Raw genomic sequence first — 248,437 nt, 5'->3', positions numbered from 1 at the left:
GCATTATAACACAGCTGCAGGAAGAGTGACAAACACTGTTAATCTCTTGTTTGCTGGCAGTCCATTACAAAGGGGTAAAGCAGGATTTTTCTGAAGCGCTGTAAACACTCAGAATTCAGCATTGTCCATTACCTCTTAAACACAGCCGATAACAAGCATCATTAATTAAACTGTGGGAGTAAGTGGGGTTACATAAATTGAAATTAATAATCGTGCGCAAACAGAAATAGCATGCGTGTTTTACGAATTGTTTCCTGAGAAACTCCCAAATGTAGCCGCATAGATTAAGGAGGGTTTGGCTCCGGCGTCGCTTGTGATGTTTCCACCAATCCTAGGGATAGGTTTAGTCATGGAGTGCTCCTTTAATTTGTTTGCCACATTCTCACATTTTCTCTGAAAAAAATGATCAAGTAGGCATTTAATTACTTTAAGGAAATAAATCACTTCCCATAGCTATTGTGCTGCTGCCAAGTCCATTGCACGTAAGCTGCAAAGAACATGAAATGTTTCACCACTTGTATTTGAAATACCCACCGTCGAGTCAATTTGTAGCAGACAATGAGGGGGAAAGCGTTGAGTAAAGGTTGCGGTAAAGGAGGTTTTTCGACTCGCTGCAGAATTATAAGCAACACGGGGAGGCTGAAAAAACAATTTATATATACGATTCTCATTGTTGGCCATTATGTCACATCTAATTACGTCATAATAGACGGATTCCTGTGCGTAATCAGCAAGAGGTGCAGCGTGATACAAATCAAGACTAGCATGTTGTGTTTAAAGCGCTGACATTATGTGAAACACAAGAGAGGTCTCGGAGGACGTCGGCATGCCTGACTGAGGACGCAGCAGCCTGTGGCCCTGTTGTCAGGGAGAATCAAGTCATGGCACGCCCGTCTAAATCTGACAGCGGGCTCACGGGGGCCGCGGCACCACAATTATTTATAATTGAATTAACTTTATACATTTGAAGGGAGAAATTAAATGTACGTTAAGGCAAACTGTCCACCCTAACGCGAGCACTGGTTCTACGCGTGAGCGTTGGGGCCGACACCGGCACCGTAGGCGACCGACTTCGCTTCCATTTATAAATAACGTACAGCCGCACTGGGTCGCAGCTCTCACCTTTGGGGGAACGCGGATCCACCTGAAGAAGGGTGGTAATAAAAAAAAAAAAATCTGACACGAATCTCCAAAACTCCCAAAAGGTGACACCGAAATCCCCCGTGCGCCAAATTGAGCGATGGGTTGGACAAACATCTGCCAAAAGCCACAGTTGACATCCATATGGCTGGGAGCTAATTGGCGCGTGCAGGCCCGGGCTTGACGTGAGCATGGATACATAACAGCCTGCGTGGGTGGGCATAGGTGGCAGGGGGTTTGGGGTTTGAGGTCCCCCCCCTCAACCCCCTTCCTACTGTTTCACATGGGCCTAGAGCTTATCTGGGACAGAGGAGATCTTCTTTGCGGCACTTCCCGCCAAAGGCCCGTTAAACGTCTCATTAACGCCGGTGACCTCAGCCTAATATATCGCTCATTTCCTCACTCGGAGGAGCGCGGTCGTCTTCAGACGGCGGCTAATCAGAAAGACATGAGGTGATTTTAATGATTTAAAGGTCTTCTCATTTAGGTTTTTTTTTTGTTTTGTCATTTTGAAATTTAGTCATAACAAGAGTGAAGTGGGATCTCTGGCGCGTTTGGCAGGTTTACCAAAGTCTCCGTCATAAAGAATCACAGTGTTCCCCCCCTCAGGTCCTTCCCACAGTGGAGAGGCTTGATTCATTAGGACAGCTGGTCTCTTGAGGGAAATCTCAAGGGTCTTCTAACCGTACGAGTGACTGGGATAACACAAAAAAAAAAAAAAAAACACCCAGAGAGGGGAAGGAAAAACCTCATCTTACTTCACTGTAGGCAAAAGACTACACTGACATCACTTACATGCCTTATTATTTATTTATTTATATATATATTTTTGATCTATTCACATTCATTCATGGCAAAAACAAATGAGCTCTCCCCGTCAACAAATTGCCACAAGCTCCTCCCCCACCCACTCCCCCTACTCCCCCCCCACCACCAGCCATGGGAATTTCCATTAAAGGCGTTTGAGTCAGAATCGGCGTACAAATAAATGATGAGCTCCTGGGAAATCACGGGGCAACAAGCAGATACATGTTAAAAACTCAGGAGAGGCTTCTCATTTGGAGCCGGAGAGGGCTTCCCAAAATCCAGATGTGGTGGAAACACAGACGGGGCTCAGGCCTCCTCGCCAGTAATGAAGCAATTAGACAGACAATTATGAACACCTGTGACGCTGATTGGCACCGTGCGGCTCCGGCTCTTTCCGCGGCGCTAAAGACGCCTGAATGTTGCTAAAGTTAACCTCTAACAAGGCCCATAATGACGACGAGGGCCAAAACACACCGCGCTGATTCACACACACACACACCTATGCACACACACTCACAGGAGGTTCGCATTAAGAAGACGGGGCTCATCCCACACCGCCGCTTGCGTCATGTATTATTGAAACCAGCTCTTGTATAAACACGACTCCAATAAATTGGGGTCTCAATTTTTCTGATTCATTAAGGTTAATGCAGTTTTAATTAGTGCTTGATTTGAAGCCTATTAGAAGCAATTTATAAGTCCTTTTCAGGGAGACCTGCGAAATGACGTTGCGTGGGATTAATATGATAAAAGGCACAAGTTGGAATCGTCGGTCCCGCCTGGGTTAATGCACAGACTCGGGGATTCCTCTCTTTTCACTGTAACGGCTTGTTTATTTGCACAACTGCTTTCAGGCACATTAAAACAATCTAATGAATGGGGGAAGCTTTTGGCTGCAGGGATTGCATCAGCCAATGGGCGAACAAACGAAATGGTGGTTAGGCTGCGGCCTGATTAAAAGGATGCTCAGGAAATAGGTTGAAATAGCAGAGGGCTCCGTGATTATAAAACACACAGAAGGGCTGGTGGCAGTTTTCACCTTTCGGGGAAACTTTACAGCTCACTGCCGATGCTCTGATTGATTTATATCAAAGCTTAAGGTGTGAATGAAGAGTGGAGGTCTGTACGAGTATGAGTAGTAGTATCTTCAAATAAGAGCAGGGAGCATATTTAAGTGTTTTGTTATTGGAATGGGTGAAAAACAAAAGTGCAAAATTACCAGAATTGTTCCCATTTCACTCATCAAGTAGCCAAACCATTTACAAAACATTTTAGTTCACTGTTCAAGAAATCATTATTTTATCCAGGCCAAATAAAATACACGATCCATACTCCGATCTCAACCCTGATCGATCATCTTTCACCATTTAGCATATAAATAACGATAAAATATGTTATAATGTGTTTGTAAGTGGCTACATCAACATATTCAAGTTTTTATTGATGTTGTCATGAACTTTATTTAAGAATTAGAATTCATACATATTCATTTTATGCACCAGATTAATTAATAACACTGTTTAAAATATATGTAATTATGTTTCATTATATATAACAAAGTATACATTTTTAAATTCTTTATTTGTAGAGTTTAGAGACTAATTCTTAAAAAACAAACATCAATCATATAAATAAGTACAAAACCTGTGTAAGTGTGAGGACGTGTGTGTAAATTCCTCATACTTTTACTGACAAATCATCATTATTCTTTTTTCTTTTACTCGTCTCTGTTGTCATTGGAGTGTGTTATCACCGCGTGTGTGCTTGTGTATCTATGTATGCATCTAATTAACCCACTTAATTTATAACCATGGAAATCACACACGAGTTATTTAGCACAAAATAGAAAATACCACCATTAACAGTGTTTAATGTGGGGATTCATTGTCATTTAATTTCTCATGGATTTTTGTTATGGAGAGTTGGAATTTGACATGTTATTCATTCTATGTATCTATCTAGTTACAGATGGTTATATATTATATTATATACTAATAAACCTTAAATATTTCCGTCTTAAACTACTATAAAATGTAAGTTAATATTTAATATTTAATAGGGAGGTTAAAATAAAGTGTTACCTCAGGAACTTTTTAAACTTTTTTTTGTTGAATTATTCACTTAAGCCGCCGTTTTATTTCTCCGCTTCTCATCTTTTCTCACAGACGTAAAGTGCAGACGACCTTTGCTTGAAAAATAACCATTTACCTCTCTCCTTTTAATCTCTCGCTTTAACCTGAAGAAGCTCGGCAATCTTTTAAAAACGTCTAAAATAAAACGCACCTCTCACTTTGACACAGCGCGCGCCGGGCGTTAGCATCACCCGGCTTCGCCACCACCTTCAAATACCGAAGCTGGAATTTACGAGGAGACGTTAAACGGAGCACGACGCAGTCTGATTATCCTCTCAACGGGAACGTCTACAGCTCGGCCCGGGCCACACAGGTGTCTTGAAAGCATCTTTCTCTCTGCTCTCGTACAGTATAAAACATCAAAACCGGAGCAAACAGTTAATAGCCGCCGCCAGCTTTCGGTATGACTGATAGTGAGCAGGCTTTTGAAATTGGTATCACTGCAGTGGAGATGGCTGAAAATTACAGGAAGAGAGTGCAGGGCTGAACTGCTGACAGCAGGAGTCACAATACATTAGCGGATCCTCCAACTGGCTGCTCTTTCTGCAAGACGTTCCCACTCCACCGGCTTGAATTGTTAACACACATTGTTTGACATTGTCGCTGCTACATTTCCCTCCGTGTGTGCGCTCCCGACGAGGTTATGAGGCAGGTGGAACTCCAGCATTTGGCTCGCAGGTTGCGGCGGAGAGCTTCTCTGGGTTTTTTTTTTTTTTTTTTGCATGTTTGTAAATTGCCACCAGAAGCGAAATAAAATGGTCCCATCTGTAAACCGCGGCTCCGCGGGCCCACTTCAGAGACCTGAGATCAATTTTGGCTGCATTTATTCTGCGAGAGAGGCGCACAATGGGAGTTCGCCGAAGATCAGTTTTCAATTGGATAATAGGGTTGTGAAAAGAGGGGATCTAGAGGGCACTGCTTTCACACATTCTTATGGCTCCATATCTCTGTAACACGAACCGTGTACCGCTGCAGTCTCAACACCTCCATAAGCCTTTTTTTTTTTTTTTTTGTCCCTTTCCTTAATCAGATTCAATTTGCACCCGAAGCAGCAGCGCTGCTGCGTCTTACACAACTACACCGTCAGACGGCTCGTCTTAATGAGACGTTCAAACATATAATCTAATAACGCCCGTGTTTTCTTTTAATTTTACACTTATATTCATGCAAAGTTAGGTTTCAAGCAAAGCAACATGACTTTCTTTCTATCTATCTATCTATGTATCTATCTATCTATGTAACATCAACATAGAGAGAGCACCTAGTTTTATAACATGCTGCCCACACTGTCTTCCTCCCCCTCCTCCCCCTCCTCATCCTCCTCCTCCTCCTCCTCCTCTCTCCTTTAACCCACTCCAGCCACTAGATGGGGTATGATAACCACAGAGAGGCTCTCCCAGTGGGACTCCTCCAGCTCTGGTGGTGGGTGCTGCTGCTGCTGCCGCTGCTTCTTCTCCTCCTCCCTCCTCCTCCTCCTCCTCCTCCTGGCAGAGGTGAGGAGAGAGGAAATCGTCTGCCAGCTTTACCACAGATTCCTATCGTTAGCCCCCTCGTTAGTTTTTAACCGCTTCTTCGCCGTTTTTTTTGGATAATTCTCAGGACTTATTAAAATGTTTTAAATCGCTCGTCACGTTTCCACGACGTTGCGAGCGGACAGCGCCGGTAAAAGTGTAAAAAAAAAACTAGCTCCGTCGCAGACGTTACTAGATGTTTTTTGATAGCAATAATAATAAATTTGCAGCTTAAAGTTGCAGATTTAGTTTTTTTTTTTGCAATTACAACTGATATTTTAGATGCAAAATCCCCTTTAAACCTGTTTGATCTAGACATTGATAGTGATACATGCTAGTAAATTATGTGTTTTGACCAATTTAGCAAAGTGAGCTAACTGAGTCTCCAAAACAGTGTCTTTTACTTTAACCAAATGTAGTCATTATCTTAAATACGGTAATTAAATTTGCATTCTGTGAGTCGGTTCACACGTTTGAGTTGCAGCACACACACACACACACACACACACACACACACACAGACACACACATGCACAGACACACACATGCACAGACACACACATGCGACTATGACCTTCTCCTCTGCTCGGATCATCGCTCTGATTCAGCTGTAGAGCAGCTTATACGTTTGACTTTTTTGAAACCTGTGAGTGTCCGAAGGCAAATATTAAATCGCTCTGAGCAAATTAAAACATGTTAAATGCATTAAAACGCAAAGAATCTACAGTAGGACTTAAAAAAATAAAAAATACTACAGTGACGGGTATGTGTCCAAACTCTCAGGGGTCTCACAGGGATCCCCACTCTAATGAGGACGTCTTATTTTACCCACTAGAGCTTAAGGTGGGACGTGAATTTAGTGGTTTTTTTTTGGGGGGGGGGGGGTCTGATATCTCCCTCCTACAGTTCAGAAAAAATAACAATATTCAGTTGATTAGTTGAGGATCTTTCTCTCTGCACTCGGTGCACATCGAGCACCGTGCCAGCCGGTGATTTATTAAAAAAAAAAAAAGAAAAAATAATAAAGTGAAATTTTAATTTGTCTACTGAATTTATTTCATTTTCTGAAAGCGCGGCGTCTGGATTACTTGTGATCATAAATTGAGACCATGAACTTTTTTTTCTTTCTTTCTTTTTTTTATTTTTTTATTTTCCAGAAACAGTTTGTGTCTCTGCCCCGCGATTGGTCCAAATCTGTCATAAATTCATAACGTGCACTGTACTCGCGCCTACAGCCGTCACAATGGTTAAACAAATATTTTGGGGTAGACCTCTGGTAATTGCGTTTTTGCTCCTGCTAGTGAATATCATTTCCAACAGTTACTGTATTCTGCTGGTGTGTGTCTGTGCATGTGTGTGTGTGTGTGTGTGTGTGTGTGTGTTGTCTGCCAGCGAGAGAGATCTCTGAAGAATATAAACAGCAGCGTGGTTTTCTTGAGCTCTGTAAATCATTTTTCAGACAAACTGAAAGTATCATTTCTTTCGGCGCTTTCGGTGGCAGAACTCCTGTAATACCTGTGATATTCTCTCAAAATAAAAAAAGTGTGCGGCTGGAGATGGCTTTGAACTTTATACACACATATATATATATTCCTGAGAAGATATAATTGTTTCACAGTCCCTCAGTTTTATTGAGATGTTATTGAAATTTAAAAGTACTCACAGAGGAGCCTGCAGTAATAATAACGCTGTGCTGGTCGTATTCTAATGATCTCAGTGAGGGGAATCTATTCCTCTTTATCTGCATTAATGCTTTAAATGGTTCACAGAGAGTTCATTCACATCAATGGCCAAAATAGATTTATTTTACTTGGGGCACCTATGTCAACAGTAGTTACAGGAATTGCTCTGGATGCGATCCCATTATAGGATGTCAAATATTTTGATGCCTTCGGTAAATGGCAGAATGGTGCGGAGGACAACAACCGGATGGCAATTCTGCAATTCCTGGATCAGAATAAAAAAAAAATACACAGGCTGTCTGCTCACCTCTCGCAATCTCAGGGCTCACCCCGGCCGGGCAACGTAATACTGAACAATGAATTTTAAATAAAGTCAAACATTTGCTTCACGCTCGTCTACAGTTTAAACAAGACATTTCTGATGGAGACGTGTGGATTTATTGTAAGTAAGAGATATAAGAGATAACTTAATCCCCAATTGGATTGTAAACCCCACCTCTACTTCGCGTGGCTCCACCCCGTCACATCGCTTTCTTGACCTTTTGTCTCATTTCTCGGCGGGTAATGAATGCTTTCGGACCATTTTCAGACGAAAGGATCTTGTACATAGTCCAGACCATTGGAATGTCATATCAGGAAAATCACCCAATCAGCATGCGGGTGTTGAGAGCAAACAGAGAGCGAGGCCGTTCGCCGGCCGCGCACGGAGCAGCGGAGGACCGGGTCGTCTGGATGTCAATATAATAGACTGGCTTATGATGTGTAAATAACACACCACTTAATGGTCCTCTCCCACTCTGTCAGAGCGTTTTGAATCTCGCGGAGGGACGGCATCTTCCTCTCCCCTCGCTACCGCGCGAGGCCTCTTCATCCTCTGCTCGTTCAGAACGAAGGGACTACAGTAAAAAAAATAAATAAATAAAATGTCTTAATAGTACTTTATTTTACTGTATTTGCTAGTGAATTGGTGGTGAAATGATATATAATGAATATGAATGCGAAGTATACTTCTCTTGAATACAGCTGTTTCCAGTTCCCTCAGCTAAAACCGACTGTATCTTTTTTTTAATCACGCGACCGTCTCAAATTTAAATTGAAGTTATTTTTTTTATATCTTTGACACAAATCTTCTGCATTAGTATTTTACACGTCACAAAGAAAACACCTTGAAAGAAGAGTTTTTCTTAAAAGAAAAAAAGTACATTTAAAGGCAAATTGAAACTTTATTGAAGCTACTTATTCATTAAAATAATCAGTTTAAATCACTTTTTATTTTATGTGTTCCTATTCCTGATTATTTGCTACAGATGCGTAATATAAAAAGAAATAAATAACTAAACCAATAGTCACTAAATTGCAAATTGTAAAACTGCAGACATTATTTTTGCACTTTCAATTTTTCTGCATAATTCATTTTAATTCTAAATGCGCCGGAAAACCAGCAAAAAATAAATAATAAATGAAATAAAAGTACTTTCACTGCTCACTTCTTGTTCACCCCAACACTTTTACAGTAGTTGTTCAACTCGAATAAATATATTTAAATAGTGTGTGGCGAACATTAAAACCCTGCATTTGCTAAACATCGCAATTAATTCTGCTAGATGAATGAAAACACGCGGCGCCGCAGACGCATTTAAAAAATATTTACAAAACAAATATGCCCCCGGGACACACTATGACACATAGGCTCGTGTACACACACATATATATATATATTTTTATGATTTAATAACTACAATACACACTCTCTCTTTTTTTTGTGTGTGTTTGATGTTAGGTGCGCTTACAATGGTGGAAAACACCATGACATTTATTACAATAGCCTTGAAATTACAAGACTAAGTCAATGACACACTCTCACTGTGTATTTGCTTTATTTGTTTACAAATTTGAACAATTTTTGACATTAATACAATGCAGGGGCTTTCTGTGTTAATTTCACACCCGGCGCCACACAAATGAATTGGGAGCTCTGTGTAGTTAGAAGTTAGAGGAGGAGGAGCAGGTCCTGTTTACTGATACCAAAATGAAACACCTACACACACACACACATATGAAGGAGTACAGACTATAAGTTGCAGCCGTTTAGATAATAACTTTCACGATTACCATCATTCACACCTGCCGACGGCACACATCAGGTGTCACCACCGTCCGCTTGCAGACCGGCTGTACATGTGATACTCCCCCCGCCGCGGTAATAAATAGACGTGACCTCAGCGAAACGTATCACTCATGAGCCGTCTTTGATTCGGTCACTATTTCCGTCGGACCCGGGAGACGGCAGCGGGTTCCCACATCCACTGACCTTGGGAGTCTCTTAAGAGCTCTTTCCAAAGCCCCCGCCGCTCAAGGTTGCATCCAATCTGTCTGTTGTTTTTCTACATTAGCGAACCTCAAACCCTCCTTTTCGCCCTCCCCGGAGCGCCCCCTCTCTTGAAAACTAACACCTGAGCGGGCGCGAGGGGGGCCGCGCCCGCTCGAGAGGCCGGTGTGGGAGCTCGCAGGGTTGAGGCGGGTCAGATAGGGCGATCAAAAACAAAAGCGGAAAGGATAAAAAATATAATTTTACCTCCCCCATAATCCCGGGCTTCCAAGAATGACCTTTGATCTCGCAGCATGTGTGTGGTGCGCTGAGCCGCCTGCTTCGCGCCGCGCGCCGCTCTGATCCTGGGAAGCAATCACCGAGCGCGCCGCTATCAGAAAGGGCTGCTTGGGGGAAACACTCTAAGCCCGAGTCTGGAGGTGAGCGGCGAGCAAAAAAAAAAAAAAAAAGCAAATGTGCAGGGATGGAAAAAATAACCAAGTGCAGCCAACCACATAGAAAGCCTGATGGGCCAGAGCAGTGCATGATAAAGGTAAAGTGGATACAGTATCTACAACACAGCCTGAGGCCGACTGTGATTCAGCAGCAAACAAAAAAATGGAACGATCTTAACTGGTAAATTGGTGGATTTAGTTATTTATTTATTTATTTTTTGATCACTTGTTTCAATTAAGAAATGCGTTATTATAGTAGGTTTTGCACGAATAAGGCGACCGCGCTATAACCTTCTGGTCTTTTTCATGACATGCAACCACGTTGTAAAATCTTTTGTCGAAAAAAAAAAGTTAAATTATATTTCCAACTAAGACACATTTCCTCAGTGTTTTCCAAAAGGTGTCAGGTCCAAGCAGCGAATGCATAATCACCGCTTCACAAGCTCCAGCCTGATGCCCTGGGCACAGCAAATTCCCTGCATGTGCGTTTATTTGATTGTTTAAGGGCGATTTCCGGAAACCGAGTTTGGGGACGGCCAGGAGCTGCCTTGTAACAATTACGGGGTTAAATGGCAGTTGGCCACACAGGAGGGCATTTGCCTGCTGGCAGCCCCCTTCCTGCTCTGCGAAGGGGTCAGAGGTCGCAGACTTTTCAGGAAAAGTCCATTTCTCAAGCGCCCCTGAAAACAGGTGGAGGGGCTGGACGGCGGCTGTTTATTTTAAAAAAAGCACGAGGAAAAAACGGGACGGATTAAACACAACGTATGTAGAAACGGGGGCCGTGTATGTGCCCCCAACTGTACCTGGACGCAGATTCTTCTCAGGATCCGTCAACATCCTCTCAGAATCCGCCCGATCTCGGAAACGCTCCGAGTCTTTTTTTTTTTTTTTTTTTTTTTTTTTTTGAGACTCGCTGCGAAAAGCGGTTTCATCTGTGTTTGCGCTCTAAAGCGACTCCGGTTGAATGAAAGAGGCCGATTCAGAGAACGAAGACGTGTTTTGTGAAGACTCAATCACTGGAAGTAGCGTTGCAAATATAATAATAATGGCGGTTGGGTGTTTTCACAACTGCGTGTGTAGATGTTCAATCAGTGGGAAAGAGTTAACGCACTGATTTTAAAGAAAGAAAGAAAAAAAAAAAGGCCAAAAGGCAACTCGGGCCGAACTCGACCCCTCAGTGCTCTCGCTATTTGGATTGGTTAAATCGCCGGGACCTGGAGCTGAACCCATCAGGAAGGGCTTAAGTGTTTAGGATTAGGGATCTAAAAGGCATTTGGAGGCCCTGAACCAAACCCGCAGGACCGGGGCGGAGGAGAGCCCTGGTGTTTGGCCTGCGCCGTAATCAAACAGGGGGGAGGCAGGGACCTCAGCACACCTGCAGGAAGGGCCCACAGCAAAGGAGCGGGGTCCCGAGGAGCCGAGGAGGGTTTAGGCCAGGCAGCAGAAGGGCCCTTTTTTTTTTTTTTTTTTTTTTCTTGCGGGTTTCCAGAGTGACAACAGCTGGGGTGGTGTACGGTGGTGTGGCCCAAGGGCAAGGTCAGCCCGGGCGGACCGGGGGGAACAGCGGGCGGATTGTTTTCACGTCGAGCTAGTGAAAACAGCAGCCGTGGAGATGCTGAATGCGCCAGCTGCGGTTGCGGATTTCTAGTCCACAAGCCTGACCCCATATTAACACTATGAAGGGAAGCTGGATCGCTAATGACCAGTGGCCTCTGGCCTCACCTGAGCTCCTCCAATACAGCAGCCAGACCTTCTGGACGCACTATATGTAAGCAGATTTAACGCAATTCATTCACAGCGCTTAACGCTTTTAGCTCGTATTTATAAAAGCCGATCGAGCGTTGATCACTTTAAATTTTTTGGAGCTACTTTTAATGATGAAAATAATAGTAATAATAAAATATATAATTTAATTTACATGCAATTTCTGGGGTAGGTTGGTGCGTGGTTGCAGCACACAGACAGTCCACCTGAATCCACCCATGAAAGCGTCAGGAGATTCACACATGTCCCCGGGCTTAATTGGGCCGGACAGTTAACATCAAAGAAGCCGGGCTTTATGTGTAATCTGCTCGCTCCTCTGCCACATTCTCATGCCGCCGCTTTTTTTTTTTTTTTTTTTTTTTATATGTTCAAACGTTGTAATGAAGGTCATTCTCCATCAATTCACTTTGATCTAAAATGACAAAAATTTAGCATTTTAATAAAAATTTCCTCATCGCTTTCAGCGCTCCGGTTTGCCGCCTCGTTTCCTCGCTTTTTCTCCATTTTTCTGCTCGTCTTTTCTTCCGCTCTTTCTCTATGAAAACAACCCGGCTTTATACGAGATGAACTGCAAAAAAAAAAAAAACGGATCGCTGTAAAAATACACTACAAGTCTCATAATCAAGCGTCTGACGTGCCCTAACACCTGCAACTGATGTGTAATTAAACTGTGAGAAACTGCCGTGCTTTATAATGATGAGCCACTTTTATAGGCGCTACAGTCAATTATGTGCAAAGTATGAAACATTTTTCACCGTGATGAAACTCATCTCGGTGGAAATTCCCTCATAGCAGACTAAAGATTATCATTTAGCCTCTTAAATTGAAGGTTTGTTTATTGCCGCGCCACTCTGGAAACCGTTGGAAACTAAATGTAATAGCTCTCTTGGTATTCTGTTATAAAATAAAATGAAAAAAAAAAAAGAAAAAAACCACACACATTTCGCTTTGAAGGAACGTCGCACACCACGGCGTGCTCAGACACCATCGTGCATCTGCGCGTTATAATGAGAAATCAACTGTCTGCAGATCAGCTGCTGAAACGCTGTAACGAGCCATGAGCGCTAATACTTGAGGATCAGTTGCACTGGATGAGGCGGCTTTATCCAGTTATTAGGGTAATGTAATGGAGTCTCCTAATCCAAACTCACCAAACCCTTCCACCGTAGGGGGCACAATGGTGAGGCAACACGTTATTCCGCCACAAAGCTGACTTCCCCGCTAATGTAGCAGGACACTGAGGCTCACGCCCCTGTTCAAACAAGTCCTTCACAGTATCTCCCCATAAAATGATTTTCTCCCCCTCTTTCTTTCTCTCTCTCTCCCCTCGTTTTTTTTTTTTTCCCCCCACTGCTAACACCCTCTCCCTCCAACGAGCGCTCTTGCTGGCAAGGCACATTGTACGCCGCTTAATGCCAAATTAAACCCCAACTCTTTTATTTTAAATGAGAAAAAAGCCAGTGAGAGAGAGCGCTGACAATCTTGATTAGGCCCCGGAAAGAAGAAGGAGGGGAAGAGGAAAAAAATTAAACGGTATAAAAAAAAAAAAAAAAAAAAAAAAAATATAGAACATTACATTAATGCCGTCCGGCACAATTGGTGCTAATTGGCAGATAATCCAGGAGCTCTGGGCTGACTAATGCCGGGCTGAGCGTAGGAACAAGCAGGGCCTCTAGTCCTCTCCCACCGCAGAGTCCTACAAGCCATGGGATGGGGTCAGAGCGCGGTGGAGGAGGAGGAGGAGGAGGAGGGATTAGCGCTGGCATTGTTGGCTCTTTCCAATGGAACATGACCTTGAAGAGAGTTTGGTTCACCCCCCCACTTCACCACCTCCTCCTCCTCCTCCTCCTCCTCCTACTTCCCAATATTCCAGCAACATGAACTTTAATAGGAGCATAATGGGCAGTTCCACAGCGCCAAGAGAAACACGTGAAACACGGAGCGCGCACCCAAAATAAAACCTGACATTCCAACACCTTTGAATCTGAACCCCGTCTCGCTGCACTGACGCGACCTCAGCGTCGCAGGTCTCCTCTCGAATTAGGAATATATATATACGGCGTTTAACAGCTTAAAGGGGGGGGGAACGTATAATTTATGCACAAACACAACCCGGCGAAAAGCTAATTTTTGTCCAAACGGAACGAAAACAGTTTATCCTGGATGCTCCGCGCGTTAGAGAAACAGTTTTTTAATAACGCTTTCGGGCCCAGAAAACAGCTGCTCCTTCTGCGACAATAAAGTCAAAGTGTGCCAAAACAAGAGTGGCGATCCAAAAGTGCTGTGGGAAAGCCAGTAAACGTTATGTGTTTTGAAAATGGTTCCGATAATCTTTATCCTAATCCCTTAATTGGGAGTCAATGTGGTCTCCGGCGAACGCACAAAAGCCGCCGGCTGCAGGGAACTCGGGACGGAGGGAGACGCTCTTAAAGGGGACCATCTACACCTGGGCGACGAGCGCGCTTTTCACTACTCGAGAGGAGGCTTTCAAGCAAGTCCTTGGCTGTGAAAGTTCCCATGTTAAAAGCGCTACCTATTAAGGTACATCCGAAAGAGATGTATTTCCGCACAGTGTTTGAAGATTTTTCCCATTTGCATGAAAAAAGCCCCCCCACCCCCCCCCTTTGCAAAACTGTAACTTGTGAACTGATCAAAAGCCAGAGGCCGTTCTCGAGTTGAATGGCTTTTCCCCCCCCTTTGACACGAAAGAGGCTCTCTTGAGGCGCCTTCGCGGCGGTGGCCTTGGAGGTTAGGAAAATGTAGCCCCTCAGACCATACGGGACTATTCTCCGGGAGCCCGGACAACACTCGAGTCTGCGGCGACAGAAAAGAGCCGATTTGCCGCTGTGGATCAGCACTTCAACAGGCCTCACTAACATTCCATAAGAGGGGCTTTTACTATTCCTTTGGACGGCCTTTCATGTCGAGAGGAGTGTGTGTGTGTGTGCGCCTGAATGTGTGCATATGTGTTTTTCATGTGCAGGTCTGTGGAAAACCCGTGGCTTATTTTTTAAAAAACGCTGAAAAATATATATTAAAAAAAATGACATTAAATGGCACAGAAAATATCCCGTTTCCTTAATCGCGTTAGAAAAAGACGCGGCCGAATCTCGTTAAGATCCTGAAACATAAGAAAGTGCGGCGACGCAAAAGGAAAATAAACGTCTTATTAGGGGTCCCGCGGGGGTCGAGCGCGCACAAACACGCATGTTTGGCCGAATGTATATTGGCGCAATCTTCCCTTGCAAACGTCTTCAAAGTGGAGAGCGGCGCGATAAGAAGCATTTGTTATTCTTTCCGGGTCTGTTGAATGTGTTTTGACTGGACGCTTCGCTTCGGGAGAGGAGCTGCGAAGCCTTTGCCGAGCACCCGTGACGATCGGGGGGGGGGGGGGGGGGGGGGGGGGGGTGGAAGTGTCGGGGGCCCGGTCCACGTCCACGGCGGGCGAGCGAGCGGACCCTCCACCCTCCACCCTCCACCTTTCTTCCCGCTCTGTGACTCAGCTGGTTTCACTTAGAGAACACGGAGGGAGAGAGAGAGCGGGTCACGGGGTCACACCATGACCTCATCAAATTAGCCCCAACCGAGTGAGGTGTTTAGCGCGAGTTAAAACAAGTAATCTGAAGGGCATTAAATGCAAATGCGACGACCATATGCCCACTTCAAACGCGATAGCTCCCATCCAGCCCCCCCCCCCTTTTGCCCTCACACACACACACACACACACAGCGTAACCATTCACATGTCTCACAGAGCGAAGGGGTTGTGGGGGGTGGGGGGCTTGCTGTTAAGATGACAATGGGTTTCTGTCATGCCGACCAGGTGCAAAACATTTCAACCGCTGGCCAAGTTCGGAGCTGTTTGATATCTGTTAGGGCGAAACATTCGCAACAATAAGTCTGCAACTGAATTACTCCTCGCCCCCTTTGAAAAGCAGATACAGGATCTCCTACGCGTATTTATTATCTGCACGAGTATCACTTTTCATCCTGACCTTAAACTTGGAATATGGAAATAAATGGGGAGACGCTTGCAAAGGTTATCCAGCGGTTCACGGAAGAAAAATCTTTGAAAAAAAAAAAAAAAGAAAAAGAAAAGGGGGGGGGGGGAGCGGGAGTGCTGTGCTGTGAGTGCTGTGGAGTGTTGTGCTGTGCTTCATAAACGCCATGTGGCCCCGTTAGGTTGAAGCGAGGGCCCGGTCCAGGCTGTGGAGATTATGGGAGAAGACTGATTTTGCACCCCCTCGGGCGGCGGCCAGGGCTGGGAACATGTGGCAGCTCATATGTGCTAATAAGCACCTGTGGAGAAGGAGGGGGAGGGAGCAGAAAACCCCCGCCGGGCTCTGCAGCCGTGCCACCTGCACAGACCTCCACTGTGCCTCCTCTGACTCAGTGAGGCCGGGAAACCTGACGAACAAAACTAGCACGCTGGAGAAGCTGGAAAGCACGATTTCTTTTTTAGCGTCTGCCCATTGTTGCCGCCCGCTAACGCGCCTCGAGCGAACGCAGACGTTATACGGGCGGCGGTGCGCTTTCTTTTCCTTCACTTTTCGACTTTCTAGGTGGCACATTTATTATGCACAACAACTTTTTTTTTCCTCTGTTGAGCGCTACTTTAGGAAATATACTATACACATCACTTCCCGTGCAGCAGTCGCAAGAAATGCATCCGAGCAAAACTCCGGCGGATTCTGAATGAAAGCGTCATTGATTGATTTAAACGTCTTAAGCATTTCTGACCCTCTCCCCCCCCGGAAAACGCCGGCTAATGACGGCCGCTGTGATACGAGCTCGTCCGGTACACAGGCTGAATTTAGCCAACTCTCAGTGATGCAGAGCAACTCCTCTGAAATGTGTCATGAGTCGCACATTGAGGCCTGCGCAGACTCGCATAAAAGTCTCACTTGTTCCAGGTCGATAGTGCGAGTTGAGTGTGTGTGTGTGTGTGTGTGTGTCTGCAGCGCAGATTTTTCAGCCTTCATCTCATTCAAAAACGGCGCACAGCTGCTTACGAGGAATGCGAGAGCAAAAAGAAGACATTGTGGGAGAGCGCTCTCCTGTCAGTCAAAAGAAGTCTTATTAAATTTGTTTAAGCTGTGAAAGCATCTCGGAGAAAAGAAACAATGTTCTTGGTGTGCTCCTCGCGGCCGCCGCTTTTTTCCTCCTCGACTCCAATCGGGACAAATGTTTCTTCAAATTAAGGTGGAAAAAGTATTAGATTTATACTAATAAAAAAAAAATTTAAAAAATGAGAACACAGTCCATCACTTCACTGAAACTCCCAAATCCACGTGAATAGGTTTTTTTTAAAGTTTAAGCACAAATGAGTTCTTCACATGCTCCGTCAAGCAACGCATCTCAGCAGCACATGTTTGTATGTGTGAGGAACAGGCAAATACCTAAACGTCGGCTTAAAGCATCGGCCGTCGGTGTCTCCAGTTTATGGATCCCTCTTGCTCGTTCTGCCATCGCGGCCCTACTGCAAAACCACATTAAAAAAACCTGCCACCATTTAGAAAAATATGCATCCTTGTAATCTTTAGAAAATCTACTTTGAGCCGTGAGTGATGTACTTATGCATTTTCAATGGCCGAACGTAGAGACTTAATCAGCCCCCCGTGTGATTTACGGCATTTCATATTTCTCACATCTGGATCCCATATATACAGGAATATTTAAGACACCGCTTTACTACACGCCGCATACTTCGTTGACAATTGAACTGCATCGCCACAAATATCCTCCTCTCTGCGAGCGAAGCGCCAGAAGTGAGAAGGGACGTCTGCGTGGAGCGAGGAGGCAACGATCACCAACGCAAAGCAATAACTCCGCTGTAATTCAGCCCAAACGTATCACAGCTCTTCAGACGCCTCATATAGGCAAGCGGGAAAATATTTATATTAATTTATATTCAATATATCAAGGGCATTTTCAGACTTTTTTTTTATCCAGAGACTATAACCTCCTTTCTCAAAAAGAAAAAAACACTTCTTCAAATAAACTTTCTTGTTATTCTCGAAGTTCACCGAAACATCGTTAATAAAATTTTCCAATTCGCAATTTTAATTGAACAACAGCGCATTGAGAGAGAGAGAGAGAGGGAAGTTGATATTAATTTTCTAACCCAGTTAAGAATGTTTGAGGAAATTAGCCTGTGTCAGCACAAGAGCTATCGGCCACATTATGAGATACCGCACGTTTGAGTGGATGTTAACTTCCGTGGCTGGAAAAGCGATACGAGCACGCGCACGTCATTAATGGAATGAATTCACGTCAGCATCAGCAAACTGCATAGTTTAAGCTCCGCTGTGAGATCCTTCCATAAACTTAACAATTTATCCGGTAATTTACAGCGACTTCAACCCATTTTCCTTTCTTGAGGTACTGCTGACTATGTCAAACATTAGAAATTACTCTCTCTGCTTGGTGTAAACCGAGGAAAAAAAAAAAAAAAAAAAAAAAGCCTCTGCATTCTGCACCTGAGAGATACTGATGCAATTAACCGCGCAAACACATTTCACCTTTTAACAGACGTAATGAAAAACATTACAATGTTAATTTAGTCTAAGTGCACGGCTGCGACAAAGCTCTGATGAAAATGGTTCTGCGGACTCTATCGAGTGTGAGGAACTTTACATGTTTTTTGGGCGTATTTTGAGGGACCGCGCACAATAAACAAACATCAATGAAGGGACGCGCTGTTCCCAAACACTGCGCGTGCTGTTCAATGCGCCGCGGTGGCCGAGACTAAACCCGGTGTCCGCGATATTTGCATCATTAAATTCAGTTGTAGTCAAACTGGCTCAACACGTTTTTTTCCAGCGTTTCCAAACCTCAGGTGAGAACTTGTGAGTTTTTCCTCGCAAATTATAAAGTATTAAATGTTGATCTTACGCTAATTGAGAAGTTTACATTCTAAGCGACCACTAATAGGAGCCCTTTGCTTCCAAAATATTCCCTCCCGAGCCGCCGTTTAATAACATTTCTGCACGTCTTTCATTGACCCGACAAAGGGCCGCGTTCTCTAGTTTACACGACGCCGTCGTGCGTTCTGTGAGAACCGCAGAGTTTACGCCGCGGACCGTATTTGCAGTTTAAATGAAAATAAGCCCCACACACACATCTCAAATCCCTTCCATGAGACCCTCTGGGCTTTTGCCCCTTGAAGGAGCAGAAGTCTTTGATAATGACTACAAGTTTTAGACGAGTGACCCCCTCCGCCACCACCGCCCCCCACCTCCCTAAACTTCTAATAAATAGCTTCAAACGTGAAGGATCCTGATCAGCGCTTTGAGCAAAGGAAGCATTGCAAGAGCATGAGATCAACCCCTGGATTATTCTTTCCTATGCTGAAAAGCGGCTCTCTGCAGCTCTTGGCCCGGGTATAATACCCATTGGTTTGCCACAAGGAACACTATTCGGATTAAGTGGTGCCCCTTTCACATAAGCAACAAGTGACAAAGAAGGAGATTGGGCAACTAACCTGCTGTTTAGATAAATAAAGGTACTCTATCAGCTCTAATAATTGCTATCCCCCTCTCCTCTTGCCCCATTGTCCGCTGACAAGTGCCGCTTGGCCTCCTTCTAATTGCTGACAGATTTGATTTTTCAACGACAGCAGGAGCTCTGTTTGTGGCCTTTAGATCAAGTAATTACTCTCCCTGTCCCCCCCCACCCCACCCCCAACACACACACACACACACACACACACACACACACACACACACACACAACCGCCACCAACACCACCTATTTTGTCCTAAACCCTCCTCCTCCGAAGCTAAACGTCCCGCTTCTGTGTGAATACATTTCAGTTACGTTTAACAGCGTTTTCAATAAGTGCTTGTAATTATCCACTACTACTACTACTACTACTACTACTACTACTACTACTAATACTACTAATACTACTACTACTGGGTAGCATGCCAGACCTGGACCAGATATTTCAGATATAAACCTTGGAAAATGACACAATAATGCTATAATCAGCACTTTAAAATGTGAAAAGGTCAAAAGTTTAGAAACCAACTTCAAGTTTCTGTTCACAATGTCTTTTTATTAAAAACCAGCTGTAAGTTCTGTGTGTTTTGGGATGTATTTACGGCACGATCAGACTTCGCTTGCTTGCCATTGCTGTGAACCATTTTCCTCAATTTACCTTTAGGTGTACATTAATGTTACCAGACCGGTGCTGAATAAATGTCAGCAAAAGAAAAGAAGGGCTTAGTTTTAGGGTCGAGAAGATTTGCAAGAGTCGCAACAAATCAGTTTGCATTATTTTTACTTTAACTCTTTGAGAGTTTGCATACAAATGTTCCTTGTGGATATACTGATGTTAAAGCCAGAGGATGTTACTATGGAGAAAGTAAATTCTAGGCAAGAAAAACTCTTCTGATATGTTACTCTTTATATAATAATCATGTTTATTTTGATACACTGATGAAACTATGATCTATTACGTACAAATTTGATGTTACTTCCTAACTTTTGGCCTGTATTATATGAACAAAACTTATGATAAAAACTGCAAAATGAATAGTTTAACGAGTCAATATGTTTACAATACAAAAAAAACTACGTTGACAGGGAGAAGGTTTAGGAGTGTGAGGTACAGTATGAGGCTGTGGGGGCATTGCAAACAATAAAATACATCCGTGACTTCTTTAAAAGTTTCTCATAAATTGTTGTTGCTATAATTAGGAGAGATGCACATTCTTTCTACTAACAGTCCTGACAACAAACAAGCCGGCGTTATCCAGAGCTGGAAATTTCCAAAATTGTGCGATCATTAACGAAATGTACCGAAGGTGTAAAACGAGAGTAAAGCAAAGCAGCCGAGAAAGGACTTGAATGAATTCTTCGAAAAAGTGGTTGAGTCTAAAAAACGATTCCGTGACCTTTCAGCTAAAATAACAACTTCGTCTAACAGTAAGAGCTGCTTCTTCTTATTTGTTTTTTGTTTTTTTTTTTTCCTTTAACAAGTGTTGCCTTCGCTCCTCTCTCCTCTGGCCTTCGGGCTGCGTGTAACAAGCGCCGCTACCCCGTGGGAGAGCTAGAGGGCTCCTCCAAAAGCAGCGGAGCCCAGGAGAGCCTCCACAATCACCCCTCGCAACATTTAAAAAGCTAATTATCCCTGGAACAAAAGTGCACTTCATTTTCACTTAACACAATTAGTCATAAACTGCGTTTCTGAGTTCTAAATCTACACAGGCCCCCATTCTCTGCCAATTATTCATAGTTTCATGTTTGTATCACATTCAGAGTTTTCAAAGCAAACATATTTTCAGTGCTGGTGTCTGTGTTAATCATCCCACCCACACATTTCATGGATTAGTCATTCTCATTGCATGAAATATGAACCGGGGTGCCGCTCTGCCAACTATATACATACACATTATCCAGAATATTCCTACTGGGGAGTTTGAAAGGGTTAGGTAGACACTATATATATACTGAGAGAGGGAGACAGAGAGAGAGAATCAATGATTGCTAATCCACTCAACAAGCGGCTGAGATAATTATGCATTTCATAAATGATTAGCAAAATACAGGAATATTTAATCCCTCTTTGCATTGATGTTCTTTAAACAGCGCTTAGGTACACCAGGGCACATGATGAGCATCAAATTGGCCTTTCTACGGGAAAATAGCATATTTGCAGCGAAAAGCCACGTTGAATGTGACCTTTTTTTGCAGGCATTAGAATGAGGTTTTAAACATATTCATAATTGAAAATGGGTAACTATTTGCAAACAGATGGAGGGGCTTAGACTGCACAGCGCCGTTATCGGAATCAATTCAAATTTAAGGGATTAACCATCAGGTGTGCCATTACCGTACATGGATTGAGTTTCACGTATTTATTGACGGCCCCCAAGGAGCCAAACTGGATTTTGTGATCCGCTAAATTTGCCGCGTGTTTCATTGACGAAGGCTATTTTAACTGGTGGCGGGTTCGCGTAAGTGGAGCAGCGACGACGACTCCCGCTAAGGTAAGACGCGGCCGTGGGAGCAGCGAGGCAGCTCCTGTGAATCACACACCTCAGCTGCCTTGAATAGAAATGTCTCGCTAACCTTAATGTTAAAAAAAAAATAACTCCAACAAATGAGAGATCTACTAAAAACCAGTCATTGTAATATCAAAACATCTCCGTACAGTATCGACTGTGTACCATCACAAAAGGTCATGAGCCTCAAATTGCCAATCAGAGACGTCGGCTCGGCTTAATGTCATCAGAGTAACCTTTTGTGGTTGATATGACACAAAAAAATTAGACAATACTTTCAGCATTTCTCCATCATAGACCTTGACCTTTGTTGTCACACTGACACGGGAACAGTTATCAGTATGCCATCGCCTTACCGGAGTGTGACAGCTAATGTGTATTGAAATGTGTTTTAGGGCTTACTAGTGAACTACTGCTGTAAACTAACTGCGATCAAAACATCTGGAGCGACATTAGTGTCAGAGGGTTTGTTCTGGAGAGGAGCGTCTGACCTGATAGAGTGACGACTCCGGAGAGTTCCTTCATCACGACCCCAAGAAGTGTTGAGCGATGGTGTCACATCTCTGCTGCAAGAAACAAACACATAAACACAAGTGTTAAACGTGAATGTTTCTCCCTTTTCACAATTGGAAAAGCTGTGTACCTTCAAGCATTTGTGTTGCGAACCTAATCACCAACGCTACGAGGGCTGCTGCCGCCTGTGACTATCACCCGACTTGACAAGTCAGTCGCGGCGTAATCGGTGAAATGTGTCACTCCCGGGTGTAGGTGCTCACACTTCCCTGGCCTTTAGCACAGAAACGACAAAGGTCATCTTAGCTTGGGTCCTTTATTTCCCAAAAGATGGGGGGACGCTATCTTTTCATTCATGACCTTCTTGACATCGCGTAGTCAAGGAACTTTTTAGATCAGTTTCCTGCAATGTATGTTTGCTGCCAATTTTAAAAACGTTACTTTGCATTTAGGGGTCGGCAACTTTTGTGAAACTGACAAACAAACATAATTTTTAGCTTGTACTCAACATTGATACCTTATAGGAAATGTTTTTTGTTTGTTCTTTTTTTAAATAATGTGTAAATTTCAATGAGTAGCCTATACAGTGACCAGAGCCATATATTAGAGAGTCTGGCCAACTCAAATCATGGGCGCCATGTTTGCTACATCAGAGGGAAGATTCTACAGTGTAACTCTATGGGGCGGATATGCTATGTTGAAATAAATGTCTATTTTCACCATTAAAGGGCCTATAAATGTTATTGCCAACGTCTGTCAATATGTAAAATATTGCTAACACTTAAATATCCCAGTGTCTACTTACTTTAAATATCTTAAATGAGCCTGTAAAATGTTTTGTAGCCCAATCGCTAATGTTTACATTCTCCTCAGTCTCCGTGTTCATCCATCACCGTTAAAAGTTTGAAATTACTCACAAAAAATTATACTCATAAATAATGAAAATTAAATTTTAGTATCATCATTAGTATTCACAGTAGGTTTCACATTATATATGACGCTAGCTGCTACTTTTTCTTTAGTCTGGATAACTAGCTAGCATAAGGCTAGCATAAGGCTTAGTTAACTTCATTCATTTGTAAGGCGGCCTTGGGTGTTTTGGGGCGTTTTAATGATGTTATAGCTTTATTTTTCCTACATAAAATCTTAAGAAACATCAACGAGAGACACTGACATTTACCTCACACAACGGAGAAATCAGTTGATGTCCAGTTCGTCTTTCTGCTTCCACATCTTTCTCCGTTTTTGTTCACTGGGGGAAATTGTGGCGTTTCCCCCGTGTTTTCCTAATCCCGTGCTGGAGCCGTAGGGCTGAGCACCGTGGCATATTTTAACTTTAAATCCAATTTTATTCTCTGTTATTGCCACTTCTCTATGGGTGAATATTGGTTAGATGCACCAGACATGGCGTCCATGAAACACGTGACCAGCTCAGAACCAATCAGCGGTCAGCTGATTGGGGCGGGGCTCCATGATTGATGAGGCGATTGGGCTACACGGCATTTTATAGGCTCATTTAAGATTAAAGTAAGTAGACGCTGGGATATTTAAGTAAGGGCTTTTTCCACATTGACAGACGTTGGCAATAATATTTATAGGCCCGTTAACGGTGAAAATAAGACATCTATTTCAACATAGCACATCCGCTCCATAGGGTTTCACTGTAGAATCTTCCCTCTGATGTAGCAAACATGGCGCCCACGATTTGAGTTGGCCAGACTCTTGCTAACATACTGTCTGTAGGAGTGACACAGTTGCAGTGACTCCTAGCTGCAGGGGAGAGTAATACACTGTGGACACGTTTTCGTAAAATAGGCCTAGCAGCTCTGGAAAGTCCCAGTCTTGTGTTCAGGTGTATTTTGGAAGAGTATTAACTGCACAGTGTACTCCAAATATTTTATAAACATAAATCTTTCCGCGAAATATAATTCAACAACCACGTCTGACACCAAAAAAAAAAAAACAAAAAAACAAAAACTGAGGAAATGTGTGTTTGACCTAGTTGACTGCTTTCTATTTTAAACTCTAAATCTTATTCGTTTTTTTGAGATTTTCTTTTGGTGGCTTCACCATACTCCTAGCTGCTTCCTCGTCTCATTCATTACAGTTGCTCTCCTCTTCAGTTATGGCAGTCCAATTATAGCTGGTTGATCTAAAACACATCACTAATGTGTCAGCGAGGGAAGTGTCACCACAGAAATCAGGATTCTTTAAAACTCTAGTATACTAAAAAAAAACAATAATAATTAAAGATTTACCTTTAACCAACATTGTATGAACACAGGAAAATAAAACATTAACAATATTTTGTATAAATGCACTGTGTTCTTTATTAATAAATATGCAACAGTACAGACAAAAGATGTCATGTATGGGCACATGGACTCATAAACTGTGACTTTACAACTACAAAATACATTGTATGGCTACATTTCATGCAAAATAGTTCTATTGCATATATGAGTTAGTTCCTTAAAGTTTTAGATGACACATTCAAATATTAAATATGAATAAAATCTGAATCAGATGCATTCCATTTTAATTATATATTATATTTCACATGTCTAAACTGTAATACCATTCCTCTCTAAACACAATCTACTTCTCAGTATTGCAAATAGCTCGCGCATAACCATCTAACTGCCATTATTTTTTACTCAATATACATACAGGAATTATTTTTATCTGCATTTACAGGTCTGTCTGTCTGTATTGTGTTAAATGTGTTGAAGAAAATGTTAATGTGAGACTTAATATAACCAAATTGCTATAAACTGTGCAGACTGAGTGGCTGTGTGGGATGTTTATCCTTGTAGAAACTGGTAATGAGATGATTCCATTCTGCTGCGAGCTCTGAACACTGGTAAACGTAGTGATACAGCCCACTCATTTTTTTTTTTTTCTGCAGAGCTGAAGTAATGCTCTTTTACATATGTGTCTTTTTGAATGGGCTTTCCCTCAACGCAATATATGTTTTGTATGTAAACGTCTGACTGCTTATAAGAGTGACGTTATTGGCAAGAGGTAAGATACGCAAAAAGTGGGTACACGATACATTCTTCCTTCTTAGAAAATGGTAATTTGCGAAGGCCCTGTATTCATTTCAGATGTACAATGCAGTTGCATTTTTATTTTGACTTGGGGGAATGTTCTGTTTTATGCAAAAGAGTTTAACTCAATAAATTGGTCTATATTTTCACACGTTCAACTAATAAAATTGCATTTTCAAATATCCAACATGCAACATTGTAGTAAAACTGGACTGAAGAAATACAACTACATAATGCATGCGCCATGTGCTGCAAAACCACCAATTTCTTTTGGACATTTGCAAGCCCTCTACACAGATTATACGAAGACATAAGGAGTTAGAAATGGCCTAACCCCTGTTCTGCCATTCCCAATTCATTCAGAGCTGACAGTTTTGCTTTTCCCCACGAAACATGCTCTTGTCATTAGCATGCGCCTGAACTTTGCCTCATGGTGTCCCTTCTGAACAGTTCTGATGAATTATTTCATCCTGTACGGGGCTGACTGCAGGGCATACACATGTAGGTGCTTCCTCTGGCCTGGGTACTGGTGCAGGACGGACACCTGTTCCCCTGACCCATTAAACATGACCCCAGAGTGTGCTGTTGACATTAAACTGTGCATGTTTCAATGCGCCGGGCCCACAGTAAGGCCACCACATGGATTTCTTACGTTTATCCCATTTATAGAATAGAACATGTCATATAATATATCCAATATTCATCAAAAATATTATGACAACAGTAAAGGGTAGAAAATTCATATCTGAATATTAAAATTTTTGCTCTCTTGATCACTACATGAAGTTTGGGCACATATTTTTGACACATTCATTAATTTAAGTGGCCAACAAACTGAAAAGGCATCAGCTTTAATATCCTTTATCTGATTTCTTGTTGATTTTAAAAGAAAAGAAAAAAACATAATTCGTTATTTGAATTATGCTCCAGTTAATAATCTGATCATTTGAAATTCATTACATTACAACAAATAATCAGGAGCTGCAGATAGAGACAGAGAAAACAGGGACACACTGACAAAATTAATCAGACTTATTAAGATTCTGGGAATCATCGGATGAGTCTAAATTAAGTTGAAATGCACTTTTTCATGTGTAGAAACTTGATATTGATCCACACCTCCATTGTTAATAAATGTCATTTTAAACTTATCTCCGACATATTACCGCTTGTAGTCTCAAAAGCCTTTGGTTAAATTGAAGTGCTTTATAATTAGCATTGAGATACGCCTCATATCAACAGACATACACTCTACAGAAATAGAAATGATAGCAGCCCATCCATTTCTTAACCAGGTCTGGACTGTGTTGAGCAGTCTGTGTTAGCAAAGCAACAAAGCTCAGACATCCTTATATTCACACACTTTTTTCCAGCTCTTTTCTTCTGAGTGCATGACAAACCGAATTCCAGAGAAAATGAGGAATCTGCGGACTGCTGCAGGTCTCCTTCCCTGTTGGACATACGTGAAATATCTTCACAGGAAAGCTTCCAAGGAGTTCAGAAGTTTCAACAACTCTCTGAAATCTACCTGATATTGGTCTAATAATAGAGCTCATATTTTATGATATATTATGATATGAATTTTTAATATACCAGCATACCAGGGTATTTGATTGCACAGCATTTGAAACGTTAAGACACTGTTTCAGACTGTACCATTTTCAATGTAGCGCTGCTAAACACATAAGGTGCGACTGCGTCACTGCGAGGTGTAGTGAAGATGGAAAGGTTTGAAAAATGAAGCACCAGAATGAGAGGACTTGTGGCAAAAAAAAAATAAAAAATGTGCTGTGTCGGTTGTTTAGGGTTTTTTTTAAGGTGACCAGACGTCCTTGATTTCTGGGGACAGCCCCCGTTTTGGATGACCTGTCCCCCGGCTCTAGATGTCTTCAAAAGTGTCCCCAATTTTTGCTTTTTTATGAATGAGGAAAAAAAATGTGGCACGCAGACTACAATTATTACGGTAGCCGGTCTCACTGCTATTGACATTTCAGTCATAGCAGTTTAAATATGAATAAATATGAATAAATATGTCAAAATAAATAAAACCGTAATTTCTTCCCCATTTCTTCATTTCATCTTGATAACATTGATTTTTTTGTTTGTTTGTTTGTTTCTTTTATCTCTGAGCTGTAAATGTCTCCAGATTTCCATACCAGCAGGCAGTGCTAACACGGGGCCATGCAAACCTGTTTTACTACTAGTGTGGGATTATTCTACAATATTTACTCATCACAGTAAAATAGTCCATCCTTAGTCCATCTACTGCATTAATTCCTCTTTCAAACAGTAGAAAAATGTTGTGAACATGTGATTATGCATGAAGAAAAAAAAAATACTCTTTGAAATTTTGAAAAATACCCAGATATATGTTTCCAGTCATACTGCCCAGCCCTAGCTCATAACCAGGGCAACTAATTCTTAAGTTGACCCTTTAAACCAAATGAGGGATCCTCCATGAGACGTTGCTGCATAGAGGTCCTGACTGACCCTCGTTGCTGTCATACACAACATAACAACAGGCCTGTGCATGGCCTATGCCCTGAGGTACAATTGTGGGAGTTTACGGAATAAGGGCTGAATGGTTGGGGTCAGCAGCCTGGTTTCCACAACACATCTTACACACAATACAACACAAGGTTTGCATCTGCACACTCATACAGTAAACCGAGGAGGGGTGAGAGATTTGGAAAGAAACACGTATTGAAATAAGAAACCTGTGCACACTATTTTCTTTTCTTTCTTTTTGCTTAATAGTACTTGATGTTGTGCTTATACTTGATTCAAGTTGAGATATGATGAGAAATGAGCTACTTGACATTTCCTAATTTCTTTCTAGATGTTCCTCCGAGCACAAAACGCACCAGCGGCGAGTGGTGTTAGTTCCAATAACTCTTTTTGAGGTTATGAGGCAGAAATCAAGACCTTTAGGGAGTCACCGGCTGACATGTTGCCCCAGCTTAGCGGTCCTTTTTAGCTCCGCTCGTCATGCTGCAGTTGCACATCTGCACCTATATATCAAAGCCATGCACAAAAACATTCCTAAGAGCAAAGCAGGGGTGATTTGTGTGCCTTTCTCCTTCTTTTTTGATTAAAATTCATCTGTGATCTAACTGTTCTCTCGGCTAAAAGCTGTACCTTTTAAATCAGTCATCTGTCCAGGACTTAGACCTGCACCACATTAAGACCAGCACCGACATCACAACTGTTTCCCTGCAGCGCCTCATGCCTCTTTCATATACATACATATATATATTCTCTTGTCCTAAACAGATGGACAGATGGACCTTGCAGCCAGAGATTTTTTTTTTTTCCAAGTGTTTAATAAATGTAATACAACCTATATGGTGTTGAAGAACGGGTCCTAAAACAGAACCATGTGCACGGATGGCAGCCGTTTGGGGCCACGGCTAACGTGGTTCAACATGTGGACCTGGCCATGCGGGAAGGTTCACTAACATGTTGGGCAGTTTATGACCTTCAGCGTTGTTCCCTCAAAACAGTATCCTTACGTTGCTACTCACTCTAATTTATAGCGTGATATTTCGCTTTTAAACGCTCCAATGTATTCTCTAAGAGAGGAGAGTAATAAAAGCGTACAGGTGATGTTGGAATGCGGCGTCTTTCATGTTTTTTTTTTTATATATATATCTCACAGAGGACATGTACTGAGGTATTATGGTCCTACAGAGGGTAATATATGAAAGTGTTTGACTCATTGTCAAATTAAGGTAGAGTGTCCTGACCCCGCTAGTGTATATGCGTGCCTCTGGTTGTTATTTCATTCAGCTCAACCTGACACCGCTAACCACAACAGATAATAAAATATTCCTGAAAAGGAATGCGAGCAGTGATGGGGCTGGATAAATCATAAACACTTGGAGGCCGACCAGCAGCTGCGCAGTGAGGAGACTGAAGAGCCTAATCAGATCTTGTCTTTGGGTGTAAACAAAACTCAAAGTATTACCGGTAGTACAATGAATGATTGAATCCGTCAAGCCGGTGTAATCTTCAAGCTTTTTTATGGATTAATTTTGACCCACTGCTGGATGTGTCACTGCGAAAGAAATGGTGCACGGCCAAATATTGCGCTGTCCAACTTTATATTGATTTCTCGTAGAAGTGGGTCACTGGGATAAATGCATCTGTCAAAACACTTGCGTTTATTTATTTATTTTTTGCACCGATTTAGGTCAAAGCTGGAAATGGAGGTCATGCTGTTCGCATGTATATTTATGGATAAAACAACGTTCGTATTTCTTATAAAACTATACAACTAATGACTAATTTACAGAAATGTCCACAATGTATTGCAAATATGCAAAACCTCTAAAATTATGGCAAAGAGGAGTAAAACTCCCTAAAAAGGGAAATGGTCAGGACAAAACACATATCTGATTCTGTGAGCCAAAACCTCCACCTAACAGTTTCTATCAGATTATATATCAAAGGTTCCAAAGATATCCCCAAAAATCTGTCAGATAATATTTTTTTTATGTTTTTTTAAATAATATTTCCATTTAGTTAAATGGGGCAGAAATGAAAACACAATGTCTTAGATTTTAATTAACTATTATCAACAAAAATTTTAAGTTTTGTGTATAAATACATGAGCTAAAGGACATTTTCCAACACTAAATGTGATATACGGGCTACATTTTGCCACACTTACCACATCTTTTATAGCTACAGTTACAAAGGGACATTGTGCTGTAATATCCACCTAATGTAAAACATGAGTGCGAGATCCACAAATGCATTAAATGCTATCTTTGCTCCCATTTTTTTTTTTTCCGCCGCCTAATATTTCACTAAGCCTTAGCATTTCATTCAAAGATGTACTCTAGATAAGTGCAATAATCTCAGTTTGATGGATGGCCCAGCCGGAGCCTCAGGCCAGTGGTGTGTACATACTGCACTGGTTGCGGCGGAACGATAAAACCAACACAGGCAGGTGTGTTTGGTTAAGATGCACTTGTCAAGTGGGGTGACAAGCATGTCTGTGTTCATTCAAGTGAGCCCCTTATCTGCACCTCCATGTCCCACTCATGAGACAAAAGCACTTCCCATGTTTGTATGATTTACCTCTCTCAAGTAGAGAGCAAACGCACACTGTGCGCGCACTCACATGCACACACACACACACACAAAACCATATCTCACAGAGGAAAGTGTGTTAGCTAAAATAATGTGTGTAGCCTCTCAGCTTACCTGTACAGGAGTGGTGTCAAACTCATTTTAGCTCGTGGGCCACATTCAGCCCAATTTGAACTCAAGTGGGTCGGACCAGTAACATAACAGAATAATAACCTATAAATAATGACAAGTACAGATTTTTCCCATTAGTTTTAGTGCAAAGAAGAAGAAATAAATTAGGAGAATGTTTACATTTAATAAGCTAGCCTTTAAAAAAAAAAGAAAAGAAAGAAAAATAAATTGCTGTCTGCTGTTTAGTATTGAGTCTCAGTGCTGTGTTCTGGCCACTGCTCTTTCGAAAGACAAATTAGGAGGAGTAGAAGATATTTTCATTGATAAATTGCGGTCTGCTATTTAACTTTCGCACTTTGCAAATACATGTTGTGGGCTAGATTAGATCCTCCGGCAAACCACATATTTCACACCTGTGCTGTACACTGTATTCTCAGCTGCACACACAATGGAGTACTTTATTTTTTATTTTTCCTCCACTGTTAGGGGTGCTGAAATATCCCTAAACTTTGTCCCAGCACCCCTAAAAATAAGAACTGAATTTATTTATTTTGGTTTGTCTATCATATGATGATTACTGTATCTGTATTTACCTTCATATCTTTAAGTTTGTTTTGCAGTTATTCTTCCTACCTCTTCTCATTTAATGCAATTTCTTTATCTTTTAAACCTAACGATAGCTTTGTGACATCTTCATCTTTCTTTCTTTTTTCCTCTTTCTCTCTTTTGTTTCTTGGCATCTTGTCAGAGCTTTATTTTTAGTTTTCCCATCTGCGCCGCCTCTTTCGGTTCGACACGTGAACTTTCACCCGAGGGGAGGTGGGAGGAACAGGAAGTGACGTCAGACCAGGAAGTGAAATGATCGCCGATGGCAGGCAGCAGTGTGTAGCGATGGGCTACCACAGCCACAACAACTAGCAGCTGGCTCGTTTTAGCCTCCGAAACCGGCGTGTGAATGTATTTGTAGAAGCGGTGCGCAAAGCTGTGTTGAGGAGCTGAATGTGCGTCCAGTGTCGCTGAATATGACGCCGAGGTAAGCAGCTGTGTGCTCAATAGCTAGCCGCTTTTAGCCGATGCTAACCTGCAAGCCTAACTCAAAGCCTCATGCATCGAAGTTGTTGTTGTTGACTCGCACTGTTTAAAGTCGATTTGCGACATTATTTAATCCTTGCAGTCGGCTTAATTAACCGTTTTCTGTGGAAAATCTGTCTTCAGTCCACAGTTAAAGGGAAATTTCCACTGTGTTGTGATTCACGTAGCAGGTTATGTCAGTTCTTTTATTGTAAAGCTGAAAGAGACTAGCTGTGGAGATGAGTCATGTAGCGACAATTTGACACAACCCATACAATTTGTTATTCCCAGTGACGAGCTCTAAATAGTTTGGAAAGAAAATATGAGAACAATTGAGCCATCCTCCCATTCAGTGCATCACTAATTCACTGACAATAGGCTAACGTCAAAATATGTCACCGGGTGAGATCATCAATCTCTGTCCTGATGTTTCATCCCATGCACATGTATTTATGGGTAGTGTACAGAATTGTTTGTCATTTATAAATATGAATTATTCTCTGTTGCCTATTAGTACCTCAGAATCACATGTCAGCGCAGGTGCCATCAGAGTTGGCTGAGATCATTCGCTGGCCTCATATCTACGCTGCCTGTGCACACACATGAGTCACGTTCTGGTTCTGGGAAAGATACTGATGCAGTTCTGTGTCTCTCTTTTTTTTTTGCAGATGACTCACCAGTGGCTTGGACATCTGTGATCCGATAGAAAATGAGGCTTGCTCAGTTTGTTAGACTTGTAATTGCTACAACTTTAGCTACTGTAGTCACACAAACCACACTGACATGGACGACAAACTACAGTGAATCATGATTGTTGTTTTTTTGCACATTACACCACTACAATAACTGACAACATAATTAACATATTAGTTTCTTTTGAATGGATTTCAGTTAAAAACCAGTGCTGACGATGTCACTGGGCGAGCAGTCTCAAAAGTGGTTTCCAACCCATGTCCAAGCCACTGTCCTCCAAGCAGCAGGTTTACAGCCCAAGGGCAAAAATGGCACCAACGATGCCTACACCATCATCCAGCTGGGCAAAGAAAAGTATTCAACGTCGGTGGCAGAGAAGACGCTCAACCCCGTCTGGAGGGAAGAAGCCTCCTTTGAGTTGCCCGGTCTTCTCTTGGAGGGCAACCCGGAAGTGTATGAGCTCTGCCTTATCGTGATGCATCGGTCGCTGGTCGGGATGGACAAGTTTCTGGGTCAGAGGTCCATCAACCTGAATGAAATCTTTGATAACAAGGAGAGAAAGAAAACTGAGTAAGTGGCGTACACTTTAACAGTAACATCCAACGAGCCACGAAGATACACACATGAACAAAAAGTCACAAAATAGTGGGTAGCGTAAGTGACAATAATCATATCATTATTATCCATTTATCATATAGGCAGTCATTGCAGGGCCAGTAGTTTAATGTCGCAGAACTTTGTGGAGCCTAAGTGATACATTTTCAAGAGTGAATGTGATTGGTGGAAGATGTGTACTGGAGAAAATGTCTGTGTTGTTAGTTTACAGTAAATTTGGACTGCTGTTTTTGTTTTTAATGTAGTTCCATTACTAATGAGTCATTAGTAGCTACAGTATTCATTCATTTTCTATAACCTCTGGAGGGTCACGGGGGGGGGGCTGGAGGCTCCTTAGTTTATTTCACACTATTTACATGACATGCATTTTGTAATTTTTACACAAATAATCATTCAAATGCTGAGTCTCTCTTTTTGTTTGTTTTTATTCTGCCTTAAGTGGGGACAGGGGACCGTTGGCTGTTTGCAGCAATTGCAGAGGTTAAATGTGTGAAAGGGGGGGCACCCAAAAGAAGCTATTTAAAACTATTAATGGGGGGCCCGGTTTCCCACAGATAACCTTAACTTACAAACAGACATATAATTGAAATATAATAGACGATCCCAGTTTTCCGGTTACTTTAGATTAGATACATCAGATACAGTATTTGCTGTTTTGTTTGAGATGTCGTGCTGGTAGTGGAACAGACTTCTGAGAGGAAGTGGAAAATATTTGCAGAACTATTCCAGTCATAAGTGGATTACAGCATGAGCTAAATCAGTTGTTATTTGTCACATTTGCCACATGTGTTATTCCCATATAAGGCTAAACCAGTGTGCTCCGTTTTGCGTGTTTTACTATGTACTCTTTTTTTTTTTTAATTAAGTTCATGACCTAACTTTATACCACATGATTTAAATAACATTACATTGTCCTTTCTTCTCCTAATGCTCCTGTTTTATAAATACATTTTATTAGAAAGACATCAGGATTTAAAGTGTCCTGTAGGTGAACAGTTCAAAAACATGTGCGCTTTGCCTCCAATTTTAAACTATTATTAAACTATTGTTAAACTATTTTAAACCATCTGACACAACCAATGAGCTAGTCCATTCATGTTCACTTAGGGACGACACAGTGGTTGAACTAGATTTTTTTCCATCTTGTTGAGCCTCTGTTGTTTAAGGCTTAGAAATGAATTGCTGTGCATTGTTGCGAGATTATCTTCATCTTAGTCACTGACATGGTGAGGACCAGTCGGCCTAACTTAAGCTAGTGGAGCTGGCCAAACATGTCTCGTTAGGCACTCCTACACTGACGGTGTGAATGGAATATAGTGTTTCCATCGCAGCTGTATGCACTGGGAGTTGAGTCTGGACCTGTTTGTGTAGTTTCGTTTGGTGTCCTCGTGCTTTAATCTGAACGTGACGCCCTCATCCTAAAAGGAATGCAAATACGGAAAAGCAAAAGGCTCTAAAGTGTGTATAGGGGATAAATGTTGTCCTCTCTAAGCTACAGCACACACGGCACATCCTGGACCTGTCGTCAGTCTGTCACAGACACAAACCAAGATTCACGCTCATATGCACAACTATGGCCAGCTTAAGATAATATAAGCTACGATAAGACTTTATTGATCCTCATTGGGGAAATTCAAATGAAACACAAAGAGCAGGCAGCCAAAAAGACATTATATAGGATAGAGACAGCAATAACACTCCACAATAACAAAGTGACTATAAAAATAAGCTACATATCGGCTCGGTGAGGTCAGAGCTCTGTGCTGTCCACACTTTGTACAGTCTAAAACGTCTAAAGCGTTCAGTTCTGCACCACAGCTCGTCGTGTAGAGGGTTAGAGAGATTGTCCAGGATTGCACAGATTTTGTCCTTCACCCTCCTCTCAGCACCTCTTTCCAAACAGTCCAAGTTCAGTCCCACCACCAACACACTAAAAAGCCAAAAAAGAGTGTGCTGGCAACCATAGACTGGTAGAAGGTCTTGAGGAGTTGACTACAGGCGCTAAATGACCTCAGTGTCCTCAGGAAGAACATCCTGCTTTGTCCTTTTCTGTGTAAAGCGTCTGTATTATGTGTCCAGTCAAGTTGATTGTTGATGTGGACCTCAAGGTACTTGTACGAGTCCACAGTCTGGATGTTGACTGGGACAGGGCTCCCCTGGTTCCACCACCTCCTTAGTCTTTCATATGCTGAGTTGTAGGTGATTTCACGCAACAAAGCTCTTAATCACTCCTCTGTACTCCTCCTTGACTATGGAAAAGTCATGGGAAAACTCTCGGAGGTGTCTGGTACCAGAGTTGTAGCAGAAGTCACAGAAACCCACACAGACGCAGGTAGAATATACATTAAAAATACACACAATTGTGGAGTGAAAACCACTACATTGAACCAGGAACTCTTTTGAATCCAGCTGCATTCACATGTACAAGATAAAACTCTACCAGTCAAAGAAAAAACATGCATACAAAACAAGATCCAGAAATGCAGCAGCACTGAAAGTGAAAAGCTGTGCTGTGGTCTTGTGCATGAAAATGTGAAATTTTGAAAATCATGGGTGTTGTATCCTCCAGGAATATGACACATCATGAAACTAAAAAAATAAGGTCTCAAACAGCTGAAATCCTGCATGGAGCAAGGAAGGGAACACATGTTGCTATCAATACTACAAAAACTGCTCCCCTTAGTTCCCTAACAAAAAACAGAAGAGTTAAAAGAAGTGGCATCTTTCTGGCATTTTGCTTTATTTTCATTTAAATGTTGCGTTTAGATGGTTTACAAATCATCGCGTTCCCTTTTTATTGTTTTATTTTACAAGCGCCCCAACTCTTTTAGAAGTGAACATGTAGAATAAAGTAATGCGCTGCACATGCCGTCATAGCTCGAGGAAGCAATATTATATTTGGCTGAATGTGGGTTGTTGACTTTTTACAAGTCAAACACACACACACACATTTCTTAACCCTTCCTTAAGCAAACAGGAACTGAATAACCAAATTGGATCTGGTGTTAATTAGCTCCCTTAACATTTCAGCATGGGGAGACATTAGCACACTTCCTCTTTGCCCATCAGTTCGAAGAATCCCAATATGTTATAATCAGCGTGGATGGGTTTTTATTTATTTAGGTGCCTGAACTGATGCACCTTGAGGCTGTGCACTTTATCAGCAGGGGTTCTGTAATGGATACGAAGCATGTGCCGCTTATTGGCCTAATCCCGCATTGAAGCCACGCGTGACAATGATGCCGGGGACCCTCGACGCACTGAATACACGCTCCACAGTGGGTCTGCGTTCGCCGCGGTGTTTTCGAACCCGACATATTGGGGAGGGAAGCCCGTCGTGACATCCGAGTAGGCAGCCCCCGTAATTATCGCACACCTGTGTTTGTTGATTGTGAGGAGTTTCCCAGCGGTCTGGGCCCGAGTGGGAGGATTGTGGCTCCGAGCAGCGGGGAGGTTTATCTTGGCCTTGAGACGCACGTGAGGTGCAGCCTCTGCCCCGCTGCAGCGGCATGCTGTGGCTGCTGATCAGCCTGAGCTCGGCGCGCAAGCCTGGGAATTTGGACCCAACAAGGCTTTTCATGACTGGGCCTCTGGGCCACGAGCTCGACAGTTTAGAGCAGCGTTCAGCCGCTGCGGTTTTTTTCTAAAGCCAACACCAATACTTTTTTATTATGATTTAATATAATTAATAATTCCATCTTGTATTTAAGGTGTACCGCTCTTCGTTTAAACCCAGGTGGAAAGATTAGCAGTTGTGCTAAAATAAATGCACTGAAAGCAATTATTATATTGTTTAGACTGCACCAGGATGGAGGTAGGTGAAGCCAGGATTTTAAAGCACACCCACACTTATTTCCATATTAATGTTACAAAAGCCGACGGAAAACACCGATAAATGCTTGTTTCTTCCCGACGCTGTTTTTCCCCCCAAACGGACACTGTCACACGCCCTCTAACACAGGATGTGGATACGTCTCATTAGCATGTATGAACTGTTGTGTCGCCCCTGCGATGTGGCTTTGCAGTTTCCCAATTGCTTGTCGTTGCATTTCTGAACAAAGGCCAGATTTGTGCAAATGCCACTTTATTTCGCTCCGAGCGAAGGCATAAATCCCATTACTTCCAGTCGAAAAAGCTGAGAGGTTAAACAAATAGGAGCCCGAAAGCAGCCTGAAATGGTCTATATTATTCTGCGGCGGGCTATTTCTTATGTTCAGTTTGCAAAGAATAATGTTTATCCCTCTGAATGATAAATTGTATTCTCACTTGTGTCAAAAAAAGTTCAAACCATTTAAGCCCTTGCATTTGTGGGTAGCTTTTGGATTAGTCTGCTCAAATTAGCCTTTTCAGTGGTGTCCATAAAGAAGTAGGTAGAGCACATTAGAGAGAATGTGGGCTATTTTTTTTCCATTTGTCACGTCGTTTGATTGTAAAGACTTTTACCACATTCTGACTTTGTAAACCTGTCTTCCTGAATTACGCTGAATTACGTGTAATCAACTCAGAGGATTTTTATAAATCCCTCTCCTTTTTATATAAATTGTCTCATTGAATTGAATTTCCTCAGCCCTAAGCTTCCTCGCTTTTCTCGTTTTAGCTGGTATTCCTTGGAGTCCAAGCCGGGGAAGAAGAGGAAAGAACGAGGTCGCATCCAAGTGAGCATCCAGTTCATGAGGAACAACATGACGGCCAGCATGTTCGACCTCTCCATGAAGGAGAAGCCCCGCTCGCCTTTTTCCAAACTCAAGGACAAAATGAAGGGCCGCAAGCACGAGAGCGGCTTCGGCGACGCGTCCTCCGCCATCTTGCCTCGCTCGGCCGCGTGCGACTCGGAGCCCAGCCGCCAGTCGGCCGCCTCGGAGCCGCGACCGCAGCCCGAAGCGAAGGCCAAGAGGCCGCTGCTCGCCGGGGCCCATAAACTCTCCGCAGCCCATTCCATGTCAGATCTCATCGGCACCCACTTCCGACCCAAACTGGACTCCATGAACTCGATAGAAGAGAGTGGTGAGGACCAAAGCTTCTCTTTTTTTTTTTTTTTTCCTCCTAACTCTCAGTTAAATAAATCCAGGTGAAGTCACTGATTCTGTCGTATTTTCATTCTCAAAAGATGGAGGGTAGAAAGCCGGTATCCCAAATATTTGTGCAAAGATGAAAGGCCTCATTCTTGAGCATCACTGTGACAGAGCAGGGTGATAATTACGCTAATTTGCATTGTGGCAGAACACAATGTTTCAGATGTTAATGACTTTCAGCTTAAAGTCATTAACATCAGATGCCGTTGAAATTTCTATTGGCCGTCAACAGAGGCGGTCGGTGAGCTTTAGGGACACGTATAAGTTATACAAACCCAGTAGTGACGTCATGTCGGTGGTTGTAATTTATTCATTTATTTCCAGCTGCGCCGTCTTCTGCATTAACTCGGTATCAGTGCAAAATTAAAAGCATCAAACTAGGGCACGCCACATGTTCGTACCATTTTCTACTGGCTGAGAGAGGAATTATTGCAGTAGATTGACTAAGGATGGACTATTTTATTGTGATGATGAGTAAATATTGCAGAATAATCCCACACTAGTAGTAAAACAGGTTTGCCTGGTCCTGTGTTAGCGCTGCCTGCTGATGTGGACATTTACAGTTTGGAGATTAAAAAAAAAAAATTAATAATATCAATTTACGGTTAATTTATTTTGACATATATATTCATATTTAAACATATTTAAACTGCTGTGTCTGTAATGTCACTAGCAGCACGACCGGCTACCGTAATAACTGTAGTCTGCGCGCAACATTTTTTAAATTCTTTTTTCATTCATAAAAAAGCTAAAATTGGGGACAGCTTTAGCTGGGGGACAGGTCACCCAAAACGGGGACTGTCCCCAGAAATCGGGGACGTCTGGTCATCCTAAAAAAAAAAAAAAAAACAGACAAAAGGGCGTCTTCTTCTCTTCTCGTTCTGCAGCTTCCTTTTTGTATCTTTCCATCTTCACCACGCCTCTCAATGACGCAGTTGCATATTTAGAAGCACTCATATTATATGAAAAAAACAAAACATGCTTAAATGATTATAATTTAAAAATGTGTGATATTCCTGTGAGGGATTTTGTTTTATATCCAAGCTAAGGTGCTAGTAGCTGCTCACTCGCCCTCTCCTGCATTGTCTTGATACTGGAGCATCTGTTTTCTTATCTTCATCTCTAAAAAAACTGTTGATTGCCAGTCATGTTAGAGCCTTTTAACCAACCCCCCTAAAAAAAGTTTCTATCTATCATAACTACATCAAAAAGTGACGTAATGCTGTTGTCGTCTCCCCTCCAGGAAGCACAGGTGGCCCTCACCGGCGTTCCCAGAGCGAGGTGCCCGGCTACCAGGACGCCGAAGCACACGGTGACCCCTTCACTGATATCAGTGACACCCTGCCACAGAAGTATGCCACGCTCCCACGCAACCGCAACCCGTTTGAGGGGGAGCAGGGGCAGCTGTGGGACCGGCCGGAGCGGAGGGAGAAAAAGGAGAAGGTCAGCCTACTGGAACGCGTGACGGGCAAGAAGGAGGGACGCAAGAACGGGGCACGGTCGGGGAGTTCTGGAGACCTGCGCTCCCCCAACCCCTTCAGCGGAGACTCGCAAGCGGACACTAACCCGTTCAGCTCACACTACAAAGCCGGGTACCTCTTTTATTTTTTTTTTTTAATTATTTTTATTATCTTCATAGTTCATCAAAATGACCCCAATACAACAATCGTTAAGCACTTTATTCATCTTTAAAAAAATGTTTTTCGCCCTCTTGCCCTCATCACTTAATTGTCTGAGGTTGTTCCTTGATTACCTCCATTAATTATCGTTTAAGTACCTAAAACATTATTTAAAACGCCATCATTATTCTTAGTGGAGAGCAATGCATTCTGTAATTGTTTGGCTTTATTTCCTAAAAGTGCATCACACACATTTAGTCAAAGGTAACTGATGGTAGATAATAACTTCAAGTCAGATCTCTTACTTATTTCTCTTGGTTTTAGGGTTATGGAGGACCAGAACTGTATGAATAAAACTTAATTTGCAGGAGGAAAGGAAAAAAGAAATGTTAAAAGAAAGAGAGAATGCACTAATAATAAATACAGTTATTTACAAATTGGATAAATTTGTAAATAAAAAAGAATTCACTTTTCATCACATTAATACATTTATTCCTAAATCGTTACTTTTGATATAATGTTTGGTGCATTTAATAGCTTAATAGTTATGTATTGAATTTATTTTTCTCAGCTTTGGTCCCAAATATTATGTCAATCTTGATTAAATCTAAAAAAAAAAAACAGAAAATATCTCTGAGTGACACATTAAATGCTCGTTTAAAAAGTTTGTGGATTTCAAGCACGTTGTTCGTAGTGTGCGACACGCGTGTGACTAAGACACACAAATAACTTCCTTAAACATGTCCCACTGAAATATCCATTTCCTCCTCGCGTGAAGTTCAGCCTCCGTCCGCCTGACTAAATTCCGTCCTTTTACATTTTTAGCATGTCACCCCTGCTTGTTTTTCATCACAGAAAACACTGTACTGCACATCCCCTGCTCCTCCACAGGATATTGTTTGCAGAATTCCCATAAAGTTTGGAATACCTCGTTGATTGAAATCCAATTGATATGAGACAAACTCTCATCTCCCTCTCGTCCTGTTGTCAAGCAATGTTGTTCAGACGCATCCACCGAGCCGGTTCCACCGCTTCCCTGCGCTGCATAAAGAGTTGGTGGGGCACTGTGGCTGAGTCCTAGTTTATCAGAGTGGAAGGTGTCATTAGTGGCTCTTTAGAGTGCCTGGGCTTGATAACAGAGCCCTCTGAGCTATAGTAATGAGATCCTGCGCAGAGATAGACCACCCAATTAACCACTTATCTCTGTAGGCACCAGTCCATCATCTTTACTGCCGCCTTTGTCGCACGCCAGCTGAATGGTCATTTCCAACGTGCTGCACGACTGATATTTATGCATGGATTATTTTTTTTTTGATAAACTGTATTCCTGTATTCTTCATGTGGGCGCTGACTCTTTCCGTTTTGATTTATCTGCCCAGCGATAAAAAGTCGGGAGGAAATGACGGCGCCGCCTTCGGCCAGAAGAAGAAGGACGTCTACGGAAAGAAAAACGTAAGAAAAAAACAAAAAAAAAAACAAACTGACAGGTGATATTGTTACAGGTTTGTCAGCTTTACCTGACTGCGACTGAGACGTAAGAAGAAAGCGACCCCGGCGATTGCACCCGCTTCATTACTTCGCGGGTTCCTGTCGTGCAGATTTTTTTAATTGAGAACTCTTAAGTTTCGTTTGACATGGCAGCTGGTGACATTGATCCGCGAGGCCTCTGAAAATTCAGATGTGCCATTCATCTAATTAGCAGCTGCACACATCGGTCATCGTGCCTGATCCGATCATAATTTGAAGCGGTGTGAAATTTCGGGCTATAAGGTCAAACATAGTGGTGTGTTGCGCTGATTCTGTAATTGCATTTATTTTATTTCATTCATTGGGAAAAGCCACAGAAATGCTTTATTATTATTAGCATTATTATTACTTTTAATGATTCATTTTGCATTATTTTTCATACTCGATATTTGAAGTTTGTCAAAATTTTTGTTGAAAAAAAAAAGAAAAAACTGTCTATTACACAGCAAAAGCGGCGTGTGCGCGGGGGGGGGGGAGCCTGGGAGAGAGCGGTAGCTAAAGTGATGCCTAAATGAGAAGGAGAATGCTGATAATGGCTTTCCTCACCTTTCTTTGTGGGTGTTGAGGGCTGTCGGTATCCACACATGTGCCCCCCGTGCATGCCGCTGTGCCTCGCAGAAATGGCAGCTCCCATTTCCTCTGCTTCAAGGCCCTAATTAACCACACGCGGGGGGGGAGGGAGGGCAGAGAGAGATTTCAAAGGACTGAGCTTTTAGATTCTCAAAGCTGAGCTCATTAGAAACTGTAATGACACAACTGGAGAATGCCAAGTGTGCGCCTTATCTTCTCCTCACTACTGATCGCAGAAAAATGGTCATCATTACTTTGCCAGTTCATGGTCATTTCCAAGCCTTTGTCGCCAGCCACTAAAGCTCCTGATTATTATATTGTGTGTGTGTGTGTGTCTTTGTGTCTGCGTGTGCAATATACACACACACACATGTGAAACCAACATCCACTTCCATATGGCTGCGTGTTCTCTCATTCCCTCTCAGATGGCTTAAGTGCAGTATCTTTCAGCGAGACGCCTTTTTTGTGGTTTGTGTGTATGTGTGTGTGTGCGTGCTTGTGTTTGTGTGTGTGGGGAATAGGTTACCGGAGCTCCGTTCCCGAAAAACCCTCCTTACGTCGGACATTTAATCTCTGTGGCAAATATTTCATTTTGGTTCGTGTCGCCCCACAGTAGCCTCTGTGCTGTTGGAAGCGATAAGATACCTGGTAAGCAGCCCTGCTCCAGGTCTTTTCGGCATTGTCTTTACCCAGCAGTGGAGGCTTGAATGGTGCATGGGAGTGGAAGCTGATAAGTGTGGTATTTTAAACAGGGTGAAGGCTTTGCTGCTCTATCCGCTCGGGGGAGGATGCCCAGCACTGAAGCGATAAAGTGGTCCCTCATTAAAAACGATTACAGCTCCTCTCGTACCCGCGCAATATGATCTGCACATACCGTACCACGGCTGCTCTGTCCAAATAGATTGTCCTCAAAGAGCAAAGCTGGGCTTGGGTTGCATCCTTATTTTGGTATTTATCTGGCCTGGCCTTTTAATACAAAAAAAAAAAATAAAAAAAGAAGCGACCTGGCATTTCGTATTCAAAAACATAAGAATTAGGGCTGGGCGCTGTAGCTGTTCATACAGAATATTGGTAAATTTTTTTGGCTACCGGAACGCTGCACCGTGAGACACCGTTTCAGACCGGACCATTTTCAGTGTAGCGCGCATGGTGCCACTACGTCACCGGAGGCGTGGGGAAAATGGTCCAATAAATGAAGCAGCAGAAGGAGAAGATTTGTGCCAAAAAAAAGGTGCCGTATCAGTTGTTTGGTTTTTTTTTTTTTTTAGGGTATTCAGATGCCCCCGGTTTCTGGGGACAGTCCCCGTTTTGGATGACCCGCCCCCCCTGTTGAAGCTGTCCCTGAAAGTGTCCCCAATTTTTAGTTTTTTTTATGAATGAGGAAAAAAAATGTTGCGCGCAGACTATAGTTATTACGGTAGTCGGTCGCATTGCTATTGACGTTACAGACATAGTTTAAATATGTTTAAGTATGAGTAAATGTGTCAAAATAAATGAAACCGTAATTGTCGACCATTTCTTCATTTCGTCTTGATAATGTTTAATTTTTTTTATTATTATTTATTTTTTTATGTCCGAGCTTTAAACTTCCCGTTCAGCAGGCAGTGCTAACACGGGCCCATGCAAACCTGTTTGACTACTAGTGTGGGATTATTCTACAATATTTACTCATCATCACAGTAAGATAGCCCATCCTTAGTCAATCTGCTGCAGTAATTCCTCTCTAAACCAGTAGAGAATGAAAAAAAAAGAAAAAAAGACCATGATACCGTCAGAATTTTGAAAAAATAGCATAAATTTTTGATCATAAGCCCTAATAAGAATTCGTGTTTTGTAGAATTGTCTGGCCCTCTAACTAAAGAAAGAATTCACATGCTTTAAAGTAAAGAAAACCTGAGTACAACTTCCTCCAGACATTAGCTGTGATGTCAAAGTTAAGTCTCATTAGACAAGTTAAACTGCACTTGATTAGTTTTAAACACTGCTGACAGTATTAGATCATAACATCCATTATAGAAATCACTGACATGTCAGCGCTAAACCCCCCGGAGAACAATCACATCTTAACAACTTTCAATTAACCTTTATTAGCAACCGAGAACAAACATGACAGTTTATGTCACGTTAGTCCAACGCTCCTAATTAGTCTGCTTTTTCAGTCTCCATCGTAGACTTATCTCCACTCTCCAATGACGAACACCTCATGGAAGACGGTTTAACCGTTTCAGGTTTAAACCTTTCACAAAACCAATCGCATTATTAAAAACGATGTAAAGTTAACGTTCCTTTTTTTTCCTTTTTCAGACGGCGACGCGAGAAAGCGTGGCCGCCTACAGCAACTTGTCCTTTGAGGAAGTTGTGCAGGAGCTCATCAAGCAGAAAGAGGTGGTGAAAAAGAAAGACGCCCACATCAGGGAGCTGGAGGACTACATCGACAACCTACTGGTGCGCGTCATGGAGGAGACGCCGAGCATCCTGAGGACGCCCTACGAGCCAAAAAAGAAGGCGGGTAAACTTTCCAAGAAGTAGAAAGGAAAAGACGCGGAATGAGACGTTACTAATGAAGGTTTAGAAATAGCTCATGTGGGAACAGATGGGACTGATCAAATTTGTGATTGAGAGCATTTTGATTCGGTAGATGTAGTTTTTATAGACTCTTCTGTTTTAAAATAAACAGGAAAAAAAAAAAGGTACGGGAGCAGGAGGAGTTAATCAGTTTAATTCAAGGCAAATGAATCCCAGATTATTTTTTAATGTTTAGCTACATCATATGCACTTGTGAACCCTCAGAGGTCTGTTGCACATACAGTTGCCATCATCGTCGTCATCATCATCACGTCTCTGTCGTGGAGTTCTCACGGCGCAAAACGCTGCCAAATTTGTGTTTACCAGATGCCGCAGTCGCGGTTCTGTGCTGTATCTGCTGAAAGATGGTCAAGTTGTTGATGAGATGAAGCTGTAGTTGCTGTGTTTACAATCATGTACGAATCTGGAACTTGCCACCTAAACTACGATACACAGAGGCAGCGTCTGCTCTTTTTTTTTTTTTGTTACTCAGAGCGCCTTCTCTGCTGTAGATGTGGAAGGATTCAATTTGTGTGATTCATGTATATTCTTAGAAAGACTTGGACAATTGTGTTAAGAAGAAACTACAGTGTCTGGCCTCATTGAACAAATCTACATTCCTGTTATCGGTTACTGACTTTGTTTTCTTTCTTCCATTTGTGGTGACGATCAGTTTGTTTTTTTATTGGACCAAGTGTCACTCGCTGGATATTTTTACTGACTTTTAAGTGCAATAATCATATTCTGCTGTTAATGATGTTCTTGTTTACATTTTAATCATGATTCATGGCTTAGTATTGATTTGATTGAAAAGCTCTTTTGCTACAGACGCTACTGATTCACTTTCTCCTCTTTTTAAATATATAGCTTTTGTTGAAGATTGTATTAGTGGTACCCAAGTGCACATGTGGATATATGCTAACAGACTTTATTTATAAATGTTTCATAGCTCATTTACATTTATTTTATTGTTACTCTAAGGTACTTAAAGACGCTAGGGTACCTCCTCCCCGCACCACTACCTAGGATCTACCGTCTTAACACATTTAGTGCAAATCTACAAAAACTGACCACTCATTTGGTGTCATTTATTCTAGTCACTACACTATTATGTGTCTCAGTCTCTTTGTTTCCGGTTTTGAGGGGAGGTAGTGGTGACACATGGCCGGTCTCTGCTGTGCTCACCTGTGTTTACTGTGGGTCAGTGCGTTAACATGCACAGTTTAATGCTTAAAATTCAACTTTCTGAATGCGGTCCTCATCCTAGTTTACATACAACGGAGGAAATCGATTAACTGACAGGAACATGTTCTCCTCCTCCACACTAGGTGGCGATATGCGTCTTTTGGGTGGGTTAATACGGCCCCTTTTCCGGTTACTTCATATATTAAACAACCGGAGTAGTTCAAGCAGCAGACTGACATTTAAAACAACAACAACTAGATAATAGTTTTTAATCTCGTACGTAATGTGTGCGCTACTTATGGTGCAGATAAGATGGCGCTATCCCTCAGGTGGTTCTACTACCGGCTCTGTTTACCTTCTTCTTCTTCTGCGACCGGCTTTCTTGGATGTTTTTGCTCCAGGGTCAAACGTCAGCGCAGCGCATTGTCCAGTTAAAGTCCGATTAAGGCGTATACATGACGTGGAAAATCGATTTCCATTATCTGTGCATCTTAAATGGATAAGGAGAACTCTGATTTTAGTCGGACTAACGTGTTTACGTGCGCTTAAGTTGTCCAGTTAAAGTCAGATTAAGGCAATAATTTGTTTTTTTCATGTGCATGTAAACGTACTGACTGAGTGTGGAGGAAGTGTGGACGGGTCTTGGACTCTGGCTCCCATCTCACAACTTTGCGCAGCCCGTATCCCCCGGAAAATGGCGTCAGTTTGGCCAATGGGAGGAAGTGGAAACATGTCATCCATATTTCTATACAGTCTATGCCAGAAAACCGTAAACGCTTCATCATGTACAGAGAGAAAAGACGTTGTGTAAATAAGATAAGGCTATTTAGATAGTTTAATAAGAGAACAAGGTATAGACTGGTTCTATAGGAAAGTTAAATGACTTGTATTGTGATCTGGCACTACATATATATATATATATATGAATATAATTAGATAAAATTAACTTCAAGGGAGGGCGTGTGGTGCTTTTGAGGGAGATGGCGCACCCTAATATTATGGTGGGGGCAGTGTTGCCAGATATGTGGTAATTATGGTATTTATAGAATAGTTTGAGGGCCTATACCGTATAATAAGTAAACTATATGATAGGTTTCCATTTGGCTGACAATGAAGCCTGCCTCTCACCCCATCTCTTGTTCAGTGACAGCTGGGATAGGCTGCCGCCTCACCGGTCTGGCAACACCGGGTGGGTGAAACGCTACCGAACTCCATCAATTCCTCTTTCAAAAACAGTCCAGATACCGACGTTGAAATAAGATATGACGGTGTCTTACCAGTTCACTGAGTACTAATGAGAATCTCTTGATAATTGTTCAAGGTAAACAACCGGTGGATTTCATTTAGGTGACAAATAACTGTTTGACAGCCCATGTCAGAAGCTAACTGTCCTCATTTCACTGTTTTGTCATCTCGCGCGTCGCCTCAGTGTGCGTCGCTAATGTCACAACAGCATATGTTGTTTCCACGTTCGACGGCTCTCCTTAATTCTGTTTATTTATCTGTTTTTACCGCTGAATGAACTACGGGGGCAGCTGGTACCAAAACTTAACTAAATGTGTTTTAGTCTCAGACGGAGGCCTAGGTTCACTTATTTATGTGCTTGTGTTACAAAGTAAACAGTAGTGTAGTCACATACTGATGATTAGGTTTACATTTTTAATAGTTTTTTTTTTTTTTTTTTTTGAAGGAAAGCATGTAAAGTGTTAAACATGCTTTGTTTTGACACAATTGTTAATGACACATCAAACATCTACGTCAGACATCGATCCCGCTCGTCTGCTGGGATCATTTTTCTGCTATTTATATCCGTTTTTAATTACTTTACAGTCTGAAAAAAATGTTTGACCTCTACACTGTACGATACCAAATCACACGTGAGACGAACTGCTTCGCTGCACATGTGGAATGTCGACACTACTGTTCATGAATGTTGCACCACTACACATTTTCTCACATGTGTATGTATGTATGCGTGTGTGATCTCCTTTTGGACTTGAAGCCAAACTTTCCTGGTACTGAATGTATTCTGGTTGGCTTTGAAATGCTTAATTCTAAAATGTATAGTAATATACAGTACACTAACGAGGCCGTTGACCCCTCGCTTGCCTTTAAAGTATTTGGTGTATCCAAAGAGATCATTTCTTCTTCTTCTTCTTCTTGTTATTATTATGGTTTAATCAGGTAAATCTCTTCATTATGGACAAGTTACTGTTGGCTACATATGGTTTTGTGAAATGTTGCAACAGATGTTGGGTCAATTCTGTTGACAAAAAAAAAAGAAAAAAGAAAAGGTAATCTGATTTGCATACGTACTGTAATGCCAAAAATGTTCGAAATCAGTGCACCACTCACGAGTATTATGCGAAACTAATTAAGAAGATATGTGGTCCATTTTCCATGACGGAAAATATCTTCTCACTGATTGCCTTCCAACATTAGCTGAAGTGCAAATTCTCTGTTCTCATGTTTCAGGCTTTTCCAACTGCTTTTAATAGTCCACGTTGGTAGTTAGCCAGATGTTCATGGACCTTTCCAAGCCTTTAATACTTCCATTGTACATACTGTATAGCCGCATTGTAGTGTTAACTTCTAGTGCTTTGAGTTTCTGCGCACTTCGCCATGATGTAAAATGTATTAAAAAAAAAATGAAAGTGCTTCCTGGGGATTTAGTCAGTCAGAGGTACAGTCAAAGTACAGCTGTGGCTAAGTCAGATCAACTTTTCAATTCAGAGTGGGAATAAAAGTTTCAAACCTGAGGAAAAGTATTCCCTTTTTATTCATTTCAGCTAAATTTACACTGACTGTTTTTGAATATTCAGGATATTTTAACATTTTTTTTTCTGTTGCTACGGTTCTCGTTGGCGATGCAAATGTGTGGATTTCTGGCCGTGGCATGTGTGTACACACAGAGAGAGAGGAACAGGTGATTTACACTCGTGTCTACAATATGCCCCCGGGGCCCATTGCTTTGCTGAAATGATGAAATAACAAAAATAAGGTCTGGGAACATTTAGCGTTGAATACATTTAGACCCCCAGGTTGTTTAGTTCAAATGGAAAACGGAGAGGGGGTGAGTAGTTCTAATTAATTAATTTTGCCTGTCATTTTTTCCTTTAGCTTGATTGATACATTTGCTTTATGCTTTAATATAATTTGGTGCTTTGCTAGATGTCACACGAAAAGACAAATCTAAATGAAAAGCATTTTCAAATCATTTTCTGGCCCAACTGTGTGTCAAGGCATACGTTACAAAAAAAAAACAAAAAAAAAACATCATTATTGTACTTAGTCCATGCCTCTTTGCATAATATTTGTCACCCAATAAATGCCAGTGTTTTGAATATGCAAAACATTCAGACCCCTCGGAGGCAAACGCTCCTATTAAAGCTGTTAATATCGATGGTGTTGGACATGCATCAAAGTCAGTTTTCAGTGTTGCAGGTGATTGTCCGTCCTTTTCCTGAATTAACGGCGCAGATATGTGGAGGTTTTTACCCTTGTTGTCGAAGCATGCATTGAACCTTTTGACGGAGATGACATAAAGCCTGAGTCGGATCTCGCAATCCTCCTCTGGCAGTCTTTTAAGTCTTTCACTGATAATGTGTTGCTGCTTTTGCCATAGGCCACATACAGCTGCCAGACACTAAGACTTAAGCTTCGGCTAAATCCCCTGACGGTGCTTGTAATGTGGCACGCACAGTTTCGAAGGAAATGATGACTGTGTTTATAAAAGATCTCGCCAGTTAGCGTAGCTCCTGGTTGCGCCTGGTGCACGGCGGCCGACGCGAGTAAACCGCCGATGTTTTGTCATTTCTGGACTGCACGTCGTATTTTGATTGAAGAACTGATCTGAAAACCTTTAATCCACTAAACTGGGTTAATTTTTTTTATCAAACCCTATCACGACTTGTATTGTATTTAACTCACAAGTGTACACTTTTGTTAATAAATGTAAAGCTTTTTTTTTTTTTTTTGGTTTAATTTAACACAATGGCTAATATGCAAAACTTTAATACCTGGATGTTTGGAGACAAGAATGTATGTTGTTTTTTTTTTATTATTATTATTATCATTATTACAGATCTGAAAACACACTGAGCTGTTGAAGATGTATGTAATGCGACAACATAATAATGGTGACTGGATGTAAAGTGCCAAAAAAAAAAAAAGCACTGCTTTATAAGAATTTGGTGACGCATTTCTTAATATTCGCCCGTTCTCCATGAGCTACAGTTTGTAATGTTCATTTTTAGATATCGTCGCCACCATCGCGATCAAATTCCAACGTTTCACTGGATGTAGCTTGAAAGGCAAGAGGCAAGATTGTATTGTCCTTTTCAATAAACTCACTGTAAATGGAAACTCTTGCTTTGTTTGTTTGTTTTTCGAGGCGGAAAGATCAGAACGCCTGTTACCGCAAATTAAATGTTCTAATATATTCTAATTACATTTCGCAACAGACCTGCTTAATCAAACATTGTTTAAATCTGATGCGAATCTTCCCTAAAGTGGATTGCTGTTCCTTTCGTTTAACACCTGTCCCATTGTCATTATGGATAAATTAAAAGCCACCCTCAATTAACTCTGATCTCGCTGGCAGTTATAGCGCGATTAGTGTTTCTAATTGTGCCGATTTGTGTCACGAGCTTTTATTTTATGCCCTGCTTCAAAGCCGAGCCGCTCTTCCTTTTCTTCTGGAGAAATTCCCATGCCCTCCTGGCAAAAGAGAGAAGTGGCGTCGTTTGACAACTGAGTAGCGAGATTGCCTGTTAAAGCTCCACTCTAATTTGCCTATGTGTGCAGCAAGACTGTGTGAAATCTTCGGGGACAAGAAACCCCTTGTGTTGTTTACCGGCTGATGCTTTTGTGGCTTGGGTTTTTCTTCGCTCCGTCTTCCCGCCACGTTGCAGGCTGACACATGACCTCTCCCCTGTCACCCCAATCCGGGGCGTCCCTGAAGAGGTGCATCTTGACGCGCACGGCGCCACGTCACGGCTGACAATGGCGGCGGTAACCATGGACGCCGAGAGTGTACACAATTACCAACAACTCCTTTTAATGTAACAATCATTTAATGCTACAGGTGGCTAAAATTAAAAAAAAAAAAAAAAAAAAAAGAAGGTCACCTGTGCTGGCTAATTAGTCAAACGTATTATTAGATGGGCCCTAAGTGCAGCCATTGTGCATAAATTCAAAATGTGTAACCAAAACTGGCAGCACGCGTCACGATTAATTTTTTATCCTCCCGTGTTAAGTTCTAGGCCGCCGTGGCCAGACACCGAACACAAATATGTGTGTAATTGGGGCTTTATGTAGGTGTCACCTGTTGTATTCATAAGCTAATTGGCACACTCATTGTCATCCTTACACGCTCATCGGCATATTGAATTTCACAGATCCCATCTTTCGTGCGCGTCACCCGAGTGGCTCCTCGCCCTCGATCAAAGCCCATTAGCTCATTGTAGCGCATTATATCATATTGCCGTAATTTGAGGAAAATATCCGACAAACGTGTTGGGTTAGGTAAGGTGGTGCGGCCGCGGGAGAGACCTACGCGTGCCAGGGGAGGGCCACGCACAGGTCACCTGCGCACCCCTTTTAAATATGGATGGGCGTCGAGGCGAGGGATCGGTGTCACCCAGCACGCGTCGCCGCTGAATGGAAGCGCCTCGGGCGATCGCGGAGAAACTCATACGACGAGAGATTCAACAGATGGATGGGGTGCTTTTTGAGGAAAGAAACAGGCCTATTTGGGCAGCTGGCCTGAACTTGCTTGATGATCGGGGGCCAGATGTCAAGGTTAACCCCTTCAACTCCCTGGAGTGCCAGGGCCCCACCCGCTCATCTGAGGCATGACTCTTTGTTGGCCGGTTAACTATTCTGAATGGGTGCTTGAGATAAATCAGGTGTCAAACGTGGCCGGGATCCTTGTGTTGTCCAGTGCGTCGATGGTATTGTTCCTCTGATAGCTGCCACGCGTCTGGTATCAGGTGAACAAAGCCAGATGACAACCAGAGCAAAGAGAGAATCTGTCGACGCTGAACAGCACACAAGTGTGAAGGATGCAGCAGAGAACGTACTTAACTACAAAAGGGATGCGGCGCGGTTAAAGTGTATCCCGTACATTGAAAAATGTCCTAACCAAAGTTCTTAAATCATATTGTCGTTAATATTAAAAAATAAAATAAAGCACCGGCGGCTGTTTTTAAATGAAAATTCCAGGTAAGTTCATGTGTCAGGCCAGCAAATCAATAACAAAGTCAATAACGAGATGTTGGTGTTCAAAAAAAAAGTGTACAATAAAGTAAAGCGTCTCTCTAATACATTGCAGAACAGACGTTGTCTCATAGTCATCTTATTTTACAAGATGTTTTATTAGTTTTCATTTTGCTACATTGCAGGACCTGGTGTTGAAGTTAACCTGCAGCACAGCCACAGATTTCAGACCTATTATTAGGGCCAGACATCAGATTGGTATCATTTATTTTCTTCCTTGATGTATTTTAATTTATATTTGTTAGACTTAAAGTAGAACAGCTGCAGCATCCTCTACAGCAAGATAATGACCCAAAACGAAGCGATTTCCAGAACTACCATAGGATAAAAAACATGATGGAAAGCTTGAAAACATGGAGTGGAACAATGCTACTATAGTTTTATATCTTGTATTATATTTGATACTGGCGATATAAATATCATGGCTCCCAAGTTCTAAATTTAGCTTGGAGTGAGATTTTTTTAATTTCTTCTTTGACGAGCGCATTTGTGGAAGCCATGATTAGGGCGCTCCTATTTCACCCGGTAACCACAAATACAGCTTTCTGATTGGCTGATTGGTCGCTGGTATTTTCTGATTGGTCGCTGATTGAAGTAGCGCAGCCAACCATAGCCTCACCTATTGATAGATTACTAATCTATTTTAATTATGTATTTTAATTATGTGCGGCAAGTTTTTATCATTTTTTCGGTGTGAGTGTGGCGGTAGGGCGTGTGAACTTATTGAAATGCCTGTAATAATAAAATTACTGTAACGTAGCATCTATAAATTTAGCTAGCTGTTAGTTCAGTTAGCATTTAGCCTATTTAGCCACTCACACAAGCAGCATAAAGACGAGGTAGATTCCTTGTTATTTATTTTCTCTACATGACGTTCAGACTTCATAGGTTTATCTTTATATGTACTGTCTCTAACTAGCTTTTGATTTAGAGGTTGGAGTCACCTGCTCGGAGGAAGAAACCGGAGGAAACCGGAGGAAACGAGCAGTCAACACACCACAGGTTTGCATTTTGTCCTTTTTTTAGCCTGTAGTTAGCATCACAAAGAGTGTGTGGAGGGTTTGTTGGAGTATGCAAGCAGTCAGGAGGTTTTATCAACAGTGAAGACTTGCATATTAGCATGCAGGAGCTATGTTGTTGTCATTGGAGTTGTAGTCAGACTCTATTTACAATACAATTTACAAACGAGTCAGAAGATGCAAACTTAACATATGGTAATGGCAGGAATAAACTAAGTAAATGCACAAGTAAAATAATTAAACAAATAATTAAAAAATAAACCAAGTTCATTCAAGTTCAGTTCACTTAAAAGATGGGTTAACCAAGGACATATATTCTCATGAATGTGGAATTTCCCTAACAACAAGACACTTTGTTAATAATAGTACGTTCAAGTAAAGACGTGTGTTGTTTTGGAGAAGTCCTTCCAAAAACCATCACAAAATGAAAAAACAAAAACAGTACACGTGTAATCTACAACATGAGATTTGACTGATATGTTGTGGAATATATTCAAGCGTATTTCTCTAACTGTGCTTGAAAAACAACACTTAAAAGCAGCAAGTTACACCCTGCAACACTTAATGTCAGTAAAATGAGAATTAAAAAAATGTACCACTTATTTTCCTCAGATTTAGAAAACGTTTAGTAATATTTATGCATTTTTCTTACTCATAATAGCAGCACCATTAAAATAAATAATGCTTGCTAATATGGGTGTTTTTAAAAAAAATACTATTGATTAGTATTGATTTGAAAAATGAATGTTCAGTGTGATCGTAAATGTCTTCTCTCTACGAAAGGATTCATAAAAAAGTGATTTATCGTTACAATCAAATAAGTCTTTTAAGAAAGTGATATTTGTAAGTGATGTGACACATTGATTTATGTGGAGAGAATTTATGAGAATATAACACAGCTTTCAAGCCAAAAGTACTAAAACGTAGTCACTCTTCATTTTAATTGTATGTAACCATCACTTACAGCAGGAGGCTGTATTTTCACTCAGGATTGAGGTTAAATTTTCCCTGAATCCAAAACAATCTGAGTGTGTTGTTATTGCTGTGGGTTATTTTTACAAGTTCACTTTTTTTTTTTTTGCCATGATTTGTGATCATCACAGCGAGCAATCCCGGAAGCGTGCGGGCTGCTCGCTGGATAGATCACATTAGAAGTTCGTTGCAATAGCTCAGCAAAGCCATGCTAAAACTGGAGTAATTCAATCAATCAATCAGTCATCTCCTGACTTCACAGCACAGGAGAGCTCTGCTGGAATGCTGCTAAGCTGCAGATGTACCAGCCAAATTACTCCAGAGGGGAATTACCAGGCCGTAAATCCAGACGTCAGGAGGATGGCTGTAGCCTATTTCACGGTAAAAAAAAAAAAAAAAAAAAAAAAGCCATGCAACTTGTTTTCATAACTTCATAAAGACCGTCTCGCTGTGCGGAACTAAAACTTATCGCGGCAAAACGGATCTAAACACGTTGGCATCGAAAAGCGTGGCCTCTAATCACGGGGACTTTTTTAACGTCATCAGAATTTGCTGCAGTCATTCACCGTGTCCGAACAGGCCCTTTTAAAATGAATGATCTGCAACATGACAAACTGTGAGGGCAACTAATAATCATCTCATTCATAACCTTCTGTAAATCTGAGGCATGCTGCGACCTGAAGCTTGTGCCTCTCTATAGACGCGAGCTTACTTATTAAGCGTAGTAACGGGCTCATTCAGACTAAACATTTTCATCGTGAAGAGTTACCTGCTTTTAAAAATCCATCATCATTACGTGTTTGTTGTTGGATCTAATGGTTTTAGCGAAACACATGATCCTTTCACCTATTTTATTTGTGCAATTCTCGCGTAAGTAGCGGGCAAACAACAGACGTACAGTCTAGTCAACACAACACAGTAACCACTGGCACCGGGATTGTTTGGCATATACTGGGCTTCATTATTGCTAATTAAGATGTATAAATATGCTGTCTGGCACTTGACTTGTCATTTGTAACGGGCCGTTTTTTTTTTTTTTTTTTTTTTTTTCCATCAAACTCAAAAAGCGCCAAGGTAGACAAGGTGAGGGCACGGGTACTGGTAGGGATGCTGCAGTGTGTGTACTCTGTGGGCACACTTCAGCTCAGCTGGCATACATCTGACTGATGCCTTCGGGTGCCAGCAGCTAAACAAGCCCAGGTTTGAGGGGAGAGTGTTGTACGTTTGGTCTGAGCTGAGCAAAGTCTGCCAATGTCTTTGAGTGTCTGGCTTCAGGGTCTCGCATACAGAGCCCCTTGTTGAGCAGCGCTTTCCTGGTCATCTTGCAGATGGTGGCAATGGACAGTTAAATTTGACATCACTGTGCAAATAGAGAGTACTAACCTGTTACCAAAATACATCAGGATTCAGTCTGCTTGTTGGTTTTGGGGCTTGGTTAGACATTTCGCTGCTTTTGCTTGCCATCCACTTCAGCGATTGTCACTGACTGCGTCTCATGTACAGTATATATGCAAACAACCAAACCACGATGCATCTGCACCAGCCTAATTACTCCAGAGCCTGTGAATCCAGATGACAGTTATATGCACGATGCATATAACTGTGTACAAGTAGAAATCATAGAAAGAATAAAAAATAACGACATGATTATTTATTATTTGTCATTTAACTTCATACCAAGTGGTGTGTGCAGAAAAAATGGCTCAAATGAACCTTTATTTTTAACAAAAGCACTAGTACTTCTAGTTACATTTGCATTTTTAACACATGACCACTCTAAAATGTAGCTTTAGAGAAAGTGGAAAGAACATAAACATCAGCGATCGATGAATAAAAATGATTATCTCATTACCATGGCAGCTGTCAGTGGCTGGATATAGTGAACATTTTGACATCAAAGTTGATGTGGAAAAATGTGGAAGGATCTGAGTGATTCTGACGTGGGCTGAGTTGTGATGGCTCGACATCTGGATCATAGCATCTCCCTGGCTCTTGCGGGTTGTTCCCAGCCTGCGGTGGTCAGATCACGGGCATCCGCGGCTCACCGATGCCTTTATTGGGAACGAAGGTCGGCCGTTAAGGTCCAAACCTACAGGTGAGATATCGTGTAGGTTTCCTTTGTGCTAAGTACGTTTCCCAATTGTCACAAGATGGTCAATGTTATTTACTTCTCCTTTCAGCGGTTTTAATTTTGTGGCAGATCCCAACCAGCGAGCACTTTACTGTGATTATTCAAGACTGTTGAGGACGCACACGCTATAAACGTCCTCTATTAGAGGCGCTGTATTTTTGTTCTTGTTATCTTTCCGTTCATTGTTCATTTCCGATGCTTTAGTGTGCCACTAATTCACCAGAACTCGTTTTAACAAGTGTTAAGTCGATTCCCCAACACCTACACTTTCAGCCTCTCTTATTTGCTACTTGCTGCTTTATACTTACCTGTTTGAAAATGTGTTATTACCAGGCAGCTCCCAGGTGTGAATGTAAACACGTGCAACCTTACCTCATCTATACAGATACCACCGCCAGCGTTTTTCTGCAAATGTGTTCTGTACAGCTCGCCTGCTCAGATTAAAAAAAAAAACGCGACTGTACCTTCATTGTAAATAGTAGCAGCGGGTGATAAGATTGTTGTCGCAGGCCAGTGGCATGACTCATTATTTTTTATTTATATTGCGACTCTGTGGATGTAGATCTGCCTAATAACGTAGATTTTTGCCTTGCAAAGTGTGCGAATCCTTTAATGCGAACTTGTGTGACGAGCGCATTACTGTACAGTAAATTGGGGTCACTGAAGAAAGCCGGCTATTCCTCTGCGGTGTCTAATTAAGAAAAAGAACAATTAGCCAATTGACCAATTAATAACAATCCTCTAATCTACAAAAAAGTGATCGCCAGGAAAGATCTGTTGGTGTGCCTTCGCTGTGAAAAGAGGAGCTCCATGGGCGTTCTGCACCAAACGAGATTTAAAAGGTCTTTAATCGAATTAATCTGAGATAAATAATAGTTTATGCTATTACAAAATTGCTCACAGAGAGGATTACAATACCATAAAATACAAAGTAGTAAGTTTTAATGAAAGGAATTGAAATGTCTCTTTCCTGGTCCTCATTTCGCACAGTAGCTGTAAGTCATCTTTTTATAATTTACCTTTTAAATGTCTTTATGTTAATCATACGTAGCTACAGCTTAATTTGTGAGATTAGTTACTTACAGGAAGATCCTATACCTCTACACATATACACTGCCCGGCCAAACAAAAAAGGTCTTCACCTGGATTTAACTAAGCAAATAGTCTGAGTCTCCTATTGGATGATTATTGTATGGCTGATTATCTTTCAGCTGGCAAAAAGCTATTTTTTTTATTTGTTTTTATTTCATTCATTGATTTAAACAAAACAATTCAATATAAACACAAACTTTCCCAAATCTGAATGAAAGGGAGCAGAAAGAAGAATTATCTTATATAAACTGCCCCGTTTACCCAAAGAATCAATTTACAAAGAGCTTAAATTAAAGAGCAACAACACAATAAGCAGCAAAATAATGATGATAATAAAATAAAGTGAAATAAAACAGCTGTTGGCACAAAACTGAATGTGATGTTCCAGTTTAGTTCCCAAGATACAAAACAAACAAATAAAACAAAACAAAAAAATGAAATGTTTGTGTACCTTTCATGACTACACAACGAGTATAACAATCAAACCAACATGTTTCACTATATTTCCTTAACATACTGTCTTCAAAATGTGCATTTCTATGTTCAGATTGTTCCATAAACTGAATCCTTTCACAGAAGTAACAAACCCCAACTGATGCAATGAGTAGCTTCTCATTTTTTTAACAACAACCATTTTGATTTCCCTGATGGCACGTTCATATTTCAAGATGACAGTGCCAGGGTTCATGGGGCTCACATTGTGAAAGAGTGGTTTTAATCCATCACATGGACTGAATCACCACAGAGCCCAGACCTTAACCCCAATGATCAGAGGGCTTCAACGTTTTTCCGGCCAAGGACCCCCAAAATGTTAGAGAGTAGGGACCCAATACCCACTACATGTGTCCTATATTAAACTCGGCCTAGTCCTATTTATAAATATGCATGATTAGCAGCGATGGGGGCGGGGCCTAATGTGTACAGGAGGCTTTGATTGACAGGTCTAGTGTGATGTCTAGTGTCGACTGAAAGATGACATCTTCTGCCTCCATTTATCTCTTTACTAAAATATGCGCTTGTGCTTTTAAAAGAATTTAAAATTGTGGCGGGAAAATTAAAAAAAAATATATATAAAAATGTCTCATCAACCAAAGATTTTGCGACCTACACCATTGAGAGTATTTGGGATGTGACTCCTCCCATCACTCATGACGTTGTCATCGATACAAGATCAATAGAAAATCTTGTGCCGTTGCAGAACCTTCTTGTCGCCGTGTGTAGAATAAATTGTGTGAGTGACTTTCATGCAAACAGATGAATAAACTAAAGTACACATTGTTAAGTCTTAGTTGTGTAAACGGTGTCTCCCTATTGAAACCTTTCCTCAGTCCGCAGGCGTTGGATGTAATACTGTGAATGTGAGGAATTACTTAGTAAGGAAGTAATCTATCAGCGGCTTAAGTCCGTTGCTGATGTGGTGTGTGCACATGTGGCAGTAATTAAATAAGATGTTTTTGAGGATCATCTGATCTTTGAAATGGGCCTTTAGATTAAAGCAAAGCGCCCTTTGTCAGTCAGCAAATATAGAATTCATATAATTATAAAAATGATGTTTTCATTCAGTGTATAATCACCTGTAACAATAGTTTTCGTTAGCTTTGAATGAATGAGCCCTTCATATCTACATGGGGAGTGGATCTTCTTTAATGGAGCCCACCACTATATTCTATATTATGATTTATCCAGGTTAACAAGCCATTAATTTGATTATTGATTATACATTTATTTCTACCTCATGACCCGTGGGGGCGCTCTGCAGCCGCTGATTAGCTGATTAAAATTAGCAACGCAAACCCAGAGGGGCTTTCCTAATGGCCGAGTTTACACTTGTAACTGGAGCCCTTTCTAATTCCACTTTTCAAGTGGTGAATGAAAATTCTTCAGACTGCACTGTATACATCTGCTACTCATGAAGCCCGCCCCTGCTCCGCTTTAAACATCAGCTCCTCTATAAACCTTATGTTACCGAGTTTTCGCCGTCCTCGCCCGCGTGCCTCCGAGCGCACTAATCACGGTTTGTTTTTCAAATATAACTTCACTGCAAATAATTGTCAAGCCACTTCTCCAAACAGCTCCGAGTGTGTGTGGCCGGCGCTGCAGTCCGTAGCCATATGGGCTACCATCATCATTAGGAGTTTGCATGTGCTTTTTCCAGCCTCCAGTATTATGGAATGTCTCCACTGTTTTCAAAGTGTCACATAGCTGCATGAAGACCTATCAAACCTTGGCTGGTGAGAAGCTCGCTAGCCTCTATGGACTCCTTTGTAGGGGGGTAAAACGCGTGCAATTTGCAAGTGAGATGAGTTGTCAAGCTTTCGGAGACGTGCAGGTGGCTCAATTTGTCTCCTTGTTTTGATACAGCTGAAGCTGAGAGGATTGGCAAAGCGCTGGTAAAAGCTCTACAAGCCTCGAGTTCAGGGAGTGCTGCAATTAATTATGTCGCCTGAGTTTTGACACACATAACATTACGCTGTCACTCCCTCAGAGAGATGACGCTGATGTCTTTATCCCTTGGATGTAATTGCTGGCTGTCTTTTGACTCCTCTCAACAACAAGGGAAGCGAAAGTCGCGCGCGTTTTGATAAAACTTAGATCAGGCGCCCGCAGAGCAGAAGTTAATACGTCGCGGGAAAGATCAAAAAAAACTGAGAGCTCGACTTCCCTTAACTCGCGAGTGATGCATCCACTTACGGGCTGTTAAATCTGCGGGAGAAGGCAAACAAACGAGACATTAACGTAATAATCCATGACGTTTTTATATAAATAAATGTCTGTTTTGTGCCTCCGTGACAGCATGACTACAACAGAACCATGAATCAGCCTTGGCCTCGGTTTCGGATTGGATCCTCGGGGCACAAAGGCTGCGATGTTTTTAACTTCAGTTCAAAGTAGAAACAAAAAAGGAAATAAAAATACAGTAGCTGGAGAAGAATAGACGGCGAGGGCAGTGAATCACGATCGTTTATTAATCCTCAAGGTCCTATTTTAACATCCTTTGGCGTTGGTTAGTTTGAAAACATCTTCAGATGATATGTTATCAAGAAAAGAGTGTTGGTGTTTCATTTGAAGACAGCTGTCGTCCAGGAGTTGTTCGACGAGGTGGTTGGTTCGTCTGGGGGTACGAGTTTGGAACATGCAGTCCCCTCTCTCCTCGAGCGGTGAACCAGAACCAAGTGGAGTGAGGCTGGCGGGCCACAAGAGCACCATTGTTCTTCACATTAATCAAACTGAGGAAGGGCAGGTAGCATTTCCCCAGCCCACCCTACATGCACACCCTGCCAACCTCCATGAATGGACTGCTTTTTTAGCTGGCAGCGATTGGCCATCGGAGCTCCGGGAGGATGTATGTCTGTTTAATTAGTGTGATGAGCTCAGCGGAGTTTATGTGCAGTGTCGGACACCAGGTATTAACCCCTCGAGTTTGACCCCGCGAGGGGGGCGGCCGACCTCAATCTTGACATCTCCTTCTTTCGACTGTTCTCTCTTTCCTTCTCTTCATTATATATAAAAAAAAAAAAAAAAAGCGGGGGTTGAAGCTATAGACTAGGGGGAGACCGGACTCAAACCTCAGCCTTCGCGTTTGTTTTCGCCAGCCCCTCTTCATCGTCTCGCCCTCAGATGAAGAGAATAATTACGGCTATGATACTTCTAATGACGCTGTCATTAGGATGCCGAGTTGTGGTCTGGTGCCGAGCCGCTCCCTCCGGAGCTTCCCAGAATTTTTAAACGCTTATCTCTCTCGCGGTATCACATATACAAACACGTGCGATGTCTTTTCTTTTATGGGTTTAGCTGAGCAAGGAACTGTTTTGCAGCGTGACTTAAATCATCTCTGAAAATTATTGAAAAAGATTCCCCCCTGAGACAAAGGAATTATCTAGATAGTGAAAGACACATTCAAAACCATAATTAGAGCTGTGGTCTCCTCCGCTCTGTGCCATAAACAGGCATAGAAATGACACATAGATCATTCACTGGCAGCTGCCTTCCTTACACGTTGGATAAGAGAGTGCAATATGTTAACATCACCCAGGGGCACTGTTTTCTAATTCATTTAACCACAGCAGTGTTTTCCTAACAGCTTCAGCTGGCAATTAAAAACCATGAAAAGATACGAAAACATTCTTACCATGCCAGACGCACTTTCCACAAAGGTAAAACAACCACTTCAGGCGCAATCAAAGCTTAGGATATCATCCTTTATCGGATTATGCACTTTATTAGTTCAGTGGAACAAACACAAGCACTTGAGGGGCATCTACTTTAGGATTATAATGCCTCTTTCGCTAACAGATGGGTAGTTTACGCAAGTGCAATTAATTAGTAAAACAGATTTTCTGGGCTTTTTGCTCGTCTCGTTCGGGGCTGACGGTCCGGGGAAAGTGACGTGGTCAATGCAGGAGCACACGTCCAGAAAGTTAACAGGTACTCACGGGGCACTTGCACTTGATGAGTTATGGTAATAATTTGGGAAACTAGTATGAATTAATGTCATAAATGGCTAATTTATTAAACCATCTGGCAGTCGCGTGAAAGCTTTTAGCTCATGTGGCTCAGTCCAGTCAGGGATTTTGTTTATTTATTTATATATATATATATATAGGATTACAGCATAAGGACATCCTATAAGCACATTACGCAAGCGAGTGCAACGCATGTCAGTGTTAAAGGTAAAGAAAGTCAAAATTGAATTACGCTTTCAAACACAGACTTTTCCCTGAATTGTTGTAGTTTTTTCTTCTTTTCACCAGAACGAGCTAAAAACTGAATCTTTCAAAGCGTAATTCGAGCTCGGGGTTGTATTTATTAATATCACCCTTTGCCACTGAGGGAGCCGAGGAACAAAGAGCCGGAGTCACAGCATGTCAGCTCTCTAAAAGGCAGTGTTTGCTGCACCCCCTCTGAAAACACTTTATTAATTGGATTTAGATATTTGCAAAATGATCTATTTAATGGGATTACCACTCGTATAATGATCTTATTTATGAGGGAAGCAATCCAAGCTTTGAGGCAGGCTGATAATGCATTTCCAGCTCTTTGGCAGTTAATGTTGTGTTACAAGGGAAGATAAAGTTGAAGTCCCATTGTAAATGAATAGGTAAGTTAGCCCGGTGAAATGGAGCCGCTATGGTGGCAGGTCAGACGGGCTTGAGTGGCCGCACTCGCATTCCTGAGGCCTGTCTGGACTGTAGACTCAGTCCGGCTGAACTCCTTACAAGTTCAAGGCAGACGTAAAGAGCGAAGGAGGAGGAGGAGGAGGAGGGGATGGAGACAGATAGAGACCCCCCCCCTTCCTCCCTTACCGTCCACCTCAGCAGCATAATGGCCCTTTCTTACATCTTTATCCACCTCAATATCTCGCTGAAGCTTTTACAGACCCTGTTTCCACTTAAATGCCTGAAGGTAATGTCCTACCTTCTCCCTCTCCGCCCGCTCTCCTCGCCAGGAAAATTGATTTAATCTCATCAACGGCAGTATTGGTATCAGAGGAGCATATGAAATGGTGCAAATCATCTGTGCGCCGTATACGTCGGGACAAAATATCACAAAGAGAATATTTGCTGTTGTTTATTGTGGCTCTTTAAATGGATGTTTCATGTTTGCCAAGACGTTTAAGCTGTTGGATGATTTCCCTCATAGAGGTTTTAGCTCCGTTTTGTATCTTTTCATGTTGCGTTGAGCCACTAATGCAGCAAAAAAAAGAAATAAATAAAAAAAATAAAGTATATATGTAAATGCAGCTCTTTTCTGCAGAGCACACAGACTTTAAAACATTACCATTTCAATGTAACATTTGATTTATATGTGCTTAAAAAATAGGTTATAATCTTTTACTTTAAAAGGATGTATTCTCAAATGAGATTATGTTAATAGAGCGTAATTTGCATAAAACGGGTGGAAATATTAAACCAGATTAAAAATTCAGAATATTTAAGAGTTTTATCCATGCTGTTAGTCAACAAATATATTCATTTTCCCGGAGAATATTAGAGCCTAAATGTGACATTGTGCAAAAAAAAATAAAAAATAAACTGTGTTGGAGTAGCAGCGCTTCCTCCAACGAGCTGGTTCACTTGTTTATTGCTAAATAACTGCAGTTTATAGGAGTTGAACTGTTACTTTGTTTGTTCCGTCTGTGCTGTTCAGGCTCGGTGTGATTTTAGGGTCTTTGGGGCATTAGTCTCAGATGAAGGCTGAGGCACAAAGAGCGCCCTCACAAGCCTCCATTCAAGACATTAATCTGCAGACAAGTGTCTTTTTTGTGTCTCGGAGTCTTATTTTCATCGCCATCAATTTGGTACATAGATTGAAAGTGATTCAGGTTGTGCTCTCAAGTTCCACACTCTACACTTTTACTTTGTCAGGGTGTTTTTCTTTCTTTTCTCTGACAATAAAAAAACAAAAAACACATTAAATCAACCTTAATCCATACTCTCGAAATATGTAAAATAAATAATAATAACAACCTTTATGATAAAAAAAATCATTTACAATTTTACAGTCAAATCCTGAAATACATTTATTGAAAGTAGTGGAAATTATAATTGTAGTTTGTTGTAGTATTGAAAAATTAAAGTTAGAAAGGTGACAATTAAACCATATTATCATTATAGAGAATGTAGTTTGTGATGCTGTTAAACTGGATTTAATTAAACTCTTAGCTAACACTTGCTAATTACGATTTGGTGCAGGATTGTTTTATTAGTTTTAGAAATAAAATGTATAAATGTTTAAACAATCCCAACCAATCATGTGTTTTTTTCTTTAAATAATCCATTCTGAAATTTCCTTTAACCTATATATGTAACATATACGGTATATTTATAGGTTATTTGAGTAAATAGCTATTTACAACATGATGTACACACACACACATGCACACGCAAACTTATTTCCTTTCCTTTGAAACACTGTAATCTGCAAAATGAAAAAGAATAACAGAGCAAAGCAGCCTGTTAATTCAAATAAAACCCATCCACTAAGAAACTATTAATTGGTCATATTAAATATTCAGCATTCCTCTCACCTCATTTTAATGGCATATTGAAAATTAATAGTTTGCCATTTCGGCATTAATGAACTATCGCCCTGGTTTTCTTGTTAATATTAGGACAGTATATATATACGACTTATCTAACTGTGCAGGCTCAGGTTACAAGACGCATAAAAACTCTGATTGCATCCTTCAGCACTTAGAAATCTGCCCCTTTTTTTTTTTCCCATATAAGGGATCAGATGCATTAATCAGGGCAGATTTAACGTGAGCCGTTGCATTTGTTTCACTTGTTTCACCCGTGCACGTGTGGCGGTAGAAAAATGGAGCCACACAAACACTTGATAACCTCAGCTGACTCCTGTGAGCCCACCCCTGCAGTGAATCAAATGGGAACCAGCACCGCAGCCCTTATTTGTCATGTGCCGCACACTGCCCCTTGTGGCGTGCTACAAACTGAGATGGAGATTGTGACTTGGCAGCAAGATCCTCTCTTTGCCCCGAGGCTTACACATTTGTACACTCATTTATTTATTGGTTTATTTGAATAGCTTTGCTATTGTGAACTTTGGAAACGTTTTTATTTTCATTTTGTCTCGCTACAACGCAGTCCGGAGTGATATTTCTTCCATCTGGCAGTGGCCCTTTTTCTGTGACAGCTTTTCTGGTTTATGGCTCCGAGTTAAAAATATCATTACAATATGTTATGCAAAAGAATCCCTCTCATAATAGCGGGGTCAGGAAGACCCAGTATTAAATTAGTGTGAAAACCTGACATCCCTTTTCCGCCTCATTGTAAATTTGTGAGGCTTTAATCATGTGCAGATGTGTCCTTTCTTCTTTATCAAGGAGTTATTCCTTTCTAAATAATTTCTCAATGGGTTACTCTTAATGTATTCGTGAACCCTGCCTATCTGACCTGGGCTCGGTTCCTTTTAATTGAAGCGAACATATTAGACATATTTACTATATTAAGTGTGTTTTGATGTTCCTCTTTTCTTGATATAGATTTATGAAGTGATGGCGTCGGAGGTCACCGGCCTTATTAGAGATTTATGAAATGCCCATGAGGCACCATTACTCTAGCTCAATAAATCATGCCAGCCATTTTTTATTACAGCACAACGTGCCATAAGCCTGATCAAATGCATCTATCTGCAGGTTTTTTTTTTTTTCCAGACGATTCCAGGTCATGTGTTTGGAAGCCATTTGTCAGAGCAGGATATTCGTGTTTGGTTTGACTCATTTAATCGCCGCACATTTGCGTTTCCGACTCTTTTGTACGCGCTGTGGTGGTAGCCATCTGAGGAGTCCCTAATGATACAGGCTCTGTAATCCCCATAGGCCCCGAAGCCTTTTTTTTTTTTTTTTATTTCAAACGTGGCTGCATAAGAACCGATCCATTGTAAAGTAGAGCATTGTCCAAACATTCTGCTGGCAGCTTTCCTGAAGACCGCTGAATAGAAACATCAACATTTACAGAGCGGGTGGAGATTGCCCTAATAAAAACAAAAACTGGTTATGTTTAAGGTAAAGCATGCGGCTCGGCGAGGTTGTAGTCTGAGGTTGACGGGGGTTTGTAGATGAGATGTGCAAAGGATGTGGATTTTTTATTTATTTTTTTTCTCTTTATCACTCGCACAGGCTTATAATGTAGGTTTCTTTCACCAGGAGCGGTGGGCGTAAGTGTTGTGTTCTGGTGGGCAGAGACAGTTAATGTCCCAGATCTACAGTATGAATAAAGTCATATTGTGAAGTGTGTGGGCTGATATGCTTGGCAGTCAACCCTGACAAGTAGATTAGCTCTTACTGGGCCACCTCTGAATGGCATGCACACGACTCAAGCGTTTCCAGTCACAGCGCTACATATCAAACATCTAACGCCCAGCAACACAGATGAAAGCACATCAAAACATTGCAGGGGAAAAAAAAAAAAAGAAGAAGAAGAAGAAGAAGACGGAAAAAAAAAACCTGCTCTATGTTATGTGGCTCCTCCACAGCTGCAATGGTTAACAGGAGTCAAAAATTGGCATGTCTAAAAAGTGGGATAATGATTATAAATGTGACAGGCTGAAAACTAATTACAATTGTCTCACTGTGTTTTCCAATAATGCCGCTAACATTTCTATAAAACTCATTTAAATCTTCCACAAGTCCAAAATTCAGTCTTGCTCTAAAGCCATTTGGCACATTTTTCTTCAGTTTACATTTAGAGGGGATTAGCGGAAGAGCTGAAAATAATCACGCCAGATGTCTGCTGCAGCGAGGAGACCGCCTCCCCGGTGGGCATTTGATTTTTTATTGAGTTTTTTATCAATCTTAAGAGAATACACTCACAATGCGCGCGGGGCCTCACGTCGCGAAGTCGTGCGCACGAGCCCGTATCTCATGTCGCGTTTTTTTTACAATAAGAGTAAAATATCAAACACGCCCTTTGCTCATGTGAGCGCACGAAGGAGAGGAGTTCAAACAGTCAGCAGCAGCCTGTTTATAGCCAAGTTACACAGACAGCACATAGCTTAACTGGGCAGACTGGTGGAACAAACAGCATTATAAATAAGCCCAGTTCAATGACAGGTCTAAACACTAAACCACATCTGTACACTTTATAAAAGCCACGGCGTAAAAAAAAAAAGAAAAAAAGAAACGTCACTGCCTTTAAAAAAAAAAAAAAACGTGTCCGTCAGTCACACCGATTCGGCCGAGTTAATGAAATGACGAGCAAATGGAATTAAGGATTAGGAGAATTTAGATTTCCTTTGTCGTCGTTTGTTTAAAAAATGAGATTAATGAACGAGAAGTAGCGGCGGCGGCCTGGCGAGGCGTCGTTCGCCGCGGCCTGTCCGACACATTTCGCCGGTCCTCCTCCCCGAGACTGGGTCAGTGTTTGTCGGGTTTGTTTTTTAGCTTTTAATGAGCTCCTCTGGAATGCAGTGTCTCCCACATGTCTTGCGGAGGGCGGGGCCATCTTATTGCTGCCACATGTTGGGCTCCTAGTGACTCTTCCAGGCTTGTGTGGTCAGCCAGTTCAAAGAGCCCAGGCTCATTTGTTATACAACTTTATGTAACAACAAGCCGATGCTTCAGCGTGTCTGAGGAGGCAACAAAGGGAAACGCCGCCATTCTTTCTTTGTCCTAACTGGCTCTGCCCGGAGAGACTTTCAGATCATCTGTTTCTCTAATTAGCATGTTTTGCCGGACAATATGCGGTATTATGCTCGCGACGCGGTGCAGAAATCCTTTATAGGAGCCCCGTTCAGCGTTTGAACTCTTGACAGTAATGTTTGTTGGATGGCTCTGGTGAACGGTAGTAGTTGATCACTGTCACTGGCAGAGTGGTGCGCCGTGCTACATATGGCAACAATCTGCCATGGTAGTCCGGCCTCGGAGGTTATGAGTGACTAGGTGTGGGCTCCCTGGATCAGACCCGACTCTACCAATTTCTTGCGCGAGGCGCAGCCTCCGTGAAGGAGTTCTGGCTCGAGATCCACCGCTGAGGGGGGGTTGACAGGACATCTCAGCAGGAGCGCAAACTCTGGGCCTCGGTAAAGTCCCTTCATGCGGCTCTTGTGTTCTTAAGAGTAATGTTTCCACTTATTTGGAGGAAGAGAAGAAAGATGACCTACGTGTCAATTAAGGCGGTTGCTGCCGCGGTCCTGAAGCGCCGACTGCTGCCCCGAAACTGGCCGCCCCGCTACTTAACACCCTAATCAAACTCGTGTTCATTTGTTAAAGTGGACCAAATTACAGAGGGTCTTGACCACTCGCTGCCGCACACTTACTGCAAATAACCTGTTTTTCCCCTTTTTCACACACCGATTCCCCGGGGGATGTTTTCAGCTTCACTAGACTGGCGAAGTCTTCAGGGACCGGGTCCACTGCATGTGCCGGCTAGTAGGCCATTTGCAATAATCTCCTTTTTACCGTTTAGAGGCTAATTATGTAACATTACACCTGCCTCCCTGAGCCTTGGCTCTGGCATACTGCAGAATGAGTTGCTCCCCCCCCCCATCACCACCCCACCCTCACCCTCACCTCACCCACCCAACCTCCCTCCTCCTCCACTACTCATAGGGGTGGTTAGAGTTTCTTAATGAGATTAGCCCAAAGCTGAAATCTGCTTTGTGTCCCTTGCTATATGGCGAGATAGTGGATCAGCGGAATCAAAGCTAAGAGGGGGAATCATTGGAAGATGCAGGCGGCCGACCTCGTTTCTGTCCCCCCCTCCCTCCCCCCCCACCACCCGAACCCCCCTGCGTGTGACTTGGACGGGATCCGTCGCTATCACACATGACATTGTGTGCAAGCTTTGCATAGGAAATATCTTTGTCTCACTGCGATGTTTGCTTGCTTCAGTGTTTCCGTGCCTTTCCTTTATCTTGCTGTCCAGTTTATATTTGCCGTTGGATCAAACTTCTCAATAGTCATTTTTTCGAAATTGAGGACAGATGGGTTGAATATTGAACAAAGTAAAAGAGGAGCTTTTCCACCAGTCTGGGATATAAACCCGTCTAGCTGCGGTTGCTGTACTACTGTCTTTTGGTCTCCATTAACTCAAAATATCTTGTATTTTACAGCAAACTTCTAAGGCCAAGCCTAAATTCTTATTTGTCAGTAACGCCGTAATGTGCGAGACAGAGCTATATAAAGGCAGAGCTACACCACCCACGACAGCCCATCCACAATGGGAGCCTTTCTTCCTCTTAATTTATTGGGACCCTAATGTCCTTGTGACTTTCAGCTCAGACAAAAGATGAAAAACCAACAGAGGAGCCCGGGCCAGAATAACACAAACACACATGCACACACACATATATACTGTACGTGCATGCACGCAGCGACGTATGCGAGCGCGCAAACAGCGTCCAGCTGAGAATTCCCAGAGAGAAAGCGAATTTCTCAGTGGACGCGGCGAGAGATAACATGTAAATATTTTGCCCACTTGCTCGGAATATGATGTTGATTAAAAGAGTAAAGGTTAAGGTTAGAGACGGGGCAAGGATTAGTAGTATGCACCGCTTCTAGGGTTACCATAACAGCCCGGCTGCTGGGACTAGTAATAACAACAGAAGTAATAATAATCACAGACTAATTGATTGAACCCCGTGGCTTCCTTGCAAGAGTCATATTTGTAAAGCTTAATTCCTCCACTATAAGCAGCTAAAGAAGTGCGTCAGTTGCAAGTATTACTTTCAAGTGGGTCTCATTTATTTGTTCAGTTCAACGCTTTTTGTCTCAATTATGAAACAAAATAAAATATTTTTCAATTTCTCATAGATTTTTTTTTCTTTTTTTTTTTTCCCTCCCCTTGTTTGTCTTGTCTCACCCATTATTTTTGACTTATCTATAATTTTCGGCACCGAGCATTCTGGTTCCTTTCTGTATCAGATCCTATCGTTTGCATTGTAGTTTGTTGAATTTACAAAGAAGCCTGGAAGCCCTGAGGCTATATGCTGCTACAGAGAGCTATTTGCTCTGCGTCAGCGGAGTATCCTGTCATGGAGAGAAAATCCCGTTTGAAGTATGGCCCCCGTCTTTCACACTGACGATAATGCTCCTGGCTTTATCGTGTCCTCCGTGCAAAGCCCATGTCTTCTCTTTTGTCCGGCTCCCTCTCCCCCACTCCTGCGCACCCCCTGGCTTTCCTCTTTTGTGTCACTCTCTGTCACATTGCTACCCGTTTTACTGTGAGGAGAACCGGTCCAAACCTTATCCCCCCCCCCCTCCCTCCATTCCCTCACCGCCACCCTACACCCCCTCCTCCTTCTTATTATCCCCCGGGGCATGCTGGGAAGTGTAGTCTGGGGTTTGTCGGTTCATTTTGCAGGACCTGAACTGATCAGGGGTCTGATGCGGTTTTACGACGTGACTGAAAGTGAAACAAACTATGATTCATTTTTAATATATTTAACGCTTTGTGAAAATTTCCTGTAAACACGCTGTCACAGTTATTGAATAAAAAAAAAAGTCTGTCTTTTGATTATATTTCTACGGTTTGAATAAATTCTAAGGTAAATACTTAGCATTTTAAATTAGATACATTATTAGTATTCATTCTGCTCTGGCTGCTCCCAAATCCACAGCTTAAATGCAAATGCACCGCAGTCTTTTCCATCCGTGGCTTTGTTGGCCTCTCAGAAACCTTAAGCCGGTATCTTAAATAGGGGCCTCTCATGGCATATGCATGTGCAGTATCTTATCTGGCGAATATCACAATCATTCTCTAGGACATCAAATATTTAAACAGGCCATACAAACAAGAGACAGGAGGAGGGAGGGGGCATGGAAACAACCCTTTTCGTGGGCCCGTTATGAAAACAATAAATGTGCAACGGCGGCGTTCAATATTTTCATATTCAATGACTTTGTATGATCCATATGATCCCGACATAAAGAGGGTCTGTGAACCCTCTCTCTTAAACTGTAGCAGGCATATATTACCAGGCTTAGAGCTTGGCAAGCTCCATATCCCAAAATAGATTTCAACAATACTCTATGAGGATGCATTAAATAAATCTCTGCTCGGCTAATCCGTGGAACAGTTCACATTTTCGAGAGAGACACTCCGGTAGGACAAAAGCGCCGCTCTGCTCGCCGCGCCTTCATCTGGGGACAGACACACATAAAGAGAGATATTTAGAGAGAGGGGAGGGGATCGGAGGGGGAAAGAAATCCGCCACTAATGTGACAGAGAACCCCCCCCCACACCCCCAATAAAAAAAAAAAAAAAATATATAAAAAAAATAAAAAAAATCATCATTGTGTGCTCTTGCACCGCAAAGCAGATTCTGTATCGCTCCCAATTCTTCTTCTTCTTCAAGCGCAAGTGCAGTAACTTAATCTTAAAGGAAAAACGTGGACATGAGGGCCATTTCGAAACATGTTGTAGATAAATGTTAATCACATTAGCATTTCCCAGACTTCCGTAAATCTCCATAAATAGCATGCTGAGGTTGATCCCTCTTTTTTTGCCCATTGAGGCAAAATTACAGTTGATGAATTGCTTTTGCCATGCATGTAGGCTAATGAAAGCTTTGCTCCTGGGCCTTCCTCAACAAAGGCTCATAATTTTTCCACTTTCCACTAAAATAAGAAACCTGTTCCACTTTTAATTAATAGTTTTACCCTCTCCCATTCAGGACCGTATGCATAGTTTCAAATTAATTTTTTTTTTTTAAGGTGAGGCTCGGTTATTAATACTGTAGAAACAAGCCCCTTTGTGTTAAAGTAACAGGGAGGTAATGTTAGCCTGCAGGTTTATGAAGAATTTCCTCTCATGTCACCAAACTGCTTAACGCAACTTATGACACCGCTCTGTGACTGAAACGTTTCGTGACAGGCAGCTATTGCACTTGGAGTCATCACAATTTTCTTTTTTTTTTCGTTTTTTTTTTCCCAGTGAGTTGAACTGAAGTCACAGCTGCTTACACACTATAAGCACCTGGGATTAACCTGTGCAGATTGTGTGTAGATTTTAAACTAGAGCGGAAAAAGCTCCAGCCCCGTAAAGTGCATGGGAACATTTCAACGTGTGAGATTTTTTACCGCTGTCCACAAATATAAAAAACGCCTGCGTCGGTAACGCGACGCTTCAAAAATGAGTTATTAATGGAAGTATTAGGTTAATAAGAAGCAATTAGCATGCATTAAGGTGCATGCCACACATAATGAGCACTTGGGTATGATTACTCAAACAGCTGAATGTTTGAGAGACAAATAGCCTCATCCAGCCATGTGTGGTTATATCTGTCCCATGACATATTTTAGTGTGGTTGGTTTCACATCAAACCCCCTCAGTATCCTCTCACAGCAGCAGTCATTTATTACTGTCATAATCTCCTGAGAAAGGCACACAAAAACAAAAAAAAAAAAAGAGAGAGAGAACGTCTTTGTATTACGAACGTATCTGGAAATATTGTGACATTCTGTCGCTCCTCCACTTTTAACTGCTCGTCTGAGTCGCCAAACAGCAATCCCGTCATTGTGCCGAAATCATTTTATGTCATAATATTCAGAATAGCCTCCTTTGCACAAGAGAATATCTGCGGCTTTTATGTGTTTCATGATAATGGCAGCAAATAGCACTTATTTTCTTTACCGCTGATAAGAAAGCAAAAAAAAAAAAAGCAAAAAAAAAAGCAATAGAGGAGATTTTCTGGTGAAAATCCATTCCCTCTTTGTACCTGTGACTTAAGCTCAAAGGTGGGCGATCCATATGGCAAAATTTGTATTTGTATTTCCAGGCTGTCAAAAGGAATCGGCCCTGACACAGAGCAGATGCACAGCAAACCCGAAAAGCGGTAGCTGCACTTTAAGCACTGTGGGTGATTTCATACCAATTAGTGCAAATCATGGAGTACTTAGGATTATTGCCTCGTGAGTTTAGCAACAGTTTGACACCTACCTTCTGAAAGTGACCCCGCTTAAGTTTATTTTTCCCCATAGATTTTTGGACTACTTTAAAAGTAATTTATCCAGGCTGGGACTTTTCATTTCACCCAGCTAGAAAAAAAAAAGGCCTCTGGTGACAAATCTGGCTTCCATCTAAGGTCAGCCCCCCCCCCCCCCCTCATTTGTAGTAAGGGAAGTGGTGGCTGGGCAGGGGACAGACTAACAGCCCCTCTCTTTTTTTTTTTTTTTTTTTTTTGCTGCTGCTGCCCCCTCATCTTGGGGCTTTAGCAGAACTGCTCTGGCATGAAGTCGAGGCTGCCGTCTCCATGGTGACGAGTCACTTCAGCTCCACCAGCTTTACCCGGCACAATCAGCCTGCGAATTGTCTGGCTTAAAAAAAAAAAAAAAATAGAAATAAAAATAATAAATAAAACAACACCGTTTCACCCCCCTTTCCCCCCAAATTAGGTCGCGTTGTTGCAAAAAAAAAAAAAAAAAACCTAATATGGCTGCTAACACGAATAATGGCTGGAGAATATGCACTGAATAGCCTGTTCTGCTAGTGAAAAGCTAATGGAGGGAGTCTTGGCAGTGTGCGTCTCACTGAGGAGACGGAGAGGCTGTCCCAGAGGTATGGATGGGGCTGCTGTGATAGTTGTGAACTCTTCCAGTGTTTATGTGTCAGCCAACAGCCTCCGGAAGGAGACTCGAGACATTCTCCACACCGACTTCCAGACGAGAGACTGGTCCCCTCAATTAAACGAGTTAATTTGAAACCATAAGCTTGTCCTTAATTAAGAAGAGCTTAGACACCTCCTGAAATGAAATATCTGAAATGAGCTATATTGACGACGCGCTATTCCCTTTTGTTCCCCGTCCTCGTGCCGTTTGCACGTCTAGACTGGTCCACATGCAGCCGAGAGGCAGATAAATGCAAGGAGGGAGACGTAACCTCGGCAAAATGTGAACCGCTTCGAGAGAAGTTTCACTTTCAAAGTCGAATCCATTGTGGACTCCCACCACGTTCCCCTCTCTCTCTGTCTCTCTCGTTATTCCCCGTGTGCCTGACTCGGCGCATCCCCGGTGCCGGAGAGAGGAAGACGAGGAAAAAAAAAAAGGGAGGAGAGGGAGAAAGGGAGAGAGATTGTGGCATTAAGTAAATAATTTGTATGATAATTCATTACAGCGCAGTCTTTTTCAACTTTAATTGGTCTAAATGAAGAGACATTTCACACCATTTAGATAAAAAAGAAAAAGGAGGCCAGCATAATGAAAAGGGGCCTGCCTATCGGACTTCAGAGGTTTGCTCTAAATGAAAATGTAATTGCAGGCGGAATGGTACAAGAGGAGAGACCCGCGCTGCAGATCCGGGGGTATCTTCAGACAGCCGAGCAAAAGCTAATGACTGAGCAATTTGGAACATTTACTCACCCCAAAGACTCTCATTAAGTCAATCACAGGCTTAGCCGAGACCCACTCGCAGCGTCGGAGCCGGCCCCGCATTTATTCCAACATCAATCAGGAGGGGCCGGCTTCTTCTTCTTTCAGAAGCCATGAAAAACGCCCAAGTAATTTATTCGGGATCTTTGAGAGGATAATGGCCAATTATTTGTTTATAACACTGGTTAAATTTTCATTAGGCAGATTAATGGAATATCATGTACTGTCAACACTGGACTGAGGGGTGGTGTGTCAGAGATAAACGGCCAAACAGATGATGTCGCTCTGTTAGTAAATTGGTTTTTCTCCAGCCCCTTTCCTCCGTATGAAAATTTAAAGGTGGACAAGGCACGGGGGTGGGGGTAAAGTGGGGGGGTGGGTGGGTTGAAGCTGTCTTCAACAGGAGTGGAGGCTGGTGAAAGCAGAGGGGAGGACACTGATGAACTTCATCCACCTGCAGGTTTTTTTTTTTTTTGTTCTTAATATCTGGTGGCAACTTGAATTCCCTTCGCCACATTTAGCCTCTTTAAATGTTAAATATTCTACAGAGTTTAACTCTGTGCAGCTCAGCGCACGTTCATTCACATTCACTGCATCCCATCCTTTAAATTACCTATTCTATCAATCATGCTCAATCCATAACCAATCCCTGGGAAAACATTTTTCACACAGACACCATTTGAAATGATAATTCTGCTGAGTTTTTAGAAGCTAACTTATTTATTTTTTTATTTAATGAAGAGGGAAAAAAGCCACTTTTACCAGTGACTGTGGGTGATAGCTTAATCTGACATTATGCAGGCGACACGAGATACCTGTAAGTGACAGAGTGGAGAGTGAAATGACGACTACAAGGCGGGCAGGCTGGTGATTTGCTGACCCCCGACGATGCCTGGAGTTGATATGAAGCAGTTTGAACCTTAAGTGGCGCTTTCACAGACCTCCACCTGAAAGTGGTCGGAGAATTGTCATTTTGAGCGTTGCATATTTGGGCTTCAAGTGCCCCCCCCCCTGCCTAAAACGCAGGGTTTTGAGAATTGAGATAAAATGTGGCATATCAAATCTTAATATGCACGCTTCACCCACTAGTGTGCAAATGATGCGTCGTGGGTTCACATTCCCCAGATTTATGAAACCAGAATTTTAATGACTTGCCTTTTTTTTTTTTTTTTTTTTTTTCCTTTTTTCTTTCTTGTACTTTAGGAGACTGATTTATTTGGAGAAGCTTGTGGTGACTGTTTAAACAAAATCCACGCCGTACTGTAAAAAGCCACAACAGCTTGGATCTCATTTCGGCTTGTTACACGGCTTATTCCCACATTACATTATAATTACATACATTTCAAAGAACTCATCCGTCATTCTTCTCTGTAAACCTTTGTGTCCTGCATGTGAGTTAATTTGGACTCCTGGATCGCAATCTGCCAACCTTAGGGCACCCAAAGTACCTACTAGTTCCCCTATCAAAACAATCATCAGCTGAAGGAGGTTATCGTTGGGCTGGGCTATCTGTCACCCGGCCACCGGCAGCCAGCGGGACACAAGGGCCATTTAATTAGGCCCACTGCTCCTCTCTGGTGTGAAAGACTCTCAGGCCCCTTTGATTCCCTGCTGCTCTCCCAGCAGGAAGTGGTTGGTGATAATTGACACAGGATTTCCTTGTTAACCAGCGGCAGACTCTGTGGATTAAAGTGACAGAGATCTCCAGAAGAAAGTGGGGAGTAGATAAGGGGGAGGGGAGGAGGTGCAGAAGGGGGGGGAGTAGTGGCGGGGGCAGCAGCTATTTACCGCTCTTGAGAAACCAGGGAGGAAATAGCAATATCAGACTGGTGCGCGGCCCTGCCGCGAGATGTAGCTCCCACTTATCTTAGCCATTTCAGCTTGGCTGATCAAAGATTGGCTTTCCTTAAAATAACCTGGGCCCAAGGTTGAGTACATGCTTCCACGCCATGGGTTTTTTTGGCAAATTATCAGTCTTTTCCAACCCCCCCCCCCTTATAAAGCTGCATGGCTGTTTGTGTAGGACTAGAGAGATAATCTCATTTCATTTGTACAATTATACACTATCATGGAATAAAAGCATATTTGCAAATGACGTAATTTCCCCGCTTTGTACCAACTGGGTCACAAGCCTTGACAAAAGCATTATCCTGCAGACAGGAGAGGTACCCAGTCGGCTGTAGGGCAAAGATGGAGCTTTCAGAGGACGTAATCCACTTTATTTATTTCTAGATTTCCTTTCTGCTTATCTAACAACCACACAGCTTACCAACAGACATTTTACAACCGCTCATTGAAAGGTTTTAACATAGCCCTTCTCGGAGATAAAAGAAGAAGGAGCTACTGTACTCTTTCACTTTCCGCGAGTCTTCATCAACTTCGGCAATTCCAACTTTTCCTCTGGGAGCAGCTTTTCATACCGCTCAGCTCTCCGGGCCATTCTGCACAGACTCAACAAATTAGGCTAAAAGCACATGCGTGCATGACATATTTACTCATACACCTGACTAAACACTCCTTAAATGCCCTACCTGCCCAGGATGACCCAAACGTGACATAAATAGTTGAATGGTCACTTTCAAGTGCTCGCTGATAACTGAATGGGGTGATGGCAAGCTTCCAGCAGTGGGACTGGGTCAAAACCAGGTCCATCATATAAATCAGAGGAGAAATTCCATTCTCTCTTATCCCCCAGCCAATACGAACATGCAGCTGTGGACAGGCGAGAGTAAGATAAAACAAGAAAGTAACTTTTTATTAGCGCGGTATTGCCACAAAGAGTAGTCACTGGTTGGATGATTATGACGTTTCGAGCACTTTTAGCGTCGCCGACAAACATAACATTTTTCTCAACCATTATTTAATCTATTGCAGGTTTCGTAACAGCTTCCCGCGCACATGTGCTGCCTTAAAATATTAAGACAAGAACACATGGAAGACGGCTATCAACAAATCTTAAACTACAAGTTAGACTAATAAATTAAACGTGACGTGATGAAGTATAAGAGCTCATAAATTATGCTGGAATTTCCGTCGAAAGTAGTCCGAAAGTCAAAGAGTGAGACTGCAACAACACAGTTACAGGCTCTTTACACGTTTATGCTTTTATACTATGTATATATATTGAATATTATAACGTCACCTCTCCCTGTAATTCATAAGATAACACAAGCAAAGGTAAATGAGGCTATGGTATATGTTTTTAAATCACAGTACAGCTCAAGGCCACACTGACTGTTTTTTACCTTCATTCTGAAAAAGACAATACTCGTACTAAGCTATTGACATGAAAAACTAATGAAGAGGAATATTCTGTTAATATTTCTGTTCTTTCAACCGCCGTGGGGAAAAAGTTGTCTTTGTGATGTTTAGATCATGATATTCACGTTTCTCGTAATATTTAATACCTATAACATGTTGATTTTCTCTAGGGCGTGTATCTTTACCCAAGCTTAAATGGTGGAAAACCAAGATGCGCAACCTGAATTCGCTATATACCATACACATCCAAAGAATCTTATATAAACCGACCACTAACAGCTTATCCCACATCAAGCCGTCTGATTTTTTGGGTGGCACTTGTCAAGTAGTCGCTTAGTCTGAGAACACACACAGAAGGGCTTTTATCGTGTTACGTGTTAATCTAAACTAAACATAAACGATGACGTGGCCATTTAAAATAAATAAAATGTTGATCGACTGACCGTCATGATTAATAGTTGTAGTCGTTTCATGCAGATGCAGGACGTGTTTGCCTGCTGTGTGTTTACATTCAGAATAATGGTGGATTATTCATGTGCAACCTATTATTTTACTGTTGAAGAAGTCAGCAAAATATTGATTCACTTGTTGACTTGATGGAAAGTTTTACACAAAGTCTGTTGTTATAAGAAAAAATGTCAAAAATATCTATGCTATCCATAAACTGTCAGCTTGCTTTTCTGTGTCAAGATGTTTCCCAGAAAAAAAAAGCATTAATGCTGACCAGATTGACCAAATTATATATACATGATGTTTTAGAAAAACAAACAAACCAGTGAGTTGTTTTGTCGCATATCTTGTTCCTATTCCTTCTCAGCTGACATTGCTATTTTGGTGATGGAGCGTATCTATTTGTCCTAATGCTTCACTCAGTCGTTGCATTTCCATTCGTCCATTCGGAAATTACCACTTTTATGTAACAAGTGCAAACACACCCAGGATCACTCCGACAATGTTTGTAGGTCACCTGGGCTACTTGTGACCATAAACATAAAAACTTGGGTGAATTTACGGGTTGGTAAGTGACATACGAGCTTGTTCCAAAATATGCATCATCTCCCCAAGCGCCACAACAACAACACACAACAAACAGCCGTTTGTGTATATGATACAAGGATACAGGTCAGAGGGACCCCAAACTGATGGAGAGATTAAGGAGGGACCCCCTACCTACTGTATGCGTTCTATATTAAACTCGGCCTAGTGCTATTTATAAATATACGTTATTATCATAATTTTGCATTCAATACTAAGCTATTCAAATAATACACAGGTTCAATTTTTGGGGAGAAAATTTAAAAAATACATGAAAAATGTCTAATCAACCAAAGATTTTGCGACCTCCCCTCAGTACCCCCACAGACCTCCTAGGGGGTCGCGGACCCCCTGTTGAAGACCTGTTGTATAAGTTATTTGCCTAGCACACGACTGTGACTTGGAATTTGAAGATTTGACATTTAAAATATTAAGCGAGAACGCACATATTTTCAGGTGGAAACCATTCAGTTAAGCTGCATACTCATTTACATTGCCAATAACCTCACGAGGAAACGTGATTTTTAAAGTATTATTCAGCTCCATTTTCCGCACTAAACTTTATAAGCCAGGTGCATAAATCTAAAAGTTCTTTCTAGAAAGCTCCTAATCCAATCTAGAGTAGACTCTGAGGGATATATATATATATATATATGTGTGTGTGCATTACTGGTCGCAAAGTGGCAAAGTCCAGAAAAGAGTCACACCGCCTTTGAAGTGTTTAGATGCAATATTACACAAACATGCTGCACAGAAACTTCGCATCACTGTCCACACCTTCTTATCTGTGCTCCCTCATAGGTACTGTATCTTAACCATGCTGTAAGACTTCAATATGTGGGCATTAACACGCTTCAAGGTCCTTGATTTCTCTTCAGGAATTACTGTGTGGCAACCAGGAGGAGAAGCAGGAGATTTGTTCCCTTCAGTCTAAAGTAAATAGGATAGGCAGGGGAAGCAATCACATAACCAACACATGCTCCGCTATCAAGAAAACACAGCGGTCTAGATTAAGATTTTGTCATAACCAAAATCATGTTTAATTTAATCTGCAGGCAGATAAACTCTTTAACCTTTCCCGTCCCCCCGATGGTTTTGGAGAGATAAGGTAAAGTTCAAGTTGAATCACGGTGTATTGAGCATGTCGCCACTTTTGAAAAGTGGTCCCAGGAAACAAATGAGCGGTTGGTAAATGAGCCGTGAGTAGCGAAGTGGCACAGAGAAAGTGTCAATGTGGCCTGAGTAAAGGCAGCATTACCCCATTCAGACACAGGATTTACTCAAAGAGAAAAGACCCCTACAGCTAATCCAGACTCACTGACCCTATAGCTTGTGGTTTATTATTTGATGGTGCCCACACCGAAGGTCTTTCTAGTCATTTTAGCGTTTAGCTTCAATCAGGGCTTAAAGAGGGCATCAATTAATACAGGGGTCTTCAACGTTTTTCTGGCCAAGGACCCACAAACTGATGGAGAGATTAAGCAGGGACCCCTACTTAATGTTCTATATTAACTCGGACTAGTGCTATTTATAAATATACATTATTATTATCATTTTGAATGCAATATTAAGTTATTTAAATAATACACAGGTTCAAATATTCATTTTTTATTTCAAATGTGTGCATTAGTCGGGTGGCCGTGCAACTGCCATAAATATAAACATACCTGCACTTCAAGTTTCTGTTCACAATGCCTTTCTTAAATACACGAGTGCATGAGTTGTGTGTATTTTTGGGATGTATTTGCTGCATGATCAGACTTTGCTTTTATTGATATGAATCATTTTCCTCAATTAACCTTTAGGTGTGCATTAATGCTGCCAGATCATTACTGAATAAATGTCAGCAAAATAAAAGAAAAGGACTTAGTTTTTAAGATTTGCAAGAGTCGCAACTTCAGTGCAAAAGTAAAAAACAAATCACAGTTGGCATTATTCATTTTAACTCTTTGGCTTTTGAGAGTCTGCATACAAATATCCCTTGTGGAACAAATGCCTTGTATGTGCCATGATGGAGGAGAAGCAGGAGATTTAACCTGGAGGAGGAGGTTAAGTTGAAGAAAGAAAAACTCAAAATACCTGATAATTATAGTAAAAATGTTACTCTTTATATAATAATCACATTTATTTTGTTAATCTTGCTTCCAAACCTTTGGCCTGTAGGGTAATTGACAGATTCAGGTTTTGACTTTAAACATAACCAAATGTAGTAGGAACAGTGGATCATCAAAACATCTGATGTCACACATACTCCTATTACTGCATTAATGAGATGTCTGACCCTGATGAGAAGCACACAACTTATCTAACTTTGGATGAATGGATGTTGATGGGTGCAAGCTGCTCTGTTAGCTTCTTTTCTGCTAATCAACCAACGTCCAGTGAGAACGTCCAGTTCCTTCTAGCTGATGCCATCAAGCCGATGATAAACCTGCAGTCACAAGCTATAGAAGCGACTTTGCTGACGTTGCAGGTAATTTCAAATGCAACATTTAAAACCTAGCTCGGCAAATATGGCCGTCTGTTTTATGTGCAACGTTGCTGCTCCCCTGTCTTGCTTCAGTTGGTGGAGCTAGCATGTAGCATGTAGCACGTAGCACGTTGAGGAGTGCCATCACCTCCATGCGACCTCCTCCCGTGACCCTTCTTTTTCACATCTGCCTTTTCGGGTGTCAGTTAAGAGAAACAGAGATTATAACACGCAGTGTGGACTGGACACTTTTTGGACCAGTTGGATCCAGAAAATATGTCAAAAAGCTGCTGATTAAAAGAAGGTTTTTGTGGTTTTAGCTGCTACTTTTTCTTTTAATTATTCTGCGCAGTGGATGGGAATATAGCTACAGATGTGAATTTCTTTTCAAATGAAAGATTGTGATGAACTGCATATAGTGAATAATGACCAGTGAATGACCAGCTACAAAGAATAACAGATTTGTTTTTAAAGAACCTGTATAAATGTGTATATGGGTCTGACTTTACACCAACTATAAATAAGACTTTAACAACTATAACAACACATGGTCTGCTATACATTATGTTGTTTTTCCTCTTCTTTGTTTCTTAGCTATAACTTCTTCAAAGTAAAGATCATAGCTATTTCAGCAGCAGCCATAACGGCATGATCTGTAACTTTCCTTGTTCTTTCTTTTTTTTGCCACTTCATAGGCAGAAAGAGAAAGGGGTCAGCGTCTCATCTTTGCAGAGCCAATGCAGCCAGACGTTGTGGTCTAATCTATAAGCGTCAGTCTTAACCTCATTATTAGTATGAAAAAAATCGGGCTTCTTTCCACGGCCTTTGTTGCAGTGGAATATGTTTTAGAGAGATACAGAAGGGAAAGCCCCAATTTCCTGCAGGGGTCGAGTATTAATGTATGAACTGCTCCTCTGGGACGCAGGGGCTCACAGTGGAGGTTGTCAACTTCTCCTCGGGCTCATTTTGATGTGTTGCCACTTAGCTTTAATTCCATGTAAATAACATAAACACCACATTATGCATATTGATATTGTTTGGTGTAGGTTTATATGTCTTTAATTGTTTGTATTTGAGTGTTTTCCCCATGCTAGCTAGGACTGTGGTCGTAGCTGTTTGTCCACTGGTTCGCTCATAAAACATAATAGCTGGCGTCGGTTTCTGGGGACAAATTCCTTATTTGTGGCCTAACAATTGCTCTTATTGTCTAAAATAATACATTTATCTGTGTGGCTGTTCATGCTTAAAATGCTAACTTTGGCTCTTCAGATAAGCTGCTCTAAGTGAGCTATAGCTAACTCACTTGGGCTAAATCCCCATGTCTGGAGGCAATAATAACCCAAAGAAAAACATTGCCATATGTTATTTGTATTTTTTTCTTTGCCGTTCCAGCCTGTCAACTCTCTTCTGTAACTTGTAATGTATGAGCAAAGTTACTAGACGTCCAACACGAAGCTGTAGCCGTGGTGCACAGAGTATCGTATTTAAGCTCAGGCGGATGCACTTTTCATGTTTAATAATAATATCAATGATAATAATCTTCACTTTTCAAATAAAACATTACAAAGTGCTTTATAAACACGTGCAATTTTGCAGTTTTGGACACAGGCTCAAACAACAAAGATAGTGAAAACAATAAAACACAGAAAAAAATGCAATAACTCAATAAAATAAAAGTGTGTTTTTAAATAGATCTGTGAAGGACCTGATTTCCTCGGGGAAGTCCTCAAACAGCTGTGTGCCTTAACGAACCAGTCACCCTGTCCGCCCCAAGATTTAGCCACAAATGAACCTATAACTTCATTTCAAGCACACACCGATCAGCCACAACATTAAAACCACTGAAAGGAGAAGTAAATAACACGGAGCATTTTGTGACAGTTCAAAGTTCTGCTGGGAAATTTTTGGACCTGGCATTCATTCATGTGGACATGGACGACCTACCTAGAGACCCCCACCCCATAGCAATGACACTCCTGGGTGGCGCACGGCACAAACACACACAAAAAAAGGTTTAGGAGCAACTCAAAGAACAGCACAATGTATTGACCTGGCCTCCAGATTAACTAGATCCCAAACTGATCAAGTATCTGTGGGATGATCCATAGAGGCCCCTCCCCTCCACCCACAGGACCCATAGTAAACCCTCATAGGGACCATGTCCACTCTCTGTTGAGTCACTATAGTTTTGTTTTTGGAGGCACAAGGGAGACATACACAACATTAGGAAGGTGGTCATAATGTTATGCCTGATCGGTATATGTGCCTGTATATATTGGACGTGTTATTTCTCAGTGTAGTTAATATGTTGTGGCGATGATCATAGTGTCAGAGTTTTAATTTTTCCCTTTAAATAACAGTAAATAATTAAACCAAACCCAGATTAGAACAAATCACTCGTTTGTTTGGTTGAGTTGAGCGAATCTTTTCTATTGGTGCATTGGTTGGTTTTAGTTAAACAACCACAACTAACTAAGGGTTCGGCATTCAAAACATACTGATATTAGGTGACATGAAGCTTTCCCCGTCATCAAAAGTGGTTTCAAATCATCACCACTGTTTCTGTTGCTCCTAAATAATTAGAATAACTCTATTTGTGGAATAATTACAACAATAATCAGTCGTCAACTAAGAAGCTTGTTGACTTTAGTTTTGTTCATTGAGGCCATTTTTGTATTCTGAGCAGCTCCGGCGTTTATTCCCTACTAAATATTTCTTATGTAGCATGCCGTACTGTATATGTTATATATTATATGGCTCCGTGTCATGTCTGGATACGCACTCTGAACATTTTATGGGCGACTGCAGAAAGAGAAAGGAATACAGATTTAAGAGTTAGGAGTGCTCCACCAACGTCTGCAGAGTTCAGGGAGGAAACTGAAGGGAGGAGAAAGGCATGACCTCTCTTGGCCACACCACCTTAGCCAAAGGATTAACCAAACAGCGGCCACTGACAAACTTTCAGGAAATCAGAACCACATGCTGGAAGGGAGGTGTACCGGGGGTGCTTATTTGTTTTTGCTAAATTAATGGGGGCTAATTGATAATGTCATTACATCATGAGAGGGGCACGGGGGAAGGGCAGAGGTAAAAAATCAAGGAATGCTGCCCATCAATCCTGTCTGAATACCACAGATGCTGGGCTCGGTCCCACCCCCCCCGTGATTAAGATCTGCACGGCTAACTAAGAGCAGACCTGGGTCTAACCCACCGCTGCACTCTGTCCAGGATATGACACCAGCAGCAGTCGCACATCTTTCACAGGCCGAGGTGTTTAGAGGACCTGAAGTGGTAATCACATATCATTTATGAGCTAGTCAGAAACACCACTACTGACTGATCAAAGCCTGGTGAGTAATAGTTTTTAAGCAATAGCACATGGGGGAGAATCCCCTCAGTTTGCGTTCGTAACGCTTTAATTCACCCATTGGAGTTTTATTCAAGACCTGAAATATTTTGACATGAAAATAGAAACTCGTGGAGGAGAAAAAAAAAAAAAAAAAAAAGCTGCCGCAAACAATATTAATTTAGCAGGCATACGCAAACCTCTACAGATACATGATGAGACAGTTTAATGGGGAAAGTCAAACATCGGCGGGGCTCAGAAAATCTCAGAAAATAGCTCATGACAAGTTATGTCTGGTATTTATTGAGCAGCGCTGATAAAAGAGGAACGCATTCTGTCATTATTAATATTATGAAAGTTTAACTTTATTATTATTATTATTATTATTTTAAAAATCTAGAAAGCTGGAAATTGAAGGGAAAACTCCATGTGGTCAATAATTCAGCGCTGGCCCGGACAGAGGGTCAGTATCTGCTTACAATCTACACCACTTTGTGCAGTTCAGATCTCCAGAGCAAGTGCAGCTGTGGGGGAGAGAGGCTGGTGGCTCATGTGCTGCACAAGTGATTTAGGAGACAGCGAGGGGCTTTAGAGGAGGAAAACAAGTTCATTACACTTCCATACTTGCATATCACTCCCCAAAGACCTGTCAGGGAAGACAGTGGAGAAATGAGCGGGCCTCATCCTCTCCCCAAAACATTATTAGTAGAAGCCCAGGGGTGGACATGTCATTTACAATTCTCACCCCGGGACCCTTGACCCCGAACTCTCTGGAGTCACCACTCGGTTTCAAACAGTTTGTGTTCCTCTCGTGCGCAAACCGAGCACAAGTTTCACGCTCGCTCCCAAACAGCCTAAGCCGGTTTTTTCGTGCGCGCATCTGTGTAGGTTGCAGGGGTGGTGTGATGGCAAATGATTACAAATGTCTCCGTTCTAGCGTAATTGGATAAAGATGACTCAGAGCTTATTGAACAAGATCTTGGTTGTTTCAAAGCAGATGGATTAACAATTAAATTTGTTTGGTAATTCCGTGGAATACACCTTGAACGGAAAATAAGACGCATTAACTCGAATAAATTACATTCTTCCCACAGGGAATATCATTAGCGGGGAATTCCTCCCAGAAGACTTTGTCTTACTTTTCATCTTTTAAATGAGGGTGTGGGGGTGTGGAGGGGTGTGGGGGGGTCTACAGTAACACTCAAATCTCTTTCAGGACGCCTTGTATGCCATAGTTTGTGTTTGCATGGTTGCATGGCGCTAATCTGTTTTACAGTAAATGCTCTGGAGGCATGACCTCTTGTTTTGCAGGAGATAAATCCTGAAATTCAAATAGCTATAATTAAATCTTTTTTTTTTCCTTTTCCTTAAATGTTAGTGTGATATTATATGAATTTCTGTCTTGATGTCTGATGATTTGCATGAAGAAGATCTGCCTGTTACACAAAAAAGTCCATTCACTTTACCATATACACCAGGAATGCACAGATTTATTTGCTTTAAATCACCAAAATTCACCTCACTGCTGCCCTGTTTATCAGCTTTACTCTTGCCAAATACTGTGCTCTGTATTTGTAGTCTGACCAGAACAACTCCATTTATATTTGTACTCATAATATTGTCATTTATTTTATGTTTTCAGGCATTTATTTATATATATATATACATTTAATTAGAATTCATTCACATTTCACTGCAGAATCAACATGTTGAATATGGATTATGTTAAGAGTTTAGTGTCAGTGAAAGCTGAAAATATGACTTTGCACAAGTGTTATTTTCATATATGTTTACGTCCACGTACTTTAGACCTGTAAACTAAAAAAGATAGATTTCCATTACGCTCTAAGTGGGTGTAAACAACACACAATCCTGCTGCAACAGACTTAAATCATACTCAACTCTATGTATGATCATAACTGGTAGTAATATAACAAAACGCATATTTTCTAATTGTGTTTTAGGGATTTTATTATATATTATAGTGTCATTTGTACATATTTTATGCTAAAGTATGTAGACATATTCCTCTTTTTATTCCTATATATATAACTCACATCGTCACAATCACTTCACGGGCAACAGTGTATTTAGTGTAAACCAAGGATTAATTGACCACTAGAAAATAATTGATAGTTTAATCCAAAAAAAACAATGAATAATCAAAGTAAATCACTTGGCAGTTCCTTTGTCAACTTCTCCAGCCTAGATATCATTGTTCATCTTGAAAGTGAAGTCAGACCCGTTCCTGTGTTTGTGAGGATCTTATTAGAAGAGTGCGCTGCGGCCGAAGCTGCTTGTACCTGTGTGCGAGCATTACCTTTCACATTAACATCAGCTGGCAATCCATTAAACTGGAGCCGAGCCTCCCAACTTTGACTTGGCCTGTGACTCACCAACTGCACGAAGATAAGCCCTCGCTCAATAGCGCCAGCGCTGCAGTCGGGATATTAGCTTGACAGAGGGAGATAATTTGTCAAAACCTTATTTTAAAGCACCATGAATGTCGTCCTGTGTTGCTGCTCTTAATTGAAATGTAGTTTGCCAAGCGAGGAAATATATGGGCACACATGCATGGCGTTGGCAGAATGCTTTATGGTGATTGTAACCGCACCTGGGTGATATTAACAACCCCCCACACCCCTCTTACTGTGTGTTTTACATACATCAAGCCTTTGATTTATCCGGCAGTGTTTATTAGTAATTTCACATAACAGCAAATCACAGACTTTCTGATGAACTGGAAGGAGAAAATACAAAGTTATTTAGGTGTGAGGTCATATCTGAGATAACTTTAAGCCGCGCAATAATATTGTGATCATGATTTACAGCTAGCCCCCTTGAGGTCTGTCATCTGCAAATGATTCAGTCTTAGGGACTAAGCCATTTCATGTGGCCAAGATCTTCAGAGAACTTTATTGAGAGAAGCTGGTTGGAAGTCTAACAGCTGCGGCGGCGGAAATAATTTACGTTGTTTGTGCTCATCTTTATGTGCTCTTTTTTATTCATGTTGCTCAATTAAACCTGCTAATGGCTAAATCTGGATGTGTAGATGAAAAGATCTGAGTAACTTTCTTTGCTTTACGTTGAGGTCGGTAGACTCTAGAACACGTTAACATCAAGCCTCGCAGACGCACATACATCATTTCTGATCACAATATCTCTGTTCTGGACTAAAAACTAAGGCTAGATATTAGTTTGCCCTCCCCCCCTCCGTGAACCCTGCCACAACCCCGGGCTCCTGAACCCACTTGTACATTTTAGGCCTCGATAATAAACCAACATCTGCAGAACTTACAAGTGCTTTACCAGAGTTAATTGAGTAAATTGAAGCAAGCTGCAGAGCAGTGCTGATCTATGATCCCCCGTTGAGGGCCCAGAAGGGAGACAACAGATTTACTGCAAGGACAGTGGGCGGCCTTTTGTTCGGGCCCTGGTTCATGGGAAGTTTGAGGTCAGTCGGGATTAAAATATTTTAGGGAACAAATGGAGTAATTTGAGTGCAATATAAGGAGCGCTCTGCCAGTTTTGGCCAAGAATCCAGGTGTGATTTATTTGATTTTAAGCCCCATGTCCCTTTTTCATCTTTTTTTTTTTTTTTTCCTTATTATTTGGGATTTATTGATAACATGAAGATTGGCCGTTTTTAACAAGCTTTTTAGTTCTGGTTGACATAACCAAGAGAGTAATATCATGTGTTCGCTCGCTTGGAGGTTATTGAGCTTGAACTCGCTGAGTTAAAGAGGCTGCGTGATATACTGTCCATATCAATGAAGTCGTGTGACCAATAGTTAATGTTTATTTTTAGTCCGAACCCGTTTCCTGTTCCTCAATCCCCCTCCGCTCTTTCCCTGTCTGTAAACTGTCTGGTCATTAGTATTCTCGCACGGCAGTGATAATGGGCAGAACGAGCTCTGGCATCGCTAACAAGTCGGGGGGGAGAGAAAAAAAAAAATCCCAAATGAACCACAAGGTATGGTAAGTGGAAAGGAGATATGTTAAGTAAGCATGCATATCAGATTCATTTGGAAGGGTGCGTAACAATTTTAGTTACCAGGGTCAAGAGTTTGATCTTCGGCCCGGGTTTTTCTCCCGAAGGAAAGAGCCAGGTGGCTGAGGTGGTCCTTTCATACGGTGATTGTGTTAAATTGAGCATTAAAGGGAACCACTCAAGGGCCCTAGTAAAAATGTGAGTGAGGAGATGTGACTGACATTGATAGCACCATAAAGGCTCAGTGTGCTGATGTTGTACATAAGCCCTGCAACCCCTCAGTGTTTATTTTGCCTTGTAAGTTTTTTAACGATACATGGATTTAAACAGATGCACTTTTTTTTTCTTATTTTTCAGCTTTTTCTAGTTAAAAAGTGTCTCGGTCAGAATTTGAGTTTATGATATTTGAACATTTAGCTGTGATAATACACCAGGTCTGACATTTGAAAATTTCTGCTCATGGTTTATTCTTGGTCGTCTTCCGAATGTTTTCATAGTGGGAGACCGACAAAGGTGAGAGGATTTAAATGTGGATTTGACTCTTGAAAAATGCATGGGGCAAATATGCCTCCGTGGCTCAGAAAGCCATTACTGTGTAACAAAGAGAGCTGCTACTGATTTTGGCTTCGAAACCACCGGGAGGTGATTGATGCGTCCGACCTGTCACTACCGATTCAAACCCTTGTCTTTAAAATCTTTTATTTTTCTGTCCGTGCAGACCCACGCAGTGCTGGTGAAATTAACTTCGCGAGGTAATATCAACTTTACCTGAGTGTAGTTAAAAAGAAAGCATATAAATATATGCAGCCTGGATAATGTCTGACCATATGATGTCCTGTAGGTACTAGTGTTACGCCTAGTATTTCTTTTATTTATGTAAACGTGTTCAAATTTTCTTACTTTTTTTTATATTATTTGGTAAATAGTGTCACTGTGACAAATGTGTATTGTATATTTTAATGCGCTGTCATGTTTGTCCTAAGGCTACTTTGTATGTGCAAAATATATTTTTTTATATTTTATATATTCTCAACGTTTGCACATTTTGTTTACATTTTTTGTGTAGCTGTTGCACCGAAGGCCGTTGACTTGACTTGAAATCTCCCTGCTTATTATATCAGCCTGTAAATTAGATCATTAATGAAACATATTCTCCTCCTGCATGGTTTTGTCCAGGCACCTGTACTTCATAACGATTTACAGCAAATAAAAATACCTGCGAAACACAAAGCAACTGGACTTGTTGAGTTTTCTTTAGAACTCAAGAAGAGCGAAACTCAACAAGTCCTATTTCCTTAGCTTTAGCTTTGATTTTTGAATGAACTCTGACCAGGACGACCGCAACACTTCACACCGAAGGACTTTTTAATTATTATTATTACTTCTTTTATTATTACATTGTTATCTGTTGCAGACTAAGTTGTGGAGCGGCTTGTCATGATATCTAAATAACACTGGAAGTCATTCATTCATTAGTTTTCCATCCGCCCGGCTGAGGTCGGGTCGCAGTGGCAACAGGCTAAGTAAGGAACACTGGAAGTGTGGGAAAAAAAAAATCAGCAAGTCCTGTTTCCTCTATTTTAGCTTTGACTCTTTGAATGAACCATGACCAGTATGACTCGGACTCTTCACACTTGAGGACTGGTTAATTTAACTTTTTTATTACAACGTTGTGTGTTGTAGATTACGTAGTAGAGTGGCTGGTCCTTATGCCTAAGTATAACGATCTATATGCACAGACACCACCGTATAGAGACAAATTAAGACTCGTATCTGGCTAATATAATTTTTTGTGAATTGTAAATAAAGCTCAGTTCAAAGCATTAGATTTTTTTTTTGTTGTTGTTTCTAGAAGAACTAATTATGCACAACTGTGTAGCAGACATTGCCCGAATTGGCAATATTTTCAACTGGCTGCTGCAAATAGCATGAGAGGCAGCATCTGCAGCCCCAGCTGTTCCCAACTGGAATGTCTCTTCCTAGTCCCGGGCTGTGTTACTCTGCACAGTCACACTGCAAATTGCTTTAGCCGGTGAGGAGAATTGCCCCCCCGTAACATTTCGTAAGTGCAGCAAAGCATCTTCTGATTCTTTAATGTGTCCAATCGTGTTTGCTAAAAGTTAAAAAGGTCCGGGTGAAGATAGTTAGTACATGACTTGCAGGAAATGAATCCATCGCAGTTTTAATTTGAAAAATATTTGGCTCCTGTGCTACGTGATTCATCCATTTCATGTGAAATAGATTTTCTTCTTGTCAGTGATTTTCATTAGAGAGTGATGTATATATATATATATAAAAGAAACTTAAACATCTGTTTCATTTGTAGGAACTATTTTTATCTGATCCAAAGATCACTGATAAGAAATAAAAAGCCAATCGATTTATTCAACGCACAATAATCAAGTCACAATTGCTTCTGCACTCTCCTTTTTCTGCACACAGACACACACACTTCACACACAGACAGTCCCATCTGTCTAATAAGGACGTTCACAAGCAAAAAATTTTAAGCATATGCTATTTTCACTGAAGACGATTAAACATTTAGACCAAATCTGGCTCCGATCCCGACGCGAATTTCCAACCAGATCTTTCTCATGTTCCTTGTTACAGCACACGAGTCTCATTATCTTGCCCAAAATACAAAAGCCCGTGTTCCCCCCATGCCAGTAAATTTCCTCATGATTGGACACAAAAGATAATTAGCCATGTTGTATCAATGGGCCGCCAGCCACAATGTCTCTCGAAAAACCTTTCACGCCCAGACGTGGCCAACAATTGACTCCATGCCTCCCTCATTCATTTACAGTGGAGTCAGTGAGCGGGTGCGTGAGCGTTTCACAATGGGAAGGAGAGGGAGTGAAACCCACAGAGCAAAACAGGCCAAGAGAAAGAGAGAGAGAGAGCAGGGGAGGAAAGGTGGGAGGGGGAGGAGGGAGGGAGGAAGGGAGGGAGAGAGAAATAGTGGGCCAAACTCGTTTTCCGCTTGATGGGTTAGCTGCAGAGAATGCGCCTTTACTAGGTAAATGATTAAGGGGGGGGGTGGGAGGGGGACCTATGCTGCTCTGCTATTATGTACTTCAAAGGTCTCCAAAAGGCAGGTTAAATGAAAAGCAAATGTGTTGCCCCGCTCCTCAAATACCTCAAATGTTTTAGCAGGTGCAAGCAATGAAGAGGTGGGGCAGTGACAGCCGTGTGCTGCTGCACCTTGCTTGGGAATTGTGGATCTTCCTGTTTGGGGAGACGGATAGCGTCCGACCCAGCGAAAGGGGTGGGACGAGTCCGGCCTGTGTGTGTGTGTGTGTGTGTGTGTGTGTGTGTGTGTGTGTCAGTGCGAGGGAGGTCGAGCTCTGCTCAACGTTCTCGCCGCCGTGACCTTCGTCTGACACGCAGGTGAAAAGGCAATTGGGTGCAAGAGATGTAACGGAGGTGCTGGAGATGGAGCCCTCTTCGGTTTTGCTGATTTATTGCCCGCGGTATTAATAGCAGCGTTATTGTGAGGCGGTAAACCAGCTGTAGGGAAACCGAAGGCCTCTTTTTGCATCACAGTTTCTATCATTATGTAGCGCACTGACAGGTGGTTTTAGACTTCTGTAGATCCTCGCACCGTAACTGACGTGCACCTCCCTAGAAATGTGACTATGCGATGCAGAAAAGAGCTGTGGTTGGTGGTAGCATTGCAGGTTTGTTTCCAATCAAAAAGTTTATTTACAACAAAAAGTGTCAACATGATAAATGTGTAGCCAAAAAAGGTATATATACACAAAAATATACAAAAATAAAGAGTTAACGAGGCGCAACTGAATAAAACTAAACTCATATCAACTTAAAGTAACTTAAAATAATGTAACGTGCACATAGGTTCACCAACACAGTTCCTCTCCTCCAAAGGGGCCGACAAGCACCTGCTTGTGTAAAAGTCTTCACAGTTTGTAAGCAATGTGACGTTTTTTGAGGGGCGGAGCTTAGCTGGAGGCAAAATATCTCAAACAGTGTAGCTTGTAAACACTGGTTAGCATATTTCTACTGATTGTTTTGGCTGCAGTGGATGAGGAAAATGCATATTTTAGAGAATACATTAATACACTCACTCCCCGGAGGCCGTTTTATTTGAAAAAGTTGACTCTGACTGACTACAATCACAGACCCCTACACTCGCACTCACTGGATGGACGATTTGACCAAAGGAGTACACAGAGGGGACAAAGTCTGGTCTGTTATCAATTGAACACTCTCCAACAAGGATATTACAAGAAGGAGGGTAACGTAGTAAATTCAACTTCTGCTGGGACACCCCTGAAACACCCAACTAGCATTGCGTTAGCTAGCGGTTGGCATTAGCATTACCATGTAACAAGAATCCCCCAAATAATGATTAGCTAATTTTAGTCAGAATTTAGTCCGACCCGTAACCAGGTTGGTTATGGCAGACTATGCAGGCTGAAGCTGATGAAGTATTACATATTAATCTCACCTGATATCAAGTGTGTGTGTTGCAAGTGTTGTTGATGATTGTCTCACTCCAATTTAATTTAATTTTTAATCGCATTCAACCAAAGTCATCTACGACTGGCAGTGGTGAGCATGCAATACAACTTCAAGTTAGTGACAGTGACACCTCAAACTTCACCTCTGTTTTATCTCCACTTAATGTTGTGACGTCACAATGACGCAGGCCATGAAGGGGGTCTATAGTGCTGTTTAATCAACACTCGGCTGACATACAGTTAGGGAATACCAAGGAGCAGGTACATTCACCGTCTCACTTGGAAAAAAGTAAGTGAAAAGGGTTAAAAATTTCCCATTAATAGTCCTTTTTCACATAGCCTTTAACTTTAGTTTCCTTCTACCATTTCTATCAAATATCTCCATAGATGGTTAAGGGAAAAAAACAGGAAGTGATCCAACATTTCCTCCTTTTTTACCTGGAACACACAAGGGGCATGGCAAGTAATACACAACTTAATGATTCTTGTCTGAGTCTGATTTTAACTGAAAATGTTGATGTATGAATTGTAACCAGATATAAAGCAAAACACAAATACAATCATAAATGAATATTAAACTGATTAAACTGAAACAGAAAATGTGACAAATGGTGTGGTTCTCACCCACTTTGTCACAAGCATGTTTCCACTTTAGTATTTCCAGCTGCTTATCCAGCTCCACAATTCTTCAAATTGATTGGTTTGGATCAATAACGATGCGACACTGTATTTATAACAAGTATAAATGGCTCACGTTGGCATAAACTATGTGTAGCAGTGCCCTGAAAGAGCTTTTATAGTTATGCAGTGAACACGGCATATGTTTATAATTTAGCAATAATTAATACTTTTCTATGAAGTCATCTTTTTTAAATGAGTGGTGTATCTAAATTTGACAGGTTATATTAGAGGAGCTCAACAAAAGCCGTCCATCCAGCGAAGATTTAACACATTTCTAAGTGTTTTCCAAACTATGAAAAGCAGCGATTTATCCCGGAGATTAATCTTTAAAAATGTGAGAATAAATGTCAATTTTCAGCCTGCACAATTTGCAGCCTGACATATACCCCATTAATCCCTGTCCCTCTCTCAAAAAAAAAAAAAAGTGCTCCGTCCCTAAAATAACAAGTAATTCAATAAAACACTGACATAATCGCTCGATAGAGACTAGAGAGTAAATACGGCTGATTTATGAAGAAAGGTTTGAGGTTCGTGTTCTGTCGAGGTTTTACAGGATGGTGTTATGTGAAACTGCCTTCAAAATAAAACCACAGTGTCCCTCATTGTAATGGATCATATTGCGCAGCAGTGTGGTTTTATTCATGCATTTTTGCTCAACAATGAAGCTCGACGGCGCAGACATGTTTTGTGGGATCGTTGTTGGTTTTCTTGAGATTTAGAAGGAATACACGGAAAATCCAAAATACACACTTTAACCGAGGTTTTGCTGGTTGTGTAAGCGTTGCAGTGATTTTGTTGACTCGATTGCGTTGATTGCCTATTGTGTGGCTAGAATAGATTATGCCAACCTATCCCCTCTAATATAACAACTGTCATCACTGACATACACAAAACAGGCATAACATTATGACATTAATATTGTGTAGGTCTCCTTTTGTGCCTCCAAAAAAAAAAAAAGCTGTGAGTCGTCAGAGAATGGACATAAGTCTTCTGAGGGTGTCCTGTGGTGTCTGGTGTCTTTGGGTCCTTTGGGTCCTTTGGTTGCTGACTCCACACAACCCGTTTTTACCAACCATCATGTAAACACGTTCTCTCTTCTATCCCTCTTTTCTCAGATAACGTCCTTCAGTCTGCTCAAAATTTCTTTAAATTAAAAGGGAGGCTTAAAATAAAGCATATATAGACTGAATAAATACACCTCTCCTAACAAAGCAGTGAAGTAGCCACCTGAAAGCATCAATTAAAATTACACACAAATGGATTAAATGTGAAGAGACATTATTGAGGTAAATAAGTCTTATAATAAAAAGCAGCTTATTCCCTATAGACGTCTTTAATCACATGTGCTCCTCGTTTATCCATAATAGAAGAGTGTGCTGTTAACACAAGTCCTGTTGTACCATCTTTGTTGTCTTAATAGCGTGGTAATCTTGATTTTTCTTTTTTTTTTTTGTGGTGCGCATGTATATGAAGCCCCTGGTGTGGATGCTCCAAATGAATCAACTCACTCTCACTTCACCTGTTCCATATCAGCAAGGACCATTACATAACTGCGCCGCAGTGATTACAGGTCCCCCACTGGCAGAGCAATTACCCCAGCCCGGTCATTATCACCTCATAACATCACCCGCTCTCCACATATCAGCGCACACAACATGGACGTGTATTACTCAGTGTTAGGTCACAAAGTGAGCATGTTGCACTAATTTACTAAAAAAAATTTGTTCATTATTGTGTAACGTGTGAATTTAATAGGGGGTAAAAACTAATGAGCCTAGATTAATGATTCAAGTTGAGCTAATTTCATTATTTGATTGGATGTGATTTAATGAAGCATTGCGCAGATGTCAACACTGGTCAGTTTGTTAATGCTGCACTCATGTAGGTAAAGTTTACTCGAGTATTTCTGTTTTTATAATGACAACAGAAAACAGAAATATAGAATTAATCATTTAGAGAAAATTCTGTATAATCTGTGTATTTAAGTCCATTATTTAACATTTAACGCCAACAGAAGTCATTTAAGGTTACTTTTCCCATAGAACCAGTCTATGCCTTGTTCTTTTAATAAACAAACTAAATTTACACATTGACCCCAACAACACAGACTTAAGCCCATCACTCAAAACCCCCATAAAACCTTGGAGAAACACTGCTGAGTATTCATAAAATACGACACATTTTATATATGAAACTACCCATTTAACCTCCTGCGACCCTGCGTCCTCATACGGGGACATCATGCTTCAGGTTTTGCGCCTTATTCTGCTTCATTTCGACCTGTTGTCCTCATGAGAAAACACTTTTGGTCGTGGTAGCGAAGTGTCAGTTCACTAGTTGTTGTAAAAACATAATAACAGCCTGTCATGGGACAAAAGTGGACGAAATCCCATCAGATTTTGTTCTTAACCTCCTGAGACCCTGTGTCCTGATATGGGGACATTATAGGTTTTAGCTTTGTGGTAGCATATGTTGTGGTAGCATATGCTTCATTTAGACCCTTTGTCCTCATAAGTGGACCTCGTTATCTGCCATTAAGGGGCACTAAAGGGTCAATGCACTAGTTGGTGTAAAAAAAAAATATGATAGCATGACAGCTACTTCAGCGAAATCTTCATTTTATTTTTATTTTTACGGTGGAAACTTGTCTATATATGCTTATTAATTTTTCTAGTTTCATATGACATGCAAATTTAACAAATTCTGTCAATAGTAAAAAGCAACATTGCTAATAAGCAAGTACTGAAATAATCCCCATGTCCACATATGAGGACATTATTTATTTATTTACTTATTTTCTACTTCCAGTTCAAAGATGATACTTATTTTATTATTTTATTTTATACTTCTTAGGTCCTACTAATCCCAAATACCTAAAGATCTTAATCAAATTACGATGCATTTCACACAAAAGCTTGGGTCTCAGGAGGTTAACAACGCTATTAAATTTAGCTCCACTTTGATCCAATGCAACATGAAATCACCACTGAAATGTTACTGATAAACTTAGACCCCGACTTTATTGATCCACAAGGGAAATTGATCGTTGTCCAGCTGACATTGGGCGAGAGGTGGGACACATCCTGGACACATCTGAAAGAAATAGAAATAGAAGCAAATACACATTGGAAGGATTGTCTAAATATTTAGCAGCGCACCAAAGCCGTTCTGCATCAAGAGCACTTTTACTTTGTTTCTTATACTTTTTTAAAATTTTTATTATATTGAATCTTTTTTAAAATATTATTAGAATAACTTGTCTAAGCTTTGTTGTAATGTGATATTTATATTTTTGCCTCTGGATTAAAAATCTTGTTCATTCTTCTCAATGCAACACAAGATGTGAGTCACTGCAAAAAAGACAACATGACAAATACACATCTTAGAAAAACTGAAACACACAATCACAATAACATGAACGCAAAGAACTGTGAATCCCGGTCCCTTTTTTTTTATTTTTGTTTGCGCTTCATCTTAGTCCGCAGCCATTTGTAAATCCACATCCGAGGAGGAGTACAGGTGTTGATTAATCCTCTCGACATTTTCCCCGAGACTTTCTTTCATTTCTATTGACATTCTTACGGCTGCCTGGCGAGTGGTGGGGAAATGAAAGCGCCGCCATGGTATTTTGGAAGCCCCTCAGAAGTCGGCCTTACACGGGCAAGCTGCTGTGATGGCCTACATTATGGAGTTTATGGCCTGTGGGGGTCTGGTCCCACTAGCCCAAGAGGACTTCACGAAAACGCCCGTCCCCGATTGGCTCCCCACAAAACCACGTGACCTTTCAGCTGCAGTTTACTCCACACAGATGCTGCTGTTTTTGAAGTAGCCGAAAGAATACGCAGTACAAGTACGGAATAAATACATCACGGCATCTTCGTGTAATAGTATTTCACATTCCGCAATATTAGATTATACCGAAACTCAACCCTGACCCGACCCAGTCAGCAAAAACCACAGCTCGCCCACTCCTTTCACCCCCGGAGCCGGACACAAATATAGGCACTGCCCCTGCCGCCTGCCCTGGTGGAAAGTGGTGGTTTTATTGTGGTATGTTCTCGAAGCAGAGCGGTAATGAGTCACATCGCTCTGTGCTGCAGCTCTGACACGGTGTAACTCTGTTACACTGGGGTTGAAGAATTTCATGGTGGTGGTTCAGCCACAGATAAAGACTGGTTCCTCATTAAAGAAATAAATAAACAAAGGGAGGAAAAATGATATGTCAACACGTTATTGACACGAGACTTTTTTCTCCCCCCCTCCTTTTTCTCTTTTTTTTCTCATTACAATTCCTCAGCTGCGTTGTCTCTAACGTGTCAGATGGAGAACTGCTCGCAAACTAATTTAAAAGTTCAATCACGTGCGGTAGTTGCCGAACTCCTGGCACATCACAGTTAGTGAATCAGGCAGTGCTCACACCCACATGCAGCATGTGTGTGTGTGTGTGTGTGTGTTTGTGTAGTACAGTAGAGAATTAGCTGTTCAAACGCTGAATAAACACACCCCGCTGTGCAGCTGGATTGTTTTTGAAATAAAAATGTTTGGGGAGTGACTGCCGCCTCTTTCTCGCATGAGAAAAATTGTGTGTAGTTTAGAGAGCGTAGCTGGGGGTGGAAACGTTATGCAAAGAGGCATCTCTCCTGTTTTTTTTTTTTTTTTTTTTTGGAGGGTCAGGTTGAGCACTTACTGATGGAGCAGCGCGAGGAATCTTGGCTTCTGCACTTATCTGGTGTGTGTGGAGTGTGGGGTACTTTCCTCCCTCTTGCCTCCATTTCTTCTCTATCTCTGGCACCAAACTTATCAAATATAATAGTTGGTGCCACTGATTAAGATTCATTTTTGCCAAGCGTGCAAAAAGTAAAAATTTTCTCTGACTTGACAGAGTGTTCATTTGCGAGTGCAAAAAAAAGAAAAAGAGGCGTGTGTGTTGTGTGTTGTGTGTGTGTGTGTGTTGGGAGGTGTTCTGTAAACGCACCCTGTGAACACAAGTTAAAATGTGACCACAGGTGAAGAGGAGTTGGCCGGAAAATATTGTGTGTTCAAACAACACGCAGGGAAGAAGAAACATTTCCATTTACAAGTCAATCAGTAAACCGCAGATTAGATTCTTTCACGTCTCGCGCATTAGCTTTTGAGTCTCTGTTCCCCACTTGAGAACCACTTTAATAATTCTCTTATTGTTCCTCAGGCATTTTTATTTTTATCGTTACCACCTGTAGGGGCCCTCTCCAGTTCCAGCTAAAAAAAAAAAAACTATTGTGAAGCCCTCAAGTCTGATATGTTGCAGCAGGTGTCCTCTGAGCTGCTCTAAGTCGCAGGTAGAGGCAGCGAGGTGGCTGGGGAAAGCGTTTTAACAGCGTGCCACTGGCACCGCGGTCCAGTTTGGCACCGGCTTCGGGAGCAAGGAATCTTGCACCCTCATTACACCTCAGCCACTCTAATTACAACCTGCTCAAGGGCTGTTATCCTACACCTCGCAGTGACAATGACAGCGCCTCCTCTTAGAGGCCTGGCCGGTTTTCTGTACCGAAAGCGCAACACAACACCCCTGTAAATAAATGACGGCCCCGCTGGAAAGAACATGTGGCACGTAGCAATTACTAGCTAAAAAACCCGCTATCTGTTGGCGGAAGCGTTTGACTTGCTTTCTTTTTGTTTTGTTTTGTTTGAAATAAAAACGCATAAATACTGTTTTCTCTGGAATTTTTTTTGATGATGATGATGGTGAAGATGGTTTAATGTATTCAACTAAACGATGATGAAACCGAGGCGGCATTCTTTCTGGCCCGTTCGCTCGGTTTCATGGGGGAGAAATCCATTTACACAACAGGCAGCGAATTTCGGCTGTGAATGTGTTCCATGGTGTCCTATCGCGCACACATTATTGTTTGAGATCCTGTGTTATGCTGACAAATCCTCTCGTGGCAGCAGTCACCTAAGCGTCTTCCATGAAAGGGATGTACATATTCCTCCACTTATTTCAGAATTTATTGTGTTCGTCGCTAATCCAGAGATGGGTTCCTCATGTAATTCCCGCCATCTAATCATTCTTAGTACTCCGAGGGCTTGTTAGACAAGATCCTGTAGACTGTAATTGTTTTGTCAATTGACGCCATAGAAAAGCGTCCGTAGATTAGAGAGCGCAAGACAGTGGGACATTAAAAAAAAAACAACAACAAAAAAAAAATCACATATTTTTAAAAATATAAAATACTTCCAAATGAAAATCTGGAAGAAATCGTCTGCAACATGAAAAACGGCGCATTCATCTATGTAAACACCCTTTCTGGTTCCTCTTTGAATCCCCATTGTTTAGATAACTGACTTTTTGAGCTCGGCTGCCTACTGTATGTCCTCGCTGAACCTAAACATATTACACAGCATAATGTTTTCATAAAAGTCCATATTAGGGCCGCGCACATCTTAAAAGGTTTACGACGACCATTTAGCATCGCGAGAGCGGAGCTTAACGTGGCCATGTCAAGATAACATGCAAGCATCCGTGTTGTTTTCATTGGCTGTCAGCACAGATTTTACACTGGCTGTGGGGAAAAGGGGGCACATGTGCTTAAGATGCTCCTGTCAACTGCAGGGGGGGAGAGAGCGGGGAGCGAGGAGCGAGGAGGACGGGGATGCTGCAGAAAATAGAACAAGGGAGACGGAGAGCTACCCTGTCCAAAAAGATGATGAGGGAGAATGGAGCGCGGTGGATAATGTGACTGGAGCAGGGGGGGATAATGCGGGAGCAGTATTTTATTTGAAACGGCGGATCCTGCTCCCTCGTCTGAGAGAGGCGTCTCGGTCGTCTCGCTGCGCGTCCTGCGTTTGCACGGGGCTCGAAGCGGCGCTGCGGAAACTAGGTGGAGCTATTGCTTACATCTGCGTCCACTGCGTGAGGGAAATCAGGGCCAGGAGAAGGGGGGGGGGAGAAGACAATGTTTAGGAAATGAATGCAGTGCAGGGCTGGGTCAGAGCCTAGAGTAAGACCTCGGGATGGGAGGTGGAGGGAGGAAGGGACGGTGTGGGGGGGGTTAGCACAGGAGAGACTGTGAACTGTGCACCTGTCACACAGGATCTAGGGGGGGGTCTCAGACTTAAAGTGCAGCTTTAGGCCCCGCTTGTTACTCCGGAGGAGGGCGGCAGGGGAAATGTGAGAAAAAACGTCGGTTCACTCGTTATCGAACTCGCGCTCCCCGACGCCCCTAAAGATGACACCCAACAGAAATTAATCTATAGGGAGATTGTGTTGCCGCTGTAACGCTGAGTTGAAATTTGCCGACTAAATTACTCTTTGGCTCTATCTCCCCCATCACCCATGCATCATAAAAGCAAGGGGTTTAGTGTGAGATGAATAATCTCGCTCCAGCATGCCTCTCTTCCGCTGCCCCCCCACCCCTCCACCCCCTTCCTCACGCCATAATCGTCAGAAGGCAAGCCAGCTTAGTCAACCCTGTGCTACGGGCCAGGATAATAATTGCTGTATTAATTGGTGTTGTCCAGGCTAGACAGAATATAAGAGATCCCACTGGGGCTAATAATTAATGTTTTTTACCCTCTCCTTTCTCTCCTCCTGCTCTACCTCCACCACCACCGCCACCACCACCGCCACCACATGCAAACACGCGGCCCCTCCCTGCGTTCATTTGCTGTATCATTAAGAAAAGACTTCCAGTACCTCCACCAGTTGGAGCAGATGACGACTCGCAAGAGTATTTTTTTTTTTTTTCTTTTTTTGCGATAAGGCGCCTGTGCTGATTATGTTTATTTCTCTACTTTAATCTGCTAAAAGATACACGGGGCCGCGTATTATGCACGGTAGTCTGCCGGGACGCGGGGTCACGTCGAGGTCTGATATAGAAACCCGGGGCTGCGTTGAATCACGCCGGCTCGGATAGTTGAGCCGCACGGAAACGCGCGCTCACGTCCGATTCCCGAAAGCCGTCGTCGTTTCGTGCGGTCGACTCGCGTGTAGGTGTGCGCCATATTTCACATGTCTTTGTTCTCCTTACCAGATGGCTGCTGTACTACAGCCCCTCCTGGTGTGAACCTGCTTAAGTTCCTTGTCGAAGCCCACAGTGAGTCAGCCCCGTGCGATGCGATTGCCAAAGAGGAGAAAAGCTGTTTTATGAAAGGCACACGGGAGCTCATGGCAGTTTTACGCAGCCCTGCACCTTCAGGAAACAGATAATTACAGGCTGCATTATGAGCTGTAGTATCATGTCGGAAAGTATAGTGACTGCGCAGGACTGCTGAATGCACTTTTACAGCATGTGTTCCAATTGTAAAACGGATGATTATACTCTGTGATCCTTTTAATGACAGATATGGGGGATTTTTTTTTTTTTTTTTTTTTTCTCTCTTCGCTCAGCTGGTATTTAGCACATATCTCAGTGTGGTGCTTTTAAACACATCTCACAATTTAAGGGGGAAGGAACACAAATTTGGAAGTAGTTTAGAGAAAATGGCCTAATAGGGATCTCGACGGGTTATTTTCAAATACGAGCCTAACCGCACACTAACTCGCGGATCTGTCACAGCTTTAATTTAGTGACCTCCCGCGGTGTACTTGTTCTTTCTGTCCACCCCCCTCTCTCTCTCCTTCTTTCTTTCTTTCTTTCTTTCTCTGCTCCCAGGATTAAAAAAAAAAAAAAAAAAAAGAAGGAGTGATTGAGGAAATGACCATTTCTCTTTTGGAGGGGTGATGAAAGGGCATTCAACGTGAGCACCTGTGCTGTGGAGATTAGGCTGATTGATATTAGCAGGCTTCATTTCATGTGATTTAAGGTCATATCTGGTACGACACAGAGACCGTCGCCTAAACGTCCTCCCTGTTGTCCTTAAACAAGTCTATTGAGCCTTAATTGTAACCGCGGTCTGTAATAAGTCCCAAACCGAGTTTAAAAACAACTTCCCTGTAGCGGCTTCGGGGAAATGGGGCAGTGAATCAGGGGCACGCAGAGGCCCTACTTTGTTAGCAGCCCTGACAGGGTCATTTGACCATCTGCTTTAATTACAGGTACTGACACACTCACAAGCTAATGCCTAAGTGTCACCCTTTGCAAAGGTGCAAATTAGTTACCATTTGAGGGAGCCGGGTGTGCCTCAAATCAAACTAACGACATTAGTTGGCCTCCGGCATGAAGCTCAATCAATTAAAATGTCTGTGTTCGTCAATTCTTCATTTTAGGAGCCAAAATTGTAGATTATCCATAAAAAAATACCAAAAAAAATAATAAAATAAAATAGATGGTGTTTTTATTGGCTTTCCTCAAAACCTGTTGCTCATCTTGTGAGAATGTTTGTTGCACGGGAAGCTCCCCGCTCACGCGTTACATGCGTACACATGTAGACGGTAGGACAGGACGTCGCCGCCGTGCTCTGCGTTTCAGGTTTATGAAGCCCGCAGGCCAAATTAAACAGCCAGCATTCCCAACATGCCTTGTTTTTTGCAACGCGCTGGCAGTCACCTCAGCGAGAGCCCTCGCATTTGATTGAGGATCCGGCTCTTAGCGGAGCCTGATCACCTTTCTGATTTCATTTGAACCCGGTCAGCGTGAAGCTGCACTCTGTAAAACTGACACTTCTGGCCCCGTAAAGCTCCTCTCTCTTCTTCTGCTGCCGCCGCCGCCGCGTCGGCGTCTTTCCCTCTGCAACATCTGCAGCAGGGCCAGCACCTCCGCGGAGGGCACGACACAGGGGAAGCCTACAGTATTACTTTTCACTTTTCCACCCTGCGCTCACCTCTGACTCATGGGTGTTACCGGATTGAACTATCAACTAATCAGCTTTCTGCACATATCTTCCAAATGTCGACAGTTTGCCTGTAATTCCCCGCTCTGGCGAAGAGCTCGCGCCGAGAAGAGTGAACCCTGTGTCGCCCGAATCAAGCAGTCATTAGCGGCAGAACAGATTGTCTTTTCTTCCAGCGCCTGTCCTTCAGATAAACAGGCCTGAGTGCCGACATATGATCCCTTCAACTAACACAGCCCATCCTGACCAGCTGATGGGAGGAATAGTAATCAGGGAGGGAGGTCACAGCGTGGACGGCACAGTGCACCGCCTGTAGGATGCAAGCCACTCGGGCGAGATGGAAAGTTTAAAAGGATACATCAGCTCGACGCTCGGCACTTTAAACCATTGTGATAACCACGTGGATTAATATAATATAATATAAGCACCGAACAACTGGATGTGTTCTGCATTTGCCACAGCACAGTTTGAAATGTGATGATTAATCAGTTGTGGTAGCCGTGGAAAAAAAAAAAAAAAAAAAGAGAGGGGAGGGTGGCTCTCTTTTTTTGGCAAATGCTTCCTAATGGTGTGATTTCATCCAAGCTAAACGTCTGTCTGTGTGATCTCTTCCTGCAGGAGCCTGGCGTTCTGTCAGCCGCCCGGCCCAGGCAATAACTGTCATTAATTAGTCTGATAAATTACGTCCAAAACAATGACATGTTTAAATGGTCCAATTTAGCTCAAATCCTAAATGAGATATTACATCAAAAGCCAGCCGTTCTCTCTCTGTTAGCCCATTTAAAGAGGCATACTGCCTTTCCTGAAAGCGTTTTAAAGGTTACGATTTCCTCAGATGATAAAGCGGTACCTTTTAATGAAATTCTAATTAGTAATTTCATGGACTTTGTTACCAACCCTATCTGATTAGTGCACATTTTCACAGCCCACTTTAATTAAGCGCACTTACAGTACAGTTTCAAACATTGCCCACTTGAAGATGGAGCTCGTCAAGGAAAAAAAAAAAAAAAAAACTTACTTTGTAAACACCAATGTTGCAATTTGCTTTTTTTTTTTTAATGAGATTAAATTTTAATGCATTTCTTTTCTTTTTTCTTTTTTTGTGGTGCGGTTTTTCCCCCCGTTTCTGTAGCACATGCCCTTGAACATGAAAAATGTGGCGATGATAAGGTTTTCATTACCTACCATGAATTTTACTTTTGGTTTAATATGATGACAACCTCATAAGCCCCCTTTCTGTTTCCTTTTTTTTAATTTTTTGGCTGCATATATATAATGATGCAGGTATACACTCAGTTTATTAGCTACTCTTGCGAAAACCAATGCATTGTAGTACAAGTTTTAGTGTTTATACGGGTCGGCTTGATCTGTTTGTTGTTGTTCAGACACAGATGGGGGGGGGCGGGGTTGTATATGGAAGTATTGCATTTTTCTGCATGAAAAGTGCTACATAAATAAAGTTTGGTTGATAGTCCTGCACTGGTTCGGTTGATACGTTTGTTTGAATTGTGCTCTTAATGTGGAGGCTTTAGTTTATAATACTATTTATAATACTCGGTTGCATTGTGTTGTATAGACACGTGTTTTTGTTACTGTTGTACCTAATGTTTTGGCAAGTGAGTGTATTTCAGGGTTTTAAATATGTTGAGAAAAGGAGCTGATTTGGTTGTTATATGCAGGAGAAGCTACTACAGGTCCAAACTTTACCACGTTTCTAAGTAGTGCGCACAACGTAATCACATTACGCTTCTTAGCAAGTACGCTGCGTGTCTCTTATCCCATTTTGTCACTGCCAATTACACACAGTTGGCGTCCCGTTGAGGGCTGGGACTTATTGACCAAAAGCCCCCCCGACATAATCTGATTTCACTTTTATTCAAATCGTTTTCCACTTTGAGATCTAATCCCGGTTTCACAATTTGAACCCCGACCCCGACTACGAGCTGGATCGCAGTTGGTATTTAATGCTCATCAGGGCTCGATGTGGGAGTCTTCCACTCACAGTGGAGTACTTTTGACACAGCCTTCACCCAACGGCCCCACGGTGGGCCCCCGGCGGACCCTCTCAGGTCCCTAACCACACAAGTGTTTCCACGGTGGCGAAACTGTTTCAGTCTGACTGACATCCCGCTGTTGGGGAACACAGTTATAAAAGTGCACGAAAGCGTGACGGACCACCTCGGCCCTACCTCCTCGCCCCATCTCTCGTTTTTAAACGCGGAGTCCACCCTGTCAAGTCACATGCCGGAGCCGTAATTTAGCCTAATAATTACCAGACATCACCACAATGAAACATCAGTGTCTGAACTTCTTTGGGCCAAACTGAATTTTAATACATTTGGAAAAGGTTGGCCGGAGGCGGGAACCCCGCGCACACTGGGAAAAAGGCAGCGCACATGTGGAAGCACTTTGGGAAGTGATAAATGATTTGAAATCCGCAGCGTCCCCGAAAATGGAAATTAGGCCGAACAGGTGTTAAATGGGAACCACTGGTGCATTTTGAACAGGGGGAAGAAAACGTCTCGGGTCTTGGGGGCCAGATGTGACGGGGCCAGACCCGGGCCCGGGAATGGGGAGGGTCGTTGGTGAGTGGTCATGGCCCGAGGTGTGTGATGTGTGGAGGCCCCGTGTGACCTCCGAGGAATAACGGATCGCTTATGTCAGCTGTTCTCGGGGAGCTGCTCCGTTCTCCTACCCCTTCGTGGTTGCCACGCGGCTACTCCGAGGTGCACAAATAGAAACATTATCAATTTAGCCGCAGCCTCGTAGATAAACTGTTGTAAAGACGCTTTCTGCTGTGATCTGCTGCTCGCGTGAGGTGTTTCCAGCTAAGGAATACGATTCGGCCTCAGCCTGCACATTCTCATCACCTCTGGCATTATTTCTAATTTGTATGGGTGCCGTCTTTAACATGGATAATTGCCATAAATTGGAGCTTTATTCACAGTGGGTCAGGAAATGGCCAAGTATAACAGCCATCAAGTGAGGAAGACTAATTTTCTCTCTGCTCTGCCTGATACTCGAGCTGGAATTTTGAGCCGAGGGAACCTAAATGACTATGATTTCATTCACATCATGCCTGGGTTCTGTTCACCTCGGGGAGCCATTTTAAATGTGATGAGTCATTTACATTGTCAGAGATAATGAATGAATAACAAAATGGCAAATGTTGCTGGCGTTAGAGAAAATAACTCAAGTGCAGTAAGAAGAACGCAGGAGTGGGTTTCTCCGACAATAATCCAGCCTCTTTACCCGCCTAAACACCCAGCCATGCTCCAACACCTTACATGCGTACGCTCCCAGCGTTGGGTCAACCCTTTCTGATGAAATTTCATTTTTTTCCCCCCGTTCTCCCTGTCAATCTCACTTTTTCTCATGAGTTCACGGAAACTTTTCTCAGACTCGGTGAATCGTCCGCTTGTTTCAGCTCAAAATGTTCGGATTGTTTTGTAACAGCTGTGAAAACAAGAACGGCCAACGCCGGGGCACTTTTTCAATCTCGGGTGATGTCGATGTGGCTTTTTCTATGTATGTACATCAATCAGGCGTAACATTATGACCACCTTCCTAATATGGTGCAGGTCTGCCTTGTTCCAACAAAACAGCTGCAGTGTTTGCACAAAAAAATACAATGAGAATTTACCAGAATAAGAAAGAAGAAATGAGCCGGGGAGGTTGGAAGCCACTGAAGGCTTATTAAAAACCTTATTAAACAAACAATTACAAGAAATAAACAGAAGAAAATGATAATACCACGCTAAAGTTGGTCAATTAAATACTTTTTCATTTGGTCTTTGAAGATAACCAGTGAAGAGGGTGCTTTAAGAGATGGTCCTATATAATGCAGTGAATTCTGAGCTAAGGAAGTCTGGTATAAAGGGTAAAAAAATGTCTTTAGACTGTCTAGTTGAGTAAGGGTGAGTATCAGATGGAAAAAAAACAACTTTTTTTTGGCTAATCATTCTCAGAAATCTTTTTTTTTTTGAGCTGATAAAATCTTATTGAGATAAGTAGCACATGTAGCACCACAAATCTAATTTCAATACATCATATAAGGATGAATTAAACCAGAGATCTTCAACGTTTTTCAGGCCAAGGACCCCAAACTGATGGAGAGATTAAGTAGGGACCCCCCACCTACTACATGTGTTCTATATTAAACTAGTGCTATCTCTAAATATACATTATTATCATTATTTTGCTTTCAAAATTAAGCTAGTCAAATAATACACAGGTTCAAATATTATTATTATTTTTTATTTAAATCTAAGCCTCCTGTACAAAGTAGGTCCTGCCCACATATGACATATATTATATGTGGCCTCGTGATTGACTCAACAACGATAGGGGCGGGGCCTACTGGACAGGTCTCTGTTTACAGGTGAGAACGTCTTCTGCCTCCATTTATATTGTTTATTTGTATTTGTATTATGAAATTTAAAGTTGGGGGGCAATTAATATATATATATATATATATATATATATACAAAAAATGTCTAATCAACCAAAGATTTTGCGACACTTCCACAGACAGCCTGGGGGTCGTGGACCCCCGGTTGAAGACCTAAGAATTAAACTGTAGTACAAGATTAAATGACAAGAATGATTGATCAGTGAATGAATTATACATGATCTACATGGAGTCTTTGAGTCCTATCGGTTGAGGGGAGGGGCCTCTGTGGATCATCCCACAGTGTCATTTCTATGGGGTGGGGGCTGGTCTGGTGTAAGTGGGTGCTACATGTCTAAATAACATCCACACAAATGAATCCCAGGTCCAAAAGTTTCCCCGGCCGAACACTGAATTGTCACAAGATCATCTACTTCTCCTGTCAGTGGTTTTATTGTTGTGGCGGATCAGAAAATCCCAGAATCCTTCACTCCGGCGAGAAAATGGGCAGCTGTTTGGACTCTGTGGTATAGACTTCATACTAATAGAGTGGCACGCTGCCCAGATGGAGCCTAATCCTATCTATACATCAACATAAGTTAACCATTTCATTAACCCCGCTGCTCAAGCCCCTGATGTGGGATAGTTGTGTAACTGCATTGTTTTGCCATGACACCACTGTATGGGAGTTTAATTGGCTCTTCCATTAATAACACGGACAAACTAATTTAGTAGAACCTGTCCTCTTTAAACCGCGGGAACAAAGAGTAGGAGGGTGGAAATCAATCTCAGCTTTGTGCCTGAGCCACTGACCCGTTCATGCTTTGAAGATTGCTGCTGTAAAAAAAAAAAAAAGCATCTGAGAAGTTATTTAACTACAAACAGAGCCTACCTTCCCCATTCCAGCTGCATAATCAGGCATAATAAGTGACTGCAAAGGTCCACTTAATGTATTTCTAACACTGGAGACCTGCTAATCCTGTCAGGGGGAATGAAACGGAGGGGGGGGGCACCGTGCAGAAGCCCAGCCATGGAGCTGAGCGTTTAACTCCATAACCATGCAGGCAAATGCCTGGGCGCCTTTTCACACAAAAAGAGAAAGAGAGGGAGAATAAGCCCAGCTTCGTATTTCAACCCAAAGTGGGGATCCATTTTTCCGCTTTAGTGGCCATCGAGGAACAGTGGGAATAACAACAACAGCAGCGGCGGCAGTAACAGCCTGTCTCACCGGCTGAGTCCTCATAAACCTGCGCCATTATCACTCTATTTATGGGCCTTTAAATGGAGAGCCCCCCTTCAGATCAGCCACGTGTGCTTGCTCAGGAGCACCCTCGCTTCCCCTGCAATTTGCAACAAGACATTTTAAATGCTTTTTATTTATTTTCTCGTCGACTTCTTCGTCGGGAGTAATCCCAAAATATGTTCACCGCCGACGCCGCGCGCGCGTCGCTCCGCATAAGGTTGCACGTGTTTGCGTGTGTTTTAGGCGCTGTTTACTCTGAGCGAGGCTCTTGATTAAAGCTGATTATATTTATTTACCATAAATATTCCTCGATGACGGGAGACAGGTAGTTTCCGACGCCGCCTCGAACAAAATACGTTATATTGTCAAATGATAAACAGCTAAACCGAACGCAACCAGAGGAAAAAAATGTTGGAGCCTCGGAGCGCGGGGCGCCCTGTGAATAATGGGAGCGTAAAAAGAGGAGGAAAGCAAACAAAGAGTCCCAAATCAACAAACACACCGAGGCTCATCAGATATCGCTTTTTTTTTTTTTTTTTTTTTCTCCCCAGCTCTGTTTGTCAGAACACCTTTTATGGTGGTCTTTGAAATTCGGGGCCCCCATTAACAGTTCAAGCATATAATCACATCTCCGTAATGAGGTATTAATTAAGCGAGGGGCATCTATTGGCCCGCTAAACAGCCTCATAAACAATTGACAGGAGATTTGTGATTTTTGACTCCCTGACACCATTAAACAAATCAATATTGGGTTTTGCAGACATGCTCTCCGGCTGGCTCTCTCTGGTCTTTGCCAATCAGCTCTGCTGAATACTAATGAGGGAATTAGCTGCCTCGTATTCCGCATGTGTCCCATCAAACAGATCCTTATCAGGCGAGTCTCATTTGCATGGAAGAAGACTCTGCTTTTGTAGGTAAAGATTTCACAATATGTCACTCATTATGCCGGTGCCCACCCCGCCCCGGCTCAATCTCCCATCCGTCCACTTGTCTCTTATTTTCCCTGAGACTCTCGAATACCCGCATGACCACCGCACAACACAAACACACACACACACAACCACACTTAGGCATTCATAAGCCCTGTTTGGTTCTCCAGCCCTGCGAAGAGATGATGATGTAACATAATAAACAGAATAGCGGTTTTTCAAGTGGCGTGTTTATCCTCGCTATTTCTGCTGAGATTTCCTCCCGCCACGCCTGCAGCTGGTTATTCTTTGAAACGACTGCCTGTTTGTTGTCGCCCGGCATTGAGTGCTGCAGTAATCTTGTTTGATGAACATTGCTCTTACTACTACTTAAAGGTGTTTTGCTGTTCACATTACAACGCGGAGTTTATTCAAACCTCTTTTTTTTTTTTTTTTATTCAGTGTTATAGCTTCTAAAAATAGTGTCACATGCAATTATCCTGGTGGGAGTTTTAACATTACCTCAACATAACCTCCAGATAAGATAAGATAAGATAAAATAAGATAACATAAGATAAGATAACATAACATAAGATAAAGAAATTAAGGTGTTACAGTGGCAACAGTGCAAAATACCAAAAAAAATAATATAAGACAAGAGGAACTATATAAAACTAAATATGTACACAGAAATATGTACATATTGGTTTATATTAGCCTAACTGAATAGTTAAAAACAAAACAATGTTAATTGATGGCTGGAGTGATAAGGAGGCTGGATATACGTAATGACACCAACTATATGCATCTAAGCCAACTATTGCACCAAAATGACACGAAATAACACTGTGGTAAGTACATATATATACACATGTATTATGTCTGTGTTTGCGTCGTGCATGTGCAGGAGGAGGCCGTGCGTTCACATCTTGCGTCCAGGTGCAAACAGGAAACGTTCTGTAAAATTTGCTTTGTAAATGTTCCAAGGGGGTAGGTAGACAGTTTGTAGAAATCACACGTACACACACAAAATGCAAATACTCGCAATTTCTTTATTCGCCTCCCCCTCGACAATCACCTCCTGTTTCGCTGGCGTAACACATAAAAGACTCCCCCCTTTAAGTGACCTCCTGATACAAAGAGGCCTGATGCTGGGATTTGTGTCGAGAAACACCACATCTGAACTTTGTTTCTTTATTTACATATTCATCATTTATAAGGCTATAATGCTATTATCCTTTTAAATGTAAGGGTAGTGTGCAATCTTTTTTTTTTTTCCACCGTGCTATAGTGCTACGGAGCAATGTTTTTTAATGAGGAGGTCACTGTTTGGTTTCATGCACATGCATGAGGACACCTGTGCAAATAACGCGCCGCGTATTCTCATTCTTTCACATTATTACACTGATCCTTGGCTACTAGCAGCGTGTTTCTCAGGTTAGAGGATGACACATATTAGTTGTTAAAAAATATAATAGATTTCTTCAAGGTTTATTTTTTTTTTTCCACATGGCCACATTTGACCAAACACGTGTATAATATATTTATTTTGGCTGAATTCTGTTAAGTTGCTTCAGTTTTTTATAATCACGACTCTCGGTCGCTCGCAGCGTTTACAATCTCCAAGTTTAGGTTTCAGCAGGTGAGCCCAGAAGGACAGAGCATCTAATTTAATCTATCCTGGGAGAGCTCTCTGCTCCGCTCACCCCAGGAAAATGAGTGACAGGGGGATGGCCTGTTGTCTTTGTGCTGTGTGTGTGGCCGTGGGGCGGTGAGTTAATGCAGGAGATTGACTCTTAATTGCAGTGGGGAACGCTCATCTTTTCTCATTAATGAGACGGAGCCGGAGCCTGGAGATTTTCCTCGGCACACAAATACACTCCTCCGCCGGCCAGGTTAAGTGCTGTTTAGATTATTGGCCTCCCTGCATATGATTTTTTACCGGCACTATGTCTCAGATTGTGAACACAAGCAGGAGATGAAATGGGAGGGAAGCATGGGTTAAAGGAAAGACGGCGAGTATGCATGTGTGTGCGTGTGTGTGTGTGTGTGTTTGCTGGGGGGGAGGGGGTTGTCTCTGAAGTGAGGCAGTCACATGTGTGGTGTGCGGGTCCAGAAGAGCCGGGGCTCAATCCGAGGGGCTGGTGAAACCTCTTCACGGAGCCTAACGAGGCAGATGAGAAGGCCATTTATAGGATCACGTTTCATTTGCATTTTGTCCGGCCTCCAGATCAAAAGACAATCTTAATTTGAGGGCTGCACCAATAGAAAGTGAGTGTTTCCTGATGGATACAGATGTTGTGGGTGAAGCAGAGCAGATTCAGAGGAGGAGGAGGAGGAGGAGGACTGCATGGAGCGGTGCTGCGGGTCCGTCTGTCTGCTTGTCTGTGAGTCTGGAGGTGGGGGGTTAACCTCCGCCTAAAGAACGACCACTGGCTCCCCATGATGCATAACCGTGAGGGATTAGAGAGCACAAAGCAGCAGACTGTTTGGTGGAGCACTAAAATGTGCTCCTCTGGGGCTCATTGAAAAATGATTGCCGATTAAGTGTTTGAAGTCTGCCAAAGACGAGTGTGCGTTTTTAGTGGGATGACGATGAAACTCTATCTTTCCTGCTTATGCAGGCAATTTTCCCTCTCTTTTTCCACTAACTGTACCATGATGTGTGTTCTCTTGTCGCGCCTGGAGTCGAGGTTGCCAAACTCATTTCACCTCTTGGACCCCAGCTTGACTGGGAGCCAGACAACCAAAAGTGATAAGAGTGAATTAAGCTGTTACTCTCCAGCGGGAATGTTATTATACTACCAGAGAGAGGCATTGATTTCCATGTGAGAACAACAGGTGAGCTTGTAGAAAATAACTTGGACTCTGCCTAAATAGCCCGGTAATACCAGGTCTATAAAGATAAAATTATGTTTATGGAAATAAAGGAGATAAGGCTCCATAACTCAGTTCACACATGATAAATTGGGTCAAGTCCTAATGCCGTATTTAGAGCCGCCATAATAGCCATAAGTTCCTGCTTAAGCAACAACAGGGATTGCTAAAATGTTTTATTTTTCAAATTATATTTTTCTTACGTGATTTGCAGTTTTCTTTGGTGTTTACTCAGAGTTTAAAGCAGTGAATTGTAGCGGTAAAAAAAAAAAAAAAAAAAAAAACAAGAAGAAGAAGAGGAGAACAGTGACGTACGGCCTGTGAGTCGGCTCTGATGCAGGGGTCAGTCCAAGTTGCCCCGCGGAGGCATATGGAACCGTGCTTCCTTTGATTAATTGAACCCCTAAGAAGACTAATACGCTGACGTGAACTGGAGGAAATAATTTGTGCGAGAGACAACGTCGAGAGCGATGACAAACATAGCTTAGTGTTTCCCTGGTTGCACCTCACTTCCCCGCGATGTCAGCTTTGAGCGCGGCCCTCCCCGATATATATTATCGTGTTACACTCATTTGTTTTCATTATCGCATCAAAGCCGAATCTGGTCATGCAGCGGCCATTTTGTGCTGTACGGAGGCCCTACAGAACAAATGCGACTCCGGAGTCACTTCGGGGTTATGCAAACAATGAGGAATCCGCAGTTTAATAAAGGGTTAGACTCACATTCTTATGTTACTACCTAAAGAGAGCAACAGCCACCGGACGTCGGGGTGGAAAAAAAAAGTGCCCGTGCTGCATCATTCTGGGCTCGTATTTGAAATTTGGACGCTTATTTGTTCATTACATCGTAATAAGATGCCATAAATTAGAGCTGGACGCGGTGTTTTCCCCATAAACAGTGTTGGTAAACAATGGCGGAGTTTTGTTAAAGAGCTGTAAAAGGAGCTGTGCTGAGTATGTTAAGTAGTCTCACAGAGAAGCCGGAGGGCGAGGGGTGAAGGGAGAAGCCGGCCCCCCGGCGGACAGGTGGAGGTAAGCTGAGAGCCGTACCACCCAAGGGGAGGATGAACTTGAGACGTGTCCCTCACCGTCCTGTGAAGGTGGAGGTCAGCAGGCAGCCATGCTGATTTGGCCGAGATGCCCCGGTCGGCGGTCGAAAGGGACCTGGACCCCGGCTTCCCTCGGATGAAAATGAAGCCACCGGTGGGCCGGGTCAGTCACAATTAGGACTCATAAAATATAATCAAAACCTCAAAAGACGGGCTCGCGAGACTCGGGTGGTCACGGTGGAACAGAGCACATCTTTGTGCCGCGAGAAGGTTGTTGCTCAAGCGTGAAACAGACGCACCTTGTTCCAGTGACTGGGATGTATCTCTCAAGTCAAACCGGACCACCTTAAAAAGTTTGCTCCGAAAAAGCAAGAGCTTATTAACTTTGGGGGAAAAAACTATTCACACATCGGTTTTTAAGTGCGTTTCCACATTACATAGTAGTGCTAATCTCCATAAGACATCAGAATATGATTATAACCATCTATAAGCCAAGAGGTTGTTTGTTTTGCAGCGGCATCTCAATCTAAGGAAGATTTATTGTTTGTTTTGGGAAGCTGCTAATTAAGGCAGCTGCAAATTTGTATTTCTGTTGTGTGAGGCCTGGGGCCGGGATTAACAGCGTTTAGCATTGTGGAGTGTACCCCGCCCTGCTTAAATAGGGTAGATAAAAAAAGAAAACAAAAAGAAAAACATGGAAAGATGAGTTTGTGTCTCGGTAACACACATAGAGAAAACGCTCTCAGACATGTTTATGTAATTGTTGACTCATTAATTGTTCATTCACAAACGCCGGGGAAAAAAGCCAACCGCCACAAACTGTGGTGTTCCCACCGAATAAATGTAGTAAACACAGGGCGTTTAATTTCATCCACTTATTGTGACAGGCCGCTCCCATATAATATTAGGTAATGATGAGTAATATCGTATTTCCTGCACTTCAAAGCTCACAGTCGACGTGATTCCCATATTCGTGAAAGAAACAATTACAACTACACCTGAGTTTGGATTGTGGTTTTGACACCGAGGTGACGCATGACGCCAAAAGGTATTTGGATTGGCCATCGCTTTTTTCTGACACTCATTACCTCGGTATTACAAGAGCACATCAAGCATGGACATATTTCCCATTTCTGCAGTACAGCTCGAACAAAGGGTTACATTATAGCCCAGGAATCCTTTTGACGCTCACTCTGCATTATTTGCCCCGGGGCTGCACCCACGGGCGACATCTCAACTCCCTGGCTTATTACACCTGCCCGTCAAGCCTCGCCTCTCTTTTTTTTTTTTGCTCAATAACAAACACGATTTGAGCTGTCACTGGGAATGACCCGCCGCGCAGGGCTTGCTTACCGGGGAGGAAGTTGTCTGTTAAAGACGCCGCTCCTTGAAAGCAGATCAAGGGCGATAAGGCAGATTGAGCAGGTAATAAGTCATTTTAACCGATTCATCACTTAACTCACTCCGGCGCACTGATATCCCCGCTGATAATATCTGCTACAAATTATAGGCCGTGAAAAGACCAACTTTACAGGTTCACTGATGTGACAGTAAGAGATTTTGCGGGTAGATTATGAGGCCTCAACCTAACTTACAGGTCATAATGTTCCTATTTGCCAAACCAGTTGCCTCACTCTAGGAAATAAACTAATTGCGGCAGAACTATAACACGTGTTACCCTTTGCACAAACTTTGTAAGTCTGTTAAATTTAACAATATTTAAATATTTCAGACTTAGGTACTAAAATAAGATTGTAATCAATCCTAAACAGTTTATAAACCTGCTAGGTCAAATATACTAGACGAGGGACCACCCAAATAAATTCCATATTAAGGAAAGCTTGTCTGTCAATATATCATTTTTTAATTTTTCCAGTTTATTCAACTTTATTGAGGTGTATACATTTTCTTTATAAGCAGGCCTGCAGTGCAGCTGTAGTGTTTGGTGTAAACAGACGAACTTAGCATCAACAGTGACGCATCGTCGCAGTTAAGGTGTTGCCTTGCAGTTTAGCCCTTCGTGTAATTCGTGTGTAATTAACAGTCGTTAGTTCTCGTCCCGTTACAGGTATAACCTGTTTCGATCTGGGGCGGGTCAGTCTAATGTGTTTTCATTTTCTTTTTCTGGAGTTTCTCTCCAGGTGCGTGTATAATCGCTCCCAATCACGTCAAATAATCACGCGTCGCAGCACCTCGAGCGGATCAGATACGACCAGAAGTGAAGGAACACCTTAAAAAAAAAAATGAAACGGAGTTACGTAAAACAGAAAAGCCAGATAACACAATGAGTTTATGTTGTGTTGCACTGATGTTTAACTGGAACTGTGTACAAGAGGAACAGATTAATTTCTTTGTGAGAGTCCGTAGGGTGGAAGTTAATGATGTTAATGAGAAAACCGTCATTGCATCGGGTTTATTATTTGCAGTAAAACGGTTAGACTGATCTCAAATATGTAGAAACCTCACGGTATGTCACATTTTTCCTTAAGGATGTGCACACAATGTGACCGCGGCGCGAATCTGCAAAGGTAGCGAGTGTGCACCAGAGGAAAAGTTTATTTTCCCCTCCGTACATTCCTCCACCTTAGCTCTGTCATAAGCTATTTTCTGCTCCACTGCAAATCCTAATTGATCGAGTTCAATCTTAGCTTTACATTACATGGGCAGATGACATCATTTGATACTGATATTTTGCGGCGCTCTTGCAGGCTAATGTTGTTTTGCCAGCTTTACGGCAACGCAACCGTCTAGACAAAGGCATATGTACACAGAAATCGAGTGTATAAATGTTTAGACAATCATTATTTTAATTTAAAAATGTTAAGGTTGACTTACCTTTGGTGGATGATGCCAGTCATTGTTGGATGGTGGCGGTGTGGAGTGTTACGCTGAGGCCTCCGATGCCTCGGTCTCTTTCAGGCTTCAGGACGTCGAGAGTGAAGAGACAATGGTGCAATTTATTAGACAGTCGGGAGATCGGTTTCTGCTGCCACTTCAGGCTTTTCTCAAAGGTGATATCAGAAACATATAGTTTTAGTTGCAATGATGGAAGTAATTTTGCACGTTGTCGTATCTGCCTGTCATTTTTGACGTTCCCGTCAAATAATCCTCCAGAAAAACTTGGAATTGAAGGTGGAACATGTCCTTGGCAGAGTTTCCTGTTAAAATATTAGAGTTGGTGGCTAAAAACCTAGAAGTCAATTATCTTTTTAGCTTTTTATGACAAAAAAAAATCTGCTCGGTAAAGAGCCATAGGGTGAAATTTTCACTGCACATTTGTTTTATTCTTTTATTTGGTTAAAGTTTTGTGAAAGCTGAATTTTTTTTTTAAAATGTGTCATTTTGTTAACGCCATAAAAAACTGCCATCACCACGAGCGCATTCTCCTCCTGCATACCGTCGTCTTTCCTTTTTTAACAAGACAATTAAGACGCTCTCAAACATCAGTCACTTCAGGCTTTATTGGCTTTCATTTCTTCAGGGTAGTACAGCAGCCTCCCAGAGGGGCAGCTAAATCAACCTTAAGACCTACGACTGGTGCTTTAACCCCTTGACTACCTCTCTCTCCGACTCCTCCCTCTTTCAAAGCTTGTCCTTTAGACATTTACTAATAAACAACAGGTCAGCACCTGCAGCGGCAGGTGATTTATTTGACCCTGGACAGCCATGACGAGCACGCAGCAGGGAGGGAGGGAGGGAGGGCGGAGGGGTGGAGGTTAAGGAGGGGGAAGATCTTCACCAGAAAGTCAGCTCCACAGCCCCGGAGGCCTGGAAGTCGACCCCCCCCCCCCCCCCCCCCCCCCCCCCCCCCCTTTCCACCTCCTCCTCCCCCCCCTCAACTGTAAAGCATTTACCGCTCGCTTCGTTCTGCTTCTCATCTGACTGTTTTCTTTATTTCCCCCTGTAAACGACAGAAGAATCATTCCGGTTTATCACCATGAGCTCATAAAAAGCCCGGAGGATAAAATAATCACTTACGTAGCAGGTGGGGCGGGTTGTGTCCTCAGTGGATGACATCACACGGCCCTGACCGCATCCTCAGACTCGCAAACTCCCCAAATAACTACAAACGCCCAGTCTCCAACCCGCCATGCCAGTCGCACGAAGGCCCACCGTGCTGAGGAGCGACGGCGCAGGATTAAAGCACGTTTCCCCCGCATCTGTCCGATGGATTGAGCTGATCAGACAAGGTACAGCGCAGGATGTTGTCCGCGGACCTAACAAGAGCAGAATTATTGAGTAACAGGAAATTAAAAAATTCCTGCAATGCCGATGCACCACTCGAAGTAATTCTTTCACAATCTGGCCTGCCCCCTCTCTGAACTCCAGCCATTGGGGGTTCCTCTTTTTTTATTTTTGTTTCATGTTGCCGCCAAAATATGTCAAAATCAAAAAGAAGGTGGAATATATATTAGTTTTTTTTTTTTTAATGCATCCTAACAACGCCACCCAACCAGAGAAAAGTAAATGTAAATGCAGGCGAGTTTAATGTTTGCATTTAGTTCGATTCTGGGTTTGTCTGGTTCATCCATTTTTTGGGGTATTTGCTTAGGTCCTCTTGCCAAATGCAGATAGCTCTCTAGCTGTTAATTCCCTGCATAATACATGGGATAAAGGCCTAAATGTTCCACTGTTCCAAATCTCCCCTGCTGAATAATTACACTGAAATTTTATTCAACATTTACGCCTCTTGACTGATCCCTTTTTTTTCCAGGAACTACAGGAAAAGGGAAGTAATATCCTACCTTCACTTCACCACGTGTGTCAGAAATAAAAACATTGTTTTCCATTACAGCATATAGGTGGACGGGAACAAAATGACTGCGACGGACACTTTCAATCAGTCGTATATTATCCATAGTTTTTTTTTTTTGTACATGAACTAAATCAGACAGATGGAAAATTATTACACCGTGAAATGACCCCTGAGTGTGACTGCGTGCTTTTATGTGGCTGTTATTATGAATTATGTGGACGCATTACACAATCGCCTACAAGTTAAAGCGGACAGGGCTCTGTAAAACTGTAAGCAGGTGTGAATGAACGCTGAACAGAAGTATCAAACCGTAACCGCAGGCCCACCTGAACCTTTCACACTCGGTGACATCGACTTTAAACCCGCGTGTGAAATATTAACAAACCGAAAAAATAAAAATACAGGTACGTTACTTTAAACTTTAAAATCTCGGAAGCATGTGGGAACGGTTAACGCGGGCGACTGTGATGTGGCCGAGCCGGCTGCTCTCATTAGCGGTATGACTTCAGGCAGGAGGGCCGGGGTGCGGGGCGATGGAGAACATCCAGGCGTATTCGTTACAGACGGAGGAGGACGAAGGATTTCGGTGAATTCACTTCCTGCTTCGAGAGCCCCACCCTCCCGAGGAGGCCGGCGGAGCCGGGATCACGTACGCGTCCCTCATCCATCCTCTGTTAACCTCCCCCTTCAATCCCAAACAGATCACGGTCACGAAGAGTTGGCAAGTGGTTCATTTGTTTTAATCATCCCGGAGTTTCCGATCCGGACAACGTCATGACCGGGTGTTTAATTTACAGTTCAGTCCCTTATTAGTCACAACGTTTACGTGCATTATAGTGTTAATGTTTCATTTCTCCAAGCTCGGCGCAGGGGAAAAAAAAAAAAAAAAAGTCATTACAAAGGTCAGGGGATGAAATACTGACACTACAATCATGTGTGGGGCTGCAGCAAGGTTTAATTTGGGAAATTAGCTCTTCTCTGTTTATATTGTTGCTCTCTTTGCTAAAAGGAACGGGAAAAGGAAATAAAAGGATTGGGGAGTACAGGGAATAAATTAAATTCATGATCTTTTATCGCGTTAGCAAATAATTTGCGTATTTACACCTCCAGCGTATGCTGAGCAACATCAGGTATTTATGTGGGCCGTGCGCCTGGCACCTGATGAATGCTAAATCCAATAATTACTACCTCTTAGTTCTGTTTTGGTCTGCACAGCTCAGCAGCTGAGCGCTCCACCGTGCTCCACCGTGCTCCACCGTGCTCCACCGTTAGCTCGCTCCAACGTTTTCTGTCGCCTTTTTCCTAGAATAACGGCCGACTGCTCGTGAAGAGACTCTGCGTTGTTGGCTATGAACAGTTAGCTGAAGATGCTAAACTGCTTAATTAAGCCGAGGACTCATTATATGCAGCGATTTGAGCCGTCGCTAATGTAAAAACCTTCATCAGAGAAGCTTTGTGACAACACAATTGCACCTTATCTGTAAATGGTCATTTCGGTGCATTTACCTAGCGACATGTTTAAAAAAAAAAAAGTCTGAGAGCAAATCTGCCTATATGACATTAAAAACCTTTTAATGTAGCGGTGCATATTTAACGCCCTGTGCTCGGCTCTGTCATGCACATTACATCAACTTCAGCCTAATTCTGTTAGAACCAAACAATCATTTGGATTAATTGTCAAAAAAAATATATATATTTCTCCCGCACAGAAACGGTGAATGAAGTGTGTTCACGCGTATTACGGTTATTTTTCCCTCTGTCACGAACGCGAAGGGCTTGAGTGGAGGGTGAGTTGTGTTTGAAAGGTGGTAAACCTGCTGAGGCTCTTTAATTTCCCCCCTCTTCAGCGGCATGAGGGATGGTTCAAAGGGTGACTCTCTGACAGGGGCATGTGATCGCTCCTCCGTCCTTTATCTGCCTCCCCACATTAGCACGTAAATGAGGCCGCACTTTGGGTTTTGGGAGCTGAAGCGTGCTCAGTGTAAACAGGAGTTGCAGTGTTATCGTTAGTGGACAGATTTCTGACATCCTAACACCTCCGTTTCATTAACATTCAAAAGGGCTGGGGATTTTGACACTGCCTCTGTTTAGACAGATTTTTGAATACTCTGCGGTGGGGTGGGTGAACAGAAATACTGTATGCACAGCATCTGTAGTGTTGAGTGGAGTTACACTTCTTGTATTGACAAGCTAGTATATGGCTGGTTTATGAGGACTGATCGTAAAATTAAGCTTTTTTTTCTTTTCTTTTTTTTTTGCCAGATGGATCCAATATTGTATTTATAATTAGCTACAGTGCCGTGTTTCAGTGTGGCTTGCGTATCGGTGTTGATGTGTACGCTGGAGTGTGTTCTCAGGCCTACAGTGGGGTGACTGCAGGGTCCCGAAAATGCATTGTGATTCGAGCAGAGCTTATCGCATGGGAGAGAACTGGCAGCCTCTTAAAAGGTATTATATGTGCTCTCGTTCTCCTTCCCTCTGTCTGACAGGAGCCCTTGGGATGAAAGGGAAAAGCAGTGGAAAAAGAGACATCGGTTCCCGACATGGGGAAGTCTTTGTTTCTATTCTCTCCATCCCAAGTCTCTCCAGGAATCCTAATTTCCACCATTCACCTACCTATCGGCAGATAAAAGCTGGTTGAAGGGGAGGGGGGAAGGGGGGAGGGAGGGCTGGGGGTTCCTCAATTGAGACAGCTTGTAACCAGTCTGCATAAGGGGAGGCGGGGTGGGGGACGCACAAAGCTCTGGAGTGAGAGGAGGTTTGAGCACAGATTTCGAAATCGCTTTGAATTGGAACACACTGGCGAGCGAGTTGTTCTAAAGGACGTTTTCACAGAGGCTGATTCGAGACCTGGCTGGGAATCTCTGAGCCGAGAGTTTTGGACGAGAGCGGCGCGACGCACGACATGAGACTCTCCGCTCAAATCCAGAATATTCCCAAGAAACCCGAAGCGGGGGGGGGGGGGGGACGCTGACACTGCTTGCGAGATGCGTCATAGTCTTGTTTCTCATTATGTTGGCTTTCTTGAAACCACTCTTATTAAGGCTAGTTTTTTTTTTTGTGTTTGGGGAGTGGGGAGGAGTGGTGATTAGATGGTGATGTCCAAGTTCAGGGAATGCCAGGCTTTGGCAGCTGACGTCCTTAATGCGGCTGCTTGGCATTAGAAGGAGGGAGGGGAAAGTCCAATGCCAGTCTCTGGGGAGTGGGAGGTGTTAACTTCTAATGGCTTTCTCTGCCACAGCCCTGACATCTGCAGGGCTCCCAGCAAAAAAAAAAAGAGAGTGGGGCCTTTTTGAAAAATTAATGGAGCTGAATGCATCTCACAGCAAGGAGAGGGCTGGATTAATCAGCACATTAAGGGCTAGCTCCGGATTGGAAATAATTATTGGAGCTGACAAGGTGCAGAGGTGCCAGCGCCAGCTCCTTTCAGGAATGCATTTTAAAAAGCAGTTTAAAAAGCCTTCAGATGTTGGCATTATCTTGCGTGACCAAATTAGGAGCAAATGAGAAAAGTTTATCTGGCATTTTGGAGTATTGAAAGAGCTTAGGCTTTATAAATTATACAGTGTGTGTTTGCGTGTGCGTCGTGTGTGTGTTTGCGCGCGTGTTCGCTAAAAAAAAAAAAAAACGGGGGGCAAATGTGTTTTCTGCATGGGAGGGGGGCGTGGAGGAGGTGTAGGCAATGTGAATTATGAATAAATCCTTTTTTTTAAAAAAGAGAAAAAGAAAAAAAAACGCCATAGGTTTCAGATTAAAAGTGGGTGGTTTGTTATGTTTTTTTTTTTCTTTCTAGAGGGACTGCACAAAACTTTAAGGGGGATTAATTTAAATGGGTGCTTGAAACTATCATACTGTTTGTGCGAATGAAAAGTGGATGTCTTAACACCCTGAGAGAGCCAGACGGTAAACTGATTACTGTTGACCACCCATGAAAAGCATGAAGAAAGGGAGTGTGGGGGTGGGGGGGGGTGAATGATTTAATAAGCGGCATGTTTTTTTTTTGTGCCTTTCAGGAATAATCGGAGAAGTGATTGGGAATGCGGTACAGTGATGATAGCGTCTTCCATCCGGACAATATGAGTGTTTTCACTTATGCACATTTGTGCAAAAAATCTGCTGAGTATATATATGAATAAGATTTTAATTGTACATTGTGACATGATGGGTGACTTTTGGACCTGACTTTCATTCATGCACCCACCTAGACCAGACTAGACCCCCCCCATCCCATAGTAATGACACTCCTTGATGATGGTGTCCATCCCCAGCAGGATGCAGCCTGACACACACACACAGAATCGCTTCAGGAACAACTCAACAAACATGAAAAACAGCACAAGGTGTTGTTGACCTGGCCTCCACTAGATCCACACAGACCCCACCCCTACCAGACCCCCCCGCAGCAGAAAAGTCCCATGTCCATTCTCTGATGAGTCACAACTTTTCTGGAGACACAAAATTAGCAAGGTGGTCATAATGTTATGCCATACCCAGAGCTGCCTCCTGCACAAAAACTCCAATAAAACCAATGGAATTCAGCTCAGCCGTCACACCTCGTGATCCCCCCCACACACACACACCTCCGCCCCTCCACATTTTATACGTGTCCACTTTTTAAACAATGTGGCAAATGGTCAGTGATCTGAGCGTTTTCCTTCTTCGGCTTGGTTCGGTGGATAAAATGAACGCGACTCTGCCCTGAAAGCAAAACAGAACACGACCAAATGGATTAACAGCATTAATGTTTACATCTCCACGGTGGTATGAAGACAACACCTTTGAAGAGAGGCGGTCCGCGGCATCAAAAAGCAGCTCTGCGAGGAATGCCAAATGTTTCGTTGACCGTTTGATCTTTAAAGCCCCCTCGATCAGATATGCAACCTTGGATAGAGATCTCCCATTATGGCTGTTATTCTCTTTTAACTACAGCGGCTCTCCAGGTAATGGCAAAGCACTCAGTGACAAATTGGAGGGCCTGAGTGGCATCTATCACCTCCGCCATCTCTGTTCCACCGCAATGAAAGAGTCGCAAACTTCAGGCGGCGGAGGCAAACTTTTAACACTGTGAACAAGCGATTTCTTCGGCCCGACGTCGGCAGTAATTCGGCCCGCCTCGAAAACCCCGACGCCGTCCCCCGGCCATGTAATTACACAGAGCATAACTAAAGTCAAACCCCAGAAAACAGGTGGATTTGCAGATGCAATCATGTTTGTGAGATACCCAATTCAAGGGATACAAATTTGATTTAACTATTTCCAGGGGTGATGTATCGGGAGGGGGGGGGGAGAAAAGGTATTACAGAAAAGACACGTAAATTGAAAAAAAAAAATAAATGGGAAAGAGATCATCTTAATTACCTTGAAATTAGACTCATATTCCACGGTGTCGATATCAGAAATTGACACAGGTTAGAGATTTTCGGTTGTTTATTCACCAGTTGAGTTGCGTATTACAGTTCGTATTTTATGGATTAGGAAATTGCGTTTGTTTCAAGATGTAGTAGATTATCAAAAAAAAGTGTGGCGAAAAAAAATTATACAAGTGAATTACTTAACATTGAATACCAAATCACTTCCAGCATGAATTCTGCGTGCACGCCTCTGCACTGCAGCCTGCGCGGGTAACGCTTAAGCTCCTATGCTCATTGGGTCCAATAGGATATTAGCCACCTGTAAATGCTTACATTTATCCCATGTGTGTGTTTCTGAGACTTCACCTCGGACCCGTCGCCTCGGGCCCCGGGACTTGAGCGGGACCTGCTGTGTATATTTACCATTGGAGCACTGACACAGCTGAAACTGCACTGAACTCTCTTCAGCATGACGCATATTGAGAATCACGGTGGAAAAGAAGTGCCTTCGTAAACAAAGCGGGGGCCTGAGAAATACACACACATGTGTGCGTTTCTCATCATGTCCGATAAGTAAAATCAGATTCAGCTCAGACTTTTTTTTTTTTTTTTTTTTTAAGCGGAGGCCTGATTCTTCCAGAAATGAATTACGCCTCGAGGAAACTTCTCAAAAGTGGGCGTCTTCGGAAAGACATGCGGAGCTTGTCATTACCGTCTGCCCCACCTACTACTAACCCCCCCCAACCTCCATGTCTGCAGAGTAACCCATCTCTGCCCTGCAGCCGCAGCCTTGGGCACGACATTCTGGGTGGTGTTTGAACACACCTCTGTCTCCTCTGTTCAAAAGCTGTTTAGATCCCGGGAATATTTATGGATCCCTTTTGATATCTTTGCTTACATTGTACTCTGGAGTACGTGCACACACACACACACACACACACACACAGAGACACACACACGTAGCACTTAGAGAAGTCGGTGGATTCAGATTAAAGAGCTCGCGAAAGAGCGACGTGTCTATAAGAGAAAAGGCTGTTCTTGGAAAAAGCTCGGCGCAAGTCGTCGCGTGAAACAGAACAAATCAATCCGGCTCTCCGTGTTCACACGTCTCCCGCTGTGTGGTTAGTCACCACTAGGTAACATCCCAGACTAAATAAATTATGTGTAACATGAAAAAAAAAGAAAAAAAAGAGAGAAATGACTTTATACATGTTCTATAAATATACTGGAAATATTTGAAATATTTTACTGCTTTAATTACACCTTCCTCACACGGCCTCTCCTCACCCACACGTCCCCTTTTATGAGCGAAATGTGCAGTAAATCTCGTGTTCTGTTCATTCAACGCACAAATTTATGGCTGAAAAAAAAATTACCATAAAGATGAATGCAAACCGCGGGGAAGAAAACAATGTGGTCTTACAATAGCTTGTAATTAAACTTTCTCGAAGCTACCGAGAGAGATTTTTTCGTGAAGGCCAAGGGTCCTGGGCTGGCACCGCTGGGGGTTGTGAGGGTGCTGATGGTACAGTACGGCGGCGGAGGGAGAGCTGTGATAAAGGGCAGCTGCCGGCGATTTAATGAGGGAGCAGGGGATGTGGCCCCCCGCCGCAACTCATCGCCACTTAATGGCACCACTAATCCCTGCAGAGATGGCGCTGTACACACAATTGGTCCTCCCTTCATGTGGCGAAAATATCCCAGCAACACTTTCTCACACCCAGCATCACCAGTTAGCTGTTCACAATCGCAATGAAACGCCGCCCCCTTCAAAAACATTGACGGAGGAGGGGGAAGAGATGAGCCGGCTCTTACAGGTGACTCGTGGGCCTGCGGCCGCGGCCTTTTTGAAATGTTGTTCCTTGCCAACGCCGCCGCTTCGTCTTTAGAGCCGAAGACATGGCTTGCAGGTGTAAAGGGCTGCAGGGTGTAAAGGTGTGCCCATTATTTTTCGCTGCAAGCCTCTCTTGTGTATGACTGCTGTTGGCCACATGCTGCTAAACTGCAGGGCGTTGAGCGCTCTTGCTTCCACGGTCGAAGTGTTAAGGGTTGGGACAGATCCATCAGCTCGTCATGTTATTTAAAACAGCCTTAATTGGCCCTGGGTGTGAAATGTGATCCGCGCGTTGCAGGTTCACTTGTTTTTCAAACACCGTGCCATTATAAAAATGGATAGTCCCTGACCTGTTAGCTTTGCCAGGAATTCTGTCCTACATTTCTCTCCTGCAAATCCACTCGACGAGAGCCTCGAGCCTGGAGCCCAGCAGCCCGACGGCGGTGAATGTGCATGTACAGGCCTCCCCTCTTAGTCCGCTCGTCAAACCGAAACGATCCCGCTTTTGTTTTTTTCCCGCACGACGCGAGCGATCCCCCCCCCCCGTCCGCATTTGAAAGGGGCGTCCGACCCCGTTCGGTTCTGGCGTGCACACGCGCACACATCCCCTCTCAAACTCCTCGCAGTCGCAGAGCGCAGGCGAACATATGGAAATTGATTCGCGAGTGAGTGAATCTAAAAGCAACGAAAACCCAAACCACACTCCGCATTCCACACACGAGTCCGGAGGGTCTCGGCGGGAAGAGGGAGCACTTGCAGCGTCACAGATCCGTGCGGTAATGCGTCTAGCAGGGACGTCAAAGCAGGCGTGTTTCACTTGTAAAACATCTCAATATGTTAACATGGAGCGCACGCGATTAACGTGACTCATTTGAAAATACGTGTGCGACGCGGGCCGATTTTGTTTTTCCCCCCCATCTGGGAGCTCGCCTTATTTTCTGGAGGAGAGACACTTATTCCCCTTGTCTGGATAATAATTTACAGATTTGCTGTCTAACAGAATACACTCACTCTTTGACTAAAGTTGATACTTTAGTCTCAGCGGGAATCCGGGGCAGCGGAAACAAAATCTTTACGATTCCTTACCGTTCCATATGTTTTTGTTTATGAGCAGGTACCTCTGCCTGGAAATTCACTCTGTCATGTTGGGAGATGGAGAGCATTTTCTTCATACTTCAGAGAATATGCCCATACATATAGATCTGCCCACCTGCCCAACACACACACACATGCATAAGCTCTCTGTGTATTTACATAACGCACACACACACACACACTCTTCCTCCTCCCTCGGCCTCCGATCCAGATGTGCGGTGCTCTGGGCGCAGTCTGAGCTGCCAACCGAGGCAAAAGCCTTTTACCCTGGCAAAGAGCAAAAAAAAAAAAAAAAAAAAGGGGGCCGGATGAAACAGACAGAGGAGAGGGATTAATGCTCTCCTCCCGTCCTCATTGGGAACCTGCACTCGCAGCCGCTCGCCGCATTCAGCGTGACTGCCCCATAATGCATTTACAAACTGGCCCGTTAATGAAAAACATGGAGTCATGGATGCCATTCTAATGCACCGAAATTTATCTCGCACCTGCCCCGAGAAACGCGTGTCTCCGACCCTGACACAGTTATTGATTTCGACAGCGCGTTCGTCCTCATTTTTAAAGCTGATGAAATTCAGCCTTAAATCTGTAAATTATTGCCTGCGGATATTGTTTATGATAGCGCGGTTTTGTGAAGAGAGGAGGGGAGCGGAGGGGAGGGCGAGAAAGAGAAGGCGCTTCTGTGGATCCTCCGTGTTTTATGGCGCAAAGAAAAGAGACTTAATCGAAGTTAATCAAAAGCTCTTGATGGCGCCGATGAATCTTGCAGCGCATGCGAGGAAGACGCGGGGCCAAAGAGGTCAAACATCAAGGCGTGAGGATTCATATTTCTCTCCAAGGGGATTATGGGGGATTTCGTACACAGACACCTCTTGAAACAACAAAAAGAAGAAGCCATGGTGAATCGACTGTGGAGGGGAAATTTGCATATTTTTGTTTTACTTTTATTTTTTGCTGACACATCTGAATTCATAGCTTCTTTACAGACGAGCAGATGTCCATATGATTTTTCTTTCTTTTTTTTCTTCTTCTTTTTTTTTGCAGCCCAAAAATCTGCAATTTATTTGCACTTGGAAAAGATTTACTGGTGAAAAGACAAATCAGTGTAATCTTTATCCCGTGGCGCTGAGTGCATGTGATGAGCCACCAGTGAAAACAGAAATGGAGTGAAGCTCTCGCTGCTATTGCCCCCATCATCCTTGACAAATGGAGCAGCAGTAGAAAGGCCTCTTTGAGTGAGTTGTAACTTTCGGCAGCCCCTCGCAGGTGTGGGTGATCTTTCATCCTCCCGGCCCTCCTCCTCCTCCTCCACCTCCTCCTCCTCCCCCTCCTCCTCCGCCTCGGCGTCCTATCTCTGGCCTCCATCAAAAGTGAACGTGCTGCCCCAGGTTCAGATTAACTCCACTCTGACAGACCAAAGGCCTTCCCCTCCTCCTGCCCCTTTCCACCTCAACTCACACATCTCCTACAACAGGGGAAATTAGGGCTAGTTTAGCAGATCTTACAGCGCCACTAAACACCGCCTCAGATCGCTTGCTGATTGCCTGGCTCAGTCCATTGTGTCCCTCCTACCACCTCCACTCCCTCCACTTCGCTTATCTTCGCCTCTGGCCAAAAGCAGCTTCTCTACTCTCAACTCACCTCCCTTTACTCACAAACACACACACACACACACACACACAAACACGCACACACAATCCTCCCTCCAGCTTGTCCAGAGAAAATATATAACTAACTTATTGTTAACAGTCTCCCAGCAGGGTCAATAGATAATATCAGTTCAGACTGTTGCCGTGTCACAATGTTTGCTTTTTGGTTTTCCAGTAAAATACGCTCAAGAGTTAATGTTTCTTTTAATTGTGGATTAAAGCAGTAAAGCGGTTTGGCCGTGTTTACGAAAAAAAAAAAAAAAAACACGAGATGCTCCTTCTCGGGTCGTTATCCCGGAGCCCCGTCCCAGACCGGATCGCAGGGTGACAGATTTACCTGAACGCGCCGGGGCCTCCGTGGGTAGACCATGGAGAATTAGTTATGGAGAATAGACGGCGCTGTGGTAATTGCTCGAGGGAAACGGTTCCATTTTAAAAAATTAAATCTCGCAACAAGACGTGTGTCATCTAAGGACTTTTTAAGTATTACTCTCGCAGCAATTATGCGTGATCAACCTTTGTGGCAAACTGGTTAAACGTCTGTGTTCGGGTGAGACCTGTCATTTGTCTCTCTTGTCAGTTTCCTGTTTTCCTGAGCAACTCCCTTGACCTGGCTGGCAGGCCCGCCTGCCCTGAAGAGCACTTTCCCTTTCCTCATTCTGCGCCGGGTCGACGGGGGGAAGAAGGGAGGCAGGGGTGGATGTGGAGGGTGGTGCAGGCGGTGGGGGTCTGACTTAATCTGACCCATTGCTCAGGTCAGTGAGCTGCTTACAGGGTCTATCCAAACATAGGAGCTTGTTTTGCTAAAGCTGTGGAAAGAAGAAGTACCCTCTTAAATCAATGCTTTACTTAGAGCTGTGCACATGCAAGGTTGTTATGCGTGAAACCACAGGAGGCAGAGCTGGCACACAACCAGCAGCGTGCTCCTCTTCGTCGTGCTCCCCTCACCAAAAGAAGAAAAAAAATAAATAAATAAAAAAAGAGGAAAACTCGCCGCTGTCGGTGCACGGCCAAAAACTTCTTCTTTTTTTCACCCTCACGAGCTGCGTTACTGCATTTTTAAAAAAAAAAAAAAAAAAACATCAGCTGGAGCCTGTGGAACAATTTCCCCCCACAATTGCTCGGGCTCACTCGAATGCAACGGCGTTTTCATTTGGGCTTTTACGCAGTGTGTGCTCTTCCTATGACAAAGGGGGGAATTGCGCTCTAAAATGCATCCAGCTGTGTGTACTTATCTTTTTCTCCTGACATATTTTCACCGAAAAAGTTCAGCCCTGATCTAATCACGATGCTGCAGAGAGAGCAGATTGAGGCAGCGCCGTGTTTGTGGCGCACACAGGCTGGAGCAGTTTGAGTTTTTTAAACTCTGCTGTTTAGGTATCATATGATCTAAAGAGGAATGTAGAAATCAGCCAGATTTATTGTTCCTGTTTGACGGAGCTTTTTGCCGAGGCAGGGAGAGAAATGTTTCCTCTTGCTCGAGGAGACATTTAAGGTGTCTTTGAAGTAGCTGTAAGACTTTTTTTTCGGGGCACTTAACTGCCTTGTCACAGAGAAGACCAGATGCATTGCACACTTCAGAAGTGAATTGTCATTTAGATTGAATTTTTATGAGCGCCCCGAAGGCTTTTCTCTCAAACGCGCACGCACGCATAGGCTCTCTCCGCCTTTGGCGAGGCAGGGCGTCGTGAAGTTGTTGTTCCAGACACTGGAGGGAAAGGAATTCACATCACCTTGCGTCTGCTCTGCAGTTACAACACAAACACCTGGGCGGAGGTGCGCTCCCAAACATGGGAGTACGACAATATGCCGAACGGAGAGCGGTAAACTTGAACCCGGGTTGTGCGAGGATCCCGACAAACATGGCCACTGGTAAAAAAAAAGGCTCTTGTTGTGACTGTAAACAAAGGCTCTAATTCGCCATAATGGTTCTATGGGTCCAATGCTCTGGGAGATGCAATGGCCAGTCTCAGTAGCTTAATTATCTTTCTAATTTGTATTAGCACTGGCTGTCCTCTCAGGGATAATTATGTATCTTGTGTGTGAGCGAGCTTAATGAGGTCAACTTAAGTCTTTACATGGAATAAGGGTTCAGCCACCTTATAGAGGGAAAAAGAAAAAAGCCGCTGATTGCTGCGGGTTTTTCTCTTATATGGACGGCGACCGCGACGCCTTTCGCGGATCCCATAGGATAGCAGAGGTAGAGTGAACTTATTCTCAGTGGCAACAACAAGCAGAGCAAGGCGGGGGAGTTGGTTAGTTAGTTAGTTTGTGGTTCTGCTTGAAAGGAAGGTCGGTTTTAATTAGTCGAGGCTGGTCCGGCTGGAAACGGCTGAACCTCGTCCGTTGCCGCCCCGGTTATAGATAAAAATCAAAACAGTGGTTCCTATCAGATATAGCTATAACCTCGCTATCATTCTCCCCGCTGCCCATGACATTTTCAGGAAATCTCAGCACTCCTCGCAGCTGAAAGTCACCGGAGTGAGTCGTGTTTAGCAGGTATTGATGAGGCTGATAAGCTTTCTCCTTGATTTAATCTGAATTCCTAAAGTCCTGTGATCGTGCTCTGTTTCCCTCCGTGTTCATACGTGATATATATACACCCCCGGTACAAAAGGCTGCATTTTTTATTTTCCTCCTATGACTGAGTGTAATCCACAGCTATTTGCAGCACCCCTCCCATTTCTGCTTGCTCAATACTGTTTTCACTTCAGGTTAGGAAAGGAAACCATCTTATCTCTGACTAGGGGGATTTATTAGTGGGAAAAAGATAATTGCTATTCATAGGCCACTGGGGGCTGATTTACAACCACTAATATTTAGGATTCCTAGAGCCGTTCTTCAGCTCTTTTTTTTTTTTTTTTTTTATCTCCAGCCCTGCCTGAAGCACGCAGGGGAGAGAGGTCACGGTGGACGATGAGGGATGGGCCGGGCAGAGCCTCCACTCGGAGCAATTTGGCTGAAGACTAATGTGTGAGGAAGTAGCCTACATGAAAAGACCTCATCCACGTAGGTCTGCCTGGAGCTGACAAACACCTGTTCTACTTAACCTGTAATGAGTCTGCAATAGAGATCTGTCTTATCCCCCTTTTTGTCTGCGAGCGCAACCTTAAGAAAACAAAACAAACGGCAATAAAGGGGAAAAATCCACAACAATATTGCCTCAAAATCACGTTTGAATACGTACTATCGGTCGAACATTGCGCAGATACTCATCCCTGGCAGTTTTCCTCTTGTCCTCACAGAGGTCATGCCTCGGTTATGTTGATTACCTGAAACACAGGTAGTTTCTTCTTCTTCTTTTTTTTTTTTCAGTCTTTTGTGATAGTATGGGAAGGGCTGGTGGTTGCAGGCGAAACAGGAAATGAAGAGTTCTCGGTCTGTCTGTTCGCACTGATCCTCCGGCTGACCGGGGAGGCAGCGGGGGCTTCAGCGAGAGCACTCAGATGCAAGGTCACGGGTTCAAAGCCCAGGTGTTGTGCCTCACAGCGGCGCACTTCCCGGTCGCAGCGGTCTAAATGATTTCGGAGAATGTGGAGGTTAACTCCGCGATCAAAGAGGAGATCCTCCTGGTGTATCAGTCAAAAGGTATCGCTTTTGAGAATCTGCCTCTGTCTGTTTTGTGTGGTTGTTTGCGGCCCTCGCTTTTACGAATGAAATAATCTACGTCACAACTCAAATGTATATTATCGACGCTCCTTATTGCAAAATGTAAGTAAACCACGACCACTTTCCTGCCACGTTTCGTCGAGGAAATGTGATTGCGGATAACTTCCGATAAGAATTAAACAATTACCAAATTTAATTTTCAATTTGTTGTCCAAATGAAAAGAGCGTATCAGCGGATTCAAGCTGTGATACTGCGGCAGAAGGAATAATAAAGTACGTGCGTGTGGCTGGAGAATCCCAAGAACATGCAGCTAACTCCCTTTTGATTCCCATTTCATTGATTTAATTTCTCCTCATCCTTAAGAGATGTCACTTTGTCTGAAAACGTATTCATCCTGCATATGCGACTCTTAATAACGCTAATCTTTTTGCCAGAGCAGAAATCTCATGGAGGGATAATCTGAGATAAATATAGTTAATTGAGGCCAGGTGAACTTTCTTTATCAGCGGCACAGTCAACCAATCTGAAGTAAATGTGATAATTAGAACGGAGATGTCTTCACCGCGAACGGAGCGTGCTCCTGTCCCGCAGCCATTTGCCTCAAATTATATCTGATTTCACAACACATCAGAAATCTATAGCAAATTAAGTCTGCTCGGAAATGCGGCCGATGTTTCCTATGGATGTGCGTAAACACGGTTAATCTGGAAGCAATGAGCAGCGAGGACATGTGCTGCAGCCATTTGTTTCTGATCTCAAATGACAAATCCTGGACATGGATTTTATAACATATAGCAAGTGCTCCCAACAAGATGTGCCCTCTCTCTCTTTCTCTCTCTCTATCTGGTAGAAAACAAGTCTAATTTGGGTGAAAACTGAGTCCACCTTATTGCCTCTCGCTCTCTGGTGAGGTATGAAAGAGTGCTCTCTTTGGCCATACATGCAGCCTGTGCTCCGCTGAGCCTGACCACCATTAACGCCCCTGAGAAACCTCGTCCTAATTACTCATTCAGCCTGACAGAATCTCCTTAATTACAAACTTCATTAGCCTGCAGGACTTTGTTTTTCTCCAGTAAAGGAGGGAGCAGGGGACAGCTTAGGCCAAGGTGCAAGGGAGGCGGGGGGGGTATGTGCTTTAGCACCTTATTCCTCCATGCATTACTTTTTTCTTTCTCTCTTTTTTTTTTTTTTTTTCCAAAGGAGATGTTAAGACCTCAGTCAGAGATCTAATTAGATTCATGGTGAGAATCAGACACCTTTTAACTAGCCTCTGGAGTCCCCCTAAAAGGACAGCGAGATCCAGGGTAAGAGAGGCACAGAGAATTAAATGGACCTACTGCTGCCTTTCATGTGTGAAGTGGTCTGATTTGCCATGTCCTCACCTCCAAATACAAAATAACCTGCAGCACTTACGCACCCTGCTACCATTATACCTTGCTTATAAACACATAGGATGGCCTGTGGGGGGGGGGGGGACAAAAGCTGCAACAAGACCATGTGCTGTGCAGTAATTGGACTTGAAAAGACCATTACCTCGTTTATATATATATATGTATTCCACACTCTGCATTGCACCTGTTTATGCCGACCGCCGTTAGCCGGGGAATCATTCATCTGGGAAAAGCGGTGCACGCGGGTGAAGACCGTCGCACATCACGTGGCTTCAAAGTCAACTGCCACTCATTTCTGTGGGTTACATGCATTTAGAGTTCATATGTTCACGCTGCATGCAATTATATGGTGGAAGGCGCTTGGGCGAGCGAGCGTTAGCGCCCGTTAGAGTCAGGTGAAGCACAGAGCACTTCTCAGTTGCTGCTAATGCATAATGGAGTGCCCGCAAATCCGTCTATGTTGGAGGGTTCCCAGCCGTCGCTGGTCGGACTTCAAAGTCTCCTGGCGCTCCTGGAGAAGTGATCATTTCATCTTAAGCTTACATAAACCGTCCGCAACAAGTTATTAATTAGAAGGCGACTCTCCGAAACTCCACTCGAGATCCGCAGGCAGCGTTAGCATCCATCTCCTTCAATAGCTAAGCTGTGCGGTGAGGAGGAAGAACATTATGAGTGAATGGGAGTGAATCATCAGCAAGTATAATGTGGGTTGGTTTCTCTGTGGAGGTGCTAAGTTGTTCATTAGCTCATAATGGATGTCACAACCTGAATTACTGCCACCAATCATTGACACCGCCTGTCAGGCAGCGCTCCAAAACAGCCACACCGAAAAAACCCGGCGCGCCGAAAGCTCGCAGCGAATAACTAAACGCCTTCTCTTGTGCCTCTGCGCGGCCTAAACATGTCAGCGTTTGGATGTCAGACACCTCCGTACACTGTATTTTTTCCCCCCAGGAACACGTTTGCAACACATGGCAGCACCGTTTTTACGACATGGGCTGCGCTGGTTTATGACACGGAATTCAAGAACATCTGCCGCCGCGTGGAGAGGAGAAACAAATATCGTCCTTCTCTCAATGCTTTTCCGGCCTCAACGTTTAGTATATCACTTCCATGTCTCGTTGTCTAACTTGCAGCTTTGTCTCAGCTGCTGCCTTCGGACCCACGGGACAAAACCCGCTTCTCGAGCGAGGTGTCTGCGCTGTCCGATTCCTCCGAAGAAAAACCCGCAGACTCGTTTCGTCCAGCAGCATTTTTCCGCTGCAGAGGACGCACAGATAGCCGCAAACGCACATGCACACGCATGGACGCGCAGGCAACCCCCACGGAAAATACTGTTCGCGAACACGAGTCATTACGAAACCGACTTCGAGCGCGTGCTGCGCGAGGAGGAGGCAAATAAGACAGCGCTGACCAGAGAATTGGCACAACCCCGCGTTGATGCCACAAATAGTTTCGGCGGCGTATGGAAAGCTAATGAGAGCTGGCGTGAGAGTTGGATGGGAGACGCCGCACGAAGCTGCGGAGCAGCTGAAACTTCCTGAATTATCATAAGTGTCAAGACATCCCCTCTCTTGTGTTATGAAAGCTGCCTGTTGTAAATTACACTTCACAGAGGATAAACTGTTCTGGTCAGCGTTAGTTGTCATTCTCACGTCTGGAGAGGGATCCAGGAAGGGGAAATGACTCTCCATACCAGCTTGAAGAATAAGAAATTCATTTAATGACGGTTTAATTTGCAGAAGTATTTCTTAGACTCCAACTACATATAAAGGGTCAGACACGTTCGCCCCTTTTCTTTGACGACGCCTCTTTTTTCGACACCTATTTTCTGTCCTGTTCGAATTGTCACGTCTCGTTTCGGGGAATTGCAAAATAGCACCGCGTGGTGGCATTTCTTGTGTTTTGAAGCGTCGCAAAAAAAATAAAAAAAATAATTTTATGGTAATTTTGTTGTATCATTGTTTGCTTTAATTCAATTATTCTTATTCTCCACAGCATGCCCATCCAGAGCGGAGCATGACGAACAAGGTGGAGGCTGGCTATTAAAACCATTAGATAGAAAATGCACACATAGGCGCATGCAGGCGAGCGTTTTATATTGAGCTGCCGTCAATTTAAATTCAGTCCTAACGCGTGGACGCGTACGGCTCATGTGATGATAGTTTGGAATAAGACCCGACTGAACTGTCATTTAAAACAACCAGTAAAATCGACACGTTTTTGCTGCATCTGTACAATAATTCTGCGCGTTCCCTGCAAGTAGAACGCGATAAGACACGGTTGCATTTGCTGTTTACTTTTCATTCACTCACTGTTATTTTTTAAAGAAGGAATGAAGAATCCAAAGATCTAAAGTTACGTTTTAAAGAGGTGTCACTGCCTCACTTGACTCCTGTTGGAAAAGAATAAGGAAAAGCGATGCACCGTTCGCCATCGAAGAGCGAACCAGCCCCCTGTCCAGAAAGTATTTCATGCTGCCTCGCTTTCCAGACACTAAACACTCAACTGCTGTCAGACTCGGCCAGAGGAAACTTGATATTTCATGTGTTTTTGGGGGGGGCCACATTTTGCTCCCTCCCAGCTAGGGGGAGACACAGCGAAGGCCTCCCCCCCACCCCACCCCCACCACCCCCCTACGGGTGCAGAGCGCGGACAGAAGAACAGGTGCCCACAATTTCACCTGTCTGCCCAATGCACCAGCAGCTATATTACATTTCAGCTCTAATTGTAGCCACATTTGCAGCACTTTTCGCAGGGATGAAGCGGCAAGTGGGCTAAGACTCCCGTTTTAAGATGTGAGCTCATTTCATTGGATGTGATCATATCCTGACATGGAGCACAAAACACGACCGAGAAGAATTAGTGGCTTTAACGGGGCCAGACGCAAGAGAGAGCAGTGCGGCCTCGCAACACGTTTGGCCCGAAGCAGCGCAGGAGGTCGTAAAATGTGGCGTTGTTTTCAGAACTACCTGCAAGTCGTGTCACGGCACCACGGCCTATATCGCTTCTGACGATGTGGGGAAGGGGACTCGCAGGTCAAGAGACGCAAAATAGTTCAGCAGGCACATGCGATATATTTAGTGAGGCCATTGTTTGTTTTATTTAGAGAGCGAATTGAGGATTTTCCAAACTGCAGGGCCCCTGAGGTATTTTATCAGGTGTACAGTCCGCCATATGTTACACATTAGTGCGCTGAGGGGGAATGCTGGTTGCGGATTCAACCTATAAAATGTTTGGAGGTTGGAACTTCAGAGGACAGGGGGGTCGACAGGCCGCTCTCTCCTCGGAGCCGCGCGGTGGATATGTGGGAAACACTTATATGCAAATGAAACTGCGTCGAATTACAGCCCAAATTGCCCCTGTGTCGTTAAAGAAAATAAGCGCTATAGGAATCTCCGGGATTGCAGCAGCTCTTAAGGAATATTAATGAATTGAAAGGAGATGTTTACTGTTGCAGCCAATGAAAATACAAGGAGGATAGAGAGAGAGAGGGGGGAAAAAAAACAGCTAATAAAGGTGTTAAAACTTTCTGAGCCTTGCTTGTGCAGTGTGGTCACTCCGGGCCGAGTCCGTGCAGACGCTGGAGGTGTCTGGAGCTCAGCGTAGGACGTCGTTGGGACGGAGGCCAGAGGGGAAAGCCCATCAGAGGGAGGAAAAGTCGCCTGTGCAGGTGGAAAAAAAGTTTAGTGTTTCTCGATGAATATTTCATCGTGAAATGGCCATTTGTTACTCGCAGGCCTGTGACATCTCTCGGTCACGTGACGTCTGTGTACCGACCTCGGTGAACACGGGCGGCGGAGCACCAGAAACCCGGCGTGGGCCTGTCAGGGCAGCTTGTAATGTGGCTCTTGGCTTCGTTCATCTATTAACAATCGCATTTCGGTGCCAGGCTCTTAGCGTGTGTGTCTACAAGCTGGAACTGTCCTCTGAATTCATTAATACTGGTGGGAAATATTTCAAAATAAAGACGTTTCCCTGCTGCCATTTGTCACCTTTTCAATAAAAATAATTTATGTTTAGGCACATTTTTCGCCTCAATTTAGTAATTTAGCCTTAATTGCAACCGTTTTCTTGCCATTGAACGCAGCGGGGCCAATATACTGTCTGTGTGTGTGTGTGTGTGTGTGTGTGTGTGTGTGCACTTGAACGCCTCATCTCATTCCAAATCTAAATTGGAAATAACTAAGAGTCCATAACAGAATGAAGGAACGTGTTATTTAAAGTATGCTTGCGCCTGCGCAGTCGCGTCCGTGCCAAGTAGGAAGTCGGGGCGGAGGGGGTGGGGGTGGGGGGGGACAAGTTGGACGTAACCGATGGCGAATTGGAATATGCTGCGTTTGGAAAACATAATCATCAGAGCACATCATGGCTGCTAACACTCCTCCTTCGTTATTAATAATAAAGACAGAAACAGAATCCGAGGCTGCGATGTTTAATTTATTATTATGTAAGCTATTTGAAGAGTGATTGTATGGTAATTGCTCATTAGTCTTGTATATTTATCGCTGCACCTTATGTCAAGGCCAAGGGAATTGTGTAGGGTTCATTCTCTCGTTTCAAGGATCAGTTTCAGAGGCAATTTGTGAAACAGGACAGATCAAGTTAGTCCTGACGTCTTTTTTTTTTTTTTTTTTTTTTTTTGGAGACAAGGTCGGCCTACAGGTGCCACCTCGCCAGACATGTATTTCACCCTGACGAGGTGTGCTTTGGAGTAAAAGCACGAACGCCCTCTTGCACGGACATGTTGACAAACTACCCAAATCCACCCCTTTCAAAAGCCACTTCTACCCAACTTAAGAGATTTCTACTCGATCAATTATTGACTTTGCGCACTAATACGACGGAGCACCGTCCTCCGACCATCCCCTGCCTCTGCCACCATCCACATTAGTGGTGTCAGCGGACGTAATTATACCTACTAATTGCAGATTAGAGGTTTTGGGTCAGTGGGGTCACATGATAGGAGCCGACTACTCTTTTCAATGACGGATAATCATTTCACATTGCTGACTAAATGTTTAATGCAGCGGGGCTTAATGTTCCAAAATGTCCAAACCGGCTCGGTCGTGAATATTTAAAGAATAATCGAATTGTTCGGGGTGCGGTGATGTTTTACTGCGGAGTTTGGCCCCTGGATCGAGCGCAGCCGCTTAAGTTTAGATAAGCGGGTCACCAGAGGTCCCCACAGCTGGCCCTTAACGCACAGCACGACTGTCTGGAAGGAGGATCTGATATGCGAGGGCCCACTTCACATCATAACGCACACACGCTGGCTGAATGGTGTCCAAACCAATTATTATATTCATGTGACCTTAGTCTCAAATCGCGCAAGACCGTCCCTCTGAAGAGGACCAGGATCTGAAAGGAAGAATGCGTCGTATTTTTAAGATGGATAAAAAAAATAATAATGTAAATATTAGCCCAAGCTGCGTCATTTGGAAAATATATAGTTACGCAAAATTGGGATTACGGAGAATCTGCTTCACGGAGCGTGTGGCTTTTTGTAATACATTTAGAATTAATCCTAAATGTAAAATTTGAATAGGTGCCACCAGAATAAACAGCAATTTGCGTTTTTTTGTATTTAAATTATAAAGACAGTCGGAAGAGAGGTGGGAATTTTAATTTGGTAAATTTGGCTTTTAATTATTTTGGCGTCTTACAACAAAATTTTAATTTCCGCATTTTTTTTAAAAAATATACACATTTAAATTATTTCCAAAGAAGAATTTCTAAATACAAAAATAAAAAATAAAATAAAATAAAAAAAATGTCCAGAGAGAAGGATAATTCTTTGGTTAAAACCAAATGTGTTTAAATTAATCAAACGGTGCCAGGCTCTAATGAGAAGCCTGTCCTGTCTCCTGTGTGTCCATGCAGGCGCACACAGGGAGGGGGGTGCGCCAAATTTGTTTGCGGCGGATCAAGGCTCACCGCCTCCACTGCACTTTCTTTATCTTAATTCCAACTTGAAAAGATATAATTATCTAGTTTGAACAGGACTGCTATCAAATCCTTCTTTATAGGCAGGGTAGGGAAAAGCTCGAGTGGATTGTGAAGCTCTGAGCCGCTCGGTGTTGCCCGAGATAGGAGTAATGAAGTTGTGGAGTCCGGAGATACAAAGGGCATTAACCTCATTAGCATGAAACCTTTTCTTCTAACTATTGTGGGACCCTTTCAGTCCTCTAATCCCCCCTATTTCAAAGCTGGGTTTGTAATAAAGCTTTTAGTTTTTTTTTTCAAAGCTAATGGTATTCTCTGTAGATTTTTATTGCTGTTATAATCTATGGGCCGATTAGGAATTCCCTATATGGCATGCCCTCCTACCCAAACCACAAAACAGCTTCTTTTTTTTCTATAGGAAACAATTAAACAAATCTCGCACCAAAAAAAGGTTAAGTTGGATTTGTTGAAAAAAAAGAAATAATCCAGTTTTAATTTTTCAGATTTTTTCCCCCTAAAAAAACTGAGCTACTGTGCTCATTGTTTAGCTGTTTATTTGTTCGTGGGTAAATAAGGAAGTAGTTTCCCGTCGTATATAACATCTTTTTTTAGTTCCTGCAGAAGTCCTGTGATGCTGAACGTTCAGTCCAAAGCAGCAGCAGCAGCAGCAGCAGCTTGCAGCGTGGATGGAGCCCACAAGACAAGATTTTAAACAAAGATCCCATTTTGCGGCACATTGCAACCTTCCCTTATCGCGTCGTGAGGGGTAGTCAGATTGTACTAAATTATGTCCAACCAAGCCCCCTTGGATCCGTGGATTAAGAGATTAAAGTGGACCACTGGGCAATGCATCCCCTTTCCCCCCTCATATTACTCGCATGATAATTGCCCAAACTGATTTGCACTTTCACAAAAGCTTGTGGGGACTCTTTGTAGCTGGAGCGGAGCAGACGCTGCAGCCCCAGAAAAAAAAAAGAAAAAATAAAGCCAGTGCAGCCTATGTCAGAAACAAATGCAGAGCTGAGGACAACAAATTACACGCTGCAGCATTTCTCTCTCTCTCTCTCGCTCCCTCCGTCTCTCTCTGCGTTTTTTAAATTAGTCCAAACTCTGGCGATGCCCTCTCCAAATTATTCAGCCACTTCCATGGCGCAAAAAAAAAAATGTCACCTCGTCTTTTTTTTAAAGCTTCGTTTTGGTCAGAGGCCTCCGTTCCGCTGCTCTATGTAATCAAAAGTCTATGCTTTTACTGCGCGCAACATATTGATAAAACTTTATTGACAAAATATTGACAATTACATACTTCTTGGAAGTATACTTTGTGTTAAAATTGTAGCAAACTTAACACAAACACAAAAATTATTTACATTCTGTAAAAGAGGGTTTAACAGAAACATTAACTTTTTAGCATTTCTGTACATGGAATACGCTCAGTGCTTGGAGTATTTATTTATTTATTTTATTTTTTTTCCTTTCTGTCAATTCTTGCGTTTTAGTCCTTCGTAGCAACTTTCTCTGGAGGGTCAAGTCCTGACAGAAGGCTGCGTGGGGCCACAGCGACACATTGGTAAAGCTTTAGGTTAAAGGAATGTCCTGATACCTTCATCTGTGGCGTGGTTCACTTTTTAGAAAGATAATTACTGTTATTATTTTTTGATCATCGAAATTCAATTTTTGTTCTCTTTTCTTTAACAAAAAAAAAAAAAACACTATAACGCAGCACCGCTACTTCATATGTTTTCACAATCACTTTTACACGAGAATCATTAATTAAAGACGGCACACTTTGTAAAAAGGAAGAAGCACGACATCTCTGTTTGAAAATAGAGTTAAAAACAGAATCGATTCTTTTTCTTTTTCTTTGTTTTTTTTTTCTTGGTTTTGAGAAAATTTGTCAAATTAAAACAGCTACCAAGGAGGAGGAGGAGGGGGGGAGGAGGGAGAAAAGAAAACTAGACCATGCAAATTCAAGTTTTACAAAAGCAGTTTTGGTGTTTTGGTATCTTGAGTGAAAACGTCTTTTTTAAAAATAAAAAATAAAAATAAAAAATACTTCTGAAGTGCAAACGTCCAATATGAATTGGAGAAAAATATAATTAGGTGGCGGTGGATGGGGGGGTTGTAGTGGTGGTGGTGGTGGTGGTGGTGGTGTTGGTGTTGGTGGAAGGGTTCAGGTAGGAGGACTGAGACACTGTCAGTCACATTTTCCTGGGTCATTTGGATTGACACACGGTGACAGCAGCGCCAGTCGGGGCTTGTCTCACCCTCAGCTGCCGATCATCCAGAGATCTGAAATGTGACATTGGCTTTGTACCCTCTCACTGTCTCTACGCGGCATCCTTTATCCATGTCCTCCTTCATTCAGACGCTCATATTGTCTTTTTTCTTCTTATTACTTTTTTTTCCTCTTTTTTTTTTTTTTTAATCGTCCGAAGTGACATCAATTTCCTCCGGGCTCGACTGTTTAGTCGCCAGTCTCCACCGGTTTATGTGATGCGACCCTTTCTTCTTCTGCTGCGACTCCGAGCCCTCCTCCTCCAACTTCTGTCGCTTGAACTTCGTCCTTCGGTTCTGAAACCACACTTTTACCTGAGAGTAAAGAAGGAAAAAAAAGGGAAAGAAAGAAAGAAAGGGGAGAGGAAAAAAAACACACCCGTATCAGTATCAGGAGATAAACCGCTGATTGGCCAGTGCGTAAAAACTATGCGTAAAAGGAATACCAGGGACTAAACACATGCAGGCAGCAGTGTGGTGGAAATGAAAAAAGAAAAAGAAAAACAAAAGAGAAATGCGTCCAACACTCGAGTAAAAAAGGCACCGGAATAAACAAAGATCAGTTATAATTCGACGAGAGCCTGTATGCGAGTCTTTAAGCCATCAAAGAATAGACGCTCTAATAAATAATATTAATAAGTGTCATACCACGTTTTAATAATATAACGTGACATTTGTTATCCATCACACTCTGAATTAAGATCTAAAAATAAAAAATGGAAATAAAGTGAAGATGAAAGGCTGTAATAAATTAAAAAATATTTTATATATATGCTCACAAACGGCTGATGTTTGGCAAAACCTTAATATCTAAAATAGATAATTTTCTCACACTATGAGTATTTCTGTCGGCATGGCGGATGCTAAAGAACCAAATCTACGAGGTGTGTTTAACGTATATTTTCACACACTCCTCTAAATCGATTTGTCAATAGGAATAATCGGTACCATGGGGGATTAACAACTGCTAAATCGATAAATTATCTGTCCTTGCTTTGTCACTCCGCAGCCCCTTTTAGCGCTTAAATGGCAACCGAGGTGCGTTTAATAAGCCTTCAGTGGGCTAATTGAAGTAGGTGATGGTTCATTTCTCCCTTCAGCTCCTCCAAAGGCCCCGCCGTCCAAAGGAGACGCGCAGCGGACAAAAGACGCCGGGCTGATGGGCTCAAACGGCATCTCAAATATGGCAGGGGGAATTCACTGAACCCGCCTCGCTCTTTGTATCGCCTATCCCATAAAATGGTTAACTGGTTAATTTGCCCTCCATTTTGAAAGGCAACATTCTCCCCCCAAAACAAAGTAATTCAACCCCTCCTAAAATGAGGTTAGGCCTATACAATGACGGTGGATTTGATCCAGCGGACAGCCTCAGCCTGCGACTGACAACGTGCATTTACGGAGCCCGGTTTTGTAGGGAACAATTTGCTGCGTGGTTATTTCAAATTATTGTTTTGCTCGTTGATCTTAAACCCTGCGCTCCATGCGTCAAGATCCGGCCGTTTTACAGCGGCCCTGCGTTTAACAGGCTCCATCACGCACAGTGCCACGTTAAAACAAACAAAAAATATGTCCACCGCATCAGTCATAATAACAGAAATCTATTTTATAATAGCAAATTAAATGATAATAAAAACACGTGCGTGGTTGTTTTTATATAATCAGAATAGAATGCGCCTACGGGCAGTAAAACGAAAACTCAGAGATGCGCACTGCCGCCGTGCCCAGGTGAAATAAAGGGAGACAGGTGTGTGACGTTTAATGTTGAGTAACAGTCCGTGGTTCTTACCTGAGTTTCTGTGAGGCTAAGGCTGTGGGCGAGCTGCTTTCTTTCTGCTCCCACTACGTAATGGTTTTTCTCAAACGCGTGTTCGAGCCGCAGGAGTTGCGAAGGCGAAAAAGCTGTCCGGATTCTTTTGGGCTTTCTCGCCAGCGCGTTGTGCAAAAGAAAGCTCTCTGGACTCGTTTCATTACCTGGAAACGAGCAGAAAAAAAAACGGAGATCCTCAACGACTTTTTTCTTTTTTTTTTTTAGAAGAAATATTAAGGCATTAACCTTTTCCATGACAAACAGCAAGGCCTGAGCACGGCTACGAAAAATGGGCTCTTGATGGCAAGAGTGGGAATGTAGCATGAAAATAATGGACATGGACCAGTAACAGGTCATAATTTATCCCAGAAATGTGTGTTTTTTAAATTTATTTCTCGACTTTCTTCCTCTAACATTTGTCAGTTCCACCGCATGAGAGAGAGAAAGAAACAAAACAAAGCAGAGGTATAATCCTGGCCTTAATTAAATTAGCTCAGATGCTGCCTTTGAGAACAAAATATAAATAAACGTCAGCCAGAAACACGTCAGAAATCAATTGAGGATAAATAATTTAAAAATATTATAGCATTGTTTTCATTTGGACAGAAAGAAAACTAATAATCACAAGTATAGTTATTATAAAATGAGCAACCAAAGCAAAGAAAGGCAATAAAACGTTATTCATCACGCAGGCCAAGACCAGATAGTTAATAAAACTCAAATTGGCTCAATTTGTTTAGTATCACGTCAGCCTTAGAAAATTAGCAACGGCAAAATCAAGCCCACCAAATAAAATACAAAACTTTCCGTTCAAAAATAAAAAAAGCATCTCTGCAGCTAAACTGTCTCCAACCCGCAGAGCACTGAGATGCATTCATTTATAGGCGTGAATATAGATCATATGCTATATATAACCCGCAGACTAACAGTGTACAAACATGTCAGAATTTCTAGTGGTCTTTTTTTAACCCCCGAACAGACTCTCCGGGCAGCAGGAGGCTACACGAGCCAAGCAACAATTATTTCTTTACTCGGGATTTTCTCCCTTTGTGAAATTCGATCCAAATATTTACTTAAAATGTGTTTGTTTGGCATTTGGAGACCAGGGGCTTTAAACGCGTCCTGCTACCACATCAGATATTCTCTTAATTCCAGCTACAGCGCGCTTTCCGTATTGATGGACGAAAGCAAACAATAAAACAAATCTGCAACCACACTTCCCAGCTGCTCTGCGCGTTTCGTGCGTAAAACTGACGCCAAGTGGAAACATTGCGACGGCTTACCTTGAAATCTGTGACCCAAGTACCTATATCTGTGTAATAACCAGGGGTAGAAAGTTGAGGGGTCCCTTTGCTGGCTGGCGAAAAGCGGGTGCGGACTGTGTGAGGATGAAAGCGGATGAGCGGCCAGAGCGTGCGGCGGGGGCACCGAATGCACCGGGACGGCGGAGTTTGGCTGATGAGAGACCGCCTCGGCAAACACCAAGTCCGGGTTAGAGTAGACGCCCCTGCCGCCGGAGTGAAAGCCGTTCAGAAATGGGTTCATCTGGCCGGAGTTTGCATAGCTGAGAGCCGCTGGCCTGATGGGCTCCTCAGAGCGGGACGCCGGTACAGGATTATCCTTCGCCACTAAAGACTCTATAGTAAAACACCTCTTGGGTGTAGGTTGAAACATGGTCTGATAGTCCAGATTCCCCAGTTTAAGTTAAAGTTGTCGTCGGCGCTCTTGCTTAAAAAATACTCCACACCCAAGAAAGGGGCAAAGTTTCTGCGCAGTAAATAAGTTGGGGAAAAGGCGGCGAGCGTCGAGAAAGCCAGAATAAAAAGTGCTCGGCTACTCCCAGACTAATCCATGGATGTGATCGTTTTCCTCGCCGGGTTCGTGCAGGCAGATTTGTTAGTTCATGAGCCTAATTAGCGCTGCAGCCTCATAAACAGCTTCCTCTGAAGGCTGTAATGGCATGGTGATTGGTCGCTGCAGCTGCTGCTCGCCTTAAGGTGGAGAAGGGGAAGACGCTTAAAAAGTGCGTCAATGGGAAGCAGGGGCGCGGAGAGGCGGACTCGAGCGCGCAACACGGAACGGATTCGTCCAGAGAGGAGCCCCCCCAACAACACGCACGCACACACTTTCTCCCTCGCGCGCGCGCACACATATCTCCAGGACATTTAACACATTCATCTAAACCAGTAAAAAAAAAAGAAAAAGAAAAAATAGAAGCTCAAGGTAGTGGACTTATTTGCATGTGAGGCCTATGACAAGTCCAAACTGATTTTTATTAGAGTGTGTGTGCGTGCGTGTGTGTGTGTGGTGTTACTACTAAGTGATTATTTTTAATTACACACAACAATGTGGCGCAAACATTACATCAACTCCATTAGAGTCTGTATTTGAGGCGATGCGCGCTGGAAATATTTAGCAGCAGCTTAATCACATGGACTACATTTATTTTTACACGTTGTGACTGTTTTTTGGGGAAGGGGGAGTCTTTGTAAAGAAATAGCTTTGTTTCCTGCCTGTTTTATTATTATTACTATTATTTTTTTTTTCCTTGAGATTCTATTAGGATAAGTTTCAAGACTGGAGGGACTTTCTTATTTCTGGTGGATGAGACGCGTGGAGGATCGGGGACTCAACAACAAGCTTTGGAGCTAAGATTTAACAGCTCTTTGTCAAGTGTGCGGGACGCGCCGGGAGCAGGCTGACAACACTCTCCTCAGCGGCGGTGATGAGCGGCTGCGTGTCAGAGTTAGTCAAAGGCTCAGGTGTTTATTAGAGCAGTGTGTACCTGTGTGACTGCGGGGCTGTCACCCCTGAGTGTGGGATCAGTGGCTGAGAGCAGCGGCACAAAGCTGCAGCCGTGTCCGCGCACCGGGGGCCTCCAGAAAGAAACAATACACACGCTGTCAGCGCGCACACTTATGAGGCTGCTGAGAAATTAATTGGTGCAGACCTGGAAGTGGAAATTGCCGCATGACCTACGCCGACGTATCTCGGTTTCTTTTAATATATATATATTTTTTTGTTTTATTTGATATTTGTTTGGTGGAGTTGTTCGTGTGGGGCGATGGCGTCTTTGGATGTTTTAATCTGACAAAACGGGAAGTATTTAAGAAAACACTTAAATTTAATAAATCCTAATTATTCTATATTGATATAATAATATTAATAATTATTATTATTATTATGAAGTTTAGGTTATACTACTTCTTATTTGTGCGCGCGAGTTAAGGGCCCCTGGAATAAATAAATAAATGAATAAATAGAAGGTAAAGATTAAAACACTGAGAGCGTTTCTCAAAGATGTCAGAGAACCAGATCATTTACACATTATTTCCCAATCAGACACCTTAAATGACGTTACATTGTGTTGTTGTTATTATTATTAACACTTCGCTGAGGTCCGTAGCCTACGTTAGATTTCTTTTTTATTTTATTTTATTTTATCTCTCTAAGTCACTACATTGAGATACAAGCGTTTAGTTTGTAATATCATCTAATAAGTATTATGGGTCAATGTCGCAAAAGTGAGACGCGATTTACTGTTATTATTACTTCCATATATTATTAGTTTAATATTATTGTTTACTGTTATTGTAGTAAATCATAACCTATAAATCATCGGTTAAAAGTCACGTGTTTGTTTTGGGTTAGGTTGTACACAGTTGTTTTTTATTTATTTATTTTTACAACTCCAGCAGCGTGTTACTGGTTTTGTAATTGCCACCATCATTCTGACCACTGACTGCATGTTTATATCATCCCGAGTTTTATATAGACTACCCTCAGTTTGCTGCTGCTGCTGCTGCTGCTGCTGATCATGGCCATGAACATCCAGCTCACTTCTCCTCCTCCTCTCATGGAGCAGCGGGTTTGGCCTCTTCGCGGTGCTTCACTGACCTCTAGCGGTGACAAAAAAGAAGAAGCGGAAAAATGGTGGTTCAGATAATCAAGTGTTCATCAGTCTCAAAAGAAAAAGGGGGTGACTCCGGTTAAAACAGATCAGGTCGATATTAATATGTATCTATAAACAGGCTTCTTTGCAGACATACACGCACCGATCAGCCATAACATTAAAACCGCTGACAGGAGAAGTATCAAAAATAAATAAATGAATATCAAGTATCGGTGGAATGATCCACAAAGGTCCCTCCCTTCAACCCATAGGACCCAAAGGCCCCCCAATAACAACACTGAGTTGTCAGGACACCCTCAGAAGGTCCATGTCCGTTCTCTGATTAACTGTTTTGGAGGCACAAGGGAGGAACTAACCCTAACTTACACATTATCAGGAAGGCGGTCATAATGTTATACCTGATCCGTGTCTATTTCCATGTGTTTTCAGTCTTTACATCTTCTTGTGACCAAACTGGGTCGACCTTAGTGCGCCATAATGTTTTTTAAGGATCCATCCGAGACAACGTGGAACTGGTGAGCAAACATCTTTATTAATAAATGCTTTACCTGTACACATGCAACCTTGGTTGTTGAGACACCACCACTGATTGCAGCAAGATAGAAGCACAAACTGGCTGTAAAGCAAGACCATTGGAATACTCTAAGCATGCACATCAAATGTTTCTTACAGGTTTAAGAAGCATCTCGGATGAACGGCAGGAAATCAAAGTGGCCGCTGTTACAGGAGTGGTAGGTCTGTCATAATAGAACATCTATGCGAGGTTTAATTATTTAAAAGAGGCAGTTGGTGATAAACTGAGTTTGCATTGGTTGGAGCACACTGATTTTCAGTCTAGTCCCTTTCACTTCATCATGTAAGGTTAAAACACTCCTAATGTTTAAGTCCACACGAGTTCATTGGTTGATGGTGCTCTAGGTGTTGAGGAAACTGCAGGAAGTCAAAAATAAAGAAAGCTAAATAAATCCCCAGAAAAAAAAAACTACTGTTTACAAAGATTTAATTCAAAAAGGTATTAGGCATGAGTATCAAGCTTATAGCCGTTAATTCAGCGCTGTGTCCAGCTGGCTGATGGGATACTGAGTATTTTTCTTTTGCTAATAAACCAAGTATAATTGAGTGAGGTGGGAGTTGAGGCTCAGCGGCGAACGGTGGTCCAGCCGTCATCGTCCGTCTCGTTCTTTGTGCGACGAGGGTTGTCTTTGTCGGTACGCCAACCCTTCTCTCCTTCGGGCTCCTTTTCTTTTTCTCTGGTGCGGTCCCTGTCCTCGCGCTTATCATCACCTGCACGACGCCAAGTGCCACCTGCTGAAACATAAGATGCTCATTAAGACAAATCTAAGGAGGACATGTGAAATTAATGGGGAAGTCACTGAGAAGTTTGTGCATTTGTCTGAGTAACAGTGACCTCTGCTGGCCGGACACCTCCACGACATATCCAATTATTTTATTATAGACAGGTGAAGGTTCACAAGCCTTGAGATTGGTTTCATTTTGTGACTTAAAGCTTGTTAGGATTACAAATTTAAAAAATCATAAGTCCTGCACGTTTAGGCCGACTGTCATGACAATCTTTTTCTGAATCGCAGCTTTGAATCTAGGTAAGAAGACAGAAGCTAGAGCCTTTTTTCATGCGTGTAGACGCCTGAATACAAACACAATGATGTCATGGCATCACAACATCAGGTTTGCAACGATTCTGCATCACATCTGCCTGTTATACTATGATATTGTTGGGGGGCTAGGTCAATATATAATGTAACTTTGCCAATACGATGAGCTAAAAAGGATCAGCTTTGAACTGTATAAGGAGCATGATGCCTATGCTCCGCCTCATGCTTCTCTGACTTCTGTGGCAGAAACAGCGCCACGCACAGGCCTGGGAAATGTATTGCAGCCTTTCTACAGCTAGATGTGATCTGTCTTTACAGAGAAATTCTTGAAATGATGGCAGGGGGGAAAAAAGATTTTTTTTTGTATGTGTATGAACACGGCTTTAATTAGACAAATGAATGTAGTTACCGGTTTTGGATCTATGCTTTAAGTAACACCAATATGCCAGTAAATCGTACTCTGCATACCGTCTTCTTCTCTGGGTGGAACTCTTTCCCGGTCGTCCCGTCGCTCACGGCGTTCAGGGCGGCGATCGTCACGGTCGGCGTCGTCTTTGCGGCTTTCCCTCCAGCTGCTCGTTTCCTCTGTGCCTCCTCTCCTCCAGGCGCTCTCCTCTCTGTTGTGAACACAGCGACAAAACTGAACGTGACCCACTGCTCTGTGAAAATGAGATTACGATATCCTCTGCCGACTTCGGTCTGTCAGACCCACCTGTTTGGACGACGGTCCCTGAAGCGGTCGCTGGATCTTTCCTCTCCTTCGCCGTCCTCTGCGTCATCGTTTTCGCCACCACGGGGAGGTCCCCAGCTCTCCTCTCGGGCCTTCTCCCGCTCACGCCAGCCACCTGCAACAGTATCGCCTTTTCTTATTTATAAATACATGACTGCCACTCGTCGAATAAACTAGTTGACTAGTTTATTCGACAGTGTGATGTGTACGTTTGCAGCTGCAAGGCTCCTCTAACCTGGTCTTCCCAGGGGTTTCCAGGGCTTGGCATCATCACCACCACGGCGTGGCCCATCATCCATGCCTCTCCTTTCATCTCCTCCTCTTCTGGGACCCCAGTCATCATCAATTCCACGCCTAGGACCCCGGTCATCCATACCTCTACGAGGAGCTCTGTCGTCATCGAAGCCGCGTCTCGGACGATCGTCATCAAAGCCGCGTCTGGGACGATCGTCATCGAAGCCGCGTCTGGGACGATCGTCATCAAAGCCGCGTCTGGGACGATCGTCGTCGAAGCCGCGTCTCGGGCGATCGTCATCGAAGCCGCGTCTCGGACGGTCGTCATCGAAGCCACGTCTGGGACGATCGTCATCGAAGCCGCGTCTCGGGGCACGGTCTTCATCTCCACCCCTCCTTGGACCACGGTCCTCATCTCCACCCCTCCTGGGGCCGCGGTCGTCATCAAACGCTCTGCGTGGAGGACGGTCATCGTCAAAGACGCGGCGAGGTCCTCTGTCATCTCTGCGAGGACCTTCTGCTCGCCTGAAGGGCGCCTCTTTCTCCTCCTTGTCATCTTCTCGGCCCTCCGCTCTCCAGTCCCTGAGAACACAGGCACTGTTAGAGCACCCTACTCCAGTTCACTGGGGTTATAAAAAGCAGAGTAAAGTTATAAAACACACTTGTCGGGCACAGGACGACGCCATTCGGAATCGCCTCCTTCTGTGCGCTTCCTCCATCCTCCCTCTTCCTTCTCACTCCAGTCCTGAAAAAAGCAAAAGATAAAATCAACTATTAGAAAAAACATGAACAATGAATATTTGGAGGAATGAAAAATAAAGGTATTACAAATGGAAATCACACTTCATATCATCACCATGTTACGCCGTGACTAGGAGTTAAACGAACCTTGGTGGCTTTCTCCTCTGTTGGGCCCTTTCTCTCCTCCTCGCGGCGACGCTCGCGCTCCTCGATCTCCTGCTGACGAGCGCGCTGCTTCCTCTCCTGCTCCTCCAGCTTGCGGAGACGCTCCTGGTACTCCCTCTCCTCCTCCTCTCGCTGCTCTTGTTCAATGCGTTCACGCTCCTCACGCTCTGTAACGGCAATAACAGGCATCACATTCTGCTCTGATAATAGCAAAAATAATGATCCAATAGCCTCATTATTCACTTTTTGTCCCACTAAAAACTTAACCATCATCTGTGCAAACTCTTCACCTTTCTTGAGCTGCTCCTCGTGGATGCGCTGCGCCTCCTCCTCCTTCTGGCGGTAGTAGTTGTTACGCCTGTCCTCTTTGCGCTGCCTCTTCCTTTCCTCCAGTCGCTTCTTCCTCTCCTCCACCATACGCTCCTGGAATGCTTTCAGTTTTTCCTTCGCGGGGAACAAAGGGGAATCTGAAACCACCGCTCGAGTGGAGCCGGTAGTCGGCTTAAGTTGACGGACGGAGTAAACGCTCTCACCTCGTAAATGAAGCTACGGGCCGCGGTTATTTTAGACAGGAAGTTTTCCTTGTCCTCCATCATCCTGGACATGCGCTTCTTGTGCTCCAGAGCCTTCTCCCGTTCAACTTTCATGTTACTGATCTACATGATGAAACAAAAAAAAAAAAAAAAAAAAAAGTTGTTACACTCCTAAATACTTAAATTTCCTTAATCTGTATATGTAACTTTTTATTCCCCACATACCCTCTCCTCCTCCTGGAGCTCCCACAGTTCCATGTCCTTGATACGCTGCTCCTCATAAGCTTTTTTGATGAGAGGAATCTCCTCGAGGCGTTTCGCCCTCTCGAAGTAGTCAATCTAGAGAGAAGTGTAAAAAATATATATATATTAGTATCCAAGCGACATCCAGGTTGCCGTTTATTTAACATTTACATCACGCATTTACCTTCTTCTCCTGGTTCTTGAGACGCTCCTGAAGCTCCTTCTTTTCTTTCTCCAGCTGCTCCACCTGTTTGGCCATAATGAAGTCAGGATCCAGCTCCTCCAGGTCCTGTACAAAAAAAAAAACATTTGTTAGTTTCACCTTAAAAAATGTAACTTATATAGAATTTAAACTAATCCAGTCATCTTGGCGTCATTTTACCTCAATGTCAATATCCTTGAAGGCCTTGGCACCGAGTTCAGTCTTCTTGATCTGCTCCAGTCGTTCGCGGACCGTCTTCTTCTTGATCTGCTCGTGCTCCTGCATGATGCGCTCCTTCTCCCTCTCTTTGGCCTCCTGCCGCAGACGCTCCTCTTCGGCCTTGCGAACCTTCTGCATCTCAGCCTCCCGCTGCTCCAGCTCTTCCTTCTCGCGCTGAATGTTGAGGCTCTCCAGGCGCTCCTTACGCTCCTCGATGGTCTGCCTACGGGCCAGGATGCGCTGGTGATCCTTACGGGCGTTCTTCAGGTAGGCGGCGATGGCCTGCTGGTTCTGCTCCTCGCGTTCTTGCTGAGAAAGATGAAAGACATCAAAAGATTTTAATACCCCAAAGATACACATATTAGTATTATGTGCATGTCAAAAGGCCCTTGGCTCTCTCTCTTAGTTAGTAATAGGGTGGACTCACCAGGATGGAGGCAGGCTTAATGACCTGGATGGCTTTAGCCAAGGAAGACGACATCGCAGTCAGCTGATTCCTTATCTGCTCTGACGGCATGTTCTGTAGGAAAGGTCCAACAGGAGCGTCTTCTTTGGTCGAATAGTTCAGGTCTGAGCCAAAGCTCAGCGTTTTAGAAGAGTGGTCAATTCGGACCTACAAGAAAAACAACGACAACAAAATGTTAAATAAGTCAAAAACAGTCAGAATATGCATCACTGTGTTACCTATTTCGTTGGGACTATCGCGCACTGGCGTCCTAACTGCATAATCTCTACTGATGTTGGTCTTACCTGCAGATCACAGTGCCGTGCAGCATCCACGATGGAGCGCTCCAGCTGGAAGGCGTCCACGAATGGAACCAGGGAGGCCAGGCGGCTGAACTCGATGCTTTGATAGATCTGTGCAACCTGATAACAGACGCATAAAAAGAAAAATGAGCTTACAACCATTCCCGGGGTAAAGGTGATTTTAGAAATATTACCAAGAATAAAGGACTCACCTGCTGCAGGAGCCTGAGGATGGTGTTGTTCTGCAGGTGTGGGACGTACTGCTGCAGATCAGCTTCCTTCTCAGCCTGGTCCCTCACCCAGTTCAACACCTAGGAGGAAGGTTTGTTTTCATGAGCTCAGTTAAAAAACAAATAAAAATTAAATAATACAAGCTACAATAAATGTGAATTCATAAGTATACCTTGGTCACTCTTCCACTCAGCTTCAGAGGATGGAAGTCTACCTCAAGCCAGTTGTAAAGTTCTTTCACATCAGGTACCACATACTGCAGCAGGTTAAATCTCACCTAAAGCACAAACCACAAGTCAAGAGCCATTTGAACTTATTATTATTAATGAGCACTTAGAGATATTGCTCTACTCTCTCACCATGTCGTTGATGAGACTCTGGCGGGTTGGGGGAGACTGCAGGCCCAGCAGGGTGGCCAGTCTACGGTGTTTCTCCACAATGATGCCATCCATGTCCAGCAGCCGAGCAATGTCGGTGCGCTCGGGAGTGATGGGAATAGACAGCGTGGCCAGGAGGACTCTGGTGGACATCCTGAAGACCCAAAGTAAGTGATATTAACTAAACAATCACCATAAAATGTTAAAAAAAAAAAAAAAAAAACAGCATGAAGGACATACCTCTGCATCTCATCTTGGGTCAGATTCTTACGCATCTCCCTAGACAAGTGATAGAGCCGGTGGAGGGTGCAGGCGTGGAAGAGAGCATTTCCAGATTTCCAGAACACAGTCGACACCTTGTTGTAGTAGTTGGCCATCAGCTGGGGCTTAGGAGGCTTCTTGGAAAGAGCAAAGAGGCCGTGGATGTCCTCAACAGCCTTGAACGCTTCCTGGAAGAGATAGGAAGAAAAAAAATAATAATTTAATACACAGGCAACACATATTCTATTTGTAATAACTAGGCTCGTAGTAAGAGTGTCAGTCAGACGAACCTGCCAGAGCTCCATGCTTATGGCGCTGTCCAGCTGCACCAGACGTGTCTCCAGGTGCATGGACTGGCTCTCGGGGTTGTTAAGGTTGATGGCGGTGCTCTGGTTGTGGTGGCGCTGGATCTGACCCAGGTGCATGCGCAGGTTGTCGCAAAGCTTGCGGAACTCTGCTTTCCTGGTGTACTGGAGGCAGAACTTGAACGCTGCAGGAAAAAAAAAACGAATAAGACTTTAATTATGTCGTTTAAGAAAAAGCCTTCGTCCCAGCCAAAAGAAATGTCCAACATTTGTGATTATTCATCTGAAAAGGGACTTAGAAGTTCTATTTACTTTCCTCTGAGACAGTAACACATGCTGCACCAGCCTTATCTTGCAGGTTAATCTGGGCCAATGACACTCTTTAGGTCTCAAAGACTCACTACAGACAAACTTAAAACCTTTAATTCTACAATGTGTTGGTTATTCATTCAAAAATAATAACTAATATTAATATTCAATTTTCTTGTCCTTGGGTAGGTGACAATTTAACTTAATTCATCATAAAGTCTTATGTTCGCTTCAGTAGGACAGTTAAATACAAACACAATATCAAAATACAATATCTTACTAGTTTGTTATTATTAATTTTATTGTAGCCTCTCAATGAGCTTATATTTAGGAAATGTGTGTCTCTACCTTGCTGGGCGATGTCATGGTACAGGCGCTCCACCTTGGAGTTATTTCTCAGCAGGTCCAGGCACTGACGGTAGGACTCCCACAGGAACTTCACCCAGGGAGTGAGGAGCAGACGATCGGTACGATCCTGAGTGTCCTCCCCACTCACAGCGCTCAGGAGCACACTTCAAGTCACAAAAAAAAAAAAGCTCAACATTAATAATAATTCACCAAATTTTTGAGACAAAAAAAATAAACAATCCTACAACATGGACGAAAGGGACAGTCTCACCTTTCTGGAGTCTGGATGTTGTCCAGATCTTCGATGTCCAGGACCATCTGCTGGGACTCCTCCTTGGCCGTCTCAGTCTTCTCCTCTGCCAACTTCAGGTAAGCTCTGACCACATCCTCCAGAGATTTGATATTCACCTGAAAGCAAGGACAAGAGATTACACCTGATCTGTGGGGATAACGAAGGCCTGTTGTGCGCTGTTGCCTTTACACACCTGCTGGCAGATGTTCTTGTATTGGTAGAGACCCTCCTTGGCCAGGTGGCTCTTGCGTAGGTCCACGCAGAGCTCCAGGTACTTGAGCATAATGGGCTCGTGGATCTTCTGCCATGTTCGATGTTTCTTGCTCTTGATGACATCGTACAAAACGTCCAAGGCTGGCTGCTTCTTGCCAACCTCAAGAAACTCTGGTAAAACATAATAGCAATATAAGTAAATTATTTAAGAACTTTAATTGTCATTGCACACAATTAAAAACAAAAGTCTAGTCATAGCTTGAGGTCAAGTGTTTTTAAAATCTTAGCAATTACATTACCAGTTGTTCATCCATTGTCCATTTTAATTCCTATTCCACACATGTCTTTGTATTTCTATTCTTCTTCTACATATTTTTCAGTGTTATGATCTTTTGTTTTCAAATTTGATATTTTTCTTTTTAGTTTAAATATATCCTTGTCCAATTCTGAGCTGCTGTGACAGGGAAATTTCCCATGCGTGGGATAGATAATCAATGTCTTACGTCTCCTCATATACTGCAGTATATCAGGTGTCAAACATATGGCCCCCGAGGGTCTAATCTGGCCCGTGGATATACATTTGCCAAGAGCAAAAAATGAGATTGAAGGCATAAACTGCAATTTGTCCAATAAAAGTGACTGCTATTCCTCAGTTTCACACAGTTTTGGTAAGAGATGTGGAAATAAAACCACAATCAGACACAGATCTAAACTGAAATTTCACTTCGTTTTTCTTAAGTAATGTCTTGGTTGTTCATTGCATGTCTTGTAACAGTACAGCTCATTAAATGTAAACACTTTCATAATGTTATACTTCGCACTGAAACAAAGGAAAATATTAGGATTTATCGTTATTTATAGGCTAATACGTTATTATATTATTGGTCCGGCCCCTTGAGATCAAACTAGGCTGAATGTGGCACCTGAACTAAAAATGAGTTTGTAACCCCTGATATAAAATCTCACACCAACTTAAAACAAAAAGAAAGAAAGCGAAAGAGGGGGACTTTAGACGCCATGCTGCTTACCCTAGATTTAAATGTGGTTGTCACAGTTAGGCCCATATCGGAGCTTCCGTGAATGTGACATTAGCATCAAGTTATAGCACCGGAGATTTGACAGTTGCAACTAGAGAGTGTCGTTAACGTTATAAAACGCCTATTTGACATATATCACGTTTGTACAGTAGTGGTAATTTGAACAAAAAAAAAAAAAAAAACCCCACCGGCTAGCTACACACAAGCTACAAGAAAGCGCTTTACCTTCCCCCCGCCATTCCGGCTAGCGTTAGCAGTTAGCATGAGCGTGTGCTACATCCCGTGAAACATAACGTCTCCACTCACCGTTCGCTCGTTTCAGAGCATTCTCTGGGCGCTGGAAATACGCCGGCATGTCGGTGGCTTTCTAGTGAAACTCAAAATTGACTGACTGTGAGAGAATTTTGAGAAACTTCACCAGTCCATCAAAGCCACGCACTCACCCTGGGCAACGGTGCAGGCTGGGAAAGGAAGAACCTCGTGAACGGCCCGGCTAGGGTTGCCACGTCCGTAAGCGCCTATCCCCCTATCACAGCATGGACCGCATCCGCAGTAAAGCGAAAAAATGAAAAACAAAAAACGTGTAATTCACGGGAAGATTTAAAGATTCATATGTGTAAGTATTTTGAGATTAAATACAGTTTATCCCAATGTTACAATCTTACAATCTTGTGAACATAACACAACACTGGATCATCGGATAGTTGCCTGATACATATAGAATGAATGAATGAAACTTTATTTAAATACACAAGACAAAATACAATACAGAAAATATATAACAAAAAAAAAAAAAATTAGTTGACATGTATATAAACATTTCCAGCCAGTGAAAAGTCAGCTCATTGCATAAATTTAAACATTAGTTTCTTAAAAGTGCGTTGAATGTGCTCACTCCTACAGTGACAAATATCTGGTTGGCACTCATTGTTGTATATGTTGTATTTTTAAAATATAGATGTTTTGTAGCTTGACCACAAACGAGCGGTGTAAAGCGCCCATTATTTCAAGCTAGGCCTTATGTTGGAGATGTGATGCTGCGTGTTGCACTTTCTTACATAGATAGATTTCCTATGGTCAAAAATGATCTTCTTTATTAATACTGTGATGTCATCTGCAATGGTACAACTACCACTGCTTTTTCTATTGGGTGTGCTACCAAAGGGAAGTGGGCTAAATGACCAGATCGCATGGTGCAGAATGACACTTATTACAGTGTGTATACTGTCTCTGTGTCTCTGTTGGACTCCCTCTGTTTTTTTTTTTTGTTTTTTTGTTTTTTTGTTTTTTTGTTTGTTTTCATTTGAAAGAGAAAGAAAAGAAATAACTTCAGGCACACATAATTGTGAACAAATGTTAAAGTAAATATTGCCACTGTGTTACAACAACAGCTTCACAAAAAGCGTGTTTTAAAGAAACCTGGCATCTCTGGGAGTGTAAAGTTCCCGTATGAGCGCCATAAGATTAACGGACGGTGCGTTCATGAACCCCTCGACAAAGCACCAATAAAACATAAAACATAAGGCGTCTTACGGTTTGATCAAAGATAAATAAATGAATATCTTCGCATCTACTAGAAAAACATAATTTAAATCAAATGATTTAGATTATTAAGTTTTAATTGCCTCTCTGGTTTTCATTGGTGTTGACATCCAAATTAAAAACAATATTGAAAAAGTCAATCACAGTGTCTACAATTCTGTTCACATAGAAATTAAGAGGGAAACATTCCTGACAGACCTTACAATATAAAGCTTTATAGTCTATTTTCAGAATTGCATCAGCGATTTCAGTGAGGGTAATATTGCTACGCTAGTTTATCTTGAAGTTATCCCTTTGGTACTTGCAACAAGAAATTCCAGTCACAAAAGAAATAAGTAGTTAGTTAGTAAGAAAGATGAAACTTTTTTTGAATACATTTCTAGTTTATATTGTACCCGAAGTCTCGAAGAGTAGGCTGTAACGTTATTCAGTTGCGTTGTCATTCTTTCAATTACAGTGAACGCACCGTAATCGCTAAATGTGATTGGCTGCGAGCTGCGTTGGCTCCTCCCCTCGCTGCTTTGCCGTCCCGGAAGAGGGAAGAGATTTTTCATAGAGAAGAAGGAAAGTCTGTTGACAGCAGGAATTACACCCAGGCCACTGGCGACTTTTATCACATTATTTTTTGTTGTGTCAGCTTAAACCTGCCCGGCATCTGATTCTGATATCTCGACATCGCAAGGAGCCTCTCAAGGTACTTCCCAGTCACATTTTGCGTCCTCAGATGGAAATGGCTGGTGGGTTTCTGTGCAGTTAACTTGTGGCTATGAACTCCTGCAGGTATGGAATATGGCAACAACTGAAACGCAGCTTATGTTAAGCGTCGGATTAATCGGTGAGTTTCAGTTCGCTTGTCGTTTTTTCTCGCTTCTTGGCGCCACAGACTCGTTGGAGAATCACATGACACCAGTGTGACCATAAAAGTGTCCCTCAGCAGGGCTCCGTGTCCCTCAGTGGTCCATTCCTGCTGCACGTTTGGACCCCCCCAACTCCCCCTAACATGGCACAGCTTTGCTCCCAGGAAGTTAAATGAATGCATGTCAAAAAAGGTTCATTCACGATGCTTTGTTTTGATTTCCCCCTCATCCAGAGAAAGATGTGAATGGAGACACATTGTGGGTGTGGTGCTATCCGTCCGTGAGCTCTGAGCTGAGGAAAGTCCTACTCAGCAAGTGCTGCCTGACGCAGGACACCAGAGATTTCCACACCTTTGTGTTTGGCCAGTTCGGTCGTACCTGGTACTACATCACCACAGCGGAGGTACAGGAGCCTACAGCACTGAGCAAGGTACACGATTATATGGGTTAAAGTATCTGTAACGATTTAATCGTCAGAGCTCACATGAATTTAATCAACAGCTTTACATTTTTGCTTCTGTCTGTCTCTTTTAAGGTCACTCATTTTTCAATAGTGGTCACAGCAAAAGACTTCAACCCAGAGAAATATGCCGCACTCAGTAGAATACTCTGCAGGTAATAAGTGTTTGTGAAGGTGATGTTTTACTTGAACAACCGGCATTCGTTTCCTCATTCAGTTGTGTTTTTTTGTTTTTTTTGTTTAGGACGTACACCAAACATGGCAGCCCAGTGAAGATGATGGAGGCCTACATCGCCGTCCTCACCAAAGGGATCTGTCAGAGTGATGAAAATGGCTCATTTCTCATTAAGGACTACGATGTTCGGAAGGCGTACTTGGCCGGTTCAGTCAAAGGTGGGTTTAAAATGCACATTTCTTTTAATTTTGTATATTAAATGATTAATTAAAATAATAACTGTTAACAAAAACCTTCAGTATTGTGTGCAATTGGTGATAATATTAACTACAGAGTTATTTCCATTATGTGTCAATTATTAATTGAGAGTTTTGTCTAAAAAATGTCAATAAATGTTGATAAAAGTTAACAGAAGCACAGCTTACATTACTAGTTGGAACCAAAACCAGATTCTTTCAGAGGTTTATGGTCGGCTTCCAGTTATCTCCTCTGTCTCTTCTGTCTCAGATGTGGTGTCTCAGTTTGGCATGGAGACCATCATCCTGTACACCGCCCTGATGCTGAAGAAGAGGATCGTCGTCCATCATCCCCGGATTGAAGCGCTGCTGGAGTTTACGAGGTTGATAAAAGACGTTTATCGCCAGCTTTTAGTGGGAGATGTTGTTACGTGTTGGTAACTTTTTTTTTTAACACGTTTCTCCTCAGAGTTCTGCCAGCTCTGACGTGGCACAGGAAAGACTGGTCCATCCTGCACCCGTATGTGCACCTGACCGACACTGAGCTGGAGGATTTAAGGAAATGCCCCGGTGAGGCTACATTTTCTAATTAACAGGAAACCTTTATGCCAGAGGTCTTAGGCAGGACCCTCTACCTACTATATGTGTTATATATTAAACTCAGCCTAGTGCTGTTGATAAATATACATTATTATTCAGTATGAAGCTATTCAAATAATACACAGGTTCAAATATATATTTTTTTTATTTCAAACATGATCAACAGCAGAGTGGCTGTGCAACTGCTGTAAAACATAAACGGCTTCTCTTCTGCTGATATTGTAACGTGCATCTGGGATTTCACCTGGGGACTGAACAGGCTCTCGGCCAATCACAGGGAACCTGACAGAGTCAGCGTGTAATATGCCGCCTTGTGATTGGCTCGGCAACGATAGGGGCGGGGCCTACTGTGTAGAGAAGCTTAGATTGACAGGTCTAATGTGGCGTTCAGTGTGTAACGGTGCGCTGTTGAGACACCTCCTGTATCACTGCCTCAATTTATCCCTTCACTAAAATATGTTGGATTCACGTTAATGTGTATTTAAAGAAATTTGTATTTGTGGGGGAAAATTAAAAAAAATATATATATATATGAGGGGAACCTGCAGTTTCCTCCGTTGCTTTATGCTCATTTCATTGGAGATTAGTCACCATCTGCGCTGTCATCACTGCGACCTAATGGTGGGAATGTTCCTCATTTATGCGTCAACGTGTTTGTTGTTTTCTCTGCAGGATACGTAGCGGGATGCGTCGATCCGGAGGTGAGCAACAGATCGGACTTGTTCGATGTGTTCGTGAACCTCCCAGACGGCGTCATCACAGTGTCCCAGAGCGCCAAAGGTAAACAGCACGTTCAAAGTGAAAGCAGTTCCTCTCTCTGAGCGCGTCCGTTCCCTGACGCTCGCTGTCTCACCACAGAAGCCATGGCGATGGGGAAGTTGCACAAGGAAGTCGGCCAACTCATCGTTCAGTCGGCGGAGGATCCCGACAGGTCAGAAGGTCAGGTGATCAAGGTGAGAGACCACTCAGGACACGTGGGGGTCAGTCTTCCTCAGCTCAACAAATAAATACGCAGTCTAACAAGTTGACCGTTCACAGGACATCTCCCTCAAGACGAAAGAGATCCTCGCCAACCTGGCCGCCCTGGCTGACGAGTGTGAGGACTCTAAGATCACTCTGGAGAGTTTAAAGCAGCATCACTTCCCACCGGCAACCGAGAACTTCCTCTATCATTTAGCAGCTGCCGAGCAGCTCCTGAGGATATAAACGTCTTCTCTACGTCGCGGGACGTCGCAGCCAGTGGACTCGGGCTGCGCTCCAGTGTAAGTGTTGGTATGGTTTTTCCGAAAAAGACACTTCCTTTACAGTAACGTGAGGAAGTAACGCGTCATTAGGTTCGATCTGCGTTGTTGTGTGAGGCGATTCTCGTACTGAAAGCAGGATCACAGATTTAGATACATTTGGCAAAAAAAAGACGGTTTAAAGTCGACAAATTCCACGAAAAGATCAAAAGCAAATGAAACAAAGGCGCGAAGTTGGGACACAAATGTGTATTAATCCGCCACAGAATGTAGTCCCTCCCAAAAAAAAAAACGCACTCAGCTGCAGTCTGGGTCGTGTTTGGTGGATGTTTTCAGAGCCCAGCTGTCCCACAACGTTACTGAGCCTTTTGGAAAAATGAAATAATGAATCAGTTTTCTGTAGAGACCCCAGACAGTATTATTATTATTATTATTATTATCATTTCAGATATACACCGATAAGCCATAATATTAAAACCACTGACAGGATAAGTGAATAACATTTAAAACACCTTGTGATAAGTCGATGTACTACCCACCCCCCCATAGTAATGACACAGACACTTCAGGAACGACTCAAAAAAAACATGAAAACGGTGTTGACCTGGCCTCTAAATTCACTAGATCCAAAACTGATCAAGTGTCTGTGGGTTGATCCACAGAGGCCCCTCAGACACCACTGATCACTAGTGCAGTGTTGGATTATTTCATGGCATTTGTTAACAACATGAAAACTAACAAATAATCCTTTAACGTTAGTAGTTATGGACGATAAGGAGCTACAGTTTGTGTCTCTGATGTCGTGGAGACTTTTTTTTCCCCAGCTGGAGACCTCTGTAAAGCTTCCACCACAGACCTTGTTCATTTCTCATCGTAAAGAGTCCGATTCCAGATGTTTTTGTTTGGGTTTTCTTGCAGCCAGCACAGCTGAAACAACCCGGACGTGAAGAGCACTTATTATAATCAAGTTAGTTTATAGGAGCTGCTTCTCTGTGGTTATCCGGTCACAATTGCAGCAAGAAGTTTCGCAACAGGTTCGAATTTATCATATTTAGGTTTTTTTTATAACAACATTAGTGCCACACACACACACACACACACAACTAAAATACAAGCAAACTGTTTTGTGCTGGGAGGATTTTTCAAGAAGAGGTTTATAAAAATGTCCCTAATCAGTCATGAAATAATAATAATTGACGCATTGTCATTGATTTCTGTTGTATTACTTGTCTCACTGATCAGGTTTTGTTCTTTTTTTTTATTGATTATCAGCGTTGTGTTACAGTTGAGTAAAACCACGTTGCCAAACAGATGGTTTTGTGCCTCAGTATTTCAGATAAGACGGCGAGTGTAACACGAAGAAATGTTGGTGTATCTTTGGAAACTAAATGTATTTTCATGAATTGGTGTAATATTTGCTATTATCAACAAATACAGCTAATGTTCAAGTTAAATAAATTTACTACCAAAAAGCTGCGTGTTGCTTCGTTTCTAAAAAATATTCCACACGAACTCTTCATTCGTCTTTCGAGTCTGTTCCACGCGTTGTGTTTTTCTGACGACGATGATGAGCTGAAGCTGCTCCTCACACTCCTCTGTGGTAGAACAACTTTGTGCTGACGGTCGCGGCCTGCAGCTCCTTCTCCAGCATCTCCCTCTTTATCTGCAAGACACGCTCGGAGTCAAACTAGTTCATCACAGGGAAAACATCAACGGATCTCCACGATTTGTGCGACGGATCTCACCGTTCCCAGCTGTGGGAAGAGGCCGAGCGAGACGGGAAGCATCAGGGCGAAGACGAACACGCCGCTGACGTTACGGACGGGAGCGACGAGCAGAGAGTTCCTCTGGAAAAATCTTGTTCTGGAAAAGAAACTCTATTTGATCCAGATCTAACGGGGAGAGATTTTGTCTCGGTGTTCTCTAAAAGAGAGCTTTGCCAGTTTATTCGGTACACCAGAGAATAAAAATACATCCTAATATAAACATCCTGCACTAAATCTGTTCAGTTTATGTCAAACCAGAATCAGAAATGTGGTAATTCAACTTTATGATCACAGTGGAGGAGTTAGATTGTTGTAGGGCTGGGAGTATCGACGTAAATATCGATAGTGTCGATACCAGGGCTAATATCGGCATCAGATCGATACTAGTGTGACTATTATTAAAAATTAATAAAATATATGTCCTGTGTTTTATCATTAACAACTACTTAAAGGCAAAGTTACAAAGTTATTCAATGATCATGACGTTTCAAGGAAAAAGTGGTGGTATCGGCGATACTAGCCCTGTATTTACTTTGTATCGGATCAATATCAAATTCCCAGTATTGTATTTAAACAAATGCTGAATATCATAACCTTCATGGATATAACAGTGCAGGCCTGTCCTATTCGAATGCACTGGTTTTCACTGGTGTACCTAATGAACTGGCGATTGGGTGCGTTTTTGACTGTTACTGACCTTTCTAAAAGCGAAACCAGCATATAAGGAAGAGCAGCGGTCACACCGAGCAGCAAAGCTCGTGATATCGCAGTTTCCCTCACGGCCTGAGTTGAGAAAAAAATAAATTAATGTATAAACAGTTCACCCTGGCAGTGAGAAGACATCTATTTGTCACATTTCTCCTCTTGAAAACCTTTTCTCCCGCCGCTTTCGAGATGCCGACAGGTTTCCCACTGTAGTCGAACACTTGGATCCCGGCGTCCGCCTCGTCGCTCCTCACGGTTAACACGTTGAAGAAGGCCAAGGCAGCTGGAGGGACATCGAACAAGTTGGTACAGGAACCGCAGCAGAGGAAGCTAATTTAATAGTGGTTTTAATCTGCCTCCAGGTGAAGCTAGAACCCATTATACACCGATCAGCCACAACATTAAAACCACTGAGAAGTGGATAATATTCAAACCATCTTGTGACAATTAAATGTTCTGCTGGGAAACTTTTGGACCTGGCGTTCATTCATGTGGATGTTATTTAGACATGTAGCCCCCACCTAGACCAGACCAGACCCCCCCACCCCCAGCAGGATGAAGTCTGACACAAACACACAAAAACTGTTTAGGAACAACTAAAAAATCAAAATGTACAAGGTGTTGACCTGGCCTCTAAATTCACTACATCCCAAACTGATCAAGTATCTGAGATATGATCCACAAATGTCCCTCCCCTCAACCCACAGGCCCCCACTAACAGCATCATGTTACCAGACACCACAGGACACCCTCAGAAGGAGCAGGTCCATTCTGTGATGTATCACAACTGTTTTAAAGGCTCAAGGGAGACCGACACAATATTAAGAAGGTGGTCATAATGTTATGCCTGATCGGTGTACACAACACTAGTTATGCTACAGTATTTTAGCTGAGAACCCACCTGAGAGTGGGATCGGTAACCATGACCTCAAGAAAATCTGGGCTGGTGGGCTTCTTACACCCAGCCGGTTAACGAGGATCTGAGGAAGGGCCTGAAATAATAATAATAATAATAATAATAATTTAAAAAAAAGTTTTTATAAGAAAGCTGGGAGTTGACTTGAAACATCAACAGAATCAAACAGCACTCACGCCTGCACACGTCGTGTATGAAACTGTCCCAGCGATCAACAGCAGCTCCTTCATAGGCAACTTCTTACCCCGCTGGAGAGACGTAAAGAGAAACAGAACGATGAGACGTTCATATCTCATAAACCTAAAGTGTTGATTTACCGCAAAGTTTAGCTGCTCCTTTTATATTACTGATACGTTTTAAAGACACATCACCTGCTCCGCTGAGGTATTTCTGTGTGTATAGTTGAACCCAGCGCTGTAACTCTGCAGCAGAAACTGAAAGAATATATTTAAACATTTATTATTAATAACGTCGCGGTCGTGTATTTTCATTATTGTGATGAATTTTGCTTCATTACCTGCCAGAACAGAGCAATTTTGACTTGTGTATGTGGTAAAAAGCTGGCGACAACCTGAAAGGAGATTTAACAACCACCAATGAGAACATTTAAATAAATAAATAAAATAAAATAAGAATAAGATATAACATATTAGCCGCACATACCACTGGTCCTGCTATTGGAAATAACGCTGGAAGGAAAATGACAGAACTAAATGTTTATTGATATTATATATGAATTACTTGCACTGTAATAATGAATGAAAAAAACATTTATTAAAGCCTGGGGGGTTACTGATGTTACCTGGAGGGCGGAAAATTAACGGAATAACGGTGCCAGAGTCAGCGTGGACGGACGCCTGTAAACACACCACAGCTTCAGAGAAACATCTGAATCCATGCTCAGTTTATTTATTCATATATTTTGATTTAAGGCAAATCCAGTGTCAAACATCAGTACTCACAAGTGAGAGCATCAGATCAGAGTCATCCTGGAGGAGGAAACAGAGACTTAAAACAATCTGCAGCATAATAATTCATAAAGCTGACGTCCTTCTTGAGCGTAATCTCACCTTCTTGTTGAGTGTCTCTCCACTTGTGAGGCGAGAGTGCGCATTCTGTATTTCGGGCTGAGGAGAGCGGAGTCACGGGTTAAACGTGAGGCAGCTTTCTAATCAGTGCAGATCACTGCAGGGTACAGGTGTCAAACATACCCCATAGGGTCTAACCTGACCCGCGGGATGAATGTGCAATTTTCACAATAAAAGTAGCTGCTATTACGAGGTTTCACACAGTTTTTGTAAGAGTTGTGGACATAGTGCAAAGACATCACTGAGAATTGCACCTCTTTTTCTTAAGGTCATTCAATAGTGCACCTCATTAAATGTAAACACTTTCATAATGTTCTTCTTTGCATTAAAACAAAGGGAAATATTTGCAGTTCTCATTATTTACAGGTTTATACAATGTAATATTACTACTACTACTACTTACATTAGAGGCGAGCAGGTTGGAGGGTTCCAGGAGATCAAACCAGGTCTTCACTCGACTGAAGAAAGACTGCAAAAAAAAAAAGATGAAGTGTACAATTCATCACATCACTATCAGTTAAACTAAACCGAGGAGGCTAATTTCGTGTTATCAATGCATTTGATGCTCTGCATGTTTAAACAGGTGTGCACAGTCACCTGGTCCCGTGACCTCCAGAACAACAGATAAGGATCCATGAGAGCAAAGAAGAAGAAATCAAGTCCCGTCCAACAACACCGCACAGCACATAATCCTACGAGCCTGTATCGCCCATTCACTGTACGCTGTCAGCCACCCATGCTTCTGAGGTCAAGTTCTATTTAGGAGACACTTCCGCCTTCCGTCACGTGATCGGCGTGTGCCGGTTTGTGCTACCTTCCGGAAAGTCGGAAATAGCAGAGACTGGATTTGGCCGAGTTCAGTTTATTAAGACGACACATACAATAAATATAATATTATACGAGCATGTTGTGGGTTTGCTGTTTTAACATCTGACATAAACGTCTCACCATACGTTTTCTACAGATTTCTAGCGAAAACCTATTTTATTATTATTATTATTATTATTATTATTATTATTATTATTATTATTATTATTATTGTTATTATTTCCATCAAAATGAATTTCAGTGCAATGGCTCAGAGCACAGCAGGGATACTAAACAATATGTACTGACATATGAATATAAATTTAAAAACTTTGTATCAAAAATATAAATATATATATATATTGAACAATACCTAATATTTAAACCAGATTACAAAAGAATAACAAATAGTAAAGAATAACAAGTGAGTATCACTGCTGAATTTTAGATTGTGGTCATATTTGGCCACAAGTAGACACCTCCGTCTGTTTTCAGATTCATGGATAAATATATTTATACGTACTGTGTCTGTGAAAACTGCTCCAAAGTGTAGGATTAAATTACTACTATTCCTTATATTTATTCTCAGAAATCCCTGCAAACATCTTCAAAATAGTAATAATGATAATAATGATAATATACAAAGTCACAGTCTAACAGAGCAACGTGTGCACAAGCAGAAGCACCTGAAGGTAACATGCATGACTCTGCACCTTTACTTTTTATTAGGATTTAACGTGTTCCCGTCACAGTCTTCCACCTTTTTCTTTCGGCTCGCAATATTCGGTTCCATGTGCGTGAATATATTTCATTTTATTTTATTTTTTTCCCATTGATTCTTTGAGAATAAATTAAAGAAGATTTACGTTGTGCGTAAATGACGCAATAAGCTCCGTTAACCGCCCTCCTTCCGTGACATAATCCAAGATGGCAGCCACCATAGGAAGACTGCTCAGGACCTCTGTGAGTACAGCTCCACGCGACACCGCTCCCGGTTCTTCGTCCTCAGTGTTTCTCCATAATTCAGAGCTCATTAGTCGGTAATTGACCGGCGCGGACGGAAAGTACCGATGAATTATTTCTCTCTGCGTTGAGCCGCTGTCACGTTGTCTGTGTCGCACATTTGAACCTGAGGACTGAGCTTCCAGGCTCTGCTTCAAACTAGTTTAACCTACTTTAAGAACTACTAAAACAATATTTCACTAGATTTATTTATGTTAAATCTGACTTTCAACTAAAATAACGCAAAAAAAGTAGCATTGTTTACATTTTTTAAAATAAATAAATAAATAAGTAACATTTTTCACAAGCATGCATGCTTTTAAGGTCAAGTTCTAGTTATCAGGTCTATTCTCTTCTATTGAAATGTGACACTAAGCTGAACGAGAATGGAAAGGCTCTCAACAAGTTTAACAACAGCGATTAATTTCTACATTACTTTATTTTTGAATTAGAATAAAATTTTGTTGTCTAAATCCGAAACTAACACATGATCAAGATGGATGCAGCCAGCGTTAATCTTATTAACTAGGAGCCTGTGCATGTTCCTGTTCTGCTGTAACATCATTATTTATCTTTTTAGCACTAAGGAAGCTGGAAGTGAACACCACAGCAGTATAAAGGTTTAATATCTACAGTATTTGAGTGTAAGAGGAGGGGATGCCTGTAGGTTGTTGGCTAATATTGGTAGGAAATAATATGCAAACCCATTAGCAAGGAAGCAACATGTTTACTATTACAAGGTTTATTCAAAATATCTTCTTTTTTTGTTTTTAAGAAATAAACTTATGGGAAGTTTTAAACAAGAAAAAATTCAATCATCTACATAGACAAGGATTTATCGTTTTCATTTTCATATTCAGCAGAAAGCACATTATTAAGTGTGCACGGCTCCAAGGCCTTAGCGTATTTGTTGTGTTCTTGTCTTCACTCCCTGGTTGCAGCACAGCAGGTGTGTTGCTCTGGGCGGCTGATAAAGAAAAACCGCTGTGATATTTTTGCTGCAGTCTGGGGTGTGGCTGCAGACGGTTGACTTTAAAAAAAAAAACATACATAAATAGAAAAACAAAAGTTCCAGATAACAGCGCTGCATCAGTTCCCTTCCAGATGAGACTATTTGTGGAAGTAATCTTTTGATTTCTCAGCTAAGGTTTAACTAGACAGATATGTCTTCTTTTTTACCTGAGGTTACATGTTGATGGAGTTTTTTTTTTTATCATGCAGTGTTGTACTGTTCTTGTTTACATATTTATAGTATAATGATTGTTAGGATGTAGCCTGTGGGGCTGTTAAACTGTTTCTATTATTAATCCTGACCCAAAACAGTAAAAGCTGTGACAATTCAACACCATATAATTCAATAGTTTTACAAACCACAACCTAAAAAATGAAAAGCTTTCTTAGTTAGTTGAAACTAATACTACACTATAATCTTCATGAAGAGGAGGTTAATGCAGCTGTTTCATTAAAGCATCATCACGACTTCACAAGTGGCAGCAGTGAGAGAAAACTAGGCTACATCCTTCATGGAAGATAAATTATTCATCTGTTTTGAGCATGGAATAAACACTCTGAAACTTTTGTGTATTTGTGGATTGTTTTGTTGAATATATATTTATTTTTGTTGTTCTTTAAGGCACGCGTTGCAGCAGGAGGGCTGAAAGCCACAGCCTCCTGTCAACATGGAGTCTCTGGGGCTGCACGAGTCCTCTCCACTCCTGCACTTCAGACTTCCTGTTTCTCCACCAGTATGTACACAACCACAATCACACAACATACAGTCTGGTATCATAGGACGAAGCACACAGTCAGTTTATGATCAGATTTTGCCTCTTGATAGTGTCGTATAGTTGTAATTCCACTAGGTTCCTGCAGCGAACATCAATTTGTGTGTAATTGAACTATTTTTTGGGACAATTTCTGATAATTACACAAAGCTACACACACACACTGTGTTTCTATCTTTTGTGATGTCCTTCCTTTTACATAGCCTCTTACCCTGCATGGAATAACAAGACACAACATAACGCACATCTTCATACAGAACAAGAAGAAATATCCAGATCCTGATACTTAAATAATCTTTTTTTTTTTTTTTGTGACTCCTCTATAATCAGGCTCTTCCAGATGGGCGGCCGCTGTCACTCAGCCTGCTCCCGCTTTTAAGGGCACAGCTGTCGTCAATGGGGAGTTCAAGGATCTGAGCCTCTCGGACTTCAAGGGAAAATACCTGGTCCTCTTCTTCTACCCACTGGACTTGTGAGTTTTTTTTTTGTTTTGTTTTGTTTTTTTCAGAGCAGTGGTTTGTCAAATGGCATGAAGTGGATAACGTGAACATTAAAAGCTTTGTTCAGACTAACAGTTTAAATCTGCTGTGGAGAATATCCAGATTGATTTCAGAGAGTCTGAATAGCCAAAAAAACATAAAATAAAAAAAAACAACATGGACGCCTCAGAGAAGACAGGTGAGGAGTTAGTGGGCCATTGCTAGGGATGTAAAGATGCCTCGCGAGACAGATGATTGGACTCATCACACGTTTGTGTTACATTTTTAACCGAGATAAAAAAAAAAATGAATCGCGATGCCCTTTATAAACAGCAGAGGGTGTAATCAAGGTCTGAGCTCACTTGATCCGTGTCATGTGTCTCTACATAACAGAAGGGATTCTCTTTGTAATTTAGTTGTGATTTATTTATTTGCAAGATAATACAGAAAAAATAACGTAGATGAAAAAAACAACACACTAACTGGGCTTATTCAAGCAAAAAAATAAAATACTCAATCAATAACAAACAACAACATCAACAACAAAGGTAATATGACTCAAAAATGAATAGTGAAAGTGTGGGTAAATTGAATATGAGAGGTTATTGTGAGTCTTGGTCTATTAAAAGGATTAAAGTCTGGACTTCAAATTCAAATGAAAATATGAATTCCAAAGTAACAAACCTCTAAAAGTAAAAGAAAACTGACTTTCTGAGGTATGGCAGTATTTGTTAAAGAGAAAATAAAATTAGTAGTTTTTATATCAAAATAAATATGTTTTTTAAATGTGCATTCATTACATAGTTTGTGTTTTAAAGTTGCATCCTACCTCAGAAATGTGTTTTTTCTCTAAGTAATACTTGTTGTGATGCGACCGTTACGGGCCAGTAGGAATCTACAACAACAACAACTTAAACCCAAGACACTTCACAAATCGCAACAACAAAGTCTAATTGATTACGTATGTTAGTGTTGAATCAAAATGATTAAATCTGTTCTCATCAACCCCTCTGCTTTTCTTATCCTGTGATTTTCTTTCTTTTGCAGTACGTTCGTGTGCCCGACAGAGATCATCTCGTTCAGCGACAAGGCCAACGAGTTCCGTGACGTCAACTGTGCGGTGGTGGGAGTGTCTGTGGACTCTCACTTCACCCACCTGGCGTGGACCAATACTTCACGAAAGGTACATCTCCCCACACATGTGATAATTATTCAGTAACAAGTCACACGGGCCAAAGGTTCAGCTGCTTTCATTCAGTCTTTGAAGGAGGACTTAAATGAGCCTTCGGTAAATGACTGACCTCAGATAGTTTCCCAGCAGCAGGACGTGCTCAGGAGTTGTGGGTGTAATTTATCACCGTTATATTTTGTGTCATCAGGCTGGAGGCCTGGGCAAAATCCACATCCCCCTTCTGTCAGACCTCACCAAGCAGATCTCTAGAGACTACGGTGTGCTGCTGGAGAATCCAGGCATCGCACTGAGGTGGGTTCAACTCTGCAGGAACATGGAAATATCATCATTATTATTATTATTATTCATTATACAGTTTTAAGCATTAAAATGTGTCGCCCGTCACAATCTGCAGGTGTGTATTTATTGTCACAGTGATGCAACATTATTAGAATTAGCTGGTTAAATACTGTGAGGGAGCAAATAGCATCTAACAAATCTGTACACATTTTTACAGAGAGTGTTAAACTACATTAATAGTTCCTTTTTAAAAAAAAAAAAAAAAGGCTCATTTTATGCTGTTTTGCACAAATTTCCTTGCACAAACTTGCACAAATTCATGCTGCTTTGTTTCTATTTATATTTCCATTTTATTTATCTTTCTTCTTGTTTATATAGTTTTTAATTACATCTATACTGTTTTATATAGTATCTATAGTTAATATGGAAAATAATCCAGGAGCCGAGTGCATAATTTCCTTCCATCTCATGCTTCTGTATGGTTGCGAATGACAAGCAAAAAATCCTTGAATCCTCCTCGTAGCTTATATTTATACGTGTGTCTTCATAGAAGATGCTTATTTCTCAAACCAGTGTGAATTTGTAAGACTTTGTGTGAATGGTGAGTTAAAATTGAGAGAGAGAACTGATTTAGTGATGCTTTAATATTCCTGTTTGCCTGCATCATAATGTTTTGCAGAACAATTAAGAAAAATGCCAATTAATGTCTTTTTGTTTTAAATCAGGGGCCTGTTCATTATCGATCCGAACGGCGTGGTGAAGCACATGAGCGTGAACGACCTGCCCGTGGGCCGCAGCGTGGAGGAGACCCTTCGTTTGGTGAAGGCCTTCCAGTATGTGGAGACCCACGGAGAGGTTTGTCCAGCCAGCTGGACCCCGCACTCCCCCACAGTGAGTAGACTTTACCTGGATGCTCCAGCGCCGTGTCGTGGTCCGCTACGTCGCTCAAGCACTCGTTTAAAAAGCCAGTTTAGACTAGAGATGGGCGGATGAAGCCTTGTGATGAAGCTTCTGGGGCTTATTCTAAGCCTCATAGACAGACCAGTGACATCTAGTGGCCACCTGTAATTATAGCAGCCACATCAATCAACTCTCTCTTAAGAGTCTGTGTCAACATTTTGACATGTCAGTTGACTTGAAACTTGACTCGTATATCAAATATTTTTTCTGTGCAGTGCGATCAGAAGTATTTCAACATCAGTGTTTTTGAGATGTGACTGGAAGTTTCACTGGAAACCACTTTTAATATCCCTGGATTTGGATGATAAGTCTTTTTCCCTGATTGTCATTAAGAGAACATGGTTTTAATGTAGCACAGTGTGAAAAGATTCAAATTAAACACTGTAGAGCATAGGTCTTCAATAGGGGGGTCCATGACCCCTAGGGGCCACGTGGAGGTACTGCAAGAGGGTCTTTGGTTGATTAGACATTTTTAGATATTTTTAGCTTATTTGATTCCCAGGTGAAATCTGTGTGTATATGTTAGGTGTGTTTATGTTTAGAGCAGGTGCATGTTGCACTACTGTTGCACATGTTAATGTTGTATGCAACATGATGATAATTCTGTACATTTATAAATAGCACCAGGCTGAGTTTAATTTAGTTTTTGTACAAGTTTTTATTCGAGGACAAGATCTGCTGAGTGGTATAATTCACTGTTACTTCTCTCGTAAAACACTGTTAAGCAGGAAGGGAAACACTGAGCATTTTAATGAATGAAAGGGTGCCAGAGTTTATAAGCGGTCGCCCACTTCCGCTGTTTCATTGTGACGTATGAAGCTTCAAACATCATCGTTCATGTGATCACAACGATACAAGTCTTGACACAACCAATCTGCTGCAATAGAGTTAAACTTTGTAGCTCCCACTAAAACTTACTCACCTGTTGATTATCACACCGTGAATAATGCACCATTACGCTTTTCAGTCGACTCAGCACTAAAAACGAACCGTTTCTCTCCGAGCTGCTGCGTCAGACCTGCCGTTAATTAATTATTCATCCCGGAGTCGTTTGCTTTTTTCCAAAATGTGCATTAAATTTTGTAAGTTCATCTCGTGTGTTTTTGCTTTTCAGATCAAACCGACCCCAGAGGGATCCAAGGAGTACTTCCAGAAAGTCAACTGAGGGCGTCGAGGCTGAAACCGTTAACACGTTTCACATCTAAAACATGTCTACTACTTCTAGCTCACAGTTCGTTACAATGTACATGTTCTTCACAAGCAGCCGAGTACACTATTAAACAAGGTCTTCACAAGCCACAGCTCTTCGCCTTTTGATTACTCTGCGTGATTGTGTAATTGCTCCGATTTAACAAACCCGACGTTCGCCGTCCAAGTCAAAAGAACACTTAAGAGCCCCTGTACATAAACATGTTTATTTCCTCTTTTTACAGCAAGTTAATATGCAGGTTCAAAATGTCTAATCAGACATTGGTACACAACATGAGGTGCCAAAATCAACTTCAGTGGGGGGGGGGAGAACTGGAAATTAGAAAAAAAAAAAACAAAAAGGCATTGCCACTTCTCATACAAGGAGGGTACATACTGTATTTACACAAAATGGGAGGGGGGGAAAGCGTTTGAAACACTCCGCAGCTGTGTGTGTGTGTGTGTGTGTGTCTGTGTGTGTCTGTGTGGTTATGAAAACATCTAGCTTTTTAAGTGTACAGAAACTTCACTTAGTACAGTATGTTTGCAGAAACAAAGCAACGGCCTCATTCCTTCTGACATTCAGAGTTGATGCTTCAGGTTAGGCAATGGAGGGGGGGGGGCAAAAAAAAATTAAAAATAAAAAAAATAAAAATGTGAGGAGGGGGGGGGGGAAATGGCTTACCAGAAGATGTAGAGCCGTTTAAAGCTTTAAATAATGGATGAAATCAAAATGTGACTATACGCTAGAAGTCAACAAAAATTTACCTTTTTTTTTTTCCTTTTTTACATTTTGATGACTTGATGAGTTTCTCGTAGAGAGAAAAAGGAAAAATAACCTGACAGCGCTGACTTATAAAAGAATCTGATGGTCTAATGTTTTGGTGAAAACCTCATGCAATTTTCAGGCAAGATGTAACAGCGCCACCAGCCCCACCCCAAGCACCAAACGAAGGAAAAAAATCATTTCTTTTATTTATTTTTCTTTTTTTTTTTTAAACTGAATGATTTAAAAAAAAAAAAAAAAAAAAAAACACCCTGTAGTAAATCTGTACAACGAAAATACATTTGGGATCTACATCTAAAGGTACATTATTAAGGTTATATACACACACTTTCCCCCACCCCTCATCCATATATTATCTTTACAAGTAGACTTCATTCAAACCCAAACATTAAGAAAACATGAGACTAAACGGTGGGGAGATGGGATCACGTCAAACATCCATTTTTAAAAACCGGCTCTCGCTGTACCTCAGCTGTCGGATCCGTCCCTCTGTTCTCGTCTGTACAGTAAACTACAGCAGGACTAAAATCTCTTGTCGACTGGATGGATTGCTACGGTAACGGGGAATTAAGAAAAATGAGGAGGGAGGAGGAGGGAGGGGAATGATTATCGAGTATTTTTTTTTATCTCGCCTTTTTTTTTTTTTTGACTTTCTTTTCTTTCTGTGGATGTGAACAAACTACTGTACTGTGTAGCAACGATATATTTAGCGACTTCAGGAATACAAAATAGAAATCAAAGTCAGAACACGGACACGAACCCAACTCTCCGATATTCTGACACAACAGAACACAGGCTTTTTCAATACACTTAGGCCTCTTCACTGAAGAGAGCTGCACTATTTCCATCAATAAACATTTATGTTCTCCTGTTTTTTCTTCTTTTTTTTGTGTTTTTTTGTTTTTCAGATGGGATTGGGTAGGAAAAGAGAAGCCATGTCAGCCTTTTTAAACATTCGCCCCAACGTTTGTTTCAAAGCAACTGATAAAAACAGAACCCGGTGTGTGTTTTTTTTTTTCTTTTTTTGATATCTCTCCCGCAGATTTTCCTCTCATTCACTCCCGAGGAGTTTGCGGCGCTGAAATTCATTCAGAAAATGGAGAAAAAAAAACAAAAAAAAAAAAAACTACATTGTACAAAGTGAGATTCTCACAATCTCTTTGCAGGAAAGGAAAGTAATAAAGAATGACTTGTGCCTGCCGCCGTTCAGGGTACACGTAGGCAAATCCTTTAGCATCCCTGTGTTGCCGCTGTCGCTCCTTAGTCAATTTTCACATTTGTGTAGATCTTCCTCACGAAGGCACTTGTTCCCATGTAGCCAACGGCGCCTGCGAAAGCAAATGTTTACGTGAGTTTCGTGTATTCCCCTCACCGTGTGGTTAAATAAATCAATCACTGCTGCTGGTGATGATGCACCAATAAAAATGAAAAAAAAGGTTTGAGCTCGGGGGGCGAAACACATTCTTCAAAATCAGCAGTCAAGACTGCGAGCCGGTCCACGAGGCACCGTGTAGTACCTGGTTCAAATTAGCGAACGCTCCACAGAGGCGCTCTGAGCTACACGGGTGTCAGCTTCGGCTTATTACTCCTTCAGCTGAGAAATGAGTTTGGCTTGCGAGCTGGATGATGGGGAAATACCCCTTAACTGCACTTAAAGCTCAGTAACTGCTCCACCTGCTTCACACAGGAAGTGGGTATACAAATTATTTCTGCGCAGCACATACAGTTTAATTTGTAAGTTACATAATTTTTTCATATACAGCCCTGCGTGGCTCCACAGGGGTGAAAGCAGATGCACACTACTGAACTTTTGACTGGTAGTGCAGGTCAAGTGTCATTGCCGCCGTCTGCTGACACTTGGTGACACTATGAAAAACATGTGGAACGACTGGAAATGTAGGCTACACCTGTCTTGTTGGTAAACTAGGGTTCACACCGCTTGTATTTGAGTAAACTAGTCTGGTGACATCTCATCATAGAAACACAGCAGAAAGTAACGCTTCAAATCTACGTTCTTGACCTGAGCACATATGCTGAGAACAGCTGCAGATGTGTACAGCCTGTATAAAAACAGGCGGCAATTCAGCACCGTCATTAGCATTTTATAGCACTCCACAGTGTGTTTAGATGGGACAGTGTAGCTGGGTGTTTGTCTGTTTGTCTCTGTGTACTGCAGCTCAAGGTCCAATTGTTTTGACTAATTATTAATGTGCGGGATGTTTGGTGAAGTTGTTAACTGACTCCTGTCCAGAGGATTTGAACCGTTCCTCTGCTAGAATTAGCACACGCTTTTTTTTTTTAGATGCGTTGCAGTAGGACTTTTGTTGTATTTCAGGACTGACATGTCACAGTCTCGGTATCGGCAAACTCGATGAACCACTGCTAGTTTGTTGCAACGACTCACCGGACTCCTCACCCCGTCTTCTTCTGACAGCGACTGTAACTTCCCACCCAAATTAAACCATAGACCACTTTGGTTCAAGCTTTTCTTAGCATCTGACTCCCTGTCAAAACATTCCCTCGTCTATTTCTGTCCCGGTACCATGTCGCTCCAACTGTGAGCGCAAAAAACTGCAACCCACATGTTTTTGAGTTGTTCTTAATACGCATTACTTTATTTTTGTGGCACCAACTCATAAATTGAACCAAATGGGGAACTTTAAAAAGTCTCGCAGACAGGAGCCAAAATGAACGATGCAGACAAGAGAGAAGCAAAATACAGAAAACAGTAAGAGAGGTTGTGGAGAGGATTACAAAAAAAATATCAAAAAATCTATATTTGGCTACTAAAAACTAAACAATTAGAGTCCATCGTTAGTTAAGCATAGTCTTTACAGTATTTAATGGAGGACTTACCACACATGATTCCCAGGGCGGTGCTGAAAACAGCCATGTAGCCGAAGTAGAAGGATGTCTGGAACAGCCCGTACATCCTGAAATAAAACAAACGGGAATAAAACATCACAAACAAGTCCGAGAGCATGAGCTTTAACATAATTTCTGAATTTTTATTAATAAATACTCACTTAGTTTTGAAGAAATAGTAGTAAAAGGAGTACATGTAAACATAAACAGCAGTGGATGCAGCAGAGAGGAAGCTTGTCCATTGCCTGGAAAACAAAAGACGAGAAAAAAGAAATTAAAAATTATTCTAAGAATCGCCTCCGAACAAAGTTAACGGGGATGAGTGGAAGTGCGCTCACCATCTGTAGTCCTCGGCGTTGAGCAGGAAGTACGTGCACACGATGGTGACGCACACGGTCACGATGCACAGGATGACCAGGACCAGCATCATGAAGCCGTACACGTAGTAGATTTTGTAGGCCCAGAAAGACGTGAAGATGAAGTACCTGACAAACAAGAGCAGCGAACACATCAATACGCCGAACATTTATCACCCTGCGACACGCACACACACACTAACCCGCCTGTATCTCAGCAGCGCCGACTTACATCTCTATGAAAATGGAGCCGAACGGCAGGATTCCTCCGAGACACACGATGACAGCCGGCTCCATGAACCTGAGAGGGCACGAGATTCATCATTTAAATAAGACTCTGCGCCATCAGTCACAGCCCCTCCAAGGGTAAGAATACATGACTTACTGTTATGAGAAGGAGGAAGAAAAATAGGCAGACTGTAATTTCAAGAAAAGTCTAACAGTGGCCCCTGTGCGGCGTCGGGCCACAGCGGATGGCAGAAGGTTGTACATGTCAATGCGCTCGCTTTATTGCTTTGCCATTTTTCATTTCAGTTTGTACAGACAGCTAAACCGTCTCATAACTCAGACCCCATGTCTCAACTCTTGAACACAGGCCCTGCAACGCTGCTTCTTCTTCTTCTTCTTCCATGCATTAAATACAACTTGCTCACGGCACAGTTAAAGCAAAACTCTAGTTTCTAATCATTGGAATCTGAGAAGACGACTCGGTTGTGCAACACCAGCCTGAGTTAACAATAACTCACACCGATTTGTGCTTTTTACAGACTATTTTGCACAATAATCTGCTTTTTTGCACTGCACATCAATGTCCACGTTCACTCATTCCAGTAATTTATATTCCAATTTCTCATTTTTCCTGTCAGCGTCGTATAGTCTTGTATATTCTGTACATTCTTTTCCAATTTGAATACTGTTTATTGTTTCTTGTATATATTTTCGTACCTTGTTGTGCGCTACTGTAACAAGGTAATTTCCCAAACGTTGGAAAAATAAATGCTGTCTTATGTCTTACGATAATCACAGCGGAATTTAAACTGATTGTTTTGTTATGTTTCCTCCACTCAGGTAAATTCGTGACTTAAAAAATAACAAACAAACAAAGAGTCTGTGTGGCACCGCACATACTCACCATTTCTTCTCGGGGATCGGCCGCGGCACGGCGTTCACTCTGCAGGGGAAGTTGGGCTGGCCGGACAGATTCCTCCCCAGGATCGTTCCCACCAGGTTAAGTGGCAGGATGACAAAGAAGCAGATGCAGCAGACGGCAACCTGCAGAGACGATCATTACTCTTCAGGTCAGACGAGTCCCTTCTCAATGCGACTGCGCTGCAGTAACGTCTGTTTAAGCTCAATGACATTTAATGAACCTGAGATGAACCGAATTTATTTAAGATAAAAAAAAAAGGCACAAACTAGATTATTTTTCTAACTTCAGTTTTTGCAGCTTGTTTTTTTTTTTACATGTTTGATTTCAAGATGCTTATATGACACTTATGATTGATCAGCTCTTGGGTGTTGAGTTCAGCCGACAAACAGCTGTTTGTAATTATCTCACAGAAGAGTTTATTTGTAAAGAATCCATGTTTTTTTTTTTTAAAAAAAAATTACTGTGGTTCTAAAAAATTCTGGAGTAATCCGAACAGAATTTAAAACAGCACCGAATTAGGGAAGTGGTTATCGTTGCTCAATCAGTAAATAATCTTCAGACAAAGTCAAAGACCACTTCGCAGTTTCCACAGCATTTATCACTTGGGTTGCGTAACGCCTTTCACGACGGATGACACTACGCGATACGCGTGACTCAACAGTCACACATATCTAACCGTAAGCTTTCGACGCGCTGCGTAACAAACCCACCATGGTGCCGAACGGGATGGCTCTCGAAGCGTGGTAGTAGATGGCGATGAAGTTGATGAAGAAGGCCGTGCCGCACACCATGGCCGGGATCAAAAAGGCCCCGATGAACATTTGTTTAATCCATCTCCTGCCTGTGGTATTAGAGAAAAAAAGAGAAGACAGAAAATCAAGCAACATGACGTGAGAAATTGAAAGGCGCGACAAAACGTCCCAGAATAGGATGCATTTATTACCTCCTTGTTTTGCATACAAACTTCCCCCAAAGTAGCCATTGACGGGCGAGGTTGCAGCGTACACAAAAATGGCCGTGCTCAACATGGATCCTCTCCTGCAGAGAACAAAAAAAAAAAAAACATATATATTTCACTTATTCTCATGTACTCGCATATAAAAATTAGAAGAATTACTTGCAGACATTTGTACTTTCTAATGTTTCAGAACTCAGTCCTGACAGATTATGAAAGGAAATAAAAAGGTTTATTAGAACTGGACCCGCTAACAGAATCTGAAGCCAGCCACTCACTCTGTGTACAGATCCTCAACCATAGCGACGATGATGACGATGAGGGACACGGAGAAGATCTGGCAGCCGGAGCCGATGAGCGAGGAGAAGATGAGCGGGTGGCTGGACGGCCTGAACACGTCCCCGTGCACCTGCTTCCACCCGTACTCGTCTCCCAGGTCTCTGTCCTGTTGGCGCACGGATGATAAACACACGATTCGCTACAGGCCCGGCTCTTCGGCCGAACAGCCCGCTAAGTAAATAAAAAGCCTCACCATGTCATCCATTTCCTCCTCTTTGCTGTATCTGGCGTAATCCTTTCTTAGCGTCCTCATCAGGATCATTGACACCAGACCCACCAGGAAAATGACCATCATGAAGGAGTTGAAGATGGAAAACCAGTGAATCTGTATCAGATAAACAAGATATTAAATAAGAACACGTGAGTAAAACTATATAAATAATGAAGCTGCGTGGAAAAGTTTTCAGTTAAAACTGGTTTTTGTAAAGATCCCCTCAGCTTCAACGTGCAAGTCAGAACAGGGAAATAATTTTAACTAATTAAATCTAATTTTCATCCTTAAATCAAAGAAACACCCTTTTTTTTTTTTTTTCAGAAAGAGCCCAGCTGGAGGAGTTAATGCGCCAACAAAAAGTTACCAGGCTGGTCAATTACGGCATACCTACGGCCCGGCAAGGCTCAACTCGCACCTCCCGAAGAGTCACACACACTAGCGCATTGTTTAAACAGGACAGCGGCGCTCTTCTCTGCCAGGAGAACAAACACAGTGTATCAAAACTAAATAAAAACTCACCCTGTGCTGAAAGAAGGATGGATCCAGGTACTTGTCGAATCTGTCTTCAAACTTTACGTCCGACTTCTTCCATTTCACCTACGACAGCAGAGGTTCGCGTTTAGGCGACTTAAAAAGGCCCCGTGGGATTAAAAAAAAAAAAAAAAAGACGACACAGCGGATCATTATCGCCACTTACCGAATAGGACATTGGGATTTTTGTGTTTGGGACGAGTCTGGATTTGCTTTCGCTGGTCAGATTTACATCCACAATCCTATTGCCGTTAAAGCCGATCTCCAGTTTCTTATATGTCCACAGGTAATGCTCTTCTCCATTTTCGTCCGCCTCGCCAACAATACCTTGAAAAAAAAAATTTACCAGGCGATGAATTAGAAGATACAGAAGTGGTCCTCAGTTACATAACATTAATAATCACGCAGAGTAATACACGACGAATTACAACATAATCTGTATTCATATGTTTTAGAACTTGCTCAATAAGTTTGATGCAAAACATACACTTTCAATCAGCCCTAAAAGTCACACGTGATAAACCAGAAAATCAGCCAGTTTCTGTGCTGCACAGATTCTTGAGTAATTTCACATTAATGTGAAGATTTGGAGTCATTCCCCTTGTGGCCAAACATGATTTATAGTTAAAATATGTTTGTGCTATAAGGGAAATGGCTGTTGATTTCCACATTAGCATCAACTTCGTCAAGAACATCTAATAAAAGTTTCATGATATGCCTCACAGTTTCTTGGTAAGAGGTGCAGGAAGATATTAAAGTGCACATTATTCTGAATCACAAATTAGTAGGTGAAGTCCGAGCCTTCTGTGAATAACTGCCCCAAGAACAGTTCAGTTATTACACCGGCGAACCGGACATTAGGTCAAAGTCTGTATTTATTTATGAAATTAAACATCCAAGAATGAAACGTGAAACACAAGGGCATTGTCTGAGTACACATCAGCACCACACCCACTTCCCACAACATCACATCTAGTTATGTTTAAGTAGCTGAAGGAGTGGCCCTGCTCTGCAAACTGTGTATGCCACCACGTATGAATAACCACCCTGTCAGGAGGACGGCCTCAGATAGTAATGACGTTGAGCTATCAAGATCCTGCTTATGAAACACTCCACACATCAATTCACCATTACAGCAAGTTGCATGGATGCAATTAACTGCCGGGTGTCACACATGAATACAGCTTAAACAGAGCCGACATCAGGAGTGCGCATTACATTTTTTTTTTTTTTATCTGATCAGTTAAGGGTGACCTCCTAGCAACATAACGGACAGAATATGCATAACTGTATGGCACGATATCAGCTAACGATACAACAAACACACCGCACAATTCAACCGATTCCGAACACTAGCTGTGCTCCATCCATTCACTTTTGATACATGATATTGTGCTTTGTTACCACGCTGCTCAGCTGACAAGAACGAACGGACCTGTGACCAAGAACTGGTTTAACTTCTCCAAAGACCGACGTGGAAGATGCAACTGTCGCTGCAAACCTTTTGCGAGCTCCACATCAGCTGAGATTTAAATAAATAACTATGGAAAACGTAAAACCGAACGTGACAACGTTTCAAACACGTGTCCAGACACACTTACCCCAGATCGGCAGGTCGTCTATGTACATTTGGTACCAGTAGTGATTCTTTATGGCGTAGACGAAGGCGTCCCGTTTGGCTTTGTCCATGTCGATTTCGCAGTATGTTGTCTGCATGACCTCGTCTACAGAGAGATCATAAATACCACATTTTTTTTATTAGGTGCAGAAAGACGAAAGGCGCAGACACTCAGAAACAAGCGACAAATTATCACACTAATGTCAGTGTAAGTGGTAGAATACCTTTGAACTTTATGTCCAGGCCGCTGAATTCCAGCTCCACTCCCTGCAGGGCTTCGCCGAGCGTTTCATGGTAGTGACTGATGGTCTTCTTGGACCCCGCGCAGAAGGGCAAAGAGAAATACTTGTACGTCTCCTGTCGGTTGTGGTAAGGCCCCACCGTGTTCATCCATAAAACTACTTCCTCCTTATCTGTGTACTGGTTGAGGAGGAGAAACATGGCAACTCTTATTGTGATGTTCAGCACCAGTTCTGCAAGTCCTGCTGGTTTCACGGTTTCTTATCAGGACGACTCGGGTCAGTCACATATGACTTTTAAATTAAATGTTAACATTCACACAACACATGACAACACACGTAGGGTAACTTTACCCTTCCATTTCCACTCCTACTGATTGTTAAAGTCGGGTGTTATTGCATCACAAATGCATGGGAAGAAATAAAAATGCACTCAGTTATTACAACATCCTGTAAAACACAGGTATCAAATACACGACCCGCATGTCTAATCTGGCCCACAGCATGAATTTACAAATAACACAGAAGACTGCAATTTTTTCAAAGGGAAACATGAGAAGTGCACTGACAAGACAGCAAATATCACTTATCTTTCTTAAGATATGTATGTTTTTGAAAGGATGTTTATTAAATGTAAACATCCTCCTAATTTTACTTGTTCTTCTTTGCACTGAAAAACTAAAGGAAATGATTATTAGTCTGTATGTGGCCCCTTGACCTAAAATGAGTTTGACACCATTGCTGTAAAAAAAGATGACTGTCTGTTTGCTTACGTTCAAGGAAGTTAGCGTCAATCGTGTCAGTGTCCATTTACCAGAAAGCCCTCCGCATAAAACAGCAGGATTAAGCGAGGAAGACAATGCAATGCTACTTATTACACCTTGTTTTTATTATTAACCAGTTACAGTAACGTGGACATCGGGGGGGGGACCGAGGCCCTAGCATTGAACCGTTGTCGGCACAATCGTGTCCACAAATAATCATTGTTTATTTATAAAGATGTGCCTTGAAGCTGAAAGCACGGTTCGTTTTGGTGTTGCAGTAACAACCAAAACACAGCTGGCTTGCAACCAACTCGACTGAGTTTGAGCCAAAGAAAGAAGTACAGGACTAGTGTTGAAGACGTGCTAACAAGTTAGCAGTCAACCGTTAGCCGGGAGCACTTTAAGGCCGATAAGTGCTGACAAGTTGGCAAGTTATCTGAATGCATATATGCTTCATTAATCACCGAGTGTCGGTATATGAGCCGGGGAAGCGACGTGCGAGTCCTGTCATGTCTAATAAATGTGTTTTCGAGCAGGGAGCTAGCCCGTCGCGGCTTCAGTTAGCAGTTAGCACAGAGCACAAACGTCCATTATTTCCAAGGCTCCTCTCTTTTTTCTCAATCGGCCTGTCTTACCGTGTGGTCGTGTTCGTCTGCGTCGACAGGTAATAAAGAGCCCGCTATTGCGAGAAACACCGCCGCCGCTACCTTCCACCGAGGGGATCCCATTGTTTTCGGAGAAAGTGTGCAGAAAGATTGGGGATGTTAGCTTCGCAGGGCTATCCCACCTTCTTCCTGGTTGTATGACAGAGGCAGTTTTTAGGGATGCTCTCGTACGCATATGGCGTAAGTACCGCTTCCTGGGCGCACACCGCACACGCACCGGATTGGCTGGTTTGGATCACGTGGTCGACGGCGTCCAATCAGAAAGGAAGGCGATGCGGCAAACGATGATTAAAGAAACTCTGTCGGCTCCTCGCCCGCAACCTTCAGCCACGTCATCCGTCTGCCAGTACTGAGCTTCACCTTTGACAGAGCTTCTGCATGAAACACGACCCACGCTCACAACAAGCACATCTATTCACAGTACGATTCGGCTTAAAGTTGTGTGAACAGTGCGTCCCTTTTCATGCATTAATAACAAGTATAGTCTAAACCTGGGGTGTAAAACTCATTTTAGTCCAGGGGCCACATACAGTCAACATGTCCCTTTGGGTTTTTTTGTGCAAAGTACTCAGCAGAAGCACTTAGTATTGTAGAAAAAGTGCAGCCAATGGATTCTATGTCATTTTTGTAACTTCATAACGTAAATTTATCCTACAGGCCACACTGAACCTATTCTATATGTCTGAAAACCCTGATCTAAACTGTATGATACCACATGCCTTTGCATTTTTTGTTGCCGTGATGGTAATTATGTACTACTACTTCTACTTCCAAGTTAATAATTTAATTTAAAAGTCAAATAAAGAGATGTTTGTTTGGCTGAAACCTTTGTATGTTTTACTAAAGTTGGCAATCTTTTTCTTATCAGAGGAACAACACCCAAGAACAACAAAGATGGCGCACCGCCTGCTAGGTTTCCACCGCTGCAGTAGTTCAGCTTTGAGTTTTCTTTGAAGATCAAATCCAAATCAAATACAATGTGCTAATAAATGTAGGGCATGCAGGATTGCTTTGTTTCATTCAATGTCAAACTCACAGAAGAATCTCATATCTAAGGTTCTTCAAATCAACTGTGAATAGTGGTAGATGCACCTGTACTAATCCAAACCAACTTTAGGTGAATTCACTAAAGGTAACTTCTGCATGGGTTGGCACAGGTGTGGTTCAAGAAGGTTCTGGGTTTGAATCCATTGGCTGACTGGGATCTTTCTGTGTCTGTGTGGGTTCTCTCCGGCTTCCTCCGACCATCCAAACACTTGCAGATTAGGTTCATTGGTGATGCTAATGGTTCCTGTCTCTCTGTGTTAGCCTGCGATAGACTGGAGACTTGTCCAGGGTGACAGCTGCCAGAAAATGAATGAATGAACTTCTGAATGGTGATGTGTAGGTGGATATGGGAAATATGTCAGTGTTTTGTTTTATTCTGAAAAGACAAATCAAACATGCAGCAAACAGAATGTTCCATAACATTATTTTTTTAATTGAGAACAGAGATTATTTAAACTTGTTCGAAAGCTCAACAATTGTAAAATGTAATGTGACAGAACAACAAGGAATGTTTTTTTTTTTTTTTAGCTGCCCTCCTTGAAAATGACACTTAAACACAGTTTAACAAACCGATTATCCGGTATTAAACAGTAGATGAGCTTTGTCCCCACACAACAGGAGGGGGCATTTACTGCTGTGGGGTGATAAAGCCTAATTACCAGTTAATAGTAAAAACGATTAACCTGAACAAATCCTCTTAATACAATACATTGAAAAGAGTGGATTCATAAAAATATAAACAATTAAAGTCAATCACGGGTTCGACACATATAGAGCATGTGATAAACTGAAATCAGCGTTCTGCCTCCGATGATGAGGTCCAACTTTACAACGACAGCACAAACTTCCTGCAAAGGAGACAACTTTATGAAGCAGAATTCATGATGTGCAAACAAAACCACTACAGCGGAGTATAATCGCATTGAGCATTATCAGTGAAATGTTTTCTCACTTTATGATGTCAGGCAGGTGAGGGTCTCTGTACAAGCCGTTGTGTAGATATCCCAGAGAACCGTCAAACGTCACCAGCTTGACTCGCTCGGCATTCTGGGCACTCGCTGCTACCTCATACATCTGTGAGAGTATAACTAAGAAAGTTTAATTGACCTTAAACAAAAATAATCCTAGAGGAGGCAGACGGTTATAGCTGTAATAAAAAAAAAAAAAAGAAGTCATTGCCTCAGTTCACATTAAAGGAAAAGTATTTTGAATGTGCCAACAACACCTGTTGAACAATCTGGATGGGAACCATGTGGTCGTCCTCTGAATGAAGGAAAAGGATTGGGCTTTTCATCTTCTTCAAACTGCAGAGTAACAAATCAAGTCATTGCATTTTTAATAGCAATAACAATATTATTGGCTAACCAATATTTGATAGTTAGCTGGCTTACTTTTCCTCCGTTGGAAAGACAACCTTATTTTCCGCCCATGGCTCTGAGAAAAAGTACCCAATACCCGGGTAGGTCCAGTAATACTTTAAAAGTGAAAGGTAGAAAACATTGCAAAGTTATGCGTGATCAAGCAACGGCAGCAAACACGAAATGAATATCAGAAGTGGTGGAATAAATGAGTGACCCAAATGAAAGGATGAACTGGAATCTTCTGTCGAGCTGAATTGAATGCCCCCTCCAGAATGACACCATCCAAAACCACACCTGGAAAGAAGAAGAGGAAGCGGTGACGGTATTAGGGGAGTGAAATCGTGCCTCCTTAGTTCTATTTGCAAATTTCACTGGTGGATATACTTACCTTGCTCGACCAGTTTCACCGCAAAGTTAGTGGTTACGCTGCATAGAAGCACAGAGCAACATCTTTAGTTCGTCAGCTATTCCTGATGTTGGTCAGCTTAATGTAGCTACGGGTTTATTAAAATCATTTAAGTCCTCAATGCATTTTAGTCAGGTATGTTGTTAGAATATCAATGACAAAGGAGTACAAAAACAGAAGCTAATTACAACAGGTATATTGCTTAGAGAAGCAGTTTTCATTCACTTGTTTGCCTCTCATTAAAAAAAAGTAAATATTGCAGAAATTGTATATTAAAATTAAAATCGGGAGTGTGCACTATACATCCAAAACAGTTTTCACTTTGGTAAAATGCTTTTCTTACTGACCCAGTACCAAGAGAGTGTCCCCAGATGATGACCAGACTGTTTCCACAGCGTGCTTTGACCCACTTGTACAAGTAGAGGGCATCAGTGGTCAGACCAGGCTCAGTCGGCTCCCCGGAGGAGTCTCCAAAACCTGCCAGTTTCTCAGTTTTAGCTACAGCTCAATGACAGATCATTGCTCTTCACCGCCACAAGGTGGCACACAGAGTAAAATAAAAACTTGCACACAAGGCTGACCTGAAACTGAACCATCATCTTCAGACTGCCTAACAACTCATCAAGCACAATCACATTAATCTAAAGCGATTATACGGCTGAAAATGACATTAAATCACTGTGAGAAGAGTGTGCATTGCAATAATGTGGAGGCAAAGAAGCATATAGGTGGAATGTATGTTTACGAGGAGCGTCATAAATCTTCATTTGCACCAACCTCTGTAGTCAGGAGCCAGCACATGGTAGCCAAGTGCACTCAATACCTGTCAACACATAATGCTTATTTGTCACCAAAATGACAACCAATACTCGTTCATCAGACCCCCGAAAGATTACTGTGTTTTTGTAGGTGACCACTTACTTTTACCACACCCACCCGATGGGGGCCTGCCCTGTTGGAATAAGTAAAAAAAAAGACACAAGTCAATAAAGCAACACAACAAACATTTCTAGCTGTGCACAACTTTTATTCCCTGCATCTTCAGGGGCCAACTATAACACCAATGCATTATTTATCATACCTTGTGCCTGTGTTGCCATGAAGATATATGAAAACTGGACTCCCATTGCTTAAAGTCTTCTGGTACCAGGCCAAATCCTTCCCCTGCGCCTCTTTCCACTGACTTTCAGGGACAGTGTGCCTTGGACAGTCCGAAATCAATGCAACGCTTACAGATACAACTGACGTATCATTAAGAAACAAGAACTGTCCTTTGGTTTTAGCTTTTTTACATCTACGCTAGGGAAAGTAAAAAATGGTTTAACTTGGCTTATACTCACCACACGCCGAGGGAAATGCCTTCCTCTGATGTTAAGTACATGTTGATGGTGTGATTAAGGGAGAGATCAGCAGGCTGGCTAAGGTCAACAAAGAAGGGCACCCTGACTACAAACAGAAAAAGAAGAGAGGTGGGCCTTTTTTTTTTAGTGAGCAACCTGGGGATTTACAGTACTTTCAAGAGGCAGATGGGGCATTCACTTACGTCTGTGAGTGTAAACAACGTGCTGGATTAATTGTGGAAGCCCTGTCAGCGAGACGGGCACCACAATGAAGATAACAAAGAGGGCCAGTAAGCCCTTTTTTAGCAACCGGTGGGACCTGAAAACAGAAAGAGAAAACTACTGAACCTTCTGACCAATTATTTTACACATTGGAGCTAATTCAATGAATATCAGGGCTCCACAAGAAACTATACTTGTTAAAACTAAACTAGTTACTAGATTAACGAAGTTTTGATGACAAGCTGTGAGCACACATCTTGCTCAAGGGACCATCTGACTTAAATGTAGAGGGTATTTGAAGCAGCTAAGTCCACTTCTAACCACTAGTCCAGTTTTCCAAAGTTGGTAATTAAACCTACCCGGTTCAAGTCAAGACAAAGTCCAAATTACATGTTTATTAACAGCAGTTAGTATATGACTTTAGTCGCAGCAGTCCTGGATGATTTCGCAAAAGTGTAGCGAAGTATCGAGTGACAGGAGGAGGGTGAGCGGGTGTGAATGAAAGAACCACCTGCAGCTCCATTCAGGCAAAATCTGAGAAATAAAAATCTCCAAAAACCTCCCTCAGAGAAGCACTGAAGTGAACGCGGTGCAGCAGATGTCCACGGGAATGTACGGCTTCAGCCCACTGGCCTGTACCAAGTTTATCCACGTATGTGCCTACCAGTCTGCAGAATTTATGTAGAAACTTTAATACGGTAGAAAAGGACTAAATGATCTAATCAAGAACACAGGCCGTCATTGGAGTACAACTTTACTCCCCGGAGGCAACAGCAGACAAAAAAGGATGCTATTTAGACTAATGCCAATTAATGGACAATAAATCCCACCCCCTCCATTAACTCTCTAATCAGGCAGAGGAGCCCCTTTTAGTTGGAGATTGATCTCTGTGCACCACTGGAGGGAAACGTATAAGAAGTAATTTAGTCCCCAAGCCATCAGACTGTCCAGGTCTTTTCTAAGAAAAAGAAAAAAAAAAAATAAGGAAAAATGACAACAATGAACACACAACTATACTGTGATGTAATGCAACCTTTGGTTTATTGGACAACCCCTCTGCTCATTCTGATCAAGTATTTTAGATAAGTATTTATTTAGATTATAATGTTGTGATGTTTAACTATCTAATAGCAATGATAAAAATGTTTTGATTACTGTTTAAGAACTATCTTATTGTTTAGTCACTCATTAACTTTGCATATCTAACAAAGAATAACATATTATTGAATAGCCCACTTTTAGATCTAAATTTAACTTTATTATTTGTTTATGTCAACGTACATTTATCAAGCTACAAGCCAGGTTTCAAGGGTGTCACTAAGTTAATTTAGCATATATGGCAAACCTGAACTTCCTACAAAAACAGTTTCAAAAATATCTACAGTAAATAAAATAATACATATGTCTCTTAGCAAGTGCAGAGAGTGACTTCAACCTTCACTAACATGTCTCATTCAGCAATGAAGCTGCCAAAAAAAAAGTGGCATCGAGATTTGCATATCTTCAGTTGAGCTAATCAGCCAGTTAGCTACCTAGCTACGGTAACTCACGGTGTCCCCTCCTTCTTCTGGGCTCTGACAGCCTCCGAGGTTCCGCTGGTGTCCGAGAATGACTCATTCTCTTTAACGGCCCTCCTCTTCATTTTTTCACGTAGGTAACTTTTACTGAAAAGCAGAAATGAACTCGGGGTTAGTTCAAACGTCTGGTTTAGTTTTAGTAGCTTCAAATGGTCCAAAGTTCAGTTTAAACGGACAAGGCGGCACCGGGATTTGTTAAGGTGGAACCGCTCATTGGTTTAGTATAAACGCACTAAGTGTTAATAATGACGCCACCTTAAATACAACACGACAACTTTATTGTTTTTTTGTTTATTTTTTAACCAAAAACAAACAAAAAAAGGGGGAATCCGAGTTCAGACAATGTTATATGTTTCACACAAACTTCTTGTTTCTTGTTTTTCAATATTTTCTAAATAGGAAATCAATATGGCTTTAAAACAAACTATAATATATGTTCGTTGGTTAGCAAATTTGGAACAGTGAATACGAAATTTAGCCACAATCACGAAAATGTTGATCACATACATTTTGTCTAGGTTTATTTTTTCATTTTCCACCAAATAGTACACGCTGAATATTTAATTTAAATGAAGACAAACTTTATTGTACTGTGTGCAACCTTTATTTCATGTAATTATCCAAAATACTTGATATATTTGTTGTGTCGTTGCCTGGAATTGAAAATGATCAGATATAAAAACATACTTTTACAAATCGACATTATGTGTGCTACTATATTAGTGTAGAGAAAAATCTAATATCCGATCCAAATGGACACATTACTATCATTAACACATGACACATTTAGCTTAAATGTTGATGAAGTAGTTAACCTACTGTTTATCAAAATGATTTACAGTGATATATCTGTCATATATTGATATTTTAAAGGATAATTGCCATCAAACACTGATCAGCCACAACATTATGACCACTGATAGGTGAAGTAAATAACATTGGACCATCTTGCAACAATTCACTGTTCTGCTGGGAAACTTTTGCACCCGGCATTCGTGTGGATGTTACTTAGACATGTACTACCCGCCTAGACCAGATCAAGCATCCCCACGCAAGAGCAATGAAAACTCCATGGCAGCAGCCGTCTCCAGCAGGATGCAGCCTGACGCAGGCGGTTTAGGGACAACTAAAAAAGAACAGCACAACGTGTTGACCTGGCCTCCAAATTCACTAGATCCCAAACTAATTAAGTATCTGTGGGATGATCCACAGAGGTCCCTCCCCTCAACCCATAGGACCCAGAGGTCCCCCACTAAAAATGATGAGTCACAACTGTTTTGGAGGCACATGGGAGACTCACACAATAATAGGTAGGTGGTCATAATACTGAGATTGTCAGTCATTGAAATTTATTAATATAACATTTATTTATTTTACAAATCAGTGCCATGCATTCAGTTGGTTCATGAAATCAATACAAATTATCAGCATAATTCACAATAAAATAAATTAATCATAAATAGCATACAATACATACAATTGCAGATTGAAAACAATTGGTAACTTCACAGCAACAGATTGTGACCACCAGTATGAGTTTGGGATGGATGACATATTAACGGTGGAAAATAAAACAGATTGATTGAGTCGCCGAAAGGTTTGATGAACACAGAAGTGACGTGAATCATATCCCGAAGCCTATAAAAACAGCACATGGGGTAATATTTTTTGAGAGAATGGTGTTCATAGCCTCCTGTAGAGTTCAAGCAACTTGAGGAATGTGTGCCATTGGGCACTGAAGCTTTTCTGCAGACTCACTGTGTCAGTCTATGGCTTTTGTTTCAATCACCCAGTACCATTATCAGCCTCGTCCAACTACAGCATTCATTTATATCATTTGTATATGAATATCTTTTGCATTAAAAAAAGTTTAAGAAATCAAGCAGCCACTGCGTACCACTCTTTATAATTACCTGGGCAAACTGTGACAGACCAGATGAATAGTTACACCTACTGTCTGTTTAGGCATGTGAGTATTTAATTTCTGGTGGCCAAAATTCATCTATCCTTACCGTTTCTTTCTTCACATGAACTTATTACTCATTATGGCCAGTGCCACTCTGGGACCCATGTGCTGAGTCTCTGGTTTGTTTTCCCATTACAGGCTGATATATGATTTAGATTTCTGGCAGCAGTAACGGCCGTGGTGTGTTCGGAATAAATAGCAATATAAAAAAAAAAATAAAAAAAAACTCCATGGGAACAGACGGAGGGTGAACTGTCTGGGAAGATAACGTGAGGTGGGGTTATTGCATCAAGCCTGACATGTCCTGAATCAATCAGTAGCTCATTTAAACCGTAGCTGTGTTGTGCACTTAATGTTTCAACGTCTGCATTATTATGAGATGGGGAGAAAAAGCCCAAAGTTCAAAGTAACAAGTTAAAAATTTGACTGTGGTGGAAGGCGATCTTTAGGATGTGCAGGATTGGCCTAAATAAATAAAGATGACGTTGCAGATGACCACTTCAAGAGCTGTGTGGCTCAGGTTGTACGAGGGAACCGACAGAGAGGACACTGGCGGCGGTGGAGCCCTCCGGTAGCTGGTGGGTCAGGTACACACCAAAAGTCACCTAAAAACAGAACAGACAAATTGATTTTCTTTTCACATGTGTGCGCTTTTACCTCCTCCTACACACCCACAGCATCTCCATGAAGGAGCAGTAATTGTTTCTGACTGACCTTCCCGCTGCGGTAGGCAGACAGAGACATGAGCGGCTCTTTTGTTTTGGTCCCAGTGTCCTGGTCTACTCCAACCATCTGGCATCTTCCACACCGACCTGCAACCTTTCGGGTTAATCACACGGAGAAGCACGTTCATTTCCGATAAAAATCCATTTGAAGATTTCATTATTTATCTCAAAGTGTCAGCTCACCACGAATCGAGCGCTGCCAATAATCAAGTGTGACCAATTATCCTCCTCAAATGGTTCTACTCCAGCGATGACTAAATTGGCTCGGAAGCGACTAATGACATTCTGTGTGTCAAGGAGTTGATCACCCTCCGAATCGTCCTGCCTGAGAGGAGCGAATGGGGAAATTGCATGTTATCTCGCGTCGCGGTGTAAATGATCCGCCGTAATGTGAATGTACGGGAGTTGACGCATCCCGGTTATTTCACTGGAGCGTTACACATTTTGAATGAAAACGTCATGTGTTCGAACCTGCCGCTCATTAGTTCCTGAATGTGCTCCACGCTGGCACGGTTGATCATGAGATACTGAGCTTCATTCACCAGGGAGAGGGACGTGGCTGTGGAAGCTAAAAGGGAGAGACGTTATATTACCCCAGCGATTTGTTCGATTTGAGAGAAACATTTTGATTTATAGTTTGTGCAGAGTGCAGCCCCAGAAAGTCTGGAAATTGGAGGTCGTGCAGCGATACAGAGGGTGGAAAATTTGTGACTTAAGTAAATCTGTCTACACTGATCAAAATGGGCACTCGCAGTTCGTTGTGCGTGAGTTAGTGCTGGGTGATTTGTATCTTTGTGTCCTTAAATTACTCAAAAAATAAAATAATCTGCACTGGGGGGAGGGTTTCGATCTGAGAAATGCTGAAAAAGAGCCGCTACTAAATGGACCTTGTGATGAGATTGTTCTGTCAAATCGATATAAACCACAATATTGTAATTACACAATAGAGAGAAACTGTTTATGGATAAAATATTCAGATAGAAACGGGCTCGTCTAGTGAATGAAAGACCAGGAGACAATTCGTCTTACTTATGCAGGAATTCTTGTGAATTTAATAACACCACAAAGCAGTTCAGCGTATTAATTCGCAACGTAGCCAGCGAAGGCCTAATACAGTTACAGATATTGAAGAGTTCACTCATGCGGGTTACTTCACTTGTCATGAGGGGAACTAATCATCCCGTATAAGCGGCTGCACAGTGTTTCCTGTGGTTCTGCCTCGAGCGGACAGAAACCTGAGAGGATAACCTTGAGGATGTCATTTGGGGGTATCTCACGCTGGAGACAAATATTCAAAAGAAAGCCAGGATTACAAGCGATGAAAGACATGGGCGTTTTCCAGTCGGAGAGGATTACATGAAAAGATGTAGCCGCTGCCTTCAGGGAAATGAAGGATGTAAGTAATGTAGCATTTTTGGAGCTTACCGAATAGCAAGGACTGAAAGCCGGGAGATTTTTGGAGACTTGCAAAAGACAGACTTATGAAAGGTTGGTCAAACTGTGCAAGGTGGAGGTGTCCTAATTTTGTGTCTGCAGTCAAAAAACAAAAAACACTGGGAGCTAGGCTTGCATGCATCAAGACATCAACAATGCATCAAGACACAGCTTCCAACTTTATACTTTGAACTAGAAGTATAAAACTGATGCAATGCTGATAGTTACTTCAGCAACTGACAAGTCCCTGGGACATAACGTATATCTACAGTACATACTGTTGCCCTTTTTGACCGATGTTCATCTGATACAACAGATTTGACAGATCTGTTAGAGACACTCAAAAGAAATGTTTTTCTTACTTTTTCCTCCACTCTCTATCTTTCTATTGCTGAAGTTCATCCCAAATGCTGCTGTGTTTTGTTAAGTTTGTTGTTTTTTTTTTAACTTTGTGCTCACGCTGGTCTCTCCGTAGATGGATAGCCTGCATGTGACGCCTTCAGGGAACAGTGGTAAATTGCAGCTGCAGAAAACAACCTTTCCCCCGTGTGAACTGCGTGGGTCTCAGCATGCACATCGGTCTCACACCACTACTGCCCACCATTAGCAGAAAAATCTCTGTGGCCAAACACTGCAAGGGAAATTCGGGCACCGCATTGAAAGGAACGGCACGCACAACATCGGTTCCCTTTGCTAGTATCGCAGGAGACGTCGATACAGAATCCGCTTGTTCAAGAATGCACATGCAACATGATACCACCCATCAATTAGGATTTAATTACGAGTACATTAGTTTATCTCTAATTTTAGGATGATTACTTGGGTCACTTGGCAAGAAGAGTCTGCATTTTCTGCTTGAGCCTGTGCAGGGTTTCTTTCCCCCACAGTTTAAAGAAACGCATGTTAGGCTAATTGGTGGCTCTAAATTGGTCGTAGGAATGCATGCGAGTGTCAATGGTGATTTGTCTCTCCATATTAGACTGATGACTGCCGCGGTGAACCCTGCCTCTCGTCTAATGCCAGCTGGAAAAGGCTCCTGCCCCCCACAACCTCCCACAGGAAAGGTAGTTGTAGACAATGATGTATCGACTTATGGATGTTTTAAATAGTGCACGTTTCTCCCTTTTTGCCATTTAGTTGCAGCTATTGATTTTAGCCACTAAGCCACTATCTCAATCTAACATTTTCAATTTCTCCGTCGGCTCATTAAGTTTCCACACACTCCTAATCGCAACACTGACACCATAAGAAGAATTTCAAAATGAAATTGTACTTCTCTGGCATGCATAATTACACTGCAGCACTTCCTTTTAGGTAATAATTTCAAATCGAAGTGACTGGCGGAAGGTCACGGACAAGACGGCCGTGCAGTATTAATGCTGCTGGTGTCCGACACAACAGACAAAGACACCGAAAGCAAAGCAAAACAAGTGAAACGCTTAAACAGGTACCTCCGTCTGGCCTCTTCTTCATTTCTCGGGTGAAATCAGGTCTTTGTCTTATCAGGCGACATGGCTGTCCAAGGAAGTCTGAGAGCCACGACGCAGCCTCGTCTCCACAGTCGACAGTCTCCACCCTGGGGAAAGGAGGAGGATTATATTCAGGAGGCCCTCGGGGAAATCTGATGCCTCCTACTATTTGGTGCGACATCTAATCCAAGAATCACAGGATGAATAGCTTCTTCTTTTTGTTTTTTTTAACTCGTGAGTCTGTCATGTGGGGATCTGCCAAAGGAGATTAATATCATCTCTTGCTTATTGTTTGTTTGTTCCATAAAAAAAAAAAGGTAAGCAGCAGGAATTTTATAAGAAGCTGACAGAGGGAGGTCTCGCAATGCCATCGGCTCAATAAAGGTAGCATACAGAACAATGCGCTGACAGAAAGCGTTGACGGGAGAGAAAAGGACGGAGCAAATGATATGTGTCACAATATTTCCGGCAGCGGCTGTTTTCAGATGTCTTAACATTGCCAGCTCACCTGTCACCGCAAACTTTACTGTGACACACTCGATGGCTTGTGCGCAACCGAGTGTCATTTTCCAGAGGAACCGAAATGGTATCCATCCCTGCAGGGTGATGGGAGAGGGGGAAAAAAAAACAACAATCTTTGAACACATTTATGGAAGAAAGTCAAACTGATTGAAGTTTCTTTCGTTAAGCCGTGTGTTTATTTTCACTGAGCCGCGGAGAGAGTCAGACCTGACGCCTGCAGGAGCAGTTTGTTCGCGGGGAGGTGGACCTGTGGGCGAATGAGGCACAAACGCGGCTCTCTCTTCTGGCTCAGACACACGCCGTTTCCATTCACCACCATCCAGCCTCTGTCATACCGTAAACCCAGAGGTCCCACAGGCCAGTCATGGACCTGCATAAAGAGCAGCGCAGAGTGAACTCAAAAACAGGTGGAGCGAGAGGAAAAGAGAGGAGACAGAAGAGAGGGAAAGTTGTGCTCAAACCTCATATGCTCCACATGATTTGATGGGATAAATGTAGATGTTGGTCAGAGTATAAGCCTCCCCATGGCTGTTTGAGCCGGCGCGTCCAAATCCCTTCAGTGATGCTTCCGTGGGCTTCTCCTCATCTTCTTCATTCATTTCTCTGTTAGCGATTTTGATTGAAAGATATTCACAGGAGCCCTGCGACGCTGCTGCGGCTGATCCCAGCTCCTGTAGCCTCGCCTGGTCCACTGTGACCGGCTTCTCTACAAAGCACTCGGCAACAAAGGTCAGGAACTTTTGACAGTCTTCAAATGTTGACATATAGCCAAAGGACACTCGGACGGATCCGGTCGGCTGGCCGTCCACGAGGTCGATGTTGTCTCCGCAGACGTGGCCGGCCTTGAAGAGGGAAAGACGGTGTTTTAGTCTGCCGACGTGCGCCCTTAACAGGATTTGACAATTTTTCCCATGCTTTCATCTCCCACCTGCAAGTTTCTCTTCATCTGCTCGCTGGTGATCCCGAGGAAGGACTGACAGGCCCCGGTGTTGCAGAAACAACCCGTGCGGACGTGGATGTTGTACAGGCAGGCCATTCTGTCTACCTGGGGGCAGCAGAGGATTCGCTGTAAGCGTGCTTTAACACAAAAATACACAAACAGCTACGGAACACAACTGAATCTTAATAATATCGTGCACCTGTGAATATCCAATTATCTGCCCTTTAGAATCCATGAGATTGAAGTTCAGGATTGCTCCTTGTGTGATTGGACTCTCAAACTGGCCTTTAGTGTATATCTGAGCCACTGGTCTCCCGTTGCCATGGCGAAGGCTTGACAGCAGCACGTAAGTGTAGCGTGCCAGGCCAAACGTGTGCTGCTGGATGTTGTGCATGCTCCCTGAAGGCGAAAAGGGATAAAGAGGGCGATGCTGTAGGGTGATAACCTGAATCTGATTATCATCGTGAATAACCTGGACCGGCATCCCGTTTCTGCCAATAAATGAGGGATTTAGCCATCCTCCATGTATGCACGTGTTCTGTTTGCCAGTACCTGTGATCCTGTAAAGAGCGTCAAAGCCGTGATTCACAGCAATGATGTCCAAGAAGGAGACAGTGCCATCTTCAAACCTTTATCGGGGAGAAAGAAAAGCACCGCATTTGTGAGCATTGTGGTTTCTCAGAGAATATCTGGGACAGGCTTGTACATTACTTTACCTGTCAGAAATGTTTGCCGCTTGCACGTAATAATCCTCTCCAGAAAGGTAAGCTGCTGCTGTGCCTCCTCCAAAATAAGTCTTTTTTAGTATGCCCGCTGCAGCGTTGCGGACGAGAAGGGCCCCCAGACCTGTGGGGAAGCCAAACATCTTGTAGAAAGAGATGGAGATGAAGTCTGCGGGGCAGTCCTGTAGGTTTAGAGAGGAACAGCTGACATGAGAGGCTGCGTCGAGCAGCACGAACCAACGGCCCCGATGGTCACACGCTGGGTAAAGGCGCCTCGCCTGGATGCCTTCCACATGGCTGAGGGGGTACTTCCTCCCCGAGAAGTTGCTCTGCGCCGGGTAGCAGAAGAGGTGCGGCGTCTGGCAAATAACATCTTCACCTTGAGCCTCATCCGTTGCCCTGTTTTCCAATTCATGCGGGGAGACGGGCAGGGCAGCAACCCCCCGGCCAGAAGTCACTCCTCTCATGCCAACTACAGAGGTATGGCTGTCAGTGAGGTAGCAGAAGAGGCTCCCTGCTTCGCTCTCGGTCTCCGGCCTCCAGGGAAAGCTCTCAGCCACTAATTTGAGCGCGGCGGTACAACCAGAAGTGAAAATAACAGAGTACTCCTCGGGGGTGGTGTTAAAATGCTGCAATACCCTGTAAGAAATTGTTCTGTTTTAAAACTCATTATATTGCGGCGAAAGCACCACTGTAAAGGAGTCGCTGGTCCATTATGGAGTCTTCAGAGAGCATGCACAGACTTTTACCTGTATCTCACAGTCTCCATGGTGTCATGTGTCAATCTGCTGCTGGGGTTATGACTGTGAGGGTTTCCTACAGGGGGGGAAATAAAGTCTTAAAAGGTTTGAATTCTCAGGCTAAATTTAAAAATAATAATAATAAATACACACACATACACGTTATCTCACCATAGACATTCCTTGAAATGTCCAGGCAGTAGTCCCTGACCAGAGACTCCGGGTACAGAGTAGTCGCAGCATGATCCAGATATGTTATTCCTGTTTGCAAAGAGAAGAGCAGCCGAGTTTAGGGGGTGAGACGGCCGCCACTGTCCCGCCTCCCGTCACCGCTGCACGCACCGTGCGCGATCGTTACCTTTAATCCGCTTGAACTCCTGCTCGATCACGTCGCGGAAATTGCCCCCGTAACCGTAGTGGCTCCAGAGCTGCAGAAAACTTTCAAAAGTGCAAAGTTTGTTGAAATCCATCGATCCTTCGCGGCTGAGCAGAGCTGCTGTCTGAGGCATATCTAAAGACAACTCGGCGCAGTCCCTGACAGTATCAAGATCCAAGGCCGGAAGTTAGCGGCGCAGCTTGAAAAGTTTCTGTTTACATGTTGACACAGTGTGATAGGCCGTCCGACTCCACGGACAGTTGTGTTTTGCACTTTGACCTGTCAGGAGAAGTCCACGCGCTGGAGCACAGCTGTAATAACTAATCTGTAGTCACGCGAGTACACTAGTAGTTTGACTCCCCCCACTGTCTTTCATTGCGCTTTGCACCCTCTACAGCGTAGGTCTTCAAGAGGAGGTCCGTGACCCCTAGGGGGTCCGTGGAGGCACCACAGGGGGGTCGTAAAATCTTTGGTTGATTATACATTTTTAAACATATATATATTAATATATATATTAATCTTTAAGTAAAGGAATAAGGGATAGTTTAATATTAAATGCACAATGATAATAATACTGTATATTTATAAATAGCACTAGGCTGAGTTTAATATAGAACACATGTCTGAATGAACACACTGAATGGACAATGAAGACACCTCCTCTACAGAAAAGTGGCAAGGCAACCTCCCGTAATAAGCAAAACCATGTGTTTTCATGAGTGTTGCTAAATACACCAATCATCCTCAGGGGACTGCGCTCTCCTCGGACTTCAACTACAACACAGAGTCATTTGTAGAAGTTCTCAGACGACACTGCGATCAGAGATGGAGAAGAGCAGGAGTACAAGAATCTCGTGAACCACCGGTTTAATATAGCCAAAACCAAAGAGATGGTGGTGGATTATCTGAGACCCAGGCCCCACCTGCAGCCTGTACCCATCAACAGGGAGTGTGCAGAGGTGCTTCAGACCTAAAAGTAGCTAGGTCTACATCTGGATCACAAACTGGACTGGTCGGCTAACATAGATTTCAGTATATAAAAAAGGTCAGAGCGGGCTCTATTTCCTCAGGAGGCAAAGGTCGTTTAATATCCGCTGGAAGCTGCTGGACATGTTCTTCCAGACTATCGTTGCCAGTGCCCTCCTCTACACCGTGGTGTGCTGGGGAGGCAGCTAGACAAACTAATACAGAAGGCAGGCTCTGTGGTACGGGCAGAGCTGGAGGCTCTGACATCAGTGGCAGAGACAAGGAACTATCTAGTTATAGCTAAGGAACAACTCAAAAATCATGAAAAACAGTACAAGGTGTTGACCCGGCCTACAAATTCACAAGATCCCCAAACTGATTAAGTAACTGTGGGATGATCCACTGAGGCCCACAGGAACCAAAGACTCCCACTAACAACATCCTGTTGCCAGACACCACAGGACTCCCTCACAATATTAGGAAGGTGGTCATAATGTTATGCCAGATTGGTATATATACTTAACATACATATATATATAACATTATGACCACATACCTAATATTTTGTACGTCTCCCTTGTGTCTCCAAAACAGATTATTTGAATAGTTGGATGAAATAAAGAAATATTTTATTGGTGCACCAAAAATAAATAAATAAATAAAATAAAATAAGCTACTTACAGATTCTCACATAAGAGGATTTGATGCTTTCCTTTGTTGTTCACGAAAGACTTTAAGTACACTCGTACTGAAACTCAACGAGTGCTTCATGACTGTTCAGTTTATGTGGAAATAGATTAATTCAACCCTATGTGTATTCTGGAGGATGTAGTTTTTAAACTGAACTGAATTAAACACAAAACAAGTATTTTTCGTATTTAGCCTTGCCCACAGAATTCAAGGGGCAGGCAGGAAAAATAATCGAAATACGTATTGGTACAAAGCAGCAGAGTTCAATGGTGCTACAAAACACAGCTCTCTCAGTTATTTTAAACCAATTCTGAACATCTGTATGAAGCTCAGATTTACTGCAGGGCTGTTGCATTAGAACAGTTTCCCCACTGCCCCTAATGGTCCGGTAGTTATGTGTATTTAAGTATGAATACTTGATTTGTACAATATTAATATTAGAATTTAATATTACATATATACCAATATCTAAAATGGGAAAACACGTATGTAACAAATAAGCATTTGGCCTAACCTGTGAATTGGTCATATGCAATTTTCAGTGTGTTTATTATTTCAGTGTGTTTATTAAAATGTTGTTTTTTTTCCCCTGTAACACAGATACGGGTTTGCTGCAGGATTCAGTCCAAAAGACAAAACACACTTTGTTCCATTGCCTTAATTTTTTATTTATATTAAACAAAATAAATGATTCCATGTGGTGTTTTTCTTCTTCCTTGTGATGGTGTAAAAAATAAAAAGTGAATGTTTTATGTACATATGCTATGGACGTTTTCGAAGCAAAGTTTATATCAGACCAACAAACTGGAAAAGTTTCGTTGCTGCTGTTGCTGCTGCTGCAAAAGAAAAAAAATAGTTATAAAGCAACCATGAACATGTGAACTGTGGATTTATTCTGTTATTTTTGACTATACTGTTCTCATTAGCTATCAACACAACAGCTCTTGAGTAATCACTTTACAGTAACCCCATTAAATACAATCTGGCCCCAAACACAGTGCATGAAGGAGGACATTAATCACGCGTGACTGTTATTAAACATATTGATTAGCTCACATTAATCCTGATTGTGTAGTGATTGTGTTAGAATAGCACTCCTGAAAACTGCCATTACAGAGAGCCACATAATGAGGCCGGAGCCGTGTCTCTGTAACATTCAGACCTGTAGTCCTCATTATCCTCCGTTTTTTTTGTTCCGTCTTATTCCCGAAGACAATGGAACTATACTCTGCTTTCGGTAACTGCAACCGATTACCCAAACAAGTTTCAGTAATCACTCGACAGTAATCCAATTGCATAGCACCCCTCACTTCTTTAATCTCGTTGACACACAAGGTACATGAAGGAGGGGAAATTAGTCACAAGTGATAGGCGCGAAATGCCAGATCATCTCATGCCCCCCGAAAGGACAGAAATAACTCTCACGTACTTTGTCACATGTCAGACCGTCGGCGGCCTTTGCAGCGTTGTTGTGTCTGCTCCTGTTTGCAGTTCGGACGCAAAATGACGCATGGTTGTACGTGGACAATTAGAGCCGTCTGAAGTTAACCCTGAAGAAGGCCTTTAAAGAGTAATGTAAGTCACAGTAAAAAAAAAACTGCTTCTCATGATTTTTTAATCAGGAAAATACAGATTTTATTTTATCCAAATTTTAGTAGTGAACGTTTTACGTTACACAGATACAGCCATGAGGCTCACAAGCAGCCATTATTGTCTTCGTGCAACACACTGAATAGTAATTAAATATGCCACTTACGCTTCACTGATTCATTTCCTTCAGAATTTTTGGAGCACAGCTGAATACATTTTTCTGTGCAGAAGGGGCTGTATTGTATCCAGTATGGCCTCATTACAAGGGCAGAAGGGCTTTGGCGTGGGGGAGGGCAGAGGCCGCGCGGGGGGAGAAGCACCCCGTGAAGACATTGTGCTTAACATGACTAAATACCTCAAACGCCACATTGTCCTCCCCGGCCCTCAATTAGTCGGGTTCCTTATACAAAGCACAAACATACAGGGAGATTTATTTTTAGAGAAAATCCGTCCCCGTCCAGACAGGAAGCTCTCCGAAAATCTAATGAAGAGCGCAGCGGTCATGCCGAGTTGTTAGTCACAACGTAACATCGGTTAACAAAAAAGCCTCTCTTTCACTGCGAGTCTGAGGTTTTGACGACTGCAAAAAGACGAGACCTTCCAATTTTTTTTTGTTGTTTTTTGTTGTTGTAGTGCTGTAACTGTAGCCCCGCTCTATCTCTGCTGGACGGTGTCCAGCCCGAAGAGCCTCTTTGCCCTGCCCTCAGGCCTCCTCAGCTCGTGGATCTCGGTGCGGAGGAACGCCTCTTTGGTGGCTGTGACAGGGAGAATTAGGCAAGAGATGCGGGTTCACTTGCCCTGCGTAGGGGCTTATCTTGGGCTAAGCTGAGGGACTAATAGCAAAGCCAGCCTCCGCTCCAGCCGGTCTGAGGGCACAGGGAGCCATCTGTCCACTCAGTGGATAACTGACAACAAAGGGGGCAAACATTGAGCACGGACTACAAACTAAAAGACCGTTCATTCCGGAGATACCACAAAATAAAGGAGAGGAGCAATTATTTTATACACAAGGTCAGTACTTCATCCTAATCATTCTTGCTGGATTACAGGCCCCTCTCTGAGCTTTGACAATCTAACGACCCACTGCTCAGTTTTTTTTGTGGGTAAAAATTGCAGTGCAATTGGAGATAAGCCAGAAAGAAACTTGCTGGAAGTTGCTGGCTCTGTAGTTTCAATGGAGGCTAAATAATGTGAGGCTTTGTTTTAATGCTCCACTGCTGACTCCCATTAGGTTAAGATAATGTGAGCTGGTTGTTTTTCTGTACTCTGCTGAGCTGTAAATGCATTTAGTTGCACTGTTCCCTTATAATTAACACATTAAACCTGTGACATGTGATCAGTCTCCAATACTGTAACCTTTGTGTTGAAGGAGGAACGCCACGCTGTAAGGCCGCATGCCTATAGTTTGATACGTGGAGGCTCACATACACCTATAAATAGACATTACTTGAGGTGCTTGAGATTACTGTTGGTTTATAAGAAATATTTCATTGTGAAGAGGCAAATAAATCGCATTTCCGTCAATATGCACGTAAAATAAACTGCATAATAATCTTAATAAACACAATCGTGTTCAAACATTCTTTGTGTTAGCTTAAAAATCTGAATTTATTTTCAAATTAATTCCTTCAAGTAATACACTTAGACATTGTTCTCCATTCCCCTCTAGGATTAACGCCCTGTTTTTCTTTTTTCGTTTTTTTTATTATTTTTTTTGTTATTGTCTGAAGCAGACTTCTGCTTGTCAGTGTTGTGGGAGCCGAGTTCCTGTAGATTATCTGTTTTATCATTTAGACTCTGTGGGTGCCGTCGTGCACCAGCGTTTTGTTTCTGAAATCTTGAGTGGGCGCTGACGTGCTGGAGGTGACAGAAATAGGTCAAAAGGGTCTTAGCATTAACTAAACAAATCCCGGCCTATAGGATTAGACGGGATGTTGGTGTTTATTTGATGTATTTATTGTAACTTTATAATAATGCACGCAAAGACAATAGCTCTTGTTTCACAGAAAGACGTCGTCCATTTATTTAACGCGACGTTGCTTGAATTATGCCCCGTAGCTCAGTCTGCTACTACCAACACTGGAATGTGCCAGAACAATAACATACTGCAAAGCTGTCTCAGCTCCTGGAAAACCTCGATTTATTTGCATGTTACCACTCTTGATATTGCCACAGTTCGACTGATAACTGAATTGTGTTATCACTGGTAAAAAATGCCAGTTTATTTATTTATTTATTTGTCTTTTTTTCTTTAGGTGTGGAATGGCGGCAGTGATTTCTGTCGGTTTGTGTGAGTATCTAAGCTGGGATCATGCATTAAAGCCATTGTTTTTAGGGAGAGGTGGTTATGTTGCATGCAGCCGGTTAGCTTAGCATGGCAGAAAGACTGTAAAGCGGCTCTGTCCAAAGGTCAGAAAATCTTTTTCTGGGTGCAAGAACTCTTGCCCGCTGGTTGCCTGGCAACTGGTCACAGCCAAAAAGAAGACTCGCACATAAACTCCTGCAAAACAAGTACGTGACATTTTTATACATCGGTTTCAGCGGATCAGCTGTACACAGCTGTAACTCCCCCCCACCACAGAGACGAAGCTAAGCTAAGTTAAGCTAAGCTAAGCTAGCTGCTTGTAACTGCTTTACAAGTATAAACTCATCTACCTATACCAGACAGCAAAATTACAAATAACTGTTTCACAATGTCATTGTGCATACTGTTAAAACCCGTGCTCCTTTTCTGATGCAAGGTCTTAGAAAATAAATCTGCATGTGCTTTTAGGTCACATCGACCTGATTCAGTACAAAATCCAAGCAGTAATGCAGCAGCAAATGATTTAGATCAACCCCGGTGATAAAGGAAAATGGAAACATCACTTCTTAGAGCCATTGATATCTAATAAAAAGTGAGACCTTGGCCCTTGACGAACAGAAAGTGTCCGCCCATCCTATACAGCATCGAGAGATTCGTCCTCTATTTGCAGGACAAACGCAAAGAGCTAGACTCAACAGACTCCACATTGTGTGGTGTCAGTGTGATATTAAAGAAGAGTCACGCAACACATCACTTGATCCTCGGGCCTCGGCAGCACAAGTGACTTCCTTTGTATCTTATCTCATCCGAGAGAGTCACACAACTTGTATTAAGGCGGAACTAAAGACACGTTCCAATGTGAAGATTGCACCTAGTGATAGGCTTATCTTCCCCCGCTCATAACCACACGATCAGAAGACAAATAACAATGGTCCGCAACTCTTCAGGGATCACCAGTCGCCCCTGATAGATTCTAAAAAACCAATTTGGCTGCTTTTAGCGCCGGAGAAGTGAGAGTTCCAACTTTGGATCATTTTCTGCTTACTCCACGTTCACAAAGTAATGATGCGTAACATTTTCAAATGCAGGACCTATTCAGTCTCTGCTCTACATATGGGCTTAACAACGGTGATGCAGCTAAGCCTGCGTCATCAAAGCTTTTACATTTACTTTGTCTGTGTAGCCCCTTTTTCAAACGAAAATCTTGTTGTGTAAAGGAAACAACATTTCCTGCAGCATCCCGCTGCAATTTGACAGCAGTAAACAGAGGAAGAACAAATAACTGTAATGCTTGGAATTAACTGAAAGAACATCATCAAACTGAAGTACAGTAAAAAAATTATACAGTATAACTTCAAAAGAAAACTCCCCGTCTATCTCACCTGATTAACGACTAACACTGCAGCATTGTGAGTTAATAAATCTGACAGCGTTAATATTTACCTTGCTCTATTCGATTACCTCCTCTGTTACATCATTTATTAAATGCCTGCAATGCCAGAGCGCTTGTTAAACACAATTTATTTATTTTTCCAGAGTGTTTACTTTAAAGCTCATCAGAAAAAAAACACACACACGCCGAGAATGTCTGACAAGGAAGAAATGGCTTCAGATGGGAGTCTGAATGTGACACTGACGCTGAGGCTGCTAATGCACGGAAAGGTAATTGAATTGTGCAGATAGTTCAAATAATTCATGTGTATTTTTGTAGTAATAGCCCAATGGTCTGGTAATAGTGTGTAATTGCCGACAAAATGACAACATCCTGCTCTGAATGTGAAAAGCTGTTAAAAGAAAACCTTGCCCGTTGCCATTTTCTCAAATGCTGTTATCCTTTCATTGACAGGAAGTTGGCAGCATAATTGGGAAGGTAGCTTTATTTCACAATCCCTCCACATTTATTGATTCTTACTGCGATCTTACTGTATCCCTCTTATGAAACTAATTAAGTCCACTACTTTCCTGTTGCGTTTCAGAAAGGAGAGACGGTGAAGAAGATGAGGGAGGAGGTGAGCATCTGTTTTGACATCCCAGATGTGAAAACATGTACGATTTCATGTGCTCCGGCAGCGAATCAAAGCCGGGATGACCGTAAACTTGTTTTTCTAGAGTGGCGCTCGCATCAACATATCAGAGGGATCGTCTCCGGAGAGAATAGTTACCATCACGGGACCTACGGAGGGCATCTTCAGAGCGTTCTCCATGATCGCACAGAAGTTTGAGGAGGTAAAGCACAACAGATATGCAGCAAACTCTGGTGCAACTGTTTCAGGCATGAAATTTAAGAAGTTCTCTCAAGTCTGAAGGACAAATTTTCTGCAAAGCAGCAACAACAAAAAAGGAAAAGACTTGATGTTCTAGTTGACTCTGAAGAGAAGCCAACATATTTTTGAATTCTCCCTCAGGATATTACAGCAGCAATGACAAACAGCACTGTGACAAGCAAGCCACCTGTGACACTCCGGCTGGTTTTCCCAGGGAGCCAGTGTGGTTCACTGATTGGCAAAGGAGGCTCGAAGATCAAAGAGATCAGAGAGGTAGGAGTTTCTTTCTTTCTTTCTTTTTTCTTTTTAATTTCCCAGCAGGAGGTTGTTTCCCCTGCACCCTAACAGGTACGGAAAACTCATGCTCCTTTAGCATCAAGCGCTCAAGTCAAACTTTTCTGGCTTATCGTGGCCTTAAAACGCATTTTCGGCCCTCGCTCGTGAAAATCATACTTATCATGCCTGAAGAATCTTCTGCAGCTGAATACTTGATCTGAATGGACAATATTTGTGTGCACCTCTTCAAATATTGGAGCACACACTGCTATTTGGCTTGCAGCAGCTGCTCCCTGCATGTCAAAAATGTGTTCAGGGCAATTTGTGGGTGCTTGAAACATCATTTCCATTTGGGCATTGGTGTGCTCTTTTCAGCAATAAATAGCCTTTGTTTCTTCTGTTCCGTCTGGCCACGTTAAGACCACGGGGGCTCAAGTTCAGGTGGCTGGAGACATGCTGCCGGACTCTACGGAGAGGGCTGTCACAATCTCCGGCACTCCACAGGCCATCACCCAGTGTGTAAGACACATCTGCTCTGTAATGCTGGAGGTAAGCACTGTCAGACGGCACATTCGACGTCTCTGTTTATGCGTCAGATGTGTCACATTCATTTAACGACGCGGTGGCAGGTATTCAGCGTCACATCCAGGATATTTTCACAGCTATGCAGAAAACAGCTCAGTGAAGGTTGCGGTGGTTGGTAATCTTGATGATTTGTATGGGTGGTTTCCAATCTGCCGTATGTTATTTCACAAACAGTGAATGATGTTGGATCGGTGGTTAGCGCTGATGGGTTCGAGTCCAGTTCAGGCCTTTCCAAAGACATGCTCGTTAGGTTGATTGCTGACTCTAAATTGTCCCTCTGTGTTAGCCTTGCGATAGGCTGGCGACCAGTCCAGGGTGCACCCTGCCTCTCGCCCGATGATAGCTGGGATAGGCTTCAGCAACCCCCGTGACCCTAGTGATGATTGAGTGGTAGTAGAAGATGAGATGAGATGAATAATGTTGCTATGCACATCCATTCATAACTGCAAATAACCGACTATGCATTGTCGCATTGCATTACTAATTTATCAATTTAGCACAAGTGGCAAAATAATAAAAAAAACTGGTTAGTGCAAGCCCACCTGGGTTGCATCTGCAGTTCAAGAAAAAAATAAAACCTGCTTTAATATGAGGGTCTGACTGATTTGCACCCATATCGAAATCATCTCAAAGGAATGGGCCATCGGTACGCCATGGAACGTGGCTTAATGCTGATTGGACTATAGGCCAATATAATACACTATATTACTACAGGCTAGTAAAACACTGTGGTTTTGAAGAAAAAAAATATCTCTTTCTCCCATTGGCGTAGCGTCGCTCCATTGACCCTAATGGAGAAACCACTCATGTTTGCAAATACTAATGCGAGCCTTTATCATGCAGTTGCATTGTCAGTGTCTATGTTGCTTTGGTTTGCATTCATAATAAACCACCACCATCACAAGTATATAAAAAATGAAATCCACAACTTTTTGCCAAGTGGTTCAACTTCCACATGTGCTTTCTAACTAGTCCTCACACAACATGGAGTGTTTATTATTACACAGGATAGGGTGTTTCAATCCCTTGTGCCAAGACCCCGACAAAACACATTTAGAAGCCCAGTCCAACTAGCAACCAACAAGAAGACACCTGCTACCTAGCCTAGCCAACGGCAGTAGGCAGTATGCAGCACATCATTTCATGTGGCCACCTCCCTTAACCAATGTTTACTATACAGACTGTACAGACTGTATACCTTTATTATACAGTTGCATTGTCAGTGTTTGTGTTGCTTTGGTTTGCGTTATAATAAACCACCACCACAAGTATATAAAAAATTAAATCCACAACGTTTTTGTACCCTAACCCTTCAACTTCCACATGCACTTTCTAACTAGTCTTCACTCAACATGCAGCGTTAATGTATTCCAGATCGCTCAAGCAGAGGTGTGAGTTCGGTTTTGGGCCCACGTGTCCTCTTTCCTCCTTTCATTGTGATCAAAACCTCCAACCACTTCCCTGCTTTCAGCTCGGCACACGTTCGTATCGCGGGTGTCTTTGCTTCAAGGTTACACGAAACTAACTCGGCTGATGAATGGGGTGTAAAGAGATGCAGCGCGTGCTATAAAAAAAAGGATATAAAATGCATCACTGACAGTGACGGCTCTTTTCAGTGAATAAATCTTCTGTTTTGGTTTGCATGTCTGTGTTTCTAGTCTCCACCAAAAGGAGCGACTATTCCCTACCGTCCCAAGGTCATAGCTGCAGGAGCTCATGCAGTTTTAGCCCCACAACACGGTGCACAAGTAAGTAGACGTATAGGATTTAAACACATCATTTTTTGGGAGTCCTCAGCATCACACTGATCATTAATAATATTTTCACCACTAGAGGGTGACATGCTGTATGTGCAACCATACAGCAAGAAGGTCCTTATATTGCAGTGATTAAGCAGAAAGACAAAGTGTTTACTCAAATGCGTCAGAAGTATAAATAACATGCATTCACATTAATAATTCTCCTTCAGTCGAAATCCAAATGAGGCTGTTTGATGATGTTTTCCATGAGTTGGCTAGCCGAACTGGCTGTCCTGAATTTGGCACAGTCCGCTCTGACCTATTAGACATCTGTTTATGTTATTGGATTTCAGGTCATGGTCAAAGAGGGGGAAAAACAGCGGATGACATTTAGATGAAATTCCACCAGATCCATACCCATTAAGAGTGCTATGAGAAAGAGGAGGGGAATAGATTTTCGCTGCACTGATTTTACTCTTCCATGTGTCAAATTCAGATTTGTAGTGACATGTTACAACAAGTCTGCGCTGCCCACTTACATAACGTCTCATCTCTTGTGCCTCACAGGCCTTTGCAATTCCAGGACAGTACGCTTTTGCACATCAAGATGTAAGTATGTTCATTTGAGTGACTGACAACCCCCACCTAATGACCTACTCCTGCCCACTCCTTCCAAGCCACCACTACGCCCTCTCTACGTACCCTTATCTGCAAAAAAAAAAAAAAATGAAACTTCAGTAACCCTGATCTGTTGACATTACTAACACTAACCCACAGCAGCGGCATGCATTGATTGAAATGGAAATGACAATCTTAAGAAATTTCATAATCAGTTGTAGCTTTGTAGCCAGAGTTGTGTATTTTCAGATGACTGCTATGAGACGCCAGCATGCTTCCTGAGGGAAACGAATCTTTTCACACTGACACCATCTGTGATGTTTGTGAACTTCTGATTGGCTCTGTATTGTAGTTGTCAGCTCCTCTGAAATAATCCAGTTTGATTGGTTAGCTCTAACTTCCTTCCTACCCTGCAGTTGACCAAGCTTCACCAGTTGGCTATGCAGCATATCCCCCTCCCTTCCCTTGGGCAGAGCAACCCTACCTTCCCTGGTACGTACCCACGGCTCCCCGGGGAAGTCCATGTATCCCTCAGTATTCACTCCTCTTCGAATCACACCATCAAAAAACACCCCTGTCACTTCAGCGAGGATCAAGGATGTCATCATTCTCTCAGAGTTTACAGACTCGTTCACAGCTTTTCTTTCTTGTAGAGGGCAGCTTTATGAAGATAAACGCAAGAAAAATGATCTTTGCGCAGTATTTTGCATCTATTTGCAAATATAGTAACAATGGAAAAGTAGTGAAAAATTGTAGTTTTAAAGTTAAGCCGCCAACCTATTGATGTTATTATCAAAAACTCGTCAAACGTCACTGAAATATTTATAATCCAAAGGAATATGTGACAGACTGAAGCAGACAGATAGAAACACTAAAGGATAAAACAGATATCTCTGAGAGGGAAATGTGAAAAATGACATATTTACAGTTGAGTAAATATTGAAACATTTCTCACCATTTCTCATATCCTCCCTCCAAATTTCTGCTCCATTTGCCCAGTCTCCCTCTCCAACAACAACAACAACAAAAAAACACACAAACCAGAAAACACAACAACAACCAAATCCTAATCTCTCGACCCCATCCTCCACCTTTTGCAATGTTTCTCCTCCAAATCTAACATCGTCTTGGCCAGACCATCCCTGACCTGAACCACCCCGTGTACTCATACATTCTGCCACGACTAACGAAACACAAAACATTACAACATCTATACAGGCAATATTGGTGTAACAGTGATGCTTATTGCAGTTAATGGGTATCTTTCTAATTTTAGCTATGTAAAATACAGTATTATGTATATACCCTTCATTTGTGTGTCTAGACAGACATTTCTTTTTCCATATGCCACTTCATAACTACGCCGTGTAAAAGTTATAAACTAGATAAAGTAGGGCAACCTGTCATGGCATAAAGTGGAAGCCATTAGTGGCATACTGCTGTTACCGTACTTTGTCCTACTTTGCAGGTTTGGATGCATCTGCCGCCACAAGTTCACAAGAGCTGGCAATACCTAATGATGTAAGTGCCACATTGTTTTGTGTTCTCCCTGCAGGAAAACCTGCGCTGATAATCCTCAAGCTACTCACTTCATTAAAAATTTCTAGGAGGACAGTTATGATGAGGGCACAAATCTTTCTCCTCCTTAACTGCAGAAACCAATTAATCCTGTTATTTATTTTATTTTTTGGATAGCAAAGATAAATTATCACATACATATGTTGCCACCATCGCTTTAAGGCTTGGGGCTTTTTTCCGGCTCTGCGAAGCGTCTTGATCTGGTTTTTGTTTATACGCCGATCAGGCATAACATTATGACCGCCTGCCTAGAATTGTGTAGGTTTTCCTACACAATTGTAAATGGACATGGGCCTTCTGGGGGTCTCCTGTGCCTTTTGGGTCCTATGGGTTGAGGGGATCATTCTACAGAGAGTTGATCAGTTTGGGATCTAGTGACTTTGGAAGTCAGGTCAACACCGTGTGCTGTTTATCAGGTGTTTTTGGGTTGTTCCTAAATCATTTTTGTGTCTGTGTCAGGCTGGGCACAACTGCATCATTGCTACGGGGTGAGGCAAGTCTAAGTAACATCCACAGAAATGCCAGGTAGAACTGGGACAAGATGGTCAATGTCTATTTACCTCTCCTGTCAGTGGTCATAATGATATGCCGGATCAGTGTATAAAATTGCCCCTTGCACTAAATTCAGGTGCAATACTTTCTTATTTTCTTTTTTGCTCTGACTTGGAGGAGTAGAATTGATCCCGCTGTCATGTCTGTTTGATATAGACTTAGACTTTATTGTCCCCATGGGGAAATCCTTTTCCACAGACTGTCTCCATTCCACAAAGTCCATCGCAGTACAGCACACAACAAAAACACATTTTTAAAACAGGCAAAACATTATCAGCTATTTAGCTGAGGCCCTTTGTTAAGGGCAGCTATGGCAGCAGGTATCATGCATGAAGCATAGGCAGCATCAAATTTGTTCAATCCTAACACTAATCCTAATCCAAACGGGGGAAAACTATTACCTTATTTCTTACATTATACAGATGTAATATTAATTTGATGTCTTGTTTGGTTAATAGTGCATGTAAAAGCTACTTTTGTACATGGATGAAGTGGACTTAAGACTGTTTCCTGGGCTCTAGCAGCGTATTCTTGCCTGTTACCAGGCAACCACCAGAGACTCTAGGAGGTCACTGTGCCCCATCCAAAACATAATTCAGACATGTATCTTACCTATGACAAGTTAATTAGGGAGCTTTAGAAGTAATTGTTGTCTATGTTTTATTTCACTGTTAAGATCAGATAGATCTATGTTACTTATTTCATTTCCTCTGTATTTTTTTACCTCATAGACTCAACCATCTCACTTTCAGGAAGAACAAATATGTAAACGTATTTGCTTGTGATAGAATACAAAGCTCCAGTGGTGATAATCGCTCGTCATCTGCTTCCATTTTATTTAACGGGCACAATGCACCATATGGTTTCTGTGATACAGCCAGGAAAACAAATCTAGGAGAAACTAGTGTCTCTGCTTGAGAGCATCAGTTGTTTGTTCCCAACTTGTGTTTTGAAATCTAATTCCTGAAAAACATGGAAAACATGGAGCTGTTCTGTCATTTACATGCCACCCCCCTCCCACCCCACCCAGTTTATTGGCTGCATAATTGGAAGACAAGGCAGCAAGATCAATGAGATTCGCCAGGTCTCTGGAGCTCACATCAAAATTGCCAGCGCCACTGATGGCTCAGCCATGCGCCAAGTCACGATCACAGGCTCGCCGGCCAGCATCAGCGTGGCCCAGTACCTCATCAGCGCCAGGTAAGACATTACTCAGGGCAGCCACGTCCACCAGGTTCCACACTGCAGATGATAAGACAGCCAAACACCATGCTATTGTATGAGGGCAGAGTTATTGTGTACAGGGTGAGGCTGGATTTGTTCCAACTCACTGCTCCGTTCTCTTGACTGCATTAAAAAAATCCTTATTATCTCTGCCTTTTAACACATTCCATCTTTGATTCTTATTTTTTTCTCCTCTCTCACTTCCCCTTCTCCTTTGTCTCACCCGTTCTCCCCCCCGGTTCATTTTTCACTGTCTTCTCTTCCACCCTCCATCATGTCATCTGCCCCATCCAAAACATCACGACCTGCAGCTTAGAGATGGCTAAGTACACCATGCAGGCCGCTTCCTCTGCGACCCCAGTTGACCTCAACATGAGCTACTCTCAGTCTGCTCCCACTGCCTCCACTGCTGCTACCTCTATGGCCGTCCTGGCGGCCTCCACCCCAGCCCCCACCACCATTAACGTCCACTCTCCCTCCACCTTACCAGCCATCCAAAACCCACACTACGCCGTCCCTGTTTCCAGCCTGCTTGGCATGAAAACTCTACCCCTCCTGACTATGCACCCGGCAGCCGCTTCCAGCCTAGCGCAGGGTTTATCCCCTTACACCGCAAAAATGCCAACCTCTGGGGTCAAAAAATCTGACCGGCAGAAGTTCGCTCCTTATTGATGCCTCCTTTCTAAATCTGGTTAGTGTAGCTGACTGATAAGGCGGCATTAAACGAGGAAAGGCTTTAAAAATAGCTTACTCAACTGGGTACAATTCGCAAGTGTAACATTTATTTTCCATAAATCAGGAGGCTGTAGACAGAGACTGAAACTATGCTAGCATAAAAGCATGCCGTCATCGATTAAAAAGGCAGCAGAAGTGCATATTAACTCAGTATTATTTTATGGACATGCATAACGATTCATGTGGGTAACTCAGGCTAGTATCCAAGTAAAAGATATTTTTACAAAAGGATTCATTATTTCAGAGCTTTATATGAAGATTTACTCCAGGAGGTGTCTTTTCAACAATGCAGATTTTGACTTAGTTTTATATTTGTGTAGTTTTTTTGTTAGAAAATGCAAGCTAGTATTAAAAGACGTGGTGCTTTGTTGGCAGCAGGCTGTTAAAATGTTGTGTACAATAGAAGTCGGTATGTTAAGGATTTTAACAAGGATTCCTCCAATTTTCTGTCATATTTCCCCCCCTTTTCTTTCCACTGTAGGCTCTCATCAGTGCTAACAGGCTTGGGTGTTCTGTAGTAGCATTGCACTGTTGCAGTTCTGATGGGATTATCTTAAAGCCACATTGGATTCTAGCGGATTTCCCTCTACACAGTAATCCTGTAGAGTGGGGCCGGCCTAACAAACTCATTTACTGGTTCTGTACTCTAGCTTGTTTCTTGTTTATTCTCCAGCCTGAACAAGAGGAAACGCTTCAACTTTGCGCATCCGAAATGGGCACTGATCAATTACTTTGATAAATGTTTTATTCATGTGTTCCTGGCGTGGGCCCGGCCGCCAAACAATGCGCATTTGCAATATTTCTTGATGAAATGACTTTGAAATAAATGTGACTTTTTATGAATGAAGACCGATTGTTTTGTTCTAATTCTGTGGGTGGGTTTTTGCTGCTTGTTCTGCCTGCTACATAGAAAATCACTCGGAGGATTTATCATCCGTTAACTTCAAGTTTCAACTCAAATCACACGTTTCCATTCAGATGAAATTATGCTTCATATTTAAGATATTAAATCAAAACATTACGACTGCAAGCACATGTCTCGTATGCACTTCGTAAGGAATTTGGGGAGTTTTTTCAGTTTTCACATTTTACTCATTGACATATCATAAGCGCACCGACACACTGTATAAAACTATTTGTGTTTTTGTATTGATTAACATAACACAAAAGCCTAGACATTTAACAGAGACTGCCAAACAGGTGATTTTTATCTTTTACCTGGATGTTTTTCTCCAAAGAGTAAATATGCCTCCACAGCCTGCACACATAAAACATTAAACATCAGTGAAACTGAAATATTGAAAACAACATAGGGCAGTAACAGTGGCCATTAGCTGTGAGCAGCAGATAGAGGTTTTGGCAGGTGTACAAAGACAACTCTGCACAAACAAGCCCATGGTATTACACATGCAGTTTGTGGATGGCAGAGGACACAAAGCTCCGGCCCCAACAAACTTTTTTTTCTCTCTCCTGGAAAAACAGAAGCAACCCTGGACTAACCTCACAGTAAATATTCAATACATGCTGTGGCAAAATTCTCATGGGTCCTGAAAAAGAACAACTTAACCTCCAGTTGTCCGTTCAAGCATACTGCTAATGGGGCAGGTGGGCTACAGTGCAGTCACTGCTTGTTTTTCCGTGTCCCTGCCTTCTTTTCCCTCTTTACCCCAGGTCCTCTAAATCTGACTTCATCTCGTTTTCAGTGTAAAAAACCAGGAGGTGGGCACTTCATTTCCTAGAGAGGCATGCAGGCCATTTTCACAGCGGGGCTCAAAATGCCGAAGTGGAGATAATCAATAGTTAATGGGGGCAGAAATGTAATGACAGTGAAGGATGACATTTCAACCTCGGGAAAGTGTAGCTGGAGAGAACAGTGTGGCGTGTATGCTGATGTGTGCCCAGGGCAGTTATAAGTTCACAGCCAGCTTCTAATGCTATATTAATGATTTCCTTTTTCCAACCTGACTCAGGCATGAGTGAAGGGGCAATTTTGGGACGTGCTGCCATCGTGCAGTTTTGAAAAAGTGATTTAAAAGGTAAATAACTAAATAAATGATTTTTCTTTTAGGTGTACAACCACTTGAATGTTTGTGGCGAAGCGGGAGGCAACGCTGTCACTCAGCCCCTAATGAAAAATCACTGCAATATTCTTGCAGATTTGCGTGTCTATGATGCCTAATTATATTTTTCTTTTTACTTCACTTCACAGTACTTCTCTAAGCCTGTGCTGTTATCACAAGCCTTTATATTTACAGCACATTAACTAAACTAATGATATGAGTCTATATGACTGATGCAGAACATCTCATTCTGCTACTAGTGTTTGTTTATACCCGCTGAGACTTACGGTTTTGCAAATCTCCTAAAATATTAATTTGATCATTAATTCCATGGTGGCATAGTGAATATTTTCTGATTTAAACTATTGCTTATTAATTGGATCTTATTTATTCACTCACTGTAAGTTTTTGAGTGAGGCTAACCTAAAATACTGTATCTGGTCATTAAAAGCTACATCCCTACATTTGACTTAACAGATAGTGGCATTATTAGTTAAAAAATAGCTTTGTGACTAAATATTTACAGCACCAACTACATTCCCATCAACCAAAGCCATACTTTGTGTCCTGTGTTAGTTAGCACACATTAGCATGCTAAACTTTGTGTGTGACCATGTTAGCATGCTTATGTACACTGTAGCTTTTTAGTCTTAGAATTTGAATTTTAAATTATCTCCATTAAATGTGGTAAAATGATAAGTTGGAGTGGAAGTACAAAGATAAAGATTTTTTTTTAATAAAGTGTAACAGCTCAAAACTGTAGTGTTAGCTACACAGGTTACATGGCTAAATGTAGACTAGCTAACCACAGCAGCATAGCATTTTACAAAACAAGTTGATTCAGTAGTCTCTTTTAGTTTAATTTAACTTCTATATAGCGCAAGAATTAGTTTTAACCTTTGAATTTTACTGTTGAAGTAAACCGGTAAATGATCTTCATTAAAAGGTTAAAGTGTTTTACGGGATTTGGATATTTATTTGGATGTATATATGTTGTAGTATTAACTTACAACTTATACATGAGGTTACTTGGCTATGCTAATGATCTTAGCTAACTGTTAGCCAAGATGGCGTCTAATGCTGTGATCAAGTGACAGGATCGGAGGAGTAACGTCAAAGGCTGCAAACTGGAGCAATGAACCGATCATGAATGCTCATGTTTGCAGCGCGCACTTCATATCAGGTAAAATTACACACAATCACATAAAATGCAGTTACAAAAATGCAGACAAATACGAGATGTAGGTTACTTACCCAGCCATGCTAGTACAGGTAGCTGTTTGTTTTGTGGGCTTGTAGCCAGGTATGGGCAAAACTTCGGCTTGCACAATACTAATCTGTTAAATTAAGTCTTGCACATGACCCATTCCGGGTATGGTTATGGACATTTAAGAAACGACATGGCCTCAGTGTCTTTATCAAGAACGGGTAAATCTACTGGACGTTGCACAGTAGATAATTAAGTAAAACCAGCTTCTACGTCGTTTCTCACTCCTTATTCTAAGCGTTACGGTAAAAGCGTGCAAACAGCCATTCAGTAAAAACCGTCATTTATGTAATTTTACAGTATTTATTTTTAACTCTACCCATCAGTAAATATTTAAAGAATGCAGATCTAATTAAAATGTACCAATAAACGATAAATAATAATAAATATCGGTCCGTCTCACAATAGTCATTAATATTTAAGGGATATAGCACGAAACTCCCTGAGACCAAAAGTCCACTTAAGACTGCAAGTATACCACTTCAGGAAATATCTGGTAATTCATATGGGTTTTGTCATGTGTAATTTCAAAATGAAAGTGCTGATAAATCGTTCATGCATTGAGTTAATAGCCACAGGTCTGCCAGTCTGGTCCTGTCACGATTAATGTAAAAAATGTCAGTTTAAAAATAAGTCTACTCAGTCTGCCAGTCAGAGTTAGTTGTATAAGTATTCCTCTGGATTGTTTTGCCTCCAGCTAATTCAAGCCTACAGTAAAACGTCATCAGGTGTACCCCCACCCACCCCCCTTTCACAGAAACTGGTCTATTGGAAGTATGGAGCGAAATTAGTCCCAAAATGATCAGAAATGTGTGCTCCATAACGCACATACAGAGTGATTTGAACAAGTGCATCCTCATTTCACAGTGCAGCCTGAATAAATATTATTTTATGCAGACATTTGTATTGCAAATTCACAAATCTGATCGCTGAATTAACCAATGTCTTGTCGTGCGCATATGGGTTGGCAGATACAATACGCACAGATCAGGCTGCGCACGCACAGTTACCAAGGATTTTTGTTCACACAACTTCCCATGTGGGAGGCTCCTGCGTCCCTGTTACAGACTGCAGGATCCTCGATGCATATTGCAGTCACCATTATCTACATTTTTAATTCCCTCCCCGTATAACGCGATTTAGTCCTTTCTCATTCAGCGCCAAATTACCCGGTGACCAAAAATGTGCCACGGAAACGACTCGCTAATTCCACATAATTAAGCAAAGTAGTTAATCACAGCAGCGTGTGAACCTCGTGAACTGGGCTCGCTAATTGACTGCCTGTTGTCCCTCGGTCACATTTAACTGCTCCATCTAGTGGCCGCTCGCTTGAACGCGACGCCTTTCTCTCTCCACCGTACATCCAGTTATTCATTTATTTATTTATTTATTTTTTTTTTTTGTCACCGTGAGAAATAAAGTGCCCAGTGTAGAGCGGGGACATCAGTGGCTCTTTCAAACAGCGGAAGATCGCCGGAGACGGAGGAGCGCTTTCACTCTCTGTGGCGATTAAAGTTGGGGGAGACACGCTGATGACCTGCGAGCATCCTCCCGGGGGAAACTGTGCATTTAACTGGCTTAACGAGCGTCAGTTTCCATCTCCTCACCGCACATCATTTGTTGCTGTCCAACAGTCCGACGGCTGCGCTTCAACCCCAGCGCCCTGACGGACACGAACGGACTCCGAGGATCACAGGTGAATTATATCAGTGTTGCTGTGAGAGTATGCAGCTCTTTATTTATGCATGTTGCTTGAATGCCCAGCTTCCACGTCAACTTAGTTTACAAGGAATGGTCTTGTGGCAGTGTTCTCTGCTGTTTTTGTTCTCGGCGTTACAGTGGGAAGTCACTATGCGTGCCTCAACATTAAATAGCATGAAATGCAAATGAGCTTAATTGGTAAAAAAAAACTAATGCACATAGTTGAAATCTGCTGAAAAGGCTGTTGCACCTGTAGAGGCTGCAAAGGGTATTATGTAAGTGAACTGTGTTGGCATTTGGATGAAAATAGGACTGAGCATTTTTCTAAAAAGCAGCAGAGACATTTCCGTGGATGCACAAAGGCTCTGACTGCTTACACACTTCAGGATGCAACATCCAGTCAACACAGCCTTTACCAGCAGAGCAGGCAGTCGGAACCCACAATGCAATGTATTCATCATTTAACGAATTCATAGCCTCCTAAAAAGTACGTGCATGAATAATGACAGGCACCTTTTTTTGTTGCTGCCGTGAAAATATAGCTGCTTGTTTTTTTTTTTCCTTTATGAAAGAGGGGAGATGTTGTTTACATATATTTATTCATATTTTCATTGAAATGTCACTCCAGCTGTAGATGCAGCAGAATATGCTGTTTTCCCATCATTGTCCAATCATCCTTGTTCTTTTTGAGTAAAAAAAAAAAAAAAAATCATGCTGGTTTTTGCTCTTCTCCCCAGTGTGTTTCCTGCCTCTGAGTTTTCCATTCTGCACAAGCAAATTCTCACCTTATTCCTCGTTGCACACAGTCTTAAGATTATATGACAGTTTTGCAAGGGCCGTTGGTTTCTCTGCTCTGCATGTTCAGGCAACTTTCCCCTGATTTGGGTCACTCGTAAGGTTTACAGGCAGAGGATAAAATTCAATTAGACAGCCCTGCAGCAATCTTTGCTCACTGGCAGATGGCTTAATACTCTTGGATGCTGCCTTGGTGTCTCTTATTGCTCTAATTGGATTTTATCATTTCACACTGTTTATCTGTTTATAAAAATGAGTTTTAAAAAACGTGGCATCATTAATTCAATACTTTCTCAGCCCTGTCAGACCCAGGCCCACTAGCCACCGCTGTCTAAACATTTCACATCTCGTCCTGCGTGATCTGCTTTGTCATAAATTGAAGAAGACCTCAAAGTAAATTGTTGCATTCCCCATGTGGCTCGGTTGGCATGTGGGGCTGCTGGAACAGAGCGAGTAGGAGCATCGGTAATCTGCAATAAATTAAGTGCACACAGTGGTGAGGGCATATTTGTCTGTCTGGGTTAATTCTAGCCCCTAGGAGACGGTTTTCCTCTCAATGACATCCACTTTGATTTTTACAGGGGGACGTTCGCAGCGGCTTTATTCTCCAAGTCTATGTGATGTTTGCCTGTTTCGCAGGCTTATTGTCAGACTTGTGCTGAGTAGAGTGGAAGCCTTAAAATGAAATCAGAACAAGAAGGATGCTGTAAGGCTCGCCTCTGCCGCATCACTCTCTAATCTGCAATCATTTTGTGTCACCATGAAGTTCTTCAGTCAGATCAAATTTCCCAAATTGGCCTTTTTATTCGCCCAAACATCGCACCCATTACGAGGCTAATTGGAGATAAACAAATGGATATAAACATCTTAGCTTGGGTGTGGAAAATTCCTGGAGATGAGAGCGCTGCCTCGGTACATTCTGACCCTATTTATAGCATTATTGTGCGAGTGGAACAGCTATCAACCACCCTGGAAGAAACCTTTTTGAGTGGCATCAAGGAAGAAAGCAAGATGGAGGTCAGCCTTCACTCCACTTAACCGTCACATATGTGTGATTGAATCCGTGCCAATTCAATTTATATAATTCACGGTTCCTTATTTGTCAAGGCAGAGATGAAATTGAACCCGGATCTCAGGTTGTTGTGTCAGGGACTCGTCGTCCACATCCGCCGTGCTGTGTAAGAAAAACGACAATAATTCATGAGTCATAAATCGATGCGATGATGAGCGTCACTGAAGGGTGAACTAACGGCCAGGTCCGGTCCCTGCTTGATTAATCATGGCCGCTGCACCTCGGTGGTCACACCGGCTGTGTTCAGCAGCGTGAGATGTAAACAGAACTTTGGCCTTTGACAGAGGGATTTATATCTACAGTGACGATAATGACCGAAATGCTGCGGCTGCCAAGCGCTGAGGCTAATTCCGGGTTCATTCATTCTAGTGCAGGAAGCCACAGCATCGTCTAAATGTCAGCAGAATATGAAAACATGTTCAAAGTAAGTGCACAGGGACTGGCAAGCATTTAAATTTGCATTGTTAATGGCGGAGCGGAATAATACAATTTATTATTGGAAGATAATTATAATTTCCTGCAGCTGCATTAAGAGCATATGATATCGGGGGTGGGGGGAGCAGACATTTTAATGCATGGCAGAGTCTGGTTCTATTCTTGTGAGGGTTTGGCCACTGTGGATCTATGAAAGTCACTTTCCTCTTCTTATTACACAGGAATTGGAGTTTGGGCTAGCCGTCAGTATCCGTATATCTGACCTCATGTATCCGCAGAAAGAGTTTTCCCCCTCGCAAATACAAATCTTCTGTTAAAAACTATGACTGCTGCACTTGAAAGAAGAGTGAAAATACGTGGTGGGAAAAAAAAGGCTTAAAATTTAATTGCACGTTTTACTCGCTGTCTAAGCTAGAGTCAGGGAGAGTGTCGTACATTTCCCAACACTGCCTGGCAATAATGTCTATTTATTCCATTAAACCATGTCTTTTTCTTTTCTTTTTGTTTCTAAACCTTCTTGACGTTGGCTTTGCATCCTCATTGCTTACTTGTAAAACGTTAATACAAGTCTTCATTCTCCTTTAAATGTTTTTATGAGCACATTAAACACTTTTTGTAGAGGACTCAGTGTTGCTAGTATGCACGATTAACGGAGGTGACAAAAGACCAAAATAACCATTAAACTATGCTGACATCATGTATCATATCAATATATATGGTCCATCCAAACTAGATTGTTTGTTCATGTAAAGTCACATTTACCGTCATTTACAGACAAAGAAATATAGAATACTACATAACGAATATAGGGTCTGTTAGATCCCCGTCATATCTCCTCCACCATAGAGCATAATGCATTTTTTGTATTAACAGGGTTTTACCAGCTTCACAAGAAATTCTCTAAAATTAGGAAAAAATAAGTCTTAAAGCAGCATTGTATGGGACTGTATATCTCCACACTCTGACTATAAGTCACTATGCAATACATGTCTGATGTTTAGTACCCATTCTGTAGCTGGCACGTCGCTTATGACTCAGTGAAGAGCTGTTTTCTGACTCTCGTCTCTAATGACGTAGTGATGTAGCCGTCTCTATAGTCTATGCTGCAGAGTTTCCGGCTGAGGCCTCCCCGCTGTTTCGACCAGTCAGGTCTGAGGTTTGAACTCACAGCTTTCACATCCTCTGCCCCGAGTGCCTGCTGGTTGTGAGCCGACTGGCTCAGTGGTGGACAAATGACAAAATTAAACTGAAAGTCTCGTGCAGCTCGGCCATTCAACGAATAATATGATCAGAGATGTTTTAAGGGTGACAGCCGTAATTAAATTGTACTCATTGTAGTTGTACTGCCTACAGTCTGTCTATAGGTTTAGTTCTTGCTGCTTTGTTGATTTATTAATTAATTTATTAATCAAAAGTCTATTTGAGTTATTAGCTTGTTAATTTAACCATAAATGCATTCATCCAATACAAACTTCATGTTGTTGCAGCTTTTTATAATTAAGATTCAAGATGTTTATTGTCAAACGCACAATAAAAACACTGTGGTTTAGACTCGACAATGAAATTTCTTACTCTGCAAGTCTCCCTTGATACAATAAATAAGAGACTAAACAAAGCAGGGAAGAAATTGGAGTTTAAGAAAGCGCCCTGTGTCTTCTGATACGGATACAGTCAGAGGGATCGATAGGGAAGCGAATGCATTTTCAACTTTACAATAATTTGACAGATGTTTTGAGTTGTTCTCACATATTGTTACTTTTTTTTAAACATACCATTCTCGACGGGGCGTATGCCGCCTCAGCACGTCATGTCACTTGCTTGAATAATTTCAGTATTTGGAACACTGCATGGTCCTGTCAGTTGTCAAGCTGGTGTGGAAATATGGAAACCACATGTACATTTAGCTCGCTGCAGTTACTTTAAGAAAAAAAGAAAAAAAAAATCCAGCTAATTTTATCAGTGTTAATAAGTGTTTGTTATCCAGAGATAATTATTTGGAGCTGACAAGTGTTAATTGGACACTTGTTTTTCATACTTGCACAACAGGTTTTTTGCTCTGAAGTGGGTGTTTGAATGTGTTACAAGCGTGAATGAATTGCCTTATATAACCTCAAGTATGCTGCTGATTGATAGCTGCAGCCGGTGGTTAGCATAAGGCTTTAGAGTGCATGGGCCCTCTCAGGTCACAGCCTGTGCAGTTTACGAGTGACTGCAGCATCGCCTTTACCATAATGGTGGCGGTAAAAACTCTGCAGTTGATTTTTTTATTTTTTTTTTCTGAAAGAACCGTGGTTGCAGTTTATCACGCATTACATGCTCCTTACACTCAAATTAATTCCTCTAATTCCTCTGTGTAACAGTCCAGAACACAATCTCCTGCACCATTCTGCAGAGACATGTAGACACTGTATCTTTATATCTCTGCATAGTTGTGTTATTTCTTTCCTGCCAGGATATTTGCACCACTGAAGATAGAGCAGCGAAGCAAAAAGAAAAAACTAAATTCCTTGCAGAGCTCCAGGGCAAAGATAAATCCACAACCTTTCACCAAATGGTTTATATGCAACACTAAAAGTTTACCGTCACTTGAACCTGAGGAGTGACAAGGAAAGAATATCTACAAAGCCATCTCACAATTGTTCCACAATGTATTTCAAATCAGTCGGTAAAATTTCATGCCACTTGGCAGGCGTTATGCCGCGTGGTGAGGAATTAATTAGACAGACGTTCGGAAAAGATGTGATCTGTATTACAATGGCAAGATGGCATTAGGATGTAATGAGTGTAGCGAACAAGTTAATTTGCATAGGTTGTAAAGACTTTGTTGTTGGTGGGGATACGACTCTGCTTCTTGCCAAGGAGCCGCACGAAAAGACCAAAACAAACAACGCGTAAATGTCTTTGAGTCCACCTTTCAATTTCTCTGTTTGTTGATCGCAGAAATGAGCCAGCCGATTCACATCTTTAAAGACGCCGTTTTGTGGCAAGTTAGCAACACCTTGAACCTATTGAAGGTACGTGGTATGGAAGAGAGGCTTGTGTACATGTCTGTGCTTCTTATTGTCAGGATAAGAACACAATAGATGTTCTCTAATAGAGTTGATGCAGCACACAACAACGTGTACTTTTTAATGTTGTATGAACAGTGTAGTTTTGTAAAATGCATTATTACATCCACTTGTTACACTTTGCAGCAAAATTTTATTAAAACTAGGGGTTTTATATGAATTTCCTACCAACCACCTGCCACATCATTTACAGGGAAAGTTGCACAGCTACCAGCAGCTCAGAATGTATTTGGAAATTGTCTGCGTTTCAGTGCTTCATTCGGGTTTTTTAAATTGGACGCTGATAGTAAACCTGTGAAATACGACCACCCGACAACGTTCTTATAGCCTGGCTAGATTTGAAAGCACCTCATCCAGGTATAGTAGTAGTAGTAGTAGTATTCAGCAGACATGTCTCATTGTAAATTGCCCGGCGTCTAATTTGAAAACTTCCACGCCCACTTCTAGACACCTTGGCTTTTGAAGTTAGCTGCTGGAGTGACGCAACCCAGCATGAGATGCTGTCGGGCGCACCGAGCCGCAGACACCCCTTTACATAGATAACCATCCGGCTCCGACTTCAGACGGCAGTGGATCAAACGTGTTTATTGATATTTTCGCTAAAGTAGATCACAGACTATTCATTATGACATGAAGTCCAATGGTACAAAAAAAACAACAAAAAAGAGAAAGAGCCTTTGAGAAACCAGATTTTTCACGTGATGCGCATCCATGTTTTTATTAATGATTAACTCACCTGAGCTGGTGTTCCATGGAGGAAAATCGAGACGCATTTGAATCCAGGTCTTTAAGACCGGCTCATGCTGTGGTGAGTTTGCTCCCAGCTGATAAACAAACCCGAGGGCCACCCAGAGCTCCATCCTGACAGAGAGCACAACAGCAGCATCAGCACCGGTATTAGTGTGACAGCTCGTAACAGCTGTTGAGGTGGAGAGGTGAGACTGAGAAAAGCTAAATGAGGGCCCTTTTTGCTAATGAGGCCCTCTCCCTCCGTCTTTCTCCTGTTTGTCTCAGCTGCAGCAGCGTTATCGGTATGCGCCTCGTTCTGCTTCCTCTCAGATTCACAGCAGCTCCGAGGTTTCTGCCTCAAACGCAGCAATTCAGCTAAAACACTCCTCAAATGTCACCGGTCTGCTAGCAGTCAATTTTTTTTGTACATTTTCCACGGGAATGGAACAGAATCCATGAATAGCAAAATGGAAGACTTTAACGACATTAAAATGAAATGAATATGGCTTGTTATCCCTGTATTATCTGCCTATGTATTACCACATAGCTAATCCTATTTGCTTATAAGGCGTTAGTGGTTCTTTACCTGCTGCTAAGGGCTTTTAATTACTCTGTTGGAAATTAGCTGTGTTCATTGACGTTGACAAATGAATCAATACGGCAAACCATTCTTTAACAGGCCCAGACAAGTCTTTACAGTTAATTGTCGACTGAATCGATCCGGAGTAATCTAACCTTTTTCCAAAATAAGCCGTAAATGTCAGCGCGACTGCAGCCCGTTAAATTGAGTGCGGCGACGCCGCCGAACATTCGGTGTGAAGGAAATGAAAGGAAGTAGGCCACCAAACGCGCCACAGCATCATAGCAGCCATTTGAATTTCGAGACGCCGCAGTAAATCAAGTTAAGCAGCAGAAACAAAAACATTGACTACAGCTTTTCAAAAAAAAAATAAATAAACAATGTGCAACCTCTGCAATATGTGCAGTTGATCCCGGGACTTTACTTTAGTTGAGCTGTCGCACACCGCCTCCTCGCACAACGACGTGGCTTTCGGTGTGCGCTTCTTTTCGAGAGACTTTTGCTGCACAAACGACCTTTTTGCACAAAGCAGCAGCACATTTGTCTTTCCTTTGAAATGGATATGGCTACTCGTGTCTGGCGAGTCCTGACTGGCATTATGTTCTATTTTCAGATCAATTCTTCGCTTTTGTACAGCTGACTGTGATTCATTTAAAAAAAAAAAAAAAAAAAAACAGACATCGATCCTGATTCTGCTCTGCGAGAAGAGCAGGATCTTAGAAGTGTTGCACTCAGGTTCTTCTTTGGCCATTTCCTTCCCATTCTGTCCCTGCTGGGATTGATTGATGTAGGGGAGTGTTACAGTATGGAGCGGTATCAATATCCTAACAAGTCTCTGTGAATGCTCCCCTGTTCTGATGATCCAATTCACCGATTGACACGATGCAGCAGCAGTCTGAAGCCCCCCTCCCTGAATTTCTTGCAGTGGTCTAGAGGCTAAATTAGACAATCCCCACACCTGAGATAAAAAGTGACAAAATACCGAGCACATAACCCCAGTTTAATTTTCTCCTTCCAGATGGACTGGCTCACACCTGAGATGTGAAGTGTGTTATGTGAGCCAAGGTGTTTTCCCACCTTGCTGGTGGCGGGGAGCGATGCCGCACTCCGTTGCCATGACAGCAGAAGTCCTCTTTGTTCTTGGGTTCCTGATGAGCGGCGCTCAGTGTAATCCTATAGCGACCTTACCAGTGAGCCGGGAGCGTTTGGAAAGAGTGTTGACCCAAGCGAGGGAAGACAAACACCAGGACAAGCAGAACCCGGAGGAGACGCTGGGATACGGCGCTCAGCAGAGGCCCGAGGAAATCAATGCCTCGGGCCCCAACAGGACTGCCGTGAGCCGCGCCAGGCCGAACTTCAGCTCTCAGACGCGGGGATCTAAAGGCGGGAAGTCACAGGAGCTGTGGAGTGAACAGGACACCATGAACCAAATAGACGAGGGCCCCACCAGCGATGTCACCCTCTCCCTGGACGCAATCGATGAGTACGCCTACCCAGATTACAGGGGGAAAGGCTGCATGGACGAGAGCGGCTTTGTGTTTGCCATTGGCGAGCAGTTCACCCCGGGCCCTTCAACGTGCCCTTGCCTGTGCACGGACGAGGGCCCTCTGTGCACCAAGCCAGAATGTCCCAAGGTCCACCCTCGCTGCATTAAAGTGGACACTAGCCAATGCTGCCCGCAGTGCAAGGAGAAAAAGAACTACTGCGAGTTCCGGGGCAAGATCTATGCCTCGCTAGAAGAGTTTAAGGTGAGCCCATTAACCACATTCACTCATATTTGACATGCTCAAAGTTGACCGAAGTGCTGACGGGACACTCCTCGCCATCAGTGTAGTTTATCACACGCACTACACGGAAACTAGTTACCTGCCTTGCAGCATGCAAGCCGGCAAGCAGGCAGATTTATAATGGCAAAGGTCAGCACTTGTCTTTTTTCTCACACAACGCCTGAATATCACCGAAGGCTGAGTTTAGCAACGCAGAGTGTTTCCATATTCAGTTTGATGATGATAAAGGTAAAGACAGAGCTACAGTTACAATAATATTACACATTAGCAGGAAATAAGCAAGATCTTTAACGTTTTATCCTCAAACTCCTCCTTGAAAGGCTTGACTCAGGATTGCACCACAGTCTTGGCGTTATGTCTCCTATGAGGCGATGCATTTACTGACACTTTATGCTCCTCTTTATGTTGCCGGCTGCGTCACCAGGTGGTTAAGGCTAATATGGGATTTCTTCCTGTAAGTCACGAGGTTGCTAACAGCTCTTTGCCAAATCTCTGCTGAGGGAAATCTGCAGAAAGCTCATCTTCCACAAGCAGTGTACACTACGTCAGTCTTTGTGCAGTGTGGAGGGGCGGGTGCTTTGATTCTAAGCAACAGGCAGGATTTTATGCTTGATTGCTACATTCTGGAGCATTGTGCTAAGTGCAACCTCGCTCCATTTTTCACCGCGGAGTGCCATGCGGAGGCGCAGGCCTCTGCAATCTACGGCAACACTGGTAGAATTAACCTTTGCTCCGTTGTTGAGGCTAAAGATATATGAATTTATACAACCAGCTGCAAAATGAAACCTTTCACTGGGACTTTAGTTTAGGTGCTGGCTGTTATTCAGACTGCGTACTGTCACAGTCTTACTTTTGTTCTGTTTGAGACATCCTGAAATGCTTGGATAACTAAGTCATTTCTTACTCTGTCCACGCACCAGGAAAATTGGAAACATCTTTCTTTTGTTTCCCGTTCCTATTGATTTCTCCATATCCTCTGATTGGATGGTGAAGTTCAATTCTCGACTCGTCCCTCTCTAAAACGAGGCACTCATCGGCAATGAGGGCAAGAAACATGGCAGCTCCCTATAGATATGGCTTTGTGACAAAGAATGCACACACTCTTCAACATGCCAAGCAGGCAGGAGTGTTTTTGTGCGTGCAGTCGTGTGTGTGTGTGTGTGTGTTTGAGAGACGGAGATAGCCGCAGAAAGACAGAGCGGTGGCAAAACAGACACTGAGACAAAGGGGCAGAGACGAAGATAGCGAGAAATTAATTAGGAGGGGAAGACTCTTTGTTGCCTGTGTACGTGTATCTGGAGGGGGGGGAGCTGTTTGTAATTGCTGTTTCTTATTTGCCATCCAGGTGTCTCCATGTGAGAAGTGCCGGTGTGAGCCAAGCGGCGAGGTGTTGTGCTCCGTGGCAGCCTGCCCACAGACGGAGTGTGTGGACCCGGAGTATGAGCCGGATCAGTGCTGCCCCATCTGCAAGAGCGGTGAGTAGACACAGGTTTGCTCAACGAGGCTGTGATAGACACTTCATACGGTTTCAACCAGCCTCTCAATGCTATCTGCTGGGCTAGCGCCACTTCAACAGACTAGTGTCAAATGTTTTTGCGTAAGCGCACCTCAGCAGGAGTTATGAGGGCAAGGTAGCACAACATTAATTTTGCTGATGTAAAGGACACAGTGTGCTGCACTGCAGCATGTGTGCAGCATCTTGCCACGTCTCGTCAGATCTAAATGAAGTCGCTCCAAAGATGTGGTTAATGAGGTACGAGCTGGGGCCTGTTAAGTGTAAATCATCCCCACATCTGTCTTAATTTCACATAATAACCTAATATGTTGGTGTTTTTTAGCATATGCTCCAAATCTGTCTCGGCTGTCGGGTGCAGACATTTGAAGAACGTTTGCATTTTGTGCTGCTGGAGGGTTTCTGAGCTCATGATCCCATTGGTTTGAGCCGTCTGGACGGTCTGAGAGGAGGACATTCCGCGGCTCAGAGTCGATTATCTGAAGTTGTTTCGGATGATTCCAGACAGCATGTCCTAGATTATGTCCCCTTGTTTTCTTGGTGTGACTCTAATGCAACATGGCAATGTCAGCAACATTGCTTCCTTCAGCAAAAAGAATGATGACTTGCGATATGTATCTCTAAACTTGGTATCTTAAAGTGGCACAGGCTGTTTGGTGTATACACGAGCAAACAATCTGCATGAAGGAAAAAAAAAACAAAAAACAACAACAACGAATCCCTGCTTCGCGTAAAAATGCTTCGTCTGTATGAACCACTTACTGGATGACAGCACAGCTAATGTTGTTTTTTGAGTAAAACTGCAAGGAGGATGTTTTGAGTTTGATGCTGTTTGTTGAAACTTTTGCACATTAAACGATGAGAACAGGAGCAGCAGGGAATCACAAACTGTCTTGCTCAAAGAGATGTACAACGACATACACCGATCAGCCACAACATTATGACCACTGACAGGAAAAATAAATAACATTGTGACCATCTTGTGACATGTCAGCGTTCTGCTGGGAAACATTTGGACCTGGCTTTTGTGTGGATGTTACTTGCACCAGAAACCCCCACCCCATAGATAGGAGAAAGGCGCATAGGAAAAAAGTACAAGGTCTCAAGTATTTGTGGGATGATGCCCCTCCCCTCTGTGGACACCATAGGACACCCTCAGAAGGACCATGTCCATTCTCTGATGAGTCACAGCTGTTCTGGAGGCTCAAGGGAGACCTGCACAATATTAAGCAGGTGGGGTGGTCGTAATGTTATGCCTGATCGGTGTATAAACAACAACAGAACCTGAGCTGGAAAACCCAGAAGCCTTAAAGGAGGGGCGTCAAACTCATTTTAGTTCAGGGGCCACATACAGCCCGATTTGACCTCAAGGGGGCGGGGCCTGTTACCCAATAGCTTATTACCTGGTAAATAACGACAACTCCAAATGTTTCCCTTTGCTTTAGAGCAAAAAAAGTACAGCTACGTGTAATGAACAACTGTGAAATTTCTTACTTTGTCAAAAATTTTCAGCTCATTTTTTCAGTGTAATTTTTGCAAATTCATCCCACGGGCCAGATTGGACCCTCTGGCAGGCCGGTTTTGGCCCCCGGGTCTTATGTTTGACACCCCTGCCTTAAAGCAATGGTGACATTATATTTATGTAATAATGTATCTATGCCATCCAAAAAACAATGTTGATAATATTCAGAAGGTGGTCATAATGTTATGCCTGATCTGTGTTTTAAATAAGAAAAGCCTCCTTTCTTTGTGCATATGACTACCATCTACTTAGTTCATTATAATTCCACCCAGAATATCGCATTAGGATAATTAATTTTAAACCCCTTTAAACATTAGACATTAGCATCTGCATGTAATGAATGCTCATGACTAGTTATCAATCAGATTGCCAAATTAAAAGCACGTCAACCTCCAGAGATAACGAGTGGAAAAAAATTGGTAGTCGCCGAGTGTTACTCACTCTATTAATATTTGCCTGCTGTTATCTAAGGGAATACATGCTGGCCCTTGTTTAATTTTTAGTTTTTTTGCTGTACACCCACTTTTTATACATGCACATATTGATCATGCTGAGAGTGCTTTGTATGGATGTTGGGCAGTGCTCCATATTTCCCTGTGTAACTAAAAAAAAAAAAAAAAAAAAAATGGAATTTCTGGGTTGTGTTCGTGTGTACATCCATCAAGGAGACAGATGTGATTATGTGGAGGGCTTGCATCTGTATTCAAAAGTCAAACCAAATCCATGGGTCCATTCAACCGATAAGGATTTTCAGTTTTAAGATGGCATCAGTCCCGATTACCATAAGATTACCACACATTACCATTCAATGGACAGGGCTGATTCTGTCAAAGAAGTTACCTGACCACATCTAACACTATCGCAGTCTGAGCTATGAATACGTTTGTCATCCTTTGGGATTCTGTGCTACACTGATTTTGCACATTAACACAGAGAGCACTGCTCAGCCTGTAAAAACAGTTGCACGGGGACTTCTTTTGCTTCCTAAATTGACGACCCTGATCACATCATTAAGCTAATCACGGCCTGGTCTGAGAGATTTCATATTCTACCAGATAACTTCTTCTATAACCACGGGGGGATATTTGAAATCTGCAGGCTTTTACCAGATTTAAACAGGCCTGTGAGGACAGAGAAGGGTCTGGTTGCTCTTCAAAACAATCCTTAGCCTCCTCCTGCCAATAGCAAATCGTGCTGCGCAATTTGATGCGTGGTGACTGGATGTTTCCTGGTGAACTGCACATCGGGGAGAGGTTAGTTTCTCCCTGGAAATATTTGACGTACACAGGTTGTACGTTTGGTTTTATATCAAAGAGTCAGATATTTTCTAACTCAGTGGTTCTTCCTGTGCACCGATGATTCAACCATTAGTGTGTCATGGCCATCCAGACCAACTGCCACTCACTTACAGTGGTGTCAGAAAGTGCTGGCACCCTTCCCGATTTTTTAATTTTTTCAATTTTATGCATGATTGTCACACCTAAATGTTTTAGATCAGGGGTCTTCAATGTTTTTTTCAGGTCATTTGTGTTCTATATTAAACACAACGTAGTGCTATTTATAAATATACGTTATTATTGTGTTTAATACTAAGCTATTCATATAATACACAATTATGTTGAAGGCCTATGTTTTTAGGTCATCACACAAATTTGAATATAAGACAAATATAACACAAGCGAACACAAAATGCAGTTTTTAAATAAAGGTTTTCATTATTAAGGGAAAAGAAAATCCTTAACGTACGCAGCCCTGTGTGGAAAATGTATTGCCCCCTTAACCTAATAACTGACTGGGCCACACTTAGCAGTAACAACTGCAATCGAGCATTTGTGATAACTTACCATGAGTCTATTACAGACTTGCAGAGTTGTTGTAATTCAGCCCCGTTAAAGGGTTTTCAAGCATGAACCACCTTTTTAAGATGTCATGCCGCAGCATCTCAATAGGATTCAGGTCAGGACTTTAACTAGGCCACTCCAAAGTCTTTTTTTTCTTCAGCCATTTAGAGGTGAACTTGCTGGTGTGTTATGGATCATTGTCCTGCTGCAGAACTCAAGTTCAAACAAACAGATGGCCGGACGTTCTCCTTCAGCATTTTTTTTTTTTTTGCTAGATTGGCAGAATTCATGATTCCATTTATCACAGCAAGTCTTCCGAGTCCTGAAGCAGCAAAACAGCCCCAGACCATCACACTACCACCATGATGTTCTTTTTCTGGAATGCTGTGTTACTTTTACATCAGATTTAATGGGAAACGCACACCTTCCAAAAAAGTTCAACTTTTGTCTCGTCAGTCCTCAGAGTATTTTCCCAAAAGTCTTGGGGATCATCAAGATGTTTTCTGGCAACGTTGTTTTGCTCAGAAGTGATTTTGTTCTTGGAGCTCTGCCACACAAGCCTTTTTTTGCCCAGTCTCCTTCTTATGGTGGAGTCATGAACAGTTAACTGACCCTAACCGAGCCAAGTGAGGCTTGCAGCTCTTTGGATGTTGTTGTGGTGTCTTTTGTGGCCTCTTGGATGAGCCGCCATTTGTGGATAATGGCTCTCACTGTGGTTCGTTGGAGTCCCAAAGCTTTAGAAATGGCTTTATAACCTTTTCCAGACTGATAGATCTCAATTACTTTCTCTCTCATTTGTTCCTCAATTTCTTTGGATCCTGGCGTCATGCCTGGCTTTTGAGGATCTTTTGGTCTACTTCACTTTGTCAGGCAGGTCCTATTAAAGTGATTGAGAACAGGCGTGGCAGCAATCGGGCTTGGGTGTGGCTAGAGGAATTGAAGTTAGGTGTGATAAACCACAGTTTCGTTTAGTTTTAACAGGGGAGACGTCGCACAGGGTCGTGTAAGTTTGGATTTTTTTTCCCTATAATGATAGAAACCTTCATTTAAAACTGCATTTTGGGTTTACTTGTGTTATATTTGTCTTATGTTTAAATTTGTTTGATGATCTGAAACATTTAGGTGTAACAAACATGCAAAAAAAGGGTGGAAGGGTGCAAACACTTTTCCACACCACTTCACGTATTTTTAGGATTGTGCCTGTCACTTTTTTTTCTTACCTCATATCTGTGCCTCCTGCTGGCGTTTTCACAAATTCAGGATCGTTGTGAATATCCGAGCTCAACCTGTTAATTAAGCAGAGGTGAGAATGTTCTTTTGCCTCTAAAGAACTCTCACCGCATGGACAGTATTTCTGGCTGATTTCAGGAGCGTGACTGTTGATGCTGCCACCGTGTAAACACGAGGTGTAAAACGCTCCTCGCAATCACCAAACATCTTTGCGAGAATGAGACTGCGCCGGTCATCCACCACCTAAAAGAGAAAATAGAAGGTCTCTGTCAGGGAATAATCAGAGAGATGCTTCTTTGAAGACTTAATTGCACATGATTACATTTGCATTTGCAGATAATTTCACACAAGACTTCACGCCACGAGTAAACATAATAAACCACGTCTTGAAAAATTGAATGCTTAAGGGCTTTTCTTATTGAATAATTGGAGGATATATTTATTTGATATAAACTGAAGTAAGTGAGACATCGGTCTAAATGACATCGCTGATCTTCCTTCAGCCTCCATCAATATCAAAACAATTACCCAATGGATTTGGCTTGGTCTTTTATTCATGATTCTTCTTTGCCAGGTATTGAAGAGGCCGTGATTTAAATGAGGAAGACCATTGATTGTCAACTCCCATCTCGACACCGTTGATCATGCGGTGCTCAATATGAGACAGCTCCGGAGTGGTGGCTCCGTGATGAAATGCTGATGATATAAAATAGGGTTATCGCAGGTCGTCTGAGAGTTCCTCCTCTGGTTCTGTTGTTTGTCTTGTCCACAGATGTTGTTTGAAGCGCAGGCAGATGTTAAGACCTCCCAGGATCTCCGATGCATCCGAAGTGTCACATCAAAGCTCGGCTCATTAATGGAAGAGATTTAAATACTCATCCAGATGCGTAACGCTGCTTTAAAGGAAGGGAAACTGGGCCGTGGAGTTTAATAGTGAGTATAGAAGAGCAAGAAAAGGGGAGAAAATTCACCAAATTAGCTAAAACATTAAAACATGAGATCTGTAAAGAGGGGAAAAAACTCAATTTGTCATTCAACAAGTCATCACTTCTGTGTTCCACCTCCGTTTTCCCTCTTTATCGTTTTCCTCACTATTGATACAAATCAGAATGAAGTATTGCAGTGTTTGATAAGTTCATCAATTATGCACGGGCATTATCTTGGCCTTTTCAGGGATGCTAAATCAATGCTTATGGCAACGCACTCTGCCTCAGATGTGTTATTCAGCCTGTATGCAAGGAGACACTTGGGGATGAGCCAGGGGAGGAAGATGAAAGTAAGAGGTATCGCTAACATCCACCCCAGACAGTTGTTCATGAATATCAAAGAACAGCTGTGAACGGAGGCAGGTTCTCGTCATTTTTTTACTCATTATCTTAAAGCGCTGGAACACATTGCAATTAAATGGCTTCGCAGCCTCTAAAGTTTGCGGCTATCGCTCGCTCGCCGCCATAAAGTTTAATTAAACATTATCGATTCATGCAAGAAACACCTCGTCGATACACGTCAAAGGGAAGAAAAAAAACTGTTTCTCCATGGTGGAGGGTTTTTTTTTTTCTTCTTCTTCTCCCTGCTGCCAATATATTTGAAGTGTTGTTTTCCACAGATTGGTAAAGACGCCGAAGAGTTAGTTTTAAATTAGAAACTAAATTTTCTGTCGCTGCATCTGGTTTTGAAGAATGCTTGGAGAATGGGTGAAAAAAGGAAAAAAAAAAAGAAAAATCAATGCACGTGAAGTCTCTCTCTCATCGGCACCTCGGCCACGGCTGCCTCCCTCTTGTCCTTTGCTTTTGCAGGGTATCGCCTTGGCAACGCATGAGGAAACAAGTGGTGCTCTTCAAGTCTCAGACATTAGGGTCAACACTAATCTGGGGGGGTGGGGTGGGGGGACGCGGGTGATAAACAGTCTGAACCGGAGCCAAAATCACTTCAAATACAGCAGCACGAGACGCGGTAGCCTGGTTACCAACAGGGAGAGAGACGTTTAAATTAAGAGGCATGATTCATAGAAGCCCTTTAAAAAATGTGGGAGCTTTTATTATGTTATTTTTAAACGGGGAAAAAAAAAACAAAAAACACACGAGTCAAAGGAAAATAGTTTATATGGACGTAAAATGACGCGGTCTGTGCATTTAATGGACTCTTCGTCTTTTTTTCTGACAACACAGATAAGAAATGGTATAAAGAGAGCTAGTCTGTGGCATTGAATGCAGTTATAATGCTCCTTTATGACTGAGCCCCATACCCCTTAATTACTGTTGCTGCCTGTTACACCCATCACACCATAATGCAGTGTACAAGGATAAATGTGCCACATTTACCAGTAATGTCTGAAAGAGATTTCACAGAGAGGTTGCAGGCTCCTTGTTTCTATCCGATGTTCGTCGATTAGATTTTCATCTATTAAAATCTAAAAGGACAGTTTTTGAACAAACATGTCTTAAATATGCACAATGACATAATGCCTAAAAATGGAGGGCGCAGCTCAGTGTGTTTAAGATGTAAATGAAAATGTAATACAGCGGCCGTTTTTGCCGTGTCTGTGATCATCAGTGAGAAAGATCACTCCGGTTGGGCCGTTCATCTTCCCAAAGTGCTGCACGAGAAGAGAAATGGAAGTGACAAAAGTTAACAAAACTGAAAGGGCACAGGGAAGACTTTTCTCATCGTACATCTTCATCTAATCTGATTCATATACTATACTACACTAAATATTTTCACAATGACATGATCATCTACAACAGGGGTATTCAGGGGCCTAGTGCGATTATTATCATCATTTTGCATTGCAACAGTAGGGTGGCTGTGCAACTACCGTGAACATTAACATATAGACATTAACATACTGTTGATTATTGATGTGTTGATGTAAAGAAGTTATCACCGCTGACAAATCTTCTCTTGCATTTAAAAAAGGTTTATTGCATTTAAGAATAATGTTAAAAACTGTTGCCAAATCTGAGCGAGCTCCAGGTGCCAATTGCTGAATTCCCTCCTGCTGAGCTCCAACACTCTCCTTATATATATATATATATATATATATATATATATATATATATATATATATATAGTGTCTGTTCTCCAAGAACTCCACATCACAAACAAGGAGTCCTTTGATCCCTTAATGCTGGTATTTTTTTTACAACCATCAGCTGGTATTTTTACAACTAGTCAATAACCATTAACCTAATCCCCCCTAGTCAATAAACACATTAGACAAACTTTGGAGGAGGACAATATATTACAATACTTAACTGACAGAACTTAAACTTTAACTTAAAACGTAGCTAAATGTAGTAGGGACAGTGAATCATTATTAGTGAGGTGTCCTGTCCCTGATGAGAAGCACTTCTCTCACCTTGGATGAATGGATGTTGATGGGACAGAGCTGCACTGTTAGCTTCTCTTCTGCTAATATTACAAATGTATAAAAGAAAAATGTCTAATCAACCAATCCTCAATTTTCAAATTGATTGTTTTCGATTAGTAAAAGAATAAAGATGGATCACATTGACGAAAGGCCAACGGAGGAGCTTCAGAGACACAAACATCTGTACGACACGGCAACAGTTTCAGTCGCCGTTGTTGAAAGCAGGAACTAGAAACAAAAATTAACCCGACTGGCAAAAAAAGACACAGCGCCGACTAGTGTTTGAATGGTGTTGTTACATTATGTAAATATAAATGGATCGCACCAGCCTAGGCTACGTCTGTAGGTTACGGTTGATTTTGGTTTGCTGTGTTTGCACCTTAAGATACAATGTTTTTTTTTTTTCTAATGAATTAAAAGACTGGGAATATGTGACGAGTTTGACAAATGCACCTCTATGCAAATTTGGCTTCAGGTTTAATCTCCCTAAACCAAATGAGGAGCCGGTCAGGGTCACATGTCAAATATAAATGACACTATTGTAATTTCTAATATCGTCTCCCACACAGGGATTGTTTGGGATCACTCGCTAACATAACCTCTAACCACATAATTATAAATCTAATAAATCCTCCCCCACACACATTTGTAAATAACAAATCCTTCTATTAGGGATAATTAAGTAGTTATGTTGGAGCAAACTATTCCGCAGTTAATCCTGTTCTAACTCCTTTGGTCTTCTATTTTGAAAAAGCCTCGCAAAAGACACTAACCTCCAAATATTACGACACGGTGTTGCTCTCCTTAAAGCCCTACGTGCACATCACTTTAGCATGCACAGACATGCGAATGCAAGCTTGTAGCTAAACTGTTATTTAAATTTTCTGTTTGAGAGGGAGGAAAAAAACATTGTCAAAGGTTAATTAAACAACACAATTAGTGTCTCTCTTTAAAATGTAGAGTTCGAGTTCAACAAACGGATTAAATTCAGCGGAGTGGAAAGTAAAATAACATTGAAAGGAAACATAGGCACTCTCTTAAAATTCAACAGTTTCCTTTAATCTTTTGCAGTGCGCATGCATGGTAATCAATACACAAAGAAAGTAGACATTTATCACTACTAAACACAAAGCCTTTTCGTACACTCCACTACGCTTTAGTATCAACGCACTATTCGGGTTTGATTTACAATAGAGAAAGGTCACGATAATGACGGTAATAGTTAGTCACATTATGTCTGAACAATTATAGCCCTGCTGGGTCACTGAATGTTTCTTGGCTTTTGTCTGCCTGTTGCTGTAGGTGTTATTTTCTACATTGTTTTGTGAACAAACTGCATAATTTATGTGACTCCAAAATGCATTTTGACAAAGAGAGGGACAAAACTAGACAAAAAGGTTCGATGTCAGAGCTTTAAATCTGCTGTTTTTGAGTTGCAATTGCATGAAGGTCTCCCCTACTAAAGCCTGTCACCTGGACACGGCTGTAATGGCTGACAGAGTTTGTGGCTCTGTCCCTGTGAAGGACATTGATTATTATAACGGTTTATGTGCAGCTGGGCAGTTCCACCGCACAGCTTATCAGTGGGTGCAGTAGCTGGAGACAACAAATGCAAGCAAACATTCACATAAGGTGGCGCTTCCATCACCGCCTGCTTTCTGCAGCTTCTCCATGCGAGTTGGTGGTTCCTACTCAAAAAGTTGGAAACCCGTCTCACAGACCACCTCCGAAAAGAAATTATTCATTCGATTGTTAAACGATAGCCTCTCCCATCAAGTTCTCCCTCTTCGCGTCCTCGCAACGTTATTTTTATTCTGCATTTATAATGCAAATGTACTCAAGAACTGCATTAAGATGAGTGATTCCTGCTATTCTCCTCTATCCGTCGCCTCATAATGCACCTCGGAAGGTTTTTAACATTTCAGAATTAAGGGGTGTGATGATCGGGATGTGTCCCGGTTTCCGTGTCCATTATGCGGCCGTGCTACAGAGCCAGACGCCACAGGTGCTAATGGCGATCTCTTTCACACACTTCCCATGCCAACTTTTTAACATGCTGTAGTGACAGTTTGGGTCCAACTGTTCGTGCACATGCACAGTCCATTTGTCACTGCCTCTTCGGGTGTTGCTGAAAAGCGCTCGTGAAGCATGATGCGCCTATAAAAGTCTCTCTCTGCCGGGGAGAGAGTGATAGAGAGACGGAGATATATTATATTAATGAACCAAAGACAAAAAGGTGGTTGTGATATGAACGGCGGAATAACAGGGTGACAGCAATGAGTAAGCACAGCGGCGCCGAATCCATGCATTAATTAACACAGATGAGTGTCAGGCAACTGTGAATGACAAGCTGCGGTTTAATCCCAGCTCCGTGAGGAAGTGCTCTTGATTAATGCCGCAAACTGAGAGATGATTTATTTATTTATTTATCGCATTTTTCTCTCCCAGCATATCCCAGACATATGCGTCTTTTATTGGAGACGCTGTGTTCTAAATGCCGCTAATGATGATGAATCAGTAGCGACAGCAGCCCGGGCCACAGGATGAGTTGTTATTCAGATAGGGGTATACGCGTCTTCATCTGAAGACTTATAAATGTGTTAGGGCTGACATTTTGACAGGCCTCGGCAAACTGTTCACATTGATTGATGTGCCAACACACTCCTTCTGGGCGCTGCTGTCCAATGAAATGCGGTGGCTGCAGCTGAAAGACTCCCATTTATCAGCATCTTAATTATACAGCAGAGTGGCTCAAGACCTTGTTAGGCTAAGGGAAGTAGCCATTGTTATGCCATACCTGATGCTGGGGAAGCAATTCCCGCAGTGTTTATATTTTGCCGTGCGGCTTTGAGAGATAATGGATGATTTATGAGCGCTTTTTTTCCCCCCCGACCACTCGCTGAGGACAGAGGCACTTTCTCTAGACAAAAACCTTCCCAGCACACTTAGTGCAAAAGACGCTAATGCTGCCTATGATACAAAGAGGACCTTTATGTTTATAGGCTTTCTTTGTGCAACACCATACTGGCCTACAGAATCACAGAAAGCCGGTGATAGTTAATGTTATTTTCCATGTCTTTTAAGCACTTACATATTTTCCTGAACCTCAAAACTTCCATTAGCGGGAGCCAATTTCCTGCAAAGTAGTAAAACCCCCCTCCCAAAAAAAACAACAGTTCCTTGGGGTGCATTTCAAAATGATATTAAAACACCATGAAGCACTGCTTAATTTTTTTCTTTTTCATGCACAGTCCACGCTCTGCTGTGTAATCCAACCTTGAAGTGGCGTTAGTAGAAGAGCCGCCTTCAGCAACACATATGCTTTGGTGTAACCGATCACAGGAGCGCGAATAATATAAAATATAATTGAATACCTCTCACGTGCACACTAAAAATTGAGTCCAAACTCTGAATGAGATGTCTGAATCCCCGGGCAGAGATAATTGTGCGATTGAGGTCTTTAAGAATTCGGCGCAATCACTGTAATCCCAGGATGCATCTCTTTTTCCTGATGGGAGCTCAGACTTTTGAAAATGAAAATGCTCCTCTGCATAAATCATGAGTGGTCACTCAGTGGTCTGGAGAGTGTGCTAATGAGGGTCCAATGGAAAATCTGTTTTGAGCAGATACAGAGACAGCTGATAATTTATGCCTAATTGGTTGGAGGGTTTGAAAACTCCTCATGTTAAAACGTGATGAGCATTGGTCTAATTGCAAACTAATTCTTGTATGAAATAGACTGATAAGCAAGCATGCTAAAAAAAAAAAAAAAATTTTTCTTCCGGGGCTTCTTGTATTCCCATAGCCGGAACACTATTTTGGGAAACAATCAATGAAAGCCCTGATGTGAGAGCCCATTTTCCACCAAGAGAAATGAAATGAAGGGCATACGGGCCTCCTGTGTTCATTCTCTTCTTTGATTGACTGTGTTCAAGTTCACTGAGATGTCGTGAAACTATTTTAAAAGGAGCAAGATAAGCCGGCTAACCGCACTTTAGGAATTTGGCCGCGGTGACAGATAAAAGATCTAAAAGAAGCGGTAAAACAATAACTGAAGTCTCGTCCTACTTTCAAACTGTCATGTGTCCCAGGTTTTAGGGTTTTAGGTCATCGGTATTTGTGGTGGGAAAAAAAATGATGTGGCTGGATATTTCTGCTCTTGTCTGTGCTCGTATGTCTGTGTTAAAATCAGAACCGCTTAATCAGCGCATGGTGATCATAGGATAGAAACACTGTAGCAATATAACAAAGTAGCACAATATGAATGTGAAATATACAGAATAAACTTAATTGGAGGATGGAGCACTTTAATTAGCAGTAGTAGTAGATATAATTTATCTTGGATGAGCACTAGTAACATGCAAGTAAGACAAATAGGAGTTAGCTGCACCTGTCAGCTTTTTTTAAAAACGCCATGAGACCGAGGCTACAACTACGTTCCTGAACGGGAGTCTATGTTCTGTGCGACTGCAGCAGCCAAGGTCAAATACCCACAGTGGTGGAGCATGCAGATTTGTCATACTTAAAATGCAGAGATGCACAACTAACTAGCATGTAGGCTAATTGGTGGATCGTTAGGCTAACTAGCCAAATGAGACGGGGCTGCACATGTCAGCAAGAAGCGCTCTGATCATTTTAACATTAGCTCGTGTCCTCGGTTTCGCACCTTTAATTGGGCGGCAAAGCCCTTTACATACAAATTTCCAGTGTTGACTCACATCAGCCACCGCGCCATCGCTCGTCACAGTGAAACGTAGTGGTGCGTTTCGTTCTTTATGAACTCGTTTGTTAGATTTTAGGGCCGCGGCACCTTGGTTCACATATAGCGAGTGTTACACCAAAGTGTGAGTGAATGTGAAATAAACAATAATACTGTTAGTTGGGGTCAGCACACTCATCCAGGGGCCTTTTGTCCAGATATTTAATGTGCTGCGTTAGAGTGTGAAAAGAACTGATTTTCTGTTGCAACTTAAAGGTTATTGTATTTCACGTTTCATAGAATGAATCTGTGATTGGTAGCGGTCCAGCAGCACAAAGGCACATGACTTTGTATTGTGTGTTTGTATAGCGTCAGTGTTCCATCTAAAGGCAAAAACTACTAATTAATATAATCTCTAAAAGTAACTCCACAACCACTATACTGTAAAGTGGTCTTTTCTCTTTCGGCATATGATGCAGAATTGTAGCAGACAGACCCATTGTGGCCTGAGCACAGTTTCCACGACATATATTCAATCACATGAACCAACAAAGGATGCATCTGAGCCAGAGTCTGACCTCGACGATGTTAAATGGCACCGGCGACACAAAAGAAACGGATAAAAAAAAGTCAATATAAAACTCCACTTTGAAACAAATTATATGGCATATTTTCTGTTTTGTGCTATAGCTGTCCCTGTTTTTCCCCCCCTACCACCTACAGGGCCAAATTGCTACGCGGACACGTCGGTGATACCGGCCGGCCGTGAGGTGAAGATTGACGAGTGTACAATCTGCTACTGCACGTATGAGGAGGGCACGTGGCAGATCGAGCGTCAGGCCACCTGCAGTAAGAACGAGTGCCAGCGGAGCTAGAGACCGGCACTAATCCACACCGGTGCCAATCCACATGTACACTCTCGGCCTTTCACCGGACATCAGGGTCGGACCCTCAAGTGTTTCAGCATTTATACTGCAGTCACTCCTGTACAGTATTACTGGGAAACAAAAAAAAAAAAAAAAAAGGTTTTATGAAAGTTTATAATCCACACACAGAATATCTATTTATCTATGTATTAAATTATTTATGAGTATGTACAAAAAATAGGGGTCATTAATGCTGAACTAGTGACGAGATATTTTTTATAGCCTCTGTATTTTAATAAGCAATGTATTGGACCAGAGGTCACTCAAACAACAGAATGTATAGAACACACACAGCTGTCTTTGGAGGTGAACGCCTCAACGTCTCGACATGTGGTGTCATCCGACAAAATCCCGACGCCCGTCCCTCTACCACCAAAGTGCAGACTAGAGCGTGTGCGGTCCGTTTCAGAGCAGGGGGCTGAGGATTCGCTGTGTAGGACGATCAAGTTCAGAGTCGGAAGCAACAAGCGAGAAGAACTGATGGAAATTCAAGAGGATATGACTGTTTCCTGATTTCTTTTTATCTTTTTTGGATGTTCAGACGTGCTTTGATTTGTAAGTGATTCTTTTTTTTTTTCTTTTTTTGTATTTCTCTTGTGTGTTCATGTTTAAAATAAATGCCGATCTGTGCTCCGTAACGTTCAAATGTTTTTTTTCTTGTGAGTCGTAGGTCTTCATGTTGAATGGCAAATGAATGAACGCGTTCACAATTTGAACGTCTAATGATGCCGAGGTACGCTGATCGACCCGGATCTGTGGATCTGTTCTTCGGAAATTAACGGTTTGGTATTTCAGAGCTCACGTCTAACCTTCAAACATGACAAACCTGAACAAATTGTAGATGTAAACATTTTTCTGTTTTGAAGTTCCTCGACTGAAAGCTACAGGTGAATATTTTATAAGTTGTCAGGAGGATATTAGGCTGTGACAATGTGAACGGAAAAGGTTGAACGTGAGAAACCACAACTAGAAACTACAAACTACAACTAATATGCACCGATCAAGCATAACATTATGACCCCCGACAGGAGAAGTGAATAACATTGAACCATCTTGTGACAACACAGTGTTCTGCTGGGAAGCTTTTGGACCTGGCATTCATTCATGTGGATGTTACACCCAGACTAGACCAGGCACCCACACCTCTGACACGGACACACACAAAAACAGTTTAGAAACAACTAATAAAGTGCAGCACAAGATGTTGACCTGGCCTCCAAATTCACTAGATCCTGTGGGATGATCCACAGAGGTCCCTCCCCTTTGGAGGCACCTTCCACAATATTAGGAAGATGGTCATAATGTTTTGCCTGATCGGTGTACGCTAGACTGGACAATTCCAATTCACTTTGTAAATTTAGAAACCGAAAGGTCATCAGACTCTTTATTTTCAGTTTGAGTCATGCGGAGTAATGAATGCAGTGCCATGGGGCCCATCGACCAGCAGATCAGAATGATGATTAATAATTCAAGTCCAGGTTAAAGGCAGACAGGGAGATACAACGAATGCGGATGTTATATTTCTGTTTTTCTTTGTTTTGTTTTTTATTTGTACCCCGTGTTATTTTTTTTTAGTATTAGCAGCGCAGCGGTCCTCGCGTCACCCTTTGCATTGTACCGTCCACGCAGCAAAACTCTTTGATCAAGAGGTTGCCAGACAACGACGCCGCATCTCCAGCAGAGAGACGTGCCTGTCAGACAGCTGGCAGGATCGAGGTAAATAAGCCTAAATGCATGTACATGCTACGTGACAAGCTTCTGTCAGAGCAGCGGGAGGGGGTCTGTGGCACAGATCTATTAAGGCTTTTCAGTCTGGCCCTCACTCCTCCTCAGTTTCTCTCAAACCAAAGACATTCATGACAGGAAAGCAGGACTTGTGCTCGTGCATACAAGTGGTAAATGATTGTAGGATTTCACTCTCCCATCTGTCCGCTAATCCTCGCGCAGACACACTTCCATTCCGTGTCTATATTCTTTTCATTTGACGAGAAAATACTTCCTCGCGTCTAATTTCCCCGAGCAGCTTACCTGCCGTGTATCCGCCAATGAAGTAACGACTCAGACCAGGGGAGTCATTTGTCACCGCTATCTGCTCCGTCCGGGTCATTAACATCCACAATTGGCTTTAGATCAGCCCATATTCCACCAGTTATTCAAGACCGAATCTGTGTATGGCCGTAGAGAAGAAAAGCTGTGATTAAGACTAGATATAAAGTCTGCTCATCAGAAACGAGGCGCGGACCTTTTACTTTGAAATAAAATTCCACAGAGAAGTGGGCATCTAAACTCCTTCAAAGACGAGCCATTAATTGGACACATCTGTTGGAAAAGCCCACAAGAGATTAGTCCTCAATGCTCTAACAATATAATTAGGCTTCTGCCCTGTTCTGGACAATGTGCACCACTGCAGCACTGAGATGAAATGTGTTCATATTACAGTAGGTGATGAAATTCATTATTCATTCATAGCAATCGGCCAGCTCTGCCACGTGAAATTAAAGCAAGCGTAGGTTTTGAGAAACTCCAAACTCATGGTTGATAAAGGAAAAGCTGAGAACTTGGTCAGCATGCAGATAAAAAAAAACAAAAAACTGATAAACAAGGTCTTGGATCCATAAAGCTAAATGACATATAACATAAGCACCGCGCTGCAGCATTTTCTACACAAAAGGCCTCTGATCTCCCTTACATGAGGTTGCAGACAGAGTCTCCTTTCTTCCTCAGACAAATTTGTTTTTAGCCACGCTAGCTGTTTTATGCGGTGATAATGTTTTCAGATGCAAATTAGTTATTCGCCGGATGGTTTGCAAATCAGACTTGTATAAAGTTTTGCTTCACAATTGTATAACATAAAAAAAATATAAATTTTTTATAGTCCCACCGACCTCTGTGTTTCTGTAATGCCGTCTCACATCCTAAATTGTTTCCTGCTTGTTAGCTCGCTGTTTTATCTTATCTTCTGAGACGCTGAGGGTTGCCTAGCAGTGTTGTTTTAACAACTTACGACTGATGTTACCCGGCCGTGACTTCCAGCGTTGTAATCATAAGCTCACAAGGACCGTTTGAAAGCAGCATTGTTCCCGATGCCTAGAGGATGAAGGAATTTCTGGGTGACTAGGATCTCATCATTCATTCATTCAATCATTTTCTGTAACTGCTTATCCTCTAGAGCAGGGGTGTCAAACATGCGACCCGCAGGCCAATGCCGGCCCCCGAAGAGGGTCCTATGTGCTGCAAAAATCACGTAGACATGGCACCTATTTCTAATTTGTCCAATATGGGTTGGACTGTTTTAGTCGACGATAACACGACACCTCAAACCAATTATCTTTCTTAGTAATTTAACCCTAACCAATGCAATGAGTAGCTTCTCCATGAGGAAAGACACATCCTGTGGTTGTGGAAAAGATGTTAGTCGGTTTGATCAAATCTGAAAGGTATTTGAAGAAAGGCAACTGGAATTTCTTGAAGACGTTGCGCCACTCATATGAGTAGCTTCTTCAGTTCTGAGAGACTGGTGGGAAGTTGAGGTTTAAATAGGAAGTCTCTGTGGGTAAAGCCCATCGGAAACTTGGTCGACTTGTTTATGTAATAACCAGAAACTGGTGCCACTAATTTCCAATTAACAGTGGGGTACTTATCTATCGCTACGACTTCAAGAATTTTTATTTTAAGTCCAGTTGCATTTCTTCAAACGCCTTTTGGATTACCATGACCTGGACGACTGAGAACCTTCACAGGCGAAAGGTCGAATCATTGGCATGCATCAAGCAGAGAAAACATCTGAGGAGACTGAAGCAGAAACTACTAAAATTGCGTTAAGAACTGTCCAACGCATTATTTAAAACTGGAATGATAGTGGGGAACCATCGTCTTGGAGGCGAATAGAAGAACAACAACAGTAGAACTCAGGGCTAATATTTTGTGTTGTTTGATGTTTAATCGTGAAAGTAAGAGAATTTCCACACATAAAATACAAAGAGAACTCAAGAGATTGGTACTGAACAGCTGTGTAGCCTTAAAATAAACACTAATCAGTGAGGCTAACCGGTAAAAAAGGCTTCAATCTGCTAGGGAGCATAAAGATTGGACTGTGGAGCATAAAGATTGGACTGTGGAGCAATGGCAGAAGGTCATGTGGATTGATGAGTCCAGATTTACTCTGTTACAGAGTGATGGGGCATCAGGGCAAGAAGAGAGGCAGATGAAGTGATTCTCCCATCATGCGGTTGCTGCAGTTGCTCAGGTTCAGTATCATCATGTCCAAAGAATGAGGTCAGCTGACTACCTGAATATACTGAAAGACCAAGTTATTCCACCGATGGACTTTTTCTTCCTTGATGACACGGGCGTATTCCACCATGACAACGCCAGGATTCATCGAGCTCAGATTGTGAACAAGTGGTTCAGGGAACACGAGACATCATCGACCACCATCATCTTTGGGATGTTTGGTGGCGAAGGCTTTGCACAGTGGTCAGGCTCTCCCATCATCAATAAAAGATCTTGGTGAAAAATTAATGCAACACTGGATGGAAATAAATCTTGTGACTTTGCAGAAGCTTCTTATTGAGCTGCGGATGCTTGTGTAATTAAAGCTAAAGGCGATCCAACGAAATATTAGAGTGTGTGATTTGTTTTTTCTTTTTTCAAGAAGAATTTCAGGTTGTTCATAAAATGTTGTGAAAAAAAAAATTACTTCATTAAATTATTATCTACTTGTGCTGCTCAGATATTACGTTATCGAACATAATCAAAAGTGGGTATGTGGCCCCCGAACTGAAATAAATATGACGCCCCTGCTGTAGAGCGTCAGGCTTATTGAGTCGCTCTGTCTTTGCCTCTCTGGGCTGCTGTACAACAGGAAACTGGAAAATAGCCGACAGAGCTGACTTGCTTTGACTTTGCCGTGGTATTGGCTTAAACCATTTCTGTGCTTGTTCCACCTCCTCCGTCCCCAAACAAATGTAAAAAGAAAATCACACTGAGCTGACAAAGAAACGAAACAAAAAAAAAAAAAATCTGCTTTAAAGTAGAACAACGTCACACTGGATGGAAATCAAATTACAGAAGGTGCAGCCAGTTCACCAAAGTATAGTGAGCCGCCACTGTAATTATTGCTGCTGAAGTGAAAAATTGCCCACACATAGTGTATACTCAGATGGAATTCATATCGCTGATTAGCAGGTATGAGGCTTTTATTTCTGTGATGGCAGAGAAAACTGTCTTTTTTTTAATACAAGTTTATATGCTGTTTTTATATATATATATAAATAGGATCTGCAGTTTTTTTCTTTCTCTGTTGCTGATATTAACTAGTATGTCATTGATTTTGGAGGATTCTGAAAGACCTGTGTGATCAATTTTGTGACTTTAAAGCGAAATTGGAGAGCGAGGACAGCGTACGTGAACAAAACGAGGAGCCCTGGCTGCACTTGGTGTGCAAATAAATGTTGCAACGATCACATGGCATTTGTTGATTATGTGTTACTCGGCTGAATAAATTCACTGTGTAGAGCGTGGGGCATCGTTAATACTACATATATATACACGAATCAGCCACAACATTATGACCATCTCGTCAAAATTCAATGTTCTGCAGGGATTCATTCATGTGGATGTTGTTTAGACATGTAGCACCCACCTAAACCAGACCAGACAATATCTGTGGGACGATCCATAGACGCCCCTCCCCTCAACCCACAGGACCCAAAGCCCCCCCACTAACAACATTACTTTTCAGACACAGAAAAAGGCCCATGTCCATTCTCTGATGAGTCACAACTGCTTTGGAGACACAGTGGAGACCTACTCAATATTATGTCTGATCGATGTATATTCTAAAAGGTTTCAGTCTGAGTTAACAGTTCGAGACTTGGAGACTGAAAATAACTAAGATTAAAACGATTTTTTCGCCCCATGGTTTATTTATCAGCCTGTAGCATTTTGGGTTTCTGTTCTGACACACTCCTCCCTTTTTAGATACCCTTGACTTGACACGTATTTAGTGAAAACCATCACAGTAGTTTACTACCCACAGTTTTGTGGAAGCTGCTGAGATGAATATGTGCAAGTTTCTACAAAATACGATTGATAACATCTTCTAATGCAGTGAGTGGACATCGTAAGACTCGCCGATTGTTATCTTGGAGAATACTGCAAAAAAATAAAAATTAAAAAAAAAAGCACAGGAGTGATTTCATCAGTGTGTCGGAAATTAATGTGAATGTTTTGGGAGACTGGTTGGGTTCAGAGTGGAGGTGCAGCTTGATTGAAGCTTCCGATCAAACCACTTCAGTCACAAATTCAATCTAAAGTTTTGAAAGCGACCGGTTTACATTCATGACTTCTCCTACACGAGTTTTATCCGTCTGCAATCTTATCAAAC

The 248,437-nt window shown here is 42.4% G+C and overlaps 11 protein-coding genes and 2 long non-coding RNA genes across 19 annotated transcripts; 6 read left to right on the top strand and 7 right to left on the bottom strand.

Moving 5' to 3' along the window:
- Positions 1–7,415: 7,415 nt before the first annotated feature.
- LOC125019151 lies at positions 7,416–23,708 on the bottom strand. Its single transcript, XR_007114035.1, has 3 exons — positions 23,502–23,708; positions 22,300–22,374; positions 7,416–8,168 (listed from the first exon to the last, which is right to left on the bottom strand). It is a non-coding gene; the product is annotated as an uncharacterized LOC125019151 (long non-coding RNA).
- A 7,705-nt stretch (positions 23,709–31,413) lies between these two features.
- LOC125019190 (rab11 family-interacting protein 2) lies at positions 31,414–49,861 on the top strand. Its single transcript, XM_047603746.1, has 6 exons — positions 31,414–31,612; positions 32,319–32,913; positions 37,556–37,962; positions 39,274–39,622; positions 41,029–41,101; positions 44,051–49,861. Exons 2-6 carry the CDS (start codon positions 32,561–32,563, stop codon positions 44,273–44,275), a joined length of 1,407 nt encoding a protein of 468 aa, XP_047459702.1. The 5' UTR covers positions 31,414–31,612; positions 32,319–32,560; the 3' UTR covers positions 44,276–49,861.
- A 2,607-nt stretch (positions 49,862–52,468) lies between these two features.
- Positions 52,469–131,127, top strand: LOC125018394. Its single transcript, XR_007113939.1, has 4 exons — positions 52,469–52,614; positions 52,707–52,777; positions 54,029–54,147; positions 130,860–131,127. It is a non-coding gene; the product is annotated as an uncharacterized LOC125018394 (long non-coding RNA).
- A 6,507-nt stretch (positions 131,128–137,634) lies between these two features.
- Positions 137,635–145,097, bottom strand: emx2 (empty spiracles homeobox 2). The gene is made up of 3 exons (XM_047602145.1): positions 144,296–145,097; positions 142,992–143,176; positions 137,635–141,520 (listed from the first exon to the last, which is right to left on the bottom strand). The coding sequence occupies exons 1-3, from the start codon at positions 144,684–144,686 to the stop codon at positions 141,353–141,355; spliced, it is 744 nt and encodes a 247-aa protein (XP_047458101.1). The 5' UTR covers positions 144,687–145,097; the 3' UTR covers positions 137,635–141,352.
- Positions 145,098–147,908: 2,811 nt separating this feature from the next.
- eif3s10 (eukaryotic translation initiation factor 3, subunit 10 (theta)) lies at positions 147,909–156,209 on the bottom strand. Of its 3 annotated transcripts, none has more exons than XM_047603031.1 (22): positions 156,032–156,209; positions 154,669–154,859; positions 154,455–154,591; positions 154,184–154,347; positions 153,512–153,711; positions 153,201–153,409; positions 152,943–153,114; positions 152,756–152,860; positions 152,565–152,663; positions 152,356–152,472; positions 152,033–152,218; positions 151,567–151,914; positions 151,369–151,473; positions 151,167–151,280; positions 150,942–151,064; positions 150,699–150,852; positions 150,391–150,575; positions 150,165–150,247; positions 149,504–150,084; positions 149,251–149,398; positions 149,007–149,155; positions 147,909–148,233 (listed from the first exon to the last, which is right to left on the bottom strand). In XM_047603031.1, exons 1-22 carry the CDS (start codon positions 156,078–156,080, stop codon positions 148,064–148,066), a joined length of 3,789 nt encoding a protein of 1,262 aa, XP_047458987.1. In that variant the 5' UTR covers positions 156,081–156,209; the 3' UTR covers positions 147,909–148,063. The 3 variants fall into 3 exon arrangements, with proteins under 3 accessions (XP_047458987.1, XP_047458988.1, XP_047458989.1); XM_047603032.1 differs by having other exon boundaries at positions 147,909–148,230; positions 156,032–156,208; XM_047603033.1 differs by having other exon boundaries at positions 149,251–149,383; positions 156,032–156,208.
- Positions 156,210–157,780: 1,571 nt separating this feature from the next.
- On the top strand, positions 157,781–162,308 carry dennd10 (DENN domain containing 10). Its single transcript, XM_047603786.1, has 10 exons — positions 157,781–157,961; positions 158,048–158,102; positions 158,358–158,554; positions 158,660–158,739; positions 158,829–158,977; positions 159,267–159,378; positions 159,465–159,565; positions 160,268–160,375; positions 160,454–160,548; positions 160,634–162,308. The coding sequence occupies exons 2-10, from the start codon at positions 158,057–158,059 to the stop codon at positions 160,799–160,801; spliced, it is 1,056 nt and encodes a 351-aa protein (XP_047459742.1). The 5' UTR covers positions 157,781–157,961; positions 158,048–158,056; the 3' UTR covers positions 160,802–162,308.
- sfxn4 (sideroflexin 4) lies at positions 161,656–166,077 on the bottom strand. 2 transcript variants are annotated; one of them, XM_047603787.1, is made up of 14 exons: positions 165,909–166,077; positions 165,715–165,780; positions 165,294–165,350; positions 165,186–165,212; positions 165,026–165,080; positions 164,887–164,912; positions 164,741–164,794; positions 164,595–164,657; positions 164,400–164,471; positions 164,209–164,299; positions 163,475–163,590; positions 163,300–163,385; positions 162,582–162,699; positions 161,656–162,499 (listed from the first exon to the last, which is right to left on the bottom strand). In XM_047603787.1, the coding sequence occupies exons 1-14, from the start codon at positions 165,945–165,947 to the stop codon at positions 162,422–162,424; spliced, it is 948 nt and encodes a 315-aa protein (XP_047459743.1). In that variant the 5' UTR covers positions 165,948–166,077; the 3' UTR covers positions 161,656–162,421. The 2 variants fall into 2 exon arrangements, with proteins under 2 accessions (XP_047459743.1, XP_047459744.1); XM_047603788.1 differs by having other exon boundaries at positions 164,400–164,468.
- An 868-nt stretch (positions 166,078–166,945) lies between these two features.
- prdx3 (peroxiredoxin 3) lies at positions 166,946–173,109 on the top strand. Its single transcript, XM_047603120.1, has 7 exons — positions 166,946–167,081; positions 168,754–168,865; positions 169,235–169,376; positions 170,431–170,566; positions 170,763–170,866; positions 171,580–171,745; positions 172,929–173,109. The coding sequence occupies exons 1-7, from the start codon at positions 167,046–167,048 to the stop codon at positions 172,977–172,979; spliced, it is 747 nt and encodes a 248-aa protein (XP_047459076.1). The 5' UTR covers positions 166,946–167,045; the 3' UTR covers positions 172,980–173,109.
- Positions 173,110–174,437: 1,328 nt separating this feature from the next.
- tm9sf3 (transmembrane 9 superfamily member 3) lies at positions 174,438–183,645 on the bottom strand. The gene is made up of 15 exons (XM_047603119.1): positions 183,456–183,645; positions 182,042–182,237; positions 181,801–181,923; positions 180,366–180,526; positions 180,188–180,265; positions 179,648–179,779; positions 179,394–179,560; positions 179,104–179,198; positions 178,871–179,001; positions 178,143–178,282; positions 177,243–177,311; positions 176,993–177,139; positions 176,816–176,899; positions 176,646–176,722; positions 174,438–175,117 (listed from the first exon to the last, which is right to left on the bottom strand). The coding sequence occupies exons 1-15, from the start codon at positions 183,546–183,548 to the stop codon at positions 175,050–175,052; spliced, it is 1,761 nt and encodes a 586-aa protein (XP_047459075.1). The 5' UTR covers positions 183,549–183,645; the 3' UTR covers positions 174,438–175,049.
- Positions 183,646–184,944: 1,299 nt separating this feature from the next.
- si:ch211-117n7.7 (Monoacylglycerol lipase ABHD12-like) lies at positions 184,945–189,626 on the bottom strand. The gene is made up of 13 exons (XM_047602212.1): positions 189,412–189,626; positions 187,843–187,958; positions 187,640–187,745; positions 187,381–187,500; positions 187,221–187,251; positions 187,077–187,122; positions 186,647–186,776; positions 186,282–186,319; positions 186,108–186,187; positions 185,924–186,006; positions 185,758–185,836; positions 185,485–185,606; positions 184,945–185,380 (listed from the first exon to the last, which is right to left on the bottom strand). The coding sequence occupies exons 1-13, from the start codon at positions 189,501–189,503 to the stop codon at positions 185,359–185,361; spliced, it is 1,065 nt and encodes a 354-aa protein (XP_047458168.1). The 5' UTR covers positions 189,504–189,626; the 3' UTR covers positions 184,945–185,358.
- A 1,139-nt stretch (positions 189,627–190,765) lies between these two features.
- On the bottom strand, positions 190,766–198,645 carry mocos (molybdenum cofactor sulfurase). 2 transcript variants are annotated; one of them, XM_047602186.1, is made up of 15 exons: positions 198,315–198,645; positions 198,128–198,217; positions 197,966–198,032; positions 197,211–197,855; positions 197,047–197,123; positions 196,694–196,893; positions 196,483–196,599; positions 196,016–196,396; positions 195,762–195,924; positions 195,541–195,628; positions 195,015–195,139; positions 192,601–192,697; positions 192,313–192,454; positions 192,119–192,223; positions 190,766–192,009 (listed from the first exon to the last, which is right to left on the bottom strand). In XM_047602186.1, the coding sequence occupies exons 1-15, from the start codon at positions 198,463–198,465 to the stop codon at positions 191,905–191,907; spliced, it is 2,553 nt and encodes an 850-aa protein (XP_047458142.1). In that variant the 5' UTR covers positions 198,466–198,645; the 3' UTR covers positions 190,766–191,904. The 2 variants fall into 2 exon arrangements, with proteins under 2 accessions (XP_047458142.1, XP_047458143.1); XM_047602187.1 differs by having other exon boundaries at positions 198,116–198,217; positions 198,315–198,336.
- A 3,317-nt stretch (positions 198,646–201,962) lies between these two features.
- zgc:110045 (uncharacterized protein LOC664755 homolog) lies at positions 201,963–214,301 on the top strand. 2 transcript variants are annotated; one of them, XM_047603872.1, is made up of 14 exons: positions 201,963–202,589; positions 203,834–203,868; positions 205,420–205,545; positions 205,730–205,753; positions 205,860–205,892; positions 205,993–206,109; positions 206,289–206,420; positions 206,844–206,972; positions 208,667–208,756; positions 209,315–209,356; positions 209,782–209,857; positions 210,834–210,886; positions 212,526–212,695; positions 213,031–214,301. In XM_047603872.1, the coding sequence occupies exons 3-14, from the start codon at positions 205,468–205,470 to the stop codon at positions 213,389–213,391; spliced, it is 1,305 nt and encodes a 434-aa protein (XP_047459828.1). In that variant the 5' UTR covers positions 201,963–202,589; positions 203,834–203,868; positions 205,420–205,467; the 3' UTR covers positions 213,392–214,301. The 2 variants fall into 2 exon arrangements, with proteins under 2 accessions (XP_047459828.1, XP_047459829.1); XM_047603873.1 differs by having other exon boundaries at positions 201,965–202,589; positions 213,936–214,301.
- A 2,344-nt stretch (positions 214,302–216,645) lies between these two features.
- Positions 216,646–242,688, top strand: vwc2 (von Willebrand factor C domain containing 2). Of its 2 annotated transcripts, XM_047602238.1 has the most exons (5): positions 216,646–216,697; positions 218,203–218,477; positions 226,180–226,909; positions 228,294–228,423; positions 241,847–242,688. In XM_047602238.1, exons 3-5 carry the CDS (start codon positions 226,259–226,261, stop codon positions 241,996–241,998), a joined length of 933 nt encoding a protein of 310 aa, XP_047458194.1. In that variant the 5' UTR covers positions 216,646–216,697; positions 218,203–218,477; positions 226,180–226,258; the 3' UTR covers positions 241,999–242,688. The 2 variants fall into 2 exon arrangements, with proteins under 2 accessions (XP_047458194.1, XP_047458193.1); XM_047602237.1 differs by lacking the exon at positions 216,646–216,697 and having other exon boundaries at positions 217,764–218,477.
- The last annotated feature ends 5,749 nt before the right edge of the window (positions 242,689–248,437 follow it).

This window comes from Mugil cephalus, chromosome 13 (genome assembly GCF_022458985.1).
Source record: "Mugil cephalus isolate CIBA_MC_2020 chromosome 13, CIBA_Mcephalus_1.1, whole genome shotgun sequence".
NCBI classification, from domain to species: domain Eukaryota; kingdom Metazoa; phylum Chordata; class Actinopteri; order Mugiliformes; family Mugilidae; genus Mugil; species Mugil cephalus.
This window is presented reverse-complemented; position numbering and strand designations above follow the sequence as displayed.

What these genes read in the sequence shown, in the direction of transcription:
- prdx3 (XM_047603120.1), top strand. Translation starts at nt 167,046, where the DNA reads ATGGCAGCCACCATAGGAAGACTGCTCAGGACCTCT. An exon ending in TTCTTCTACCCACTGGACTT is followed by an intron (nt 169,377 to 170,430) that starts GTGAGTTTTTTT and finishes TTTCTTTTGCAG; the next exon opens with TACGTTCGTGTGCCCGACAG. An exon ending in GGACCAATACTTCACGAAAG is followed by an intron (nt 170,567 to 170,762) that starts GTACATCTCCCC and finishes TTGTGTCATCAG; the next exon opens with GCTGGAGGCCTGGGCAAAAT.
- si:ch211-117n7.7 (XM_047602212.1), bottom strand. Translation starts at nt 189,503, where the DNA reads ATGAAGAGGAGGGCCGTTAAAGAGAATGAGTCATTCTCGGACACCAGC. An exon ending in CGTTGTTTACACTCACAGAC is followed by an intron (nt 187,746 to 187,842) that starts GTAAGTGAATGC and finishes TTCTGTTTGTAG; the next exon opens with TCAGGGTGCCCTTCTTTGTT. An exon ending in ATCGGGTGGGTGTGGTAAAA is followed by an intron (nt 187,123 to 187,220) that starts GTAAGTGGTCAC and finishes ATGTGTTGACAG; the next exon opens with GTATTGAGTGCACTTGGCTA.
- mocos (XM_047602186.1), bottom strand. Translation starts at nt 198,465, where the DNA reads ATGCCTCAGACAGCAGCTCTGCTCAGCCGCGAAGGATCGATGGATTTC. An exon ending in CGCTCTTTACAGGATCACAG is followed by an intron (nt 196,894 to 197,046) that starts GTACTGGCAAAC and finishes TTTCGCCTTCAG; the next exon opens with GGAGCATGCACAACATCCAG. An exon ending in AGTAAAGTTTGCGGTGACAG is followed by an intron (nt 195,140 to 195,540) that starts GTGAGCTGGCAA and finishes TCCTTTCCCCAG; the next exon opens with GGTGGAGACTGTCGACTGTG.
- dennd10 (XM_047603786.1), top strand. Translation starts at nt 158,057, where the DNA reads ATGGCAACAACTGAAACGCAGCTTATGTTAAGCGTCGGATTAATCG. An exon ending in CTCAGTAGAATACTCTGCAG is followed by an intron (nt 158,740 to 158,828) that starts GTAATAAGTGTT and finishes TTTTTTGTTTAG; the next exon opens with GACGTACACCAAACATGGCA. An exon ending in CAGAAGGTCAGGTGATCAAG is followed by an intron (nt 160,549 to 160,633) that starts GTGAGAGACCAC and finishes GACCGTTCACAG; the next exon opens with GACATCTCCCTCAAGACGAA.
- emx2 (XM_047602145.1), bottom strand. Translation starts at nt 144,686, where the DNA reads ATGTTTCAACCTACACCCAAGAGGTGTTTTACTATAGAGTCTTTAGTG. An exon ending in CTTGGGTCACAGATTTCAAG is followed by an intron (nt 143,177 to 144,295) that starts GTAAGCCGTCGC and finishes GCTCGTTTCCAG; the next exon opens with GTAATGAAACGAGTCCAGAG. An exon ending in TTAGCCTCACAGAAACTCAG is followed by an intron (nt 141,521 to 142,991) that starts GTAAGAACCACG and finishes CTTTACTCTCAG; the next exon opens with GTAAAAGTGTGGTTTCAGAA.
- sfxn4 (XM_047603787.1), bottom strand. Translation starts at nt 165,947, where the DNA reads ATGGATCCTTATCTGTTGTTCTGGAGGTCACGGGACCAG. An exon ending in TTCCAATAGCAGGACCAGTG is followed by an intron (nt 164,795 to 164,886) that starts GTATGTGCGGCT and finishes ATCTCCTTTCAG; the next exon opens with GTTGTCGCCAGCTTTTTACC. An exon ending in TCTTCCCACAGCTGGGAACG is followed by an intron (nt 162,500 to 162,581) that starts GTGAGATCCGTC and finishes CGTGTCTTGCAG; the next exon opens with ATAAAGAGGGAGATGCTGGA.
- eif3s10 (XM_047603031.1), bottom strand. Translation starts at nt 156,080, where the DNA reads ATGCCGGCGTATTTCCAGCGCCCAGAGAATGCTCTGAAACGAGCGAAC. An exon ending in CCATGACATCGCCCAGCAAG is followed by an intron (nt 153,712 to 154,183) that starts GTAGAGACACAC and finishes TTTTTCCTGCAG; the next exon opens with CGTTCAAGTTCTGCCTCCAG. An exon ending in CACGGCACTGTGATCTGCAG is followed by an intron (nt 152,219 to 152,355) that starts GTAAGACCAACA and finishes TTTTTCTTGTAG; the next exon opens with GTCCGAATTGACCACTCTTC.
- LOC125019190 (XM_047603746.1), top strand. Translation starts at nt 32,561, where the DNA reads ATGTCACTGGGCGAGCAGTCTCAAAAGTGGTTTCCAACCCATGTCCAA. An exon ending in GAACTCGATAGAAGAGAGTG is followed by an intron (nt 37,963 to 39,273) that starts GTGAGGACCAAA and finishes TCTCCCCTCCAG; the next exon opens with GAAGCACAGGTGGCCCTCAC. An exon ending in AGCTCACACTACAAAGCCGG is followed by an intron (nt 39,623 to 41,028) that starts GTACCTCTTTTA and finishes TTATCTGCCCAG; the next exon opens with CGATAAAAAGTCGGGAGGAA.
- zgc:110045 (XM_047603872.1), top strand. Translation starts at nt 205,468, where the DNA reads ATGTCTGACAAGGAAGAAATGGCTTCAGATGGGAGTCTGAATGTGACA. An exon ending in TGAAGAAGATGAGGGAGGAG is followed by an intron (nt 205,893 to 205,992) that starts GTGAGCATCTGT and finishes TTGTTTTTCTAG; the next exon opens with AGTGGCGCTCGCATCAACAT. An exon ending in AGCTGGCAATACCTAATGAT is followed by an intron (nt 210,887 to 212,525) that starts GTAAGTGCCACA and finishes CACCCCACCCAG; the next exon opens with TTTATTGGCTGCATAATTGG.
- vwc2 (XM_047602238.1), top strand. Translation starts at nt 226,259, where the DNA reads ATGCCGCACTCCGTTGCCATGACAGCAGAAGTCCTCTTTGTTCTTGGG. An exon ending in CCTCGCTAGAAGAGTTTAAG is followed by an intron (nt 226,910 to 228,293) that starts GTGAGCCCATTA and finishes TTTGCCATCCAG; the next exon opens with GTGTCTCCATGTGAGAAGTG. An exon ending in CTGCCCCATCTGCAAGAGCG is followed by an intron (nt 228,424 to 241,846) that starts GTGAGTAGACAC and finishes TACCACCTACAG; the next exon opens with GGCCAAATTGCTACGCGGAC.
- tm9sf3 (XM_047603119.1), bottom strand. Translation starts at nt 183,548, where the DNA reads ATGGGATCCCCTCGGTGGAAGGTAGCGGCGGCGGTGTTTCTCGCAATA. An exon ending in AAATCCCAATGTCCTATTCG is followed by an intron (nt 180,266 to 180,365) that starts GTAAGTGGCGAT and finishes CTGCTGTCGTAG; the next exon opens with GTGAAATGGAAGAAGTCGGA. An exon ending in GTTGAGGATCTGTACACAGA is followed by an intron (nt 179,199 to 179,393) that starts GTGAGTGGCTGG and finishes TGTTCTCTGCAG; the next exon opens with GAGAGGATCCATGTTGAGCA.